This window comes from Zootoca vivipara, chromosome 7, assembly GCF_965207765.1.
Source record: "Zootoca vivipara chromosome 7, rZooViv2.hap1.1, whole genome shotgun sequence".
NCBI lineage: Eukaryota > Metazoa > Chordata > Lepidosauria > Squamata > Lacertidae > Zootoca > Zootoca vivipara.
Window position 1 is genome coordinate 4,913,132 of NC_142590.1, and position 252,823 is coordinate 5,165,954.

Consider the following 252,823-nt stretch of genomic DNA (forward strand, 5'->3'; position numbering starts at 1 on the left):
GAAGGGACTCCAAGGGTCATCTACTCCAACCCCTGCAATGCAGGGATCTCAGCGAGATCCTACATGACAGATGGACATTCAAACTCTCCTGAAATACCTCCTACAAAGGAGTCCCTGCAGCTGCGTTGGTGGACAGTGTAGAACCATACAATATTATACCTTCTTCATCAAAAGAGGCTTCATCACTGCCATGAACTTTGTCTCCCCACTCTAATGTATTCAGGAACCAGTCTCGGGGTAAGGGGCAGGACACGATACCCTAGTTAGATCTCTTGGAGTGCCCAAGACTCTGCTTGCCTTGATTCTGATCCCAAGTCAAAAGCACCTGGTCTTACCCCTTCCTTTGTAGGCATTCCAAACCATTGCTCCCTGGCTCACCTTGCCAGCATTAGAACTCATCCCAAAGAAAAGCTCCCTCAGCTTCTTTGTATATTGCACATGCCTACTGGTGGCCTGATTGTCTCAGCATCCAACTGTTCTTCCAGTCGTGCTATTTTTGCAGTGGTGGAAGTATTGCATTTAGACTTCACAACACCCTCCACTTCCTGCAGTTTGGCCTGAAGTTCCTTGTCCTGATGCTCAAGCGGCTGGCAAACATTTTCATTCATCACTGTGCTCTGCATTCCATGCCTTTTTTTAATCCAGGCAAGATTTGCTTTCTTGAGACAACCATTCACCAACTCTGAATTGTTATTCTTCCAGTTCTTTCTCTACTAGAGCTATCTGAGCTTGCAAGCATTGCTTTTCCTCTAAGGCTAGACCCTGACATTTGGCATATTCAGCTGCTCCAGATTCCTCTGCATTTCAGCCATCTGTTTCAATGCTCTTCAGCCTCTTTTCATTCACTTTGCCCTGTGCCAGCATGTCTTCTCCAGAGGCGCATGTGTCAACCAGCTCCAGCATGCAATCCTTCATTTGGGCCTGCTGCTTCTGGAGCTGTTTGATGTCTTCATCTTAATTCTTACTAGCAAAGAATATGTAGACCTTCTGGCTGCCACAGCAATGGAGCGCAGCTTCATCATCACCTTCCAGCATAACTGCCAAGTTTACCCTTTTCTCACGAGGAAGCCTATTCAGCATAAGGGAACTTCCCTTAAAAAAAGGGAGAACTTGGCAGCTATGCCTTCCAGCTCTTACACCTGTCATCCACTGCTTTCTCTCTGTGTGTTCATTCTGCTCACCACAGGCCTCAAGATCCTGCTCAAACTGTGCATTCATAGTTTGTGATTCATTTCCAGGTGCAGCTTGGCCTCATCTTCTAGCTCTTTCAGCTGAGCCTTCATCTCCTCCACCTAATTTTCCAAAGGCCTTTTGGATTTCTCCAGCTCCTTCATCCTTCTCCATCCTCTGCATTTTCTGGCAGTGTGCCCTGCTCTACCGTATCTTCCCTAGATAGACCTACCATTCTTAGGAGCTCTATGCAATTCTTTTTTCACCATATGCTAAATATTATTGCTTCCCGTGGGCCCTGCAAAGAAATCGGAAAGAATGTTCAACAGTTGGCATCATGTGACTGCAAGAAGATCAAACCTATCCATTCTGAAGGAAATCAGCCTAGAAGATCAAACCTATCCATTCCGAAGGAAATCAGCGCTGAGTGCTCACTGAAAGGACAGAGCTGAGGCTCCAATACTTTGGCCACCTCATGAGATGAGAAGACTCCCTGGAAAAGACCCTGATGTTGGGAAAGATGGAGGGCACAAGGAGAAGGGAAGGAGAGAGGACAAGATGGTTGGACAGTGTTCTCGACGCCACCAACATGAGTTTGACCAAACTGCGGGAGGCAGTGGATGACAGGAGTGCCTGGCGTGCTCTGGTCCATGGGGTCACAAAGAGTCGGACACGACTAAACGACTAAACCACAATCTCCCAGCAAACTTGGCACAAACAAATTAGGATGGATGTTCAGATTGCTTGGAAATGACTGTTTTCACCAGTTGAAGATGCTCCTGAGGTGAATCTCCTCTACTTTTGACTCCATGATGCCAAAATAATGTATTTGGGTTCTATAATTAGGACAATGAGGGGTGGATTGATAATCTCTCTGGTAGCTATACAAGCCAAACATAAATAACCTCAGTCCTAACCCAGAGTTAGCGGCAAGGGGAATCCCACTGCTGTCAGTACAATCACCTTCACAGACTGCTGTTTCTGGTATCTGCTGCTGGCTTTGGCTAAAGGCTGCACTGTCCCTTTTCCTGCTTGTTTTCTCCCCTCTTCTGAATTCTCTTTGGCCTTTCTTCCATGCTGCTACTCTTCCTCACTCTCTGTTTCAGCAGCAAGAGTTTCAGCTCCCTCTCCTCTCTCTCCATTTCATGCTCCCCTCCCTTTCCACAGCTGGCAGTGCAGGGTCCTCAGCAGCAAGCATTGCACAGCCACTAGCAGGCTATGGGTCGTGGACCTTTAGTGATGTTGAACTCCAGAGGACCTGATTCTAGAAACCATTTAAAGACAATTGCAGTTAAATAGTATATAAATTGCTTAAGTACTGGTTCAGGAGTATTTTGTCCCAGGGATTCCTGGCTGCCTGGAGCAAGGTCTCATGCCTTGGCAGATGATTCTGATGAACAGAATCTGACCAGCTTCCTCCACACCTGCATGTCAAATCCTGACTAGCATTTGAGGCCAGGGCCATCATAATTTCTCTTTCTCTGTATGGAAGTATCTAAGCATTGGTGTTGCACAGCTCCCATTCATTTTAATAAGGCTTGGACAGGAGAACATCACAGTGGACTGTGCCTCGCAGATCATATCTGCCTGACTCCCTCTCTGCCACCCTTAATAACACCCCAAAGACACTACCTGAAAGAACGACCTTCCCTTGCCTCGTGATCCAGCAACTTTCCAGAGACAGCTGGCAATTCCTGTCCTTGAGGGATCAATGCTGTTCTGTTAGTGTCTTTCCTTTCAGACTCATGTCACATGCATATAAAGTAATGAACCCTGAGTCAGACCTGCAACTGTGCTGCTGATTTTACCAGCTGATGACCTGGAGGGCATATAATAAAAGGCTGAGCTTGGTCCTAATTGTTACAAAGCACTATGAAACGTTGACGGATGAGTGCAGTTTACCCATCGCTCTGGGAGATAGGTTGACCAGAGTCCTTTTCCTCAAGGCTAGCTTGAACGAAGATATTTTTCACCCAATTGCTTCAACACTAAAAGCTCTGAAGTTGTGATAAAAAATTATTTAAGGCCATCCCCCAAAGCATTGCTTGATTAAGGTCATTTTAGTTCACATTCCAAAAGAGAATTGTTTCTGGGTTTGCAATTTTGTTGGACTCTCTCCAGCTATGAAGGATTTGGAAGCGGGGCAGAGGGAGAGATCATGGGCACTTGCAAGAATAGCAGTCGTTCTGCAGTTCCTAATAGAATAACAGACTTTGCTTAGATGATAGAGCACAAAAACATCCAGGGAGATAATATGTGGTACAATTTAGTTCAAACGGGTGTCTTAGGGCCTTCTCAAACACTTTATGCATGTAGTGTATTCTCTCAAAGGTCCATGTTGGTTAGCGATCAGTTTTCTCCAAAACCGCTTGCCCAATTGCCTTGAAATTTTGACACAGCGTTCCATTCCAATATGCGAGCGTTGTTAGAAACTTACATTATTTAGATGACACACCTGACACAGGTAAAAACATGATTTTTTTGGGGGGGAGGGACATAGGTCTCTCCAGTGGACGTCAAAGGAACAGACGCCATATCATTTGGTGCAGCAATAGCGCCATCTGCTGGATGTCAACGTGGCCTCAGCTACTGCCATTGGCTGCATACTATCAGTGACATCACAAAAGAACGTGCCAACCAACTGAATGTGGGCCTTTAACAGAAAACAACACCAATGTCCAGCATTACCCAGCCGGGGCAACTGGCTAGGCTGCAGGAGTTTGCGGGGGGAGATCTAGAGCCGTTGGGGTGATGGGTGCTGTCACGTGGAAGGAAGATGACGTCATACGTGGGGACTCTGAAGGTGAGGGGACTCTGAAGGGATGCCCCAAAGGTTCATTTAACAGACTGAGCCACAGCAATGCGTGGCAGGGAACAGCTAGTATACTATACATGTAGACCATATTTTGTTTTGCAAAAATTACTCAAAGCAAGTCCAGGTTTTGATTTGAGGACACTGGGATTTTTAATTGTTTTTTTTTTAGGTAATCTCTATACATTCCCCACTCTTTTTGGAATTTTTTGTTAGACTGTCCCCTAATTGTATCCGTCATTTTTGCCAGTTCAAGATCATCTGTCCTGCCACTCTTTTTTTTGTTATTACTATTTCACTTTTCCATTTTTATTTTTATTTTGCAATTATTATTCTTGCTGCTGTTCTCTTTTTCTCTTATTTTCATTTGGAATTTAGTCTAATATGCCCAATAGAAAGGCTTCTGGTTTCTTTATAAAAGTTTGTTTAAATATTTTTCCAACTCCTCATAAACAGTGTCCCAGAAGCTCTTGATTTTGTTCCAGGTCCACCACATATGAAATAGTGTCCCTTCTGCCTGGTTAGACCTTCAGCACATTTTAGCTCTCGTTTTGTACATTTTTGATATTTTGCTAGGTGTTATATACCACCTAGAAAACATCTTTAAGAAATTTTCCTTTAACGAGTAGCAAGCCATAAATCTCCATTCTTTATTCCATAGCCTTTCCCATGCCGATAATTGAATAGTTTTGCCCAAATCCATTGCCCAAATCCAAAGCTCCAACTTTTTGAGCTCTTAGCCTATTTAACTTTTGTGATGCTATTTTTAGTTTGTTATGCATACTTATGTATCTTGCTATCTGCATCTCATTATTTATAAAGGTTTCTGCCTATAATCTGTTTTGGCGAATGCTTAGTCTATCATTTCAGAAAAGGGAAGAACTATGTTAGAGGCTGACTAACTGATTTATAGTGTAAATCAAAGGAATTCACATTACCTTTCTTCTCCAAGTCCACAATTTGCCATTCCAAACTCTAATAATGAGTTTGGAATGGCAAATTGTGCACTATGAGAAGAAAGGTAATGTGAATTCCTTTGATTTACACTATAATAAAACCAGCAAAAGAGTTAGGAGAAACTATTCATCATGAATAGCAGAAGATAGTGACAATGTTGATTGAAGTGTTAAACAATCACTTTCCCAACGGAAATTATGTTAACAAATTGCTGCAGTAGGAACTTGAATTTGGGAGTCTATAGAAATCAGTCTATTTCTTGTCCATGTCGCTCTTGCATTTCATCCATGAGTCTGTTCTGCTTCCATATTAATCTGCAAATAATAAAAGTAATACCCATAAATATTTGCAGTTATAAGTACAAAACATGAATTTCTAAATACATTTCCTATCAAAATTTGATGCATTTTTGTGGCAATAACTGTACCAGAACATTCAGGAAAGGTGAAAGCCAGTGGATAACTTGAGTTCTGATTAGTCTAGGAGTTGCGGATCAGGTCAATTCAAATCAGTCAAGTACCCCAAATCTACAGATTGATAGAAAGGTGTTCCTTTCCCCAAAACTACAGAACTGGTAGTACATTTCCTTACCTGCTCAGGCATCTTCAGAACATCCTTTTCATTATCCTTAGGGTTCATCTATACTGCCGTTGAATATGAAGAATAAGCTTCCTGAACCTCCATTCATTCTCCATATGGTGTTCTCCTCCAAATCACTGCCTTCCCACGCTTTCTCTTCCCTCAGTCATGTCCTCTCCTGTCCTCAGTCATGTCCTCTCCTGTCCTCTCAGTCATGTATCCCTGGTATGAGATCCCAAAAAGTAACTTTTCCATGGGAAACCAGATCTCACAGGTTGATGTGCATTATCCTGCCCACAGGGTCTCCTGGTCTTGGCATTGAACAGATAGGACTAGACTCTTCCAATCATATCTGGACGAAGAAGGGTAATATTTCAAATGCAAAGGCAGGTAACATAAATACAAGAACAAGGAAAGGTGAGTGAAAAGGAGAAAGAGAATGGAAAAGAAAAAGAGCAGAGCTACAGTAGAACTTAGTCCCAGAATTAACTTCCGATGCCTGCAAGTGAAAAAGCAACATGAAGGTGATTTTTGAGGTGGGAAATTATGGCAGGAGGGGGAAGGTTTTAGCAACATCTCCCTTCCTACTCTTCCCCAAGTCTAACCCAAATTGTGTTGAGTTTTTAAAAACCGCTTGTAGGAAATAACCATTGAGACATCTATCTATCTATCATCTATCCATCCATCTATCCATCTATCCATCTATTCATCCATGTTTTTATTCTTTGAAGTTGTCTATGCCATTATTATTATTATTATTATTATTATTATTATTATTATTATGCCACCCACTCTGGGCAGCTTACAACAAATATAAAAATAAAAATAAAAAACATCAATCAGATCCAATTGGATCCAATATAAAAAAGTCACAATAACTTTAAAATAAGCAACTTATATAAAATAAAGCAGTATTCAATAATCCATTAGAATCCAATAGTAAACAGCAAAATTAAACACCAGCAAATAAACAATTTGCACTTATCAATTACAATAAAGAATTACTAATCTATAATCAATAAAAATAACAGCAAATCACAATGCATAAAAGACCACAAAACATACAAAACCATGTAAAAGAATCAAATTGAGAAACAAGGATACACAACTTATAAAATTATTATTTTTTAAAACATCCCTGAACTCCTCTCTTCCCAGCTGCTTCTGCTTTTTCTCAAAGTCATGGTCTGGGAAAGGTTTTCCATGGCGGCTGAGGAAAAGCCACTGCCTGACGAGGAACAGAAAGTCTCTCTCCCCTCACAGTTCTTCTCATGGATCCGATCTCTCACTCCCCACATCCCACAAGCCATGCACTGTTTGAGACCCCCCCACACACACACACATCCTTTCCTGCTCTTCTTCGGAGTCATAAGAACACCAAAGATCAAACCAAAGATCGTCTGGTTCAAAATAGCACCCTGTCAGGTGCCCCTTAGAAGGCTGTTAAGTACGACAAAGTGATGGCTGCCTTTGCTTTTTGCCCTCAATATCGTGTTACCAAGGATACACTGCTTATGAATGTGGAGGTTCTCTTTAGCTAATAGACCTTCCTTTCACAAATTGGTCTCGGCCAACATTTGTAGTGAGTCTGTCAGCTAATTATGTGCTGTGTAAAGAAGTGCCTTCCTTTTCTCTCTCCTGAACTTAGGGGTGACAATAAACTTCCCCATTATTAAGACAGCCAGAAGCCTTTCTTTCCCTCTGCTTTCCCTGCACATTTCGCATTCACAGGTAAAAAGCTGGATTAACCTATCTGACACAACCCAGAATGTTAACAGCCGGCTTTTCCCTTTCATAACTCAGGATACAGCTCCGATCATTCACTGCCTGTAGGAAATACATACAGTTTGTGTCAAAGCATGCCCTAACCAGCTGAATCGGAAAAGAGCAGTTATTACGGCAAACTCTATATACATTATTTATCAAATGAAGTCTCTGCAGCAGGAATACAATTTATTTTCCCTCTACGATCCCCCACTATCTCACCCTCCCTCCCTCCCTCTGTTTTATGCTGCTGTTTCAACAGAAGATGAAAGAAACTATTTACAGCATCTTTGGGGGAGGGGAACCACTCCTGCGGTATTCACAAGCAAGGTGACACCGCTGCCCAAAGGGAGCACGCGGTCCTAGAGGACCTTTTACCTGAGCTCCAAACCCCAGGAGGTAAGACTGCAAGAGGAGCAGTGGCAAAGTTGCCGGTGAAAGTAAAGCCGAAGTCCTCCAGGGGAAGGGGGAAGAGGGCAGCGGCCTCTGTTTCAAAACAGAGCAGGAGAAGCATTATTTGCAATGCATGTCAAATGAGCACACTTTGTTTTCATTATTGGTTCCCAGGACGTTTCCGAGCACAGTTCAAAGTGTTGGTGTTGACCTTTAAAGCCCTAAATGGCCTCGGTCCAGTATACCTGAAGGAGCGTCTCCACCCCCATTGTTCTGCCCGGACACTGAGGTCCAGTACCGAGGGCCTTCTGACAGTTCCCTCATTGCGAGAAGCCAAGTTGCAGGGAACCGGGCAGAGGGCCTTCTCGGTGGTGGCGCCTGTCCTGTGGAACGCCCTCCCATCAGATGTCAAAGAGAAAAACAGCTACCAGATTTTTAGAAGACATCTGAAGGCAGCCCTGTTTAGGGAGGCTTTTAATGTTTAATTGTTTTATTTCATTTTTCTGTTGTAAGCCGCCCAGAGTGGCTGGGGAAACCCAGCCAGATGGGCAGGGTATAAATTTATTATTATTATTATTATTATTATTATTATTATTATTATTATTATGTGAGCTCCTCAAAGAGGCCTAGAGAGCAAGCCATGTAAGCAAGCAGCTTCCAGAGAGGCAGATAGAGCTGACAACCATAGGTATGTTTCCTTGCTATTTACTGCATCCACGTACTATCATTTATAGAATTTCAGACTTCATCAGGTTTCAGACAAAACTTATCACCATTTTCATGAACATTTCAGGCAGCCTAGGGAATATATCTCTCCTTTGATTTGCCATTCGGAAAACGTTTGCTCATTTGTTTAAATTATCTCACTTTCCCTCAACGCTTCCATCACAGAACCAGTTCACGTTGGTCAACGTAATGTCGTCACATCCACTCACGTGAGGGATCCAGAAACAAGGAAAACGTATCCAAGATGGGGAGGGGGGAAGGTGTCACAGAATCCTAGTATTGTAGACTTGGAAGGAATCCCCAAGGGTCATATAGTCCAACCCCCTGCAATACAGGAATCTCAATTAAATCTATGCTTTCAAACCTCCAAGGAAGGAGGGTCCACAACCTCCACAGAGAGACCATTCCACTACTGAATAGCTCTTAGTGTCAGACAATTCTGCCTGATTTTTTGTTAGAATCTCCTTTATTGTAACTTAAAGTCATTAGTTTGACTCCAACCCTCCAGAGCAAGAGAAAACAAGCTTGTTCTCTCTTCCATGTGACAGTTTCCTCTTTTCCAGGCTAAACATACCCAGCTCCATCAAGCACTTCTCATAAGGCTTGGTTTCCAGACCCTTGATCATCTTGGTCACCCCCTTCTATGCACACGTTCCAGCTTGTCAACATTCTTCCTAAATTGCGGTGCCCAGTCGCTCAGGACAAGCGCTGGCTCATCCTCCTCTCTGAGCTTGGCGTCAGTGCCCCTGGTGGGGGAAATACGGACACAGTGAACACCCAGGGATCAAATCAGAAGCTGGGGTGGCTTTTGTAATTCTGGGACTGTCCCTGGAAAATCAGGACACTTGGAGGAGATGTCCTTCATTTACCTGGTGAGTGCGAGCAAGGAGGAAAAGGTGTGGGTAACTTAATGAAGGGGAGGATTTCCAAACATGTATCGAGTAACCACACCCACCCTGTTGGAAGGCAGGATCTAGAATCAATCTAGATTGAAAGCAACATGTTGAGGACAAGCACAAACAATTCCAGATTGTGAAAAATGACGTTCTTATGCTGCAAACGGGTCAGTGTGCCAATTTGTCTGCGTTCTGCAGAGTGGTGAGTTCTGCATTTGAGCTCGTGTGTGGTCGCTTTAAAAAGATAGTTGTAACCATTTTGTCTTGTGTTGATGCCAGTGCTATAATTATGGTGATGTAATTGGGGAGGAAAGAAATGCAGGAAATGCTCTTTTAAAAAAAACTCTTCTTTTTTGGTTTTGTTTTAATTTTGAATGAACGTACGAAGCTGCTAGATATTTGGAACATTCATGCATCTAGCCTAGTATTGTCTCAGGCTTAGCTGTTTGAACCTCTCGAGCCATGCTGCCTGAAATCCTTCAACTGACATTGCCAGGGTCTGAACCTGGGACCTCCTTCATGCAAACCCTGTGCTTTGCCACTCAGCTCTGGCCCGTCTAGTCCAGCCTCCCCCAACCTGGTTTCCCTCCATTCTGGTTGGCATTGATGGAAGTTATGCTTCAAAGCATCTGGTGGGCAACAGCTGTCCAGGACCTAGGCAGGGGTCTTTCCTCAACCTGCTGCCTGAGATCCTATGTGGATAATGGTGTGGGGAATCACATCTCTCTACACAGATAGCAAGTGCTCTGTCATTCAGTCCTATTCACTACCCATACCTTGCTGAATCCCCCCATCTCCCCTCCCCTCTCAGAGACACTGAACTGGGTCCCCAAGGGGCATGTCTGTCAAGGGACGCCTGACAGTTAAGTCCAGTCGCGAACGACTCTGGGGTTGTGGCGCTCATCTCGCTTTACTGGCCAAGGGAGCTGATGTTTGTCCGCAGACAGTTTTTCTGGGTCATGTGGCCAGCAGGACTAAGCCGCTTCTGGGAAACCAGAGCAGCGCACGGAAACGCCGTTTGTGTGTTCAGACCCAGAAACCTCCCCCCTGAATAAATTCGCACGTGACTCAAATTTTGGTTTGGTTTTTGGCAGAATTTAGGCCACAACTTTATTGATTACAGCAAGTGAGTGGCATAGCTGCCAAGTTATCCCTTTTTTAAAGGGATTTTCCCTTATGCTGAATAGGCTTCCTCGCGAGAAAAGGGAAAACTTAGCAGCTATGGTGAGTGGTTGCATAGGCTCTGGTTTGACTAGCTCCCTGCAACATTGCTCTCTCGGTTGCAGAGGACACACTGTTGCTGTTCCAAATGCACGCACCGAAAGAGGAAGCTCTGGGTCACGTGCATGTGAATATATAGGTCCCTTGAACAGTTTGGACTGCGCCCATTGGCCACATCGAACCCCAACAATCGGGTGTTGGGGCTGACCAATCTTACCCACCCACAACACGGGGTGTCAGTTTCCAGGTCTCACTGCAACACATGCCCTCTTTGAGCGAGGACCCAGTTTACCTTACCGCATATTAATCTACTTGCCCTTTTGGGGGTGCTTTCGAACTGGTAGGTTGGCAGGAGCTGGGACCGAACAATGGGAGCTCACCCCATTACGGGGATTTGAACCACCGACCTTTTGATCGGCAAGCCCAAGTGGCTCACTGGTTTAGACCACAGCATCACCCATGCACTGTATACAAAAGCACAACATGTGGCTAATGTGAAAAAGACCCTTATTTTGTAAATCACTTTCTGCAAACCATTCACTCTTTCTGCTTCAAGCCTCTGTGGTGGTTTGAAAGCATCCATGCCTTGTCCGTCCCCAGTGAGATTTCTAATTTGGCCCTTCCCATTTGCATTGGCTCCAAAGTGACACATAATTTAAGACTCGTCTTCACTCCATTTGGATTTTCCCCTCTGGCCACCTTACACTCGTCACAGTAATGAGCCTTGGTGTTGCCAATATTTCCTGTACGTTTTATACATTGTTGTAAATAAAAAAAACCAAAAATACAAAGCGGAGATGTGGCGTTAGATTTGAGCTGACGCAGCATGTGTTCTGCATATGGATAATAGATGATAGTGTTTTGATGGAGCCTGGAAAGAGGCACTGCGGGCTGTGTAATTTGCCTCTGACAGGAAGCACACTGTCTGGGTTAAGTGGAAAGGCCCTGCGGAGGTCTAAGAGGCCTAAAAATGTCTAATGAAACATGACAACCATGTATTAGATACGTGGGCATAAGGCCACGCTGCTTTTACCTGTGTCGAATAATAAGAGAGTAAGAAAATACAAGTGTTTCTTTTTAAGCTTAGCCCTAGGCAGTGACACCCCACCCCCACAAAAATAATAATATTCATGCCCATATGTCGACTGTTTGGTGGTCACTGTTGTTTGGCGCTGGGCTTGGTCCTCTTGAACCAGTCTGTTGGCCCTTAGGAAAAATAAAAAAATAAAAGCAGCTTTTAAACTGATTTAAACTGACCCCAGCTGTAGTGCATCCAGTTGGAGCTAAAATATTCCTAAGGGGAGAAGATGGAAGTGTTTATGACTGTCCAAACGGAAAAGGGGGAGGGGATGCGGGGGGGCATGAGAGCAATTCAAAGAGGCCAAAGTACCATGTGGTAAAACACACATGCCCACGACACTCTGTATAGGGGCTTATATGCTATCACTAGAATCCTCCAAGCCAAGATGGGCAAGCTGGAAAGACTGGTCTCCGAGGAGGGAATAGAGATAGTGAGCAGGGACAAGGAAAGACACTCTGTACTCCAATGGGATGAGTAAGACCCAACAAGAGATCCAAATGAGGCAGACTCCTCCAAAGAATTGCTCTAGGTGACAATAACAGGCCCCAAGAGACACATTATCCCTTCCTTGACCAAAATGACCAGGGTGATCTTGAGATGGAGAAGGAATCTAAGGAGGCATCAAAAAGAACTGACCAGAGAGGAGGCAATTCTGAACATAAGTGGCACCCAAGGACCTTGTGCAAGATCTAAGGGATTGGGAAGAGCTGCCACAGGGCCATCAAGTCCAACACTTATGGAAGTGGAGAATGGCCGAGATAGCGCAGCCCTGTCACATTTGACTTCAGAAGAGTAAACGTCCCCAAAACAAGGGGATTGGTAAAAGAGAAGCTGGAAGGGGAAGTATTAAAAACCACAATAATAGAAGCTCAGCACAATACCGTAATAGAAGCAGGCACTTTCTGTTTCCACTTTTAAGCACCTGCCGAAAACTTTTCTCTTCCTTCCACCAGGCTTATGCAGGCAATCAAGAATAAACCTTTCCATAATAGTTAGCTTTTTTTTTCATATGTTTACACATAATTGTTGTAAACCTCTCTGGTATTTTTTTTACCATTAGTGGTGTATTTTCATAGTGGTTGAACAAACAATGCCTCTTTGGAAGGAACTCGTGGAACTGTATGTCTCTGAGGGGAATAGGGATCTCCCAACAATACTCAGCACCCTTAACAAACTTCAGGATTCTTCAGAGAGATCCATGCCTAATGAAAGTGCTATGAAACAGCTTTCAACGTATCGTGCTGGTAGAGAGCCTTTGTTCTGAAGGATGGAGTGGCAAGCATGGCAAACAAGGGCTCTGTGGTGGGTGGGGGATCTCCCTTGGATCATCCCTCAGCCGCCCCGCCCCCCCAAATAGGCGCTAGATATGCACTGACCCTCCTACATGCTGACTGTTGTTTTAAACAGTTTAATGGCTCCAATGCTATACATGCCAAATGCACAAATCTCTTTGCTTCATGAACAAACAGCATCCACATGGGTGAACCTTAAAAAACAGAAAACGGAGGAAATTGAATAAGAGTTACTTAACATTTCTATAGACCTGTTGAGAGTTCAAATGAGGATGAGCAGGTGTTCCCCATTCTCTTTCATTATCATTTCGTGGGTTGCTTTTGCCTTCTGGTTTAACTCCCAGCCTTCTGTTTGAAGTGTTTGGAAAAGCCCTCCAGAGTTCACAGCCATTTGTACAGTAGCTACCTGGTAATTGCATGTGTTTGTGTCTTAATAGGCCATGCATTACACCCTGCCATTAATTGCCATGTGCGCACTGTCTCCGGGTGAAAATAAAGTGTAAAATGGTATTTGTTTTTGTATTTACATTTGATCTTGCTATGCAATTAAGTCATCAAAAACAGCCTCCTAATTAAGGAGGATTTACAGGCTGTTTATGCCCTGTGACTTTATGTAATAAACATTAATTGTTCTTTTATGACTTCACAATATTATCAAGCAAAACAGACCTGGTTTGATCTAAAAATGCAGGAGATCAGATATGCCAGATCCATTGTACTTTAGTTTACAGAGGTGCTTCCCATGTAAAACTGCTACTGAGGCTGTATACTTTGGCTCCATACACTCCAACATTTATCTGATGAAAATAGGGATGTCCAACAACAACAACAACAACAACAACAACAACAACAACAACAACAACTCTGCCCATCTAACTGGGTTGCCCCAGCCACTTTGGGCTGCTTCCAACATACATAAAAACATAATAAAACATTGAGAATTAAAATGCAGGGCTGCCTTCAGATGTCTTCTCGAGGTTGTATAGTTACTTATCTCCTTGGTTCGGGGGTTGCATACTTCCATACCCTCCAACATTTCTCCAATGAAAATAGAATCATAGAATCTTAGAATTGGAAGGGACCCCAAGGGTCATCTAGTCCAACCCCCTGCAATGCAGGAATTTCAGCTAAAGCATCCATGACAGATGGCCATCCAACCTCTGCTTAAAAACCTCCAAGGGAGGAAAGTCCGCCACCTCTCGTTTGTTCCACTGCCAAACAGCTCTTACTGTCAGAAAGCTTTTCTGAATGTTTAGTTGGAATCTCCTTTCTTGCAACTTGAAGCCATTAGTTCAAATCCTACCTTCCAGAGCAGGAGAAAACTAGCTTGTTTCCTCTTCCACGTGACAGCCCTTGAGATATTTGAAGATGGCTATCACATCTCCTCTCAGTTTCCTCTTTTCCAGGTTAAACATACCCTGCTCCTTCAAGCGCTTCTCATAAAGCTTAGTTTCCAGACTCTTGATCATCTTTGTTGCCCTCCTCTGCACACCTTCCAGCTTGTCAACATCCTTCTTAAATTGTGGTGCCCAGAACTGGACACTGGTGTGGTCTGACCAAGGCAGAATAGAGTGGCACTGTTACTTCCCTTGATCTGGACACTAGACTTCTGTTAATGCAGCCTAGAATAGCATTAGCTTTTTTTTCCTGCTGCTGCATCACACTATTGATTCATGTTAAGCTTGTGATCCACCAAGACCCCTAGATCCTTGTCACATGTACTACTAGTAAGCCAGGTGTCCCCCATCCTGTATTTGTGCATCTTCCTGCCTAAATGCAGAACCTTACATTTGTCCCTATTGAAATTCATTTTGTTAGCTTGCGCTCAGTTCTCCAATCTGTTAAGGTCATTTTTAATTCTGATTCTGTCTTCTGTGGGATATTAGGGAACACTGAGAAGTGACTTACATGCCCATTCTGGCTTGTCTTTGTCTCTACATCACTGCACTGGCTCTTGGTCCGAAGCCTGACTCATAGAATCATAGAGTTGGGAGGGACCCTGCAATGCAGGAATATGCAGCTATCCCTTACGGCAGGGGTTCCCAACAAAATTTTCTCAAGGACCCCTCATCGAGCCGCTATTGTGACAAGGACCCCCATTAATTCCTAATCCTAAAATTAAAAAGTGAGAGCCAAATTAAGAGTCTTTTTCTATTTTATATTTATACGTTTTTTACAGTTACAACAGAGTACTCCATCAGTATACAGTTAGTTTTAATTTTCAGTTCTTAATTAGATGAACCACTTTTTAACCAACAGTCCATTTTTAACTACGCGAACTGTAGCTTCTGCGATAAACAACGCTTTGTTTACAAACACTACTGTTTTGCAAAGAGGCAGCGCGCGCCAGGGAGGAGGGAGGGGAATGGAGAAGACAGGGTACCTGCGCAGTAGCGCACAAATGAAGCCGACGCGCGCAAAGCATCTTGGGGAGGTGAGCGTTAGTAGAATGCGTGCGCTGCCTCTTTGCAAAACAGTAGTGTTTGTAAAGCGCCACCTAACGGCATACAGCAGAACTACTGCCTCTATCTAATTCTAGTTTTGCGCTAGACTCTGCTCATGCAGGAAGCGGCCAAAACAAAAAATCTGTTATCATACGAAATATATTTAATATATTTTTTATTCTAATAGCATCTTGCAGACCCCTCTGGCATAGCTCGTGGACCCCTGGGGGTCCGCGGACCACCTGTTGGGACCACTGCCTTACGGGGACTGAGCCTCAAACCTTAGCATTACCAGCACCACATTCTAACCAGCTGAGAGATAACTAAGGGCCAGCAAAGTGTTGCAGTGAAAGCGCTGTCTTCTGCGGCCCCAAGGCTGGTACAAGGTTGTTTCTTCCCCCCCCCCTCTCTTTTGGTTTAATGCTTATTTATTATAACTCTATAACCTGTGCTTCCATGGGGAATCAGTGTTCCGATTCACACCTTGTGTCAGCAATGCTGGATCATCCCTGCCATAGCATCGCTTTGTGATTCTGATTGTAGCAGGTCAGCCAAGACAAAGGTCTTTCCGGTGTCACTTTCAAGCCTTGAACCTCCTTTAAAACTAGGGGAGGGCCCACGAGGAAAAGGTGGGGGAAAGTCAAGGTGTGGGTGCAAAAAAGAAAAGGAGATACTGTGGAGATGCAGGGTGACAGTGAAGAGCACAGGGGTTTTATTTTGCCAGTGGTCTTTTTTGCTTTCTGCTGTTGTGTTGTTTTTGGTTGCTCTTGCTTTCATTTATTGCTCTTTTTAATTATGGTCTTATCTGGCATTTTTAATATTTCCTCTGCATATTATTAATATTGTGAGCTGCCTTCGGTACCTGATGCACAAAACTGCTTGATAGATTGGGTAAACAAGATAAATACATTGGTGTTCATAATTCTCCCTCCTCCTTTCTCCTCTCTGTTCCCCCCCCCCCTTCCCTCCTATTTTTCTGCTCCTTTTATTTTTCTCTTCTGTGGTGCATCTAGCAATAGACACCAGCAGTGCTTTTTTTTCTAGGGGGGGCACAGGGGTACACATATTCCTAAACATTTGTGAATCTTTGTACTTTTGTCCATTTACTTTATTTATTTTTCCCGATTTGCACTATAAAATGGTGATTTTCTTGAGTCAAAATGAGAGTACCCTAAGCACTTTTTTAGAAAGAAAGAAAGAAAGAAAGAAAGAAAGAAAGAAAGAAAGAAAGAAAGAAAGAAAGACAAAAGCACTGGGCACCAGGGTCCATAGCTGGATGCATAAAAGATGGGGGGATCTAGAATCTTCAATGGAGAAGGACTTCTTTCAACAGAAGTTTGAAAGGGTAAGGGTAAAGTTAAGAAAATAAATTGGGAAGGAAAAACGTTTATATGAAACTTTCAATTAAATTGGTGGCTGAGAGGGAGCCAAGGATGAAGTTTCCCCTCCTCACTTTCTTAAGCCTATCTAAAGTTCAGTGGCAGTGATCAGAAGGCATGCAGAGGAATAACAAAGGTTTGCTTGTCTCTATTATTACATAAAGGGTAAAGGGACCCCTGACCATTAGGTCTAGTCGTGACCGACTGGGGTTGCGGCGCTCATCTCACGTTATTGGCCGAGGGAGCCGGCGTACAGACGTCATTTACCTTCCCGCTGTAGCGGTACCTATTTATCTACTTGCACTTTGACGTGCTACCGTGTTTCTCCAAAAATAAGCCATACCCCCAAAATAAGCCATAGTGATAGGCAGTTTAACCTTATAGGTTAAACTGTACCATACTTAATAAATATAAAAATAAGACATCCCCTGAAAATAAGCCACCATGTTGTTTTTTTGAGGAAAAATAAATATAAGACGGTGTCTCATTTTGGGAGAAACACGGTAGGTTGGCAGGAGCGGGGTAGGTTGGCAGGAGCTCACCCCGTCGCAGGGATTCGAACCACCAACCTTCTGTTCAGCAAGCCCTAGGCTCTGTGGTTTAACCCACAAGAGCACACAAGCAAATGACTGGTTCTACTCAGGACCACAGCAGCGAAGAAAAGTGTTTAAGCCCCCATGGTCTGTTCTCATATTCTAAATTGTTAGCTGTTGTGATTAGCATTTAATTAAGGGGGGGGGGGAATCCCTGCAAGTTTGATGCAAAGCTGCATTTAATGCCACGTGTAGTTTGGACCCAATTACACTAGGAGGGAAATGAGAGTTTCCCTTTCCTCTCCAGCTAGCTTCTCTGTTGGGAAGGCAACCAAGGAGGAAGGAACAGGCAAATAATTCAGATGTGTATTGTAACAATGCTAAACCTGTGCTTTCCCTTGGTCTGGCTGAGCTTCTAAATGTACATCGCTCCCCCACCCCAGTCATACTGTCACGGTCCGGTCAGCGGGCGGTTGAAGCCCTGGCTGAGGACATCAGGACCAGAGGCAAGATGGTGGTGTAGAAGCAGGAACAGGTGCAGGGTTGAGGGTCCAGCAGCAGGCAGTCGCAGGGTCAAGGAGCAAGGCAGAGGCGAAGGTCTGGGAGTCGAGGAGCAAGGCGTCGGCAAGACAAAGGTCCAAGGGTCGAGGATCAAGGCGTCGGCAAAGGTGAGGGTCCAAGGAGCAAGACGTCGGCAAGGCAAGGGAGCAAGGAGCAAGAGGCCAGATGCAACCAGGCAGGGATAGCATTGCTGTGGCAAAGAGCTGAAGGGAAATGCTGAGCTTTTATCCCTCCCAGCTCCTGCCACCAGGTGCAGTGAGATATCAAGTGGTCTCACCTGAGTGGCCATTCCTTGCTTCTCCAGCACAAGCTGAGGCAGGCCCCAGTCCTGCAAAGCACTACAGGCCCCAGAGCCTGACTCCTGCCCATACTCCTGACACATACATCCCGTTTGACCAAGCAACAGAAGGCCAAATAATATATTCATATACGCTAGATCACCTATTTCCATTTGGTGTAAGAGACCATAACAGCCTGCCAATTAATTTATATTACACCATCTGCAAATATGCATAAAGGATAGCAGCGAAGTCATTTATTTTAGGGGCTGCTAAAATGCTGATATGAATGTGGATAATGCCGATCAAATGTTAATACCCTTGACTTGAAGGCTATTTATACATGGAAATGTGGCAACAATCCACGAAGGAGCAAGCCAACAAATCCATTTTGAATATTGGGTGGAAGTCAAATATCCAGCAGCTGAGCTCCCTTACCTGTTATTGCACAAAATGAAATTATATCATCCAGAACCTTAGTTATTAAGCCACCAACTTCTTTCCTGTGGGAATGCATGGGGCCTTATTGAAGCGTGCTGTGAAAATTCAATAAAACCAAGGAGAATATATGATGAAAGTAACATAATGCACAGCTACCGTCACAACAGCAAGCATGAATTATTAAGCCAATGGGATTTACAATCAGTCAAGGAAAGGAGAGCTTTCAGGCTCCATCTATAGAGACTCTAATCAGCAGTCTTTTACCCTTGAATTTGCAGCTAGTCAACTGAGATCAAAATTGCCAAGAGCAGATCTCAGATGCTATGCTACACATTCAAAATTCAAAATGCCGAACTTTCCAGTAATGGTCAAGGCCCATTGTAAATAAGCCGGACAAAGCTTGAGCTCTGCTTAGAAATGGGATAACTCCCCCTGCCCAACCACAGTTGAAATGGGGACACTGGGTTAATTACCCGGACAGCTACTGAATACAGTACCTGGAAATTCATATCCATCTCTCACATGGATTGAAGGCAGCCTGATCTGCCTTAGGAAGAATGTGATTGATGGAGCAGGAGAGACATGCAAGATTGGCAGGGCTGGCCGCGCAAGACATCGTGCTGCCTAAAGCAAAGGACAAATTGGCACCCCACCCCTCATTCCATAAATAGAAACTGACTGGACTAGGAGTTGAATCATTCTTCAGTCATTGCCATAGCTGCCAAGTACCCCGTTTTCCCCGGGAAACCCCCGTTTTTACTTACCTTTTCCCGGTGGTCCCCCATATCACTTCGTCTCCCGTTTTTCTCCGTTATTTTCTCCTGCCGGCGGCCATTTTTTTCTGATTTGCCCTTCTATGGGCACCAAAAATGGCTGCCGCCGGCTTCAAAAGTCGCATCTACGCATGTCCGGAGGTGCATAGATGCAACTTCCGGTGTCGGCGGCGGCCATTTTTGGTGCCCATAGATGGGCAGAGCGACACCGGAAGTTGCGTCGACACACTTCCTGGCAGGCGTAGAAGCGACTTTCGAAGCCGGCGGCAGTCATTTTTGTGCCCATAGAAGGGCAAAACGACACCGGAAGTTATGTCAACGCATAACATATGTTAACGGTGTCACACGGCTGCCAGTCCCGGATTCTGCAGTCCGGGACTTGGAAGGTAAGGTCATTGCAACAATATAGCATCCTCCAGTGCACCTGAGCCAGCAGGCTAGCTCAGAGGGTGGGGGGCAGGCTGTGTGGCAGGCAGCTCTGATCTCCAGCAAAGAGAAATAGCCAGAGCACTCAGGGGTAGGGCTGCATCTGTTGCCTGAGGCAATTGCCCCACTCTGTCTAATAGAAGGGCCAGCCCGGAGTCATGGCATGCAATATATACGTACTCACATCTCCCCATAAACCACCAAGAACAAATGCTGCTGGACTACTTATCCCATTATCCCTGAGCACTGGCATAATGGAAGAGGCTGGTGGGAGTTGTCGTCCAATAACTTCCAGAGGACCACAAGTTCTTCCGCCCTTGCCTAGAATCTTCAAGGAAGGCCTTGGTTTTTTCCAGTCCCATTTCTGATCTGCCAGGTTTAATAGGTTGTCCAAAATTGAACTGAAATAGGGATGCCAGCCAACCTTTTTCAAAGTCAACCAGTGAATCAATGAAAGCGGGGGGGGGGGGAGTGTTCTTCCTTGCTGGGCATCAGCTTTTCATTTCAAAAACTCTAGGACCTGGGCAGGACCAGAGGGCGAGGCCATGCAAAGGGAAACAAGCACTACAACTACCACTAGCACAATTCCATGCTGATCTGCCCTTTCTCCCACTGCCTCCCTCAGCCCCACAGAGCCTTGTGGGGGGCTTAGCGAGAGAGGAAACCCAACAGCTGCACAAACACTGCAGCCCCACATGCAGTCTCAGCAAACACACCCCTGAGTGTGTCTGCACTGACAGTTTAAGCATGTGCAGCAGGGGGCAGATATGGTGATGCTAAAAAAAACACCCCTTCCTGCTTGAACCTGGCTGCAAAATTTCAAGTCTTTACACAAAACAATTCTAGCAGCTGACTCCAAAGTTTAAAAGCAAACAGTTAAACCATTTTGCTTCATTTTATTTTTCCTGGTCTGCTGGCAACCCTGTTCCCAAACCACCGAGAGCCAATTCACACTTTATTTCTTAAGCCTTGGCTTCCTTCTAGCAGAGCAAATAGCATACAAGCTGTCACTACATTAGGGCTCCGTCATATGAAAACATTCATATCGTGAAATTGGGAATGTAAACATTTCTTCACGGTGGCATTAGTGCATCAGAAAGCAATGTGCGAAATAAGCTCTGGGCAACCAAAACTGGCTTCCTCACATGTGAGGCAGGTGATTCGGCAGGAGATTCTATGACTTTCAGGCAAAACTGAGTCCAGCACTTCCCATTTTATATTAGGGGCCCATCCCAGAAGAACCTGTGGCCCTGAGGGAAAGAAGGAGAGCCCCCATGTCATTCACAAATTAGCTTGGTCATAATTGTGTCTATATCTGCAATTGCCTTTGGCTCCTTCTGAGCACAACAGCAAAATTTCTGACAGATAACAGAGTGTCTTTGTTACTTGTGTAATGTACAGCACCCTCACAGTCTAAACCTTAGGCGATTAAATTACTTTTATTAATGCATGCCATTTAATCCTTTAAAGAATATGCCTCCCTTGAAAAATAAGTGCTCAACAAAGCAATGGGCTGTCAGCGTGAAATGTCACGTAAATCTATATGGGTGAATATTGCTGCTGTCTTCACAAACCATTGCACACCTATTATGGGCTTTCAAAAAGAAAGGCCATTTTTCAAGCCACAGAAATATGAGCCTACTTTATACTCCATGTCCGATAAAGGTGATTGTTCACTCACATGTTCACACATAAGTACGTAGATACTACACCTTTCAGTCTCACTTGCTATGGGGTAAAATTAAAAGTCTCTGTGTGGACTGCTGGTTCCCCCATTCATTTAGCTTGTGGAAAGCATAAATTCTCATCTGATGAGCAAAAGTGAGAAGAATGCATCTCATGAGTCGTCCCCAAGAGATTGGTTTGCCAGCTTCCCTGAAGTTCATATCCTGAGATGAAAAGGCAATAAAATACAATGTAAAGTCAATATGAATATTTAATGTGGACATGCCACGAACCACCTGAATGAAACTGGTGGCCCACAGACCTCAGTCTGGGAACTCCTGCCTTGAACAATATAAAATGAAGGCTTAAGCCCTGCCAACTTTGGGTCAGCTCCTAAGATCTGTCAGGTCTACCTGTGGTTTTCAGGGCTCAACAGGTTCTTCTTCACTAAACAATCCTGACCAGCTTTCTTTTTTTCCTTTCTGTGTTTTATTGTTCTGATGTCACTCAGTTTTTGTCCCGAGAGGCAACATAAATCTTTTTTGTTTTTTGTTTGCATCTGAGATACTATTTAGTCCAGCATGAGCTTTCATAGGCAACCTGTTCCATCAGATGCATTAAGATGCACACGAAGAGGTGGAAAACTCACAGATCGTGCTGTGCTAAAGAACAAACTGAATTATGGTAATAGACTGAGTACTGCAGAGCACACAGGAATGTAAAAATGCAACCGAATAACAGAATCCACAAATACATCATGCATACCCCCCAAAAAACTGTATTTTTCTTTTAGTTGCCATTTTGTTTTCTTTGTAGAGCCATTCAGCATGCCTGCACTTTGCAGAGTAAAATATGCAGAAGGCAGGTGTCTGCCCCATGGAACCTACAGTCTAAGCTGAGGCAGGACAAGGATAGGAAGAGATAAGAGATCACCATTTTGAGTCACCAGATCACCTAAGTATCAGGCCCTGAGTCACAGAGGGTAGAATCCGGAAGCCAGGGGTTTTAACTGATCAGTCAGGGGACAGAGCCTAATGACATCTGGTGGTGGTAGAAGTCAGAACATGGCAGGGCAGGGCAAGTGTTTGGCTGCGCTTGTTGCCACAGGTGGTCTTCCACTGAGGAATCAGTGTACATTTCTACTATACTTAACTGTTGGTTTCCATAGCTGCCAAGTTTTCCCTTTTCTCACGAGGAAGCCTATTCAGCATAAGGGAAAATCCCTGTAAAAAAGGGATAACTTGGCAGCTATGGGTTTCCCATAAGCCAAAATACTACTGGGGAAAGCCTTTGGTCAAAATTGAAATGTACAGAAAACTGCATAGGGAACTGCATTATACACACCACAGACTCCACCGCAACGTGCAAGCATTCCAGGGCAAATAGTTAGGGATTTTTCCACAGACAAGTCAATGTGAAGAATGTCCACTGAAGCTTAAAAACCAGTGGCCTAGTCCAAAGTATTTGGCTTAGCCCTGCAAAAGAGATGGCTTTTAATGACTAGAAGACTGCTGGGCAGCTCCATCGCCTAGCACATGCAGCATACTCTCAGCGGTTCCTGGGCTCGATGCAATATTCACTTCTCTAGTAGGAGCAGAGACTAACAGCAGCTTTTGTGGTTAAAGTTGTTAAGGAGAAAAAGCTGGCTGTAACTTAGCAGCCTTTGCTGTACGTAACAGTTTTCAAATTCACTTTCTAGAATGTATGTTCCCCTTACCTCAAATTAGTCTTACCTTCTTCACTACAATCAAGATACAAGTCGAGGATAGGCTTGTGCCGCACACACCTCTCAGTGGCTAAATGCTCCCCGCATGCTCTCTTCTGAAGCGTGGAGTGGGATCTGTTTATATTGATGCAAAGGTTTTCCAGATGAGTTCTTGGAAGTGTGGTTACCTGATTTTCAATAGCTTTTTTGTTTCAGGAAATGAATGCATCTAGTACCAAACTCCTTATTCAGGGGAAATCACTTTTGTGTATTAGGCATTTGAATGAGAGAGGCGGGGGAATGTGTGGGTGGATGTGCAGAACCGGCAATACCATAATCTTAAGGCAATTTGTGAAGATAAAAAGGGTGAAAGGAAGTCTGACTTTTTATGAGTTTCAAAAACAAAAGAAAGGACAGGATGATTCACAGGGGAGCAAGACACACTACTATTCAGAGCCACTTAAAACTGGGAGGCAAAAGGACTAGCATTATTATGTCTTCTTAGGCACCATGCATTCATGGTTATTAATTAGAGGGGTTCTATCTAATAAGAGGATGGCAAAAAGCTCTGTTCAATTTACAGTTCATTACTTAAGCCTGTTCTCTCCTCTCTTTACCCTCCTCTTCCAAATCAGTTCTCCATACTCAAATGCTCACAAAATAAGAGTCAGCTCTGTGCTACCAGCAAATTTCCACTATGATTGCTAGCTGCTTTAATAGGTCTATTTATCTCTGGCACATATGATCCATCACACATTGGCCTGTTCTCATGAGACACAGGAAGGTAAGTAAAAGAAAGAAAGGAGAGTTCCCAGTGGTTTCACCCAGGGATTTACAGACCTTCACAGAAGGAAAATCACCTCTCTTATCTCATGGTCTTTAGGCAGACTTTTCAAAGAGAGTTTTGCTAAAATCCAGGAGCCAAAATTCTCAGGATACAATTCAACTCCAATTTCAATGCAAACAATTCTACGGTTTCCTAAAGAAATGAAATAAACAGCTATGCTTGCCTAACTCACAAGCGATTTCTCTGATGGATGCAAAGAATACAGATCTCACTGAGAACAATTCTTGCCTAGTGTCAAGTATACCCAGGGAGCAGTATTAAAAAAATATGCCACTGCTTGCGTCTTGCCAGAGGCAAGTGAAAATCGAACTTCAAACTCCTTCATTTTGCTCTACATCCACAGGCCATGTTTTTTGTAGGACAGGGCGAGTGCTTTCCCTAGGGCAAAGTGAGCTTCTGAATTTTCAGCTGGGGAGCTTAAAGGAAGGCAGAATTGCCCAAATATTTTGAAGACGCTCTACTGCTATAGCATCAGAATTGGGGTGAGGGGTGACAGGAGAATATTTCTGTCCTCATGCCAGCCATTCCAACACAAAGATGTCTTTCTGAGTGTGCCAGAAACAAAAAACATGCTCACCAGCTGGCTGGTCTCGAGTAGGCTGAGCCAACATTTATTTATTATCTAACCATTTGGGTGAAGTAAATACTGCCCTTTGGTTTAAAATTCCTCAGGCGGATGATAGCATTGAAATAATAGCAAACTATAACAAAACACATTATTAAAATCTACAAATGCAATATAGTACAACAAAATGATAAAAGTCTGACCAACCCAATTAATATAAAACATTGCCTTAAAATCAGCTTCAATAATCTATTCAGTGGCCTGGCCAAATGGTACCAGAGGAGCTTCAGGTGCTTCACCAGCCGTCTCCCTAAGGAGAGCACTGTACATATGGGGCCACGAGGGCACAGATAACTGACTAGGCAATGTCTGTCCATGCGGGGTCACACCGACACACCAGCTTTAGCTGGCGGAAGGTGCCAGGTGCTGCAGAAGGCACTTAGACCTGCAATGACAGCACAGCACAACCAAAAGGTGAAACTGATCCCTTAGGGGAGAGTGCAACCATGTCCAGAACAGGATGAACACTGCCTCCATGGTCAGATGAACTAGATTGAATTTATTTCATCCCATCCCATCCCATCCCATCCATTAGTGATCCTGGACACTGATTCCATCCCTCTCCCCCCTCTCCTGAATCTGATTAAAGTGAAAAGGAGAAATAGAGCAGGGTCCCACCAACATACTGGTGGCACCTCATTCCAAACTCTGATGTAGATGTTAGCAAGAATGAGAGACAAGATAGGGCAGAAACCCTCTGTAGCATAAATGCCCTGGGGCCAAAGGACTCCCTCCCAGCACCACCTTCTGACATCAGCCATGAAAGCACAACCAGTGCTGAAACACAGAGCCCCAAATCACCAATTCAGAAAGATTCCCATGACTAGTTGAGATTCAGAAGAATATTTCGAACTGGCCAAATTGACGGAGAGTGATGGAAGTCTATTATTACTATTATTTTGTAAAATAGTGTTTATTGTATTGAAATATTATACTTTTCTTTATTCTTTTACTGTCTACTTTTCTTTGCATTTTCTTCTTCTTTCTTTTTCTTTATATTATTCTTTATGTATGGTTTGGTATTGATGTATTTACTTTGCAATAAAAAAATTTAAAATTTTAAAAAAATTAAAAAGTGAGAGATTCAGAAGAATAACTAGGGATGCATGCCCACATAGTACAAGGCAGTCTTTCTACTGAAACCAGGCCTTAGAACACATTGAAATGGACCCACATAATGCTCTCCATGTTCACTTTTCAGCTTCAATGCAGTTATTTAAGGGGCAACTCCTTCAACTCATAATCCTCCTGTTTGTTCAGAGTCCCATTTTGTTCTTTGTTGCTACTTTGGCAGTCTTTTATCATTTATATTATTATTCCTTCCATGATCCTCATGGATCCTATACTGGATGTGCTGAAAGTGTGTAGCTAAGGGCCAACAAAACTAGCAGCGCTTTCTATGCAGGGTCACATGGACAATCCAGAGACCACAAATGGTCAGGGATCACAAAATGAACACATTCGCAACCCTTATATTATTCCGCACAAATAATGCCGATAGAGGATCTCCTTTTATGCTGGTGATTATTTTCTAGTCTCCGTTTTGGCTCAGCCCAAGTTTCAAACTACAGACAGTGCAGGAAAACACCACGTGTGTTTGATTCACACTGCCTCCCAGCTCAGAATCGATAGGAGGGAAATGGGCATTGATCTCTCTATTTCTAAAAGACTTTGTGCCCAACTAAGGTCAGTCAATCATCTAGACTGGGATATACAAAACCCAGTTCCTATATTTCCATTAGTATTTTCATCCACTTGTACACAGGCATCACACCACACACTTGGATATGCAATTTTCACAGAGCAGGTCAGAGCCAATGTTGTGTATCACAAAGTATTGCTATTGTCTTAAATTTCAGCCATCCCCAAAATGCAGCCCTCCAGATGTTTTGGCCTACAACTCCCATGATCCCTAGCTAACAGGACCAGTGTCGGGGAAGATGGGAATTGTAGGCCAAAACATCTGGAGGGACAAAGTTTGGGGGTGCCTGGTCTTAATTACTGGTATGCATCAGATTCCCCACTGGAAAGTCCTGATATCTAACATCCCAGATTGAAGGAACCCTTTCCATGTTCCACACTAACGTCCTCCTATAGAAGCCTTCAGTGTTGCAGATGACTCTGGGTGTATTCTAGGGGGTACATTTCAGTTCAGATGGAGCACATAGCCATCGAGTGCCCTAATAGTCCCCCAGTGCTACCTACAATTGCACATTTCAAGGAAAGACTTATGGTGAGAAGCTGCAGATCAAGGAAGTCTACTTTCCGTTATTAATCGTCGGTGAACTTCTGGGGACCCCCCTAATGTTTCAAAAAGCACACTTTGAAAGTCACAGCTCTAAGCAATGTAATTCAATGCTGAGATTGTAATCCAGTGCACACTAACCTGGGAATAAGGCCCATATGTTTACACATAGGGATAATTGTCTGCAAAAAGTAACAAGCAAATCAGCCTCCCACAAGAGATGTCCACATCCACATCCCTTTGGATACTAAACAGCAGTAAAGATCTGAACATTCCTCCCTTACAGACAGAATTATTATAGCAACACCTGCATTCACCAAATTGCTGCTGTTGTTGGTCTAAACCTGTTTGTTGACCTTCCTTGTCCTCTTGTTAATTTAAAAAACGAGGTTTCCTAGGTTTCAGTACAGGGAGCTTAATATAGCCACGGGGGCCAAAGATCAGCGGGACTGAACACCACATGAGCACATGGCAGCATTACCACACAAGCCAGCCTGGGTCAATTTGACCTCATCAGTCATGGACAGGGAAGCCAAAAGGAACACATAAAAGCATCCCAGAGCACCTCTGCATCTCGGGGGGGGGGATATCTCTCTGTGTGTGTGTGTGTGTGTCTGTGTGTTCACTTTCATCCACAAAAATCAGAATTGCATCACAGCTTACCTGTAAACAAACTGTATTGGTTTCTGCATTTGTTTGCTGAATGAATCATTCCTTGCTCCCCACCCCCCACCCCCAATGATAACAGGAGCAATGAGCTACTGGGTTGTATCCAACTAAGGGCTCATCCAGACCTGAATTGCTGTTTGTTCTGTTGTTGTTGTTGTTTAGTCGTTTAGTCGTGTCCGACTCTTCGTGACCCCATGGACCATAGCACGCCAGGCACTCCTGTCTTGCACTGCCTCCCGCAGTTTGGTCAAACTCATGTTCGTAGCTTCGAGAACACTGTCCAACCATCTCGTCCTCTGTCGTCCCCTTCTCCTAGTGCCCTCAATCTTTCCCAACATCAGGGTCTTTTCCAAGGATTCTTCTCATGAGGTGGCCAAAGTATTGGAGCCTCAGCTTCACGATCTGTCCTTCCAGGGAGCACTCAGGGCTGATTTCCTGAAGAATGGAAATGTTTGTTTGTTCTGATTCAGCATTAAAGAGTGGGTTTGGATGGGGAAAGCACCGGGCTGGGGGGGGGGGAGAGAGAGCGCCCTCAGACACTGCACGTTAAAGTGCAGAGTTGTGCCGAGAAGCACGGGGTAAAAGGTTAAGTCTGCTTGAGCCCTAAGTCGTACTCAAAGTAGACCAATGAATTCAATGGACTTAAATCAGCCATGCCCAGAAAGTGGGGAGGTTGTGGTTCTCCAGATGCTCTTGGCAAAACAGACCCTGGCAGACAACCATCTGGATTGATTACAGGTGTAGGTGGAAATTTTGGCTCAGACATTGGGTGTACATCCATTTTGGCTTCCAAATGGAGGACTGAAACTGCTGCAGGATCACGCCAACGATTATGGCCTTTCCCAAACATTGATCAACTGGAGTAGCTGTCGTAAGGCCACTGCTGGGAGCTCTATGGCCCACCTGCTCCTCACCTGGCTTCTGGACAAAGCCTTCCACCGAGACCCCTTTAATGGGGCACCCGGAATCCGCTGCTGGTTCAGGACAGGTTGATGCACCACTTCACCCTAGAACTGATGACTAGGATTCCACCCAATGCTTTAACTGTCCAAAGTTGTGACATTTTGCTATAGGGAAGGCCAAAATTCCAGACAGGCCAATTTGCCAACAGGCACATTTCTTTCTGGCCTTGCAAACAGTGATGATTAACAACCATAGCAAGGTCGGGAGACACAAGGAATCAAACATGGTTGAATATAAAAGATCTGGAAGAAAATAAGGTTAAGCCAACAACCTGGAAGTGAAATACGCTTGTTAAAACTTTTTGACCTGAAGTGAAATCAATGATTAAAGGTAAGGGAGGGTGGGATGCTTTGCTCCTCAGCCAACTGTACTGCGGAGGCCACACACAGCCGGTCTATTATGTGTTGCTGCTGAGCCAGGCATGACAGTGGCTAATGCCCAGCTAGACAGCAAGGAATTCCCCACAATTTTGGGTTCTGGTTGGCCAATTTGAACCTGGCTTACTGGATGGGAAGTCATGTCCCATGGCCGCAACGGCCAGGGGGAATTCCCCATCAGCCAGTGACCATGTGTTTGGCTGCCGGGGAAGGATGGAGAGTGGGGGTCTGCAACCCATGCCCCCTGGGAAAGTGGTGGGCATCTAATTCTAGCTCCCATCAGCCCCCTCCCAGCATGGTCAATGGTCAGGGCATTTGGAGGGCTATGGGTCTGATCACAATGTAGCTGTAGTCGACTGATTTCCATGGGCCTACTCTAACATAAGGGGTGTGGGTGGCGCTGTGGTCTAAACCACTGAGCCTCTTGGGCTTGCCAATCAGAAGGTTCAAATCCCCGCGATGGGGTGAGCTCCAGTTGCTCAGTCCCAGCTCCTGCCAACCTAGCAGTTCAAAAGCATGCAAAAAAGTGCAAGTAGATAAATAGGGACTGCTCTGGTGGGAAGGTAAACAGCATTTCCATGTGCTGCTCTGGTTTTGGTGTTCTGTTGCACCAAAAGCGGCTTAGTCATGCTGGCCACATGACCCGGAAAAACTGTCTGCGGACAAACGCCGGCTCCCTCGGCGTGTAAAGCAAGATGAGTGCCGCAATCCCAGAGTCGTCTGCGACTGGACTTAACTGTCAGGGGTCCTTTACTTTTACTCTAACTTAATATGAGAACACCCATCTTTATTAAAAGCAAAAACAATGATCCCAACTAATTCGCTGCTCATACCAAAAGTATATTTTTAATGGCAAAGAGATGCACACAGACAAATGGTGAAGGGAGAGGAGTCAGAGAATGTGGTCTGTGTCTTTCCTTTGGGGATCAGCTGCCTGTGGGCCGAGGCAGTGTGTGCCATGAAGTGACTGATGGCGCCACTTACAAGCAAGCGTTTTGAACAAATGACTTACATGGTAATGAGCAAACTGCTCCTGGCTACGGACATTCTTTACTTGATGCACTCACATATTCCCCCATTCCCTAGAGCAAAAGTATTTGATCTGGATACAAATAGTCTGGCTGGTTGTGGGAAAGGCCCCTATTTTGATCATAGCCATTTTTTGTTGTGTTTCCACCCCATTCTTCTGATTGGTTGATTCTGTTGCGTCAATTAAGCACTAGCAGTGCACAGGTAACTCTGTTGGCAGCTTCTTCCTTTTTTGTACCTGCATTAAAAGACTCTTGTAAAAAAGTTGTTTCCTTTCTTCTCCCAGGTTTTATTTCTGATTTCTTCCAGAAACACCAGGATATTTATTTCGCCCCATCCTCCAGAGCTTCGGGGAATTGTGGCAGGAGCTGCGGGCAGCTGAGCAGAACGGCCACCAATTGTCAGTTAGGGTTCTCCCATGGGGATTTATGAAAACATCCCTGAAAACATCCCTATGAAAACATCCCTGAAAAGATCACTAATCTTATCAAGACACTTTCAACTTCTAAAGTTGCCAAGGTGGCCTTGTTCCTAAAGCTGCTTCACTTAATCAGCACCCTTTAAATTGATCCCCTAATTTTGTTCTAGGTGAAAGCCACAGGGACGACAGGAAATGCACACACTGAAACTTTGGGTTGGAGAAGAAATCCGTTTCTTTTATCACCCATTCACTATTTATTTCTGGGACTGCAAAGAGAACTTTCAATATCTGGAGGACACACACAAGATGAACAGTCTTAAAAAGATGCCATTCCATTTCTTTCCGGGGGGGGGGGGGGTGCTAAATAAGGCGAAGCCAGATAAAATCCCAATGTTCCATTTCCTGTAAATGTGTCATTTTGTTATGTTCCTCAACATCTTTGCAGAAGCTAAAAGAGATCCCATGAGATTTAAACACCTGCCTACTGCCCACAACAGATACAACTGGATCCAAGTGGCTGATACCTGAGATTTAGAAATCCATTCCATTGGGAAAGCTGAAGAAGAAAACTAATTAAATGAACAAGTGGGGAAAGGACTTAGACGTGGCGCTGGAGAAGGAGGAGGAATTAGTGGACATCTGGCACAAAAACCCTTCTGCGTGTCATATGCCTGAGTCACTGTTTAATACTGCTTAATTATAGTCAGAAAGTCGTGGACATTTTTAGTTGTAAAGATCTGGTTAGTTTGTTACTTACTGAAAACTTTCCATGGCACTAAGAAAAACACTTGGATGCCTGCTCAGGCTCCGCGGTTTGAGAAATGCTGGAATGTGAAATCCATTTTAACATTTAAGCAGCATATAAATTGAATTGAATTTATTATTATTATTATTATTATTATTATTATTATTATTATTATGAACCTATAGCCAGAGGAATTTTCTTTTTCTTTTTAAGGGTAGATTTTTTAAGTAGGGTTCCCTTTTTAAAAGTTATTTGGATAATCATATGACTGAGCGGTCACAACTAGACAAATTCAAGACAAAAGATATACAGTCATGCTACTCTCTCTATTGAGTTGTTAGAGCCCAAACGGTAACCACCTTCAACATTTTGATGGATGTTGCATCTGAGCAAAACCCTCCAGATTCAGTACAAATTTTGTAGGAGGCAAAATTCAGTGACAGTTCTAAAAGGAAGAAAATCGCAGCATGCCCCAACAATATTGAACTACCCCGACATGAAAGATTTATTGCATTTTATTATAAACTTTTCTAAGAGCTCTGCAGTGGAGCAGTTAGAAATTTAATAGATAAAGAGCAAACAAGCAGACTCAATAGTGGTCTTGTGCAGTTCCCCTTCAGTTCAGTAAAGCCTGCACAAAATTGCATTCTTTTGGACTGTGTGCCCAATTATTCCTGTGGAATTATTGCTTCAAATTCCAGTAGGCATTTACCCAGTTAAATGTAATATACTGTGTTCCTTGAAGGCTCTTCTGCATGATGAGAGATAGATGGTATTACAGTTTTTTGGGTTCTAGGCTATAGCATGAATCAACAACTCTTGTTGACACCAGAAGAGAATAGCGGGCAGTTTGAGCCACCTTGCTTCTTCATAACCTATGTTTACTGTCAGGGCACTATCAGCTCACAGCAAATTTGAAGCTCTTCTAGCACAGTGTCTTGATGCAAGGATAATGTGTTCATATATCTCTCCCACAAGCCCAAGATCCCCTTGTTATCCAAGGAGCCGTTTGGTTCTGATTAACAAATTGTTAACCAGCAATTGAAGTGACTTGAGAGTTTATTAATGCAAGGTATTCCATCAATTAAGCCTAAGGCCTAAGCAGGGGTAGCGAGAGGGTTGGGGGAAAAGATAAATGCCCTTTTCCACAGTATTGATTTTGAGCTGGAAACACTGTGAGTTTCCTTTGAGGCATTTTGCCACCACTTCTGTATCAAACAAGCCTGCTCTTGTTTTTCAGTCATACAGAAAAAGATTGTGGCTTTGCTGTACATCTGGCGTAAAAGACCTGAGCTTCGGTTTCTTTGATGACACCATAGCAAGAGTTTGTCCTCAAGACAAATTCCTTTTCAAATAAGTCAGTCAGGTCCTCAGGAAGAACTAGCAAAATTCATGAACCATTTAGGAGTCAGAACTCCAGGGCTTTTTTCAGCCTGAAGTCAGCCCCTCTAAGGTGGGCGCCATTGCCATTATAGGAGAATAAGGGAGGCACTGATGGCGAGTTCTGGCACCTCTTTTTCTTAAAAATTAGCCCTGCAGAACTCCCACAACAAACACAGGAACTTTAGCACAAGCTGAGCACCAACTATGCTTCAATTCAGTGTTTTTAAATATTTAGAAATATTTTTAAATTCCTTCAGTAGCACCTTAAAGACCAACTAAGTTTTTATTTTGGTATGAGCTTTTGTGTGCATGCACACTTCTTCAGATACACTTGAAACAGAAGTAACCAGACCCTTATGTATATACAGAGGGTGGTGGCGGTGGGTGGGAATGGGTGATGGGCTGATAGGAGTGGTAAACCTGTTGATGGCTGTTAACGACTGCTGATGACTGCAATTGGTCCTGCAGTGAAAAAGCAAGGGCTGAGGCACTAAAGAAAGCTTGATCATGCATAATGAGATAAGAATCCTATGTCTTTGTTCATCCCAGGTGGTTCCATGGTTTTAAGCTTGGTAATGAGTTCCAATTCAGCAACTTCTCGTCTGTTTCTGAAAATTTTCTGTAATAAAACAGCTGCTTTGAGATCTTGTATAGAATGTCCTGGGAGATTGAAGTGTTCTCCTACTGGTTTCTCTGTCTTGTGGTTCCTGATGTCAGATTTATGTCCATTTATCCTTTGGCGTAGAAATATTTAATCACCTTTCAGATTACAGGACCCCTTAAACCTTTTGCCAACCTATATACAGATATATTGACAACAGGGTGCTCTCCATTCCGGCTGGGGCTGATGGGAATTGTAGTCCAACAACATGGGGTGGGGGTTTCTTTAGCCATCTGAGCACCTTCTGGACCCTAGCCTGCCTCCAGCCCAATTTCAGCCTGTCTCTATTTGCCCACCTCCAATAAAGCTGTCTGCTCTAAGATTTCGGATTGCTAGGGGTTCCAGGACCAAGATGAATAGGGAGACGAGACAGTAGGCATCCTTGCTTTGTGCCTCTTTGGTTTGCTATGGTATTGGAGTCCATATTGTTAATTCTGCATTTTGCTGAAGCTTGGGAGTAAAATTGTTTGAGGGTTTGCAGGAAGTTGGGGCCAAATTTTATGTTAGTTAATACTGCTAATAGATATTTCTATTCTAAGCAATCAAGGGCTAGGGACATGATTATCAGTGGGAGTTTGGTCGTTTTGCTGTGTTCTATCAGATTCAGTAGTTTCCTAATGGGATCTGTTATGTTGTAACCAAGGAACAAAGCCTGCCTGGTCCAGGGTGATTAGTTTGTGTAGGAAGATTTTTAGGCGGTTAGCCAGGATTGATGTGAATATCTTGTGGTCTTGGTTTATCAATGAGATTGGGTGGTATGATTCTATTTTGAGGCTATCTTGGAGTGGTTTGGGGATAGAGGCTATTTTGTAAGAGGTCCAGGTTTTGGAGATGGGGGCCCCATTAATGATGTTGTTAAATAGGCAGGTCATGTAAGGCATCAGGGGTTCTTTGAATTTTTCGTAGAATTCTGTATATAAAATGTCAAATACGTTCTTAATCCTTAGTGCATCAATAATTTGCGATCAATCATTTACTTCTTCTCGCCAATCTTCAATTTCAATCCAGTACTAATATAGGCAGTGTACCTTTACTATATTTTCCTACGTAAATCTTGTACTTTTCCCACTTTGTAGCAAAAGACAACGACAGCAAAACGATTTGGAGAAATAATGACTTTATTAACAAGGGTGACACACAAATTGTAAGGGTCATCAAAAACTAGAAAGATAAGTAAAATTGGTGAGATGGGAGGGGGAGGGGAACGTGGACGGGTGGGGAGGGGGAGGGGGGAATGAAAGGAGGGGGAGGGGGTAATAGTTTATTTATTGATTTGTAGATCGATGTAATAGCAATGTATTGGAGATATTTTGGACTGAGACTGTATTTTGTGTGTATGTCGAAGTGTTTGTTTTTGAATGTGTGAGAATTATTAAAAAAAATAAAAAAATTTTTTTTGTAGAATTCTGCTTATAGCCATCCGGGCTTTGTGTGGTTTCAGGTTTTTGAGTACTGTTTCTAATTTGTCTGAGGTGATAGGGCTGTCCATGAATTCTTGTTCCTCTGCAGTTAAGGTTGGCATGGCCAGCCCTGTTAGGAATCTTCTGATTTCTTGTTCAGGTGGGTTGCGGGAGGTGTAAAGATTGGCGTAAAATTCAACCAATTTTGAGGTTATATATTTGGTGGATGATGTTATATAACTATTTTTTTAGTGACAGGGTGTCTTCTCTCTCTTTGGCGATCACTCGTAGCTGAGTAAGATTGTTTTCCATAAACACGGTTTTAACAATGAGTCCGTAAGTGACTGTGGAGGCCAATTCTGAATCCGCACGTCCTTCCACAGTGGGGACATTGGTTTCTGGGCGGGAGTTGATCACGGTGTAGATTTGCCAAGCGTGCCTTCCTCTTAGCACGTTTCTCCCTTGCGTCCTGAGATCGAGTTTCTTCAAAGCTCATGACACCTTTGGTAAAGGCTGTTCTCCAACTGGAATGCTCGCAGGCCAGTGTTTCCCAGTTGTCGGTGTTTATACTACATTATTAAAAGATTTGCCTTGGGACAGTCTTTAAACCTCTATTGTTGGCCACCAGCATTACGCTTTCCATTTTTAAGTTCGGAATAGAGTAGTTGCTTTGGAAGACGATCATCAGGCGTCTGCACAACATGACCAGTCCAACGAAGTTGATGTTGAAGAATCATTGCTTCAACACTGATGATCCTTGCTTCTTCCAGTACACTGATATTAGTTTGCCTGTCTTCCCAAGTGATGTGTAAACATTTTCGGAGACACTGGAATCTTTCGAGCAGTTGGAGAGGGTGTTTATAAGTGGTCCATGTTTCACAAGCATATAGTAAGGTTGGTAGTACAAGCTTGGGAGTAAAATTGTAGTACAATAGCTTTGTAAACAAGCATTTTGGTTTCCCTGCGAATGTCCCGGTCCTCAAACACTCTGCACTTCAATTGGGAGAAAGCCGCACTCACAGAGCTCAGGCGATGCTGGATTTCGGCATCAATGTTGGCCCTTGTGGATCATGGCAATGAAAATAATGAATAGAGTTGGGGTAATAACACAACCCTGTTTAACACCTGATCCCACTGTGAATGGTTCACTTTGAAAGCCATTGTTATCTGCAACTGTTGCTGTCATATTATCATGGAGGAGCCGAATGATGTTTACAAATTTATCTGAGCAGCCAATTTCCAGAAGGACAGTCCACAGGGCATTACGATTTACAGTGTCGAAAGCCTTAGTCAGGTCAATAAACGCCATATACAGGGGTTGGTTTTGCTCCCTGCATTTTTCTTGAAGCTGTTGAGCAGTGAAAATCATGTCCACTGTCCCCCTAGAGGGCCGGAAACCATTTTGGGATTCAGGAAGGGTCACCTCGGATATTGTTATGAGACGGTTTGCTAAGATTCTTGCAAGAATTTTGCCAGACGCAGCTAATAGAGAGATGCCTCGATAGTTTCCACAATCAGTTCTGTCACCTTTTTTAAAGAGATTGATAATTTTTTGGCATCCCTAAAGTCTGCTGGGATTTCTTCTCTTTCCCAGATTTTTTCGATGAGCTTGAGAAGTTGTTGTGTAAGTTCAATTCCGCCCACTTTGAAGATTTCGGCAGGTATCCCATCAGGTCCACTGGCTTTGTTGTTTTTCATTTGGTTAATAGCTATACACAACTCTCCCAGATTTGGAGATAGTGCAAGCTCATCTCATCTCTAACTTGTTTTTGCAGAATTTGTGAGAGGACCTCAGCAGCTACAGGGGAGTTGCAGTTAAGGAGATGTTGGTAATGTTCTTTCCAGCGCAGTGCAATAGCTTATTTATCTTTTAGAAGTGTGATACCGTCTGCTGAGCGTAGGGGGCATATGCCATGATTTATTGGCCCATAGATGGTCTTTGTGGCTTTAAAGAAACTCTGTGCATCATGAGTGTCAGCTAAGTGCTGGATCTCTTGAGCTTTTTTTATCCACCAGCTGTTTTTTAGTTCTCTGGTTCTTCTTTGAACCTCAGCCTTAGCGTTGGCATAGGTTTTTTCTTAGTGGTACAGTTTCTATATTTTTGCCAGATCTGAAAGGCCTTCCTTTTCTTGTCAATCATGTGTTCAATCTGACTGTCATTCTCATCAAACCATTCCTGGTGTTTCTTGGTTTGGTATCCAATAGTTTGTTCACAGACTGCAATATTGGATGTTTTTAGCTTGGTCCAGTGTTCCTCAGTGTTATCAGGGAATTCTGAAAGCAGATGGTCCTTAAGAGTCGTTTGGAAGCAATCCCACTTAATGGGATCTTGAAGGGCTTGAGTGTTCATTTTGAGCCTTGGTTTCCTTCCTTGAAGCCTGCGTTGAGGTATAATTTTGATAGCCATCGTGGAGCGTATTAGTCGGTGATCTGTCCAGCAGTCGTCAGCGCTCGTCATAGCTCTGGTAAGGAGCATATCATGGCGATGTTTAGCATAGACAATAACATAGTCTAAGAGGTGCCAGTGGTTTGATCGAGGATGCCGCCATGAAGTTTTAAATTTATTTTTCTGTCAAAAGAGTGTGTTGGTGATAACAAGGTTGTGCGCTGCACATATCGTCAAAAGTAAGATTCTGTTCTGGTTGCTGTTGCCAACTCCTTCTTTCCCAATAGTCCCAGGCCACAGATCAAAATCTTGCCCAACACTTGCATTAAAATCACCCAGGAGGATAATTTTACCTTCCTTAGGCTTCTCTGATAGGACGGTATCCAGCTGAGAGTAAAATTTTTCTTTAATGTCTTCATCGGCATCCAGTGTTGGTGCATAAGCTCTTATAACAGTAGCCTGCTGGGTTTTGGAGAGCTTTATTCGAAGGGTTGAGAGTCGCTCATTAATGCCGGTAGGGACTTCTGACAGGAGCTTCACAAGGTTGTTTTTGATAGCGAAGCCTACCCCATGTATTTGATGTTCTTGTTCAGATAGACCTTTCCAGAAGAATGTGTAGCCTCCTTTTTCTTCCTTCAGTTGTCCCTCGCCTGCTCTTTGAGTCTCTTGAAGCGCTGCAATAATGATGTTAAAACGTCACAGCTCTCTTGCAATGATGGCAGTTCTGCGTTCAGGATGCTCGCTGTCTGTGTTATCTGACAAAGTCCGTATATGCCATGTTCCAAAGTTCGATTGTCTTTTATGACCGCTAGGTGGTGACCCCACTGGGCGCGGTAATCCTGTCAGGTGAAAAGGGAGGCAGACTATGTTTAGAGCACCTTTTCTAGCCTTTCCCCCTTTTCGGGGTGAGCAGAGTGGATCCTGAAAAGGGCTGCTCAGTCATGGATACTGCTGCTGAGCTGCTCAACTGCCTTGTTCCTTGAGTCAGAACGACTGAATCTGTATCCACCACCCATGTGCTGGTTAATGACTAGGGGCTTCCAGATTTCGCGATCCTGCCCCCGTTACCATCTGCCGATCGCCATGGGACTTTTGGGGTTTAGGTTGGGTTTTTGGAAGATGCCTGTGCGTGAATTTGTTTTATGTGTGTAGATCAATGCACGCTGACCAACAAACAGTCTTCGTAGTAGGGCTCTGTTCCGATGGTATGAAGTAGTCACAACAAACCGGTAGATTCCTGTCTGCTGCAGCCTTCATCTGCCTTCACAGCTGTTGTAATATACCGCTTGTTATCATCCACCTGTTCTGCCGTTGAGGACTTCTTTGTCTAGCTCCTTCCCTTTGACCTTACTGCCTTGGGTGACCCTGCTGGGAGTACGAGATTCCCGACGGCTTCACTCACAAGGGTCATAGGAACATGCAAGCCCATTCACCACGACAAGGTGATGATCCGGCGAGTGGGTGACAGGGTGTATTCTTGTTTTGAGTGAAATTTTCCTGCAGCTGTTTGCTAATAGTCTGGAGTTCTTCTCTCCATATTCATAAAAGCGTTGTTATAGGATGTTAATCATTAAGTATAGGATGTTAATCATTGTTTTATTGATTTCTAGATAGTCAATTTCCCATCTCTTTTGTTCTATGAGTTTAAGGAGGGTGGGTATTTTTTTTGTTCCTGTTTGTTTGTAGTGTGATTAGAGGGTTATAATGTCTTGTTCTAAATTACCAATTTTTGAGGATGTTTGGTTTTTTAAGGGATGCACTCTCCTTTATGTAGGCTCCTCTGATGACCGCTCAGGGCCATCTTAAGCCCATCCAGTGCCCTGGTGCTAGGTCCCTCCAGTGCCCCCCTCCAGAGCCTCTCCAAGGGCCCGGGAGTGCCAAGCGGACCGCGGCAGCAGCAGGAGGCCACCTCCACGCTGCGTCTCCTTCTCGTTTCCCCAGCGCTGGGTTCTGCTCAGTCAAGCTTCACCACCAGCGTGCGCACCGCGGGACCAGCAAGAGCTGCTTGGGCGCTGTGTGCACGCTGGTGGCAAAGCTCGACTGAGCGGAACCCAGCGCTGGGGAAATGAGGAGGCGCAGCACGGAGTCCTCGGAGAAGGAGCGCAGTCCTGGCCAGATCGCCGGAACCCTGCACTCACTTGGCGTCCTTCCAGCACCCGGCGCCGTGGTTCTCCGCGCCACTAGCCTCTATGGCTACGACGGGCCTGTGACCGCTTTCATTGTGTCCCAGAAGAGGGTAGTTGTTATGTCGCTCACATCATTGTCCTTAAAGAGGTTTTGGAGAGTTTTCAAGAGACTCTCTCTAGCTAGTTGGTTTGTGGTTAGGATGGGGCTGAAGGGCCATGATGGAGTAGTTTGTGCTTCCTCACCTATTTTGAGGGTAGCTAATTTATTTTTCAGACATGTGTTTTCCTCTCAGAGTTGCTCCATTTGTTTGAGTTGCATCTGGTTTTCCTTTTCTAGAGTGGAGTGCCAGTGAAAAGTCTCCACTTTGGAGGTCAGGTTGCTGATTATTGTCTTCAGGGGATTCACTGATTATTGTCTTCAGGGGATTCACTGTGTTCTTCAATAGTTCTGCTAGTCTCAGTTCTATTTCCTTTTCGTTGTTGGGTAGTTGTCATCATGGGGGGATGTTGAGGCCTCTTTGTCATCCACCATCTCCTTGGTTGGTGCCATCTCAATTGTCTTGGTCACCTTGGCCTGGGATGTGCACTGTGTTCTGTTGAAGTGGTGTGTGTGTGTGTGTGTGTATGTGTGTGTGTTGTGTTTTGGTGGTCATTTCAAGTATTTGAAGTGTTTCATATACCACATGTTCCTGTACGGTAGGTCAGTTTTACTAGCATCCCCATTCTGTAAATGTGGAGCTTAGGGCCCATCCACACTTATCTTTCACCCTGTGCTTTCCAGGCACAGGTCCACACTTCCCCTGCCTCTTTACCCAGGAAAACCCGCTCTGTACCACTGAACTGGAGCAACCAGAAATTTGGGTTTTCCATGGATTGCCGTTTGCTCTGCTTCAGCAGTCAAGGGTGGGTCTTCCTGGCAAAAGCAGTGAGGCAAAAAATAGTGCTCAGACACAGACTTAGAAAGTTCAGACCTGTGTCTAGAAATGAGGAGCAAATGTAATGGTGGATGAGCCCTAAATCCTGCAAAATAGTGGGTTATCTAATGGAGTAACCCTAGAGTCCAGGCAGAAGCAACAGGGCAAAGAAAAATGGTGGATTGATTGGGGCCAACTCGCAGTAAGGGGTAGGTATAAATTCATTTTCTGTTGTGTCACTGCTGAGTGGACTGACTTTGGCTCTTCTCCAGGCTAATCTGGCTTAGAATCTACCGTGTTTCTCCAAAAATAAGACACCATCTTATATTTATTTTTCCTCAAAAAAACACACGCTATGGCTTATTTTCAGGGGATGACTTCTTGTTTAATTAAGTATGGTACAGTTTAACCTACAAGGTTAAACTGCCTATCACTATGGCTTATTTTCGGGGTATGGCTTATATTCCTTGAATGCTTACCGTAAAAATCCTGCTATGGCTTATTTTATGACTACGTCTTATTTTCGGAGAAACAGGGTAGCAACAAGGGTTGGGGGTTAAAATTTCAGCCTAAGGCCCTGTCTAGTTACACAAACATACACACAATTCAAAGACGTCATTTGCATGACCGAGGTACAATTTCCTAACTCACATCCTTTCCTGGCCACTGTGCAGCATTAGCCTAAAGCAGCTGGTGCAAGACAAATCCCTTCCCGCTTACTTTGAAATGTCCCTTGTGGGCAGAGGAAACCAAGGACCCTGGTGCTGTGAGAAAATAGAAAGTTCCAGACTGAAGCAATTCTCATTTGACAGCAAAGACTCTGCAAGAGTGTGGAGCAGAGCTGAGTTGCGTGATTCCACCGGCTGCATGGCGGCCCCAGTTCACCTCATTAGCACTGTATCAAAATGGAGCAGCATTATCTGGTGCTTATATATTACCACAGGACATCATTACCTCGGCTGCCGAAGGTGGCCATGATAATTATATTGATAAGGGGGATTGGATTGGCAATGTGGCATAGATCCCCAAAGTATCTGTTTATCAAGTTACTTTATCTTCTCTGTCTAATTTATGTGACTGTTAACTAACGGTATATTGTCCGTGGCTGCTCTATCCCTGCATCTCTTGTTTCTGCAGCACATCTCTCCTTCTGTGCTATTGAATTCTCTCTCGCTTGCATTGTTTCTCTCTCCCTCTCCCTCTCCCTCTTATCTCTGCCTTTTATCCATCCATCTTTCCATATGCACAGTCCTCTCTCACTCTCTCATTTCCTCCGCTGGTCGATCTGTGTTTGCTTTTCAAAAAAGAAAAAGAAAAAAAGTGACTCTTCTGTTCTTATTGAACCAGAGACGAATTCAACTCCTGAGAGAGAGGAGCAAGGGGAATTTCCTATTCACACCAAAGTCTATAATCCTCACAATGCACAAGCCTAGCTTTGAAATGTCTCCGCTGAGCTGGCTAAGAGAGCCACAGTTGCCATCTTGCACCTTACACACCAACATGAAGAGGCAGGCAGGGAAGGGCCAGAAAGCAGGTTGTAACCCCTCTCTGCACCACATGGGGCTCCCCAGAAGCAATTGCTGCAAATGAGTCTCTCGGGCACTCCCACCTCGGCTGTGGCCTGGGGCCAGGTAAGCAATCCAAGGTCAGTAGGGTTTATTTGGAGCCTTCAACTACCACGAGAACAGAGAATCTGGTCAGAAGATTCAGGAGAGACTCCTGGGCAAACTGATCATGCTATCACCTTCGTGCTGCAGGCGCAGGAGTCCCATAATTGTATGCTCCCCTGTGGTCGGGGAAACCTTGCACATAGAAAAGTGGCTACAATCCTCCTGCTTGGTTCTCTGTTTGTAGGGGAACCATTTATAGCGGGGAGACATTCAACACTGCAGACTGGAGTGAAATAATTTCAGGAACACTTTTAGGTTTTAGGCTGGGGTGGCTAACTCCCAGGTCAGGGTCCTGATCCAGCCCCCACTCCAGCAAATTTTAAATCCCACCAAGTCATCACCAATTATGGCAGCAGCAGCAGCAAAAAGGTGAGAAAACAAGGTCTGAGGGTACACCTCACCCCCTCTCCAGTCTTCAAATCCACCAGTTGGTGAACAGAGAAAGGACAGTTCACATACCCTCCAACATTTCTCAGATGAAAATAGGGACACCCCATTATTCCATAATGATAATTTTACTATTTATACCTCACGCATCTTACTGGGTTGCCCCAGTCTCTCTGGGAAGCTTCCAACATACATAAAAACATAATAAAACATTAAACTTAAAAAAACCAACCTCCCTATACAGGATTGCCTTCAGACAGCTTGGGTGCCGGATAACTCCATACCTTCCGGTGAAAATAGGGACATCTAATCATACCCTCCAACCTTTCGCCAATGAAAATAGGGGTGTCCTGTTTGAAAGCACGTCAAAATGCAAGTAGATAAATAGGAACTGCTACAGCGGGAAGGTAAACGGCGTTTCCGTGCGCTGCTGTGGTTTGCCAGAAGCGGCTTTGTCATGCTGGCCACATGACCTGGAAGCTGTACGCCGGCTCCCTCGGCCAATAATGTGAGATGAGCGTGCAACCCCAGAGTCGGTCACGACTGGACCTAATGGTCAGGGGTCCCTTTACCTTTAAGGAAAGGCAGGACATTCTAGGATCAAATTAGAAACCGGGATAGCTTCTCTAAATCAGGGATGTCCTTGGAAAATAGGAACACTTGGGGGGTCTGCAGTACATGCCCTTCACCTACAGAGAAAATGTTGGGAGGAAGGGCCTGTGGGTGCATCTGCCCACAGGGCCGGCCCTAAGGTAAGGCTGGGTGGCGCAATGCGCCAGGGCGCCGTGCCGCCAGGGCGCACTGCGCAGCTGCGCCCGCGGCAGCCGCGCTGCTCCCGCTAGACAGCCTGGCTGCCCTCCCGCTTGCCCTGCTCCTTGCCTCCCGCCCGCCCACCGCGGGTTTGAGTCCCGGTCTCAGCATGGCGGGTCGGGGGCATGAGGAGGACAAGAGGCCGGGCGCTGTGCGGCACCACCACCACCCCCAGAAGAGGCCTTTGCGCAGGAGGAGGCGGCACCGGTGCCCCGGAGGACAACCAGGCAGCCCGGCCCACCCACTGCGGTGCCCCTGAGCCCGGCCCACCCTCAGCGCCCGGCCCGCCCATGCTATGTCCCTCCTCTGCGTCCACGGTGAGTTGGGGGGGCGGGGGCCGAGGGACCTTTGCGCCAGGGCGCTCGATGTGGTTAAGACAGGCCTGTCTGCCCATGTGCGCATCTCCCTCCATGTGCATACAAGAGTGTGGGCCATAGCCCAGTGGCAGAGTTTCTGCTTTGCATGCAGAAAGTCCCAAGTTCCATCCCCAGCAACTCCAGGCAGGACTGGGAAAGAATGGTGCCTGAAACCCTAGAGGGTGACTGCCAGTGAGCCTAGATGAAACTGAGCTAGATGGACTAATGGGCTAACTCAGCATAAGGCACCTTCCTGGTGGCCACACCTACTGCTGGCCTGCAGCCCTTGGAGGGATGGCCAGGGGTAAAGTGGACCAGGGCCTAAGAGGGTTAGGCACTCCTTGGTTAGGTCCTTGGTTTCCAAATCACGCAGGTGGTCTTGTGCTAGGTTGCAGCCGTAGCACTGCCATTTTTCTTTCTTTCCTCGAGAGAAACAGAAGGGGGGAAACAATTGCATGCATTAATTATGTAAATTAAAAATGGGGTCCATGTTGCAGGTGGTTTGACCCCCTTGTCTCTCCCATTTAAAAAAAAGCAAAAAAACTTTTATCGGTTCAGACAACCATATACACAGCCCACAGACTACTGTAGCAACTGAAGCAATCGAGCCACATTGTGATTTGGTAGATTTATCCACAAAACAGCTCCCACTCTCATGATACTAAGGAAGCTCTCGGTTTGTAAATATCTGCACTCTGGATGAGAGCCCGTCACTTGCAACCCACGCTGCTCCACTCCCTGAACTGGAGACACTGCCAGACTTTCATCGCGCTGAAATCTGTTTCTCATGCCTCCCCATGGAGCAATGGCATCCACAGATGTCACTTCAAGCAGCAGGTATTACTCACCAATTAAGGAGAGAGGCAAAGTACAGCCATAATTTCTAAAGAGATTTAAGATAACTACCCTGCAAGTGCTGAAGACGCCACTGAACAATCGCTCAGCATGTTTTTAGGCAGGTCGTGCATTTTTGCAAAAGGTAAGAAACTGGTAAACAGCTGTTTTAATGCAGGAGGCTGTGGGAGAGGAAGATACTTCATTTCCCATGGGTGCAAGGAACAGAAAATAGTTATGAATTATACAAGGCAATTTCACATGTTACTGATGTAAAGTGTGTCCTGATATCTGCAGCATCCCTGTCCTGACTCAATATCAGGTAAGGTCAAGGTCAAGGAACCCCTGACCGTTAGGTCCAGTCACGGACAACTCTGGGGTTGCGGTGCTCATCTCGCTTTACTGGCTGAGGGAGCCGGCCTATAGCTTCCGGGCCATGTGGCCAGCATGACTAAGCCGCTTCTGGCAAACCAGAGCAGTGCATGGAAACGCCGTTTACCTTCCTGCCAGAGTGGTACCTATTTATCTACTTGCACTTTGACGTGCTTTCAAACTGCTAGGTGGGCAGGAGCTGGGACCGAGCAACAGGAGCTCACCCCATCACAGGGATTCGAACCGCCGACCTTCCTATCTGCAAGCCCAAGAGGTGCAGTGCTTTAGACCACAGCACCACCCGCTGGTGGTAGCTACAAGATATTGAGGAAGGCAAGGGGAGTCTCTTCCTCCTCTCCTCTCCCCTGGTTAAGTCAGAATGGTCCCTGGGGAAACCATTTCCCAAGGCCAGTGTAGTGCCAGTGTCCATGTGAAAGAAGAAATTTCCCAAGGGCTCTTTGTGGCTTTATGGCCTGATGTTCTGCTATGCATGGGGTGCCAAAGTAGAAGGAGGCATCCACGCTATATCCTTGCCACTGCTGTGCAGTGACTAAATTGGGTTTGAAGGAGTAGGGAGAGGAATTGGGGCAGTCTGTGGGTGGGTGGGTGAAATGTTTCTCTCTCCCTCTCCCTCTTATCTCCCACTCCTTTCCGATCTGCAAGCCCTAGGCTCTGTGGTTTAACCCACAGCGCCACCCACGTCCTTAATCCACCCGCGTCCCTCAAATCCAGTCCCAAAGCAGACAGGTGGTATTGTTGGAATCTTTAAGGATGACAGCAATGTCCCTGCTTCCAATCCTCAAGATGATGCTGGTGCCCTTCCACGAACTCAGGCAGGCACCACTGGGCAAGATCCACTCCCCCCCAGCTCACCCATCCAAATCTTGGCATGATACACACCAAATCATGGACAAGTGAGGGTTTACTATGCTGCTGCCTGACCTGGAATTCCAAAGCAGTACTGCAAGGCTAGAGGGCTGGCTGACAGAAAAACCTAAACCCTGTTGGATGGGAGGGAGACCAGAAAGGGGGAAGACTCTTAACTGTCTAATCCCCACTCATCTTATTACCTTGCCAGCCCTCCTCCCATTGCCAAATCTCCCTCTGCCTGTGATCACACCAATAGGAAACCCCAGGTATACAACAAGGGTATTGTTGACTGTGTGTATCCTTTGTGCACCAGTTTTTTAAACAATTGTGACCAAATGTCCACAGAAGAGTCATACTCTTTTCTTTGCAAACATGGGTCTGGGGAACTTGGCTGTGGGAACCTGAGCTGGTGAGAGAGAACTGGATCAGCAAGAGAGGGTCAAAGGGCCTCATTCCGCCAGCCTCTTCTCTTCTGGAAATTGCACCCTCCTGGAAACTGGGTCAAGGCCAACAGCAGAGGAGGTACAGCTTGGACTCATTCCAGGAGAATCTGGGGCTTCTGACTGCTGGTGTCAGAATGGACAAAGATGGGGCAGGGAGAGCCAAAACTTAGCTGTAGCTCTCCCCATCCTAGATAATTTTCTAGCTTCAAGCTTTAAAACGCCCAGCCAATCTGGCTAAGTAGTAAGAACATTGGCCTTTTTTGTGTGCAGTTGCAGCTGCTTACCCTTTGTTGCTGATGAGTAATTTCTCAATTACACCCCTGTAGATAAAGGACACCAGTGAAAGACAATGTGAAAGTCAATGGGCCTAGAGGCACCTCATTTGCACCAGGCAGAGCTCAGTGTCCACAAATTGTTGCTAGATCACCATGGTAGCATAAGAAGAAGAATACTCGTGTGTAACACCAACTTTATTTGCAGGAAAGCCAGACTTTCCCCTTCATGCTAGGTTCTCTTCCTTCACTTTTGTCCTGTCCCTCTGACTTAGAACATGAACCTCTTCAGCAAGGCCATGGCATAGGAGTCAACTTCCTAGGAGGCAAGGTCCCTTCGCCCCACCCCATAAAATATTTGAGGGAGTGAGGCCCCCACATTGTTTATGGGCATTGCCATTCAAATGGTGTGGGTGTGCCCCGTCATGTGATCAATTATGCACGGGGGGGCTTACATGCGCCCCCCCCCCCAATATTTTACTCACCCCGGCACCCCTGGGCCATAGTGTACTTGTGCAGCAGCTAGCAAAAGTGTAAGACCAAATAAGTCTTAAATAAAAGCCCATGGGAATTGTGCATTTCCTAGCAGTGGGTTTGAGAGTGTGCATAAGCTTTAATTAGCTTATGTTTAAGTAAACAAATTTACCAGTCCAGTCGCGCTTCCGGACGTAAATCTTCCTTTTTCTGCAGAGCGTGTGCGCAGCGGCAAAGGGTAAGGATGAGTCAGCTAGAGTCGTAAATTCAGGTAATCTGGAGCACGTTGCAAACTCAAAAGACTTTATTTACAAAAAACATAGCCTGGAGATAAGGCAGACATCCTTCATCTCTGAGCTAGAAAAACTTAAACAAAACTGTGCCTTAGTGCACAAGCTTGAGGCATGATTTCTACTACAAACAGCAACCAAGAGAAAATCCGCTACTAAGAGAGCGAGCACATGTAAGGAACTGACTATTTATACAGGCTGTCTAAAATTCCCGGATGGTCCATGATGCTCAGTGTTCAGAGCGTCTAGTATAACTTAACCCTTTAATACCAACAGAGAGCTACCAATGGGTTTTCAGTAAGATCACCTGGGGTGGGTCTCTGTTTTAGGGTTGCCAGACTCAATAGAGGTCAGGACTTCTGTGCTTTTAATTGCCTTGCTCTCTTTTGAATCTGGAAACCTTAAAGAGAAACCAGCAGACCCTTTGTTTAACAACTCCCCTGATCCCTAGCTAGCAGGACCAGTGGTCAGGGATGATGGGAATTGTAGTCTCAAAACATCTGGAGGGCCAAGGTTGAGGAAGCCTGCCTTATTAGTTCACCGTGCCAGACTGGGTATTATGCCAGACCTCCCAATATAAGTAGGTTATGCTCCTCTGAATCCAGTCGGGGGCTTCAAGAATGTTTCTACTCGTCTTTGCAATTCTGCTTCTTTTGTATGTATTAATGTGTAACCAAAATTTGGGTATTAATGTTTCTTGGGTTTACATTCTTGGCTAAAAGTTCATGTAGTTGAAAAGCTTGTCATATTTTAAACAAACTTGTATATCTTTTTTACTAGTTTGGGTTGCTGCTCCATGCTAGAAACAGTCCCTTGTATTTGTTTTCTCCTTTAACTTTTCTTATAGCCCAGGTTTTCCCCTCCATGAAACACCCTGCCCTTGCTCTGAAGCAATTGGTGAATCCCAAAATAAGAATTTTGACAATCACTATCTATTCCATCTATCTAACTATCCATCCATTCATATATGCATTCCCCACTTCACCTTATGGTCCCAGGGTGGGTTATAACAGATCAAACTACATAAAACTATCAAATAACACCTACACCATTGTATAATGCCTTGTTTAAAGTACTCACTCCCTGAATTCAGGTCAGCACTGACACTGGGTGTACTCTCGTCTTTTGTCCGGCCTTCGAGGAACAGCTGTAGTGACCTACCATATATTTTGGGATGTTGTCCAACAAATATAGGTACAGTGAACTTTCCACAACTTGTATACAATGCTACTGTGCTGATCAGATTTGGCTATGTAGTAGCCAAATCATGACATGGGGAAGTAAAGTCAGTTCAGAGTTAGGGATTCTTATATTGCTTTGAATGTGCAAATAATTCCCCCACAATTGATAGGAGAGTCAATGGGGGGGGGGGGGTCAATGCCATTTTGACCGAGCATTATGTGCCTTCCTGCAGTGAAGTATGGCTAACCATCCTTAGCTTCAAGAAGAGGAAAAACTCATACAAAAGGAGAGAAAATTCAAACATAGTAATTACCGCAAGCTATCAGAACAAAGGGACCCAGGTGGCGCTGCGGGTTAAACCACTGAGCCTAGGGCTTGCTGATCAAAAGGTCGGCGATTCGAATCCCTGTGACGGGGTGAGCTCCCGTTGCTCGGTCCCAGCTCCTGCCAACCTAGCAGTTTGAAAGCACGTCAAAATGCAAGTAGATAAATAGGAACTGCTACAGCGGGAAGGTAAACGGCGTTTCCGTGTGCTGCTCTGGTTCGCCAGAAGTGGCTTTGTCATGCTGGCCACATGACCTGGAAGCTATATGCCGGCTCCCTCGGCCAATAATGCGAGATGAACGCACAACCCCAGAGTCGGTCACGACTGGACCTAATGGTCAGGGGTCCCTTTACCTTTACCTTTTATCAGAACAAAAGCAAATAGCTGGTTCCCACTAAAGCACTATAGCATGAAATTGCTGCAGAAAAGCAGCAAATGCAACACTTGTTTCTAAGTTACTTTTCTTTGAAAGAACTGCATGCAGACAGTACAGGTCTCTCCATAAACTACTCTTCCAATGAAAATTAAATGTAAGACAAATTTCCCGGGCGCAGGTAAGCAATAGGCAGTCAAGTTGACCCCTGTGCTGTAGTAAGAATAATAAGGCTCCCTTAGCCTAGAGTCACAACTCTGCCTGTCTGCCAGGCACAGATTTTTCTGCTGTGATTTTTCAGGCAGACGTATTGGAGTGAAATGCTGATCGATGTGCACCTTCCCAGCCCCCCTTCAAAACAGGCCCCTTCACCCTGCAGGTCTAATCTAGCACTGGTGTAACTACACTGAGGAAAAGAGTTTATGCTGCAGGAGGAATTTGGCCCATGAATTCTGGATTTACCACCCAGAGACTGCAAATCAATACCAAAATGGAAAGTTGCCCAGTTGCAAATAAAGACACTTTACCACATTATTGTGTGTGCCGGTGGGGGGGTGGAATGACTTTTAACAAGCAATATCTGTGCATCCTGAACGCAAACGTAAATAAACCTAAGATTGTGCAGTGTAGTTTAATGATATTTAATGCACTGGCTGGCTGCTGCAGGAGCCCCTCAATCAAACTAGTGCTGTGTTTCTGGGGAATATTACATGGTTTGAGATAATGGCACATTCCTGCCGGGAACAAACAATCACAAGTCACATTTTCATCGCTTCATTATTTTCTTTCATCAGTGATGATGATTAATATATGCAGAATAGAACCTTACCTACTCGGGTTGTGGGGAGGAAGAAGTAGAGTTTTTTCGTCACAGATATAAGGACAGTTGATGATTCCATTAAACTATTGCCCCCCCCCCCAAAGACTACAAAGTGTCAAGTCCTTTCATAAGGTGCTTGCAGGCCTAAGGAAACTGTCAGAAACCAATAGGGTCAAATCACAGGTTCCTTGGAACAAATAACATTAAGTGGTAATATAGGAAACAGCTCTCAGGACAGAGAGATGGTTTTAATTCCAGATACTTTCTCTTTGTAAACTCCTTTCAGGGTTTGTTTGTTTGTTGTTTTTAAGTCGAGCAGTAGCATATAAATGTTATAAAATAGCATATAAATGTTATAAAATAAATAATACTTTCCCATGACACCATAAGAATTTTTATGATGACTATTAATTATCATTACACTGAATATTTGTTACTGGCCTGTCCATTGTCTCTGTCTCGAGAGACAATGGATTGCAGCTCCGGTACGAATATGAATATTCAGTGTAAGTAACAATCATTGATGTTAATTTTAAAAAAAGTAACATGAGGTTCTGGGAAAGTATTATTTATTTTGATTGAGTGCTAAAGAGCGGTTTTCCCTGGGGGAAAGTGGTGGGACAAGATGGCGAAACCCTTTGTGAGAAACCTTAGATTTCTGCAGCAAGGAAGTCACATTTGGGACTCGTTTCAGCATCTGGCATCCTTGGGCAGTTGGTAGGACCATCCCCTGACCCATGCCTTGCCCCCTCTCAAAAAAGTTTCGGCCTGGCAGAACACAGAGCAGCTGGGTCTAACATGTCCTAGAATGCCCTCATCATCACATTGCAAGGGGTCATTCCTGGAAATTAAAATGGCAGTCCGCAGCCACCCAGTCAACTTCCGAGGGTCCAACAACAGATTCAACCCACCAGAAGGCACCCTGCCTAGAGCTCTCTCAAACCTGGAGCACCTACACACAACCCACCCTTGCTCTCCTGTAAACATTCACCTGAGGTGGCAGATGTTTCTACAGTTGACTTTGAGGCATCGAAGCACAAAGCTTTGCCTCCTTAAGAGCATGCGTGCTCACACGTCTTGGGCAATCATTTGGACAGCCTTGACTTTTAAGTGGCTCCTGGGTCCTGCACAGCACTCTCTGTGGCTCCTGGTTTTTCAGTCTCAGGTCTCTAAGCATCTCTGTGGCCTCAGAGAAAGAGGCTCCTTCAACTTCCTGTACATTAGAGCATTTTGTGGCAGGACCAAAGTAGGGATCCTTACTGGAATCAAACATTGAATTTTACTGCATGTACCGCCCTGAAAAAAAATGTTTGGAAGATTATGTATAGATGGTATTTAACACCAGTAAAATTATCTAAGATGTATAGGATGAGTAACAAAATGTGCTGGAAATGTAAAGAAAAGGAGGGAGAGTTTTATCATATGTGGTGGAAGTGCGAAAAAGCTAAAAGATTTTGGGAGATGATATATAACGAACTGAAAAAGATTTTTAAATATACTTTTCCCAAACAACTGAGGCTTTTCTATTAGGACTTATTTGACAAGAGATTTCAAAGGAGGACTATATAATATTTTTGTATGCGACAACCGTGGCTAGGAATTTGTTAGCCCAAAAATGGAAAACTCAGGATTTACCAACGATCGAAGAGTGGCAGACAAAAATGATAGACTATGCGGAATTAGCAAGACTGACTAGCAGGATCCGAAACCAGAGGGAGGCAAAGTTCCAAAAAGATTGGAGTAAATTTGTGGACTATATGGAAAAGAATTGTAGAGGTTTAAAGACACTTGCAGGACTGAAATAAATCCTACGAAATGACTTTAAATAGGATTAAGGAACTGCGAGATAAGATTTGGAAAGAAAACCAAATGAGGGGAGGGAGGGAAGTCAAGCTCGGCAGAGCACTGGAATGAGAGATATGGGAATAATTGCTATAAAGAGAAATTTTGTGTGTGTTGTTTTTGTTTTTGAATGTTTTGTTTGGTGTAATGTGTTTAATTTGTTTATTTGGAAAACTTAATAAATTGCTCTTTAAAAAAAAGTAGGGATCCTTATTTTTGTTCCAGTACTTTATCACGTTCTACTCTGTGGAGCTATTTCAGTGAGCAAGGAAGGGGGAATGTGTGCCTGTTGCACCTGCCACCTCAAACAGCTGCAAGTTTACTCCAGCAGTAAGTTCAGATGCAAGGTACATAATCGTGGTCTGTACAGATGCACCAAAGCAAACTGGAGTGAATTATTGCTGATTGAACCAGTTTTAGACACTTCAGAGCAGCAGACCGATACCACTGAAGGTACTGCTGGAGAACATCAAACTACTGATGTTTGAGAGGGTAAGTGTGAATGCCATTATCTTTACAGGGTTGAATTGTTCTTTTAAGCAGACTGTTTCATTATCAAGGTTACTTATTAGTTTAGCTCTTTTCAGAAGCCATGCCTTCGAAAGCTAAGTGCTGCCGATGGAGCAGAACTAGGGGGGGGGGTGAAACCTCCAAGCAATTCTGGCAAGACAATCACCTTAATCTAGTGCTGCTCAGAAACCTCTCCTCTAATTTATTGAAAGCTTTCTTCACCTGTTCCATTTTTTTCTGCCTCATTTTCCTATAATATCAGGGGTGTAGAGTTGAACTCGCTTTATCACTGAAATGCAACTGTGGGTGTTCATTTTCCCATTAAACTTTTCTCCTCTGCTCTGTAACCTCCCCAGTTGGCTGCGCTTGCTGATCAGAAAAAGCCCCATAGGAAGAGTTCTCCCATGACATCTTCCTCTAAGCCAGGCATCCCCAAACTTCGGCCCTCCAGATGTTTTGGACTACAATTCCCATCTTCCCCGACCACTGGTCCTGTTAGCTAGGGATCATGGGAGTTGTAGACCAAAACATCTGGAGGGCCGCAGTTTGGGGGTGCCTGCTCTAGGCTTTAATTGAAGCATTGGAGCCCAGGGAGGGTGGCCACAGCCCAGGCCCCTGATTTTGTTAAGGGAAGTCTTTGCTGTTAAAAAAATGTCTATTTGTACAGTGATGTGTTTTTAAAAGTTTTAAAAAAAACTTCACTTAAGACACCCATACACAAGTGAGTAATTCATAGAATTACAGAATTGTAGAGTTGGAAAAGACCCTGATGGTCATCTAGTCCAACCCCCTGCAATTCAGGAAACTCAGTTAAAGCACCCATCCTCCCTTTGCCCTCAGAGATGTCATCATATGGGCAAAGCTGATTTAACTGCATGGTGCTGTGACATCAGTGTGTGGCCTATGTGTTCCCTGAGAACATATCATGCAATCCTATATCTTCTGCTCAGAAGAATATCTCATTTAATTCATGGGGCTTACTCCTAGGAAAGTGCGGATAACATTGTTTTCTTAATACAGGTAGGTAGCCGTGTTGGTCTGAGTCGAAACAAAATAAAAAAATTCCTTCAGTAGCACCTTTAAGACCAACTAAGTTTTTATTTTGGTATGAGCTTTCGTGTGCATGCACACTTCATCAGATACACTGAAACAGAAGAAGAAAACATTGTTTTCTTAAGACTGTAAAGCACTTTGCAAGTGCTTAGAGGTACTGTATACTAGTTGTCAGCAATAATAGTTGTAACTGTTGCCCTTAACTTTTCCTAATTATGGATTATAACTGAATTGAAAATTGGTGGGTTTTGTTCATTTTTGCTTAGTTCTTCCCAATCAACCTTCTCTTTCTTTCTTTCTTTCTTTCTTTCTTTCTTTCTTTCTTTCTCTCTCTCTCTCTCTCTCTCTCTCTCTCTCTCTCTCTCTCTCTCTCACACACACACACACACACACACACACACTTAATCCTACGCTTACATGCATAGATGTTTCTACTGTCTGTGCAAAGGATTTCAGCCTCAAATCTATCATATCCTCTTAGGATCTACTCCCAACACTGGTCTCATGAATTCCCCTCATGTGCTTTGTTTCAGGTTCCGCTAGAACCCTGCCTTCCATCGCTGGGACAGAAGCTTCCTGTCCTCCCTAAGAAAATGGGGGCTGATGGTGAACATGCAGTTCTAAGGAACATTCTAGTCAGTCTCCACTTAATGCTGCTGGGGTCCATCTTCAGACCTTTCGAGTGCCGCCTGGAAGTGATGACGGAGAGGGTAAAAAGACAGGTGACTGACACCGAAGGGGGCTTCACCAACTACACGGCACCTATCAAAGACCAGCCCATGGTCTTCAGCCATATATACAACATAAATGTGCCTCTGGACAGCCTCTGCGCAACATCCCTAGAGGCTTCGTCTGACCCAGAGGTGAGTTCAGAAGATGACCGGATGGCGGAATACACCGAACAGACCTCAGACAGTGAGAGCCAGGTCACCTTCACCCACAGGATAAACCTCCCCAAACAGACCTGCAAGTGTGCCGCCTCCTCCCGGGACATACAAGAGCTGCTGAGCAGGATTGAGATGCTGGAGAGGGAGGTGTCCGTGCTTCGTGACCAATGCAACTCCAATTGCTGCCAAGAAAATGCAGCCACAGGTAGTAACTGGTGCCGTGGGGTCTTGGTGAAAGCTAAGAAATTACAAATAAAAAAAGAATGAATTGATGAGTCATTTGCTTAGTGGTTCTCAAGCTTGTTGTTTGACTACAACTCCCATCATTCCATCAGGGGTGATGGGAGTTGTAGCCCAACAACAGCTGGAATCCCAAGCACTGCTGGGGTAGGCAGAATTCTGCATTGTGCTTTCAGATTTCCAGGAATGCCCTCAAGCTTTGCAGACCTGGAATTTGCTCTAGTTTTAATCCTAACTCACAGACATTAGATTCACTTTCATTTAAAAAAAAAACCCAGGTGTCTATCTTTCTCTCCTTCTCTCCCTTTTTCTATACCTTTCCTCTTTCCCCACCACCCAAAACAAAAAAACCCAAAAAGTTTGTACCCCAAGCCACCCAGTTAAAAAAGGTATGTCTAGTGACATTTCATGGACAAAATAAATTACAGTCATACCCCGGGTTGCGAACGCTACGGGTTGTGCGTTTTGGGGTTGCGCTCTGCGCTGAACCCGGAAGTACCGCAATGGGTAACTTCCGGGTTTCGGCACTCGCACATGCGCAGAAACGCAAAATGACATCATGCTCAGAAGCGCCGAATCGCATAACGCGTGTGTGCAGACGCGGTGCTGCGGGTTGCGAATGTGCCTCCCGCAGGGATCATGTACGCAACCCGAGGTATGACTGTAATTAATCATATGGAAAGGTCTAAATTGGGGGACCCTCCTTATCCATTTGGGCAAGATGTGTGTCCAATTGGCAGGTTGCTGTGCTCCCCCTTTCAAGTATATGCCACACCTTGCTGGCTTTGAGAGGTCAGTCCCCAGATCAGCTTTCAGCCCCTGCGTATTTAGCTGATTTAGGGGGAAGATACCTGAATGCACTTAGGCATTGGTACCTTGATTCTTAAGTGGGGGGTTCCCAGAGTGTGGTCCATGTACTAACTGTGGTCCACAAGCTTCATTCATATGGCCTACAGCATGGCTATGGATTTGTGGTTGAAGTCGGGAGATAGCACATCTATTGCATTAACTATTCATATTGATTTTTTGAATTGGGTTTTATTTCTTTTTCTATTTCTTGCATTGGATTTTATTGTATTGTGATTTGAATTCTATGGAATTCAGATTGTAATATGATGCAATGTATAAGAAATAAAAAAGCAATTAAAATACAATTAAAATGATAGAGCACCTGGCAATTACATTACATTACATTACAATTGCCATAATCAGCCCAAAATAATAATGATCATTAAGCGGTCCATCAAGACCCTCAGCAGTTTTCAAGTGGTCTGGGGTAGAGCAGTTTGGGGACCACTGTGCTAGGCCACACTTCGTACCCACCAAACACACTAGTGAAATGGCCAACTAGAAGCTAAAACTTGTTGATAGTGGTGAGACAGAAGCAGAGGGACAATTCTGTCTTTGGGGCTGTCCAGGGGGTGCTCCAGACTGCAACCTGCTGAAGAATGAACATGCATGCATGAGACTGTCTACTCTTATCTGGGAGGCTTGAAAGCATCCTCCTCCATGCACAATGCTTCAGACATGATGGAGAAGTTGAGGGACCAGGTAACCTGAATGCTTTGTGCTTTCCCCCTACATATATCCACCACAATTGAAACAGAGCTTTTACATCTCTCCTAGATGAGAAATGTCCAAGGTGAGCCCATGTTGGGAGCTCATTTCTCTGCTAAGGGAGATGCTAAAGTTCTGTTCTGGATGAGATGGAGAAGTGCAGAAGCAGAAACCAGTGGACTGAGTGTGAGAATCTCTGCACATTCATCTGCCAAACAGAAGTTTGCATATTTATCCCTGTTTCCCCTTTTTTTAAGGCGCAGTCATAAAGTAAGTCATGGCAGGATTTTTAACCTTTTGCAAAATATAAGACATACCCCAAAAATAAGACATACCTCCATGCCATGTGGAGCGAGACCGCCGAGCGCCCCAGCCAGCCAGTGGGACCCAGCACGCCAGCTGTGGCAGCAGGAGGAGGAGGAGGCCTGCCATCCGGAACCGGCTGCTGGAGCGCAGAGCGCCCAGCAGTTCGGAGCACCCAGCAGCACCGGGCAGAGCGCCCGAGCCAGCGGCCTCGCCTCCGCCCGGCCGAGGAGGCCTGCCATCCCACCGTCTAGTAACGGTTGCTGGAGTGCGTGGAGCGCCCAGCAGCTCACAGTGCCCAGCAGCACCGGGCGGAGCGCCGGAGCCAGCGGCCTCGCCTCTGCTCGGCCGAGGAGGCCTGCTGTCCCGCCGTCTAGTAACGGTTGCTGGAGCGCGCGAAGCGCCCAGCAGCTCAAAGCGCCCAGCAGTGCCCCGAGCCAGCGGCCTGGCCCGGCCGAGGAGACCATAAGGTACCATAAAAACCGTAATAAAAAAATAAGACATCCCACCGAAAATAAGCCACCCTGTGGTTTTTGGAGGAAAAAAAAGTAATAAGACGGTGTCTTAAAAAAGGGAAAACACGGTATTATATCATTTATCAAGTTTGTAACCAAACGTCTGTTCAAAGAACCCAGGGTGGCATGCATGATGCGTTGTCCTATGTTGCCTGCATAACTTCCCTGTGAGGTGGGTTATACAGCGAAATAATGATTTGCCCAGCTAGCTTCATGGTTGAATGAATATTTGGAGTTGAGTGAAAATTCCCCCCCTCCCCAAGTAACAAGAACTCTCAGAAGCATTGAATATAAGGAGGACCATGGTAAATTTTGATGGGGTGTCAAAATTCTTCAAAAGATTCATTGGGGGCCACAGTATCAGTGGTAGCACCTTCGCAGGAACCTTTCAAAGCATTTCATTTAATCCCCACCACATCTATTGCCCAGCTAAAAACACAAACACGCTTTTCTGACAGCCCAGATTGCACGCACCAATTTGAGCTGAGAGTTCTCAAGCAATAATTTTGAGCTCAGCCTTAGTCTGAACCCAAGGTTAGCTTGGCACAGTGCTTCTTGAGTGTTTCTTCTTGAGCACAGTGCTTCTTGAGTGAGGCCCGGGAGATAAAGTTTCAGGAAAAGGTTCAAACTTTTGAGAAACACTACCCTAGAGACCCTTCGACATCTTGAAGAAGTCTCTCCCTTGTTGTCAGACAGCCAATCAAAACCAGAGTGTAGAGCAGGGGTCAGCAAACTTTTTCAGCAGGGGGCCTGTCCACTGTCCCTCAGACCTTGTGGGGGGCTCGATGGACTATATTTTGGGGCGGGGGGGGAATGAACAAATTCCTATGCCCCACAAATAACCAAGAGATGCATTTTAAATAAAAGGACACATTCTACTCATGTCAAAATACGCTGATTCCCATACTGTTCGCGGGCTGGATTAGAAGGTGATTGGGCCACATCCAGCCCCGGGGTCTTAGTTTGCCTATCCATGGTGTAGAGACTTAATGTTAATAAACAGATTGAAGTTGAATCCTGACAAGACAGAAGTACTGTTTGTGGGAACAGGAGGCGGGCAGGTGTGGAGGACTCCCTGGTCCTGAATGGGGTAACTGTGCTCCTGAAGGACCAGGTGTGCAGCCTGTGAGTCATTTTGGACTCACAGCTGTCCATGGAGGTGCAGGTCAATTCTGTGTCCAGGGCAGCTGTCTATCAGCTCCATCTGGTACACAGGCTGAGCCCCTACCTGCCTGCAGACTGTCTCGCCAAAGTGGTGCATGCTCTAGTTATCTCCCGCTTGGACTACTGCAATGCGCTCTACGTGGGGCTACCTTTGAAGGTGACCCAGAAACTACAACTAATCCAGAATGCGGCAGCTAGACTGGTGATTGGGAGCAACCGCCGAGACCACATAACACCGGTCTTGAAAGACCTACATTGGCTCCCAGTACGTTTCCGAGCACAGTTCAAGGTGTTGGGTGCTGACCTTTAAAGCCCTAAATGGCCTTGGTTCAGTATACCTGAAGGAGCATCTCCACCCCCATTGTTCTGCCCGGACACTGAGGTCCAGTACCGAGGGCCTTCTGGCGGTTCCCTCGTTGCGAGAAGCCAAGTTGCAGGGAACCAGGCAGAGGGCCTTCTTGGTGGTGGTCAGGGTGGATTTGATTTAAATCAATCTGATTTAAATCACGATTTAAATCACTAGTCAGTAAGGCTTGATTTAAATCATAGTTTTCTACATAAAGACTAATTATTCCTGGTATAACTTTAATATGCAAGTAGATGAAGATTTTTAGAATAACAACTTTTCATATTAGTTTTTTATCCCCAGTTTAATGGGTTATTCATATTTGGACAACTTAAAAATAATCATTACCTTAATAATAACAATTTAAATAGATTTATTCAACTGAAACAATAACATTACAGCATATGTTATTTGCTTAAACAAACATCCATGTTTGTTAACTAATTTGGCTAAACAAAATAATATATTTTAAGAAACTTAGACTGTCAGCCCAGCCTACACATGAAAAACTTAAATACTGTCCACTCCAAACAATCAGAAAAATATTGTTTCTATTCTATTCACTGAACTTCTTGAAACTTAGCACTGAAGGGGTTGTTTCTGTATTCATAGGTTTGTAGAACAATAGGATTAAGGTCTTTTTCTCAACTCTGTTCATGTTATAACATTTTTGCTGTGAAGAAGAGGCATGTGATCTCTGTTGAGTCAAATTCAGTTTTGAGAACTGCAAAAGTAAACCAATCATCTGTGATAATATCTTGTAGGGTTAGGGTTAGGGTTAGGAAATGCCCAATAATCTTACAAAAACCTCTGGAAGAGCATGACATTGTGAATGGATTAATGGAATTTATTTACCCAAAAAATTAAACATATACAACCTTATTCTACATAATTAAAAAACTAATCTTTATTTCATGATGGAATAACCTTTGGATGGTAATATATTTTCCTCAAAAAGCATTTTATTTAAAAAAATCCAATTTAAATCAAAAAAATCGATTTAAATCAAAAAAATCCGATTTAAATCAAAAAAATCCGATTTAAATCAAAAAAATCCGATTTTTTTGATTTTTTTAAAAAAATCATTGATTTTTATCCACCCTGGTGGTGGTGCCCGCCCTTTGGACTGCCCTCCCATCAGATGTCAAAGAGAAAAACAGCTACCAGATTTTTAGAAGACATCTGAAGGCAGCCCTGTTTAGGGAGGCTTTTAATGTTTAATAGATTATTTTATTTCATTTTTCTGTTGGAAGCCGCCCAGTGTGGCTGGGGAAACCCAGCCAGATGGGCGGGGTATAAATAAATTATGATGATAAAAACATTTTTTAAAACCCAGAGTGTAGAAGCAGTAAAGCTCAGCAAGATATATTGTTTTCTCTTGAGCAGCCTAAAATAAAACTGTGAAACAACAGTTTGCAAAAACCATCTTGTAGCTGAAAGCAGTATTGTTTCTACTGAACCTTCTTTCTATTGAGTGGGGGTGACTTCACCTGATGGGCTATCCTGTGCCGCCCTACATTTGTCTCACTGCAGCACTGCTTCCCTTTGTCTCACTAGCTGTAAATTACATCATTCCATTCATTTTAATTCATAAGAAACAAAATGTGACGTGGGAAGTAGGGGAGTGGTAATCAATCATGTATCACTTGCAGACTGAAAGCAAGAACAGCAGCAAATACAGATTGTAGTCACTTGATTGATCCCCATTCCAGACATGGGGCAAATAAGCCAAAAGTGGCCATTTGAACACCTGTTTCTGTTTTCATTGGTATTCTTCAATATCTCTGGTGGCTTCAAGCTTGTTTTGGGCAAGGATTGGCAGCGCAATTTAGTTCCCCACTACCTGTGGGTGTGGCTTGTGGTAGTGAAGCCAAATTGTGGGCCTTGTGGACACCCCTTCAACATATCAAAGAATACAATGCTTTCTATCTTCTGAAGCTGCAATCCTGCATCCAATTGCATATGCATAAGTCCCTTAGCATACACATGCCTGTTAGCAACTTTTTTAAAAAAAAACATAAATAAATCAGAAGTGTGTGCATGCACACACAGTTAAAACACCTGGGAGAGTATCTTCAGCAGTCAGGAGCTATCAACAAAAACATTTATAATGAAAGCACTGGTTTTCATCTGAATAACAAAGCACAGAGCTTTGTGGAGCTCACTTGTATTCCTTCAGGTTTAGTCTTCCGAAAGACCACGGTTCAGTTGGTCACCTCTAGAAGTCTGTTCTTCAAAACTAAAGAAACAGCAGGCTATTGTAATAAGGTGGTTTTCAAAGGGGTTTGTTGGTATAATGAATATCAGTCCCAAAAGAGAGAGGCAGAGCACAGAAAATGCTTTACACCGGAGGGACTATTTTAAGAGAGAGAGGCGTTTTTGAAAGAGTTTCTGCCTGCCTCCTTGACCTATCATCACATTGTGTACACATCCAGCAGGGAGAGCCATGGAAAAAATACTAAAATGAATCCTTGCTTCCAAATATATGGGAGTTCCTAGAGCTGGCAGGCTCCTTTGACAACATCACCACTGCGGATCAATCCCCAAATTGCAGGGGAGAAGGGAACCCATTTCCCTGCAAATACTACAGCATTTGCTGCTGCATGTAGGGTTGCCAGACTCAATAGTGGACAGGACTTCTGTGCCTTTAATTGCCCTGCTCTCTTTTGAGTCTGGAAACCTTAAAGAGAAACCAGCAGACCCTTTGCTCGGAAATTAAACCAAGGGTCTGCTGGTTTCTCTTTAAGGCTTCCAGACTCAAAAGAGAGCAGGGCAATTAAAGGCACAGAAGTCCTGTCCTCTATTGAGTCTGGCAACCCTAGCTGCATGTTTTGTAAAAGGGCAATGCAGGAGACTAAAACATAGGACAAAAACCACTCGGCAAATAGGAGCACTCATCCCAGAATGGCTACCAGCCCCGGTTTCATTTCTCTGCCGGTGTTCCCCAGAATTCTTTTTCTCTATGCAGCACCTCACAAAAGACTTTGATTCCTGCTGACACCACAGATAGAGCCAAAATTTGACACCTGAGGGGCCACCTCCCTCTGCAAACACACAAACTACTACACACACAACAATGGCTCCACACGCCACCTCACTTGATCCTGTTCACAGCAACCAGGCCCCACATTCGGCAAGTTAATGAATTCTGCTGTCTTGACCGAGCGCAGCATTGCCTTTAAGAAGGACCATCACAAGAGCTGCCAGGCCTCCGCACCTGACCGGCTTTCAGGTAAAATCTTAGCCTAAAGGGACCCTGCAGGTTGTCTTTTGCTCAGCTTAATAAAAGCTCTTGCTGTTACTTCATTCACATGTGCACTGTGCCATGCTCCTGTGGATGCAGCTTCTATTTCCTGGCTGCAGCAGGGAGTGCTCTAGGGCTAGGCCCCAACACGACTTGCCTCCCAGGCTCCTCCACCTGGGTCTCAAAGTCTGAGGCTCCAGAGACCGAACAACGTGAAATTCATCAGCTTAGTGTTGGTTTTGTTTGAATGGAAGTTAGACACTTGGAAGTTAGACTGATGGGAGCGAGTCACCAGAGGCAAAGCGACGCCTCCTGACCTGCCCTTTGCCTAATATTGAGGCTGAACTTGAGAGACGCACAAACACAAGGCAGGGTCTGCTAGTAACTTCACCCTCCTGGAGTCTCCTGTTTGATTTCTGGGCAGCGGGCAAAGGAGCCAGAAAACTCCATTTCGCCACAGAGATCTGGAGGATAATAAAGTCTGAGATAATTAAGGGAAAAGATGCCCAAGAGTTGCACGTTCCAGATCAAATCGGAGCCCTTTGCTAGACAGCTCAACCGACGTGTCAGCTAATTAAAATTTCAGCTGCAAACCCTGAGCGGCTAGATCAGATCATGACTTAATCGGATTCACACCAGAAAGGAGCAGGTTCACAGTTTGGGGGTGCTTTGGATCCAACTCTGTGCAAGGCCATTTGATGCCCTCCATGCAGCCCTCACGCCTCCCTTGGGGAAGGAGGTGCAAGGTTCTAGCAGGGTCCTAGTCAGACCCTCATGCCTTCTTCTCAAAGCCAGGCAAGTGATTACTGGGCTTTGAGAAGGCGCCCTTCTCAGCTGTGAGCACCGCTGTCGCTGCCCTAAATCTGCCTCTGGTGCCTTTTACCAACTGCAGCTGGTTCAACAGCTACAGCCATTCCTGGACTGGGAAAGCACATTAATTCATGTGCTGCTCGCTTCCAGACTGGATTACTCAATGTGCGGCTTCCCTCACACTTGTGGGATGTGAAACATTGAGCAGTCAAAAACAACATCCCTAGAGTGGACATAAAAAGGGTGTGCCTGGACCAGCCAGTCGGAACTTCCTGTCTCCTGGGCTGGGACAGACTTCCTCTGCATGTGATGAGAGGTGAGCATGGCCTCACCTGTGCAGGTAACAAAATACCTCATTGGAGGCCATCTCTCTCTCTTTGACTCCATTCCTCGAAGAAGCAACATTGCTTAGTTTGAGATGCTAGGAGCTATCTCCTTATGGGATAGTTTCCAGGTATATTACTTTTGTAACTTAAGTCTGCCTTCTGGGATCCATCTGTAAACAGAACGAGTGAGTGAGTAAACCCTTTTTATACTTTTCTAGAAGACTGTGTCGTGTCTAATCTTTTTATGAGGGAATAAAGGGGAATTTACCAGGAGACTTATTTTAGAGGCTTATACAAGCCTGGCAAACGCTATCCGCTGCACAAGTTTAAAAAGGGGAATGTCACTCTGCTAAATTGTAGAATTTGTTAACACAAATTGGAAAGGATATCCTCTCCTGCCTCCCTGAACATTCCCACAACACTTGATCTGCAGTTTGTGCAGAGCGCTGCAGCCCAATTGCCAACAGGAGTGAGGCCTTGTCAACATTTAACACATGTGCTCAGAGGTTTGCACTGATTTGCTACCAGGCCAGGTTCAAGGTGTTCCTATTAGCATAGGATGATTGGACAGTGTTCTCGAAGCTACGAACATGAGTTTGACCAAACTGCGGGAGGCAGTGCAAGACAGGAGTGCCTGGCGTGCTATGGTCCATGGGGTCACGAAGAGTCGGACACGAATAAACGACTAAACAACAAAATTAGCATAGGAAGCCCTTAACAACTTGGGACCAGTTGACTTATGAGATCGCCTTACCCCACACAGGCCCACTTAACTGCTCCAATTGGTGGAATTGGCATGACTACACAGTGGCGTAGCATGTGCTACCACTGCCCGGAGCATATACATATTGGGGCACGCCCAGGGGTGGGCATGGAGGGAGCCTGCTGTGGCTACACCTGCTGAGCCCTAGCTGCCAAAGCAGCTGATTCAAATCAGTCCAATTGGAGGGGTGCCCTCACACACGCACCCCGGCAGCCCTGCGCAGCTTTGCAAGGCTGGCGTCAGACTGTCGGATCCCAGCCTTGTGAAACGGCACTGGGGGGGGGGGCTCACTCACACAGTGGAACCCAGCCAAGGAGAGGGGAAGCAATGCTGCTGCAGTCTCTCCTCTGCTTCCACCCCCAGGTCACGCTCTCTTCCTCCCTCCTTGGTGGGTGAAGCTGGGGCAACCGCGGTGCCCTCCCCCTTCCCGCCTATTGAAATCCAGCAGCTGCCTTCACTGTACCCTTTTCAGCACCTGCTGAAAACATCATTGTGTGGCGATGTCCCTCACTCCCCAGGAAATAAGACACAAGACACAGTGAAATGATTTTAAGTGGGCGAAAAGGCTACACCTTTATTGGTTTCGGATGTTGAGCAGTATTGGCTTAGGCATTGGAACCTAACCGACTATATCCGACTGTAACCCGTGTGTTACAGTCTGGGAGAAATTAACCACCAGAAAGGAGCCCAATGATGTACATCTACTGAGACACCTCCAGTGGCCACCGTTGGGGGGTGCTATAAGGCCCTGACCTCCGTAGGCTCAGGACAAAGCTACCGCCCCCGGAACCCCTTTAACGGGATTAAATCTCCAATTTCTGGGCAGAGGATGACGTAATCTGCCCCCCTTCTTCTTTTATGCAAATTTCCAATGCCTAACCGCCAAACCAAGTTGTAACAAAATGCTATGAGGTAGGTGAAAAAACCAGTTTGGCTAGTCCAAGTGGAAAAAGTCCTACCAGGCCCCCCGGCCAACCAAGGCGACCAACTGAAGTCCATAGCAGCGTCGGCCTAACCTGCCTAGCCTAAAGGGCGGGTGGGTGGGTGAACCGAATGGGCTGAGAGCCAGGGCAGAAGAGGCTGAGTTCCCGCCTCCGGCTCGTTTAAAAGAAGGGAAGCCCCGCCTCCCGCCTGACCCTATTGGTCTGCCCGGGTATGACGGAGGCGGGAACTCCCATCTCGCGAGGGGGCTGCACGCTCAGCCCCCATCGCGAGAGTTCGCTCAGGCCACACCCACAACACCACCTCCGTGAGATGCGGAAGTGACTTTGTTTAGACAAGTCTACCCAGATAATCTAAGGTTTTTTAAATCTGTTTTAGTATTTTAACATTTGTATGTTTTAAAGTAGGGTTGTAATTGTTTTCTCCTTTTGCAAACCACTTTGAGGGTTTGGTTTTTTGTTTGTTTTTTTTACAATCAAGTGGTGTACAGATGTTATGAAATAAATAATAAGTAGATAAGAAACTTCTTGCAAGATCCGAGCTGTGTTTGAAGCCAATGAAGAAGAACATCATTGCGCCTGAAATGTTAAGGGTAGTCAAAGGAGATCAGATACCATGAGGAGATCTCCTCTGCTTTATTTTTAGTTCAAAATGACTGCACCAGAGGGGAGTAGATCCATTTGGAGAAGTTATGCTTGGGAGAGGGAGCACTTAAGGCTCTCCCTGCCTGTCTGAATGCCTCTCTGCCCTCCCTGCCCGTCTGAATGACACAGTTCACCCACTACTGCCCTCCCAGGAGAAAATGCACAAGTACCACTGTTCTTCTCCCATAGAGCAAATAGCTTTTTAATTTTTATCGGGCTTTTTAATCCTCTGCTGTTTGCTTTTATGCTGCTTTGTATTTGTTTTATGTCTACTGGCTGCTTTTATGCCACTCTTTTTTTTTACTTGTGTTGCTTTAATATTTTGTTTTAATTTGCGTTTATTGTAATGTTAGATGCTTCATAAGCTCCCCTGAAAGCTCCCTGCGGGGTAGAGTATAAATCTCTAAAAACAAGGAGGCGCAGAGAAAGGAGGAGAAGGAAGCGGAAAGAGGGCAGGCCTCTCCTCTGGCAACACCACTTTCCCAGTCGTACCCAAAGGGGCTTCCAGAACAGTTGTCAACTTTTATTTTTTTAAAGTGTGCATAGATCTCCCTGTGTCCTAAACGGATGCTGTAAAGACTTTGAATTATGATTACTATGCACCTTTATGAAAATAAGTGTAAATATTAATATCATCAGGCATGTTTGGGCTTCAGTTTCATCATGGGTCAAGCAGCAGTGGCTACTTCAGGAGAAAGGAGGCCCAATGTCCCACAGGATTTTCAAACACTGATAGGTACAAAAACCCTCAAAGCAAACAGCTTGAAAGAGCTTTTAAAAGCCTTGTCAAAAGGGGCTCTCTATCATCATCTTTGCCTCTAATAGCCAGCTTAGCTCATTGAGTGCCTCCTGTTTTTGAGGGGAGATGAGACTAGACACAAAAAGGCAGAGGTTTTTCTACATTATCAGGGGGCTCCCTAGGTAGACAGTTGTATCCAAGCATGATATTCAACTAAGTTTTACTCCGAGTAGACCCACTGTAATATGCATGACTAAGTTAGCTACTTTAGTTTAAATGGCTCTACTCTGTGTAAAACATAGTCAAATGCCAACCCCTTTAAAATACTATTTATTTATTTATTTATTCATTCATTCATTCATTCATTTTTAATCTCAGATACAGTAGTCTAGTAAGGATCTGCGTGCTTCCAGGACTTACAGACTGTTGGGGGTGGTTGAGCCTATAACGATAGGGAAATCTTAAAAAACTAAACTGCCCACATGGTACAGCGGCATATTCCTGCATTGCAGAGAGTTTGGACCAGGTGGTCTTCACTGGCAGAGGAAGGGGGTGCGGTAGGTGCAGTCCGCTCCTGGTGTCATCCCTGCCGCAGAGCCCCCTGGGAAGCTCGCCACTTGCTGCGGGCAGCTAGCCCCGCCCCTGCGGGCGGCTAGCCCCGCCCCCGGATACACAGCATGTGAGCTAGCTCCACCTCTGCCTCAGGGTCCCTTGCAACTCTACAATTCTATGATTCCATTGCCTGGAGAATGAATTTTGAGGTGCATATGGAACACCAAGGGAGGAGCTGCCTTTGCTGTAGCTTTGCTTGGGAGAGTCATGATGAGAAACCCACTTCAGCCTCATCACAGTTTTGTTAAAATCCTGGATTACTCTATGTTCACTTCTGCCTGTGGTAGTGGAGAGAGAGAGAGAGAGAGAGAGAGAGAGAGAGAGAGAGAGAGAGAGAGAGAGAGAGACTTAATCTGCAATCCTATACACATCTTCCCAGGAGTAAGTCTCATTTATCTCAATTGGATTTACGTCTCAGAAGACATGTATAGGATTGCACCCATAATCTGAACTCTCTAGCTCTACATAGCATGGTAGAGGCCTCTTCTGAAATCCCCTCCTCCTGAGGTTCCTGAGCAGCACCTCAAGGCTCCTCTTACAGGACAGGTATACGCTGCAACATTTTGTTGATCTCCCACTAATTCCCTTAATTCTGAATTTGAACATCCCTGGTACTATCTGTGTGAAATGGGGTGCATAAAAATAAGGTAATGGTTTATACACATGCCAGGCACTCATGGTCCCTGGTCTGGAACAAGTATCATAGTTTTAATACAATTCAGAACAGCATTCCGGAACAGCTAATATGTGTTTCCTAATCAATCAATCAAGCTTCATTATGGTCATATACCAGCTATTAAAAATAAAAATGCTTTACAGGGCTATGGGAGTTGTCATTGGGGGTGGATATAAGAGTCTATGAGTTTGAAGGGGCTATGTTTCCAGAGGGAGGGTCCAGCTGGCCTTTCCCCTGGTGCTGCTCAAAGTTCTCGGTTTCGTACCCGAGCGAAGGAACTACTTCCCACAGTCCAATACCGAGTTTGCTATTCCAATGGCCGTCTTGTTCTGGGGGGGAAGACTGGTCCTGCAGATCTGCGTGCAGAATCTGGCTACCGTCCGAGTTAACTTTTGCTCCTTTCCTAATAGTAGGGCCTTTAGTTTGGCCTTACCTGGGAGGTCGGTTTCCTAATCATACGACCCAAGCTCTCTGGTGGCTGGGATGCCAACATGGTAGGAAAGGGGGCCCTGCTCGGTGGTGTTAGGTGGCCTCTTCCTGCTTCCCTGCCAGTAGCTGTAGGTAAGATGGAAGGAAGAGATGGGCCAGCAGTGCAGTGTTGGGGAGTTTACACAAGTGAGGATTGTGAGGAGCTGGAGAGGAGTGGTAACCAGACCCTATCACAATTCCATAATCAAGAGCATGGTCATATTTCCAAATCTGGAACTGGCTGTTGGGGGAAATTAGCCTATTTTCAAGTCCACCCCAAATGAAAATAACCCACTTTGCTCAGTGCACCTCACTAGGCGGACTCACTAAGGCCAGCTTGAGTTTTGAGGGGGTCGTGGGCAAAGCGACCTCTGGTGGGCACCTCCTCTGTCACTAGGCCCCGGTGTGCTCACCAAGCGGCAGCAAACATGGACAGTGCCAGGTAACTGGGATTAGCTGCCATTTTAATTTCCCACGTCAAGCCACAGCAACAGTATACCAGACTCACTGTGGAGAATTTTAAAAAAGAGCTTGATGCAGCCAGACAGCATTGCTCAAATCACCAGGCCAGAAAAAATAAGTTAAAAGAAATAAACAGTCGTGGTGGGACCTTGACAGCTGCCCAAAGTAATCCTAGCACACCCCATCTTCAGAAAGGGGGTCATACTACTGCTCTATGGGACAGTTGTAAAGATGATTAGAAGCATAGCGTCATATAATTGTACAGTTGGAAGAGACCTTGAGGGTCATTTCGTCTAACCATCTGCAATGCAGGAATAGGAACTAAAGCATCCATGACAGATAGCCATCCAACCTCTGCTTTAAAACTTCCAAGGAAGGAGAGTGCACAACTTCCCTAGGGAGTCTGTTCCACTGTCCAAAAGCTCTTACTGATGTTTAGTCAGAATCTCCTTTCTTCTAACTGGAATCCATTGGTTTGGCACCTGTCCTCTGAAGCAGGAGAAAACAAGCTTGCTCCGTATTCCATGCGGGAGCCCTTAAGATATTTGAAGATAGCTATCATATCTCTTCTTAGTCTCATCTTTTTCAGGTTAAACAATACCCGACTGCCTCAACCGTTCCTCATCAGACTTGGTTTCCAGACCCTCTGTCATCTTGGTTGCCCTCCTCTGCACACTAGTCAACATCCTTCTTAAATTGTGGTGCCCAGAATTGGACACAAGTACTCCAGGTGTGGTCTGACCAAGGCAGAACAGAGTGGTACTGTTGCTTCCCTTGATCTGGACACTATAGTTCTATTGATGCAGCCTAGAATAGCATTAGCGTTTGTTGCTGCTGCATCACACTGTTGACTCGGGATAAGCTTGTGGTCTAAGACCCCTAGATCAGGCATGTCAAACCTGCTGCCCTCCAGATGTTTTGGCCTACAACTCCCATGATCCCTAGCTAGCAGGACCAGTGGTTGGGGAAGATGGGAATTGTAGTCCAAAACATCTGGAGGGCCGCAGGTTTGACATGCCTGCCCTAGATCCTCTTCACATGCACTACTGCCAATCCAGGTGTTCTCCCATCTCATATTTGTGCAGGAGACTACGCCTGCCTAAGATAAAGCACACAAAGTGTGCTAAGTACCATTATTAATGGCAATGCTTTTCTCCACCCTTCCAGGGCAGCTAGATTACATCCCCCACTGCAGTGGCCATGGCAACTTCAGCCTGGAATCCTGTGGTTGTGTCTGCAATGAAGGCTGGGCTGGGAAGAACTGCTCCGAGCCCCTCTGCCCCATGGGCTGCTCCAGCCGGGGCGTGTGCATCGATGGGCAGTGCATCTGTGACAGTGACTATAGCGGAGAGGATTGCTCAGAGGCCCGCTGCCCCACTGACTGCAGCTCCCGAGGGCTCTGTGTGGATGGAGAATGCATCTGCGAAGAGGGCTTTGCCGGGGAAGACTGCGGCGAGCTCAGGTGCCCTGAGGACTGCTCCGGAAAGGGGAAATGTGCCAACGGGACTTGCATCTGCCAGGAGGGCTACGTGGGGGAAGACTGTGGGCAGCTGAGATGCCTCAATGCCTGCAGCGGGCGCGGGTTCTGCCAGGAGGGCCTGTGCTCTTGCGAGGAAGGCTACCAGGGGCGAGACTGCTCAGCAGGTAGGATGGCTGTGTGATGCCCTCTGTACGAGGCACAGCCCATGTTTCCTAGTAATTGTTCCTGCTCAATCAGCGCACATATTTCTCCTTTTTATAGGTTTTGCAGACTCCTTCTTTTGTTTTGTTTTTTTAAAAAAATGTTGCTGCTATGCAGCTGTAGGCATGCTAGTGTGCTGGCTTCCCTTCCATCACCCATCCGATGCATTATCATATATTTACATAGTAATGTTGTTGAAGCTATTGTAACTATTTCACAGGTACAACCAGATCCATTGTGAAAAGCTGACATTCTATTAAATCGCCTTGACTTTGTTTAAAAAGGAAGATGTCACCGTAGCAGGTTTTCCCACATGCTATGATGAGAAATTAGAGCAGGGAAGGCTGTTGAGCACCATTGGTATGGCAGAAAGAGAAGAGGCTTCGGCAATACCTTGCGGCAGAGGGGCTTCGGCAGCGATCTTTGGGGTAAGAAGTCAGGTGTTGCCATGAGAACTCAAGACTGAAATCCTGAGACAACAGCAGTGAGGGCTCATCTATTGGGCTTTATAGGGCACTGCCCTACCATGCTCAGTCTGCCCTGAACCAGCCCCCTCATGCCCACCTCTTTGCAGTAAGGGAGGCATTGCCAGGCACCTCCTCTTCCTCCTCCGTCTCAGTGTTGCCTTTCTAGAATGCAGCAGGCAGGAGAATGGGGACAAAACCAGAAATGGTTGGCTCCACCTACGCAGGTGGCGCTGTGGGTTAAACCACAGAGCCTAGGGCTTGCTGATCAGAAGGTCGGCAGTTCGAATCCCTGCGACGGGTGAGCTCCCGTTGCTCGGTCCCAGCTCCTGCCAACCTAGCAGTTCGAAAGCACGTCAAAGTGCAAGTAGATAAATAGGAGCCGCTATAGCGGGAAGGTAAATGGCGTTTCCGTGTGCTGCTCTGGTTTGCCAGAAGTGGCTTTGTCATGCTGGCCACATGACACGGAAGCTGTACGCCGGCTCCCTCGGCCAATAATGCGAGATGAGCGCGCAACCCCAGAGTCAGTCACGACTGGACCTAATGGTCAGGGGTCCCTTTACCTTTACCTTTGGTTTATTGACTCTGGCTCCACCTACTGTTGGCCAGTCAACCTTTCACCCAATGTACACCAGCCTCCACTAGACAACACTGGTGTATGGGGCTGTTCCATTTTTATATATATATAAAAAAAATTCTTCAGGAGCCCTGACCTCAGAAACAGATACTGTACTGGAAGGAAAGTCATCAAAAGCTCCGTGACTAGCATAAGCTGGAGTGCCATTTTCCTATTTTGCCAAAGGCAACTCCAGAAAGGATCAAGAACTAAGATTCCAAACTAGCTGCTTTTCTATTTAACTGTTGGCATCTGAAAGACTCATTTACACACCTTAGAATGCTATCTTGAGAATTCTACAGAAGACAGATTACTGAGTTGCACCCCTGGCTTTTGCTATGGTGAATGTGCCTGATCTACTGTGGCCAGGACTATATCCTGTGCCTGCTTGGGAATTCTTGCCATTCTTTAGTCAAGTAACAATGTGCCCTTGTCTTTACTTTTTTTAAAAAAAGTATGTATCTAGAGGAGCATTGGGGCTGTTATCTAAAGCATTTTTCCACTTGTGTCCACTCAAGAAGGCTATTTGAGCAATAAGATAAAAGCACCGCTTGACATTTCTCACTTAAAACAACAAGCTTGAATCTGATGAGGGGTGCTCAGCAGCACAGTGCTTTCTCCTAACCCAAAGTGGTTTGATGTCTCTGCTGAATAAATTCTCCACCCCTGAGGGAATGCAGAAAATGAAGGCGGTGGCCAGAATCAAACACCCTTTCAATCTCCAACAGCTTATTTTCCAGGACACTCTTCTAACTACTATTGCCCACCCTTTTTGCAAACTCTTTGGGCTGATCAGTTCCATCACATGGAGTAGAACCAAGGCTGCTTCTCTTCCCTCCCCTTATCTGCATGGGGATGGCATGTCCAAAGTCAGAGAGAGACATAGGCTGGCACCAGACCTGCCTTGCCTCCTGCCCATAGTCAGCATGATCAGGGAGAACAAGCGAGCACCAGGTAGCGAACTAGATTGGCCCAAAGGTATGGTCCACACTGGTCCTGCATTAAAACTTAATTCCAGGTGGAGCTTTTCAAAGCAATGAAACAAGAAGGTAAGAGCCCCACAGGTTCACAGCAGAGGCTCATCTTGTCCAGCATCCTGTTCTCATGGTGGTCAAACAATTGGCATTGTGTGTGGTCACACTCTCAAGAAGTAAGTCCCGCTTGTTCAATGGAGCATCGTGCCAGGTTAGCGTGCATGAGATTGCACACTGTCTGTCCTTTCTGAGTCCACGCTGAAGTCCACAATTCTTGTGGATCATTTGTGGTGAATGAGTAACACTGAGCCAATCTCTCCTCTGCAAAGGGTAAGAAGAATATCAGAAGTAATGCCATCAGCAAACACAGTGGCATGGCCAAGGGTTTAGCAGCTAATGTGAAAGGAGTAATTTGCTCTTGCTAATTAAAAAAGCCGTGGTGTTCCAATGTTGACACTGACATTTTGATATTTGCTCTCCTGCACACGTGAGGTAGAATCAAGAAAGGCACTTTCTCCTGCCTTATTATTTACAGCAGGCTGCACATGCAGAATCTTTAAATCCCAAATGCCCTCTGCTTATTAGAGCTAATCCTTGTTGTGCCAAAGGATTTCTGGTGGAAGAGAGAGCTCACGTATTTTTGCATTGCCCCCTTAAATCCATTATTTTCATTCAAAGTCTCAGAAAGGCCACATCATCGTTTGACCTTTTTCCTGCGCTTTTCGCTAGTCCTGTACATAAGCCTTCCCTGCTCCGTTCTGCCCCCTTTTAGCAACGCCATCTTCACCTTCTCTTTGAGATGTCCTGTTTAAGATTGCAAACCTTTCTGGGCAGCCGTGGAGGTTGCATATACACCAAACGTTCAACACACACGCCTCCCCCTGCCCCCCAAAGTGTAGTCTGTAAAAGAAAGTGTAGCTCTGTGCATACATGGCCTGTGTCATTTCTGGATTTTGGACACCTTCTGCCACACCAGAAAAAGAGAGTAGGTGAATAGGACAGAGACTCATCACTCTCCATCCGTCTTATCTAGTTCCAAAACACTGGCATTTAATGCACAGGCCTCCACAGAGTGCTCTCTGACTCTCCCTCAGTTTAGACTCTGGCATGCTTAAGGACTGGCCTCATGTCATGGTGGTGCTGTGCTCTGTTTGTAATGTGGGGAAGGCACCATCTCTGTGTAAGGAAGTTACAGGTAGGTAGCTGTGTTGGTTTGACGCAGTCAAAACAAAATAAAAAAATCCTTCCAGTAGCACCTTAGAGACCAACTAAGTTTGTCATAGGTATTTCGTGTGCATGCACACTTCTTCAGATACACTGAAACAGAAGTCACCAGACCCTATCAGTGTATCTGAAGAAGTGTGCATGCACACAAAAGCTCATACCTATGACAAACTTAGTTGGTCTCTAAGGTGCTACTGAAGGAAATCAGCCCTGAGTGCTCACTGGAAGGACAGATCCTGAAGCTGAGGCTCCAATACTTTGGCCACCTCATGAGAAGAGAAGACTCCCTGGAAAAGACCCTGATGTTGGGAAATACTGAGGGCACAAGGAGAAGGGGACGACAGAGGATGAGATGGTTGGACAGTGTTCTCGAAGCTACAAACATGAGTTTGACCAAACTGCGGGAGGCAGGGGAAGACAGGAGTGCCTGGGGTGCTATGGTCCATGGGGTCACGAAGAGTCGGACACGACTAAACGACTAAACAACAACAAGGTGCTACTGGAAGTATTTTTTTATTTTGTTTTGTGTAAGGAAGAACATTGCAGTCTTCTAAACCTTCACACAGGTTTCATCCACGCTTCCACTTGTCCTGCCGCTTCCCCCTGGGGAAACCCACTCTGTACCGTTGAATCAGAGCAAACATCAGTGGGGGGTTTCTGTGGGTTGATGTTTGCACTGATTCAGCAGGGAAGAGTGGGTTTTCCAGGGGAAAGTAGCAGGGCAAATGGAGACCCTCTGCATTCTAGGCACAGGAGAAGAGGACAGTCCCTAGTTCGAGCTATAATTAAAGAGCTATAATTACCTGTTGGGTTGATGCTAAAAATCACAATCTGGTTAAAACGGGACAGTTGGAAGCTTTATTTATGTTGATCAGCTATTTAGGATAATGTTTTGGATTTATATCTATTTTTGCAACCCTAACCATGTCTACTCCTAAGCAAATCCTATTCAGTCCAATGGGCTCCGTAGAGTTAGGATTGCAGCATTAGTCTCCTCACTATCAAACAGCTGCTTTACATAAATGCACCTTAATTGTTGAAACTATGAACATGCAACCCTCACTCCTGCTTCAGGGTGAGGGATTGTGCACAGGGCACCTGCTGGTGCGCCCAGTCCATAATTCAGTTCAGTTACTTGGGAGAGGGTTGCTGAACTGAAAAGAACCACCTCTTTTCAGTTGCTGTGATTGGGAACTGAAGAGCAGCAAGAGGAGAGCCTGTGCAATACTTACCCTCCTTGCTGCTTGACCCACCAAATTCCTTCCCAGATCTTTTCCCTATGAGGAGAAAGGCAGGTTGGGGGGTGATTTTCAGAGGAGAGACAGCAGGAAGACGAAGAGTAAAGCAACTCCCGCCACCTCAGTTCTTTGCTTCAAACTGGCAGTCTCCCATACCTGTTCTTCAGGGGGTGGGGTACATTTGCTGGAGAGGGATGCATGCAATGGTCCATGCAACCCAAACTTATACAACTTTACTTGGAAATCACTTGCATTGAATTCCATAGGCACTTTGTAAGTGTGCTTCCGATAACTGCCTTAGTTCACAGGCTGAGTGGGGAGCACATCTCAAGGTCATGTAGCTCCTTGCAGAGAGCTGTGGGTCACCTTACCTCTTACGGTCAATATATTGGCTCTTCCTCCAGTTGCTCCACCTGAGAACCTGCGAGTGGCTGTGGTTGGCGACAGGTCCATCGAGCTGGAGTGGGATGGGCCAATGGCCGTGACTGAATATGTGATCTCCTACCAGCCAGCAATGCCTGGGGGTCTGCAGCTCCAGCAGCGGGTTCCTGGCGACTGGAGCAGTGTCACCATCAAGGAGCTGGAGCCAGGCTTGACATACAACATCACCATCTATGCCGTCATCAGTGATGTGCTCAGTGCCCCAGCCGGGGTCAAGGTGGCCACCCGTAAGTATTGCATGGTTTTTCGGCACCAAACATGCCATTTAAAATGGAGGAGGAACTGCCTAAATGCTGCCGCCTCTTCATGCAGGGAGATGTTCTCCTGAGAGCATTCTTGGGTGAGGGAGGGGAACCTGTGGCTCTCCAGATGTTCTTGGACCCACAACTCCTTTCTGCCCCAGCTATTGTGGTCAGGGGTCATAGGAACTGTAGTCCAGCAATATGTGGAGAGTCACTCTATGCAGTTTTGCTCGGTGGGCTTCAAAGATAAATAATAGGTTCTTGTGGTTCAGATAGTATGGTTTTTGGAAGACTCCCCTCAGGATCAACCTATCTAGGAATGTAAAAAGAAAAAGAGAAGAGAAGAAAAACAACTCACAATCGGCAAAAATTTCCTCGTAGAGTTTTACTTTCTCCTTGCATTTTGCATGGGGTGTTTCCCCTTCGTTCTCTTCACCACACAGATCTGGGTTCAGAAGTCAAGTCATAGAATCACAGAATCCTAGAGTTGGAAGAGACCACAAGGGCCATCCAGTCCAACCCCCTGCCAAGCAGGAAACACCATCAAAGCATTCCTGACAGATGGCTGTCAAGCCTCCGCTTAAAGACCTCCAAAGAAGGAGACTCCACTACACTCCTTGGCAGCAAATTCCACTGCCGAACAGCTCTTACTGTCAGGAAGTTCTTCCTAATGTTTAGGTGGAAGTCTGTGTGCGGTAGACAAGTTTTGTGAAATCGCTCAAGTATACACAGCCTAACAGAGATTCTAGGCAGGCAGTGAGCTGCATTGTTCCAACAAAGAAGAGTTTATTGCTAGACAGTTGACATCCTCAGAAAGAGGAGCTGAGGACTGCAAGCTTTAGGTTCAAGCTTGCGTATTTTTACCTTTGCCTTGCTCCATACACCACTAGTCAAAGTTTGTACCTCTCAAGCTTTTGTGTGCTCATCCTAATGCTGCATTCATCCTTAAATGTCATCTCTAAGAGCAGACACTCATTTTAGTAGAATTGGCAAAATAATTTTAATCTTCATTACATTACAGTTTGTTTAGGCTGTTAGGTGTACTGAAAAAAGAATTTTAAAAGTTGATTAGATCAGAGCCTGACGGGAGCTGGAAGCAACCCTCTTAGGCACTCTTGATATTCTTCCATTTCATATTCCTCAGGCCTACATGGAATGCTAGGAAATGAGACCACCTGCCTGCAATTCAGATGCTCTACCACTGAACCACACTTCCATCGTAGCTGATTTTCCCACTCATCGTGGGAAAATTGATCATGGAAAGTAGAGATTTGGGTTACATGTTGACAATTAAAACTGGGTTACGGTGCAGCTAACACAACCTCTCCCCCCCCCTTTCTTCATTGCTATGTTCCAGAACTCTCCACTCCACAAGGGCTGCAGTTCAAAACAATCACAGAGACCACCGTCGAGATGCAGTGGGAGCCCTCCTCCTTCTTGTTTGATGGCTGGGAGATCAGCTTTATCCCCAAGGTATTACTCAGAGTGGTCCTTCTTCCAAGAGCACATTCTCACATCCACATCAGCTGATACCTGGGGAATTCAGTCCTGCTTTCTGCAGAGTTTGGGCACCCCAGGAGGTTCCTAGCAGGAACTCACCAGGGTACCTGAACCTGTGTGTTCATCTGCTGGAATTTCACTCCAAGTGACAGAGTGCAATACTGGGTTGCTGCAGAAAACAGCATTCCTGTTCCTCCACCCACAAGGCAGGACCCTACACATGAGTAACACATGAACAGGACCCTTAAGGATGTGTTTAATGAAAAGGATCCTTAGAAATGCATTTTCTATCAAACTGTGCCTGTATAGTACATTGTGGCAAGCCTTGTTTTGTTTGTAATAAGGTGTCAAAGACCCAATGCATATGCCCTTCACACTGACTGCTATTTGCAAAAACATTGAAGAGTCAGAGACGCATTGACATGATAGGTAATCTGGCCCTGAAAATTAAGATTTCCTATTTAACAAAGCGAGTATCTTAAGAAAAAACTAATCAAAGGTTGGGATATGCTGGGGGTTTATTGGACTTTAGAACACATGTGTAAACAAAGCAATCTTCCCATATGAAGGGAATCATATTAAAATTTGATTTGCTAATACGGTACCACGATTTCTTCCAAACTTTAGCCAGCTTGTTTAATCTCCCCAGGACAATGAAGGGGGCGTGATTGCACAGCTCCCTAGCAGCGTGACAACATTTAATCAGACGGGCCTGAAACCAGGTGAGGAGTACACTGTCAACGTGGTCGCCCTCAAGGAACAAGCCCGGAGTCCGCCAGCCTCAGCCAGTGTCTCAACCCGTGAGTAGCCCACCCTGCAGTTCTGTGCCAGTTTGAGGGTTAACAACCATTTTTCTTCCAGGTAGGATTGAAGATTGTACTGAGGCTTATATGCAATTGCACCTAAATGGAACCCACATATTGGGAGGCAGCCTCCCTCTGAATTCCTGGTACCCACAACAGGAGAGCTTCTGCCTTCATGTTGTTCTGCTGGTGGGATTCCCAGAAGCTTCTCTGCCTGACTATGGCTGAAAAGAGGAAGGTGGGCTAGAACTAAACTTTTGGTCCAATCTCAAAGGGCTCATTTTGTGGGCAACAGATGAATTGGTAGTTCGTATTCTAGCTCCTGTTTGTTTCTAGCTTTGAAGCGGCAGCAAAGAGGATCTCATTCAGCTGGCTCCTGGTAATTGCGTCAAATGGCTCCATTCACCAAAAAAACATCTTTAAGGGGGGGCCATAAACAGCTCTTGCAAAGTTCTCAGATAGAGGGGTGTGCCAAGATGGTGGATAATTATAAAGCAATTAATGGACCTTGGAGTGAGGAGTAGGAAATGTGTGCCAAGTATCACATTTGTACCAGCAGCCCTTTCACTCAAACAAAAGAGAGTCTGCTGAACAACAATCAGCAATTCTGATGCAGATCGTAGTCACCCTGTCATTATGTCAGCAGGAATATACAGACATTCCTTCTCTTTTTTCCCTTTTTTCCTTTTCAGATGTTGTATGTTTGAGAATTGCTTGCAGGATGTGGTTTACAAGTGGCACCTACAGGCCATCTGAAGCAACTGCCCCTTTTAAAGTGCCCTTTTGATGTTTGTTCATCTACGGGTGCATTTTGCAAATGTTCCGAACAACACTTTGTTTCGTAATTAAAACTTGGAGGCACACTTCATGTTTAAACAGGGAAATGCCTCCTTTTAGATTTTGTGAAAATTGCCCACCGTCAGACCTCAGCCACCCGCTGACTTTCTGCATGAGTCACTTTTCTTGCCCTGCTTCCTGCCTGGAAGAAGTCAAGAATTCATTCAGAGAAGGGAAGCGCTTTGCCAAGAGTTATTGAATTATCAATGGATGCCCAAAAAGCAGCAAAATTACCTCCCCCTACTGGAGACTGATTTGAAGGAGACACAGTCAGAGCAGCAAATCTTGCAGAGAAGCAATAGGCAGCCTCCCCTGAACACTGATAGTTTGGACTCTGTGTTTTTTTAAAATTAATTTCTGTCAACACACATTTGGAAAGTATAATCTCTGGTATATATATCTAACAAACAGTTGGTGCTGCTTGCCTCAACTTCACTCAGAGTCAATAAATAAGCCTTTAATATATATATATATATATATATATCATATATATATATATATATATATATATATATATATATATATATATACATACATATATAATCTTCACTTGAATTCTATGTGAATTACCCTGTTCTTCCTCTCCTCAAATGTCGCTTTTATTCCCCCCAAAAAAATTAATCGCAATCTGGGGAACCGGGGAACCGGGTTCACGTCTCTGCTCCTCCACATGCAGCTGCTGGGTGACCTTGGGCTAGTCACACTTCTCTGAAATTTCTCAGCCACACTCACCTCACAGAGTGTTTGTTGTGGAGGAGGAAGGGAAAGGAGATTGTTAGCCACTTTGAGAGTCCTTTGGGTAGTGATAAAGCGGGATTTTAAATCCAAACTCTTCTTCTTCTTCTTCTTCTTCTTCTTCTTCTTCTTCTTCTTCTTCTTCAAACAACACAAAAATACTTCTTATTAATCATAACTTTCCTTAACATCGTTAGGTGACTTCCCTCAGTCCCCTAGGGAAGCAAATATAGACTTTCCATGTAAATGTAGAATGCAGGTTAAGTATAGAATGTTTTAGTGTAAAAAATGGCTTATTTGTAAATTGTATGAAATTGTCAAAGATGAATAGAAATCAAATGTCCCACTGACTTACATAGGTGAATAAACAGTTTCAGATCAAACATCACAAAGAGAACTTTCAATAATCTAACTTCAGACACAATGTTTCTCAGTGGAGGCTGTTCAAACACTTGGCTGAGATTTACCAAGCATTGAACAATCATCAAGAGAAGTGAAATATTGCATGTGACTGGATGAACTAAACCAAATGTTGGCACATCTGTCCCCTTCTACTTCCTCTTCCTCCTTTTTATTAGGAATATCAATTTACTGTGCGATCCTCCTATACTTGTTGATTCCGTAGTCAGTCCCATTGAGTTGAACATATGTGATAAAACAAATAAATAACTTGCCACTACCATACCATGCTTTACGAGGCCAATGTGCCTCTTGCAGAACACGGTTTAAGCTTTCACCAGCACAAAGGGAGAAAACTGAAACCTGTGGAATAGAAACTGGAATAATAGTCCTCAAATCCACAGGCAAGAAATAAGTCTGAGATTAGATGCACAGCGAGAACAGCAGGGTAATGATGGTTTGGTACACAAGTGATTAACAAGCACTTGCCTCCTGTTTTAGCTCCAACTTAGTTTTGTCTTACACGAGTGCAAACCAGCAAATGCTTGGTGCAGCTTCAGTTTCCAGCCCAAGTACTGTAGTCCTGCTGATGCGGACAATTAACCCCATCTCCCCTCATGCCCAATTTGAGCTGATATACTTTCCATTCATTGTTGGATGTGGGTGAGGAGGTGGAATTAATTGCACACATTCTTGCAAATGGTACAGATGGAAATGGTGGCTGGGTCAGAAACTCTTGTGCATATAAAGTAGATTTTTTTAAATGTGCATATATAGAGAGAGAAAGTTTTAATTCTATCAATGCTTAATTGTTTTTAAATTATTATTTATCTACCAGTATGTCTTTAGCTGTTATTGTTTTTATCTGTAAGCTGCCCTGAGTACCTTCCAGGGGGGGAAGTGGGGTATTAATAAATTTATATTAATAATAATGAATGTGCATACCAGTTCAGGATTAAATGACGCTTAGGGGATCCTCATGTGATGGACATGCCATCATAAGCAACATCTGCAACTCTGATGCATATCTCCACACATATATGTTTTGTTCTTGTCCTTCCTAAAAGCAATGCTACCTGCTTGGAGTTTCCATGCATATCCAAGAGGATGGACGGAGAAGCAGAAATCACACACATCCTTAGTATAGATTCTTAGCACAAAAATCCATTAAAGTCTTCCTTCTCTGTCTATTCCTCTTGTATAATGTGTCTCTTTCTTCCAATTTTTTTAAATGCACCAACTGTGTCTAGTAATTGATGGACCAACCCAGATATTGGTGAGAGATGTCTCAGACACAGTGGCATTTGTTGAATGGACTCCACCCCGGGCTAAAGTTGACTACATTCTGCTGAAGTATGGCCTCGAAAATGGAGAAGGGGGGAAGACCACCTTCCGACTACAACCCCCCCTCAGCCAGTACTCCATGCAGGCCCTACGCCCTGGCTCACGGTACGAAGTCTCCATCGCTGCCGTCCGTGGGACCAATGAGAGCGACGCCGCAGTCACCCTCTTTGTCACAGGTATGCCCAAGACAAACAAGTGTTAGCAGATCGCTACTCACCTGCAGCTAAAGATGCATTTGTATGTTGTCACCTTTTCCCTTCTCCACAACATGAAGATGCCCAACCTATAGAAGAGTCTGTAGTTCGGTGGCAGAGGATCTGCTTCCCATTCAGAAGCTTGTGGTTTCAGCCTCCAGGGCTCTGATATTAGCCGGGGGAGACGCACCTGTCTGAGATCCTAGAGAGCTTCTGCCAATGGGGCTAAATGGACCTGTGGTATAAAGGAGATTCATACGTCCTGGCAATGGCAGGCATGAGGTGCTGCATTACTGTAGGCATGCTTTCATTCTGCCTCGCCCTTTTTTCAAAGAATCACTCACTAGTCATTAGTTACAGGTAGGTAGCCGTGTTGGTCTGACGCAGTCAAAATAAAAATAAAAAATCCTTCCAGTAGCACCTTAGAGACCAACTAAGTTTGTCACAGGTAACGCCAAAGGATAAATGGACATAAATCTGACATCAGGAATCACAAGACAGAGAAACCAGTAGGAGAACACTTCAGTCTCCCAGGACATTCTATACAAGATCTCAAAGCAGCTGTTTTATTACAGAAAAAATTCAGAAACAGGCTGGAAAGAGAAGTTGCTGAATTGCAACTTATTACCAAGCTTAAAACCATGGAGAGACCTGGTATGAACAGAGACATAGGATTCTTATCTCATTATACATGATCAAGCTTTCTTTAGTACCTCAGCCCTTGCTTTTTTCCTGCTACCAATTGCAGTCATTAACAGTCGTTAACAGTCATCAACAGGTTTACCACTCCTATCAGCCCATCACCCATTCCCAATCACCCCACCCACCCACCCTCTGACTATACATAAGGGTCTGGTGACTTCTGTTTCAAGTGTATCTGAAGAAGTGTGCATGCACACGAAAGCTCCTACCAAAATAAAAACTTAGTTGGTCTTTAAGGTGCTACTGAAGGATTTTTTTTATTTTGCTTCAAAGCCTATAGAGAGTAAACTGCTTTAAATTACAGTTCCGTAAAAGAGGAGGTGGAAAGTAGATTTTGGAGCTGTTTTATGGCTTAGATATTGCCCGTCATAAAGATGCTGTTATCCGTATGAAGAGGCCTTGCTGGCTGCACTTAAGAGTAAGGGGGATGTGCACTTAATTGAATCGCTGAGTCTTTTTGTGTCATAATCAAAAAGGCAAGTGAGGCAGCAAAACTGTGGTGTTATAAACTGTGGCCTTCAGTACCACCAATTTGGCACCACACTTGTGGGAATGTCAGTGAAGGAGACCTCAAAGATGCACAAAAGGCAGTGTAGTAACTAAATCAGAGAAAAGCATTAACTTGGAAGGCATTGGACACAAACTCTGTGATAGTCCCATAACTTTGAATGGGAAATAACTGCACCTTACAGTACAATCATATGCTTGTCTATTTGGAAGTTCAGTCACGTAAGTGAATATAAGAATATAGCTTTAATTTGGATTAGTAATGGAGATGAGAATTCAGTTCACATTTAAAGACAAACCTACCTAATTTGCACTTTGTGAAATTTACCATTGCTCCAAATTTGCACCTCTTTGAATTTTGCAGTGCCAAGTAATGTGTACAAAAATGCAGCTGTGCAGTTAAAGTGTGCATGAAATACATACATTAGTGAACACAACATACAAAAATCCATTATATCAGGGGGGAAGTGCTTTGCAAAAATGTGTATACAGTGGTACCTCAGGTTAAGCACTTAATTGGTTCCAGAAGTCTGTTCTTAACCTGAAGCGTTCTTAACCTGAAGCACACTTTCCCATTGAAAGTAATGGAAAAGTGGATTGATCCGTTCCAGACGATGAAAAACACCCCCTAAAACAGCAATTTAACATGAATTTTACTGTCTAACAAGACCATTGATCCATAAAATGAAGGCAATAATCAATGTACTGTATTATAAAATAAATAAGACATTATTGTAGATGAAAAAATTAACATTTTTTTTCTTACCTGCACTGATGATAGTCATTGTTTGGATGGGGTGCTTTTATCCATTTCTGCAGTCACACAATTAACCAGTAGCTGAACTGGGCTTCACACGATCCCCAAAACAATGACAGAAGGCAGAGTCCCTCAGAAGTTCCCCAAACGAAGGAGCAAAGCAGAGACAAAGGCACAGGGCAGACTCACATGAACAAATCCCAAAACCCCTTGCAGAATCCCAAAATCTTCCACTCACCCCCTCCCACAGGGTCGGTGGGCTTACCTGGCTAGGTGCCACCCATCTTGCTACAGCTGGGGGTGGGGCAAGGGTTGGTAAAGGGCTTTTCGGCCCAGGCTCATCTTTGTTTTCTTAACACCTCCACTGCTCTTGGTCTTTGTTAGTTAAGTGTTCCTTACCTAACTTTGGGGCTGGGATGCGACCTGCTGGGCATCCTGAGGATGTCGGGGCCTGGCTCCAGGCATTGTGAAGGCTCGGAAAGCTCTCATGGCTGGAGCCCAGTCGTGGAGACTCCGCAAGCCCCACGGATGTCCGGGCTTGGCCCCGGGCAGCGGCAAGGCCTCCGGGAGCTCGGAACACTCACTTCCGGGTTAGAAACCTTCGTAACCCGAAAAAAACGTAACCCAAGGCATTCATAACCAGAGGTACCGCTGTATTAGGAGAAAGTCATATTAATATGCTGGTGAGTTTTTGAAGGCCTTTTTAAAGGAAGAGAAATCACAAACTGGTTTTGACATGAGGAAAACTGAATTTAAGACTGGTAAAATTAGAAGCTAGGAGAACCCAAGATCTCCCATTTCGCTTGCACATCAAAATGTGCAATACCTCCTAGGATCTCTGGCATAGCATTCTTCCATACACGAGCTTTGGTGCTGACTGAAAAAAGAAGGGACCAAATGGGTGACCAGATGCCAAGGAAGAACAGACTACCTGCACCTTTCATTTTTGTATACATGAAGGGCTTTCAGCAGCTGTAATTGTGTGGCAATGTCCCTCCTTCCCAGAAATAAAAACACCAGACACAAGAATTAAGTTATAAATTGGGTGGTTAAGGCCACAACTTTATTGATTAAGGATGATGAGCAGTATTGGCTTAGGCGTTGGAACCAATCAAACTATATCCGACTCCAACCCGTGTGTTGAAGTCCGTGAGAAGTTAATCACCAGTAAGGAGTCCAATGATGTACATCTACCGGAACTCCTCCTGTGACCACCGTAGGGGCATGCCTTACGGCCCTGGCATCTCCAGGCTCTGGACCAAGCCCCGCCCCCGGAAATCCTTTAACAGATTACTTCTCCAATTTGGGCAGTTGATGATGTAATCTGCCCCTTCAATCTTGTTGTTATGCAAATTTCCAACGCCTAACCGCCAAACCAAAGTTGTGACGAATTGCTATGAGGCAGGCAAAAAACCCATCCCGGCTAGTTCAAGTGGGAAAAGTCCTACCCGGCCCCTGACTAACCAGGCAACCAACTGACGTCCATAGCAGCGTCCCCTATCGAACAGGGATGAAAGAGGCTGGGTTCCCACCTGCAGGGGGCTTTAAATTGCCAAGCCCCGCCCCGCCCGACCTTATTGGTCGGTCCCGGGGATGATGCAGGTGGGAACCCTCCACGGCGCAGGGGCTGAGCTCACAGCCCCTACGCGATGGTTCAGTCGGGCCGCCCACAACCCCGCCTCCGTAGAATGCGGAAGCGGCTCTTTCATGATAAGTTACACCTGCTGAAATCCATACCTGTACACAACTATGAAATGTGCTTCAGCCCTCTCCTCATTGGCACCTGGCCACCCTAAATCAAACGCAGGAACGAAAGGATGCACAGAAGATAAAAGTTGTATCCAGATTAGAATAGGCAATTGACATTTCCCTCTCCACCCCCAACCCCCCCCCCAAAAAAAACAACGAATGCATGCCCTGCATCTTCCTCACATCAGCTCCAGATGGTTGGGGGGGGGGGACACAGAACAGTCTTGCAGGGGAAGGATGTGGGTGCACAACAGACATTGTTCCTCTCACACAAAACACTACGTAGTGCTATTTTGCGCGCGCGCACCCCCAATCATCTGCCAAGATTCCAATTAGTGGCCTCCAGTTAGTTCTGCAGTGAAAATGCAAACAAACTGAAAAATCAGTGCACCGCTTGGAATTCAAAATATGAACTCTCTGAAAGGCTGCAGCTTGATTACAGAGTGCATATTTCCATGGGAAATCTTTTGTCACCTCAAACCTACAATTCATGTCATGATTGGGAACATAGCTTAGTGTTAAGGGTCTATGCTTAGCATCTCTGTTTTAAAAGATTCTTGGGTAACTAAGCTAGAAAAGATGTCTGAGGAACCCAGAAGGCCGTTGCCAGTCACAGTGGACTGAACTGAGCTGGAGGAAGCAAAGGGCTGACAACACAGGGCAGCTTCATTCATATTCCTCCGGTGCCTTTAGGGGAGTGGCTGTGGCCCTGGTAAGATTAGCCCTGCAAGGTCCAGCAAAAGGCCCACCGAGTCCAGCATCCTGTTCTCACAGTGGCCAACTAGATGCCCATGGAAAGCCTATAAGAAGGACTTGAGTAGGTAGAGCTTTGCACGTGGACTGCTCAAGTTCCATTCCTACATTTAAAAGAATTTCAAACAGCAGAGTCATGAAATATTTCTTTGCGAACAACTTCCAGGTACAGTAGACAGGCCTGGCCTGGATTGAACTGCCTCAATATGAGGCAACTTCATATGAAAGTTTATTTTAAAATATTGCTGAGAGTGCTGAGAGTTTTGAATCTGTTTCTTCAGATGTATTTCAACTTTAAATCTGATCACTTGGCTTTCCCTCATTTGATTTCCTTTCAAAGCCATTAACCATCCAAATAGCTTATTAGTGAATAAGGCAGATTTGCGATCATCTCAGACCTACACATTATACTTATATTATAAGCTAGATGTCTCACTGAACAATGTTCTCCAAATTATAATTAGATAAAGACCATGAAGTGCTTTGCATACTTTAATGTATTACATGAATGATAAGGGTTATCATTAGTATTAGTTAATGAGCAAGTTCCTTGGCTCTGTGCAAGAGTTATTGGCTCGAATTCTCAGAGTGGATTTATGCAGGAGGACGAGATAGCAGGAAATCAAAATAATTTAGAATCATAGAGTTGGAAGAGACCACAAGCGCCATCCAGTCCAACCCCCTGCCAAGCAGGAAACCCATCAAAGCATTCCTGACAGATGGCTATCAAGCCTCTGCTTAAAGACCTCCAAAGAAGGAGACTCCACCACACACCTTGGCCGCAAATTCCACTGTCAAACAGCTCTTACTGTCAGGAAGTTCTTCCTAATGTTTAGGTGGAATCTTCTTTCTTGTAGTTTGAACCCATTGCTCCGTGTCCGCTTCTCTGGAGCAGCAGAAAACAACCTTTCTCCCTCCTCTATATGACATCCTTTTATATATTTGAACATGGCTATCACCCCTTAACCTTCTCCAGGCTAAACATACCCAGCTCCCTAATCCATTCCTCATAAGGCTTGTATTTAACTTGTATTGTGTTGGGGGGGGGGGAGTTCTTCAGCCAGGTTACACAGCAAGGTTACACTTTTGAAAATGCCTTTCTTATGTGAAGGCTTGCAGTTTAGGAGACTACAAAGACTGTAGCTGTAGGAGCAAGAGTGAAGCAAGTCACTGACTATTTCCTTTTCAAACGCAGAAATTGATGCCCCCAAGAACTTGCGTGTCCTCTCCCGGACATATGACAGCCTGGAACTTGAGTGGGACAACAGTGAGGCAGAGGTGGGGAATTTCAAGGTCATCTATAGCACTCTGGCCGGAGAGCAGTACCATGAGCTTTTAGTGCCACGAAGTGCAAGTGCCACAACCAGGGCCACCCTCACAGGTAAGCTTCCTCATCGTGGGTGCTTTTCATTTTTCCTTGCAGAATTTACAAGCGGGGAAATGTTACAATTGATTTTGACTATGTCTGCATGATTGTGCACTATTTTTCTAAAATGTAAACATTTTGTGAGTGTTGTAATGAACATGCAAAGTGAGGTTAATTTTACTTTAGGTTTTTGTACAGTCAATAGGTCAAACTGTTCTTTTAATGGATCCTGAGGCTGTCCTTAAATGGCCTTTGATGGCTTTTGATGGTGAGTGGCTACTAATGATGGGACACACACACACCACCTGCTGTGGGCAGAGACTGAAAGGAAACAGTTTGGCATTTTGGCATTTGACCGCCAAAGGAAGCAGAAATCTGAATTTTTGCAGCTGCCTGGCACAAAGTCAGCTGGAGAAAGGGGGCCTCCAAGGACATTCTGTTTTAAAGACTAGCACAGTGTCTCTCTGCTTGTCCACTCTCCCTTGCTTTCCTTGTATGTTTTAAAATAAATATCACAAAGCACCCCAAAGTATCCAGTACTCACAGACAAACTTGCTCTGAAAAGCCCTGCCTCTGAAACTTTTGGAAAATATATATATATGATAAGAATAATATTTGAGAAAACTGGGTATTGAAACTTGCTTAACCTAAATCATATATCCCAGTTTCCAGCGGCCCTTTAAAGTACGCTTCACGCAGAGTATACGCAGTCAGAAGTCGACCTGGCTAAGAAAACACCACCAAGAGTGTAGGGAATTATCTCCCTTATATGAAACCCCTTACTAGCTGCACGCTTGTAAAAGCATGCAGATGAAAATACAAACGGTTGGGTTTCTTTAACTGAAAAACAAACTGACTCTAAAGAGACTTTAAACTAAAGATAAATGCTTTCTCTCTTAGCAACGTTATCTACCCACATTCCAACCTTCAACCCATTCCAAACCTCCCACAAACTCCCACATAACTCCCATTAAACTACCCAAGAATTAACAGCAAACTAGCTTCATAACTAAGCAACTCTCATACTAAGATTCAACTAAGGAATCTCTTAAACTGAGAGTCTCTCTTGCTAAGATTCAACTGGGAATCTCTTAAACTGAGAACTGAGAATCAACTAAGTATTCTCCAACAAAGGTGCTGATCTCACTGAGAGATACAGTTCTCCTAAGAGATACATTCAACTGAGAGATCTACTAAGAGATGAATCTAACTGAAAGATCTAGCTAAGAGATACAGAAGGCTTTCTGGCAGAGCCTTATATACAAGAAGCAGAGCCCACGCCTGTGAGCAATTAACAGAAACACCGGCACCTGTTTCTCTTAAACAGAAGTATTTACATTAGAGTGGCTCTAAAGTAACTTGACTACTCAAAAAATCCAACAGAAACATCATATCTCTCTAGGAAGCAAAGAGCATGAAACAGATTGAGTTTCAAGTGATGTGGTTGCAGTAAGGTGCTCTGTCCATGGCATGTGATCTCTTCCAAACTTCCAAGTTGTTGTGATGAACTCACCTTTAGTGCTGTTCCACACATTACAGTCTTTCTGGACAGAGATTATCTCCATTAAAAAGTGTCATGGGTGAGGTGTACCGGGTTAGTTGTTTAAATTTCATTTGTCTCTGTACTTGGCCAAACTCCCTCCAAGTCCTTGCTCAGCATTGCTCTCAAGGGCCTCTGAGTTACTCCACCTTTTCCATGACTTTTCTACCATAATTCTCACCAGTGCTTTTAAAACAATCACACTAAGTAGAAAAGTTTTAAACTTTGTGCAGTGTGCCACAAGCAGAAAACAGGTGCATACTGCAGAAGGTGTTTACCCCAAGAAACAATTGCGCCACATCTCATCCCGCAGAAGAAGAGTCTGGGAGGAAAGAGTCCCAGGCAATCTGACTGGAGGGGGCATTTCCTCCTGCCCCGAATTTAGGGCTTGTCCACTCTTCCACTTGTCCCATGCTTGGTTTGCCACGACATGCTGTCTAGGTACAGGTCCAAGTGGTTTTCCCCTTGCCCCAGGGAAAATTCTCTCTTTAGCGATAGATCAGAGCAAATGTCAATCCAGGGAAAAACCAAATTGCTGTTTGTTCCAACTGAGTGCTAAAGAGTGTTCCCCCCCCCCAGGGAAAAGCAGTGGTACAAGGGCTAAGCCCTTAGTTGGCAAAGGCATCCACTAAATAATCCTGTTAATTCTCAGATGGGGCTGAAAGATTTCACCTGCAATCCTGTCACACTTCCTTGGGAATATAAGAACCATTGAACTCAAGCCTCTTGGGTCTTTAGCAGTGTTGTGTGGGAAGGGAGCTGTAGAATAAACCTAACTCTTCCCAGCAGTTTTGTAGGTGGAGATCAGTAGTGTGTTGGACAAACTGTCTTTCAAGGAAATTCGTATGCCATTATTGATCTTCTAAATAAGGAGCTCCTGGTAAACCTCTGGAGACTTGAACACCACTGCTTTACTGAGGCGCCTCTGCAAGAGATGGGGAGAGGAAAGATTCAGTGGTACTTCCTGTGGGCACCACTTCCTTCTGCCCAAGCACAGCTCTGTGCCGATGTCTCCAGCATTAGAGAAGATGAAAAGCAAGGAGGAAATGTGGGGGGAAATTCCAGGCTCTTCTTAAACTCTTCTGAAAGCTGCTCTTAGCAGAGATTTCATGGCTGGGCTGGGCTGCTACAGAGGAGCATGAAACAGGTTTTCCTTAATTCCATTGGCAAGGACGTTCCGCCCTAGAGGGGGGATTTATCTTTGGTGTTTGTTTTGTCTACCTCTTGAAATGCAGCAGCCTGTCTCTGCTGCCTGTCTTCATGCACAGATACAGCCTTTTGGCCAGGTCCCCAACCTTCCTGAGATGCCCCATATGATAAGATCGAGGGAATACTTATGAAGAGCTGCCTTCAGTACATCTTCTGAGGAGCTTGGCATCCATTTAAACTAACATTCATGGCAGAGGTTTCTCACTACAGTGGAATCCTCTTACAGCCAGCTTTTCTGTGAACTCACAATACAAGTTTTTATTCATTCATTCATTCATTCATTCATTCATTCATTTAGCATTCAGTTTGCAGCCAAATGGTTTTAGAGAGGAAATAAGCAGGGTATGAACAGCTCTCCCCTGTTGTTTGTTCTTAGCATCCACCATTCATATGGAGAGAGAAAATGGTGTGTTTTTCCTCCATTTGCATTGTGTTTCCTTTGCATTGGAATAGAATCATAGAATCATAGAGTTGGAAGAGACCACAAGGGCCATCCAGTCCAACCCCCTGCCAAGCAAGAAACACCATCAAAGCATTCCTGACATATGCCTGTCAAGCCTCCGCTTAAAGACCTCCAAAAAAGGAGACTCCATCACACTCCTTGGTAGCAAATTCCACTGCCGAACAGCTCTTACTGTCAGGAAATTCTTCCTAATGTTTAGGTGGAATCTTCTTTCTTGAAGTTTGAATCCATTGCTCCGTGTCCGCTTCTCTGGAGCAGCAGAAAACAACCTTTCTCCCTCCTCTATATGACATCCTTTTATATATTTGAACATGGCTATCATATCACCCCTTAACCTTCTCTTCTCCAGGCTAAACATACCCAGCTCCCTAAGCCGTTCCTAATGGGGTGGGATAATATCATTACAGCATAATTAATTGCATAAAATTTCACCACAGCGGACAGCAAGAGAGAAAAAAATGAGGTTTTTGTCAGAAGCCAAACTGCAATACAAAGGAAACAGTGCTACATGCAATGAAATGCAACAAGATCATTTTCTTCCTATATCCCTAGGCTGAGTACTGTCAACAGTTTTTTACAGATTACTCCAAGATGCAAAAAGAAAAGAAAAAAAGATAAAGCAAGCTGCTGGTGAAGCACTAATCTGTTGGTGATCTACTGGTGGGCTGCCCAATGCCTGCTGATGTAGGTGGACCTTGATCTGATCTATCAGGGCACTTATTGGGGCCAAAATACACATTACAGGAAACTTGGAGCTGCACAACTATTTTCTGTTTAAAAAAATACTTACTCCAGAGGGTGCCTTTTCCTCACACAGTATAGTCCCAATGGAAACTATTTCTACTAGGGCTGGGTGATACGTTGACATTGTCTGAAACCAGTATGGTGTTCACATTATGGTACCAGTTTCAGACTTTTTGAGCTGCCAATACATTGCACCTCCCCAGCTGCTGCGATGTATCAGCAGCCCAAATTGCCTTCGCCCAAGCAGGCAGGCTGCTTTTTTCCTCTTGGGGTGGTTGTTTGCTCCAGGAGGAAAGATGCAGCCCACCTGTTTGGGCTTTAAGATGTTTTTTATTCTGCATACTATTTACAGTGCCAAGTGCCTGGAATCATGTCTGCTTAGTCTGAGTCAGAACCTCGCAATGGCTTCTTTCTGTTTCACGCTCAACATAATAGCTTGGGAATGGCAAAGCGCCTCCCCCTTGTCCTACGGGGTGCCATACGCCTCAATTCAGGTGTTGGGGGGAAGGGCCATCCCTCTGACTGCTCTCCGGTCCCTTCCTCCCCAGCTTCCTCCCCCTCCACTCGGTGGAGAGGCTGTTTGATGCTGATAGAGGCTTGTCTCTCCCCCTCTGCTTCCTGACTCCTGTAATCTGCTCCGCTGCTGGACTTACTGCTCTGCTAGGAACTCAACCTGATTTGGGGGGGGGGGCTGTTCCCTATAAGCCTTCCCCCTTACAGATACATTCCAGGCATTGTGATATATCAGCATATCATGGTGTTTAGCTACTGATATATCACAGTGTTGAAAACCAGATATCGCCCGGCTCTAATCACTACCAACAACTTGAAGCAGCCATTTTCCTAAATTTGTCAAATAGGAGCTTCAGTGGGAGCAATTTTCAATGGGACCACAGTGAGGAATTAGCTCTCTTCCCCACATACTGTGGTCCTGATGCTGATCAGGACACAAAGCAGCTGCTGTCTGCCATGTAAAAAGGAAAAATCACGAAACTCCAAACGATGCATTTTATGTTTTGTGTAGTTTAACCCTTAAATGCTGGAGATAAGAATGCCTGCTGAGCATTACATAGCACAGGTAACTTAAGAGATCCTGAAGACGCCCTCTTTTTTATTCATAATTTTCAAATACATTGGTGGGCCCCATGGATTCTAGTAGAAACAAAGACCAGTGCACAAAACTGAAGTCAGCCCAGCCCTGCACTGTTACGCTGGGCACTCTTAATTATGGCTTTATACAGAACAAACCACTGAGTCGCCCCCCACAGTGCTGTGATCTTCAAATGGGTGCAAATGAGCATAGCTGCCAAGTTTTCCCTTTTCTCGCGAGGAAGCCTATTCAGCATAAGGGAAAATCCCTTTAAAAAAGGGATAACTTGGCAGCTATGCAAATGAGTGGAGCTCAAGGAGACCAGGCTGGGTAACAGGCTGGCCCCAGTGACAAGGAACTATTTGTTTCCTGGTTTACATTTTGTCTGCACTTGTGGAGAGGAATTGCGTGCCATCTTACATCTTTTGTACCTCTGAGAAATTGCCAATATCCATTCAGTGAAGAGAGAAATAAACCCAAAGGGTGCCGACAAAGAGCCACTGGCATCCGCTTTGATCCAATAATGATAATGGATGATAGATTGCCTGGAAATTAACTAAATTGCTGTCTCCCCTGATGAGCCAGAAACCACAGGCCAGCCCTCCTGCCGGCAGCTGGATACTTATATTTCCATGGCACGCAGGGAGAAGCTGGGCTCTTTCATAAATTATTGAGTGTTTCATTTATGCCTCATAAATAAGAAACTCAAATGAAAATGTTAGATGTCAAATCAGTTTGGTAACAAATAAAGCTATCTTGGATTTTCTCTCGTCTGAAATTTAGCTTTACAGAAAGCAACTGAAGTATGTCTCATTAACGGTCAAGAGGTGACTGTTCTTTGCTCTAAAATTAATTCTGCTTTCTCAGCCTAAAATGGGGGGGAAATGGTCTATGCAACAATAAACCAACAACTCCCTCTTTTTAATTACCTGGATGGAGTGTGTGCTCAGAGGCACCTAGCTCCTTAATTTTCAGTATATGGTTGCCTCCTATGCCAGTATGTTGCACCTTACCTAGCTTGGTAGATCTCAGTGTTCTAGAAGAGGATCCCAGAGGCCAGTCCACCCACCTCTCCTTGAAGCCACCTCCTTGTAGTAAGCGTAAAAAGTGCTGTCAATCTTATCTCATGGCAAGGTGGAAGAGAGATTCTTCCAACTGTCACGGTCCAGTCGGCGGGCGGTTGAAGCCCTGGCTGAGGACGTCAGGACCAGAGGCAAGATGGTGCTGTAGAAGCAGGAACAGGCGCAGGGTTGAGGGTCCAGCAGCAAGCAGTCGCAGGGTCAAGGAGCAAGGCAGAGGCAAAGGTCTGGGAGTCAAGGAGCAAGGCGTCGGCAAGGCAAAGGTCCAAGGGTCGAGGAGCAAGGCGCCAGCAAGGCGAAGGTCCAAGGGTCGAGGATCAAGGCGTCGGCAAGGCAGAGGTCCAAGGGTCGAGGATCAAGGCGTCGGCAAGGCGAGGGTCCAAGGAGCAAGGCATCAGCAAGGCAAGGGTCCAAGGAGCAAGAGGCCAGATGCAACCAGGCAGGGATAGCATTGCTGTGGCAAAGAGCTGAAGGGAAATGCTGAGCTTTTCCTGCCACCAGGTGCAGTGAGGTATCAAGTGGCCTCACCTGAGTGACCACTCCTTGCCTCTCCAGCACAAGCTGAGGCAGGCCCCAGTCCTGCAAAGCACTACAGGCCCCAGAGCCTGACTCCTGCCCATACTCCTGACACCAACCATGCCCCACAAACTCTTTCATAGCATCTGTGCCAGAAAAGAAGAGTCGTGTTGAACCCAGTGGCCAAGGTGCTTACCACTTACAGTGGTACCTTGGGTTACAAACACCTTGGGTTACAAACACTTGGGTTACAGATTCCGCTAACCCGGACGTAGTACCTCAGGTTAAGAACTTTGCCCCAGGATGAGAACAGAAATCGTGCGGTGGCAGCACAGCAGCAGCGGGAGGGCCCATTAGCTAAAGTGGTGCTTCAGGTTAAGAACAGTTTCAGGTTAAGAACGGACCTCCGGAACGAATTAAGTTCGTAACCAGAGGTACCACTGTACTTCCACATCACATAATGCATGAAGTGGCTATTTTATTTTGCCGTGGAGATGAAAGGTTGCACGTCTACATGTTTGTACTCAGCCTAATTTTGTCTTTGACAACAAACTAGAGTTAAGCAAGTACAAGACAAAGTCAATGTTTTCAAAGATGGAGGCCTAGGTCAACTGAACAATCCTCAAGAACAAATTGAAAACTAACCTTTCCTGTTGAAAATGTTTCTAGGTTTCTAAACTAAATCGAAAGTATTATGGCATTTGTTTCTGAGGTGACATTTAATTTCTTCTCTTCTCCCCCAAGTCTCGGGTCTTATCAGACAATAACACAAACTAACGCCCCATACTTTGTCCTTTCATTATCAGTGGTTTAGCAGCAAATGTTAGCACAATTATTTATTTATGTTTTTAGTGACTTACCCAGTTTCCATGACAAAATTACAGCAGTGAAGCCAGGCTAGGGAATGGGGGGTGCGATTCAATTATAGGCACTTTGTGACATAGCTGTCAAGTTTTCCCTTTTCTCACGAGGAAGCCTATTCAACATAAGGGAATTTCCCTTTAAAAAAAGGGAGAACTTGACAGCTATGCTTTGTGAAAAAAAGACATGAACTGAACGCAGCCGTCCTTCAAAAGCCACATTTCCTTGAATTTTGCAATGCAGTTTTCCAGCCGAGTAATGAGGACAAAAACACATATACTGGGGTCAGGTATGTACAGAGATGCATATATTGATGAAAGTAACATACAAAAATGTGTTGCATTAGGGGGAATTGCTTTGCAAAAATGTACACATTAAGCAAAATTGCATGGAAACATTTGCACTAAAATGCTGATGAATCCTTCAGGAGAACTTTTTTAAAAAATGAAAACTGATATGGAAATGTGGAGAACTGAATTCAAGATTAAGAAAATGAGAAAGAAAATTGTTGGATTCACCCATCCATAAGCCAGACAAGAAGGAACCACTACGTGGGTGGAAATGGTTTCAATTCATTGCTTAATCTGTGCATCATTGTGTGTCCACATGCAGATTTGGTGCCAGGAACAGAATATGGAGTTGGAATTTCAGCTGTAATGGATGGCAAGCAAAGTGTTCCAGCTACCATGAATGCAAGGACTGGTGAGTGACACACAGTTTTAAATTAAAAAATCATTATGGAGTAAAACTAGTGGGTTCTGCCCATCTCTTGAATCTTCACCCATACAGTCATAACTCGGTTTAAGTACGCCTCGGTTTGAGTACTTTCAGTTTAAGTACTCCGCGGACCCATCTGGAACAGATTATTCCACTTTCCATTACTTTCAATGGGAAAGTTCGCTTCAGGTTTACGCTTCAGGTTAAGTACGGACTTCTGGAACCAATTGTGTACTTAAACCGAGTTACCACTGTACTTGGGGGCTCCAGAACATGGTTAAGTGACCCTCAGTTAATTCATTCTGCAGTACTTTGCCAGTTGGAATTAATGCAGCAATTTCACCAAGCAAATTATCAGGGTGTGGAGGAGGTCTAAAAGAAGGAGCTGATTGTACCGAGACATGTCACTCTGCCACACTCTGTGCCACACTTCAAATTTGGGAAGTCCTGCATAGGATTCAGGATAAATGGCTTTGCAAGCCTCCATTGGTTACTTCTGCTCCAGGTTGGCAAATGATTTCTAGCAGGAGTCCTATTCTGAATGATTTGAATGTTTGCAACACTGGCTGTGCCTGCAGAGTCACATGCAAAGTGCTCTTTTACCCTTTCTCTCCCTGTCGGGTGCTCTATCAATGTTCTCTTCTTTTGCCCCCCCCCCCCATTTGTTTGTTCCTGTGAGAGAATAGAGGCAAACAGGAATTAGCAGCAGAAGCCAAAATCTCCATTCTTCTTCACACTGATGAGGGGGCTCCTAGTAAGAAGGCTTTTCCTTGTGTCTTGGAGTGAGCAGCCGAGGGACATAAACAAGGGGTGGGGGAGAATATGGTTTAAAAGATTGTCCCATTACCACTGAGAGAGAGAGAGTGTGTGTGTCAATTTTTATAGACACATAAGCAAGCTGGCATTTTGCACAAGGGGAAGTATTTACAGCCAGCATTTCAATGCAAATGCAAACAGCTTTTGCCTTTATGTGATATTTGTACAGCGATTACAACTGCAAATATCAAAGGCAGCCTTAGAATTTCTGAGGTATTGATTTGTAGATCACACTGCTCTATCAACACTACCAAAATCCATTTCTTCATCATAATAACTTTCAGTGACCACTCTGATTGTGTGTTGGCACCACTAAGGATTCTGGATCTGTATTTTTAGGCTCCTGTCACAGGCGCGGTAGCGGCTACTCTAGAGTAACGACTCCTCAAAGCGTTGTCTTTTCATTCTTTTATTTAGTGCTGATTATTTACAGTGCAGAACAGTACTATGTACATGTTGTCAGTTAGGGGTCAGAACCTCCGAATGGAGATTCGCGCGTTTTCTTCCAGCAAAGTAGTCTCGGGATACTGAATCTCCGCCCCCTTCGTTTCCTCCGCAATTCCAGGGTGGGAGGGATTGGCCTTCTTCCCTTGCTGCCCACTTCCCTTCCCACACTGAGCATGGGCTCCGCTACCTTGCCTGAGCCTCGGTCACCACTTCCTGAGTCTCCGCTGGAGACCTCTCCCTCTCCACTAGCACTCGCGCTGGGAGACGAGCTGCTGCTTAAGATGGGAGGGACTTGCCTGTAACTTCTGTCCCTCACATCCCCTGTACTTTTGTGGGCCCAGCTCAGTTCTATACTGCAGTTCCACACCATAGTCAAGGGAGAAGAGATTGCTGAAGGAGACAATAGAGTCTAGTTCACACACACACACACACCCAGAGGAGCCTCATGCTTGCATAGAGATACGTGATAACCCCATGAGGCAGGAGCCACTGGCTTCAAGGCCAATGAAGTTTTCATCTGCATACATCATTAAGAGTTTTTTTCTGCACTGGTCCAGTAAAACGCTTCTGTTGCACAGACCAGAAACAGTTCTCTTTGCAGAGCATTAATCAAGCACAGCGGCTGGATTCTTGTTGCGGTAAAAGCCTTGTAGCTTTGCCAGTAACGACCCACGGAAGCCCAACTTTCGAAGACAGTTTTATTGCAGACAGATAACAGAAACACCTCCAGAGCTTTCAGACATGGCTGCTCCACACCCCACAGGCAAACAAAACAAACGCTCTATATATACTGAGCATCTTAACAACTTAACGACTTAACAACGTAAATCACGTGATCTTGCTAATTTGCCAGCGTCTTAGGTTTAAAGCCCTAACAGTCATTGCACATAGAGAGATTCAAACTAGCCAAGCCATGCCATGTCATCTCTATCAAATTCAACTGAAACTCAGTAGCAGCTGGCAAGGCAAAAAAAACCTGCCCTCTGGCCTGTCCCAGGGAGAATTTTTGGGACACTGTTAAGAGACAATGGGTTGTCAGTTATTTAATTCATTGTTATTCACTGCTGGGGGACAGAAGTGCTATTGGTGTGAAAATATTCTGGACCAACTTTTTGCGGAGGAAGCCCTGTTGCATTTGTGGAATCCCTTGCCCTGACCACCCGCAGACTGTCTCATCAGAGTGGTGCATGCTCTGCTTATCTCCCACTTAGACTACTGAAATGTGCTCTACATGGGGATACCTTTGAGGGTGACTCAGAAACTACAACTAATCCAGTATGCGGCAGCTAGACTGGTGACTGGGAGTGGCCACCAGGACCATATAACACCGGTCCTAAAAGATCTTCACTGACTCCCAGTACAATTCCAAGCACAATTCAAAGTGTTGGTCCTGAACTTTAAAGCTCTAAATGGCCTCGACGCATTAAACCTGAAGGAGCGTCTCCACCCCCATCGTTCATCCTGGACACTGAGGTCCAGCACCGAGGGCCTTCTCCTGGTTTCCTCACTGCAAGAAGCAAAGTTACAGGGAACCAGGCAGAGGGCCTTCTCAGTAGTGGCACTCGCCCTGTGGAACCTTCCCTTAGATATCAAAGAGATAAAGAGCTACATAATTTTTATAAGACACCTGAATCAGCCCTGTATTGGGGTGTTTTTAATGTTTGATGGTTGGTTATGTTTTTATATATGCTGTAAGCCACTCAGAGTGGCCAAGGAAACCCAGCCAGGTGGGCAGGGTATAAATATCATCATCATCATCATCATCATCATTAAATCTGGGCCTCTGATTAAATTTCTTTTTAAGAGAATTTCAAGAAGGCTCAGTGCTGCATTTTGTGTTTTTATTGTGTGTGTAAAAATCTAAACTCAGACATGCATTCCCAGCTGTTAATAGGCTACCTTTTTAAATCTCCTTCTCCTGCTGCCAGAGCTCGACAGCCCTCACGACCTCATAGTGACAGCTTCCACAGAGTCATCCATCTCTGTGTCCTGGACCAAAGCCAAGGGCCCCATTGATCACTACCGGGTCATCTTCATTCCCGCTTCAGGAATGGCATCTGAGGTTACCGTTGCCAAAGACAAGTCTGAGCTTACACTATCAGACTTGGAACCTGGGACTGAATACACAATCTCTGTCATTGCTGAAAGAGGCCGTCAGCAGAGCCTGGAGAGCACAGTGGACGCCTTCACAGGTAGGTACTGAGGGTCACCTGAGGTTTTCTGAGGGTCTGTTACTACTATTTGCTGGTTGACTACCTAAGGACCATGTTACTGTAGATACGCCATTGAAGAGTCATTTCTTTCACTAATTGCAGCCCCACTTAGCTGCTTTGAAGGTTGGGGGTGTGGTGCTATGAGAGAGAGTGTTTAACCCAGCGTTTCTCAACCGGTGTTCCGCGGCACACTACTGTGCCGCGAGACGCTGGCTAGTGTGCCACGACGAGAAGGGCGATTTGCATTGCTCGCCTCGCGTCGTGACCCGGCCGGCTTCCTTTCCGGCGGGTCAGTGTTGTGTATTGGCGGCCGCCAGGCACATGACAATGCAAATCGCCCTTCTCGTCGCCGCACGTTGCAGCAAAATTTAGAGTCAGCATCCAGCCGGAGGCCAGAGAGGGCACCGCCGCCTGGGGAGGAGGAGGCAGGCGGGGAAGGCTGCGCAGGGCTTCCCTTCGCCGGGCCAGAGCGGCGGCGGCTGCCTGGGGCGGCCGGGAGGGAGGCGGTGGCAGCTGCGTGCCCGTGTCTGCCCGCCTGGGGTCTGTGTGTGCCGTCTAATGTGTCCCCGCTCGCTCCGCAGGCTCTGCGCCTGGTGGGTCCGCCTGGCTACCGCGCAGCAGTTCTTCAGTGGCATGCTTTACGTCTCCCCTCCAAACTAAACTAAATATAGGGCGGCACAGAGTTGGTGTGCCGCGGGATTTTTTTTCATAGAACAAGTGTGCCGTGGCCCAAAAAAGGTTGAGAAACACTGGTTTAACCCATGGTGTTGGTGGGGAGAGAGGTTCAGCATCTCTTCTTCTGCTAATAGCAGGAGGGGGTTTGAGTGGGGGGGGAAGCAAGGAAGGAAAGTGTTAAACTTCTCCCAGAATGCCGGTTCAAAATAACACTGTGGCACCGCTAATTGCTTGAGCCTAATGTGAAGGGTATGTTATTTCCAAAATGCTAAGTGCAGAGATAGCCCAGGTAACGGAATTGCATGTTTGCAAGAACCTTCACGTGCCCTCTTTCTGTTGCCCCATTTTTCCTGTTCCCCCTTCCTCAGATTTACACCCTACATTGATCTCGCCTTTTGGGGCAGTGGTCAAATGCAGAGCATTTAAACTACACCCAGTGATTAATTCTTAAAGGGGGGGAGCCTAAAACTCAAGACAGCTCAGAAAATACATTTCTAAACTGGATAATCTTTACCCTCATTACAGAAGACTGGGGCTGTGTACACACATTCTTTTAATGAATCGTTTTTTTGCTCATGAAAAGTGCTTCTTGAGAGACTGCTTTCATTCTAAAAGTAAAAGTTCATCACAAGTGGATTCTGCATTAATCTGCAGTGTGTCCGTTTAAAAACAGGTGTACAGTAGGTGGTCCCAGCTATTGGGCGGGGGAGGTATCCACACCCGCCCAATGGCATTGTGGGTGGGCAGATTCCAAGACTGCAACCATTGCTTTCCTCTCCATTCACCTGGGGTATGTGCAGGGAGGGAAAGGCATGGATAACCTAATCAAGGGGAGAGTTTTCAAATGTGCATCATGTAGCCACACCCATTCTTGTAAATGGCAGGATATAGAATCAACCTAGTTTGGAAGCAGCCTTACCCTTTGGTCCTTTTGTACATGCTCAGATGTACTCGCCTTTTTCATCATTTTGCATGTTTCCTGGCTACAGTAAATAAGACCCAACCTGCCATTTTCTTCTGCATTCTTGTTTTCAGGGTTCCGGCCAATCACACAGCTTCACTTTTCTCATGTGACTTCCTCCAGTGTGAACATCACTTGGAGTGACCCCTCTCCTCCAGCAGATAGGCTGATACTGAACTACAGCCCCAAGGACAAAGAGGAAACCAAACAAGTGATGCTAGACCCGACCAAGAGACATGCTGCCTTGATTGGCCTGCAGCCGTCCACAGAGTACGTTGTGTCCTTGGTGGCTGTGCATGGCCTTGTTAGCTCTGAGCCCATCATGGGCTCCATCAAAACAGGTAACAGTTGTAGTGCTATCTCCATTGCAGTTTAATATCTATGTCTTGTCCACTTCCAAGGAAGATCCTTTGTGCTTGAATGGGTTGCAAAATTAAAAACAGAAAACAGAGTGGAGCCAAACATCAAAGTCTTAGAGCTGAGTCTTAGAATTCACATTTAACTCAAGCCAAAATGACACACATCCCAACTATCGCTATGAACCAGTGACTGTTCCAGTTTTCTTCAGCCTCTTCATTGTAAATCACTCTACCTACTGTATTTTTCCCCCATCTTGACTTAGGCCAAGGTTTTGTGGATGTGTCTTTAAAAAAATGTTCAAATGAGTTGCTAGGGTTGCCATTCATAAGCTTTCAGCTTTCCTCCTCAACAACCTCTGAGCATGAGTGTGAATACAGCCCATCTTAATGCACACACATGAATCATATGGTAGCATGCCCACCATTTTGAATACCCCTGTCTGGAAAATGCAGCATGCATGGTCCGTCCCTATCCTGCTCTCCTCTGTTGACCAAACCAGAAATGGGATGGGTAGGTCCTGGGTTTGGTGAGTTGCAAGGGGGCATGGGGTGAATAAAGGAAGCAGAGACCCAGGGAAGCAGAGAACAGGGAAACAAAAGGGATTGAGAAGATGGTTTGCCCCAGAAAAGGCAAACAGTGGGAGGTTTGCCTTAGAAAAAGGTTGGTTGCCCCAACGGCTAGCTAGAAGCAGTGGGATGTACTACGTTAATTAAATAACCCATGGTTCCTGTAAGCCCAAAGCACCAAACACACAGGAGGCCACCAGAATGACCTCTCCACAGGTCACTGTTTGGGGCCAGGGTCTTCCTTCTGTTCAGGAGATATTCCCAGAATAGTAACATATGCAGAAAAACAATGGTGTGGACTCGTCTGAGGGAAGTGCTTCTTATTCCAGTGATTTCACAAGAGTCCCAGGAGAGCAGGAAGGAATTAATTTTAATTCAGAAAAATAGTGTGCCTCGGCTATTAGAAGTATAGGAAACACTGAGCTAGAGAACAGGTGAGACCTGGGTCTACTGCCAGCTCTGGCCCGGCTGTGGCCATGTCTGCTAACCCAGAAGAACTTAACTCAGAAGTGGCCATGCATCATCTGAAGTTGCCTGCTTATCGACATAGCAGAGGAAGCAGCAGAGAAGCAGGCAGGAGCGGCGGCATGAATCAGCGCCTTGTCTAGCATCAGGATTACAGACCTCCAGTTCCTGCCCAGGCACATCAAACACTCCTCCTGCTTTTGTCACAAGTAGTGTCTTGCTTCAGTTTGGCCGCACAGGGGACGGAAAGGGTTCTTAGCTTCACCTCTCCCAGGGCCGTCTTAAGTGTACCGGGCGCCATGGCGCGATGATCCCTGGCAGGGCCAGGCGCAGCGGGCAGCTGGAGGGCACGGTGCGACAGGCAGGGACGCTGCCAGCTGTGCTCCGCCTCCGCCTGCACGGCTGAAGCGAGACGGCAACAGCGGCAGCAAAGCTGCCTCCGTCGAGGGAAACCTGGACCTGGGCTACCTTCCGCCCACACTCCTTCAAGTCACAGCGAGCACAGACAGCGCTGCCCCACAATGCTCCGTGGCACATGTGTCTGTGCTGTCTGTGCTTGCTGTGACTTGCATAGCTGCCAAGTACCCCGTTTTCCCCGGGAAACCCCCATTTTTACTTACCTTTTCCTGGTGGTCCCCCGTATCACTTCATCTCCCGTTTTTCTCTGTTATTTTCTCCTGCCGGCGGCCATTTATTTTCTTTCCGATTTGCCCTTCTATGGGCACCAAAAATGGCCGCCAGCGGCTTCAAAAGTCGCATCTATGCATGTCCGGAAGTGCATAGACGCGACTTCCGTTGTCGACGGCGGCCATTTTTGGTGCCCATAGAAGGGCAAAGCGACACCGGAAGTTACGTCGACGCAACTTCTGGTGTCACACGGCTGCCAGTCCCAGATTCTGCAGTTCGGGACTTGGAAGGTACGGTGACTTGAAGGAGTGTGGGCGGAAGGTAGCCCAGGTCCAGGTTTCCCTCGATGGAGGCAGCTCTGCTGCCGCTGCTGCCACCTCATTTCAGCCACCGCTGCCGGGAAAGGAGCGGGCGAGGCGGAGGCGGAGGCAGAGGCGCGGGCATCTCCGTGTGCCTCCTTGATGCGCCCCCTGCTGGGCGGGCGCCCTGGTGCACCGCGCCAGTCAGCCCAATAGGAAAGACGGCCCTGACCTCTCCCCCTTCCAATGCAAGCAGATGGTGCCTATGCCCACATAATTGTCAAACGCTACAGTAGATCCCAAATCTCCTTTCCCCCTCCCCATGCCTGCTGATTTGCCCTGGGTTGCTGTAACAGTAATCTTCCCATCCATCCTCCTGTAGTCTCAGAGCTGGGTTTTGAGACCGCAACTGGTTCCAAATGCAATACAAAGGAATTATACATGTATGCTCAGTTAACCTCAAAATCCCCCCAACAGCCAAGAAACCAGATTTGCTGACTGCATGTTCATTCTGAAATCCCCTTCGAAAAGCCGCACACATTATTCCAGCTGAAGTGTGTGTGGAGGACAGAGGCAATACACCTGCATAAGGGGTACACACTACTGTATCCTCCTCACGCACAGCAACACCTGAGAGGTGTTGGCTCGTGAACGATGCAGGAAGACTGATGTCTGTAGCAATCTTGTACTTGGTAGAGTTGAAGGCAGAAGCAGGCAGCTGTGGCTGTAATGCCAAAGAATCTTACTCTCCCACAACCGGAATATTAAGTGATGGGGTACTGAAGAAGACTTCATGAATTTGTTATGGTCTCTTTCACTGTTTCTCTGGGTCTTGATTATTTGTCCATTTATTTACATAATTGATATCCTGCACCAGCAATAAAATTGAAGAAGGAAAAAGTACATTATAATTATTATTATTATTATTATTAACAACACAGACAGCAAATTAAAACAAACTAAAGCAGCAGCAACCTGGTTTTTTGTAAACCGCTTAAGAGGTTTTATTACAATCAAAAGGTCTATAATTTTTATTAAATAAATTAAATAAAGACAGTATAATCAAACTACTCTGCAAGAAAGTGCTTCTGTTTGCAGTTCAGAAAATCCTGAGAAAACACAAATGTTTTCTGGCACCTAAATGATACTGATGATGTCTCCATGGGGAGGGCATTCGAAAGAGGATGCAAGTGGTGAACCACTGTCCCTTAGATCCATCGCTGGATATTTCTCCTAATCAGCATTCCTGAGTGGCATCAAGATCAGCTCCTTAAATGAAGAATGAAATATGTAATCGTGTTAACTGCCTTGCCAATTACTATGACAAATGAGCCATTGCTATAAGGCCTCTGCCGATACACATACAATTATGCTTTGGTGCACATGTTAAGGTCTTCTCCTTAGCAGTGACAGCTAAGGGATTGCCTTTAAAAAATAATAAAGTGAGACTTTTAGAGAATAAGCTATCACTGTTGGAAAGTGACACTGAGCAGTGGTGTTCTGTCTGCCTCCCCCCCCTCTCTTTTGAGACTTTGGTACATCAAAAGGTGTCTCCTCTACCACCATAACCTTACCATCAAATATGGTCTCTCTTTTTTGGCTATATATTTCTGTCCTCAATCAAACACCTACAAAGATGACCTCTGGCCAGAACTATATATCATATAAAACATGGCTTTACTGAGAAAAATGGCAGTCCCCTGTCAAGCTGTCACTCCCTCTTCACAACATCTAGTGCAACTTACCCCAGGCCCTGACATCATAAAAGTTTTTTTAAAAAATGTCACACCCTGTTTCAGAAGGTTCCGCAGGACAGGATACAGTAGAATAAATTCATTTTGCAAACAGCGATAAAAGAATTTTTTTCTGTCAAGTGTAGTGTTGTGTTGAATAACCAGCAATTGTTAAAACAAAATAAAAAAAATTCCTTCCAGTAGCACCATAGAGATCAACTAAGTTTGTTATTGGTATGAGCTTTTGTGTGCATGCACACTTCTTCAGATACCATGCACACGAAAGCTCATACCAATGACAAACTTAGTTGGTCTCTAAGGTGCTCCTGGAAGGAATTTTTTATTTTGTTTCAACTACGGCAGACCAACACGGCAACCTACCTGTAACTAGCAATTGTTAAGCGTGTGAATTATACAATAAGTAACTGTGCAATAGCACACCACAGTTATCAAAAGAAGCCACCACAGTTATCAAAAGAAGTGATGCATTTCCGGTTGGGAATTGTGCAATGTGCAATGTGTTTGCCAGCTTTTATCTCTTTACTTTGCTTCGTTAAGGGATTGATCCACCAAGGAACCTGACCATTGACAACGTGACTACAGATTCTGTGACGGTCCACTGGGCTCCTCCTATTGCATCTTTTGACCATTATAGGATAGCCTACAAATCTGCCCAAGGTAACACTCCCAGAGGTCTGTGGAAACAGCTCACCTGGGTGTTTTGGGGTGCCTGCTTTCTTACAGGGTCTTGTGTGAACTGACCAAACCTGTCCCTTTAGGGGGTTCATTTGCCTGCTCCCATCTTGTTTCATCTGCTCCCAGTTAGGAGGTCCCTAAGGAGGCGTGTGTGAGGAGGGTGTATCCTTTGGCTGACCCCCTCCCACAACATCACTACCTACAGAACTCTCCCATAAACCCACTGCTCTCTGGAAAGCTTAGCATGTGGGTGTTTCCTTTGAAGCTAACTGTACAATCCTGTGCCTGTTTACTCAGAAGTAAGACCCTGTATGTTAGATAGGTCTGACTTCCAGGTAAGTGTACATACAGTTGCAGCCTGAATACCTTCTTCAACTGGGTTCCACAAGATTAAAGAGTCCAGACTTTCAGAATTCATCACCTCAAAGACAGAGATAGGTCATTAAAATAAAAGAAGGCTAAAGGTTTTGGCGAGGAACCTTCATTTGCATTTGACAAGCGCCTCAAACAAGTTACTTCCAAACCAAAGGACTTTTGGTAATTACTTTGAAATACACATTTTCTAGAAATAATACACTGTGCATTTGATTCTATTAGCCTGCGCTTTTGGGATCCAAAAGGTGCTTTGTGCATTGCATGGTATAAACATGTATCTTAGGATATGTGTACAGTATGTGTTACTTCTACATGTTTGCTGACACCTACAGTATCTCTCCCTCAGCAAGGGGAGTGTTGTGGAAGCTCTTGTATTTTTCAAGGCTGTGCATTTGCAAAAGAGAATGAATTGAGTGGGGTTTGGGGCTCCTTCCGCATTTTAAATATTCTCATCCTCAAAAACTAGAGTAGACAAATAGTTTTCTAGAGCAAGGGATTTACTATTGCTGTGCCACATACTCAAGTCACAAGTCTGTTGAGGTGTTGAAGGAATAGAATGCAAAGCAGAAATAAAGGTGAGCTGCTTTCCCCACCCCCTACCCCCCCTTCATTAAGTTGCCCAAATATTTTAGAACAGGAAATTACAGGTTATAATATTTCAAAGACCCGCTAAGGGTCTGTGTATATTAAACTCAGAAGCAGCACTTATAGCTATGCAATTAGTTGCAAGTTTGTTAATGCGAGTAAGGTTATGCTCTGCAAAGAGAAAAATAACTCCATCTTACAGAAATTATGGGAAATTGCCCCAATGAACAAATTAACTTATTGGAGACAAACTTTAAACAACCAACAAGAATATATTATTATACAGAGATGGGCCTTAAATTACAGAGTCCCTTTCAACTCTGTAATTTTATGGTTCTGTGATACTAATATAATACCATGCGATTATTTTTCACCCATATGACGCTGTTCTCAAGAGATGCATATATTTTTCTAATGTGTATATATCTCACACATTAAATATTATTTACTATCTTTACTATAATATCCTTAAATTAATCACATAGAAATTTAGTACACTATTTGCACCTTTTTTAATGGCAAAGATGAGTGTCTGCATTATTTGAACCGACATATGCAGAAACCTAAAGTGATCTCTGAGCTATTAAAAAAGCTAAACTTTTTAGAACAATACAATATACCTAGAATTATTTATTTTGCTGTGAAGTGATCCTTTCCCATCCCCCCCATGCCTTTAGCTGATAGAAGAAGAGGCCACAGTTGAGCTAATCTCTTTGGTTATTCTCTCCTGCTTCCAGTTAAATACTGTTTAGTTTCTTGTTGCTTGCAGTCTTGAGCCACACTTGGTTGCAGATGAATTAGCAATGCTGGTTTAGCGCATGTCTTTCAACCTTGGGGTAGTGGCATCAGGATTCAGGGAGGGGACGCTGAATGTGGGAATGGGAGGTGTGCAGTCTGAAAATTCAGCCTTAGCGCCTTCCCCATGTAGAATGAGGGAGGGGGCCCTGTTGGGTTCTCTGCCAGTGAGTCCGGTTTGCAGCTTTATTTCTCCAGAGCTGGCCCTGGCTAGGGCAGCTCTTCCGACCACACTTGGCACTGGACCAACTTTTGATCAAAACATACATCTTTCCTCCTGAGTCCAAGGGCTCCATGGAGTCCCATTTGGCTACCTCTCCGATAGCCATGTGGACAAATACAAGAGAGAAGCAGCCAGAGGATGTGCTCTTCTGGCGACTTCCATGGCGATCAAGGCTGAAAGGTGTCTGTGCGGCTGACACCTGGCTGTTGTTAGCCTATTTTTAGTGCACCTGGATTTGCTAGTCATAATGGAGCCATTTTCTCCATCCAAACAGGACGAGTGGACAGCCTTGTTATTGCCAAAGGTGTTACTGAATACACGCTCAGCCACCTGCAGTCTGCCACGGAGTATGAGATCAGCTTGAAGAGTGTCCGAAGCAGAGAAGAAAGTGAGCCTCTCTCACACATCCTGTATACAGGTATGGAATGCATTTTGGGGGTTATACAGAACTGTCCAGAGTTTACTTGTGAATGCAAGTGGCATTAACATAGCTGCCAAGTACCCCGTTTTCCCCGGGAAACCCCCGTTTTTACTTACCTTTTCCCGGTGGTCCCCCGTATCACTTCGTCTCCCGTTTTTCTCCATTATTTTCTCCTGCCAGCGGCCATTTTCTTTCTTTCCAATTTGCCCTTCTATGGGCACCAAAAATGGCCACTGCCGGCTTCAAAAGTCGCATCTACGCATGTCCATAAGTGCATAGACGCAACATCCGGTGTCGGCGGCGGCCATTTTTGGTGCCCATAGATGGGCGGAGCGACACCGGAAGTTGCGTCGTCGCACTTTCTGACATGCGTACAAGTGAATTTCGAAGCCGGCAGCGGCCATTTTTGGTGCCCATAGAAGGGCAAAGCGACACCGGAAGTTACGTCGACGCAACTTCCGGTGTCACACGGCTGCCGGTCCCAGATTCAGCAGTCCGGGACTTGGAAGGTAAGCATTAGGATAAAGAAGCATCAAATGGTTGGTAGCAAGAGCTTCCTTCAGGAATTTGGCACCTTCGTTACATATCTTTAGGCAGCAAGCGAAAACGTTGCTCTGTAACCAGGACTTCGGCTGATTAAACAACCTGTTTTCTATTTTTATGTTGTAAACCATCCTGTGATCTTTGGATATAGGGCATTGGGTAAATTTAAGTAATAAAAATGTTAGGCGGGGGCAAGGTAATTTGGTGGCTGCCAATGAACAGCTGGGAGGGCACAGCATTCACTTCCCATACTTTCACAAGTACTGCAGCATCACAGAAATGTTAAGCTCAAAACTGAATCTGCTGAGAGAATTGTAGTAGCAGGTAGCATGGGCATGGCCAGGGGGCAGGGGGCAGGTAATAATAATAATAATAATAATAATAATAATAATAATAATTAATAATAATAATAATAATAATTTATTATTTATACCCCGCCCATCTGGCTGGGCCTCCCCAGCCACTCTGGGCGGCTTCCAACCGAATATTAAAAACAGTACAGTATCAAACATTAAAAACTTCCCTAAACAGGGCCGCCTCTAGATCAATTAAGGTAAAGGTAAAGGGACCCCTGACCATTAGGTCCAGTCGTGACCGACTCTGGGGTTGTGCGCTCATCTCACATTATTGGCCGAGGGAGCCGGTGTATAGCTTCCGGGTCATGTGGCCAGCATGACAAAGCCGCTTCTGGCAAACCAGAGCAGCACACGGAAACGCTGTTTACCTTCCCGCTGTAGCGGTTCCTATTTATCTACTTGTACTTGACATGCTTTCGAACTGCTAGGTTGGCAGGAGCTGGGACTGAGCAACGGGAGCTCACCCCGTCACAGGGATTCGAACCGCCGACCTTCTGATCAGCAAGTCCTAGGCTCAGTGGTTTAACCCACAGCGCCACCTGGGTCCCTTAAAGCAATATAAATACGTAACTAACTGACCATTCACATCGGTTCTGCCCTCCCTAAGTCCTGCCCACCCCCCAACAACAAAAATCCTGGCTACTCCCATGGCAGGTAGTATACTAAACAGAGTCCAATTTTTCTTAATGCCCTTACCTTGCAAATGCCTTCTGCAATTTTGGGTTGGTGGTGTATCATAATGTTCCATTCATCTCATACCATTCATCTCATGTCATTGATTTTGTGAGGAGGAGGCAGTTGAAAACATCCCCCATTATATGCTTTGCTGTGTTATCTCTCAAATTGTACCTCTGCAGAAGCACTTCCATTCCAAGATGCCGAAAGATCACAACTACTGTTAGATCAATAGAAAAGGGACTTCCTACGGAGTAATGAAAATAAAGAAGAGCCAACCTATACGCAATGGGGCAGACATTTTTCTATGTTTGCTTGCAGGCCTCATTCACATACAAAGGGCAGAGGGAGTCGGTTATTAACATTTGAATGGACGTGCCTCTTGCTTCTCCATAGCTCCAAGCACCTTTCTCTCCATCCCAGTTCACTCCCAGAACCAGAGCTGGGCCACAAGAGGGTGAAGTAAAGTAGTGAAGTAAAGGAGGGATGGAGAGGTCAGATGGGGAAGATTCACCTCTAACTCATTAACTACTTTTGGTGTCAAATTCAGAACCCACTCCCCACTCTGTGTGTGAATGGAACTGATCTACAAAAAATAACCTGGCTGTCCCATCACATCGCATTTGGGCCTCAACTTCAGGCTGTAGAGCCATGGCACCGTTTTCCTTTCGGCGCTTGCTTTGCTTCACATGCAAATGACTTGTGGTTTGGATACAGCACTTGCTGCTGAATCATGAGCATAGGTCTGCCTCATAGTTCCTACTAGTTGCCTTACATTTTTGCTCCATGGTTTTTGGACCATGGGCGTACCCAGAATCAAAGCTAGGGGGGCACACCAGCCACGCCCCCAGCCACACCCCCAGCCACCTGATTGGTTAGCTGGCAATGACATGGCCAGGATCCCCCCAGGAGGCATGGTCAACGTCCCTGCCCCCCAGAGAAAAGGGGGCCGTTTGCAAGGCAGCACACGGAGCCACCCACGCTTGCACTCCTGCCTCGCCCGCTACTTTAATGGCAGCGGTGACTAAAACGAGGCAGCAGCAGCGAAGCTGCTTCCGTTGAAGGAAGCCTAGACCTGGACCTGGGCTAACTTCAGCCCACACTCTTTCAAGTCACAGCGAGCACAGCACAGAAAGTGCTGCCCCACAATGCTCCACGGCATGCAAATGAGGTGCCGCGGAGCATTGTGGGGCAGCACTTTCTGTGCTGTGCTCACTGTGACTTGAAAGAGTGTGGGCTGAAGTTAGCCCAGGTCCAGGTCTTTTTCAACGGAGGCAGCTTCACTGCCGCTGCTGCCGTTTCGCTTCAGCCAAGCAGGCTGAAGCAGAGCACAGCAGGCAGCGTACCTGCCTGTCCTCTCCAGCTGCCCAGCTTTTAGGAGGGGCAGCTGCCCCCCCCTGCCCCATGCTGGGTACGCCCATGTTTTGGACTTTAAGCTGCTTCCAGGTCCTTGTCATGGCTGATGCCTGAAGCAAAGAAACAACTTCTGTGTTGACTCCCTTACCTTGCCTTTTTGTTTTGCAGCCATGGAGAATCCAGAGAGCTTGACTGCCACAAACATCACCCCAACAGAGACCCTTCTGAAGTGGGACCCGCCCATGGCTGAAGTTGAGAATTATGTCATTGTCCTCACACATGACACAGGTATGTCTGTGTCTGGTATGCAGTACTGTGTGGGGCATGGAGGGAGCACCCTGTGACAGGTTGGGAGAATTCAAAAGAGGCAGATAGAGGAGGTTGGTGTGAAGAAGCAGGGGACGGATATGTGTGTTTCGAACGGAGGGTCCTAGCAGCCAATTTACTCTCTAGGGCACTGTGCTGGTGCTAGAGGATACGACTGTAGTTCAGCCGATAACACAGGGGCCCATGGGATTTCATCTGGGCCTTGAAAGTCTGAGACTCTGGCCTGGCTCCTCAGTCTTGTGTATTGTCTGAGTGAAGGCAGCAGTGGAGCAAGTCGATTGGGTGCCTGGGGTGGCGCCTGCGGAGGCGGGGCCACCTACTCACAGGGGCACCGTGGGGCCTCTGGAATCTGCCTGCCTCCTCCCACTCAGCCACCCTACAGCTGGCGGGGGGGGGCAATGGGAGGACCATTTGGGCAGTGTGGAGCCTGCAGGCGCCCAACCCACCGCGTCACTCCCAGAAGACACACGTAGCTTGGGCGCGCTTCAGGCCCCGCAGTGAGTGCCGCCCAGCATTTTGTCACACACCCCAGTGGTGACACATGGGGTGGACTGCCCCCCACCGCACACACACCCTTGCTATGCTCCTGAGTGAAGGTCAGCTGCATTTAGAGTGTCCCGACCTGGTCCATCCACCTGGCCCATGCTTTGCTTCCAGAACACCAGCCTTGACCGTCCAAAGAGGGAACTCTTTGGAATGAAGAACTTTGCAAGTCACCGCCACCCCTTCTCACAGTCCCTGTCACAAAATGCAGTGGTCCAGGAAGACCAGAGTTGGGATCACAAGACTTTTGGGACCATCAGGAACTTTTGGGTTTTTCAGAAAACGTTGTTGGTGTCAATCACAAAGTGGGATATGTAGCACAAGACAAAATGGCTGCCAATTCCAAAACAGATGTTTAATTTTGGAATCCGATGCATGTTCAGTCTAGGAGAGGGTGAGCCAGTGCAAATGGGAACTAATCAGGAAAAGCAATCTCTTGTGGATCGTGCATTTTTGAGGGGATATTTACTGAAAACTTTCACAAGTCCTATAGAAGGTATTGACAGGCACACTTAGATGCCAAGTTGGCACCTTATAGACCAAAGTGTCCGGAGTTTTTGCTGTCCTTCTGCAACATTCTCTACTTCCAGTGTAACATTCCTCCTGTAGTAGGATGGATCCACACAATCAATTTCCCCCCACCATGAAGTGATGTTTCCTTTCACCTTGGCATAGCTCCCAGTCCTGACAACATAATTGTTCTCCACATTGATCTCAGTCTTATGAGTGGTCCATCCACAAGTTCCAACAAGTATCCATTAGTCCTGATTTAAGACTTGACATATTTGCATAGGCTATGACCTGCCTGAAGGCTATCTGACCATAAAGCCTATTTTATTCAAGTTGGATCTCACACTAGAAGGCTGTCATTTCGAAAGCCTCATGTTCTGTACAATCTACCCCTGATTTCAGTTGCCGGAGAAACCATTTTAGTGGACGGGACCAACCAGGAGTACCAACTCATCAGTTTGCTGCCCAGTACGAGCTACGGAGTCACCATGTATGCCACCAATGGGCCTGTCACCAGCAGAACCATCTTCACCAACTTTACAACTCGTAAGTATAGCCTATTAATTCTCACTGCCAGGAAATAACATTCACAACAACTGACAACTTGTTTTCCTGTGGGATATAGGAAACAAACTTTCCGATGAAGGGTTTTTATATCCCTGAGTATTCAAACTGTAGCTTGCATATCACAAAACCCTGCAACAAAATCATTGCCCTACTCTGATTCATTTGCCAACAGTTTTGGATCCTCCCTCAAATTTGACTGCAAGTGAAGTGACTCGGCGAAGTGCACTGCTTTCGTGGCTGCCTCCTATGGCTGAGATTGAGAACTACATCATGACTTACCGGTCACCTGATGGGAGCCGCAAGGTGAGTCCTTTCTTCCAATAAGTCTCTCCTGCCAGGGTGGAGCCAGATGATCTCCAAATGTGCAGGGGGGGGGTTGTTGTTTTTGCCTGAGGGTTGTGATTTCATTCCCCTCCTCCACCACCACCACCCCAAAAAAACAGCCCTCAATCCCTTTTTGTTCTGTTTTTTTGCAGTTTTCATAGTCACTTCCCCTCCCCTTTTCGTCACTGCTATCGAGACCATTTTTTTTCTGTTTCAGGTCCTTTGTTTGATGTTACGGTAGCTCTGCTGTGTTACCATTTCAGCACAGTATTTGCATAGCATGAAATAAATACTAATAGGATAAAAAGGTAAAGGGACCCCTGACAATTAGGTCCAGTCGTGACCGACTCTGGGGTTGCGGCGCTCATCTCGCTCTATTGGGCGAGGGAGCCGGCATAGGGCTTCCAGGTCATGTGGCCAGCATGACAAAGCCGCTTCTGGCAAACCAGAGCAGCACATGGAAATGCCGTTTACCTTCCCGCTGTAGCGGTTCCTATTTATCTACTTGCACTTTGACGTGCTTTCGAACTGCTAGGTTGGCAGGAGCTGGGACCGAGCAACGGGAGCTCACCCCGTCACAGGGATTCAAACCGCCGACCTTCTGATCAGCAAGCCCTAGGCTCTGTGGTTTAACCCACAGCGCCACCTGCGTTCCTGCCACTAATGGGATAACATTAAACTAATGGAAAGAAATAGCATACAAGTAAAACTGGCCAGCAGTCTTCCCTAGCACGAGCCCACATTTTCTCACACAGTTTCTCAAAGCATCTCCCACCCCTGTTTGAGCCATTGCATAATAATCAGGCAATGGGTGTTTTGCCAAGAAGCAGCACCTGATCACTGCCTGCTTTTAACAAGTGGGTTCTTGGAGGGGAGTGGGATACCCTTGTCCTCGCCTGCCACTTCTAATGCCATGATTTGTGGCCTTCACTCACACAAGGAGGACACAAAACAAGCAATTGGGAAAGTCATGAAACTTTATGGGATACCATTTCCACAGCTAAACTGCAGGGTGTGGAGGGGAATAGAGTCATTCTCTTATCCAAAACTGCATCAGCTATGGCACATTTAATGTCCCCGTTGTGAGCGCTGCATTTGAAAAGACTTTGTGTGCACTATCTGGGTGACATATTGCATTTTGCCATAAATCAACGAAATATAGCAAATTCACGAGACAAGCTGGAAGATGGACTGTGTGCTACAAATGGGGAGCAAGAGAAGTTTTACTAGGCAAAACTCATCATGGGGAAAATCCATTGGGGCCCCACAACCCCATATCACTCCTGCAGGCCTCTCCTGTCTCCGAAAACATCTTGTGGGAATGATTTGTGTGATTTGTTCAGACATAACTGAAGTTATGGAATTAACACACACACACACCCATTAGCAAGGGGCAGAAGCCAACGTTACAAAGGAAACATGAGGCTCCCGCTCCTGTGTTTCTCTTGCAACATAAATTTGGGGGCAAGGGCACTTGCACAGGAGAATGGCAGGCCGGAAGGGGGTGTTTAACCCTTGGTTTTCCTGCTAGACATTCACAAGGGAAGTGCCTGAGCAGTATTCCAATTCTCACAATTTGACTTCCAGCCTCTTTCAAATTTGAAGGACTGCTTTCACACAACCTGACACCCCTCAGGTTGTAAGTTCAAGACCAGAATCCTGATCCTCGAAATGCCTCCAGGTTCCACTTCTGTGTTATGTACCTGAGCAGGGCTGGCCCACCCATGAGGCAAGGTGAGGTGACCACCTAAGGCGGCAGGGGCAGCAGATCCTGGTGTAGATCTTTCTCTCCACCCCCTCCCCTTGTTCCTGATATAGTTCTTTCCTCACCCCTTTTTCTCTGGCAGGGAGGCAGGCACCATTTGGGGTTCTGCCTCAGGTACCAAAATGTCTTGGGCCAGCCATGTACGCATAGCTGCCAAGTCTCCCGTTTTCCCCGGGAAACCCCCGTTTTTCCGGCTGTCCCCAGCCGAAAAAACGGATTCCCCCCCCCCCCGGTTTATTCTGGCGTGGCGGCCATTTTGGAACTGGGCGGAGCATGCTCAGAAGCAACTTTTGATGCTGCTCTGCCCAGTTCCAAAATGGCTGCAGCGCAACTTCTGGTGTGGCGGCCATTTTGGAACTGGGCACAGCAGCATCAAAAGTCACTTCTGAGCATGCTCCGCCCAGTTCCAAAATAGCCACCACGCTACTTCCGGTATGCTACTTTCGGTCCGGTCCCTTATTTTTCAGAGAGGAACTTGGCAGGTATGTGTACGTTAGCCCCACAAATCTCTCTTGCTCACCTCTGATTTTCCATCTCTTTTCGTGACTGAGCACAGGAATTGATTGTGGATGCAGAAGACACCTGGATCCGCCTAGAAGGGCTTTCGGAAAACACAGAATACACCGTGCGCCTGCAAGCAGCCCAGGATGCTGTGAGGAGTGGATTCACCTCTACCATCTTCACTACAGGTGAGAGGGTTACCCAGGGCTTTCTTTCTAGAAGAAAATGTGGTGGAACTCACCACAGGAGTGGTGAAATCATGTACAGTGGTACCTCTACTTACGAATAACTCCACTTACGAATGTTTCTACTTACAAATGGAGCTCCGTCCGCCATCTTGGATGCGGTTTAGATAGGATTTTTTCTACTTACGAATTTTTAGATAGGGTTGCTTCGACTTACGAATTTTTTCTCCCAATGCATTCCTATGAGATTCGACTTACATTTTTTTTGACTTACAAATGTGCGTTCGGAACGCATTAAATTCGTAAGTAGAGGTACCACTGTATAATGGGGAAAACCCTGGAGAATCCTAGTGGTTTATGAGGAGAACCCACCCTAGAGCCCAAAGACAATCCCATCGGGCTCCAAGGAGGGTCTCCTTGCCAGCCAGAGGCTTGTTGAGGTTGCTCAGCTGAGTCACAATCACTTTTAACTGAGGTTCCATCAGAAGATTGGGTTTTTTAAAAGAAAACATGTACCGGTAATCTTTTTTCCCTTGAGATTTAAAGAGACAATTCCTTGGCCCATGCCAAAGTTGATGTTGCTTAACAGATAAACTTAGTACTTCCAGACTAACCCCCTCCATACATACACAGGCTGGTTTCTATGGCTGACTTAAATTTCATAGCTGAAATGTGTTACCCTCCCTCTTCCCCACACACAAAAGGCAAAAGCAAAAATGAGTATGGAGTGGGGTACAAAGTTAAGAGTTCAAACCAGAGGTACATAGTAAGTTGTCTTATCCTGAGTCAAGCTATGGCTCTATCTAGCTCCTTATTATGGAAGTGAGAGCTGGACCATAAAGAAGGCTGATCGCCAAAGAATTGATGCTTTTGAATTATGGTGCTGGAGGAGACTCTTGAGAGTCCCATGGACTGCAAGAAGATCAAACCTATCCATTCTTAAGGAAATCAGCCCTGAGTGCTCACTGGAAGGACAGATCCTGAAGCTGAGGCCACCTCATGAGAAGAGAAGACTCCCTGGAAAAGACCCTGATGTTGGGAAAGATGGAGGGCACAAGGAGAAGGGGACGACAGAGGACGAGATGGTTGGACAGTGTTCTCGAAGCTAAGAACATGAGTTTGACCAAACTGCGGGAGGCAGTGGAAGACAGGAGTGCCTGGCGTGCTCTGAACCATGGGGTCACAAAGAGTCGGACACGACTAAACGACTAAACCACAACAACAACAGCTCCTTATTGTCTACATTGACAGGCAGCAGCTCTCTGGTTCCAGGCAGGAGTCTCTCCCAGCCCCACCTGGAGATGTTGGGGGTGGAACCAGGGACCTTCTGCATGCAAGGTGGATGCTCTGCCGCTGACTAAAGCCCTTCTCTTTAACCGCCCCAAAGGTTTTTCCCACAGAGCGATGTTTGGCTCCAAGTTTAAATCTGATGGGGTGCATGACAAGATTGCAGGAGGGAGGCTTCCTTTTTTATCATTTCATTTATTTTTATATAGGACATCTGTTAGCCACGTCCCTGCCATGGCTCACAGTTTGCAAACAAAGCATAAAAGTGCAAGAATACAAATGCATTTTTTAAAAGCATACAAAAACAAACAAGTCATGGGAGGCAGAAATACCCAGCATAAAGGGACAAACGTAAAGGGCAAGGCCTAGGCAAATGAAAAGTGTTCACTGGGCACTGAAAAGAGGATAGAGACATTGCCAGGTGGATGTCTGTGAACCTCTCTGAGTGAAATGTTACCAATGCAGGTGTGGCTAGTCTAGCTCTGGCTATGAGGGATCACAGCAGAGGCCACTCACGCATCTACAGATAGGGCTAGATCTAACAGCACTTCAAACTGTACAGTAGACATGATCCTTCAAAGAAAGTTCAACCCTACCCAGAACAGACTGAATACCACCACCCCAGTCCAAACAAATCAAAATTTTATTGCATTAGCTGGTTGGCCATAGCACATAACACATAAAACATTAATAATAATAATAATAATAATAATAATAATAATAATAATAATAATAATAGCGGTAACCTACCGCTATTATACAGAACATGTATCAAACACTTACAAAGCATTGGATATAAAAACATGCGATATAAAACAGAATTTGGTAAAAACTAGGATGCATCATGTGTGTTTTGTCCACTGGGGAATGTTTAGTGAAATCCGCGTCTAGAGAAAGTTAGCCAGTCGAGAGAGCTCTGAGTTTCAGGGCCTGCAAGATATAAACGGCCACTCCGCGGGTAACCCTGGGGTTAGCGTCCACCAATAGAAATTTCATGTGGTCGTCTTCCGAGGCGATAAGCGAAGGAATCAGTATGAGGAGCCTTGGTCTTATTCAGAACAGACTGAATACCACCACCCCAGTCCAAACAGATCACTCACCCAAAGCTCCCCTGCCTTAATATGGACCAAGCTTCCGCTAACTGGCCTCCATCCAGTCCATGACCAGTTGCAGACAGCAGTTTAGCACCTCCACAGCTTCGCCTGAATGTGATGGAAAGGGTAGAAGTGGGAGTCTTCCATGTACTGATGGCACATTACTCCCAGTTTCCAGATAACCTCTACAAGAAGCTTCTGAGTGACGCTAAATAGCAAAAGGGGCAAAATAAAACCTTGTGGCAAACCATAGAACAGCTGCCAGGGGACAGAGTGGGAATCTCCCAACACCGCTTCTGGAGCCCCTGATCAATATAGAAGCAGAAACACCATTTTTCTGGGCCCCCAGTTCCCACCACAGATAGTTAATACTGGGAGGAACCGTGGTCAGTGGTATCAAGAGCTGCTCCGAGGTCCAGAAGGATCACACTCCTCCTGTGTTTCCTCCACTGTAAGTCTCTGTTTCTACCCAAAACTGGATTGAAATTGAACTAGACTAGGCAAATTCAATAGTATATGGAATTGCGCAGCCACCACCACTTGAGTACATTGCCCCAAAGGATCCTCTGAGTCCGCCATGAGTTTCTTCTGGAATTACTATTCACTCGTCTCTTTAAATGCCCCTGGGACCAGCAGGAAGCCATTGATTGATCAACTACAGGACTGAACCAGTCGGTCTATTGCAGCTACTGTTACAAGGCAAGGCAGACATTAAGGTGTTAGGTCAAAGTCCTCCAAGCATCCTATACACATCTCCAGGCCTAAATAACTGAAGTTCATCCAACAATACATAACAGTGTTTTCCTGGGTCAGTGAAAACGAACAGCTGTCTACAGCTTTGACTGCCTAACATCTGTTTCTTTATAATATAGCAAGTATTTTTTAAAAAAAATCAGATTCCACAGCCTGAATTTAGATTAGCTTATGCTACAAATAGTTGTAATCCGGGTAGTGGTGCATTTGGAAGAAGCGGGTTTCTACAGAAATAATAATATCGCACTGGAGAGTACTCTTGTGTAGACTCATGGATTGTGAAACAGCACAAGAGGGCACCCAGAGTGGAACGGCTTGTTTAGAAAGGGGATGCACAAAAGTGGTTGGATGTTGAATCCAATTACATCCGTACCTAAATTGTTCAAAAGAAGCAGGAAGGAGCTGTCCACACCCATATAGTTCTGAAATCACTCACTTGGTGTTTATATCTCTAGTAGTCTAAAAGGGCTGCCTTTGAACTTTCCGCGGATATATTCTTCCTTGATGTGCATGAAAAGGTTTTTGAAAAGGCTGTCAGTTAACAGCACCAGCTATCAATAGCCAAAAACCCTGCTTGCCTCATACAGGTATAGATCGGTGGCTGTTGCATTATTCTCCCTTCCACTTCAGTTAGTGTAAAGGATTAGGGTGACTTAGGTTGCTAGGGATGAAAGCCAATGCAGAGCTTTTAGATTGATTTTGCTGACAGATGAAAAGCATATCAGACCTCCTGGCGTAATTCAGCGTTGTGTCGCTGGTTTTTACATGGTTGGTATATTTTGATATCTGCTGAGGTGACCAACTTCTGTACTCTCCAAAGAGTTTATTTTTATTTAAAAGTCAGCGTAACATAGCAGTAAGAGCTTCAGGGTTGTGGTGCACACGACAGAAAGCTGGTGTAATATAGTGGCTAAGTGACTGGGCTACGGGTCAGGAAAACTAGCTTGATTTGAATTTTATCTCTGTCACGATGACTTTACCAGGTAGCCGTGGACAATCCCTTGCGCCACTGCCATTTGCCTCCCAAGCTAAATCTGCAGAACATAGTGAATCCAGAGAGAAATAATAATTGGGGGGGGGGGAATTCCCACATAAATACAGCGCAGGAGAAAGGTCTGGTGAAGGAACACCTCCCTGAAGATCACAACCCCAGTTTAGTTTCCAACCCCACCTTCAGCAGCTGATCGTTCTAAAGCAAAAGATGCAGGGAACCTCAAGTGCAGGATTCAAATATGCCCTTAGCACAAACATGCCCAAACTAAGGCCCAGGGGCCAGATGCAGCCCAATCTCCTTCTAAATCCGGCCCCCGGACGGTCCGGGAATCAGCATGTTTTTGCATGAGTAGAATGTGTCCTTTTATTTAAAATGCACCTCTGGGTTATTTGTGGGGCCTGCCTGGTGCTTTTACATGAGTAGAATGTGTCCTTTTATTTAAAATGCACCTCTGGGTTATTTGTGGGGCCTGCCTGGTGCTTTTACATGAGTAGAATGTGTCCTTTTATTTCAAATGCACCTCTGGGTTATTTGTGGGGCATAGGAATTCGTTCATATTTTTTTAAAAAAATATAGTCTGGCCCCCCACAAGGTCTGAGGGACAGTGGACCAGCCCCCTGCTGAAAAAGTTTGCTGACCCCTGCCTTAGCATAATGTGCAGTTTGACCCTAGAAAGCTACGAAGCGCAGCACCAGCTGCCTCCAGTTCTCATAAGGCTTTCCATGAGAACAATAAGGTGTGATTAACAAAAGAGAAAATCCCCAGCTGTACACTGAAAGTCTTGAACGTGCTCAGGTTGACTAGAGACATAACAAGGTGCTTTCATTCCCCCAGCCATGATAGCTGTCCGTTGTGGCTCATATGTACATGAGATTCTAGGAGAATTGCCAGATAAGCAGCACAAAGGAAACTTTATTATTAATGTCGCCCAGGTCTTCCACTAAAGAGTAGCAGGGCAAGGGGAAGTGTGGACCAGGGTTCGAATCCCCACTCACACATAAAGCTCACTGGGTGACCTTGGACCAGTCACCATCTCTTAGCCTAACCTACCTCACAGGGTTGTTGTCAGGATGAAATGGGGAGGGAGAGAACCACACATACCACCTTGAGCTCCTTGGAAGACAAAGGTGGTATATAAATGTAATAAATAATATTTTCAAAACTGCTCGGACTACATTCCACACTTTTAAAGTACATTCCACGCTTATAAAACAACTTCATTGGTGCCAGGAAAAAGCAAATAACGATGGTGTAGTTACAGAAATTAATCAAATTTGGTTTCCCCACCCCATTTCTCTTTCGGTAATTTTGTATATATTTCCTCAACTTCTACTAGCCATGGGATGGACAAAGAGCTTGCAGAGCACTGAATCCCTGCCCTGTGGCCAATGGAAAGCCTACTTTCATTGATTTCTGTCTGTAGGAGACCCAGATTTTCCTGTAGGTTTACCATGGTCTTGTCAAGGACCTGGAGTCGCCTTGAAAGAAGATGACCCTCTGCTTAGGGAGGCCTATTTCCTCATGGGGCTCCAGGAAAACCTGTGTTTTACCGCTGAATTGGATCAAACAGCAATCCGCAGAAAACCTGATTGTCGTTTGCTCTGATTCAGCAGTAAAACATGGTTTTTCCAGGGGAAAGTACTGGGACCAAAACAAACCTGCTTGGACACAGAGCTTTAAAGTCTGGATCTATGCCTAGAAATTTGTCACAAAAGGAAGTCTGGTTGAACCCATGCTTTAAGTACAGAAGGTCCAAAGTTAAAAAGTTCTCAGGAAGACTCATCCCTGATAACTGTTGCCAGCTGGAGTCCTAGACTAGATTAAACCAATAGCCTTATTTAGCTCAACTTCCTCCAGTCTTCCATCTTTTCTTTGGGCAGTATCAGTCACTCGAAGTGTCCCTTAGGGTCCCCGTTATAAGCAAACTGATTTAAATTTTAAAATGGGCACAGTTTATTCTCCATACAACAGCAAGAGCACTCACAGGATCTGACCTCCCTGTCATGGTCTTGGCTTATCATGAACAAAAGTGTTTGTCAATGTGATATGCAAGCAGAGGTGTGATATGACTGCTGACGTGTTCACTGCACTCATTTTACAGGAGGTCGTGTGTTTATGAATCCTCAAGATTGTGCCCAACATTTGATGAATGGCGACCTGATGAACGGTGTTTACACCATCTCTCTTAATGGGGATCTTGGCCAGAGAGTGCAAGTGTACTGTGATATGACCACGGATGGAGGCGGATGGATTGTAAGTGAGCAAACAAACTTGTTATGCAAGTCCTCTTCTTCTTCTTCTTCTTCAATCAAAAAGTCATATTTATGAGGGTTTAATGGCTTCACAGAGTTATGTGATTCATGAGTCCAATATTTGAGTTGTGTATGTGTGGAATGCCTTATTAACATTTTGTTAATCTGAGTGGCTGAAGTTATAATTCTTCCTGGTTGCGTACTTTCCTTACTCTCTAGAAATTAAGTCTCTCCATGGGCAGGGAAAAGCATATGCATCAAGCTCACGATCGCGCACATGAGCACTAAGGCAAGATGCAACACAATGTATGCCACTTCACACACTGCAACTACTGAGTTATATTTTGAACTTTTGACAACATGTCGTAGGATAATGTTTTTCCTTCTCTTCTTATCTCTTCGCTTTTAAACTGGCATAGCACAGTCTAAGGCAGCTGACACAATAGAGCTTTCCCTTTCTTTTTTCAAAGAGCCTTAAACCAAGAAAATAAGTTGGAATTTTATTGCAGCAAAATCCACAGTTAGAAGGGCAGGGCTCTAAGGGACAACAGGTGCCAAGCCTTACCAAGACAGTGGTAATAGACATGAAAATGTCACTCTGTGCCTGGGAAGTGTGATTACCTTCGCTCCCTGAACCAGCACATAGCCAAAGCAGGCAATGTCCCTTCAGTGTTCATTTCTGCACTTGAAATCTGCCTACATATGGTGAACATTGTCATCCCCATTCTTGCAAGAGCCAGACTGCCAGGATGCTAAGGATCTTTTCAGTAGGGTGCTTCAGCCAATCCTGACCTCCTTGTGACTAGTAAGTACATATGATCCAATATATATATGGTGCATATATTTGCAAAAACAAATTTATCCTCACTCATTGTTCACACTTTACATTTTTAGGTACTCCCTATAGTATTTTAGATAAATGTAATATGTGAAGCAGTTCTAACAGTGTAAATATGGCCACTACATCCCATATCTTAAGAGAGCACAGGCAATGGGCAGCCTGGAGGCACAGGCCCACAATGATGAATGACAACTCTGCAGAAGGAACCTCAACTTTGCTGGGTTCTAAGGTCTACCCTGCAGCTTGCTTGACAAGATGGCATCCATTTTAGCTGTTGTGGAGGATACAGTGCACACACTGTTGTTTAAATTCACGTGAAGAGGCCTCTCTCTATCTCTCTTTCTCTCACTCACAATTTTTCTTTTTTGAGAAAAAGGAGGGAAGGAGTTAGAATGGAGAAATGGGCCTTAAATGTTTTCTCTCTCTGCTGCTTCTCTGCTCCCAATCCACACTACTTTTCTCCCCATAGAGTTCCACATCTATCTTTGTGAGGATAATACACAATAATCTGTGGAGGTGGCAGCCTGGAGAAATGGTTTGGAGTCCAGCAACAGCCAGGGAAAGGGTTAATTAGCACCCGGTACCACTTTTAAATTGCCCCTCCCAAAGCAACTTTTTCTCTTTGAAAAACCAAGAGGCCAGGGGTGGGGAACAGTGTTGCATGCCTTTAATTGTGTAGTTAGGCAAAGAAAGAAAGAAAGAAAGAAAGAAAGAAAGAAAGAAAGAAAGAAAGAAAGAAAGAAAGAAAGAAGGAAAGAAAGAAAGAGGCACTAGTCAATAACTAGAACCATCTCGCCAGGGTACTCTATTTTCCATGCCTTAGGGACTAAGTTAATAATAGTTACACTCTGAGAGATTCCTGGTGATTTATTTGACACATGCAACTCCTTTGGAGAGTGAGGCTGGAGTTGATTCATGATGCTATCAAGGAAATTAATCGAGGATGTCTTTCAAAATTTGCATTTCACTGCTCAACATATAGCAGCTACGGGAAGCGCACAATAGACCCAGGATGGCCCCCGAAAGGCTTGCAGGCAGGATTTCCCCACGGAAGCAACTTTTCCTGGTTCTTTGTGGTCCCAACCAAATGTTAATCAAGGTGTGGTACAAAGTCGGTTTTGCTTACATTTTCACTTGTAAGGATTTTACACTTGCATTTCATATAAATATTACCGTCTTGCTTTCCAATGTGCCTCCTGGTAATGCAGAGGACCAGAGCGTCTTTCAGAAAGCGCATTATATCTTTGTATCCCCTGTTGACAGCCTTCCATAGCTGTGAAGTGCTTGCTGCTAAGAGGCGCCACATTGATTACAGAGGGCATGAGGGCAATTGGATTGTCCCTGCTCACAGGCTGGTAACCAGAGTGTATAATGGCCCTTAAGTAATAATAATAATAATAATTTATTATTTATACCCCGCCCATCTGGCTGGGTTTCCCTAGCCACTCTGGGCGGCTTCCAGCAGAAAAATAAAACACAGTAATCTTTTAAACATTAAAAGCCTCCCTGAACAGGGCTGCCTTCAGATGTCTTCTAAAAGTCTGGTAGCTGTTTTCCTCTTTGACATCTGCTGGGAGGGCGTTCCACAGGGCAGGCGCCACCACCGAGAAGGCCCTCTGCCTAGTTCCCTGCAACTTGGCTTCTTGCAACGAGGGAACCCCCAGAAGGCCCCCGGTGCTGGACCTCAGTGTCCGGGCAGAATGATGGAGGTGGAGACGCTCCTTCAGGTATACTGGACCGAGGCCATTTAGGGCTTTAAAGGTTAGCACCCACACTTTGAATTGTGCTCGGAAAGCTTGGAGAAGGCCTCCTCTGCATTAGGGAAATGTCATTCCTTGTGGAACCAGTTGATCAATCCCTGTCTTAAGGTACGAGTAACATGGACCTGGGAAATCCGGCCCCATGTACCAGAGCACAGAGGAAGGCTGCTAATGAAGGGGATGGTGTGCCATCATAAAGATTTCAATCCAAGAGTAATGGCCAATGTTGCCTGTGGCCTTATCACCAGGGAACAAACATTGCTCAAGCAAAAGGGAAGGCGGTTAGTTTTTCTTGTGGGACTGACATCATCAGCTGCTTGGTGGGTGGCTAAGTAGATACCTGGTGGGTGACCAGGTACCATACGTGAATATTTCAAAGCAAGAGAATGCAGCCCACTGTGATAGCATAGCTGCAGCTGCAAAGTGTGCAAAGAAGCCAGGATAACATAGGGCTGACTTTTGCCTATAAACTGCCTGGCATCCAACATTATCACTATTAGTATTGATTACATTGTTGCCCCATCTTTCCTCTCAAAGGAGCCTAGGGTGGCAAACAACCAAACAGTAAAATAATGCAATTGTTTTTTAAACATGAAGAATATTTAAAAAGAGTCACATTTTGTCATGGACTGGTTGGACGTGGAGAAATGGTGGGGGGAACCAGCTGAGAAACCACCAAGGGAAGAAGGCTCAGAGCCCAGGGATTGGTAGTGGGACAACGATGAGTGGTCAGAGGGAGAAGACTAGGAAGAGGAGGTGTCAGAAGAGGTAACTGGGTTTAGTGAGCTGGGAGAGTCTGTGAGAGAGAGAAGTCCAGAATCGGAGGCAGAATCTGAAGTAGGCGAGTGAGAGGAGGGAGGTCAAGAAGCAGAGATGAGTCAGGTCAGGCAGGTGAAGAGTCAGAGGTGTCTACCACTCCAGCTGCGACAAGCTCCCCTTATCCCAGAACCAGGAGAGGGATGAAACAGGTGGAGCAAAGATGGGCTGCATCCAGGCGCAGACTCCAATTGCTTGGAAAAAGCACTAGAGAGGAAGAGACATAGACGGCTGGGGAGGCAGGGATCTTAATTTTAGCAAATGGTTTCATGGAGTAAGACCTATCGTGGATGAGCTGCTGTGCTCATTAGGCATGACACTCAGCTAAGTCTATGAAGATCGTGTTTTTGCTAATAAAGAGTAAATCACTGTGTGATTTCCTGACCAGCTCGCTCTATGACACATGTCCTCACAACTAACAATTTCATGGTTGCCAGAAGCAGTGTATTTCAGCCCTCAAATTCTCAGGTTAACATGAATGTATTTAAATTCCTCCTGAATGTTAATAATAAACAGGGAGGTAGATGCACCTTGACATGTGGCAGTAGGAGGCGCAAGCTGGCACCAGAACTCTTGCAGCTATGGTACCTTTCTAAGCTTAACTATGGTGGATGTGTAAGCCAAGAAAAATCAATTGAGGGAGTTTGTGGAGGAAGTTAGCTGAACAGGGAATAGTGTTTACTTTATTGAAAAAGAAACTGGCTTCTGATTTGTCTGTGAAGGGAAATGGGGGCCATTTCCCCAGCATACACACAAAGGCCATCCACAGGTATACACATCTCATATATCATAAGGATTGGTCTGCCTCACCATTCTCCTTCCTTCCTTTGCAGGTGTTTCAGAGACGGCAGAACGGGCTGACAGATTTTTTCCGGAAGTGGGCAGATTATCGTATTGGCTTTGGAAACCTAGAGGATGAGTTCTGGCTGGGTAACAAACCTTTACCCTTTTCTTGTCCCTGTCCCTGTCAGCCACGAAACCAGACACCTGTCCATCATATCGTCTTGCAACAGGCACATTTGGTTTCTCTTTCCCAGTCGTTCTTTTCTTCTTTGCCTTCTGTGCATCATCAGACGGTTATCTGTCTCTTTCACTCTTCCTGCATTCTCAATCAATCTGCTTTTTGACTCATCAGGTTTCTCCATTCTTTGTCCTGTCCGTGTTCCTCATTAATGATGGGCTCTGTGGCATGAAAGGCTCGTAACTGGGACCTGGTCGCTGCTTCATTTGTTAGGTAGTGCAGCAAGCTTAATTGCCCTCTAGCCCTCATGGAACTGTGGTCAAACATCCTTTCGCTCACAAAACAAGCTAGATGGAGTCATTTCGTTCCATTTCAATGCGCTTTGTCTGCATCACAGATAAACTCTGCCATTCAGCATGATTGGCAGTTTCTGCTAAGGGAAAAGCCCAAGCATAAACTGAGGAATTCTTTTGGGTTACATCAAGCAAATGTACATCTAACGCAAAATATGTTAGCCCTATCTCTGGTGTGTAGGAAGGATGTATCAACACTACATAATTAATCTGATTTGATAATAATTCCACCACCCCAGGGAACTCTGGGAAGTGCTGTTCTATGAGAGGAGCTCAAGGTCTCTAACACGCAATTCTCAACGCGTTCACCAAGCTACAATTACCAGGATCCTTCCAGAGGGCAAGGGGAGCCTGGCTTGCAAACTGCTATATAACTCCGGCAGAGCAGAGACACAACTGGAGTATTTTTAGTGGCAAAAGTAGGGATTTTAGCACTCCTGAAAATATAACTTGTTTTATTGAGTTTTTATTTTCTCATGAGCCATCTGTGAGGAAGAAAGATTAAAGAAAAACAATTCAACCTACAGGCAGAAATATGTGTAGCCGATGGACCCAAGGCTACGTCTGATGAGTTTATTCCATTCTTGAAACAGTGGGGGGGGGGCAATCAGGGGACCATGGAGGAGCTGACTGTAGAGGCCAGAGTACTGGCAACAGCTTATGTCACATAGGCCAAATTGGGGCCACCAGGGATCAAAAAGTGGCTCATGAGGCTGTTTTGCCACAACCCTGCCCACCTGCCCCACACCTGAAGTCAGGTATGGGCCAGAAAAAGACACGGCTTCAAAGAAACACTCAGGATTGTGTTTGCCCTTTGCCGCTCTCACCCGGCATGTTAGTTTCTCATATGGCAAATGTTTATTGAATACATAAGTTGATCAGACTGTGGCAGGAATCCACCCAGCACTCATGGGGAAATCTGGCATGATCTCTTAGAGGAATCAAATGAAACTTTAACACATGGCATGATAAAAGTCTGTACCTTTATCAGGACAAGTTACTTGTTGTTTACTGTTGTAACCATTGTTTCCTCAAAATTTATCTTCTGTACCATGGAAATAAATAAAAACAGTAGAAAGAAAGAAAGAAAGAAAGAAAGAAAGAAAGAAAGAAAGAAAGAAAGAAAGAAAGAAAGAAAGAAAGAAAGAAGAGTCAGGAGTCTTAGAATGTGCTCTCAACAATTCTTCTGCAAGCAGGGTTTCTCATAGAGTCGAATCCAGCCGCAAGCCCCATTTGTGGCAGGGCACTGTCTTGGCATACACAGCTCAGATTCAAGTTGCTCCTGCAAAGGAACATTGTGCCTTGCTGCCCAGATTGAACTCGATGGATGGCAACGGCAAAAAATCTTTCTTAAATGCACATTGCACCTGCAAAGGAAGAAAGGAAAAATTAGGAGCGCATTCCTGATTTTGTCCTTTGAAGTTGTCAGCTGATGCCATGGTACTGGCCCTTGTGGTCTCTTCCAACTCTATGATTCTGTGATTCTACTGTCAGGAGATTGACACATGGGTGGCCCCACACAGGTAGCACACAGAACATGGGGGGGGGGGTTTCCTGTTTTCCCCTTCCCCAATGTATGCCCATGGAACAGCAATTCCCCGCCCTTGGGTTGTGGACTATTGGGATAAAATAGTTATTTCCCAGTTCTCATGGAACTTTATAAAGAGTTAACAGACAATGGTGTTTTTTATTGCTGACCTACACTTGACTCCATGCATTCTTATAACAGGCAGTTAGGTTGGGGAGGAAGCGAAGAGCAACAAATGGACATTCCAGCATGAGGCTTGGCTTCTGGATCCCATTATCCAGAACCCACATCCGATATGTACCTCCTGGACAACAAAGTCTAGACTCAGGACAGAGGGGTTTGAACAACAACATGGAGCAAATTTCCACTCAGCTTTTACTCTCAATTCCACATCACAACATGTGCATTGAGAGCCAGTTCTTACACCGTGCTGTTCACATGATTTCTAGGCATGCAATCCTACAAACTCTTTTTTATTGTCTTTCTAGGACTAGACAATATGCACAAGATCACATCACAGGGGCGCTATGAACTGCGGATAGATATGAGAGACGGCCAGGAAACAGCCTTTGCATATTATGACAAGTTCTCCGTTGGAGATGCCAGGAGCCTGTACAAGCTTCGGATAGGGGACTACAATGGCACTGCTGGTACAAATTCAGGGCACATTCCCCACTTACTACTCCAAGACTTTTTCCTCAGGCTTAACAGCTCTCGCCTGATCTCACCCACACAAGAGAGCAGCCAATTCTCTCCATGCAAACCAATCACATTTATATTTATCTCCACCCCCATCCATGTATTTCATTCTCCTCCTTCTCCAGTTTAATCCATAAGGTGGTAATATACAAATAGGACCCATGCAGCAGCTTTTTTGAAAGTATGCAATGTCACCTTTCTAATAGTTAGTAGGTAAGCCCAAGTGTCTCCTGGGGATATAACAAACATAACTTGGTGGCGATCCTTCTTTGCATGCAAAAGGTCCCAGGTTCAACCCCTGACATCTCCAAGTAAGATCATCTCATATCGCAGTGGGTTAGATGAGGTAGATGGACCCATCCATCTGAAACCCTAGACTGCAGATTCATATGCTCCCATATAACACTTGGCCAAAAGATGTAAACATCTGTCTCCCTCTGTGCTTGTATCTATCAGTGATGATGAGCTTCTAAAATGGAACCCACTCTAATGCTGAGCCAAAAAAAGAGTTGGGGGTGATTTTTGCAAACATTTTTGTCGTTCTCACCCCACCCACCCACCCCGCCAGTGAATTTTCAAAGGAGCTCAAAGGGTGACAAAGTGTTCACCTGTTATGGCAACTGGGATACATTCCCTTTCCACGTTCCTCAAACCATACTGATGGGAATGTGTAGGGGATGGACTGATGATTAAATCTGTACATTAAAATTTATACCTCCTATCCCATGTGTGTGCAAGAAATATGAAAAGTAGGTGGGGTGTGAAGCCGTTTTAGCAGAGTACAACACTTGCATGTTTTGCATCTTACTAAAGTTTAGGAATAAGGCAATTACACATTTTTATCCCTTTTTGTGGTCTCTGGACCTCCCCTTCGTCACCCTAATTGCAGAAAGGGAACCACACATTTTTAGGAAGATAAGCAAAAAAAGGTTTACTTACATTTCAATGCAGGCAGAAAATACAATACAGGTAAGAAAACCTCTCAGGTACAAAACCCAAAAGCTGGCTTCAAAATAGGCTGTGTGTGTGTGTTAGCCCCCAGACACATGTCTGATCAGTTTAGAAGCATGACAGAATAGAGAGAATCCTCAGAAGCAGAAGGAAGTAAAAAGGACAGTCTCCTGTGTTATAGAATCCCCGCCCAGAGGAAAAGTGACCACACAGATGTTCCTCGCTAGGGAGTTTAAGAACTCTGTGTACTAGGCCCAATTATTTGCTTTGTGTGTTCATAAGTATATGCGCATAAACAAACAGTTTGGGTGGGGAGTATACCCTCCGCCATGCTGCACTCATTTCTTCATTCTGAAGGGGGGGGGGAGACTGTCACACATCCCTGATGCCAAGGCAGTGAGGATACATGCCTTATGCCCTCCTGATTAGAATAAGGATAGTGAGAGGGTTTCCTTTGCCATCTGTGATGCTATGAGGTAGACATGCCTAATGGGTCATGTAATTACACCAGTTTTCCTTGAGGGTGGGATGATGAGAAAACAGGGGTGTCGATGCTCTGAACCAGCCTAGAAAATGCTGCCACTGACAAACATGGCTCTGGAAATAGCATAAAAGAAGCATGCACTGGGGTGTCAAACAATATGCCGGGCTGCCTGAAACACAAAAAGACTCCCATGCTGTGCACCACATATGTGCAGCAACCCCCAGAAGTTGCTTCTGCTTGCTTCTAAATTTGGGCCAGCTCTCACAACTCGGGGCTCATGCGCACTTTGCTTGTCCTGCCCCTAGAAAGCCAGGGGTCCAGGCACTTTTCCATTTGTCCCATGCTTCCTAGACATGGGTCAGAATAGTTTTCCATTTGCCTCACTGCTTTCCCCGGGAACACCTGCCCGGGAACACTGAATCAGATCAAACGTCAATCCACTGAAAAACCCGACTGGCGTTTGCTCTGATTAGGAGGTAAAGCGTGGGTTTTCCCAGGAGAGAGCAGCGGGACAAGCAGAAGTGAGGACAAGCCCTCAGTGCTTGTTCTCACAGAGCCAAAACCAGGGCAGCCACCGAGCGACAAACACACATGCATGAACTCAGCTTGAGGTGTCCCTTTGCAGGCGGAAGGAAAATGACCTGTCTTCTGTTGCAGGGGATTCACTCACATATCACCAAGGGCGCCCATTTTCCACCAGAGACAGAGACAACGATGTTGCCGTCACAAACTGTGCCATGTCATACAAAGGGGCCTGGTGGTATAAGAACTGTCACAGGACCAACCTCAACGGCAAGTATGGCGAGTCCCGGCACAGCCAGGTAAGTGGAGGGTCAGTTCAGAGCTGCAAACAGGAGCTCAGCTTCTCTGCTTGTTAATGATGCGTTTTGCAAGCCTCTTAGCTCATCAGCAGAGAGCTGTGTGGTTAAGAGCAGGCATCCCCAAACTTGGGCCCTCCAGATGTTTTGGACTGCAATTCCCATCATCCTTGCCCACTGGTCCTGTTAGCTAAGGATCATGGGAGTTGTAGGCCAAAACATCTGGAGGGCCACAGTTTGGGGATGCCTGGTTAAGAGCATGAGCTCTCATCACCTGGTGACAAGCCCCCTGCTTATACCAGCATAGCAGTGGAAGCACTACACAAAGTATTTTTCTTTCATAGAGTGGTTTTATGTCTGTGTGGAGTTTTTATACAGGGAAATGGGTTTTTTTATTTTAAAAAAATACAATTTCCTACCTGCAGTTTAAAGTGGTATAGCGGAGGCTTCTGTCATTTCAAGTCCTGGTCCGTACAATGCTAAATAATGCAGTGCTACAACTTCTGGGGTGGCAGAGGGCACTAGGCTACCAGGGAGAAAGTTTACCTTGCCTCTCCCTCTCCCAGCTATGTTAGTATTCTACTTAAACCAGGCATCCCCAAACTGCAGCCCTCCAGATGTTTTGGCCTACAACTCCCATGATCCCTAGCTAACAGGACCAGTGGTCGTGGAAGATGGGAATTGTAGGCCAAAACATCTGGAGGGCCGAAGTTTGGGGATGCCTGACTTAAACTAAGCTTTTCACATGGGGAGCATTCATTAATATGGTCCTCCTGCTGAAACCCAAAGCAGTTCTCTTTACCATCTTAGGTCTCTATCACTTCATTCTTCTGAATGTGCAAATCAGGCCTAATGTACTTTGAATAAAAGTGCTCTGAGGTTTAAATCTTATAAAGCCAATCCTTCTTCTTCTTCTTTTAAGCCTTCAAAGTATTTCAGTAGGAAGTAGTTGTGAGTGCCCTGTTCTACTCCTCCTAGCATCCTCCCTTTTTGTTATGCTACCTGAATTATCCCAAGTATCCCCATCCCCTTGGCAATGACTTTCCCCCTGCTTTGCCCACAGGGTATTAACTGGTACCACTGGAAAGGACACGAGTTCTCCATACCTTTTGTGGAAATGAAGATGCGGCCCTACAACCATCGCAACACCCTGGGGAGGAAGCGGCGGTCCCTGCAGCTGTGAAGGGGCCAGGATCCCTCTGGACAAGCAGTCCTTTTCTGTCATTTGTTTGTATTTTATAATCTGAAAAGGAGAGGACAAAAGGTAGCAGCCTGCTCCATGCTGAGTGGCTGAGGGAAGCCATGATGCCCCTGAGGGATGGCTCACTTTGGTAAGAGAACAACCTTGATGCTTTGCTGTCATTCCCAGTGACTTTATTGAGTCCCTACCCACCCAGCACACCTCCATAAAAGAAGAGTTCTTTTGTTCTCTCTTGAACCTATTAGAAAATGGCTTTATTTAAGGTTTTCCTTCTTAACCCAGTTTCTACTGTACGTGTGGTGCTTCTTTTCACATGCCAGCCTGTTCTGCCAGCGGGTACCAAGGTCGGTTCCCAGAGTTCTGGTTGCCCATTGTTGCTGCTGCTACATGAACTCAGTGACATTTTCACAGTGATGCCTGCTGAGCCAGCAAATCTCCATCAGTCGGGGAAGAAGATTCCAAAATCTGGAAACTTACTGAACCCACCTGCAGAGGCCAAGTGGCTCCATTCCTTTAAAGGCCACACCCTTCACACAAGGCAGGCGAAGACACTTCATCCTTCCATCCCAACACAAACCCTAGGTCATGTTCCCAAAAACAAATGCAAGCAAATCTACTTGCTCATGTGTCAAATTGATTTTGGAACTAAACGTCTCTCACCTGTATTGCTCCCATGCTGTACCAATTTTATAGGCACTCCAACTAAATTTATCTCAGACTTTAAAGTCAACTTCTGAAATCGGAGTTTAACAGAGTCAATGTCCCTTTAAAAAGTGTATGCCCCTTCCCCCTCACCAGTCCATTGGTGAAAATACTTCAGAGTGCAGCCACCTCCCTATGAAGCCACTCATTCTGTGGCAGGGGGCTTCCAGTTGCATCGACACAGACTAGACAACCTACAAAGACTACGGAGGGGCAGAGCAGAGGGATGCTTTGAGTTAACACCACGATGCATCAAACCTGAGCCTCTTTTTTGGGTGTGGGGAGAAGAACATCCCTGGGCATGAAACGTGTGAATATTACAAAAGCGAGACACTTAACTCCTCACTAGCCCCCATAAAACTCCTTAATTGTTGTCTACCTTTGAGCAGAATGTTTGGAGGCTGAAACAACACGTCATGTTGAGATTTGTGTTGGGATCTACCAACATTCCCCCACCACCACCAACCATAGCTGCCAAGTTACCCCGTTTTCCCCGGGAAACCCCCATTTTTACTTACCTTTTCCCGGTGGTCCCCCATATCACTTCGTCTCCCGTTTTTCTCCGTTATTTTCTCCTGCCGGCGGCCATTTTTTTTCTTTCCGATTTGCCCTTCTATGGGCACCAAAAATGGCTGCCACCGGCTTCAAAAGTTGCATCTACGCATGTCCGGAGGTGCATAGACGCGACTTCCGGTGGTGGCGGCGGCCATTTTTGGTGCCCTTAGATGGGCGGAGCGACACCGGAAGTTGCGTCGATGCAACTTCCGGTGTCACACGGCTGCCGGTCCCGGATTCTGCAGTCCGGGACTTGGAAGGTAAGCCACCAACCCCCCCACCACATGAAATGCAGCAATGGTGGCCGTCCACCAGGTTCTTTGGAGCAGTGCATGGGATATGTATGTGATGACGATGGTGATGACTAAACCTTCCCCTCCATGCTGTTCTCCTAGTCAGAATCTCCACTAGTCTGCCCCTCCAAACTGCAGCCTCAGCAACTGTTTCTTTTTTTCCCCTTTTCCTTTTTCTTTTTTGTTATAACAACAAAAAAAGGGTTGTAAAAAAGAATCACAGAACTGTCCTTTCCACGATGATAATCTGGGCTATCCTGCTTCAGGCAGTGCGGGGGGCACACAATTAAATGTTCTCCAGAATTTTTTTTTAAAAGAATTTTTTTAAAAAAAGATTTTTTTTTTAAAAGAAGCTTACACATAGAAAACTAGCATATCAGGGGAAAGGCCATGCTAGGACCAGAGGCCTATCTGGGGTCCCTCGCAGCCTTGCTAAGAAGCTGGCCACACAGAACAGTGGCCCAGGGAGCCACTCCAAGCCAGAGTGGAGAGGTGCAATTTTTGCACGCACACACACACACCCTGGACCTTGGCAGGATCCAACCTAACTGATCCCTAGCTGATCCCCTGGCTAGAATCTCTGCTTTGACATCCATTTTTCTATGGAGAGGGAACGTTTGGTATGGGAGAACATTCAATCATGTGAGTATCACCTGCCGTCTGAGGTGGGACAACCGAGGTCCAGGCTCTGTCACCTTCATTAAGGATCTAGGCCTCAGTTGGATGAGTGCAGGAAGTTCACCTAATCCATTTGAAGCACTCAAGGTTATTCTGCCTGCATCAGTTTAGAACTCTATTGTCCCAGAAAATTGTATTAATTTCCTAAGTAGATTTAAAAAAATAATAATAATCTGGCTGACTAGTCTCTTTGAAGCTTGAAACTCCCATGTCTATGAGGGCTTCTCTGAACCAGCTCTTTCACCCTGCCATAACACTGAGTTGTGTCTACTTCACCATTCCAGAAATCACCCCATAATCCCAGAAACCCTACACAACACTGGGCAAAACACTGCATAATGGCATCCTCTCGACCAGGCATGGCCAAACTTGGCCCTCCAGATGTTTTGGGACTACAACTCCCATCATCCCTAGCTAACAGGATCAGTGGTCAGGGATGATGGGAACTGTAGTCCAACAACAGCTGGAGGGTGAAGTTTGGCCATGCCTGCTCTAGACACACACAAACTTGTTCCTGCCTGGCAACAGTTTGTCCTAAAGAGTCACATTTTCAGAGGTGGGCCACCACCAGGTTAGGTAGTGAAGTTTTTGATAAAAATTGAGCAAAATTATATATGCGACATTTAGAATTCAAAGAACAGAATTTATCTTTTAAAAGAAAAGGCTAGTTTCACAGGAAACACCCCTCTAAAATCAACTATGAGGAGACTGGAGCGACTGAATATTCTCTGATTCAGCAATGAGTTTCTCTAACTGTTTAGCAATAGCATAACAATAATTAATATGAACACTGGCCATCTTTAAAAGCAAACGCTTGGCATGCAGGAGCAAAAAGGAACGTTTAAATTCAAGTGTAGAAACAGTGCAAAACTGACACCTTGTGGTGAGAATAAGAAAATACAGCGAATGGCCTCTTTATAGGCCAGGCTTCCTCAGCCTTGGCACTCCAGATGTTTTGAGACTACAATTCGCATCATCCCTGGCCACTGGTTCTGCTAGCTAGGGATCATGGGAGTTGTAGGCCAAAAACATCTGGAGGGCTGAGTTTGAGGAAGCCTGATATAGGCAGTACCTCACTCTGGGTAGATACCTGAGCGTTCCACATCCCTGTTTTACTCATTGCACAGGAATGCTTTTAAGATAATCTGCAGTTTTGCACATGGCAGCTGATACTTAAGATATAACAGAGCAGAAACAACAGTCCCACTTGCAGAGGATTACAGTTCTATTCTTCCCTTAAAGAAACTCCACTCTGGCAGCGTCCATCTTCTGAGGCCCATCAGGGAACAATATATAAACCTGTTTATTAAACCTGTTCTGTCATCAACAGATGAGGGGCCTGAATCTGTAGACTAGATTCAACAGACTGAACACGCAAAAGCAGAAAAGAACTCAATTAGAACATTGTAGAGCATTTTTAGGTAGCTTTCCTTTTTCTCATGTAGCACCTGATGAGCCAAAAAATAACTTGAATATCCATGTCCTATAATGTGGCTCATTCTATTGTTTCCTGTGGCAATTTGGCCATTAGCTCAGTTTTTTACTCCTATCTAATAGGCATTCTTCCCAGAGCAACAAGACTTACCTACAAGAGTGGCAGGTTTCCTCAGAAACCTGTCTCCATTTCTGTTGTGGCATTTTTTTCCAGTTAAGTCATTGACTCAGACACTACAGGTATTAGCAAGGTATCCACCCACCACACCAACCCCATAAGCCCAACAGGCCACAGACAACTTGTAAGCATCTACTGATGTTCTACTTGCCATGGTAGCTTCATTCCAATCAACTGTCTATTCATTGTGAAGATCGGACGGCTGTTCATGCATAACCAACAGAGAATTATGTGGCTAAGGGCTAGATCCATGAGCACTTTTGGGTGCTTATGGGCTGGTGTTTTCCCACAAATGAGTCACCAACTGGAAGCGGTGGAAGCTTAGCCCTTTAGGCTAATACAGGGGTCCCCAGACTTACCCGCCTTCGGGCCGGAGGGCGGGGGAGTGCGCGCGCAGTGGGCCGGAGGGTGGGGGAGTGCCCGCCAGTGCTCATGCGCACATCCATTTACTGGCGCGGTGGCGCGCTTCCAGGCCGGAAAAATTGCCGAAAATTGTTTGTGCGCATGCGTATGGGCCTCCCCCGACCCGGAAGTGCACCTCCCCCGCCCCGGAAGTGCACCGGAAATGACCTCTTCTGGGTCGGGAGAGGCCCATACGCATGTGCAGAAACGATTTTCGACAATTTTTTTCAGATCTGGAAGCGCGCCGCCGCGCAGCGCACCGCAAGAGCCGGCAGCGGGCGGCGGGGGTCGTCGCGGGCCAGATTGGGAGGCCAATTGGGCCGCATCCGGCCCGGGGGCCGTAGTCTGGGGACCCCTGGGCTAACATGAGTCTTCTGCATGTTTACCTGAAAGTAATCCCATACACTCTTGCCACAATAAATGTTTTACTCTTTAGGAGACCACTCTTGTAAGTTGCTTGTGCTACAACAGACTACAGTCTGTTACAAACTCTGGATACAAACTTAATTCATTCCAGAGGTCCGTTCTTAACCTGAGGTACAACTTTAGCTAATGGGTCCTCCTGCTGCCGCTGCACCGCCAGCATGCAATTTCTGTTCTCATCCTGAGGTAAAGTTCTTAACCTGAGGTACTACTTCCGGGTTAGTGGAGTCTGTAACCCGAAGAGTTTGTAACCCGAGATACCACCGTAATGCGACTATTCTGGAATTTCCCGCACAAAATAAGGGCAATAAAATGGCACACAAACACAAAATATCTGCAAAATGGCCGAAACACCCACCCCGACAAAAACAGACCCTCAGGAAAAACGATGTACACTTCAAAACTTTTGTGGACATTATGAAGCCTTCAAGGGCACATCTATTAGAGCATATAATGTGGGCTAGTATTCCCTTTTCAAGCTGAATTTTTATCCATCCCCCCCCTTCTTTGTGTATGCGTAAATTGGTATATTCCAGGCATGGAAAAGGTGGGCACTGAACAAATTTGTACTGTGGAGGAGCATAAAGCAACAGTGTGGCCATTACAGAAGTTCTTTTTTGTGGGGAACTCTCTGTGGACAGGAGGGCTTCTGTGTCTTTTTCTCTGGCAGCAGCACAGCACACAACTTGTGAGCCCACATTTGGGGCCATTTCCAAAGTGATTTTCCGCTTGCATCACAGTGGGAGCTGCTGCTGCTGTCGAAAGGGCGAACAGCTCCATGGCATGGACTGAAAGCGGATCCCAGAATTGTATAGTCCATAACTACAGAACCAGGGAGTGGTCATTATTCTGCATTAATACATTCAAAGTAAGAGGAGATTTAGGTTCTCCGCTCTCCATGTTGACACAGTGTTTAAAGAGTTCCTTTTTCTACCCTACACCTCTCAACTTCTTGAAAGGCAGAGTGGGACAAACATTGTCAGAACAGGAGATTATACCCTTTCCAAGGGGAAAGGAAGCCTCTGTGACAAACCACTGTGATGCTGGAGTTTAGTGGGAACGCTGAGAACAGCACACTCCCTTCCGATTTATGATGTCCTTGCAAGAGTGGGGTGAAGGCATTTCCCCTCCTTGGGGATATAACTAGGTGCTCTGTTTATTATTCTCACTAACCCTTCAATCCACGGTGCTGACAGCACTCCAACAATACTGCCTAATGGTTGGTCAGTAGCTACAGTAGTTGAGATATTGCTGTCTCAACAAGGGAAGATAGCTAGGATGGGAGGAGAAAAAATGAAACCAGATCCTGCAGAGAAGATCAAACTGCATAAAAATCCCTAGACTTTGGCAAGTGTCATGTTTGCTTTTTTCAGAGGATGACGACTCAACAAAGATTTTGAAAACTCTGACCCCTCCTTTGTATATGCATTATTCTGGAACTATGTTTATTATTTAATAGAAGAAATAAATGAGGTGGCAGCTCCCTCAGAGAGACTCTGACAAACTAAACCTTCCCAGTAGAACAATGAGGGAGAGATAGGAAAAGCAACTGCCCTCCCGAGGATCCCGTAATGGAACCATAGCTCAGAGAATGGGGATATACGCTTGTTAACCATTGTTAACTAGTATTTTTAGTCCTGATTGCTCTTAGGCTCTGTATAGTTCCTTTTTTAATGCATTTTCTATACGTTAATAAAAGATTCCAAAGGAGAAATGGGTGTGTGACTGGTCAATGCAAGAGATACCAAGCAATTATTGAGAGTCACTTTCTGGCAAGGATTCAGAGGGTTAACTTGGGCCTGATCCTTCCTATCCCTCAGTGTATTCTTACCCATTGCATGCACCTACCATCTCCCCAGGTTTTGCATGGTTTTTGAACTCCGAGACAACGCGAGCGACACACCAACCCGCCCTTGTTGCCGTATCCTCTGAACACATCACTCTTCCTGCCTTTCCCATCACTGTGGCCACATCAGCCCAGCCCTGCACACAACCTAATTTGTGCTGGCAGCGTAGCCCTACATCCAGACGGAATGAGGTGGCTGGCTGGTTTGGGGTTGTGGGTGGGGAAGTGCCATTGACTCCAAAAAGCTACCAAGCATTCAGAACCAAAAGCAAACAAAAACTTCCTCCTTAGCTTGAAGAGAAGTTGTTAACTAGATCCACCCTTGCTTTCCAGGATTCTGCTGTTCCATATTTCAGGGACCTTAGCAGCAGCTACAGTTGCTTTATCCACATCAGAGATTATTGCACACTGGAAGCTGCTTTACAAAAGTCAGACCATTCATCCATCTAATTCAGTATTGCCCACACTGACTTGCAGTGACTCTTCGGGATTTCAGGTGGGGGCCTCCCCAGCCCTATGTGGAGATGTCAGGGATAGAACCTGGGACCTTCTGCGTGCAAAGCAGGTGCTCAGCTACTGACCTCCAGCTCCAGCCAAGAAGATGAGCATGCAAAGCTGCATTCTGCTGAGTCAGACTGCTGGTCCATCTTCTATTCCAGGACTGACTGATCTGCAGCAGCTTATCAAGTCCTAAGGCAGGCATCTTTCCTTGCCTTGCAATCTAGTATTCTTACAAAATGCCAAGAACTGATCCAGGGATTGTCTCTGTGCAAACTTGGTTGTGTGAGACCATCCATTTCTAGTTGATAGACACCGAAAGTCCCACCTAAAACGCAATTAATTAATACCCCGCTTCCCACAGAGTGGAAGGTTTGAGGAGAGCTCAGGTACTACAAAGTGGAAATTAAAACAAAAACGCCACCTCATTTAAAGCACAACTACAGACGAGTGAAATTCACCTGCTACCAAGGGAATGCCAAGCAAACAATGCTGTTAAAGCCCTTTCCAATATACATGCATTTATTATTATTACAATGAATGCCTGGCTCTATTGTTTTTGTCACTCCAGTGCGCACACACACACGTTCTGTCTGGGATAAAGGCCTCCGGACCGGATGCTTTGACATCTTCACTGCAGTTCAGAAATCAATATACTTGCGTTGTTTCCTGCCACATGTAATCTTTCTTGTAAATTGCAAATGCACACCTTCACACTTACAAGGATGAAGTGACAGCAGAATACGACCCCACTGCCCAAACTGCCTTACAGAAAGAGCAAGGCCCTTCAGGTGCTGCTGCACTCAAACTCGCATCAGTTCCAGCTACCATGGCCAATGGTTGGTGATGGGAGCTGTGGCCCAGTATGAGTGCCTGGCCAGAGGAGGAATTGTGGAGGCTGCCTCCCCATCCTGACCCTTCCAGGGAGGAGGAAGAGGAAGACAGTTTTGATTTACAACAGGGGCTTGAGGAAGGTCACAGCTCAGAGGCAGATGAGGGGGAAAGTTGGGAAATAATGGGAGAGGAGGAGGAGAAAGCAGCTGATGGACACGGTGTCTTTAGAAAGCATTCCAAACCCCCCTCTCCCAGAACCCGGCAAGCCTGAAAGTAGGAGAGCAAAGAGCTCAAAGACAGAGGGGACGTAGCAGCACCCGTGGAGGAGAGGAATGAGGAAGTGGGAGAGATGGGGGTGGAGATTCACTTGGGACGCCATTATCCAAGAGGCTGGGTTCTATAGCCTTGCTCTGTAAATACTAAATAAAAATAGGACGGTAAGAAACATTATCTTGTCTTTGTACATTCCTGGGCAACCAGCCAGGAGTGGCTGGCAGCAGCCTGATACCCAGCAGCATCTGAAGAGATGCAAGTTTGCCACCCCTGCCTTCCAGGCTGAGGCTCCATCAATCTTTTTGCTTTCCAGTCTCTAGTGCGGCCCCTTCTTTCTTTTTGTCCACCACTTCACAGCAATTTCCTTTAACAAATGTTTAGCGTAGCAAGATACAACAATTATTCAGATATGACACCTACACTTCAGTGGCTACAGCGAGCAAGCAGGTTTTGTAAGTACTTTGCTTATCCTGATCCAAAAGGAGATAGGAAGTCTAATCAAAAACTAGAACATCAATTACAAAGCTCCCAAATTAATTTCATCTGGGAGCACGAAAACTAGGAGTGCAAAATGTAATGGACAAGATTCTCAACAGCCTTCTGACCAGGAAAGAAAGATGATAGATTATCAACATTTTAATATTTCTGCCACCTAGGATGGCCAAAAGCATCAGCCACAAATGCTGTTCTAAGAGGATATGTAATATGTTAATTCATAAAGGCAAGACAGCATTGCAGGGGATAATCGTGTCATACAAAGCAACCGTGTGTTATGATATCCATATGCAATAGTATATCCTTTGAATATACAGTGGTACCTCGGTTTATGAACACAATTGGTTCCGGAAGTCTGTTCATAAACTGAAGCGTTCATAAACTGAAGCGAACTTTCCCATTGAAAGTAATGGAAAGTGAATTAATCCATTCCAGACGGTCCGCGGAGTAAGCGTTCATAAACTGAAGCGGACTTTCCCATTGAAAGTAATGGGAAGTGGATTAATCCGTTCCAGATGGGTCCACGGAGTACTTAAACTGAAGCGTTCATAAACTGAAACATGGGTGTAATTGGTTCCGGAAGTCTGTTCATAAACTGAAGCGTTCATAAACTGAAGCGAACTTTCCCATTGAAAGTAATGGAAAGTGAATTAATCCGTTCCAGATGGGTCCACGGCGTTCATAAACCGAAAATTCATAAACCGAGGTGTTCATAAACCGAGGTTCCACTGTATGGTATTTTAAAGAGACTTGCAATCAGCTGTCTCCAATCAGCCTGAGAATACATAATTGAATATTAAAGAATCACCCTGTTTAACCCAACACATGCCTTTGCAGCTGTTTCATCAGACATTTTTCTTGTCACACGAAAAACAAAGGTTACAGCCATGTGGACACATGAGAAAAAAACACAAAATCTATTTTAAGGCAATACCTTTATTAAACCAACCAAAATGTTACCAACTACACCCATGACTTCAACATTATCCCAACCTTTCCCTCCTTCTCCCCTCCCCCTGGTTTTATTGACCATCTGGCCGGATAAAGAGGTTGGGAAGATTCGGAATCATGCACATTTTTTGCAACATTTTGGATTTGGGCATTCACCCAGTCCAAAATTAGGGCTTTGCTGGAATCCCAGTACCTGTGCATATCAGTGGTGGAAAACCAGTAAGCACAAGAGCGCTACCACACACAAAAAACCAATCCAAATTTCACTACCAAATGTAAGTTATCCAATTCCCATAATTCATCTCTGCACTGAAAATATTTCCCCTTCCTTGGGTAAAAATTGCACTTGCCAGTGCGGTTTTCGAGGCTGTTAATCTCATGTATGCCATTTTGGTGATGATCTCATTGAATTGTACCCCTAAGGTATTTTTATTCTTTTCATACGCTCAGTATGAAGTATGTTTGCAAGACATCTGGAGACTGCTTCTGCTATCTTCCTTTAGATGTCTTCCTCCTTAAAAGAAGAAAACGTCACTACGAGATGTTTCCCTTGACAAAAATCACTAACACTTTTTAACAGCCATTGCAACCTAAACTATGTAACCAAGTCAAGTGTCATTTCGTCAGCATGTGGAGCTGTCATTCAAGATGGAAGGCAGGAAGAAATTGGGGACTCTGAAGTTCCTCAACAATATTATATCTAGAAGTGCTACAGTAACCCGGCAAGTTTTATTTCCAAGACAAATACTATGTGGCTGATTATGCAGTTGTCCCAAGCTTATCTTTTGTCTGGTTGTATCTACTTAAATTTCCATAAGGACATAAACATTTCATAATCTTGGTGTGCAAGCTATCCAGGCTGGAATAAGAGTGTGTGTATCACTGAAAGCAATGGAAAACTTTCACACTAGAATGTCCAAATTCTACGATTCTGTGAATCTTCACAAATCCCCATCAGGAAGCAAAAAGAGGTGCGTCAAGTTCACCGTTGGGCTGCCATTCATGGTTGAAGGGTCACAAATTGGGAAGGCCTGGACTAGTAGGTTGAACTGGAGAGATGAAAACAATCTATGCTGCAATCCTGGCTTCTGAGCTACGAAGTTCACATGGTGGCTTTGGATAAATCACCATCTCACAGGACCAAATTAGATGCTAAAGGCACCATAGTGGTTTAGCCCTTTCCCCCCACCCTGCTAGGGTCCCCATTAGCAGGGGGAAAATTTGATAATATGGTGCCCTGAGCTTGGACAAATTTGGTGCCCTCGCCCTGCTAATTATTTCCTATTTTAACAATAATTCCTTTTGGTACAGTTGCTTTTTGAGGATCTTCTCAGTAGGTGCCCAATAAATATAGGATAGTATTATTTTGCGTCCCTTCAACTTGGTGTGCTGCGCAGGAGAACCACCTGCACCTAAATGTGAGGCTGGTATTAGGTTCATCCTCCCCAACTGTGATTGCTCTGGAGGCAAAACACAATTTGCAGCCTCTGAGCAGTAATTTTTATGAGGACTGGCAGGGGAAACAAAAGGTTTAAACATCCTCCAACCCATAGTCCCAAAACTGCCCAGGCTTCTCTTTGGCTGCCATTTATATAACACAAAAACCTGCATGTCAGTTTACACAAAGTCTAGCTTGGTCCTTAGTGATCATGAACACGTCGGCATCTCTTGGGGCCCAACTACAAGTTACACAAAGTTCTGTGTAATTTCTACCACCCCCAAACATTTCCCTCTTAAGCCCCCACCTTTTGGCAGAGAAAACATACAATGAACCTGAAATATACTCGGAGTCGAGAGTGAATTTCATGCTCTTTATTCAGCTCGTAGTCATCAAGGAGAAGAAGAGAAGAAAAATGCCCTTTTCCCAAAACCATCTGCTTATATACATTATTTACACAATGGGCTTTGCGTGATTGGCTACTTCAGGGCTACACCTGTGGGCCAATCAGTTTGTGGATTGACTTCTGCCCTCCGCCTGATTGGCTGCTCCTGCAGGCCAATCAGGTTGTGGATTCACTTCCACCTGGAGTTGGATTGGGTGGCTCCTGCGGACCAATCAGACTGCTGATTCTGGATCCTATTGTTCTATGATTCAGCTCAGTACATAACAGAACCCATATAATTTCCCTGCAGGGGGGAAACCCAATGAAAGGTGCTTTTTAAAAAAGGGGGGGAATGACATTCCCTTTCTTCCATTCTTATTGAAGTTTCATCAGTTGCTTTTTGCTTTAAAAAATAACAGTTGTCTAAAATAATAAGAAGCTATGTAGCTTCAGTGTTGTTGTGAATACAATATAGATTTTTTTAAAAACAAAACAGTGTTTGCCTTCTGTCCTTGTGTTCACTGCCACCAGTTCCAAGTGACAGATCAGAAGCTACTTCCAACCATTATAAGGCGTTGTATCCTGTATTTTGTAATGTTTTCCCTCTGGGTTGCCAGAAACAACATTTGCTTTGATGTGTTGGTTTTCCTCTGAAACATCCATCCTTGTGAACCTCACATCTTGCTGGGGATAGAAGCCCTTCCTTATTAAAATGAGGCAAATGGGAATAGCTGTCTGGAGCAAGACTGCTCTGAGCACTGGCTGACAATGGGACATAGCTGCCAAGTTTTCCCTTTTCTCGCGAGGAAGCCTATTCAGCATAAGGGAAAATCCCTTTTAAAAAGGGATAACTTGGCAGCTATGCAATGGGAAGGTGCTTTTTCCTTTCCCATCGTGCACAACCACCCGACAGATTTCTCCCGAGCACCCCTTGTGTTTCTACCAAAGCTCTTTGGTCCGAGGCCTCTTTGTCAGCCTCCACATCCTCAGCAACGAAAGCAGCGCTCTAAGGATTTCCTCAGGAAGGAATTCTTTGTCAGAGCCAAGAAGCTACAAAGACAAGAAGGTCTCACAACAGGAGACAACAAAAGCAACACTAATTCTTCAAGCATCACAGTGTGCACTCAATCACACATAACAGCCAGACTCAACCCAACAAGGGCTACACAAGGTGCCCCAAATTCCAGAATGGGCAGCCACCACACAAGAATTATTTTACTCATGCCGTCCCTCCATCCTGGAATGAGCAAGATTCTTTGTGTTGTCAGTCCTCCTCCCACCAAGGCCTCAGAGGCCTCATTGATGAAAAGCTCCAAGCAGCTGGAGAAGAAAGGGAAAGGGACCCCAGGAGGGACCTCACTGACAAAACCCAGAAGTGTGTTTGCAACCAATAGTGCTGGAGCGACACAGCTTTACCACTACTGTATCCTTATTATTTCTGCTGTGGTGGTTTGTAGTGGTGTAGAACAGTAGCACTTTGCAGGAGACATTGTTTTTAGAAAAGCACCGCGAGAAATACAAGTCCTTGTCCCCAAAGGGCTTACAATTTAAAATCTGACCATATAAGGAGGAAAGGAAAAAGAGAAGAATATGAACAGAAGCACTTGAGTAAAATAATTCTTGTCTGGGGGCTCCAACTATTGTTAGTTGATGAATCAGGTAACATTATCACAGGAGGACAATTGCCTTCACTCTGCGGTATTACAACCGAATTATAGTACACCCAGTAAAAGTCAGTAAATTCCCATTCATTCAGAACCTTTCACAAACACTTTCTGTAATAAAAACAAATCCTTTAGAGAAAATGATCATGGAGCTAAACAGAACATGTAGCTTGGTTTACAGAAAATGAATTAGTGAAAAAAACATATTAAACCAGAAAAAAGAAAGGTGTCAACTCTTATCTAATTAAAGCTTTAGGCATGCCAACAGGGTGGAACTGGGCACAATACTCAGATTTTTGGATGGCAGACAGAAGCAGGGCTGTGTTTGAGCAACTGCCTCCTTGCTGTCTGTTTCCCTCAGAACCGTAGTCTCCAGGTAGGGAGCTGAAAGGATATCAGGACATATTTGCTATGTCTAGAACAGTTATGTCTCTAGAAGGTGAGGCCAGAAAGGGAAGCTCCAGTGAGGCCACAGGCCAAAGATGAGGTTACTCTTGGAAAGAACTACAAACAGCTGCCAGCTGCAGCTGGCACCGAATGGAAGGCAAGGCAGGGAGCCCAGATACAGAGAAAAGAAAGTGCCTTCATGAAAACAGCAGCAGCAACAACAACAACTGCAAAATAAACCTTAAAGGGCCAAGTGTACTTAGGCTCTTGGCCACATCTCTCTGGCCAGCCAAGTCTTCCCAAGACCTATAAAATGGGGAAATACCCAAACAGCACCGATCAGCTAACAGCACATTCTGTTTCATAGTTTTGCATTCGTAAATTTCCATTCCGCTGTAAGGAGCCTGGGAGCATGTGTGATTCCTGTAGACACGCTTGCGGCAAAAAGACACGGGAGGTGTCGAAAAAAGTTTATTACACATTTCTGATGGAGGACAGCGGGGAGCTCCCTGTCCTTCCTCACTCTTGCCTACGATTCCAGGTTCATGTGCTCTGTTAGGTGAACAGTATGCTATGACAAATGGCACCTACAAAAAAAACGGCAAAATGGAGAGTTCCAGACACCCAGCCATCATCTGTTCCCCCCAAAGATTCCCCATACCATGCCCTTCTGCCAGTTTTCATTTACTTTTCCTAGCTCTTCATTCAGCTATTTATTTATTTATTTGCAGCTTTTTGCTCCCTTAGGGTCCCCACCCTCAAAAAACTCCCCCCCCCCAGCAAACCTTGGGGCTCTTCTTTCTCACTAAGGCCTGTTTTTGCTATGTGCCTGAGCTCACCAGATGACAATGGCGATATTATGGGAACTAAATTAAGTATCATTTGAAATCTATTTCTCACAGTGTTAAAAAATCAGTATCTTAAAATTTATATGCAATTCTTATATCAAATGATATCAACTGAAAGGTTTATTGTCAGTTCCATGTGCGTTTGTCAGAATGAAGCTTAATGACCATTTTGTAACATGATGGGCACCTGATATTTTATACAAGAATGGCTTGTTTGTTTTTTGCATTCAATTGTCTTTTACAATATCAGTAAAAAAGATCAAATTAATCATTTAAGAAAACGTAGATATTCAGAAAGCAAAAACGTTATCTTTGTTGCTATCACAAAATATATGGAAGAAAATGAGCTATTTATTAAAATAATCATGTTCATTCTATTAATTCACAATTCAATCTTTGGACTTCATCCACCTAAGTACTGTAAGAAGATAAGGAGCTGCTGGATTAGAAATAGGTAACTCACAACGGCTGCAGCTTCAGGACTGGATAGTTATAACCAAAGCATTTCAGCAACATGTACTGTGTGAAGAGCATCCTTTGTTTGCTCAAAATGTATAGCCCCCATCAGATCCAAAATTAACTGGGCAGTTCAAAACATTAACTAGAAAAACAACCCTCACCAAATGACAGGCTTCACTGCTATAGGTTTCCACTTGGCTTACACTGACTTGAAACAAAGGCGAAGCCTTCTCAGCCTGGTGAGGAGAGGAAGTTTCTGTGGGAGGGGAAATAAGGCCCAGAAGCACTGCTTCCTATCCCCTGGTGGGGGTTCACCCTAGACCACCCATGGAAGCAGGAAACAGAGCCCTCAGTTTGCCGCACGGCAAGGCAATCAGATCAGCACCACATGAAGAGGTTGGGGGGCGGACAGGGGTGGAGAGAAGCAGCCCTTGGAAATTGCATGGCCTGGACTCACCCCACACCCCACAGACTGAGAGCCTTTGCTGGTCAAAATCCTGACCTATCAGTGGGCTCTGCATTCTCCTTTCATCAATTGTCTAGTAGGAAAAAATCATCAACTTTGGGATTTTTTGGCATTTCAGATAACTAAAACGAAATTTAGGCTTCACTTCTCAGTTTTTGGTGGGATTTAAGCACAACACTAGGGGACCCAGGTGGCGCTGTGGGTTAAACCACAGAGTCTAGGGCTTGCTGATCAGAAGGTCAGTGGTTCGAATCCCTGTGACGGGGTGAGCTCCCGTTGCTCAGTCCCAGCTCCTGTCAATCTAGCAGTTCGAAAGCACGTCAAAAAATGCAAGTAGATAAATAGGAACCGCTACAGCGGGAAGGTAAACGGCATTTCCGTGTGCTGCTCTGGTTCGCCAGAAGTGGCTTTGTCATGCTGACCACATGACCTGGAAGCTGTACGCCGGCTCCCTCGGCCAATAATGCGAGATGAGCGCGCAACCCCAGGGTCGGTCACGACTGGACCCAATGGTCAGGGGTCCCTTTACCTTTACCTAAGCACAACACTAATGAACCAAGATAAGCAGCTATCATCAGCATAGGAAAATACCAAGAAAAAGACCCAGTTTTGAAACAATATACTGTAGTACATATTTTATTCAGAAAAATGCACATTTTACTGAAATATGCATGCATAACTGCTCACCACCTTCAGAATTCATCTGTCATTGATTATCACTTTCTCTGTTGTTTTCCTGTCTTTTTTATTGTAAGCTCCCTGGGGGCAGAGGGCTATCTTTGCCTGTGAAACTACCTGCCCCCATGTAGAGTGATGCTGCTGTATACAACGAACACCTCAGTAGGGTTTACCATTTGCTAGATTCAGATGAAATGGTGGTCTGTGATTTGCCCCAAGCCCAGATCAGTAAGCTCCTCCCTTGGCATAGATAGAGGGAGCCTGAAGCCCAAGACCTGTGCATTCTCATTACACCACAGCTTGAAATCATGCCTCAAAGCAGCTTCTGTGTGTTAGCGGCAAAAATACATTCCCGCTAATCTTGCTTGAGTCTGCAGCTCAACCCACATCCTACCCACTGTGAAAGATCACCTGTCTTAAGAGGAATGGAAGTCCTTGTCTTCAGGATACTCCCGAGAAAGCGTGGCTTCCTTCCCTTTTTGGAGGCTGGGGTGGGAATAAAAACCATGATCTACAGAAGGTCAGTAGTAGCTTTTGTAACTCTGAGGCAGAGCTGAGAGAAGTACCAGGAAGTTTGACTAAAAAAGCAACAACAACCTCAAGACCCAGTGAAAAAAAGGATGGGCAAAGTGAGCTCTTCCGACTGAAGTGTCCGCTGTTTCCCACCAGATGTGCTGAGCTGGACAAGCAGAAGAAGGTAAGTGGGGAACTTTGAAAGAAGGAGCTCTGCTCTTTTAAATGGTCACCTCCACCCCCTCTTACGTCTTCAGTTTCCGGCTGCAATAAATAGCCGCTGTTGACATACCAAAAAGAGAGAGCTAAAAAATAGTCTATTTTTAGGAAACCTACTTGTAGTTCACTTTATTTTTAGTATTTAACTGGACTGTTTCTAGGGGGTGGCAATGGAGGGGGAGGCAATCTTGGAAAATGCTCTGAAAGGAATGTTGTTTGAGGAGAAAGATTTTCCATTACTCAGTTTAATCCCAGTCAATATGTGCAGAGAACCAGAGTGGGAAAATAATGTTGGTATGGACACAGTCCCCCCCCCCAGGGAGTAGATTTCTTCTGTAGAAACCGGGGGGGGGGGTAACTTGTAGTTCTCTAAATGTTATTGGGACTCCAACTCCCATCAGCCCAGCCAACATGGTCCATTTTGAGAGATGGGAAAACCCTGCCTTAAACAGCCTAGCCTTTCCAGACAATACTCGTGTTTTTAAAAGAGTTTTCAGAGAGTTACGAGGTGTGCAAGACACAACTGAAGGACAATTGTAAGAGAAACGTGTTTGCATAAGCCAAGAAGTTGGCGTAAGTGCTATAAGCCAAGAAGTTGGCGTAAGTGCTGCGTGAATCTACTCTTCTTCCCACAAACACTAGCTGAATTCAAGAAAGCAACAATTCAAAGTGCTAATTTGGCACTGGAGGAGAGGTTTAACCTCATTGCCTTCATTTTTCCCTGGGGTCAACCCAATTTCCAAAGCCACAAGATTGGTCCTGCAAGGGAAAAGTTCACCAAAGGCAGGATCACAGGTCCATGGTGTAGTAGACGTTTGCTAGCTGAAGGTCGCGGTCCCTCGTATCTGAAATGAAAAGGATCAACCTGCAGGTTGAAAGACTCCTGTCTGAAATTCTGGTGAGCTGCTGCCAATTAGTGTAGACCAGTAGTTCCCAACTGGTAATCTGTGGCAGCACCATTCATATAACCAAAACTACCATAGAGATAATAGCGCTGTCTAAACCACAGAGCCTAGGGCTTGCCGATCAGAAGGTTGGCGGTTCGAATCCCCGCGATGGGGTGAGCTCCCGTTGTTTGGTCCCAGCTCCTGCCCACCTACCGGTAGCAGTTTGAAAGCATGTCAAAAAGCAAGTAGATAAGTAGGTACTGCTCCGGTGGAAAGGTAAGCGGCATTTCCGTGCGCTGTTCTGGTTTCGCCAGAAGCGGCTTAGTCATGCTGGCCACATGACCCAGAAGCTGTCTGCGGACAAACACCGGCTCCTTTGGCCCATAGAGCGAGATGAGTGCGCAATCCCAGGGTCGTCTGTGACTGGACCTAACGGTCAGGGGTCCCTTTACCTTTACCTTTACCATAGAGATATCAACATTTTCAAAAGTCCACCATATTTAGCTAATTGGAAACCACTTGTGTAGACCATTCTGGGCTAGATGAACAATAGTCTGACCTGGTATGAGGTAACTCTGTATATTCCTTAGTCCGGTGTCCGTCCCCAATGGGCACCATGATACCCTGAGACCAAGGCTCCTTGCCCATCCCTATTTTATTTTATGTCTGCTTGGCTGCAGAGGAATGGTGGGAGGCACCGGCTGGAGAACCACCAAGGGAATAAAGCTCAGAACCTGGGGATTGGTGGTGGGACGACAATGAGTGATTAGAAGCAGAAGATGGAGAAGACTGGGAATAGGAGGTGCCAGAAGCTGAAGAGGTAACAGGGCTTAGGACTCGGCTATACAGCTGCAAATACAGTGGTACCTCAAGTTACAAACACCTCAGGTTACAAATGCTTCAGGTTACAAACTCCACTAACCTGGAAGAGTTACCTCGAGTTAAGTACGTTAACCCCAGGATGAGAACGGAAATCGTGTGCCGGCAGCGCAGCGGCAGCAAGAGGCCCCATTAGCAAAAGCACACCTCTAGTTAAGACAGTTTCAGGTTAAGAACGGACCTCCAGAACGTTCGTAACTAAAGGTATCTGAGGAAGTGTGCATGCACACGAAAGCTCATACCTATGACAAACTTAGTTGGTCTCTAAGGTGCTACTGGAAGGATTTTTTTATTTTGTTTTGACTACGTCAGACCAACACGGCTACTTACCTGTAACTAGAGGTACCACTGTAAAACGCTTTGAATGTGTTGTAAAGCGCAATATACAATTGTGACACTAGATGGCGACTGTGAGCTAAAGCAAATTCAATGCATTTTTCAAAACGATTTTTAAAAAAACATTTTGACACCGTTTTTAACGTGTGTGTAGATTCCACCTTAGTGATCTGAGAGAGTCTGTAGCAGAGAAAAGATTGGAAGCAGAACCAGGGGAGTGGGAGGAGGGAGGCCAAGAGGCAAAAATGAGTTAGGCTGCTGAAGAAGCATGGGTGTCTCCCCCTCCTGCTATCACAGGACCAGGACCAGGAGAGGCATTAAGTGGGAGAAGCAAAGGCAGACACAAAGGCAGACACACTGGCACAGTCTCAGATTGCTTGGGTAAAGCCCTGAGAGACAGAGACTTAAAAGTGGCAGTGGGAAGGAAGGAACCTTCAGTCTCCATAACTGACTCATCAGGGCAAGACCTACTCCTGACATATTATTACTTTTTGGTTTTTTGTTTTTAAGAGTAGACGTTTTGCCTGGATATGCGGATGGGGGCGATTCTGAGAGGCAGTGTCTTTAGTAAGTCAACACAGTGATAAATAAGAACTCTCTCTTAGCAAAAGCACAATGCACTCGATAGTAACAAGGGAGAAAACCACCAGCAAGGTGCAGAGTTACAACCACTTCCTCTTCTCCTACAGAGAACAAGAATGAGGTTTTCAGTATTCTTCATATACTGTCCTTACTGCTTTCTCACTTGTCCTTCCTTTCCTCAGCTTCCTGTTCCCTCAGTCTTTCCTCTCCCCCAATGTTGCATTGTGGTTTAGTGATGCACCACTTTGGGGCTTCAAAGTAGTGAGCACCATTTTGATAAAAGAAAGAAAGATACAGCAAAGGTAAATACCATCAAGTCCATCACTAAACACCCACCATTCAGGCCAGACAGGCATTTATGAGCCACATCCATACACTTAGCATGGAAGCAGCGGATCAGCATTCCACCCCTCACTTGGAAGCCTGGCTAACTTGCATCCCTCCCACCCTGGGGCTCCTAAGAGCAGGCATCCCCAAACTTCGGCCCTCCAGATGTTTTGGACTACAATTCCCATCATCCCTGACCACTGGTCCTGTTAGCTAGGGATCATGGGAGTTGTAGGCCATAACATCTGGAGGGCCACAGTTTGGGGATGCCTGCCTAAGAGTGTCCATCTTTCCATCCGCTTCTGTTTGTCAGCCAACTCTTCTTACAAACATCCTGCTCTGTGCTTTTTGTCTTTCATCTCCCTTATTTCCCAGGAAGTCGTCTTCCTACTCATCTTTCTGGCCCAAAGTTTCTGGGCCTCCCTACCTTCATACTGTTTTCTCCTACCACAGACACATTCACTTTGGGGAGTCTTGCACGTGGAGAGTGTGGCTTCAAGCAGATTGGCTACAGGTGTTTTTGTCTTCAAAGAAATGATGCAAAAACCAATCATTTCCACATATCCCACCCAGAAACGTCTATAATCCTGTGGCCTGCCTCAAGCATTTATGCGTATCGCGGGACCAAGGTGTTAAAAACCCTGTTCCCAGATTGCCCACCTTTTAAAAAGTTTAATAGTTTAAAAGCAGTCCTACAGGGATGGGGGGGGTGGGGAGTCTGGTTGGGACCACAGCAATGGTGGAAGGAGGGAGAACATCTTCTGACTTGATCCACCCAAAGCTGAAAGGTGGCAAATAACTCCCGGAAAGGGTTAAAATGGGGGGGGGGAGCATTAAACAAACCTTCTACCAGTACCACAATCACAATCAAATTGCCTCTCCCTCTGTTACTGCTTTTAATATTTTACAAAAGCAACTCACGTCTAGTTTGGCTTTGAGTGTCTATGAACTCTCAGCACCAGAAAAGTATACATTGAATAAGTAAGTTATTTATATGCCCAGAAGTTTTAGTTTTTCATCTACTTATAAACCAACCCTGTCCTTAAATAATAAATTGCCATGCTCACAGCCATAGCTGCTAAATGGAGATCCTCCCCTCCCCCCCCCCCCGGAATGACTTAAGTATGAGAAGGCAGATAGAAATCTGGAAAATCCCCCTTGGAGCCAGGTAGAGTCACGGGTGCCCAGAGCTGGGTGACTCAGGTGGGTGGAGTCCGGAGCACAACCATTGATCTTCAGACAGCAGTGGCTTAAAAAAAACAATCCAGAAATATTCCAGTTCTAAATACAAGCTCTCTTTGTTTACATGGAAGCTATCATGCCACAAGTTCAAAAGCCTGCTTTTCGCAAGAACAGCATCCACAGGCCCCTCCTGGCTATTGAGCTGAAGATGACCAGACACAATGCAAACAGTTCCTGTGACTTTAAACAAGGAAGAAATGTCAGCTTTGCTCCCTACCCTAACACCTGTAAAAATTCAGAATCTTGTACAGCTGTTAAAAGAAAACAAACCCCGTTCTCTTTTACATCTCCTTCCCCCAGCTGAACCCAAACTTAAATTAAGCCACAGCTCCACAGTCACCCACCCATACCCACAAGAAAACTGTAGACCTAATACAGGAATGGCACAGCAGCAAGCTTTCTCTAGCACAGGCCTGCACAACTTATGGCTCACCAAGCCAAATACAGCCCACCAGACAAACAACTCCAGCTTTTGCTCTCTGCCCGGGACTATTTAAAAGGGCCACTTATTGGCCACATGACAGGCGGTCTTCCTCTTGCTTGGCTCTTGAGTTGTGCAGACCTGATCGAGTGCAATGCACAGGTGAGTACATTCAGCCAAGTCTGTGATCCGGGCCTGGGAAAATGTTTTTTTCGCTCAAGGATCACATTCCCTTCTGACCAGCCTTTAGGAGGCTTCATGTCACTGGCAGGCAAGGCCTAAAGCAAAAGTGGGCAGAGCGAGAGAGAGAAATGTAAATTTTAGCCTTCGTACAGTACACGAAACTTCTTCACACTCAGTCATCTGTCTCCATGCAGGCAAGAAAGAGGCATTATCAGAGTTCAAGCCTTACATTCCAGCAAGGCGAAAACATTCAAGGAGGGTGCAAAGCAGGGGCAACTGAAAGGTGTGGCTTGAAAGGATGTGTTGCCTGGGGAAGAGTCCTGAGCACCCACTAGAGAGAAGCATGTAGGGCTGCATTTGCCCCCCCACCCCAGGCCTATGGTTCCCCATCGTTGCTAAAACCCGACACAAATTTACATGGCAGTAGTAAGCACTGTTAAAAGAGCATGCATACAATCAGTTGGTTTGGCTATACTCCTCTGCAGACTTACTCAGGAGCAACTCCTGTTGAAACTCATCCAGGCTGTCAGTGTCTATGAGTGGTGGTGGTGGTGTTGAACTAGTTGCTGGGAATCACTGGAAGCAAGAGGGCTGTTGTGTTCATGTCCTTGTTTGCAGGATTGGCCACTGTGAGAACAGGATGCTCGACTAGGTGGGCCTTCAGCCTGACCTGGCAGAGCTCTTCAGATTTGGACTGTGATATACCCTGGTGAAAAGACCATGAACCTGTAGTGGAGGAGGAGGACTTTGGACTTGATATCCCGCCTTTCATTCCCCTTAAGGAGCCTCAAAGCATCTAACATTCTCCTTTCCCTTCCTCCCCCACAACAAACACTCTGTGAGGTGAGTGAGGCTGAGAGACTTCAGAGAAGTGTGAGTAGCCTAAGGTCACCCAGCAGCTGCATGTGGAGGAGCAGGGAAGCAAACCCGATTCACCAGATTACGAGTCCACCGCTCTTAACCACTACACTATGTTACTACACCACTACACCATGGGGTTAGTGCCAAACCCCATAAAAATCACACTTTGACTCGCTGATTGTCTTTAAAAAAAGAAAGAAATTTCGTAACAGGAAATGGAGAGAAAGGAGGGAGAGAGGAAGCAGGTACTTTTCTTTTTTTTAAGTCCTTACTGAGGTCACAGTTTCAATGCCCTTTCTGTCCTTCCACTTCATACCTGCTGTGTAAGTGGAGGAAACCCAGAGTGGGAATGACCTGCTTCTGTTTTTCCCATGATCCTCTTTGGTACTATTTTTGGGGGGCAGCGAGGGGAAGGGTGGTTTGGAGAAAACTAGGATGAGTCAGGAGTGGGACTTGTGGATAAGGTTAGGTGCCCCTCGGCCAGCCACCCGCCATAATCTGAGCACTGGGCAGCAGGCGTGTAGGGTGAAAGTTCCTGTTTCCTGTACCAAAAAACAACATACTTTTTGACCAGGGGACGCACATCAATCCAAAATTAAAATGGAAGTATCTTGGGCTCCCGACGACCGCCTGCCGGGCATCTCCCCGTCCCCGGCCTACGCTGGGCGCGAGCGCGGAGCCGGCCTGTTTGGGCAGCGAGTCGGGTGCCGTCCGGCGCCAAAGGGAGGGGAAAGCGCGAGAGAAAGCGGCGCCCCAGGAGTCTCGCTCCCGCCCAGGTGCAGCCGAGGAGGAGCGGGGCGGGGAAAGCAAGAGAGGCTGACAGCCGGCGGGAAGGAAGAGGGAGGCGCGGCCGCCCTCCGGCCGGGTGGCTTGTTTTGCTTTCGTCTCAGCTCGGAAACTTCTGAGCCGCCCGGGTGGATGGAGGAGCAGCCGGTAAGTTTGAGCGGGCGCGCTGCTTTTATTCCCTGCCGTCCAGAATCCAGCTAGACCCGGACCCGGGTCAGCCCAAGCGGCCCAACAACCTTGGCCCCTTCTCCCCACCCCGCCGTCCATCCTCGCATCCGTTTCCCCGCCGTTTTGGCGCTCCCGGCCCTTCCTTGGAAACGCGTCGCGTTGCGCAAAGTGCTGCTTTGCGCGCACAAGTAAATGCGTGTTGCGGCGAGACCGGTCCGGGACGGGGATCCAAACACTCGGGACCAGCCGAAGCCGGTTTAAAGCCTGTCGTCGGTTCTGGGTCCGGGTCTCGCCTGCTTCCTCCCCAAGTAGATCCCGATTCCCGGAAGCTCCGGGCGCGCTCAGCGGTTTGGCGGTTCCCCAGCCCCGACCTGGGGAGCTCCGGAGCGGCTGCCGCATTTGACGGGCAACGGATCCAGGGGCAGACAAAAGAGCCCTTCTCCGGAACTGACTGCCGCAAGAGGTGGTGGAGATGGCTTTAAGACGGGATCGGAAAAACTCGTGGTTTCATTCCACCCGCAACTGTTAGCCACGCGGAAGCCTCATGTGAGAGGCGGCGCGCTCCTGACCACTGGCTCTGGGGGAGCCGGGAGGGAGGTTGTGTTGTTCTTCATCTCCGCCCCTGGGCTTCTGCCTTAGTTTTGATCTAGACCTGGGCAAGACCACACTTCAAGAAATATTGAGAAGAGCTCGAGACTCGTCCAGGGAGGGAAGGTAGGAAGGACTCTCCGGATTATATTCCTTGCGGGGGAGAAAATTGGGTTCACACGGAAAAACGACGTGCCCAAGTCCGCTTAGCCAGGCAGTGCCAGCCCCACAAACAACTGGTAAGAGTCCCCCAGTGCTCTTGCTGGAGCCCTGAGACAATGTGGGATCTGTTCGGCTTGGAGACTGTAGTATCACTGCTAGAGGGAGAACAGAGCTTTTTTTTAAAAAGAAAAGTGTTTTGCTGGGCATCTTTTTGGGGAAGTGGGACTTGTAGTGCTATAGGGCAAACAGAATTACATATTGTATGTCCTGTGAGGCTGTTTTAACACAGAGGTGTAAACTGAAAGTAACCCAGATTTCTTTTTTTTAAAAAAAAAAAACCAGCCATATTTTACCTATAAACATATATAATGAAAGAAAAGAGATTATGTGCCGTGATAAGAAGATGGCCACTGGCTTTAATGCCAGGGATTTCAAATAGTGGGCATGACGGCCCAGAATTTTTCACAAGAGAAAATGCTGTCGTGGAAGGGCAGATGATGCTCTTGCTGTGGTGTGTTCATAAAACAAAAAGGACCAGACTAGCAGCTGAGCAATTGTGAATGGGATGGGGAAAAGAAAAGAAAAGAAAAAGAAAAAAATGTGAATGGGGTGGAGATCCCTGGGATGGTGGCCATTCTGGTTTGCTGATGGCTGAGTGTGTGACCCGGCATATGTGGAGTTAATGGCCAGTTTGCCAAAGTCCATATAGAACAAGGGTAGGCAACATGGTGCCCTCCTCAAGCTGTGGACGGCGTCCCTATCAACTTCAGCCAGCGTAACCAAGGGTCAGGGATGATGGAAGTTGTAGTCCAATAACATACGGAGTACCCTAGGTTGGTTACCTCAGACCTAGACTAAAAACGACACATATTTCACTTGCATTGGCTTCCTGGAATTCCACACCGCTGTTCCACCACTGGTGCACAGATAGGTTATTCATCCCTGACATGCCCAAAACTTGCACATCTCAGTATTCGCTCACACTTTGGCACAGGAACAGTGCTAGAAATGAAGAAACGCATGACTTAACCATAGGGATGGGCGACTGGAAGTCACAGGGGCCAAGTCTAGATCCCAGAGGTTGTCTCTCTTATTACTCACCTGCAATCTATAGGCACATTAGGCCTATTTCTCCCAAGCTGAGACACAAGCCAGAGGCTCTTTAACCCCTCCCTTTCCAGTGTGAACAGCAAGGGAGGCCAGTTTGGCAGAGCTTCCCTTACTGGGCACTCGTCCTCCATCCACGGTGCAGTGAAAAACAGTGAGCAACTGGCAGCCAAGCTGCATGCGAGTGACACAAGGAATCTGTGGTTTCATCTTCAGATATCTACTGTATTCTGAAATCAGAAGCAGGTCTGATTTTGGTTGGGGCAGCCACCTTTTCTCTTGCATAATTTTCCTGATGGAAATAGTATCATCCTGCAGCCATCCATATGTGAACTTCTGAAGTTGCTAGTAGCTTCAGTAGAGGGGGAAAGACAGACAAAATGCTGGTGCCCTATACCCACTGGTGGAGCTAATAACAGCTTCATGAAGGGGCGGGTGTTTGATTGGGACAGGTAGAGAATGTGCTTTACCCTCCAAGCAATTCAGGAACTTGCAGGTGCAACACTGGGAGTTGCAGTCATGGATAACATACGTCCTGTGTGCTTCAAGAAAGGGTCTCTGGTGCTTTTCACACTAGCAGGGGAGGGGGCTAAAAGGCCCTTTGCCTTTGTTTTGCCTTTGTCAGACAATCTTGTTGGCTCTTCAGCTCTTGCTTGTGACTAGCCTGGGGCCCCTGGAACACTTGTGGTGGGTTCCAGGTGATACATACGCCTCTCTAAGCAGGAGCCCTCCTAAGGCAGAGGATGGGGGCATCAGAAGGCCCTGCTGTGGAGGCTGAGCCAGAGGGAATGGGGAAGGAGCCATGCTGGAGGCCAAAAACGGGATTCTCTGAGCGGCCAAGTACTTGTCAGAGCTTCACCATGTTGTTTATGAACACTGTCACATTTCTCCCTGGAGTTTAGAACAGGGGTCAGAGCAAAGAGCTCTGCTGAAGATTGTTGTTGTCTGTGCTCAGGAATTAGAAGGATGCTTGCCAAAAAGTTGCTTTTATTTCCAAATCTTTTAAAAGGGGTGGGGTGTACAGATCCTGGGGGTTAGTTTAGTGATTTTCTCTGGCCTCTGCACTTGCCTTTAACGCGCCCGTCCCTCAGACAGTTGACTTGGGAGCAATGGTGCATTTAGAAAACCTCTCTTTTGCATGTTCCTGTGGTCACATTGGGGGAAGGTGCACCTGCTATGTGTAGGAGGCCCAAGTGGGCAAGGCAAGCCACAGGGCCTGGCAGGATGGGTGGGTGAGGAGGGGCTGTCTCAAGAGACTTGCAGCATCCATTGAGGTGGAGTACCAAAACCCATCAGGCATGTCCAGTAAGTTAAATGCAAATCTTGGCCCCGTGAGTAGGACAAAAAGGGTCCAGCTCTCAGGGTCCTGTGCAACAGCCAACTTTAATACCTAGTACCATTAAGTGACTGCTTCTTAAATTGCACTGCACTGGAATTCTGCATTTCAAAGGGAGCCACATTGCCTACAAAATCCATCTTTAGTTGCATCCCTTACCGTGCAATGTTATACATGTTTAGTGAGTCCCATTGAGTTAAATGGAGCTTCCCAGGTAAGTGATTATAGGATTTCAGCTTAAGTCTTTATTCATTCAGTGAATTGTTGTAGGGTGTTAATGATAGGCAGAAAAGAAGGTGCCTTGAATAATGGCTGTCAAATTACCACAGTTTGTGTGTATTCGTTGAGGGACAAAAGCGAAAGCAAATTCAGTGAGCACACCACACTCTGCCTCTCAGTTTTGTTTTGTAAAATGTGTGTGTCTGTGATTCAGATTTTCATGCAATTTTTGACCAAGGAAAGAAAAACTAGACGAATGGATGAAAGTGAAACTCAAGGGACTCAAAGGCTGGAATTAGTAGCCATGGAGGAATCAGACACTGCAGGAAATGCTTATGAGCAGCTCAGATGGTTATGGGAAGGATTCTGACCAAGCCACTGTTGATGCTCAAAAAGAGCTTTTGCCTGTATCTTGGTTCACATGGAGATAAGTCAGTCACCCCGAGTCAGAAGAGTGGTTTTTTTCCCTCCTTAGTAGCTCTGTGGCACATTTTTCTTACCTTACCTAGAGAATCCTTTCCATGTTGACCTGACTACCGTGTTTCTCATATTATAAGACATGTCTTATATTTATTTTTTCCTCAAAAAAACACACTATGGCTTATTTTCAAGGGATGTCTTATTTTTTCCCTCCTCCTCCTCCTGCCGCGGCCGGCATTGCTGCTGCGCCTATCACTATGTCTTATTTTCGGGGTATGGCTTAAATTCCTTGAATGCTTAAAAATCCTGCTATGGCTTATTTTATGGGTATGTCTTAAAATATGAGAAACAGGGTATCAAGGAACCACTTACACATGTGCCATGAAATCCCTGCATGTTACTGGAGATTCCGTGGGCTGTTCCACGGTTTTACCATCAGTTTGACCCTGTGAAGTAAATTCACGACTCACCTGTAGCTGCCTATTGCAGTGGGGGAAGATTATTAGGGATGGACAAGATGCCGTTCAGGGATGCTCGCCTCCCATCTTGTCAGTGAGGAGCTCTTAATAATTGTCCGAACAAGCCTAGGGTTCCCAGGAAAGCCCACTTTCTGTCTTGATCATCCAAATGATTAGGTGAGAATCTTGGCATTTGGTTTCCTAAAAATACATTTCCTGTTCTTAATGTCTGAGAAACTAAAGAAACATGAGCATATATACAAGGATTGGAATAAAATGGGTGGGAATAAAACCTTCTGTGATTTATATGATGAAACTGTGTGCCTTCGTCCTTGGTAATTCTGTATGCAGCCAGTTTAGATGTTGCAGTAGACTCAAGTTTGCTGCAGTAGCGTCTGTGGTTAAAGTTATTAATTTTTTCTCAGTCGAAAAAATTTTTAAAAATTAAAATTTGTCCCTTAGAGACCAACTAAGTTTGTTCTGGGTATAAGCTTTCGTGTGCATGCACACTTCTTCAGATACTTCTTCAGCAAGCTTATACTCAGAACAAATGTAGTTGGTCTCTAAGATGCCACGGGACAATTTTCTAATTTTTTCGACTGCTTCAGACCAACCTACCTAAATTTTTCTCAGATACACTTTATATTTTCTGCACTTTGACCTTGGTCATATTTACTTAGAACTGAGCCCATTGATTTTACACTGGGCTTGCTCCCTAATAACTATGTTTAGGATTAAGAGAATGCAATGGGAATGTAGTGTGTGTGTGTGCGTGTGTGTGCGTGTGTGCGTGCGTGTGTGCGCCCTCCTGCTGTGATGCGAGGGCAGAGCCAGACACATTTTCCTCCCAGCAGCAGAGGTTTGTCATTGCAGCCAAACTACTGTGCTATGAAGACCCTTATCCACAAGCATAGCATTTTTCCCTCTTGCCAGCTGAATGGCAAGCAGAAATCCAGTTTGTGTTCACTGTCTTTCTGATTAGTAGATGCAATGATGGGGAGAAAGGATACATGTTGGAATTGTCTTGTTTCTTTCGCAAAGAAAAAAGTGGTGGCCATATGCTGAATTCTAGAAAGCAAAGGATTTGCTTTTCTCTCTAGAGGTTTAGCATGCCAGGGATCTGAACTCCCAAGAAAAGGAGCCCCACTACTAGCCATCTCAGATCCCAGTCTGACACACACACACACACACACACCCGGGAGGGGGAGGAACCTTGGTAAGCCGATGCCAGTAAGTCAGTAAAGGGGAAGACACCAGTACAGTACTTGCAGAGAGAGGAAGTCCCACCTGTGGGGTGGCACCAAAGAGAAGGCACTTACTCACAGCACCACACAAGAGGTTTCATCAGTTGGTGGAACAATGAGAAGGGCCTCCCCTGCAGATCCAAATCCTGGACCAGCAGAAATGGGGAGAGGCCCTCCTTCAAGTATTAGGTTTCCAAGTTGTTCAGGACTTCAGAGTTCAATGTCAACACTTGAATTGGGTCCAGTAGCAAAAAAAGCCAGTGCAGATTCTAAATAATTGTTATATGACTCCATTGTGCTACACCACACCAGCTGCAGATTCCATACTACCTTCAAGGGTGGTGGTTTTTCTACCCCTCCTGCAGTATTGAGGTTGAATGGGATCTATGATGTTTGACTGTAGTGCGAGGGAAATGGGAAGCAACAATCGGGACACTCTTGCTGGCCTGCTTCCTCCATTAAACCTCTGGCCAAGGTCAGGTCAAGCTTTTCACCTACCATTTTGATATGATTGCATACATTAACATCATTATAATGTTTTGATTCCCCTTTTGTACCTCCCTCCAGATTGCGCTGAAGGCTAGTGCTCCTATCTCCCCATCCCAGTCATACTACTAATCCTGCCCCTTTTGACATTAGGGCTCTTCAACCAGCCAGATGCTTCTCTACCATCACCCAGTCCTGCACACATCAAAATACAGACTGGCCAGCCACCTTGTTGTTTATTAACCTCACAGGACCCAAAACCTAAATGGAATGAGTCTGTGATTCATCATATTTGCAGGCAGGACATGAACCCTTTTAATAAAACACATACACACAATATAATCTTGCTGCCCAAACATCACTTCTTGATCTCAGACATTCTGCTGGCAACATTGCTTCATGTAACAAACATCTCCAGGGAGGGTTCACAATTTTACAATTCTTAATCATTTTAGCATTCTTTAGCTTTTTTTTTGTATTGGAAAGTGCCAAAGCATTTAAACCTTTATAGGCAAAAAATATGCTGTACTGGGGCCTGCCTCTTCCTCAGGGGGCAGATCCTGAGCCCCACAGTTGTTCCCTCTGTGCAACACCCCACACACACACACACACAGTGTAAAGGGAAAATTTAGTCTCCAGTTCAGTTGGCTTCTGGATTTGGAGTGTGGGAAATGCCAGCTTTTCCTTTGCCTCAGGCAGCAAAATGTCTTGGGTGAGTCGTCTTCTTCACATTGTTCTCTCCACTTGCTATAGTGTACCGTCTTAAGCGCCCCTGGCACCGTGGTGCAACGGATGCCTTCGGCACCCCCCCCCCGTTTCCCAGCGCGGCTGCCACAGGCGCTGCTGCGCGGCCGGCGGGCAGGCACAGCACGGTTGCCGTGGGTGCAGCTGCGCGGCAGACCGGCCAGCGGGCGGGCGCAGCTCGCGGCGCCCCCCTGGCGGGCCGGCGCCGTGGTGCCCTGCGCCACCCAGCTTGGCCGTAGGGCCGGCCCTGTGTGTGTGTGTGTCTGTGTGTGTGTGTTTTCTATCTGTAGCATTGACCTGTACCATAGTAGAAGTTGGGCGCACTAACCCAGGAGTAAGTCCAGCTGAATTTACTGGTGCTTACTTCTGAGTAGACATGCATAGGATTGTATTGTCAGGAGAAGAAGCTTTTCCTAGCATGAATGTAAATGGCGGAGGAAGCTTTATCTGTCAGACTTAAATTTGCCAACTGCTGGTAAAGGAACAGTGGAGGAAAAAAAGCACCTCTGGAGGAGTTTTGTAAAAGAAAGTGGCTTGAGAGAGATTTTGCTTTCCACAGGGAACACACACATGTCCTTCTCCACTGACCAAACAGGTTTTGCGGGATTTTGAAAGTAAAAAAATAAAACCTACAAAACATGTTTACCAGAATCAAAAGTGTAAGAGGGGTGAGTACCATGAGCTGCGATCATGGCCGTCTTAAGCATATCCTGCACCCACCCACCCCCCAGCAACTCCCAAACAAGGGAGGGGGCGGTAGAAAATGTCCTCTGCCTCCCCACCCCACCCCGATCCCAGCATGGTGGCGATCAAGCAGGAAAATGTGCTGGTGGACATGTTCTCTGGCGTCGGGGCGCCCGGGAAGGCTGCACGCCGCCTTTTGCCAGGAAGCAGGAGGAGGACAACAACCGGGAGCAGGGCCGTCTTTAGCAGATGCAGCGGCTTGGGAGGGAAGCAGCTTCCATCCTAAGCCTCTGCAGGGACCGCTCTCCTCCTGCGGAGGCTTGGGAAGGAAGCTGCACGCCCACCAGCCATATAGTTGGCGGGGCGCAGCTGGCGGGCGTGCAGGGAAAGGGGAGGCTGCCGGCAAAGCCGCACAGGTACCCCACTCGCTAGGGGGCTGGCGCAATGAACCACTAAGACTAATAGGAAAGACGGCTCTGGCTGCAATTCCTCTTTCAAACCATTTTCAACTCACTGGAAACATGCCTTCGTGTTTTTAAGATATTCCCTCATTATTATGGATAATTGTCAGTACAATTTTGAAAAGGGGGTATTTTTGCACGGACTATGTTTTTTTTAAAAAAAAAAAAACGTTTTCACTCTTCCAATTAATCCTTTAAACATGTTGACACAGTGATGGCATGAAGACTTGCGGGTGGTTGCTGGAACTTTATCTTGCATGCAAAGAATGGGAAAGCACCAATGACAGGAAAATAAATAATAATAATTAAAAGGGGAGAGAGAGAACATTATCAATGTGCACAAAAATAAATATTTTATTGGCCCAATGTATTTTGAATTTATTTTTTCCTGCACACTTTCTGTCCGCCATCTCCTCCCTGTTTCTCCATGTGTGGTGTAATGTGACCTAGCAACTCTTGCACCATTAATCTCTAGTCATGCCTACCAACCCACAGAATGCTTGGGAGTAAAAAGTGTGAAGCCTGTAGCTTTGATGTATATCTGTGCTATGCCACGCAGGCTGGAGTTGAGTGTTAAAAGAGGAAACTCTCTGAGCACTGCACACCCTTCCCCTTTTCCTGTAACACACCCTGCTAAAAAGCATTCAAAGGGTTGCACACTATATGGATTGATTCTCTCCCCCTCACCACCCTAAAAAAAACAAATGAAAGAGCCTTTCAGGGTTAGAAGGCAAAGGAAATTGGAAACAGGCTGACAAAAGCTCCCATTTGCTAGCATACATGTCTGGACCAGACTAGAGCCATGATGCACCACACAATCCTAAAAATCAAGGATAGCCAATAATGTATCCTGTAGATATGTTGAACTCCAACTCTCATCAACCCCTGGCAGCATGGCAGGAATGATGAGAATTGTAGTCCAAAGCAACTGGAGGGCACAGCATTTGCTACCCTTCTATAAATTGAGATTCCTGCACTGCAGGGGGTTGGACTAGATGGCCCTTGGGGTCCCTTTCTGCTCTATTCTATGATTCTATTAAATGACTCATTTGATGGTAGGGCTTTTGGTTGATGGGTTTGGCTTCCTCCTTTACAAATGCTAGTATAGTTCAATAGAAGAAAATGTGATTTAAAAAATCAATATACAGTATTACTATAATTAACAACAACAATGCAAATCTTAAAGGAATAAGCATTTTCTTCTGGAAGAGGAAGTAGCGGTATCATTTTCTTTTCTTTGCCTGAGTACATGCAAAATCAATAATGAACATCTTGAAATTCTCTTTTCAAGATGCCAGAAGGCATATTTTCTTTTTTTATGTTGTTCAGGAGGCTGTTCTTGCTCCTCTGCTTGGGACAATACAGTCTTGTTTTCATCCAGGAGCAGGGGAGGGGGGCTTTCAACTGTTTCAGACATTCTGCTCCACCAACAGGACTCTGCTTGTGTTCACCCTTTTTGGACGTCTAGTGGGATTGTCTCCTTTTGTCCTTCCCTTCTCTTTTACAAAATAATAATTTCCTGCACACTTGGGGAGTCTTCCACCTTGTCTGATGATGATCTGACTCCACTGCCTTACTAGTTGGCACAAGAAACACCATGTTTGCTATTAGAACATGTTGGCAGGATTGGTAACTGTATATGTTAGTTGGAATTCCTCACTTTCTTGTTGAGTCTGCTCTCTCTCTCTGTGCAAACAGTTTGATGCCAAGGAGGCTATTAAAAGCTCTGTGTGCCCCTTTAGATCTGGAATTTCATCTTGCAAGTTTCCAGTTTCTAACCTCTCTCTTGAAAAATTCCCGGCGAGAATTATGCACCACTCCTACCTTTTCTGTTTCTTTTTGCTCATCAAACATGCTGTGCCTGTACAGTTCTGCAGATCAAGAAAAAAAGAGGCACATGGTAGGGATTTCATACTATGTGTTTTATTCTGATTTATTGATTGCTGTACTAATTAGGCCAAATCGGAGCAGCATTCTGCAAATCAGACTATTTCTAGTATAATGGAACAGATGAAATAATTAAAGGAGTGAACAAGAGTAGAGCTCAGACACCAGACTAAGCCAGGATCTGCATCCAACCATCACCTTTTTTAAAACTATGAATTGTACCCTCACCAGCTCTTTGCAATCTAATATTTATAGTTGATTGATATTAAAAATAGGCCCTGGTGCCACGTCATTCCAAAAGTGCCACGCACTGCCATGCTTTGATAGTTAAACATTAACTGAAGGGAAATCAGAAGGAAAAACTAACATAATTGTTCTTCATATTCTCTTGAAAGGTTTTCGAAAAATTCACCTTCCAAGCAACAGTCGCAGTAGCTTAGCTGGTTAGACCATGGGGCTGATAACACCAACATTGCAGGTCCAGTCCCCATATGGGACAATTGCACATTCCTGCATTGCAGCGGGTTGGACTAGATCAGGCATCCCCAAACTTCGGCCCTCCAGATATTTTGGACTACAATTCCCATCTTTCCCAACCACTGGTCCTGTTAGCGAGGGATCATGGGAGTTGTAGGCCAAAACATCTGGAGGGCCGCAGTTTGGGGATGCCTGGACTAGATGATCCTTAGGTTCCCTTCCAACTCTAAAGTCTTATTATTCTCTGTCCCCTGTTGACAAGAGAAAGGGAAGCCTCGTAAACCTGAAGTAAGGGCTGGGATGCATGTGTTTGAGGGTTGACACCTTCTGATGGTGCTGAAGAGTCTATTTAGGTCAGAGGAGAAGGAGGCTGTTGTGCTTCAGGGAAAGAATACATTAAGGAGAGAATGGGGTTCCGTTCTTGGCTATGCCTGAAACTTCCTGAGCATCCTCAGGCAACTCGCATGGCTCTCTGCCATGTGGGGGCTTGGCAGGGTGTGATGAGGCTCCCTTTGTCCATTTAGATATTCATGCAGCTCTCCGTGACCTCAAGTAACACCAGATTGCTTCCAATTGCAGAACAGGGAGATAACATCCTATAAGGCCAACCAATAAATAAATTGGGCTCTCAGCTGACGCTGATGTGGTTTCAGTTAGTTTGGTGATACAGCATAATCCACCAACTAAAGCTGTTGTATGAAGGATTGAAATAAGAAAACGTTTGCTCCAAGCAACAGAAATTTAGTTATGCCTAAATTCTGTTGCTGTCAATGGGGCATTAGCAGAGCCGGCCCAACAATGAGGCAAGGGGAGGTGACAGCTTCAAGTAGCAGGATCCCAATGTAGATATTTGTTCTTCTCTCTCCCCCCCCCCCCGGCCCCTTGTGCTGAATGTAGATCTTCAGAGTGGGATAGGAGAACTGAAAACAATGCCAACATATTTCATATCTGGCAACAAACGTGCCCCTTGGGTTTCAGATGGTACATGGAAAGATGAGTCTAAAAATCCCAGGACACAAATTTTCACAGTCCTCTGGCGGCTCATTTACTGGAAGCAATGTATTTAGCATTAACTCGGCAAGTGTGTACTCAATTCTGACCAAACTAAGCCTCCTAGAGCAAAATATACACCAGGAGGGTTAGTTTGGTCATAATGCGAGTATACACTTGCAGAGTTTATGCTAAATACATTACTTTTGATAAATGAGCCACCACAGCTGCTAGAGGGGTGTGAAAATTTTTGTCCCAGGCTTTTTTGACTCATCTACCCATGTACTGGTTGCCAGTTTGGGGGGGGGGGGGAATGAGCTCTCCTATCTGACACCATTTTGTCATTTGCCTCGGGTGCCAAAATATCTTGGTCTGGCCCATGACTAACCTAAGTCCCATTGGTGTCAACAGGACCTAAGGGAACCAATGGCCAGAACCACTGAGCCTTGAGTTTAGTCCTGGAGAAAATAGCAGAAAAATGATACTGGAGAAAAGTAGTATAAGAACTAAATTACTATAATCATTAAAATGAAAGTCAGTACAATTCAATATAAAGATATAATTAAGTTGCTTAACAGTCTAGACCAGCCACACAATATAATATAATTTCTTAACAGAGCTTCATAGAAGATTAGTTATACAAGCATGGTTTGTCGATGTGCATATTTCCTGTTTTCCATCAACAAAGAAGCCGCACAGATCACATCACTTCAGAAATGACCAGCATTTATTAACCCAACAGACATGGGTATTCTTTTCCCCCCTCAACAAAGTTCTTAAAACACTGTTGTAGTGGAGATGTGGAAGAATTGTAGCCGAGGAGCTGTAGGTGGCCTTGTGCAATTAACCCTTCTTCCAAACCTGAGTTCTTGGAGATGGCCCAGCTGTGGATTGTTTTTGCCCAGCTGTGGATCATGGGGGACATACATACACCCAGGCCAGGTGATGGTAGCTGAGAAATTAAGCCTCACCTCTAGAGCAGGTGAAAACCAGAGGGCTTGAGCCCAAGACCCTCTTGGGGTGTCAATGCTGTGAGCTCCTCCATTGTAGGCTCTATGTGTAAATAAACCTAAACACCACAGTCTCTACTGTTTCTCATTCTGAGAAAACCAAACCCTGGGTAAGTGTCTGGAACCCCTGGAAGCTCTTCCTGCCTGGAGGTTAGGGTGGCATGCAACAATATTTGGGCTGAAATGATAGTAACCAATTTCCTAAATTTGCATCTATACGGATAGATTAGCATATGCACATTTTATGCAACTGTGTGTGGTCTTTTTGCGGTGTTGTGTCTCCTCTCTCTTGCTACTCCAAGCCTGGGATGTGCCTTCTGCATTGTGGCACAGCTTTAAGATAATAAAAGCAAGCAAGCAAGCTGAAGGCAACGAAAGCATAGAGGAATAAAACAGACAGGCAAGTTAATCATCTCTGCAAGGAGAAGGTTTTTATTTAGCTCACACAAAGAAAAGTTGGAAGCTGAATCCTATAGACCAGGCATGTCCAACAGGTAGATCACTGGCTCCCCTCAAAGACAACTTTGACTCCCCTAAAAAAGCTCAACAACTTTGACCTGAACCCCTAAAAATGGGCTTTCCTCCCTAAAAAAGCTCAACAACCTGAACCCAAAAAAATGGAGTAGATCACTGCCTGTTTTTAACTCTGTGAGTAGATTGCAGTCTCTTGGGAGTTGGCTACCCCTGCTAGAGAGGTAATTCTGTAGCAACTTATCCTGTAGGGGTTTATTTCTGCCGTAACAGTTAAGGTTTGATTGACTGCAGTTCAATCTTAAAGGAGAAACCCAAACTAAAGCTAATTTTAAAAGGGGCAAAGCACCTTTAAATTGAGAAGAGCCCCAAGCAAACTTAGCAACAGGAAAAGTTACTTTAGCCTGCAATCCTATGCATACTTACCTGGCAGTAAGCTTCATTGAACTCGGTGTGGCTCAGTTCTAAGTAGACATCTAGAAGAGTGTACCTTCAGTACGTCTTGTGTGAATTAACTTTACTGGCTAAGGCTTCAGTTTCTTTTAAGTTCTATTTTAAGTTCAGTAGAAAACCAGACAGTAGGCTGAGCAATGTGCTAATTTCACCAAGCTAAGCTGCCAAAAAAGTCCCACGTGGTCACATTTGACTTCTAAAGAAAACATCTAAAAATTAGGGGAAAGTTTAAAAAGGAAGTGGAGAGTCAAGAGGGTCATATCTCTCCCAAACAGTGATTGCTTAAAACAAAAATAGTGGAAACTCAGCTTCTTTACCCATTTGTATATTGGCTGTGCTTGACTGCTTTACACCAAAACAAAGCATTGGGCTGGACATGATGCTCATGTACCTTGTATGGTGTGGTGCATCATAGTGGTGTGGTTGGTTCATTTTGAGAAGCTCGACACTTTCTTTAGATATATTGCTCAGGTGCTGTTTCTGAATTGTTGGGCACAAGAAACATTTGCATTGCGATTTTGTCTCTGTTCATCCTTTCACCACCTTATCTATCCTAGACTAGTCTTCCATGAGGGTATTGTTGTATAGGCCATGGGTAGGCAAACTAAGGACCGGGGGCCGGATCCAGCCCAATTACCTTCTCAATCCGGCCTGGCGGACAGTCCGGGAATCAGCATGTTTTTACATGAGTAGACTGTGCCCTTTTATTTAAAATGCATCTCTGGGTTATTTGTGGGGCATAGGAATTCGTTCATTTCCCCTCCCCCTCCCCCAATATAGATAGATAGATAGATAGATAGATAGATAGATAGATAGATAGATAGATAGATAGATATTTCGACACACACCCCCAACAAGGTCTGTGGAGCAGCCCCCTGCTGAAAAAGTTTGCTGACCCCTGGTATAGGCAGTCTTGCCATAGTGCAAATGTGCATGTATTTACATACATACGGCTGGAACAGATAGGAAAAGAGGCAGGGGTATGGGCTCTGGGCTACCAAATGCAAAGCCACCACAGTGGGCACACCAAAAGTCCGAACAATACAATTGTTTGTGTGTTTCATATGTCTCCAGGTTGGATCTAGAGTAGGGGTCCCCAAACTAAGGCCCGAGGGCTGGATGCGGCCCAGTTGCCTTCTAAATCCGGCCCGCGAACAGTCCAGGAATCAGCATGTTTTTACATTAGTAGAATGTGTTCTTTTATTTAAAATGCATGTCTGGGTTATTTGTGGGGCATAGGAATTCATTCATATTTTTTCCCAAAATATAGTCCGGCCCCCCACAAGGTCTGAGGGACAGTGGACCAGCCCCCTGCTGAAAAAGTTTGCTGACCCCTGATCTAGAGAAAACTGGTCAACCTTATACCCCCAGAGCAACATAGAAACTTTGCCACTGGGAAGCTTTAGGCAGGAGAGCTTTCATGAGGTGAAATCCCTGTTGAAAATAAGCAAAGCTAGTTCATTGGGTGTTAGATACTTGTTCAGTAGGAGGATGCTAAGCACCTAGCTGCCTAATTCCTCCCTCCCTCTTTACCACAGCAGCCCCAGCATTTGCAGCTGCAGAAAGAACTCTGCTAAGTCCTTTCAGAGAACCCTACATGTTGGCAATGTGATTTGTTGTAGGAAGTGGGGGGGGGGAGACAGAAAGCCATGACACACACACACCTCACACCAAAAGCACCCACATGCCTAGTATTTGTACTGGAGATGAGAATCAGACCTATCTCTTCACAGCCTATTCCATAGAAATTCATTGATATGCTGTGGCTATAGCAAAAACCAGATGTACGTTTAGAAACAGGAACCATATGAAAAGTTGCAAAACTGCACAATAATAATAATAATAATAATAATAATAATAATAATAATAATAATAAATAATTTATTATTTATACCCCGCCCATCTGGCTGGGTTTCCCCAGCCACTCTGGGCAGCTTCCAACAGAAAAATAAAACACAGTAATCTATTAAACATTAAAAGCCTCCCTGAACAGGGCTGCCTTCAGATGTCTTCTAAAAGTCTGGTAGTCGTTTTCCTCTTTGACATCTGTTGAGAGGGCATTCCACAGGGCAGGCGCCACCACCGAGAAGGCCCTCTGCCTAGTTCCCTGCAACTTGGCTTCTCGCAACGAGGGAACCGCCAGAAGGCCCTCGGTGCTGGACCACAGGCTTTGATTATAAGAGCTGGGGTGACAGTTGTCCTGGAAGCCCAAGAGAACGTGACTAAGCCTGAGGCCAAGGGTCACAGGAAGTGCAAATAAAAATACCAAAGGTATTTGCCCCCTTGACATCCTCTGATGTCATCTGTTGTTGCTGCTGCTGCTGCTGTTTTCCCTAGGGCTGTTCCTCAAAGCATTGTCAAGCTCTGTGTGGTTCATGATAACCTTCAACAGCAAGTCAGAATCAGTCTGGGAAGGTGGGGGTGCAGATGTATATAATTTGAGCACTGAACTTTTTGACGAAGCGCCCATTGCAGATTTTGCTTAAATGTGCAATCTTCTCTCCTAGATCAAACTTGGTTCTGTATGTTTACTGCAGAAGACACCTGTGCACTGTGCTGATTGGCTTGGAAGCCTCTGCTGGCATCCCCCCTCCACCCCTCCCTGAAGCAATTTCTCAAGGTATTTGGATTTTATACTGCCTTTTAAAGGAAAAGGGGGGAGAGAGAGGCACAAATACACATTTAGCTGGAAAAAAAAGTCCATTCAGCCTTTTGGAAACAAAACAAGTCACACTTGAGAAGCTAGTTTCAAAATGGGGGGGGGGGGTTGACTCCAATTATACCTACATGTGGTAAATCGTTACCCCCATTTTGTGGCATCATTCACAGGATATTATTTTTATATTTTATTTTCTTCCGCAATGTTTTATTTTGGAATGTTTCATTTAACATTTTAATGTAAGCTCTAAACTGCTTTGTTATTCCCCTCCCTAAAAATATAAAGCAGTATAGAACTGGAATGAACAATAAAATAATAATAATGAAAAGCAGGTGGCATTTCGCCTTTTGTGAGGTGAGGTGAATCTCTGGGCGGAATCTATCAGAACATTAAAATACAATAATCTGTTAAACATTAAAAGCTTCCCTAAACCATAGCTGCCAAGTCTCCTGTATTCCCTGGGAAAACCCCGTTTTTCCAGCCATTTCCCGCTGGCAGCCCGGATTTTTAAAAACCCCGTAAATCCCCCGGATTCTTACCGGCCCAGGGAGTCTCCTTCTGCGCATGTCTGGAGTCTCTGGACATGCGCAGAAGCGATTTCTGGCGCTGTGGCCATTTTGGAAATGGGCAGAGCATGTGTAGAAGCGATTTCCGGTGCTGCTCTGCCCAGTTTCAAAATGGCCGCAGCGCGACTTCCGGCACTGTGGCCATTTTGGAAATGGGCAGAGCATGCATAGAAGCAACTTCCGATGCCACTCAGCCCAGTTCCAAGATGGCCGCAGCACGACTTCCGGTGCAGCGCTGCTGCCGATCCCAGATTTTTCAATCTGGGAGTTGGCACCTATGCCCTAAACAGGGCTGCCTTCAGATGTCTTCTAAAAATCTGGTAGCTGTTTTTTTTTCCTCTTTGACATCTGATGGGAGGACGTTCCACAGGGCGGGTGCCACTACCGAGAAGGCCCTCTGCCTGGTTCCGTGTAACTTGGCTTCTCGCAATGAGGGAACGGCCAGAAGGCCCTCGGCATTGGACCTCAGTGTCCGGGCAGAACGATGGGGGTGGAGACGCTTCTTCGGGTATACTGGACCTGCACGAAATGCCTGCTTTAAACCTCCCCCCCCCCATGTCATTCAGCTACATCTCCCACCCTCCCTAGTTTATGGCTCAAGGGTTATGGAAATCCAACATCTGAAGGCTCCACTGGGTGATCTTGAGTCAGTCACTGTCTCCCAGCCAACCCACCTCAGAGGCTTGTTGTGAGAATAAAATGAAAGTGGGAGAGCCATATATGCCACCTTGACTCTCTTAAAGCTGTGGAGTGTCATAATAGCCTTACCAGCAGAGATCTTTGGCTAATACCTGAAGGGGATACCCGATGGCAGCCTTGCTTTACCTTTCATCTTCCACCTGTGTAGGGGCTGGTGAGAGGAATTGGCACACAAGACCCATGTGCTCTGGGCAGCAGACGGGGACCCAGCAGGCGAGAGGAGTGGCCTAACAGCCCACCCACCCGTCCTCCAGCCATGGAGCAGATCAGTCAGTTTTTCCACTCCATCTGGACTTTCATCCTCTCCAAACACCAGGAGGGGGTCTACAACACCGTCTGCCTGGCTGTGCTTCTGGGGCTGCCCACCCTCGTGCTCCTGCTCAGCATCTTTGTCTGTTGCCACTGCTGTTTCTGCGGCGGTCGGAGGAAGGACAGCGGGAGCTACAGCACGAGTGAGAAGAGGAGAAAGAAGTTGAGGAGGAGAAAGAAGGAAGAGGACCTGTGGATTTCTGCACAGCCCAAAGCGCTCGTGCTGGAAAAGAGGCCATCGCTGCTGGCCTAGAGAAAGGGAGGGATGGACAGGAGCTTGTGCATGTTCACACACACACACACACCCCTTCTGTTAAAGGTTTCACATTGCACTTTGGGCCACATAGCCTAAGACTGAGGACAAATCATGCTGGCTCCCTCCCCTTTAAGCACTGATTTTCATCTTTTTCCTCCCTTTTCCTTTTTATAAAGGTGTTTGGATTGAAGAAGCTATCTTGGCCCATCACCGGGGTGATCTGGGGAGTCTTCAGCTGGGCACACATTTACATGCACACTGCTGATCACAAACAGGTGGCATGAGCCAACAGCCATGCCAACAGACATACTAGTCCAATGTGTATAGAACGACTTGCTTGAACAGACTTGCCAGCCCTTTTTGCAGTTAAGGAACAGGTATCTGTGACTCTTAAACAAGCCTTGGACTAGCACTAGCAAACTATGTCCTGACAAACTTATGTACTTATAAACCAGCACTGTCACCATATGCCTACCCACAGGGACAGAGGACTTCTTCGAAAGGTGTTATATGGGCACTGGCTTAGATGGCTTTAAGAGGGGATTAGTGGGGCGGGACAAGGCCATCAGTGGCTTTCCCCCTCAGTTTCTCAAATTGGGTCTCCACTCTTGTTGCGCTACAACTCCCATCATCACCGGCCAGCAGGGTCAGTGGTCAGAGAGAATAGTCCAACAACAGTGGGGAACCAGGTTTGAGAAACGCCGGCCTAAGAGATATTCTAGGTTTCAAGGTAGTGCAAGTCATTGTACCACATGCCGGGAGACAAATAATGAGAGAAGGCAGCAACCTTAACCCCTTGCCTGTGGGCTTCCTGGAAGCACCTTGCTTCTCCACTGTTGGAAACGGATGTTGAATTGGGTGGACCTTCGCCCTGACAAGAGTCCCCTAACTCTGATGCCAGATTTCACAAATCCGCCACAATATCTGCCCCAAAGGCTATAATTAGGGCTTTGTGTACTATTGTTGCCACAGAATTCCATATAACCAAGAATTTCAACGCTTCAATGGGTTTTAGGTTTCTTGCCCACAGTCTCACGAGTCTGGTTAAATCCTGCCTTGAGCAGGATTTCTAGGCAGTGAGGTTCAGCACCTCCGTCCCTTCCTCAGCTTTAGAAGTGGTGTCTCCATTTCCGTCTTCATCCCAAAGCTTCCTTTCCTTTCTGATTCTGGACAGAGTTTCTTCCCAGGTTCCACACAGCAGATCAGAGCCTCCCTCAAGCCCATATCTAACTCCCTGGAGTTACTGGCTGTCGCCTAAGAGCAAACCCCCCTGGATACGGTAGGACCTGCTTCTGTGTAAACGTAAATGGGATAGAGCTATGAAACTCGTTTCTATGAGGGCTTCATACCCATCAGCACATCCAGGAATTTGGGAGAAATTTCAACTTGGGCCAACATTCCAGGTCATCTGTAGATGGAATGCTAATGAATTCTCTGACAAGGCAATTGCTGGTGTATTTTTAGATACCCCCAGGCTTAGGCAGTGGTGTGACTAACTGCCTTTCTTTCATCAATACTTGTCCTGTGCCTTGTTTTTGTATATGCATTCCAAGGTTGTCCTTATATTGCACAGTTTATGCACACATGCAAAACAAAAAACAAAAAAAGCACCCAACCCAACAAGCCTTTTATTTAAAAAATAAATTTATTTAAATGAAACTAACCTGATTATTTATTGTGTCTCAGCCTCTACTTCTCATTTACTGGGTGGGAGAGAAAAGAAAATTATTATTTTACTGGCCGCAGGGAAGCGGTTTGCACAGAGATGAAAAGGGAGCTGAAATGCTTCTCTTTTCTTTGCTGAAATCTGAGGACAATCACAAAAGCTCTCGTCCACAGATTCAGGCCTGCACAAATTATAACCTACCAAGCATAACACCCAGTTGTTGTGTTGTGTGCTGGGTGCTTCACACACACACACACACACAGAGAGAGAGAGAGAGAGAGAGAATTTGTAGCTTTTATTTGGTAAGGCAAGTGGTACAGGCCTGCCTAGTTCTTGTTAGTCAGCTGTTGTACCTACAAGTGGGACTGCCTGGCTAAGCAAGCAATGAAGCAGAAGCCTAAACAATTACTCAGGAGTAATTCCAACTGAATTCAATGAGACATTCTCTTGTGCATTTTATAGCCTTATTCATTACTAGTAACACCCCCACCCCCAATCTAGTTGCCCAAGTACTCTGGGTGGCTGTCAACATAATATAAAAGAACACACAGTACACCAGACATTAAAAGCTTCCCGACACAGGGTTGCCTTCAGCTGCCTATGGAAGGTTGCATAATTGTTTATCTGTTTGATGTCTGAAGGGAGGGTGTTCCACGGGGAGGGCGCCACTACCGAGAAGGCCCTTTGCTTGGTTCCCTGTAACTTCCCTTCTCGCAGTGAGGGAATTGCCAGAAGGCCCTTGCTGCTGAACCTTAGTTAAGTGGGGGGTCAACTTAAATTGAGTGATGGAGTTAAGGACATAGCTGTTTAACTTTTTGAGACTGCTGTGGTGCCATTTCTGTCACAGTAAATGAAAAAATACTACAGATGGCCTAGCTTCTTATTAAGAGTGGTTTTCCATACTTGCTTCCATTGTGTTACCTCACAAAAAAAAGCACAGATACAGAGATTTTGGATATGTAGCTACATAAATGTAAGCAGTGAGTCAATTAATTTAGTCAATAAGATAATTCTTTCCATTCTGGCAGCAATCATTCCAATGGTTTATTACCAATATATTGGTGGGTGGAAGACTGCAACCACTAAATCTTCCGAATCATCCCTGTCATGCAACCAATTCCTGTGCTTTGGAAAAGCTTAGCAACTGGTCAATTGCACTTATATACCGCTTTTGTACTAAGGCACCCAAGGCGGTTCACCGTTTTAAAGGACTAAAGCAGATGGTACAACTTGTAAAGTTGTCAGGCAAGGGAGGGGACAGTGTGACTGAAGCAAGCCTTGATGTCTGTGCCTGCCTTCCTCCTCCTCCTCCTCCTCCTCCTCCTCGCCCTTACGGCACAAATGCTCAGGTGTGGCCGTGCCTAGCACACTGGCATAGTCACAAATCATCACATCAGTGCAACATCACAACCACAATGTGCGATTCTTGATTTGCTGCAGCAACCCCTGCGCCCGGGTCAAATTGGTCTACTTGCTGTTACAGATCATCTTCTCTTAGCTTATCTTACAGGTATTACTCTAAAGCAGGCATCCCCCAACTGCGGCCCTCCAGATGTTTTGGCCTACAACTCCCATGATCCCTAGCTAAGAGGACCAGTGGTCAGGGATGATGGGAATTGTAGCCCAAAACATCTGGAGGGCCGAAGTTTGGGGGTGCCTGCTCTAAAGTGTAAAATGTTTTGTCAAAACAGAGCATGTGGGCGGACACCGGCCAACTGAGTTGGGTGCCTTTCAGATTCGAGAAACCATGTAAGTTCACCAGGTACACCGGCTTCAACTAGATGTGTGCTCCTTTTTATGTTCTGTGTAGATTGGATTTCATAAAGAACTCTAAGAATATGATTTTTAAAAATCTTTATTTATAAGTAATAAGGATCTTCCCAGGATTACAGTCTGTGGCTAAATTATAAACTTTGCTAAACAACGTGAAATATTTCTGAAATATTTCAAGATCCACAGTATCAAAATTGGCAATCGTATAGAAATGCATTTTTTCTAACAAGCATAAGTAATTAGACATAGTGGTCAAAAATAAAATTTGAGCAGAATGCAGAAGCAAACAAGACAGGTACTAACTTGATTACAGCAGAATTTAAAGCTTTCTTTAAACTAAGCTATTTATGTTTCTGTCTGTAAAGAGTTATTTAAAAACAAAAAACCAACAAGTTAGATACTTGGGACCCTGTATAGTTTTAGTGAAATTTGTGTCTCCTGGACTTCTCAGTATTTGTTATTTAAAGTGTTTTTATAACAGTTTTTGTAGTTATTCATTCTCCCAAAATCTGATAACCATTTTTAAACTGGAAGTTGAGAAACACTTGTCCAAGACTCTCCTCTGTACTCCAGGCTCAGTTGGGATTTAAAACCAGGCCACTAGATAGAAATCTAATTATTGACCCACATTTGCTTTCAGTGCGACTTGGAACCAATATAACCACTAAAGATTACAAACCTTGGGAAAGCTGGAGGGGGTGAATGTGAGGGGAATGGCAGGAGGGTGTTCGTGAGCAGCACACACCCTAGTAAAGCATATACAGTATACAACATTAGATACCAGTAGGTAGCCCTGTTGGTCTGACGTAGTCGAAACAAAATAAAATAATAAAAATCCTTCCAGCAGCACCTTAGAGACCAAGCTTGTCATTGAAGAAGTGTGCATGCACATGAAAGCTCATACCAATGACAAACTTAGTTGGTCTCTAAGGTGCTGCTGGAAGGAATTTTTTTATTTTGATACAACAGTATAAGCCCCTTTTTAGTCATACTTGAAATCAACATTAGGTGGTGCTATAACTAAAGTTTTACACATGGCTTGGCAAACTTCTGTCAGGGCTGAGTCACTTCAGGCTGCAGACAGGCTTAAAATGACTGCATGCTTCTCCACAGCACAATATCTGCACATAGAAAACTACATGTCCATGGCTGTCAACCTCCGGATTTGAAGATAAGGAAATCCTATTGTGCTGTCAACTCCCGGATATGAAAGTAAGGGCACTGAATAAGGGAATTTCCCTCCAAAAAATGGGAAAGTTGACAGCACTGTACATGTCTGAGAGGAGTGTTCCCCCTTCGCAAGGCGTTTGGGGCAGGAGGACATGGAGGAACACTTGTACAGGAGTATGAAATGGTACTGTTTCGTGACTTACTAGAGAAACAATTTCTCAAGTGAAAAGAGGGTGGGAGAAAAGGGGATGGAATAGAGCCAAAGAACAAGAACGGACAGGGGCGAAACAGAAACCCGCTGAAGCCTGCCTCATCTGCGTTGTGCAGCAGTTCTGGTTTCCAGTGAGATCTCACATGCTCTGTGAGATCTTGCAATATTTCAGTCAGATCATGTGAGATTTGGTTAGATCTCGCCAGAAACCAGTGCTGCTGCTGGTGGCGCCACTTCTCTGGCGGCAGGGTGGGGGCCCCACCTCATGGTCTTTTGCCGCTTGAGGCACTTGCCTCCTCTTGCCTCATGGACGGGGTCGGCCCTGAAAAAGGGCAAATAGAAAGCTAGAAAGGTCGTGTTTTGTGTAAGAAAGGCATCTTTGAGATACAACCGCATCATTCTCAGCAGCGCTTGAGAGTTTGATACGGTTGGATTTTGGTGACCTGACAATTGTCTTGTAGGAAACACCATGGATAGGAAAATATGTTGAATTAGCACCTTGGGTTTTGCAAAGCTACATCTCAGAAATCATAGCACAGCAGACCCCCAATCAGGCCCTTGTTGAGCAGAATAAGCAAAGCCACCCGAGAGAGAGAGAGGAGAAAGAAAGAAAAGAGATGGTGTGGTGACTTCTTTGTTTTCTCCGGCAAGGAAGCTGGATGGCAAGAAGCCCCTTCCTTGTCAAGAACATGGAAAAATTGGAGGGCTGAAATGGGCCCTCCTGATCCATGGTAGCTGTCAGAACCAGAGGCCACTACAAGCAGAGGGAGCGTCAATAGACATGGCCCTCCACAAGAAGAAGAATTCTAAACCAGCCCTTAGTCTCCGACCTTATTCTTTTCCAGGCATCCCCAAACTTCGGCCCTCCAGATGTTTTGGACTACAGTTCCCATCTTCCCCAACCACTGGTCCTGTTAGCTAGGGATCATGGGAGTTGTAGGCCAAAACATCTGGAGGGTCGCAGTTTGGGGATGCCTGTTCTTTTCAAATTGCACTCGGAGTGCAGCGCAGGTTCTGTGCTGATCCCAACCAATTAAACCAGATAATTCTTCTGAGGAAGCCTGTAACCATTTGTATGTGATTATAAATGTACTAAAATAAGCAACCCAAGGTTAAATGGTTACATGATACAGTAATGCATTGCCATGCTTCACTTGACAAGCACCACATTTCATCCATTTTAAACCCTGGGCTCCTTCACTGCTAGAGATCTTCTTTTTCTCCCCAAGATTGGCTCAAAGCTTCGAGAGCGTGGGCGGAGCTTCATCTCAGTGTAAGGGATGGAGAACAGGTGGCCTTTCCATGGCTCCCAGTTAATTCCCTGGAAAGAGAAAAATAGGTAATCAAGCATCACATAGGAAAAAGGGGCACTGCCCTGAGCTATACCAAGTCAGACCACTGGCCTGACCCTGTCGACTGCCTGGCTGTGGTTCTCTGGGGCTTCAAACAAGAATCTTTTCCAGCTCTTAACTGGAAACACCTGGGATCTTTTGCATTCCAAAGAAACTTCTTGAATCTGTGGGCAAAAAATAAAACTCCTGCCCATGTTTATAGTAGAAATAATACCATTTCAACCACATTATTTTTCACTTACTGTTATGGCCTATAACAACCTCACGGATTAGATCCAGTCCTCAAACCTTTCAATAGGTGTTGATAAACTGCCATGTACCCCATCTACGTATGAAACTCTCTCCCGGTACAGATCAGAGTGCCCCCAAATTATATTAGGCATCAGCTTATTTTTGCAGGTCTTCAGAGCACAGGTGGAGAACCTCTGTTTGTCTAACTGTCTAAAACGTTTCCGGCTTCAACACTGGGGTCATATCCTATTGTTATCATGTATTACTGTGAATTGTGGTTTTAATTTCACTTTTATGTTGCATTTTATGAATGTTGTTAGCTATTCTTGTCTCTGTATGAGGAAGGGTGGAAAGAGGAGGAGGAAGAAAAGTGTGCAATACTTTTGAGCATAGTAATTCTGAGTGATCAAAGGATTTCACACACACTGTCTTGTAACCTAGCAAGGTAGGTCAATATTATTAGCCTCTTATTCTTTGTGCAGGAAGAGCTTGCCAAAGGCTACCAGCTGGCTGTGAGATTCAACCTGGGGAGGAAGAGCCTTTCCTGAGTCATAGTTGTCTCTGAACCACTAAGGTACTGCACTGCTCTGTGGCACCTCTTTCTCCATAAATCTGCTGCAATGTGCTTTTCAGCAGAAATGCAGCAAAAGAACACAAGGACTCACCTTCCCATCTTTCAGGCTCATTGTTCCAGACCTCATCAGCCATTTCCTGACATATTCTGGGGCAGGGGGAGTCTGATTAAGTTGTGAGATTTTCAGTTTTCAGATTTTCCTAACAACTGCATGAGAAAACCTACTACTGTACTGCAATCCTATATACACCCGTACCTGGGAATAGGTGTCAGTGGGGCTCACATTTCAGTAGACATGCGTAAAAATGTTTTCATGGATGAATCCAATGAAAAAAAACAAATCAAACATTGCACCCCAAGGAATAACAACTCCTGATATAAATTCAGAGTTAAGAGAAGGCAGAATAGAAAGGGTTCCCATTCCATTTGTGAGACAGGTAAGGCGGTTCCAAACTTTTAATGACAACTGCAGGGAAGTGCCTCATGTTGCCAGAACTTTAGTAGGCACTTGAAAAAAAATCACACACCTGATTTATAAAAGGAGAACCATACAGCAGGTGTGAACCTGTGGCCTTCCAGGTGTTGCTGACTACAACTACCATCAGCGCCAGCCAGCATGGCCAGTGGCCAAGGATGATGGGAGTTGTGGTTCTGCAGCTTTTGAAGGGCTAAAGGTTTTCCACATATGCTGGGCAGAGTGCCTAGGACTCACCTCGCTGTGCTTGTCTTCACCATATTTCCCATTCAGATTGGCCAAGTGGCAGTTCTTGTACCACCAGCCACCATGATGTGTGATTGCGCAGTTGCTGAGAGCGATGTCGCTGTCCCTGTCCCAGGTGGTAAATTTCCAGCCATTGTGGTAAGTCATGGCATCCCCTGAATTGGGGGGAGAAAGGCAGCATTAGGACTACGGGGGTCCTGGCTTCATTAACACCCGAGTGCACCTTGGTACCTGAAATCAGAGCTGCGAAAGCCTGCCTAGAGGAATCAGAAACACAAGGGAACTTTTCTCAAGGGCCAACATGAAGATACACAACTACTGCTAAAAGGAGAGGACACAAATGCCAACTATGCAAGATTCGTATCAGCATCGGCTTCTCCTACGAAAATGTGCAGCTTAGAGGGATATTGGAAATGTAGTCATCTCATAGTGGACTTTATTCACTGCTAGTAATCCTGCAAGTAAATTATTAAAAGTATTATAGGGAATTTTCTCCTGCAGGATTCTGTAATGGCACCTTTTGTTCTTCTGAGCTGGGCATACTTCTGAGTAGGCAGACCTCAGACTGCACAGTTAAAGGAGTAACTAATAATGAAGCAAATAAATAGCTAGCAATCAATCTCTTCATAGCACCTACCACTGAAGCATCAAAAGGTATCCCTTCTGGCAGAGGAGTGGCTTTTGGGAAGCTGAAAAATCACTACACTGATGAAGTCAACAAACGACTGGAGTATTGAGAAGGGGGGCAAATATGCTTTTCTGTCAATATGCTATAGCACCTACTAAAGGGAATAATGATTTTGGTTGGAAGGGTAATGCAAAAATAATACTGGCTCCTTAAGTGCCAGGGTCATACTCAATGTATGCATAAAATTTATGTTGCCTGTGCTAGTATTGTCTCTTTACACATACTCCCACTTACATATATAGTACAATATATTGCTTCATCTATAAAACCACAACTGCATATCTCTCTCTTTGTACATGGGTCATAAAGTGATTTCATGGGGAAGAATTGCAAAGAAACTGTTAAACCAGCCTTCCCCAACCTGGTGCCCTCCAGCTTTTTTGGACTACAGCCCCATGTGCTGGCTGTGGCCAATGAGTGCTGTGGCCCAGAAGAGCAGGAGAGCACCAGGTCAGTACATAAACTATTTAGATTCTGGCCATTTTAACACCTGACAAGTTAGTTAGCTCCACCCAGTGAAGGGTGTCTGTCTCACTGCTTCTGTATCCAGTGTCAACACATGATACTGCAAGCCAAATAACGTTTCCCTTACCAGCGGTGCCTCTGTACTTCCCCACGGAGAGCCTGTATCGATCTCTGCTGGAGCCCACCTGGAAGAGGTCGTAGACAGCATAGGCAGACTCATTGTGGGTTCGTAAATCCACCCTCAGTTCATAGGGGACGGGGGCGCTACTGGTGAGCTGGTGCAGCTTTTCAAGGCCTGAAAGAAACAATTCAGAGTAAGTTTGCAGACAACCACGGTTCCAATTGTCTGTGGCCAGTAAGAAATATTTCCAGGCAACAAGGCCAGGAAGTTTTCCTGACAAAGCTAGGTCTATAAATTTCAGTATGTCTAAAGTAAACTTAGCTGTACGCCACCCATTGTTTTTGCAACATAAATGCATACCGAGAGCTCTTCGCAGGCAGATACAGAATGCAGATACAGTACCAAGCCAAAATTCCCCTGCAGGGTCTCCAAAGCCTTCAACGTAATTCCTCCAGCGCCTTCACCTTTCCTGCTGCCTGGGGGGCTGCTTCCTGCACCCGCTCCGCCAGCCTGAGCCAAGCGCAAGCTGGCAGGCTAGGGCAGTCTGATAGCCAGCTTGACATGAGTGATGAGGCAAGGTAGCTTGGAGGCAGTGGGGACACAGGTAGAGGTGGCAATGGCAGCTCAGCCACAGCTCTTGCGGGGGACTCATCAGAAGTGTGTGCTCTCCTTTGGTAAGAGACAGGGCTGGCCGGGGGGGGGAGAGAAAACTTTGAAGACCGCCCCCAGTTCCCTGCTTGGAGTCCTCCCTCCTCTCCAATCTCTGCTCTCCCTCCTTTTGCCCTTCCTTGCCATTGAGGGAGGGTGCCACCTCTACTCTACCCGCTCAGCTCCTGGCAACTGATTTGTATGCAAAGGGAGAGAAGGGAGCAGCTCAAAGAGCCCTCCAGCACGACAGGCTTCTGCCGCTTGGCACTGCCTTGGTGAACTGAGCGAGCAATGGCAGTGTACCCACCCACCCACAAGCTCCCGGGGGAGAAGGACTTTTGGGGGTGTCGGCAGCAGCATCTGGAAATTGCAAGCAAAGAAAGAGAGAAAGAGAGAGAGAAAGAGAGGGGGGAAGCATTGAGAAAGAGACTCCCCCGTCCTTTTTGTACATAGTTCCTTTCCTTCCCACTCCCTCCCTTGTGCATCTTCTCCAGTGCAGCTAGTTGGCAATACTGGCAGTTGAGCCCCTACAAATCTTGCACCCGGGGCCACAGCCCCTCTCGACCTGCCCACCCTAAGCCACTGAGCTCACTTAGCCATAGCACAGGCCAGTGCAAAAGCAGCGACACTTTTTACAAAACATGTGGCAGCCTTCTTCCCTGGTCACATACAGAATGCAGATACAGTACCAAGCCAAAATTCCCCAGCAGGGTCTCCAAAGCCTTCAACGTAATTCCTCCAGCGCTTAAAGAAGTCCAGCTGCCCTGTGTTCCGTCTCTGAAACACCTGCAAAAGCAAACAAAAACCAAGAGATAGGTCTGGTCCCCTGAACACAGGACACCAATGATAGGATGATAGATGGAAACTGAAGATAAGAAGGCTCAAACAATAGGCACAATAAGAAATACCTAACCTGATGAGACCAACGTAATTTGACCATGAATTATAGAATTCTCCCCATCTGAATATCTCTATTTTGTAACACCAATGCTTTAGTGATCCACTGTTCTTTCTTTCTTTCTTTACCTAAATATTGGCAAGACAAAGGAGATGGTTTTGGACTTTCGGAGGAAGAGAGGGGAGCTAGCCCCGTTGTATATTGGGGGGGCTGTGTGGAGAGAGTCACTTCCTTTAAATACTTGGGAGTCCATCCCTAGTGAAGACCTAACTTGGAAGGTCAATACAGCCCAGGTGGTTAGGAAGGCCCAAGAGAGACTTCATTTCCTTAGGGTCTTGCGAAAGACCAAGGTTGGACAGCAACTGATGATTTCCGTCTATTGGTCCACAATATAAAATGTTCTCTCATACTGCATTATGGTGTGGTGTGCTGGTTTGACAGCCATGGACAGAGACCCTACGGAGGGTGGTGAAGACAGCACACGATATCGTGGGCTGTCCCCTGAGTCCGCTAGATGTTATCGCGGGAGACTGTTGCCTCAGAAGAGTGAGGAACATTCTCAGGGATGACTCACACCCTGGCCAGCACCTTTTAAATCTCCTGCCCTCGGGCAGGAGATATAGAAGCATGATAAGCTGCACAAACAGATTAAAGAACAGTTTCTACCCATGGGCCGTGAGGTTGCTGAATGGAAGACAGCAACATTGCAGCTGACGTTTGGGGCTGGTGGTCGTAGGAAAGCACACAGAGTGTAATAAGGACTGAGAGATTGTGGGGGGGAGGGGGGCTTGTTTAATCTCACTGTAAACAAGTGGTACAGTGACAATAAAGTATTTCTATCTCTCTCTCTCTCTCTCTCTCTCTCTCTCTCTCTCTCTTTCTTTCTTTCTTTCTTTCTTTATTTCCATGGCACCTATGCAGCTTTTGGTTCTCCTCTCTCTCCCCACTTCAACAGGTTATCAATGAGCTCAAGCACATGTGGTTATTGATTAAATCACAGGAGGAAAAGGAACTCCTTATCCCACCAATATTCCTTTTTGTGCAGAGTTTTAACCATTGTGTACATGAAATAAAGGCAGGGAGGGGAGAGAGGACAAAGTAAACAGCATGGAGAAACCAGTTCCCAAATTAGAAATTCTCCTGGTTAAATGATAATGCAGGAAAAGGAAACCAAGGGGCAGAACCAGCCCACAAGCCAGAACAGGAAGGCCATGCAGGACACCCACTCACCCCTAACAAGGAAACTCCAAGGTAGGCTTTTTGAAGCATATGAAGACCCTACCTAACTTTCCAGGGCACACCTAACTGTGGGGTTTGTGCTTTGACCTGTGTGCTGCTACTCACCTCATCCCCCACAATACTGTCTGAATTTTGGTGCATGTCCTGCAGAGGCAAGTATGCTTTTGGTGTGGTTGGTTGCAATATGACCACCAAGTGATAGTATGCTGCATCATTCCCCTTGGTGAAAAGTGCCAAATCTATCGCCTGAGTGCTTTGTGAAAGGATTGAAAATAGAGCTGTTTAAGAGCGGAACTCACGATCCATCCACCTCCATCAGTGGCCATGTCACAGTACACCTGCAGGGGTCTGTTGACATCACCGTTCAGGTAGATGGTGTACATGCCGCTGGCAGAGAGTCCGTTTTCCTGGGTCTGGCTGCAGTCCGCAGGGAAGGGATAGTGCAAACTGACTGCAGGAGCAAAGGAGGGGGAAAGCCAAGTGAATACGTTCAAAAAGAAAGATGAAAAACAAGGAATATTTGTACAGCACTGCAATATAAAGGAGGCCAAGGCAACCGTTTCTCTAGATTTTCCAGCTTTCCATTCTTATGTTCAGTTTGCTCCCTTTCTGCATCAGTTTGCAAAAATGTTGGGGAGGGGGGAATTGTATGCAAGTTCACATGCATTTTCTGTGCCTTCCTCCTAATGCACATTTTGCACACAGCTTAATCAAATGCATTTTATACATCATTTTCACTAATGTGTGCATTTTTGTGCACTCTCCCTGTTTTTTTTATATACGGTTTTTTGTTTTGACGACTGCTTTGCAAAATTTGGAGAACCACAAATTTCAATTGATAGCTGCACTTCAGTTTGTGATGGAAAGAGCAAGATTAGGCCAAATAAATCTATCCCCTATCCTGCACAGACCACGAAGGGCGGAAGGCAGGGAGAGACCCAAAGGGAGGCATGATTGAACATGATCAAATACAGTTCCATAAACCAAAGGCTTACTGTTAGCATTTGTGTGGAACACCCAGCAGAAACTGAATTGGATATAGAATCCCTGCTGGAGGAGCACACAATCACACAGACATAATGAGTTTAGGAAAATAAGAAATCTAATATTTGTCACCAGAAATGCATGCTCGGCGGAAAATATCTCTAGTTCCATCTAAGGTACCTACAATGGAGACTTTTGCACCTGTAGAGGGAGAGCTCAAAGTATGTCTGCTGTCATCAGGGAAGCATGAAGGAGAAGGAAGCTGAGTAGGAAGGGAAACTACCAACCCTAAAGATTATCAGTCTGAAGGAAGGTCAACAAAAGGAGGACAGCCAAGAAAATCTTTAATAATAATAAAAAACTTAAATAAAAGTCTGGAGTTTCCTCTCTCTGTCTGCTCTCTCCCATGCAGTTACATCAGCCTGCAGTGCAAATTGAGCAGCATTGTGTCACTTCCAGCACTTACCTGGGAGCAAGTCCCATGGAATGCAATAGGATTTACTTCTGAGAAGACATGCATAGGATTGCACAGCATTTATATCTAGCTGTGTTTCCTTATAGCCATCTCTCCAAACCTTTGTCTTTCCTTCTCTCTTACTGTTTTTCCCACTGTCAGTCTTTCAGATTACTGTATATGCTTCTCAGGGAGCAAATGAAGGATGGAGAATCCAATTGTTCCTTTCAAATAAACAGTAGGCCTGTGACCCTGATGGGTTTGTCCATATATCTTTCTGTGTTGATTCAGTGTAGCAGATAACCCAGCATGACTTGTGAGCTCCCACTTCAAATCTCACTTGAGTCATGAACTCACAAAGACCAAATCAATGGATAGATATTATAGTAAATCTACATGGAAAACACTCCTGTTTAAGTTCGAAGAAGGGGTTTTCCCGCATAAGGTAATGGCTGAACAATCCAGCTTTAAAGCTGTCTACTTGTTGTTATTAGACAATTGTTTTGTGCTTGCCCACTTAATTCTTAAGTATGCCAACATTTTGAAAAATGGATTTGTTTGTAGCCTTTGTCAACTTTAACGTTGCCTTTGGCTCCATCAGCACACATTGTTCAACAAATTATCAAACGCCCAAACCTCTTGCCATTTTGTGTAAGGATGTCATATTCAAATACCAGTCTGAATGTAAGATTTCATCACACTGAACTCTTCTTCCACTGTATTCCCAAATCTAGTAGCATCAAACAAGGTTTTATACCAGAGCCTCACCTTTTAAACTTATTTAATAATGATGTAAACATCTGGATGAAAACAGGGTCCCTACTTTCTGGTTATGGTCAGGGATAGAAAGCTATTTATGCTTCTCTGAGCTGATGGTAAGATTCTCCCATCTCATTCCCTGTTGAGGCTTCACAGATACCCGTAGTTCGCACCCTTGAATGCGTTTTGCCACAAAATGTCTCAGGTATAAGCTAAAACCAAAGTTGTTCTTGCTCACCACAGATGAGCTCTTCCTAACTGGTCTTGATGATCAACCTCATAACTGAGTTTATTTTCCGGTTAAGGGGGTCAGCAGTCTCATCTACATTACGGAAAATTAAAAACTGGACAACAAGTATGTGGTACTTTGAAATTCTGGCATATTTACTATGTAAGATCTGAAAGTGCTGCCAGTTCCTGACCTGTTAAAACTTATTCCACTATTACTATTCAAATCTGAGATGCAAAATCATCAAATTTAGAATGTCTTCAGAATAGACTGTTAAGATATTGATCTCAGGATTCTTTTAAATACACCCATAATACTTCTCAGATCACCAGAAACAGGGGTTCAACCTCTCAAAGCAAAAATACATGTTAGATGGTGATGGCAACATTCCCTCAGCTCAATTCGGTATTGGGTTTGGCAAACAAAACTATATTAAGTTTAATCTGAGCTCAATTTGCGTTCCATTCTGCTCCTGATGACATCATCAAATACTTGGTTATAAAAATGAATGTGTATGATTTGTGATTATGGTTTTCTGTCACATATTTTCCTACTAAGATTCCGTGTGGTGCAAATTACTTCTTCCCCTGGAGACCCTGAGAAGGCGGCTAAAATCCTGAAATTTCAGGTCCAAAGACCACACTGACCTAATCCTTCAACTCCTGGCCTCTTCCCAAGCCTTCATAATATAAAAAAAATCCTCAGAAGATCAACACAGATTCATCTGGCAACGCCACGTGACCTGTTTTGAAGGCAAGCACCATCCTGGACAACAGGTCGAGGAAATTTTACTGCAGTCCCCAAAGCCTACCTGTAGAAAAGGTGGTGGCTGTTTTTCGACTCCAGCGGTCTCCCTTAAAGGCCATGATATGTATGGTGTATTTGGTTCCTCGAGTAAGGCCTTCTAGCACAAACCTTTCCTCATTAGGACCTAACCGCACTTCCTGACACACAAAAGAAAAGAGAGGCAACAATTACATTTCACTGGCAATTTGGCTCCAGCCCTTCTTGACCTTCCCCACCCAATCCCTGTAAGAGGCAGGGAGAGGGGTGATTGGCTATCAAAGGATGGTTGTGATCCACGGGGAAATGAAAAATGCAGTTTCTCTAGAGGAGGGTAGGGGAACATGTGGCCCTCCAGGTGTTGCTGGATTGCAGCTTCCATCATCCCTGACCATCAGGCATGCTGGCTGGGGCTGGTTGGAATTGGGGTCTCACAGGATCCAAAGAGCCACAGACTGCCCTTCCTAGAGGAGCAAGTCAGATGCACACAGTACTTGGTGAATAATAGTTGACGTTCATAGTTCATGGCATTCATAGAATAAGATCCAGTACTTGAAGGGAATAGGCTGTATTTATATGGGCAAGTCAAATTAAAAGCTTCACTCTCGATCTCTGAAGTCAACTGTTCTTTTTCTGCCTTTTAAAAGGCTGTTAAAAAATACTGTTTTATCTCTAGGCTGCATTTCAAGATTGCTTTTATAACTGCTGTTTCTATAATTTGCTTTTATGTGGTTTTAATGCCTCACTATAATTGTATATCATAAACCATCTTGCGTGTGGGCTGGACATTTTCAAAACTAAAATGAGTCAAAAGGGGCCCCCTGACTATATATGGGCTACATGCCAAATCTTCATGATGATTTTACAGTTATGCCACCTCTTACCAACTTTTCATATAACTTAAAAACATTAAATGCAAAGCATATGTAGCGAACAGGTTTGGAAAGTGCCTGTTTTATGCAGGTAGGAATGGCTGCGGCTTTCTCTCTGTATCAGATCTGGGTCCGTGGGTGAAAAGCTTGTGCATTGTTGAACTGTTGGCTTAGCTATACTTACATTTGCTCACATAGCAATTTACAAACTTACCTTGATAGTACCATCTGGTTCCCGATAGGTGATAAGATAGCCACTGATCTGAGCAACAGGTGGTGTCCAAGTGACCAATCCACTGGACTGTGTTACATCTGACACACGGACATTCCTGGGAGGGTCAACTTCTAGGCAAAAGACAAAGTGGGTGAAGGAGTTTAACCTGTCATATGGTTTATTCATTACAATAACTTGTATAGAAAGAAAGAGATTTGACCTCCCCATATTCCTAAGAGGAATTGAACAAACTATTGCAAGAACCATTTTGCCCTCCACATTTCCCAGAGTGGTTAGAAAGGTCAGCCTTAATTTTACCTTGTTAGGAGTATTAAAATATTTTGCAAAACAGTGCTACTATCTAAAGCAGCATCAGTCCCCCCCCACACACACACACCCTCCCCCATCCTGCTTTGCAAAAGACAATAGCAGTTTCTCCACCTCTGCTTCATGCCAGCTCTGTCTCTGGGATAGCATACAGTACATCTTATTTCCACCAAGATGCAAATTGCAACACCGTTTTTGTTATGTATTGGTGTATATAGTTTTCCCTCAGGTCCTTGGCAGTTGTTTTAGGAGGGAACTTTAGGAGGGAACTTTGAATTAGGTTTGATACATGGTTTGAGTCAGCCGTCTACAAAAGCAGGCCGGCTCAGCAGTCAGTTCAGTTCTGTTCCAGCTTCCAAATAAAGAGCTGCTTTGAAGAATCAATGTGTCGTCTACTCACTATTTAACAGTTTTATTCAGCCTCCATCCCAAAGAGCTTGGGAGTGCTGCATACTTCAGTGCCTCAAAGTAGTGAACCAGACCCCAAAGGCCATTAGAAACATTCAGGGCCATCAAGCTATCACAAAGTGTTGACATTGTTTAGCGGGGGGGGGGGAATGTCAGGATGGAACTAGACTTGTGAATGTGGTTTCAGAAATTATTTAGAGCCACATTAGATTTTACATGGCAGTCTCACAGCTCCCCCCCCCTTTAATGAAAATCAGGTACAAGAGAGACCATGGGAATAGCCAGGGGGAACAGGGAGGTGTCTGCCCCCCAATCAAGTAAATCAATAAAAATACTTAATTGAGGTTATTCTCCCCCCCCCAACATGAAGCCTGCACCCTCTAACAAAAATCCTGGCTACGCCCATGCAAGAGGCTGTAGTCTTAAGTGGAGAGGGGGAAGAGGCCAGAAAAGTAATCAGAAGGAAAATAGTAAAGCAGTTCTTGTGCATTGTAGCTCCTCTACTTAAGCTCAGCAAGATGGCTTTTGGTTAACAGGGAAATTGACTTCCCCTTGGCCTTCTTTGTGGTGGCCACCAGTTCTAGAATGCCCTCCTTAGGGATACCTGCCTGACATTGGGGAGAGTTTTCTGACTGAAAAGCTGTGCCCACTCCAAGTCAAGTTCAAAGGTAAGAAAGAATAAGTAACTACTTTGGCCCCTGAATCAGTATAACATGGGAACAGATGTGTTTCAACCTGGCTTAAGAAGGGAAAAAATCTCACAAGATCATTTAAAAAACAGGTTGTTGTTGTTGTTTAGTCGTTTAGTCGTGTCCGACTCTTCGTGACCCCATGGACCATAGAACGCCAGGCACTCCTGTCTTGCACTGCCTCCCGCAGTTTGGTCAAACTCATGTTCGTAGCTTCGAGAACACTGTCCAACCATCTTGTCCTCTGACGTCCCCTTCTCCTAGTGCCCTCAATCTTTCCCAACATCAGGGTCTTTTCCAACGATTCTTCTCTTCTCATGAGGTGGCCAAAGTATTGGAGCCTCAGCTTCACGATCTGTCCTTCCAGGGAGCACTCAGGGCTGATTTCCTTAAGAATGGATAGGTTTGATCTTCTTGCAGTCCATGGGACTCTCAAGAGTCTCCTCCAGCACCATAATTCAAAAGCATCAATTCTTCGGCGATCAGCCTTCTTTATGGTCCAGCTCTCACTTCCATACATCACTACTGGGAAAACCATAGCTTTAACTATACGGACCTTTGTCGGCAAGGTGATGTCTCTGCTTTTTAAGATGCTGTCTAGGTTTGTCATTGCTTTTCTCCCAAGAAGCAGGCGTCTTTTAATTTCGTGACTGCTGTCACCATCTGCAGTGATCAAGGAGCCCAAGAAGGTAAAATCTCTCACTGCCTCCATTTCTTCCCCTTCTATTTGCCAGGAGGTGATGGGACCAGTGGCCATGATCTTGGTTTTTTTGATGTTGAGCTTCAGACCATATTTTGCGCTCTCCTCTTTCACCCTCATTAAAAGGTTCTTTAATTCCTCCTCGCTTTCTGCCATCAAGGTTGTGTCATCTGCATATCTGAGGTTGTTGATATTTCTTCCGGCAATCTTAATTCCGGCTTGGGATTCATCTAGTCCAGCCTTTCGCATGATGAATTCTGCATATAAGTTAAATAAGCAGGGAGACAATATACAACCTTGTCGTACTCCTTTCCCAATTTTGAACCACTCAGTTGTTCCATATCCAGTTCTAACTGTAGCTTCTTGTCCCACATAGAGATTTCTCAGGAGACAGATGAGGTGATCAGGCACTCCCATTTCTTTAAGAACTTGCCATAGTTTGCTGTGGTCGACACAGTCAAAGGCTTTTGCATAGTCAATGAAGCAGAAGTAGACGTTTTTCTGGAACTCTCTAGCTTTCTCCATAATCCAGCGCATGTTTGCTATTTGGTCTCTGGTTCCTCTGCCCTTTCGAAATCCAGCTTGCACTTCTGGGAGTTCTCGGTCCACATACTGCCTAAGCCTGCCTTGTAGAATTTTAAGCATAACCTTGCTAGCGTGTGAAATGAGCGCAATTGTGCGGTAGTTGGAGCATTCAAAAAACAGGTAATATACCATATTTTTCCATGTATAAGACTATATTTTTTCCTAAATTTTTGAAGTTTAAAATAAGGGGTCGTCTTATACACAGTTAGTGCATAGTGCATTTTCTTAATTTTGAGTCCCAAAAATTAGGGGTCATCTTATACCTGGGGGCGTCTTATACATGGAAAAATACGGTAATTAGTACTTCAGATCTCTGTGAGAAAGAATGGGTGGATTTTATTTTTGTCAGACTCGTTATCTAAGAACTTGCTTACATAAATCAGTTTCAGAAAAGATTCACGGCAGTCTAAGAGGCCAGGCATCTTGTGCTGAAGCTCCAGTATTATGAAGTTAGCTCTGTGCACAAAGCCTGTGGTTCTGTGTTCTCTGGCTGCCCTTCCACATGTCTGGAACTCTCATCACGACTGGCAAACTGGCAGACAAACAGCAACACACATGCCAGACCAATCCATGCTTCTGGCTGGTAGCTGAGCAAGCTCAGCCCATAGGCTACTATAAAATAAAATTTAAAAATGCCAGGACACATAAATCAATGCTTTGCCAACCTCCTGTTTAGTTGACTCTTGAACTGCAGCCATAAGAGCAGACTGTGCTATTTCAAGGCAAACATACAACATAGAGTTGTCACAACTATCAGATCTCCATAGCCATACAGCTACAAAAAATTACAGAGGGTCAACACACATGTCAGAGTATCTGTAAACATCACCAACCAAATTCAATCCCACTAAAAGAAAACTTATTTTCATGAGCATAATACAGCTCCTCTTAGTTTTTAAGAGTAGTTTGGTGGAGACTTTGATTCCCACATGGCTTCACACATATCTTTCATCCCACAGTTGCATTTGGTCAAACAAGTTTTGCAGTTTTTTTTGAAACAGTAAGAATCCACAAAACCTGTTTACCAGAGGTGATGTGGGATAAATGAACACACCAGCCAGGAGCAGTGTGAGAACACATTCAGTTCATTCTCCCATAAACACTTACCTGGAGGTAAATCACACTGAACTCAATGGGGCTCATGAGTATAAATGATTAAGTTTGTTTGTAAGCTGACTGTGGATGGGTCTAGCCAACAAGGTGCCCTGCAGATGGGTTTGACTCCAATTCCCATCAGTCCTAACCAGCATGGTCAATGGGCAGGGATCACCTGGCCAGGTCATACATTAGCCAAATCTGGTGTAAAGGATGTTCCCCCTCCCAACCTATTTTCACATGAATCACCCTAGCAAATCCTGCCACTGCATTGTGCAACCACTTGTACCTCAAAAGGAGAGGAATGAATTTTACTGCAACATCCATTGATGTTCATTTGAACAAACATTTTGCAAAGCCGTTTTGAAACACTACCCTCAGCATTTTGCATTCCAGCTTAAGAAGCAGTTTAGTCCAGCTGGCCACATGACCCGGAAATCTGTCTGTGGACAAACGCCAGCTCCCTCGGACTGAAAAGCGAGATCAGCACAGCACCCCATAGTTGCCTTTGACTGGACTTAACCGTCCAGGGGTCCTTTACCCTTTTACCTTTACCTTACTGTCCCTTAGAGAAGTCAAGTTCCCAGTCCTGCGTGCACACACACCCCAGCAAAGTTAAAGGGACCCCTGACCATTAGGTCCAGTCGCGGAACGACTCTGGGGTTGTGGCGCTCATCTCGCTTTACTGGCCAAGGGATCCGGTGTACAGCTTCCGGATCATGTGGCCAGCATGACTAAGCCAGAGCAGGGCATGGAAATGCCATTTACCTTCCCACTAGAGCAGTACCTATTTATCTACTTGCACTTGGATGTGCTTTCGAACTGCTCGGTTGGCAGGAGCTGGGACCAAGCAACAGGAGCTCACCCCATCGCGGGAATTCAAACCGCCGACCTTCTGATCAGCAAACCCTAGGCTCTGTGGTTTAACCCACAGCGCCACCAGCAAAGTTAGTGTTGTCTAATAAGAGAGCCCAGCTAGGTATGCATGAATTTGGCATTTAAAAAAATAAATAATGCTGTAATATGAAGACTCTGAGCAGGCCTATATTGGCTGCAGGAGAGGGAAACTGGCAGAGAAAGAGCCTGAAAAAGGTCCAGTGCCAGCTTCTTCTCATGTGGACAACAGAGGGAGCTGCAGGGCCCCGAATTCACCTTCCTAGGACAAGGTATGTCAGTAGGCTTGCCATTAGTATTACGCAGTGCGGCTTCCGCAAATTTTGTAGTATCTCACTATGTCCATAATACTGCTATTTGTATAATGAAGGAAGCTCCATTAGTATTCCATTAGTATTCCATTATAGTGTTGGGAGAAGTCCACAGAGCAGATACACCTATTTCCCTGTGGGGTGATGTAGCACAGAGCCAGAAGCATCACTGAGAGCAGAAATTCTTCAGTGCTGCATAACTGCTAAACCTTAGCAACGCTTAGCATACATGTCAACGCATACATGGGGTTAGAAATGTGGTTTAATCTCATTTGTATCATTGCTGCTTTTTTAAAAAACCCTTTATGATTCTGTTTTATGGCTTTAAAAATGAGTTGGGCCCTGAAACCAACACAGAAACGAGTGCAGATATCCGAACACAGCTGTACAATGCCCAGAGTGGCAAGTCCACTTAACAAACTGACCACTACATTCTAGACCAGCTGTAATTTCAATACCTCTTTTAGAAACAGCCCTGCATATATTTTTTTTAATTAAGAGGATAATACTCCTGGGCCTTGCCTTATAGGGCTGAGGAACAGATTACTGAAATAAGTATGATTGTCACAATCACCCAAAGAAGCTCTGGAGCCAATAGAGATTGGACAGCCTTGTTAATGCTTAACTCTAATTAATGCATGGAGGGGTTAAGGCCATAGAGAAAGCTGCCCTGCCAGGCTTAGCTAGATCACATCCCCTCACCTTGGGAATAAGGGTTATCAAACTCTTTGTTCTCTCACCCACCACCATGTAAACCTGACCAGTAAGGACGTCTAAGATGGATGGCTTTGGCAAGCCATATTTGTGTTTCGATCCAGATAATTTAGAAACTCTTACCATTTTTTAAACTAAGTTCTACTGCCCATCATTTCTTGCTGCTGTATAGAAAAGCACATGAATCTGACCTTTGAAGAGTTTGTAAGTAAACTATTTTTAACTTGCCAAATGTGTTGTCTCTTTGCTAAGGGAAGTGGGGCACTTTGGAAGAGGCTTAGAAGGGGAGATCTTAAAGGTCTAACACCAACATTTCCATACTTTACTTTGCTGCATGTTTTGCTATTTTAAATCTCTGCCAAGCCTCTCTCAGCAAAGAGTACTTCCCCCAAACCTGGATCTAGGCATCCAGGGAATTCTCCTTTTAGTTCTTTAACCACATCATTAAAAACCAACAATCCCATCACCTCTCTCCACTGCTCCCCACTTAAGTTACCTGTCAGTGCCTTTGTGATTGTCCTCTTGCTCTGCTGGCTCCCCTTCACAGCCCAGATGTAAATGACATACTCCATGCCTGGCTTCAGTCCAGTCAAGGTGGTGCTGGTCTTATCCTTCCCAACTGTGATCTCTCTAGTGTCTCCATCAGCAGAGGTGTAGCTAAGTATGTATCGGTCTATAAGAGCCAATGCCTTGCTCCAAGAGATAGTGGCTGTGTTCTCTGTTGCTTGGTCTGTTTTCAGGTTCGTAGGGCCGTCTATCTCTGTGCACCAAAAAGGAGGTATTATTATTGTTTTCTTTCTATATCAGTTATAACCTGAGACTTTGTTTTGCAACTGTAATTCATTTGTTATATTGATCTGTGGGACTTGACTTTGTCATGGCTAGACTGGCAAGTAGGTTTTTTAATCAGAAGTAAAATGTCATGCATACTTGCATCTTGATGTGTAAGAATTTGACTTAACTAATGTGGGGGAGGGGGGCAGAATCTGGGGAGGTGGAATTAGCCATTGATAATCCAACTAAATTACTTAACAGAATGCTTTTCCGTCAAGGAAAACACAGGAACACTCTCCTCCTAGCTCAGATCAGTTAGCACAGCTGAACTGGAAGCATTCACAGGGATCAGGTAGTATCATATATGATTCCTCACTGGTCTGGCAGTAGTTCCTTCTGAGCTTGGCAATGAATCTTCATTCGGCACACTTCTAGACATAGTCTTCACAATGTGAAAAACTCTCAACTCCTTCCATCAACGACTTACAATGCAAGTGCTCATCCTCCCCCATGAACTGATCCTAAAATTTTATAACATTTAACAAGGGCTACATACTGTATGTTGGGAGAAAAGCAATGACAAACCTAGACAGCATCTTAAAAAGCAGAGACATCACCTTGCCGACAAAGGTCTGTATAGTTAAAGCTATGGTTTTCCCAGTAGTGATGTATGGAAGTGAGAGCTGGACCATAAAGAAGGCTGATCGCCGAAGAATTGATGCTTTTGAATTATGGTGCTGGAGGAGACTCTTGAGAGTCCCATGGACTGCAAGAAGATCAAACCTATCCATTCTGAAGGAAATCAGCCCTGAGTGCTCACTGGAAGGACAGATCGTGAAGCTGAGGCTCCAATACTTTGGCCACCTCATGAGAAGAGAAGAATCCTTGGAAAAGACCCTGATGTTGGGAAAGATTGAGGGCACTAGGAGAAGGGGACGACAGAGGACGAGATGGTTGGACGGTGTTTTCGAAGCTACAAACATGAGTTTGACCAAACTGCGGGAGGCAGTGGAAGACAGGAGTGCCTGGCGTGCTATGGTCCATGGGGTCACGAAGAGTCGGACACGACTAAACGACTAAACAACAACAACAACATACTGTATGAAAATAAGAAACCAAATACAGGCAGAAAGGAACAGCACACAGCTCTGAGTCTGGTTTACCTGTTTCAGCTGTTGTGCTTGCCTTCCTGCTCTGTTGGGTTCCCTTCACAGCCCAGATATAGATGGTATACTCCATGCCTGGATGTAAACCCGTCAGGGTAGTGGTTTTCTTGTCCTTCCCCACAGAGATCTCTTTGGTGTCACCATCAGCTGAGGTGTAGCTCACCACATATCTATCTACTGGAGCCTGGGCCCCATTCCAAGAAATGGTAGCTGTGTCTTCTGTTACTTGGTTGGTTACCAGATCCGTTGGGCCATCAATATCTGTGAAAAGAATAAGGACTTTTAGTCACGGCAGTGATCCTGACAAGATTTCTATAAATCTCTAGGAGCCATGTCTTCAACTCAAAGCATTTTGATGCACAAGGGCATAAAGCCCCGGCAGCACTCCCTGCTCTCCCCAGTTAACACGGAACTCAGTCTGGCCATATGAAATTAATGGTAGTCGTGTCAAAGCACCTCCTGGAGCTTGATCAGGGGACCTTTCCAGTGATCTGTCTGTCTCCAACTCAGTCAATCATTTAATAGTCATCTAAATTTACCACCAAAGGCTGCTCCTTCACCTTATTTCATAGCAGAAGCATCTTCAAATATATAAATGTTCAAATATATAAAAGGATGTCATATAGAGGAGGAAGAAAGCTTGTTTTCTGCTGCTCCAGAGAAGCGGACACGGAGCAACAAGGACCATCCAGTCCAACCCCCTGCCAAGCAGGAAACACCATCAAAGCATTCCTGACAGATGGCTGTCAAGCCTCCGCTTAAAGACCTCCAAAGGAGGAGACTCCACCACACTCCTTGGCAGCAAATTTCACTGTCGAACAGCTCTTACTGTCAGGAAGTTCTTCCTAATTTATAGATGAAATCTTTCTTGTAGCTTGAATCCATTGCTCCGTGTCCGCTTCTCTGGAGCAGCAGAAAACAACCTTTCTCCGTCTTCTATATGACATCCTTTTATATATTTGAACATGGCTATCATATCACCCCTTAATCTTCTCTTCTCCAGGCTAAACATACCCAGCTCCCTAAGCCTTTGACCATTTTGGATGCCCTCCTCTGGACACAGTCCAGCTTGTCAGTATTCTTCTTGAACTGTGGTGCCCAGAGCTGGACACAGTATTCCAGGTGAGGTCTGACCAGAGCAGAATACAGTGGTACTATTACTTCCCTTGATCTAGATGCTATACTCCTATTGATGCAGCCCAGAATTGCATTGGCTTTTTTAGCTGCTGCATCACACTGTTGACTCATGTCAAGTTTGTGGTCTACCAAGACTCCTAGATCCTTTTCACATGTACTGCTCTCAACCCAGGTGTCACCCATCCTGTATTTGTGCCTTTCATTTTTTTTACCCAAGTGTAGTACTTTACATTTCTCCCTGTTAAAATTCATCTTGTTTGCTTTGGCCCAGTTGTCTAATCTGTTCAGGTCATTCTGAAGTGTGATCCTGTCCTCTGGGGTATTAGCCACCCCTCCCAATTTGGTGTCATCTGCAAACTTGATCAGGATGCCCTCAAAGGGGTTGGACTGGATGGCCCTTGTGGTCTCTTCCAACTCTATGATTCTATGATTCTGGCTGAATTTACACTGCTGTTTATTGTGCCCTCACTGCATTTCCTAAGCTGAGTTTCTAATCCGTGCGCACATTACTTTATCAAAGTGTGTGTGTGTGTGTGTGTGTGTGTGTGTGTGTGTGTGTGTATCTTTTACTTTGTTCTAAAATACTACTGTTTGAGTTGTTATTTCTCAAACCAACGTCATACCAACTAGAGTCTGTAAGCCCTTCCTGATTCATCTCTAGCCAAGGTGTGAACACCTTTGCATAGGGTAAAGACATATCAGTCCCCTCAACGCACCCTGGTTTAAACACTAACAGAAATGAATCTGACACTAATGAAGCCGTGCTGATGTGAACAGCTAGGTGGGAAAAGAGCAGTGAAACACATTGGTGGGGGGGGGCAACTTCAGTGCTGCCTAAGCCATCACTCATCTGCACTCACCTTTTCTCCACTCTTTCCAGGCATGGTTTGAGATTTAAAGCTATGAGCTTTTCCGACGAAAACCTACTCTAAATTCAATCATTTAAAACTCCAAATTGATCTTTGCTCCAATTAAACGCCAAAGAGTGGGTTAACGCAGGGCCTTGTTATCCAAACAGCATGGGAGTCGCTGTTCTGTAGGGGCTCCCATGTGGCTGGGAGAAAATGATCTAATCACATGGGCAGGGAATGATGGGATGAAATCTTTCCCAAGAAATGGGCATCCAAAATCCTCCCAGCAGACTGCCAATTCTCTTGTTAGGATCTGTGCAATCTGTGGCCCACGTGGTTGCATTGTGCACACGGGTAATTCTAGTTGCACCTGTGCAGTTCTTGCAAAGCAACTTCTAGAACTTTAATTGTGTGTGGCAGATTTTTCCTGACACCTGGTTCAAGACAAGCTTTGCGAGTGTAGAACTAAGGGACAAGAATGAGAACCGACTCATGGGTACCGTCAGTCATTGCTATATAGGGTGCTTAGCTTTGGTGTAGCAGAACAGTTTGTAACAGAAAATGTGCACTCTTTCTGGAGCTTGAAGAGCAGCCCACATGGATCCAAACAGCTCTTGCTTTTACAACCAAACCACTGGACAGTTTGTATTTTTGGCAATATAGACCAAACAGTTGGCTGAATATATTTTGTCTTTCAGATTCCCTTCCCAGTTTCTGGGAGCTACTTTGCTGTAGCAACAAAGGAAGAAATGGTGCTTCTCGTGTCCAGCCCAAAGCACAACATGTTCAAATCAAAACTGTTAAAATGGACAAATAATCTGCCAAATCAGGACATTCCACAGCAGTGATTTACTGCCTGAGAGGAAGCAGAATTTCAGTGCTCTAGCCTGACTTCCTCCCACTGGCAAGAAAATTCTGAAGACAGCAGGAGTAAACAAAAACACTGATCCAAAGTCAAACCCAAGGCTGCCAGCTATAGGCATCTGGTGCAGGCAACATCTGGTGCTGCCGGGTCTGCCCTCCTTTGAGCAAAAACAGTGGTCTGGTAATTCCATTGATGAATCCTTACATTTCCAGTAACAGAGGGAGGGCTGTTAATTCATGGCCTCTTCACAAATTACACAGGTGCAAGGCCCATGTTTGGTCCCAAAAGCGCAGGTGCTTCACATATACCTTTGGGTATAGGGCGGTATATAAATTCAATAAACAAAATAAACAAAAAGTATAAGGTACTACACTGTACAATACTGCCAGACATCACATGATGATGATGATGTTGAAGAGCAATAATGGAAAACGACAGAAACTGAAGTGTACAGATATCAACTCCACAATTCCTTAGTTTCCTATGTGGAATTATTTATTATTATTATTATTATTATTATTATTATTATTATTATTATTATTATTTGTACAGAGGAACCATCAGCCTGACATGGTGCAGCCCAGAGATTTTTACTTTCACAATGAGAACTAGGCCTATCTGCAGTGTGATATTCTAAACAGCCTACCCGCCAATATTTATCCAATGAAAATAGGGACGTCCCATTCCATAATGATAATTTTCTTATTTATGCCCCACAGATCTCACTGGGTTGCCCCAGCCACTCAGGATGGCTTCCAATAACATAATAAAACATTACACATTGGGGGGGGGAGGCGACTCCCTATACAGGATTGCCTTCAGATGGCTCAAGGGTCAGATAACTCCATACCTTCCAACATTTCTCCAATGAAAATAGGAAAAGTGGGACATTCCAGAATCAAAACAGAAACCAGGATGGCTTCTCTAAATCAGGGACATCCCTGGAAAATAGGGACACTTGGAAGGTGTGAAACAGCCATATGTGCAAGGAATATCTCAACATTTTGAGATCTTGATATATAGGGCTTGTCCACACTTCCACTTGGGCTGTGCCTTGAAAGCAGAGGTCTGAGTTGTTTTCTACTTGTCCCATGCTTTGCAGGCACAGGCCTGAGCAGTCCATCGTCGTCGTCCCGCCCTACTCATTTCCCAGGGTAAACCTGATCTTTATTGCTAAATCGGAGCAAACATCAATCTGGAGAATTGCTGATTGCTCCAATTGAGAGCTTAAGAGTGGTTTTCCCTGGGGGAAAGCAGTGGGACAAGGGGAAGAGGGGATGAGCCCATACTGAGATGTTGCAAACCCTTCTGCAACCCAAGCTCTGGGCAAATGACTAAACTCTGTCTACAATTAACACAGAGAAGAGAACTGGGATTTCAGCGGCAGGCACCACCCCCAGCCACCATACATTGGTCTATTGTCTTGAACACAGAACCTCTGTGTGTACAAGCTGCATGGTGCACACAGACACTGTCCTTGGCAATGGAAGAAACTATGCACAGAAGCTTTGGGCAGAATAGCCAAACAAGATGGAGGGGCTTGAAGCGGTGCCAGGGGGTGAGATCCCACTCTCCCTGCCCATTCATGTCCTGATTGCACGCAGATTTTAGTTAACTGTGAAGAGAGACATCTGGAGACAGTAACTGGGACACTTGGGAAGGCTCAAAGCATCACACTGTATGAGCGATTGCTACGACAACTGGGACAACCAGTAGCAGCTGTGCCTGTGGAATGATGTCGCCAAAGCCCTAGATTTATACCTGTCCAGCCGTTCACAGAGGACGGCTTCCCTTCCATCTCATCCTTCATAGATATGACGGTGATCACATACTGGGTTCCTGGCTTCAGGCCTATAAAGAGAACAAGAGAGAAAGACTTAAATTCTTCTGAGACACAGCTGCATCTTTGATTTCTTTCTGTATTCCGTACTAGATGTGTTTCAAAGCCCTTCCTTTGTTGCATGTAGGATTTCTCTAGCCTGATCTGAGGGGAAGGGTAGAATTGCATCTCTCCTGTTCACAGTTCTAAGCAAAACAGTGAAACCCATCCCAGAGGAAGGAGGCCTTGGGTCTCCATCCCCTCTTTCAATGTGGGAAGATCAGCCCTAAGATCTTCCCACATAGGGCTGAGGGCTTCCCCTCTGAAATTCCCTAATGGTTGTTCTTTGCAACACTTGTGTCACTAGCTGGCGGGGGTGGGGGAACGCATTTGTCTCAAAAGGCATTTACCATATTTAGCTTGTTGGCTCTGTGTTGTCCTGTTTTCAGTTGGTTTTATCCATCTACGTACTTAATATTCAGACAGATCCATTGAAATCAGTGGACCTAAATAAGCCATGCCCATTTATTTCAGTGGGTCTACTCTTATGATGGCTAATAGTGCCTTCAAAGTATAGTGCAGATGGGGCCAAAATAAACAACCAAATGTCAGTTCTCTTTCCAGTTAACAGTGAGAAAAATCAACAGATCTTCTCCATTGGCCTCATTCCTGATCGTAAGAAACTTACCACATTACCACTTACCTGTGATGACATATCTGCTCTTGGCATCACTGCTTCTAGGGACCAGCACCTCCTTCTCCTCCCCTGGCCGGAGCAAAGAGCTGATCCTCAGCTTGTAATAATCCACCTCTGTTGAAGGATTCTCCCACTCCACTTCCAGGGAATTATCTGTCTCTTCTGTCACCCATATAGCACCAATGGCAGAGACCTCTAGAAAAGAGAGAATAATCGAAAGCAAAGCTGAAAGCACATTATTACAATCAATCCCCTTGCTTTCTAAGGAATAATTATAACAGAACTTTGGGCGTAATGCGCTTGCTTAGATGAAAGGCAGATAGGGAAAGGGAGGAATTTGGGCCAACAGTTTCCCCATTAACTCCTAAGAACACAAGAGCTCTGCTGGAGCCAGCTGGATGCCTCTTGGAAGTCTGCAAGAACTCTTCCACACTTGGGCTTCCCCACAACTGGCATTCAGAGAGGTGAAACTGTGGCCACTGTCTGCTACCTTTATCCACCATGAATTTCCCTAAACTCTATTTAAAGCCATCTGTGGTATTCGCTGCTATGTCTTGCGGAAGCAGATTCCATAATTTAACCATTATGCACTGTGGGAATGCACTTTCTTTGGATTGTCGTGAATCTTCCAACATTCATCTACATTGGATGCTCCTGGGTTCTTGTATTATGAAAGAGGAAGAAAAACTTCTCACTATCAACTTTCACCATGTTGTGCATGCTTTTATACACTTCTATCATAGTATCAGGTCAGACATTATACCAGAACTATGGTTTGAGTTTAAACATGCATAACAAGCAAGCCATAGTTTGTTACTATGGTCTGCTTTAAGTTTTTGTTGGGAGTGGCACTCTAGGTGCAATGGTTTGCCAATTTAGACATCGTACCAAATAGGGACGCAGGTGGCACTGTGGGTTAAACCACAGAGCCTAGGGCTTGCCGATCAGAAGGTCGGCGGTTCGAATCCCTGCGACGGGGTGAACTCCCGTTGCTCGGTCCCAGCTCCTTTCAACCTAGCAGTTCGAAAGCACATCAAAGTGCAAGTAGATAAATAGGTACTGCTCCAAGCGGGAAGGTAAACGGCGTTTCTGTGTGCTGCTCTGCTTCGCCAGAAGTGGCTTTGTCATGCTGGCCACATGACCTGGAAGCTGCATGCCGGCTCCCTCGGCCAATAATGCGAGATGAGCGCGCAACCCCAGAGGTGGTCACGACTGTACCTAATGGTCAGGGGTCCCTTTACCTTTACCTTTACCAAATAGTAATGAGCACAAATCATGGTTGGTAAACTGACTTCAAACCATAGTTTTCAGCTGCAGTTTGTCAGCTAACTGCCAATCATAGTGTGTAAATTTCAACACCACATCAAAATCATAGCAATCTTTAAGCAAAGTTGGAGTCATGCCTGAACTGAATCGCTTTTTCAAAGTTTTCCCTTTGCAATCTGCTGGTGTGAACCAAGCACCACATAATTTAGGGCTGGTTTTAGTGTTCTTACCTGTGCTGGCTTGCAGGAGTTCTGGGTCACTGGCAACCCCCTTCTTTACATTGCGGAGAGTGATAATATACTTTGTACCAGGTAGAAGACCCAGAATCTCATAGGTGATTTGATCTTTGTGCACTCGCACTTGCTTCACAGAGGCTTCATACCCAACAGGAAAGTAGCTAATGAGATAACTGTCCACATCCGTCACCTTATCCCAGCCAATGGCCAGGGAATCTTCTGTGGTCTTGAGGACTCGTGCATTCTGGGGGGCAAGCACTGGAGGGGGAGAAGAGGGCATCATCATTCAAAGGGATGAAATAGTGTGTTGAATAAGAGTATATTCCCCAATGCTGTAGACCAGGCACCCCCAAACTGCGGCCCTCCAGATGTTTTGGCCTACAACTCCCATGATCCCTAGCTAAAAGGACCAGTGGTCGGGAGAGATGGGAATTGTAGTCCAAAACATCTGGAGGGCCGAAGTTTGGGGATGCCTGCTGTAGACTGTCACTGTATTACATTCATTAATAGGAACAGTGCACCAAGTTAGCTTTGTGAGTCAGAAGGTGAAATGAGGGTTTGCAGTCTAGTAAATTCTAGCAACTCTTAAGCTGAACTATCAGTTTTTCAACACCCTCATGCAAAAATAGATAAAATGTGGGAGATCAATAATTGGCTCTCCCAGTGTTTTCATTTTCTGTTAGCAAATTAAGGAGGTTATATAGATTTTTCAAAAAGCGCACACACACAAAAAGAAGAAAGTGCAAGCTATGCCAGCAGCCAGTAATCTGTGTGTGTGTGTGTGTGTGTGTGTGTGTGTGTGTGTGTGTGTGTGTGTGTGATCATCAGTGTGCATTACTACATCCCTGTGGTTTAGTTCATGATGCTATAGGCTGGAGCGTTGACAACACAACCTTAACTTTACATGCTTCTGTATTTCCAGCCCATTTGGTTAAATGTCTTGGCCACCAACTGCATAATTTTGTAAATGGCACTGTAATTTAAAGTCACAATAAAGCAGTAGTCAACGTCATTACTTTGAAGCTTTTGCAGTATGAATGCAGAGCTGTGACCACAACTTAAGTTCTGCTGTTATGACTACAGCTGAAGATAATGCCAGTATTTGAAATCTGAGCTAACAGCAAAAAAAATCAGTCTCAAAACATTTCTTGGTGGTTGATACTAAAGCAATTACCAACAAATCACACATACAATCAGGACGCAAGGGAGAAACGTGCTAAGAGGAAGACACGCTTGGCAAATCCACACCGTGATCAACTCCTGCCTGGAAGCCAATGTCCCCACTGTGGAAAGACGTGTGGATCCAGAATTGGCCTCCACAGTCATGGACCCATTGTTAAAATCGTGTTTATGGAAGACAATCTTACTCGGCTACGAGTGGAAGAAGAAGAAGAAGAAGAAGAAGAAGAAGAAGAAGAAGAAGAAGAAGAAGAAGAAGAAGAAGAAGAAGACTTTTAACAGTTTTGCAGTCTGGCTACAGCTCCTAGTTTGCACACACAAAATAGTGCCTAAAATGTAATATATTTTCCTTATTCCTGGTGATAAATTAATGGTTAAACTGTAGTATGGGGAATTTCAAATGTTATCTAAATTGGCTATAATTTAACACATTTGGCACAAAAAAAAACAATTGCTTTGGTAATGATCATGACATCAGGTAGAATGATAAATAATTTTAATTTGCATTTATGGGTGGGATTTTCCCTTGAAACAAATTGAGTTTCTTATTTCCCCTTTTCATTACTGCCAGTTAAATGTTAGCATTGCCTAAACATACAAATCCCTCAGTTGCTGTTTGCAGTTATAATGTTCATGCAAAGAGGAGACTCTGCCCATTCCTCAGTTCATGTTACAGGTAGGTTTTACAGGTTTGGACAAGGCATCGTTCCCATCCTTTAAAGGAACGTGCAGAAGCTTTGAATGTAGTGGAGCAAGAAGTGGAGGCAATGCAGAGAGAGTTGTTTTCATAGATGAACAGGATGGAGGAAGAAAGAAGAAAAAATAATTTGGGGCCAAACTTGCTGCATAACAGCGTTGGATTTGCGTCACCGAATCCTTTTAAAATGGTGGTGAGGAGGATTTAAAAGGCAGCCAGGGCAGGGTAGCTGAACTACACTGCTCCTGCCCCAAAACTGCTTATTATAGCCACTCTGAAACAGATAGGAGCTACATCTGAGTGAAAAATAACCAAAAACAGTTTGAAATGAAAACACATGAGTTCAACTCCTCCATCCCCCTGCTGCTGCCCAGCCATGCAGCACTTTTAATCACCTTCCTCTGCAATTGAGTCCCATGCAGGCCCATCTTACCCATAGAGGCTAATGGTGTGGGGCGCCAGGGTGCCAAGTTCTGGAGGGGGCCAGGTGAGAGTCCGGGGAACTCCCAACGAGCACGCTGAGTGAGCGAGGGCGCGTGCGCCGCTCCTGCCGAGTGTCAGTTCAGTTTCCCCAGAGAATCTCCTCTGTCCCCTCACCCACTGTCTCCTAGGACTAGGAGGGACTTAAAGCAACAGGAGCAGCTGAAGATGCCGTGCAGGAGAAGTCCCCGGTTGCTTGAGTGCACCATGTCAGAAGTGGGGGGTTACATGGGCTGGAGGAGGCATGGCGCACAGTTTATCCAACTGCTGGGACCAGAGCACAGGTCTGAAGAAGGAGGTGCTCAGCTAGTTATTTTAGCAGGAGCAGTGCATGTGATTCTTGCACCTTGGGAGCTGATTATAATTGAGTGCTTTGCCAATAAAGAAATAAACTTCCAATCATTTGTCTTCTTCCAACATAACAAATATAGCAGACCATCCAATGGGCTCTAAGCTGTGTCCATTATGATTAAACCAGAAATGATCCAAGTCATAATTCCAATTATTTGGTCTCCACCTACTTCTCAGAACACCAAGGAGCTACTTCAGTTATGTGCCTATGTCCTCTGACATACCCATGTCTAATGGTTGGAAACAAACAACTCATCTCTCAGACCCCACATTAACAAGAGCCTTGGTTCCTGGCTGTCTCTAAGACCAGTGGAGGTTCTTGCGCTAGAGCAATAGGGGCACAGATGTGTCAAAAAGAATAGCAAGCATATATATATATATATATATATATATATATATATATATATATCCCCAATTCTCAAAGCTACACACTCTTTCCTGCCCTCATACATTTTATACGATGCAGTCATACCTCAGTTTAAGTACGCTTCGGTTTGAGTACTTTCAGTTTAAGTACTCTGCAGACCCGTCTGGAACGGATTAATCCACTTTCCATTACTTTCAATAGGAAAGTTTGCTTCAGGTTAAGTACGCTTCAGGTTAAGTACAGACTTCTGGAACCAATTGTGTACTTAAACCGAGGTACCACTGTACTTCCATTTGAATTTAGAGGGGCTCCTGGAGGCATTTCTGTCAATCTCCTGTTCTCTGGCTAGTTCTCTGCATTACTCAGCCTGCCCCAAATATTGCTAAGGAAAATAGATCCTTGTTGCTTTATTAATTTACTGCTCTTAATGAGGGATCTTGATTTCTGTGTTTCTGGTTTATCTCTCTCTTTATTCCACACACACCAATCTTACAACAAATATTCCTCATATTAATATGGAATTAATGAACAGTAAAATGCATAAGTGGTAAGCAGTCAGCCTAGAACATAATAGGATCTCTACAAAGTGTTGTGCCTAACCAAGGCTGTTCATAATATGTACATTAAAGTTAATTTTTATTAACATAAAACAAATTAATCCAGCACCAAAACCCAATTCCACACTGTGCACAAAATGAATTTTTCATATGAATGTGCACAGTGTATGCTGTGAACATTTTCCATAGCTTATCCTGAATTGCCAAATCTGGATTTTGCATCATTTTGTAAGGAGTGGTGAGTGGGACCCACGCCAAAAACCAGCATCCCATACCCACTGAACATGCCCAATCATATGCCTGGTTTGGGGAGAGGGGTTCACCTTACCTGGGGAGGTGTTTGCGGGGGGTAATGTCATAGCTGCCAAGTTTTCCCTTTTCTCACGAGGAAGCCTATTCAGCATAAGGGAAAATCCCTTTAAAAAAGGGATAACTTGGCAGCTATGGGTAATGTTTTATCTATTTCGTCAAACTTTCAGGTTCCCACTGTTCCTAATGGATTGATGCGCTTCCAATCCTCACAGCACAATGGGGCTTTGCAGATATGGGGTGTCTCAATTCTTAAAGGCTCCCACTAAATTATATGATAAAATGTGATCTGCTACCACTCCCTTCTTATGTGCACCCATCCAAAAAAGCACGTGTGTTTTACCTTTAGAGCAGTCAAGCTCAATGAAGCCGTCCTCACAGTAACACTCGCCAGTGTCACAATATCCATTCCCGCTGCAGTCGTTGGGGCACCTCTTCTCACTGCAGTCATCACCAATGAACTCCTTGTAGCAGTGACATACGCCATTCACACAGACCCCATTTCCACTGCAATTCTCAGGACACAGGAGCCGGCTGCAATCCTCGCCAGCATAACGTGCATTGCAAATGCATCGGCCGCCAACGCAGCGTCCGTTACCATTGCAGTTTCCTGGGCAGGTAGGGCGGGAGCAGTCCTGGCCTTCCCAACCTTCGTCACAGTTGCAGGCACAAATCTCTTGGATGAAAACTCCGTGGCCGCTGCAGGATGAAACTTCTGCCCAACATGAGAGAGAGAACCACAAGAAGCAATAAGGGAGACAAAGAGCCAAAACTAGAAAGACAATGAACATGAAAAGCATCCTAGCAAGAGCGCAACCATGGAGTTACCAATTGCTATACATTCCGAACGCACATTTGTAAGTAGAAAAAAATTGTGAGTCGAATCCCATAGGAATGCATTGGGAGAAAAAATTCGTAAGTCGAAACAACCCTATCTAAAAATTCGGAAGTAGAAAAAATCCTATCTAAACCGCATCCAAGATGGTGGACGGAGCTCCGTTCGCAAGTAGAAACATTCGTAAGTAGAGTTATTCGTAAGTAGAGGTACCACTGTACAGTACTTGTGAGGATTTCCCCCTTTATATCAAGGCCTATATTGGGTATAGTACCCTGAAAGAGAAATCCTGCATATTTTGTACACTTTGAGGGAAGTTAGAAGTGCATGGCAGACGCCATACAATTAAAGCCCACTGTTCCAGTACAAAAACTGTGACCCAGTAAGCTGAATCCTTCCGACACACATATGAGAGGCCACCCAGACAGAGTTCAATAAGTCTTCTGACTTTACTGCTTACCTGAGGCTGCAAAAACATGGAGTGGGGGGAGATTGTCAACCACCCAAAAGGCCACAAAACATAGCTATTGGGCTGCATTTGACTTAGCAAGGCACAAGCTGTGGTCATCACACATGGTTCTTACCTTGGGCTCTGCCACAGCACCTCTGAGGACCACAGATCCCCCTCAGATGTCGCACTTCCAATTCTATCTTTTCCAGCCTTTCCAACAAAGCCTTGAGCTGGCCTAGGAGTTCGCAGTCACCTTTGGGAGCCTGCAGCCGAATGTTGTGCCTGAAAATAATATTTTGCTCCTCGCCCTCATGCATTTCACCAGTCGACAGCAGCGTGTGACTGTCATCTTGGAGGGGACGTGGGTCTGGATCCACTTTGATCTGAGTGGACTTGGGCACGTCAATCTTGTATGAGTGACTGAAGGAGATCTGACTTTTGCCAGAGCAGTTTCCCGGTTGAGTCGGAAGCTGTGCCAGAGCTCCCTGGAGAGAGCAGTGCAGCAGAACGCCAAGAAGGAAATTCCAAAATATCATCTTGTTTCTGCTATTACTACGAAATGAGTGAGGCTAATTTGGAAACAGCAAAAGTAGTGTTATTATGAAAGCAAGTACTCCAGGAAAGGTATCATCCAGACAGCCCTTTTCTGGGAATTCACAGTCTGACAGCTGATCTACACATGGAGTAAAATCATGCAACGTAGCTTTTCCTGGACAGTGTAGCCCTCCAGACAGTTGAACTCTCATTGGTACATCAGGTTGAAGGCTATCCTAAAACCCTTCCTTTGACAAACTAGATTAGTACATGTGTGGAGCAATTTTCGGATTAGAGTTTCCTGATTACCATCTGATGAGATGCATTCAGCTGTTTCAAATGAACAAAGTTCCAGAAGGACATTGTGGGCCAGTTACCAAGTGGCGATTAAATGCTACCTTCAAATTTAGAGCTTTGCACAGCTATCCATAATTTGATTCCGCTATAGTCTTATGCTAGTAAAGGCTTTTGAACTTATTTCTAGTTAACCAGAGAGCTACAAGGAATTAATTAATTTAAAAATCGAAGGTTCTCAGGAGCCCAAAAGTACCTCCCAACCAAAGAGGCTGACCAGTGTATTGGGTGTCTTATAGCGCACTCCTGTGAACTCTTTATTTCCTAATGCCTATGTTAAGAATTACACTAGTCTGAATTTGCCTCCTTTGGATCACGAAACACACCCAGAATGTAATCTTAAGCAAAAACATAAGATGTGAGCTACTTTTAGGTTGGTTAATTCTGCCAAATCTTGGCTTCAGAAAAAATTATTTACACGTCAGACTGCTTAAAATGCCATTTTATTGTTTAGATTACTGACTAGCAAAAAATACATTTCTTGAGCACATTACTCAAGGTCACGTATTGTGTTCGTCTACTGAACCTTGTCAAACCCCAGTTAAATTGTGTGACATTTTCATAAACTTATCCTGATATCTGTCCTAATTCACTTCTGAAATGGTGGTCTCAATGTTGTCTGAAATGTATTTAAACTTTTATTTTGTCCTTTTGCAATTATGTTGAGTGTTATTTTATTCCCTATAAAATATGAATAAAACAATTTAAAACACAAACACAAGTAATGTATTGTGTGAGCTGAGGAAGGTGGAATAAAATTTGCAAGTAAACTCTGGTAGAAACGAACAAAACCTGTGTGACAATATTGGTTCTACCTCTTATCAAAATCATTCAAACCAGACATTATCTTTTATTTGTGTACACACCATAACTTTAAAACAACCACCCCAAAAAGAAGAATGAGAACTGTAGTTTTTAAGGGTGCTGGCAACTGTAGCTGTGTGAGAGGCAAACTACAGTTCCCAGGGTTCTTGGGACAGGGATGTGCTTTAAATGTGTGCTTTGTGTAAAATTGCAGGCCATTCGAATTCTATATACAATATTGCAAGAATTCTAGCACAGTTTTGGTATGTGACCTGCATCTTTATCCTAAAAAGCCATCTTCATTTGGATGTGATCAAGCACATCCTTCAACCGGGCACCTTTTACATTTAGTTAAATTAACTAATTCATTTAATTTAATTGTTATTTAAAATGTGTGACAGGCTTTAAATTAGCTAATTATTTTAATTACTAATTAAATTTTGTTACATGCTTTACTCTTCCATGGTCTGAAATTAAACGTTACTGAGACACAGAAGCGAACTGTGGCTAAATAAAAGAGATGCAATCAGACATTTGAGCAGACAGGTACCAAATGAAAAGTCAGTTTATGCATTAGGTGTGTTTTACCTCTGAGAGGGTTGTCATTCACGCACTACAGTGGCCCTCCAAGGTCTCAGGTAGTTTTATGGGGCCTACCAATGAGAGCTGATCAAGACAGGACAATGACCTGGACAGATCAGTTGGTTAGGACATGGTGCCAAGGCTGCAGCTTCGACCCCCACATGGGAAGGTTGCATGTTCCTGCATTTCAGGGGGTTGGGCTAGATGATCTTCAGGGCCCCTTCCAACTCTACAGTTCTATGATTCTATTAACACTAGACCTACCATGCAAGTCTTCCCAATCACATATAAAATCCAGATTAGGGGATCCACATTTAAGAGTATCCTGGGTGCACAGATCCTTCTCCCCACCAGGCAACTGTTAGTATCAAAGCCCAGTAGAGGGGGAAGTGATGTCCATTTCCTGGGGTTGTGGCTTCACTACATGCAGGTGCACTGAATAACAACAGACCATCTGCAGGAAATTCTCACTTTGCAGTTAGAGTTGCTTATAAAAATGAATGTGACATTAACTTGTTCTAACACGTTGCTATCACTGTGGAAGCGTGAACAGAACGTAGTGACATCTAGGAATAGATTTTTTTGAAGCAGACAAATCCAAAACAAATAAGAACATCATGCTGGCAATATTCTAATGTCCACTTCTTTTCAAAGTTATAAGTCCTCTGACCTTTGAAACATTATTTGACTTGGAACCCCTATAGCTAAAGGAGTGCCTTTCGCCCATATGAACCTGTCGTCTGTGGCCCTTCTGCGTGCCGCCACCGAGCGAGGTTGAGAGGCTGGCCACTCTTTTCTGTAGGCGTTCCCCACCTGTGAAATTCGCCCCCCCCCCAGGGAGGCCCACCTGGAGCCAGCCTTCTCACCCTTACAGCAACGACTTCATTCAACATTAGGAAGAACTTCCTGACAGTAAGAGCTGTTCGGCAGTGGAATTTGCTACCAAGGAGTGTGGTGGAGTCTCCTTCCTTGGAGGTCTTTAAGCAGAGGCTTGACAGGCATCTGTCAAGAATGCTTTGATGGTGTTTCCTGCTCGGCAGGGGGTTGGACTGGATGGCCCTTGTGGTCTCTTCCAACTCTATGATTCTAGGATTCTATGATTCATTTTCCTGGGTGTCTGAGCAGCACCAATGACGGAATGTTTTTACTCTGTTTATGTTTTTAATATGTTTGTGTATCTTTATTACTGCATTTTATTCTTGTTGACAATCATTCTAGCACTTCTTATTAGGGAAGCAAGTCATTGATTCAATATGAAAATCATAGCCAAGCAGGAGTTCCAGTGTTGAACAGTAGGATGAAATATCTCCTTCCCTTTCCCCCCCCCCCAAAAAAATCTTAACATACTATTCTGCTGAAATGGCCATTCTCCAAATCCTGCGGTTAGTCTGGCCACCTGTCAAGCAAGGGACATCTCTGCTATTCCATTTTCCAAACTTTTCCCCCCTCTCACCAAAATGCCACAGAAATTAGCTATCTCTGCAAGTGCTCCAGTCCCTGGCATTCTCAGACAAATGATCAAGTGAAGATTGCGTCAAAGCTTTCGACTAAAGTAGCATTTAAGTTCCCCCAGACTGTCACCATAAATGTCAGGAAGGATCGTCCAAAATGTTGTTTTGGGCTGTGTTAAAAGACTGCCAGACCAAAAAGAGGCGTTTTTAAAAAACGCAACACATTTCTCCAGCTCTCCCCTGGATGCCATTTTCAGCCATAAAGGTGACTCTGCTTGTAATTAAAGTCTATCCAGGGGCCACAAATTGATTCCAGGTTGGCTGAGTTGGCCAGTCCCTCAGAGTAAAGCCCCAGGATGCAGCTCTTTTAAACAGCATAATAAGAAGTTTTGGTTATTCCTGGAGGCAGAGCATCCAATAATTTCCTATTTTTAAGAGGCACAGGAAGGAGGATGGCCCATTGCATAATGATCTCAATGAATCACTGGCTATAGCTTGACGATCAGAGGTGAAAGTAAAAGCAAAGGAAAATATTGCACTGAATTATAGCAGGAAAGAATTCCCTAACAAGATCTATTAAGGTTCTTCCAGACCCCGCAAAAAGTTAGCAGCTTGGCAGTGGTGTATAACTAGCTAACACAAATAGTATTACTGTTGATATTACTGGCCCAGGGCTTGACCACCCGCTCCTGATTCCAATGTTACAGAGGAAAAGAACTGTAATGTGCATTAATGCAATGCACTGTGTAAACTATCTTAGAAACCTACATTTGAAAGACAGTATACACAATCATCTGCGGTAAATATATAGTCGGAGGCCTTTTAGTTTAGGAAAAGGAAAAGGATGACTAAAGGGAGGGCATGAGGAACTAAGGGAGAACTTAAAGGTAAAGGTAAAGGGGCCCCTGACCATCAGGTCCAGTCGTGTCCGACTCTGGGGTTGCGGCGCTCATCTCGCTCTATAGGCCGAGGGAGCCGGCGTTTGTCCGCAGACAGCTTCCGGGTCATGTGGCCAGCATGACAAAGCTGCTTCTGGCATAGCAGAGCAGCGCACAGAAACGCCGTTTACCTTCCCGCCGGAGACGTCCCTATTTATCTACTTGCACTTTGATGTGCTTTCGAACTGCTAGGTGGGCAGGAGCTGGGACCGAGCAATGGGAGCTCACCCCATTGCAGGGATTCGAACCGCCGACCTTCTGATCAGCAAGCCCTAGTCTCTGTGGTTTAACCCACAGCGCCACCTGAGTCCCACAGTGGGACACAGTTGTTTCACAATAAATAAATGCCATCTTGATCCTTTAAGGGAGAACTTAGGCACATCCAAATATATTAATTGGCAGTGGGTCTTTGATAACACCAAAGAAATAAGTTCTTGAATCCACTAGCACAGGAAGTGGTGATGGCCTCTCATTTTGAAGAGAAATTATACATATTATTAATGAGAGGCTGTTCTGTTAGCTATGATAGCTACATGAAACATCCATGATCAGATGTTGCAGAAAGTTTTATGCAGGAGGTGGAAGGACAGTGGGAGGAGGCAATAGACATTATGCCCTACTTGTGGGCTTTCTAGAGGCATATATTTGATGGCCACTGTCAAAGTACGATGGTGGACTACAAATCCACTGGTTTGATCCACTGGTTTCTAATGTTCAGGCTGCAAATGCCAATTACTTCTAGGGCCAAAATGACATCACCCACCCACAAGAGGGAGATAGCAGGACTGAAGGAAGGTCAAGCTAGGGTTACAGTTGCAAGCAGTGTCTGGGTGGGAATCACACACACACAAAAATATCCGGACTTATGGCAATCTATGTCAGCAGTGTCGATTTTGGCAAATTTCTTTGAAAGTACCTCAAAAACGTCTTCTTTTTGCAAATTTGCCAACTTTGGGCAAGACTTTAAAAATGCTCAACAACTTTTCTGCCTGGATTTTGAAATATGACAACCCTAGTTAAGCATGGTCAGCAGCCCCCCAAGCTACTGTACTTGACTGCTGGGAGAGAGTGGGGGTGGGAAACCGGATGTGTGTAGAATAGAGTGTCCTGCAGGAGGGCATGACTGGCTGAATGAAGAACACTCCATACAACATTTTGTTACAGGTGCCAGAAAACATGTAGGAGTGTGAAGGAGCGTCTCCACCCCCATCGTTCTGCCGGGACACTGATGTCCAGCGCCGAGGGCCTTCTGGCGGTTCCCTTGCTACGAGAAGCCAAGTTTCAGGGAACCAAGCAGAGGGCCTTCTCGGTAGTGGCACCCACCCTGTGGAATGCCCTCCCACCAGAGGTCAAAGAGAACAACAATTACCAGACCTTTAGAAGGCATCTCAAGGCAGCCCTGTTTAGGGAAGCTTTTAATGTTTGATTTCTGTATTTTAATGTTTTGTTGGAAGCCGCCCAGAGTGGCTGGGGGAACCCGGCCAGATGGGCGGGGTATAAATAATAAATTATTATTATTATTATTATTATTATTATTATTATTATTATTATTATTATTATGTTTTCTCTTCCTGTTTTGGGATCTTGAAGGGAACAAGAAAACAAGCAGATTAGAAGACAGAGGGGGAAAGAAACCCCTGTTGACTAACCTGCCAGAAGTGTCTCCCTGATTATTTTTTATGGAATCACCACTGACCACTAGGAATCCTGCATCCCAAGGCAGGCTCTCTGCCTGACTGCTTGCTTCCATGCACTAAAGGGGCTTTTTGATATCTATTTCTCAACCAGCGGCCCCCTGCAACACAAGGCAGCCCATTTTCTTAAGATAAGAAGAGTTTTAAAAGCAGTTTGCAATAATGGCTATGTATGTTGTTTAAGAAAAACCATTTAATGCCTCTACCATCTGAATCCCCCCCCCAAAAAAACACCGCTCAGTGGCTGCACACAAGCCTTTCAAAAAAAGGGGGGTCCCCAAACATTTCTTTTATTGACTGCAAGGGATGACAAGCCTTTGTTTCTCTCTGCCTTGGTCCTCATCTGTTCTTTTCCAGCACTGTTTCCTGTGGAAAGTTTATCCAACCAAGTACCCATGTGGCTGAAGGTGTATGTGCTTAAATCTGACACTGATCTTTCAGAACACAAGCATCCTTCATAAACCTTGCTTTGAATGTGTTAAACTCCCTTTTCATCAACTCAGTAGTACTCTCATTGTGTGCAATTTTGCATTTTTGCCCATGTGAGCTCTTCAATATATTATTTATCAGAGGCTATTTCAAAATGTGCATCTTAAAGTAAACATCCATCATTTAGTGAATATTGTCAGCCACATGTGGGCACTGATGAGCACCAGATCAATTTCATGAATGTCCATTATATCTAATATTCTCATTTCTGGGGCTGACACTCTTCAATGACCATCAAGATGCTCTAGTTTATCTCCAAAGTTTTAAACATTTACAGCATTTAAGGTAGAACTGTGAATACCAAATTCAACAAAATTAAGAGTTCATTGTAGCATACTGTCGTGAGATTGGAGTTCTGGACAGGAAGGGGCTAAGGGGTCCAGAATGAATGCAAATGTTCTTTGTCAGTCCATGGCAAAGTAGCCAGACACATCTTTTGCTAGGGAAACTATAGGTGATGTGTTTCCTTGGGAACCAAATTTTAAGTTTTCTGTGTCCAGTTCTGGGCACTACAATTTAAGAAAGATATTAACAAACTAGAATGTGTACAGAGGAGGATGACAAAGATGCTCAAGAGTCTGGAAACCAAGCCTTGTGAGGAACAGTTGAGGGAGCTGGATATGCTTAGCCTGGTAAAGAGGAGAGGAGATATGGTAGCCATCTTCAAACATCTTAAGGGCTGTCACATGGAAGTTGGAGCAAGCTTGTTTCTCCTGCTGCAGAGGGTAGGCCCTGAACCAATGGCTTCAAGCTACAAGAAAGAAGATTCTGACTAAATCTCAGGTAGAACTTTCTGCTGGCAAGAGTTGTTTGACAGTGGAACAGACTCTCTTGGAAAGTGGTTGACTCTCCTTCCTTGGAGGTTTTTAAGCAGAGGTTGAGTGACCATCTGTCATGGATGCTTTACTTGAGATTCCTGCATTGCAGGGCATTGAACCAGATTGACCCTCAGGGTCCCTTCCAACTTTGCAATTCTATGATTCTAAGAATGCAGAAAAACAGCTCCCCATGGGCTAAGATGGATGTGATCTAGGTGTCTAAACACAAGATAAAGCATGTGCAGAGAATGAGAGAGATGGAGAAAGAAATTAGTTTGAGTTCTAAATCATTATAGAGTACTAGCTGTCTCTCTGGAGATGATACCTCAATCGCTTTATTTCAGCTTTAAGCACAGAACAAGAACAAGGGCATTCGCGATTTAGTTAATAACAATAAAATAAGTTAAAAGATACACAGAATTAGATAAAATTCTAATAAAAGAATTTCGAATTACATATAACAATCCATTACATCTCTTATATGACAGCACGGAAGTTAAAATTTTTGCCATTTGTAAAGTTACGAACGGATTTGTGTCTTGCAGTAAAAAAGCAAGATGTGAATCTGCCAAGTACCCAGGAAATTTTCGAATTAATGGGAGCAGTGAGTTCTTCCGGACAGCACAATATAAAGGACATGTAAACACTATGTGCTGTAAGGTTTCAATCGAACAATTATCGCAGGAACATAAAACCGAGATTTGGCCCTTAGAAAATCTATGAAAGAGGACGTTTGAGGGGGAAACATTGAAACACGCTTTAATAAAAGCAAAACGATGAATGGCAACAGGAAGAGATGATAAATAAGCTGGCATGAAATAAGCTGAGATGAAGGAGTAACGCCCAAATGTCGCGGAGAACATTTCCCCAAAGCGGCCCAAAGTGGCGCAGCATAACCAAGCGTGGCAACTACTCTCGATTTGTACACCTTCAACCCCGAGGGCACCATCCGTGAAATAGAATTGGGCATGAGACAGCGCTTCTGCCTTGTTAAGGAGATACTGAATCTGTGCTATCCACCCTCTGGAGATGATGTAGGAGCAGTGGCCTTTGGTTGATGGAGTATTTAGCTGCACTCCCTATGCTCAACAGGTGTATTTATGAACAAGCTCAAATGCTACAAAACACCGTAAGTGACATGGACCTCCTTCTAAAGGAAACCAACACTGGGTGAGTTCTGTCTCCCTGGAACTTGCCATCAATGTCAAGTGGAGGAAGCATGTAGGTAGACTGATAAATGTAGACACACAATTGCAAATCACTGCAATTTGAAGAATAATTCCTTTCATTTAGATGATAAATCTATAATTTACTAAAACCATTACAGAGGGAAAGAGGGTTTGACATGAGATATTAAAAACAGCTTATTTTAACAGATGCTGTCTCAGAATCTGCTAGCCTACTTTGGAAAACATTGCTATTAAATACGAGAGAGACGGTATTTAAAGGAGCAAACTTGCAGTGGGGGGGAGGGTTGAACCAGAAACAAGCTGTTGTTGTTGTTGTTTAGTCGTTTAGTCGTGTCCGACTCTTCGTGACCCCGTGGACCATAGCACGCCAGGCACTCCTAGTTCACTAGTGGAAACAAGCTAGTTCACTACAAATCCTAAACCCCACTCTTCAGTGAGTAGCAGTGCCATCCTAAGCATCTCCATTCAGAAATAAGTCCTATTAAATTCAGCTGGGCTTACGCCCCATGTAAGTGAGGCTAGGCTTGCAGACTGAGCCTCAATGAAATTAGTGGAACTTCTGAGGAGAGGGACATGGGTGGCGCTGTGGTCTAAACTACTGAGCCTTGGGCTTGCCTTTGGAGCTCTTAAACCCTGAGAATACCCATGCAAAAAATGCAAATACAAATAATTGTATAATTATTGTAGTTATGTGATAGGATAGGAGTCTCCAACAATTCCCAGCACCCTTAACAAACTATAGCTGCTGATATTCTTTGCCATGATTGTGAAAGTGGTCTAAACCACTGAGCCTAGGGCTTGCCGATCAAAAGGTTGGTGGTTCAAATCCCCACGATGGGGTGAGCTCCCGTTGCTTTGTCCCTGCTCCTGCCCACCTAGCAGTTCGAAAGCACGTCAAAGTGCAAGTAGATAAATAGGTACCGCTACAGCGGGAAGGTAAACGCCGTTTCCGTGCGCTGCTCTGGTGTTGGTGTTCCATTGTGTGCTGCTCTGGTTTTGCCAGAAGCGGCTTAGTCATGCTGGCCACATGACCCGGAAAAACTGTCTGCGGACAAACGCCGGCTCCCTCGGCCAGTATAGCGAGATGAGCGCCGCAACCCCAGAGTCGTTCGTGACTGGACTTAACGGTCAGGGGTCCCTTTACCTTTATGTTACTTCTGCATAGACGCATATGCTCTAACACATGCCCCTATACCATTGATCTCCACCTCCATCATTCTGCCCGGACACTGAGGTCCAGCACCGAGGGCCTTCTGGCGGTTCCCTCGTTGCAAGAAGCCAAGTTGCAGGGAACTAGGCAGAGGGTCTTCTCGGTGGTGGCACCTGCCCTTTGGAACGCCCTCCCAACAGATGTCAAAGAGGAAAACAACTACCAGACTTTTAGAAGACATCTGAAGGCAGCCCTGTTCAGGGAGGCTTTTAATGTTTAATAGATTACTGTGTTTTATTTTTCTATTGGAAGCCACCCAGAGTGGCTGGGGAAACCCAGCCAGATGGTATAGATAATAATACATTATTATTATTATTATTATTATTATTATTATTATTATTATTATTATTATCTTCAGTGGATTGTTGGAATCCACAAATAGACTGCACCCTGATCTAAGGTGGCTTGCACCAGGGGGATCTCTGCCACTTTTTTGTTGTTTTGTTTGTTTTATATAGCACATTGTTGCTGACCTGAGGACTTCATGGAGGCCTGCTGGTATAAATATGAAAATAAAAGTTGGTTTCTCCCATCATGCTGCAAGTTTGCTGGGTGGGTCCTCCTGCTTCTAAAAAAGTCAGAGATGATGATTGCCCTATACACTGGCACAGTTGTTATACGACTGACCCATTTGCTGCTAAGCATAATTGGGAGTTCTTACTCTAATCAAAATGAACCTAAAAGGCAAGGCTCCTTTGAAACACATCCTAATATTCTGGATTGCTGTTTTATACTTTTTTCAATTGTTAATGAACAACTGAATGCAAAGGAACTTGTTTCCTGCTTGGCAGGGGGTTGGACTGGATGGCCCTTGTGGTCACTTCCACATCTATGATTCTATTTCTAACCCCGGTATAATAGCATAAGTTCTGCACTGCCCATTTCACAGAACTGTGCCAGAATCTGCTCAGCAATTTTGAAAATCAATGGGGCAAAACTGGAACTTAAAGGAGGGGGAAAATATAGAATAAAATTGTGCAAAACAAAACATAAAAGCAACCCAAACCCTACTGAATTTGTGAAAAAGGCAATATGTGAACCAGGGACCTCCTGCCTTAAAGAAACTACTATTCTCTTAGTCAAAGCACCCAATCCACAGCATGGGGTGAGTACTATTGATCTACCTTACAAGGTTGTTGTAAATATTACTTAGTTCATGGATATGAAACACTTCAATGCTAAACATGTATTCTTACATTAGGTCAATGCTATATTGATATACTGATGTAAATACTTCAGATTGGAACTTCCAGTCACCAAATAAGTTATTTGTGTCTGATAAAATGGACTGTGGTCCATGAAAGCTTATGCTGTAATATTTATTTGTCTTTAAGGTTTCAAGGGGAGACTGGCTACCCTTCTAGAACTCATCACAAGTAAATTCTATCCTTCATTAGAATATATTACAGCAATTGTCATGTAATTAAGATGACAGGAGTGCCATGTGTTTTTATTTGGGAACATTCACATTATTAATGGCAAGATCATTTTGAGGCAAAGCATCCGCTTAGAAAAGAGTAGGCTGAGAAATGTACTTGTAACGTACTGAGCAGAGTCAAAGACTTTTTGAATTGAGACCATGTAATAAGTTGACTTTACCCTGCATGTTATCTGCTTCATCCCACCACCCGTAACACTGAAAAGGCAATAAGCTTTCCTAAGAAAGGGCTTCCTTACCTTGGAGAGGCACTTCTGGTCTCAGGCAAGCAGTCGACTCTGATGCAGTTGGCACCTAGTGAAAGGAAAAGCAAAGACAGGGCCATGGACTTCTTCTTACTTGCCTGGGAAATGCCTTTCCTCTCCTCTTGGGGTTTAAATTTCTCTGGGACCTGATGAAAGGACCAATGGATTTGTTTGGGTGGTTCCCTTCTGAGGTTTTTCTCTCTCCCTCCTCAGAAGGATGGATGTGGCTACAGGGATGGGGAAAAATGCATGTCTGTGTGTCTCTTGCTCTAGCTGGAGAAACCAAGTTCTGTCGTGGAAAGGTGGATTCAAATGGGGAGCTAAAAGCAAGAACTTGCTTTCACGTTTACACGTTACAAAGTGGAAATTGAGTTGTGTGCCTCTCAGAAGGCACATGACTTAGCTGAGATTGGAATCAGGTCTCCCATGGGTCAAATCCAGCCACTCTACCCATGGGTTCCATGCAATATTTGGTTACTTCCCACCCTGACGTACTCACCACACACAAGCAGAAAAGGAGGAGGCACATGTGCACAGAGACATGCACACTTGACTTTCCTATAGGGACTGGGTAAAAGTCAGATCCAATGCAATTAAAAAACATCTTCTTGAATTTGCCTTATTTTAACGTTAGGTGGCGCTGTGGTTAAACCACTGAGCCTAGGGCTTGTCGATCAGAAGGTCAGCGGTTCAAATCCCTGTGACGGGGTGAGCTCCCGTTGCTTGGTCCCAGCTCCTGCCAACCTAGCAGTTCGAAAGCACGTCAAAATGCAAGTAGATAAATAGGAACCGCTACAGCGGGAAGGTAAACGGCGTTTCCATGTGCTGCTCTGGTTTGCCAGAAGCGGCTTTGTCATGCTGGCCACATAACCTGGAAGCTATACTCCGGCTCCCTCGGCCAATAATGCGAGATGAGCGCGCAACCCCAGAGTCAGTCACGACTGGACCTAATGGTCAGGGGCCCCTTTACCTTTAACGTTAGGGGTGGACAAAACTGTCAGTTCTGGTTTATTTCAGTCTCTCATTTTCCCAGCCTTAAGTTCAGTTCACATATCCACATCAGTCTGAGTTGTTGTTTTTAAGTCTCCATGAAAATCGATCAGCATTGTAGTGTGAATTTCTCCTAATATAAACATTATTGTATGCCATTTTGCCTACTAGGCACATTTTTGCAAAACAATTTCCCGTAATATAATGCATGTTTGTAAATTACGTTCAGCTATATACACATTTTATGCACAGTTTGTGCTAGCATATGCATTTTGGTACACATTGCTTTGGTGCAAAATTCAGAGTTACACAAATTTCAAAGGATGGCTGTTTCAGTTTGTGTTTCAGAAAGTGCAAAATAGGTACCGTAGGTTCACCTTTAAATGTGAACAGAATCAAATTTCACACTATAAAGGACCCCTGACAGTTAAGTCCAGTTGCGAACGATTCTGGGGTTGCGGCACTCATCTCGCTATACTGGCCAAGGGAGCAAACATTTGTCTGCAGACAGTTTTTCCGGGTCATGTGGCCAGCATGACTAAGCCGCTTCTGGCGAAACCAGAGCAGCGCACGGAAACGCCGTTTACCTTATTTATCTACTTGCACTTTTTTTGGCGTGCTTTTGAACTGCTAGGTTTGGCAGTAGCTGGAACCGAACAACGGGAGCTCACCCCGTCGCGAGGATTCGAACTGCCGACCTTCCGATCAGCAAGCCCTAGGCTCAGTGGTTTAGACCACTTTCACAATCATGGCAAAGAATATCAGCAGCTATAGTTTGTTAAGGGTGCTGGGAATTGTTGGAGACTCCTATCGTATCACGTAACTACAATAATTATACAGTTATTTGTATTTGCATTTTTTGCACTGGTATTCTCAGGGCTTAGGAGCTCCAAAGGCATTTTCTAAACAAATATTTAATTTTTTTGAAAGTATTTGCTAGCTATATGGCCAAGTGGCCTCTTATAAGGTTGTGTTGGCATCCCCTAGGACAGGCATGGGCAACCTTGGCTCTCCAGATGTTTTGGAACTACAACTCCCATGATCCCTGACCACTGGCCCTGTTAGCCTGGGATCATGGGAGTTGTAGTTCCAAAACATCTGGAGAGCCAAGGTTGCCTATGCTTGCCCTAGGACCACCAGATTGGTATCTCCAGGAGAACATTCACCACGACCTGAAGCAGCTTGAGCAGGGAATCCTTGGTGCATTTGGGCGGTCAGCACATCAAGAGGAATCCTGTAGTGCCCAACTATGGCACAGAATTTGCTTCTGGCTACTGCTAAAATTACTATAGGAAAATATTGGAGGAGTTTACGCATCTCCTATGGTAGCGCAGCAGTGAGTCTGGGATAGTCACTGACGGAAGTAGCAGCAGAAACCCAGTAGAACTTTAGGCAAAGCAGCATTAATGTAAGTACTGGTGTCCATTCTTCTTCCCTTCCAGACCAAAAGTGGGGGGGTACATAGTATTTATACTTGAGAGGCAAGTATGGGGTTTGGAACCTTGTGATGGGCACCTAATCTAATGTATCTAGTTATACAGTGGTGCCTCGCTTAACGAATGCCCTGCTTAACGAAATTTCTGCTTAATGAAAGGATTTTTCGAGCGGAGGTTGCCTCGCTAGACGAATTCGTTTTATGAAAAATTCGTCTAGCGAATCGCGGTTTCCCATAGGAATGCATTGAAATTCAATTAATGCGTTCCTATGGGCAAAAAAATTTAAAAAAAAATTCAATGCATTTCTATGGGATTCGCTAGACGAATTTTTCGTTATAAGAAAAGACCCGTGGAACGAATTAAATTCGTCTAGCGAGGCACCACTGTATCCTGAAGTGAGATTTGGTGTCATGAACTGGCAGGACTTTGGGGAGGAGGACGAGGAGGAAGAGGGTCCCAGAGAGGGGTGCAGCTGGGACTAGGGTTGCCAGACTCGATAGAGGACAGGACTTCTGTGCCTTTAATTGCCCTGCTCTCTTTTGAGTCTGGAAACCTTAAAGAGAAACCAGCAGACCCTTTGTTTCATTTCCAAGCAAAGGGTCTGCTGGTTTCTCTTTAAGGTTTCCAGACTCAAAAGAGAGCAGGGCAATTAAAGGCACAGAAGTCCTGTCCTCTATCGAGTCTGGCAACCCTAGCTGGGACTGGGACACATGGAGGTAAGCTGGGGGTGGGGGTTGCTGCAAGTACTACTCACAGGGTGACAGAGGGTGACAAGGGGCCAGTGCACAGGAAGCCAAGCAGCAGAACCCCTCACCAGAGCCAGAGGGGCCCCCGTCCCCATGAACACAGTGGGTCCTGAGCATAGGGAACAGCAGGAGGGGCACTCCAGGAAGCAGAGGCAGGCCAGGGCCTTCAGGCCAGTTCCCTAGCTGGCCAGGTGGGGAAGGAGGCATGTGATTTCTCAGCTGGGGCAAGCGGAGAGCAGGTGAGGGTCACAGGCCTCATCAAGCCCAGGTGCTGCAATCAGCAGGCACAGTGTGTGTTAGAAGGGAGCACAGCTGAGGGGCTGGGGGCTGCTCAACTGCCCACATGGAGGGATCTTGTCTTGGTTATTCCTGGACCCCCACGGGTTTCTACTCGGGGCTTGACGCTGGACTGCATCCTGACTTCAGGCTTGGATTGACCCTGAACTTCCTTTCGGCCCTCGACTTTGGGTCTCGGGCTGTGGACTTTGCGGATGCTGGTCAACCCTCAGATTTGGGACGTGGTCTTGGCACGCTGTCTGGCTGCCAGGTAGGCCGGGGGATCTTACACCCATACAGTATAGGTAATCCTATACATGTTTACTCAAGTCCTGCTGGGTTCAAAGGGGCATAACTCACCATAAATGTGTTTAGATTGCAGCCCAAGATACTGTTGCAAACCACCCCAATCTCATTTCCCCAGGGTGTGGTTCCCTTGGAATGAGGGACAGCGGAGACTCTGGGGTCTTCATGATCTATGGTTTATTTACACATAGCCTATGATGGAAGGGCTCGCAGCCCTAACAGCCCAAGGAGGTCTTGCTTCTCCCATAGCCACAACCTTGGATTCCAGCAGAAACCAAGCATGTCTGTCCCTCACAGGTTTCAACCTGGCACCTGCTTCTAGCACACACCTCTCAAACCTGCCATTTGGTCCTTCTAACTACCAGCCAGTTGAGGGAGGGGACTCCACCCATTTCTTCTCTGGCACAGAGACACTTCCTTTGTTACCTTAACAACCCATACTTAGGCCATTACCAGGACACTGGCCTAACTAGTCCAGCGATGGAATTGGAAGGGACTCAGGCATACAGCCTAATCTCCAACCCCCCAAACTCACAACAATATAATGCTAGATGTAAGCTGGGCCCCCATATTAAATAAATTATCTTCCATATTTTCTTACAAGACAGTAATGAATTGTGGGGGCTTTTTCCCTAGAAGAATAACTAGCATGTTTGTTTGTTTTTGTTTGTTTGTTTGTTTGAATGGTACTGGTACTCCTATGTTGCTATAAGCATTGTAGTCATTTCTGTGTCTACCTTAAACAAATGTAAAATCTGCACCGTTAAAAATAACATCTGGTGCTCAAACGCTGAGTCAAGGATTGCTTCTAAATCACCTGTTTATTAAGCATTCATACTGATTTGTTAGCACAAAGTTTGTAAAGGACATTAGATGACATTGGCTCTTTATTGAGCATTTGTTTTGGGGAAGGTTAGATGACATCCTGCCAAGCAATTGCTATCCCACACTTTCTCCTATCACAAAGTCTTTATTGCAAAAAGTCTCGTTTTGTTGCGGGGGGGGGGAGCCAGTTTGTTGTGTGAGGTCACCAAATCCGCTTTAATTGTGTAACCTGAATCAGCCAATATGTGATAGCAGCAGCCGTCTGGAAGTGTCCAAGATGCAAATATATCATTGATGCAATTTTGTCCATGTTTGGGGGAACCGATGGTTTGTGGATTAACTAGTGGGGTGCTGCCTCTTTCAGAACTATCTCTTACAAATGGCATATTTTGTGTATGGGGAAATTGCATACTTTTAATAGAGAGCCTACGTAATGTAGTGCCCAAAGAGTTGGGCATGAACTGGCGAGAGCCGAGTTCAAATCTTCTGCAGCCATGAAGCTCAATGAATGAGGATTGAACAGTCACTCTCTTTCAGTCTAGTATATTTCAAGAGGATTGGTGCAAGGATAAAATAGGATGCCTCATGCACATTCGTAGTTGATGAACTGTATAAACATACGTTACACTCCACTAGTTGATGTCAATAACCCACACTTACCAAACTTGACCGTAACCAGCAGAATATGTGATACCAGGTTACAGGGCTATTGATTCCTTGAGTGAAAATAGCTCAGCTGGGATCCCACGCAGAACAATAAAAGAATGTACTGCAGTTATGCAAGATGCATGCATTCAGAAACATTTTCCAGCCATTGATCTCTTGGGCAAGGCTCATTATAATTTAATACTGGGTAAGTGGCACACACTTAATCATGATCAGGAAGTAGTTGAGAAGCTGTGGAATGTTATATCTGTAAACTGATTCATCGGCATACAGAATAAGTCAGAAGGAAAAGGGTGATAGAGAAACCAAATGTGTAGTAATTATAGAACTGCAGGATAGGCAGACATACTTCAGAGAAAAGTAACCACATATGTGCTTTATTCTGGATGTTCCTTAGCATCATATTTTCCTCTTGGAACTCCATCCCACATGATTTTTTTAATGAGAGCTCCCCTCCCAACCACCAGAACCTTGTGGTCTGCAGAAACCCTTACGCAAAGATTTTGCAATGGCTACTAACAGCTGAATCCACTGCAAAGGACATTTCTATACACTGACATCAACACTGGGATGAAATCCCTCTACATCGTAATCCGATAATAGATTTATTTTTAAAAAATTCTTGTCCCTTGGAAGATGCTTCAAGGACTATCCTCATATTTATATATGTAAAGGGTACATAATACATGATAGTTTACTGTGGAATTTAACATGTAACTAAGAAGAGAGTTATAAGGTTCACATACTTTCCGAGTTAGATCAGAGAGAACAAGGAATAAATATACTGAAGTCTAGGGATGAATTTAGGAGAGCAGGCCTCTGATCCCACTTTACCTTAGTAATTGGGGTCATTCTGGGAAATGGTTTTGAGAAAGCCACCCTTTCAAACCTCAGTTCCTTGTCTGTAAAATGGGAATTTAGTGTAGAAACGTGACATGCAGCAAATCATGGCTGTACATTCTCATGCCCTAGGCATTCCATCACCATTCTCTCATTTTTCTTTCTCAACTTACATTCTTTGAGAAATCCAACATTAAATTGCCTATAAGCTCCCTCAATATATTTGTGAGCACATTTGTTGTAATTATTTCTCTTCCGTCTCATAATAAGCATAGCCTTGAAGCCTCAAGATCTGCCCATCTCTAATTTAAGGATAACACTGAACTACTTCACAGAATTGTGCAGGCAATAGTAGCCGTCAAGCGCAGAGCTCCAAGGAACCCCAGTGGTGAGAGGGAAAGCAGAGGATGAATCTCCCTTGTGGGGTGATCAGACAGGCTGGACGTGAACCAGCAGAGGACAGACTCAGGGAGACCTGCAACGTAACAGGAATAAAGGCATGAGTATTAAAGGTAATGGAATAGTTGTAGGTGATGTGGAATGAGTAGAGGCATATAGATTTGGCAGCGTAAAGGTCATCATTGATTTTCAGGAAGGCAATATCAGTAGAGTGCAGGGAATAAAAACCAGATTGGAGTAGGGCAAAAGAGAAGTTGGAGAGGAAGTTGAGACAATGGAAGTAAGCAGCCAACATGATGCAGGAGTTTGCAGATAAAGAGTAGAAGGGAAATTGCACAGTTGTTGGAGAGGATGTTTGGGTCAAAGGGGTGTTTGTATTAAAAAAAACACATACAGTGGTGCCTCGCAAGACGAATTTAATTCGTTCCAAGGGCCAATTCGTTTTACGAAAAATTCATCTTGCGAGGCACAGTTTCCCATAGGAATGCATTGAAACTTAATTAATGCGTTCCTATGTGCTCCGGGGGACTGGTGTTGGCGTTGGAGTTTGCTCGCTTGGCTCGGGGGAAGGCGGGCAGACAGGCAGCAACAGCCCCGGAGCCTTGCCGAGCTGTTGCCGCCTGCCTGCCTTCCCCAAGCCAAGCGACCAAGCGGCGCTGCCACCGCCAGTCCCCCGAGCCGAAGCGCAGCGGGCGTTGGCTTGGGGAAGGCAGGCAGGCAGGAGGCAACAGCCCGGCAAGGCTCCCCATGCCGGATCTGTGCAAGGCGGTGGGGGGGGGGAGAAGCAGAGAATAAGGATCCTTATTCTCCGCTTCTCCCCCCCCCCGCCCAACAGAGCCAGCATCAGACGGGGATTCTGAGAGGCGCAGCGCTTCTCCGATGCCCCGTCCTATGCTCCCCAGTGTCCGTGGCATGGCAACGGGGGGGGGGGGAGAAGCGGAAGAACGGATTCGTTCCTCCGCTTCTCCGCCCCTGCCGCCTCGCACACAGCCGACATTGGACAGGGCTTTGGAGAAGCGCTGCGCCTCTCAGAATCCCCGTCCGATGCCGGCTCTGTGCGAGGCGGCAGGGGGAGGAACGGAGGAACAGATCCGCTCCTCCGCTTCTCCCCTCTTCTTCCTGCGCTACAGCTGGTTCCCTTTTGTGTTCCGCTGGTCTCTGCCAGTTGCCCCTCACCGCTCGCGGCAACCAGCAGAGACCAGCGGAACACAAAGGGGAACCAGCTGTAGCGCAGAAAGAAGGCAAAGGAAGATCAGCTGACAGCTTCCCGCGCTTGCGGCCGCTTCCTCTTTCTATGACCGCGCTTCGCAAGATGAAGTGGCGGTCATAGAAAACCTTGTCGTCTTGCAAGTCCTTCGCGCAACGCAAAACGCTTTTGTCTTGCGAGTTTTTCATTGTGCAAGGCATTCGTCTTGCGGGGTACCACTGTACAAGAGAAACAGTGGCATGTTTGAATTAAAGGGAAGGCACCAACGGATACCTGGGTTATCCACCCCTCACCATTCTATAGAGCAGACGAAATAAAGGATAGAAGGAGGTACGAGAGAAGGAAGAGGTAGAAGACAAAGCTAGAGAGGTCTGAGTGGATGGAATAAATTTTGCTACAGAAGAAGACGCAAGATGAAGCGGCGGTCATAGAAAACCCTGTCTTGCGAATGACTCGCACAACTCTTTCGTCTAGCGAGCTTTTCGTTGTGCAAGGCATTTGTAAAGCGAGGCACCACTGTACCATAATCCGGAGGATCTCGTTTGGGTGAGGAATTATGCCAGAGGCCCAACTTGGGTTCCGGGGGTCATTTCGCGGGCCAGCGGTCCTGTGTCATATTATGTCACATTGTCACAGGGTCAGGTCTGGCGTAGGCATGTGGATCAGCTGAGGCGCAGGATACCCAGCAGGAGTGATGACGAGGGACCAAACACCCCCGCATTAAATGAAGAGTTGCCGCCCGCGAGTCAGGTGGAGACACCTGCACTGATTAATGACCCACCAGTCGGAAGGTGAGCTCCCCGCTGGGAATACGGAGCTGGCAGTAGATAATGAGCTGGGGGGGGGTCATTAGAAGGGACAGCTGTAGCCGACACTCCCGAGGAGACTCCTCAGCCTCCAACCCCTAGAGTCACAACACTGGAAGTGAGACGTTCTAGTAGAAGTTGCAGGAAGCCACAGTCCCTGAAAGACTTCGTGTGTAATTATCACTAAGTGTGGGGGGGTGTTGTGTATTAAAGTAATAGCACAGCCAGGTATGTATTGTAATATAGAGTTTATTGTATTGTATTACAGAGTTTATTTGAATGTACAAGTTCCAGCAGGAACGTCTATCATTCACTGGTTCAGGGTGCAGAATTTGGATCCTCTGCCGGATTGGTTTCCGCGCCATTGGTTCCCGCCAAAAATTTCCGTGCTAGTCCTCTGTTATTATATAAGCCCCCGTTTTCCCCATTCCTCTGTTCTGGCTCTTACCTGTTCTTTGAAGTAAAGAGATGTTGTACTAGATCCTTGCCTCTTGCTTCTTATCTGCACCGGGCTGAAATCACTGAATACCCACTACACAACAGCTACAGTTTAATATGCAGAAGCACATATAAGCATATTCAGGATGAAACATAAAAAGGAGGAAGAATATGCCTCTGTTAGAAAGGATTCCTTCATAAACAAAACAAGTGGGACTTGGTGCTCAAAAATGTTTCAACATGGAATGCTTCTTTTCTGGATTTCAGACTCTTGGGGCTTATCCAGTTAACTTCCTTCCGCCTTTTCCAGGCACGGTCCATGCTTACCCTGCAATCTGCCGTTTGCTCTGATTGAGCTTTAAAAAGTGGATTTTGCAAAGAAAGCTCTGGGGCAAAAACCAGCAACAACATTGCTCAATCAATGCTTTGCCTGGAAAGTGTGGGGCAAGAGACTTCCGGTCTACTGCGCTGGAGTGAGGTCGCAAAAGCCTCAAGCTCCGAGGCTTCTGGCATTCGCGGAGGGGGGAATACCGCGGGGGCACGCGGCTCCCCATAGAACCCCGGGTTGAGCTTCCCGGGGGCAAAATTTGCCCGGCAGAGCTCCTGACGCGACTCCTCCGCTGCCCGGGAAGCTCGGCAGAGCCCCCGAGAGTCAGCAGAGTCGCAGTCGCAGGAGCCATTTTGGGCACCAGCTTTACCTCCAGAAGCGACGTCCCGAGCCTTCACCCAGAGTGCGGTGGATTCCTTCCGCAAAAAGCAACGATCAGAAAAAACAACAACAACTCAGTGTGAGTAAAAAAAGTTTGATTGGCAATATTCCTTTAAAATTTGGACACGGTGGGTGACTACAAAAATGGAAGTCGGTCTCCCACTTTGATTGTTTTGTGAAGCAGTAATTTGATCCTCAGCAGGGGAAGAGAGAGGAAGTAACCAATTTACCAAGAATCAGACTTTCAAAACCCTCCAGGAGACTGGAACTAGGTCCCTGGAGAGATCAGTGAATGGATTGATATTTTGCTGTTATTAAGAAAAAGACTTGACAATTGATACTCGGATTTATGGATTAGCCAGGACTGGACTTAAAATGGACTCCATTTGGGAATTTGACACCTGTCACATCCGGTTTTATTATCTGCTGCTTTCCCACGGGATTTGAGAGCAAGGACGATGGCAGTCTCAACATCAGTACAGGACTTAGAATATCAAAAGATTTATTTGGAACTTTTACACATCAAGGGACAGCTGGTCAAGAACAATGAACAATTCCGACAAATCAACAACAGACTTGAGGACACGAAGGGAGATATGGACAAGGACTCTGGAAGAGAACTGACCCGCTTAGACGACACTGAGGACGAAATAAAAACGATAGACATTAATGATAATTTAGAAGAACTTCAAAATTGCAAAGGAGAGAGGGAAGAAGATTGTCAAAATGCCCCACAAGTGGGAGATGTGGGACAAGTTTTGGACTTAAAAAAAGAACTCTCCAACGGAGAACCAGGGGGGGTCTCTGCACACCCAGTGAGAGAGGGTGTGCAGGGAAGGCTCTGGGTTGAGGGGAAGGAAGAAGGGGGGGGTGTTGGGAAACAGCAAGGAAAGTGTGGAAACAGCAGAGTGGTTTTAAAAAATATTGCTGGAAGTTCTTGGAAAGGGTGGGAGTGGGATAAAATGTTTTAATCATGTGGTTTTAGGCTGGCTTGATTGGAAAAGTCCGACACTGGTACGAAATGTGGAATTTGCTGAGGTATCTAGGGAATCTGGGTCCAGGGGAAGGGGGGGGGAAATGAAGTATTAAAATATAGTTTCATTGTTGGTAAAAAAATTAAGTTGGGGAGATATATTAGAATATAAGTATTTAAAAATTGAGTGTATAGAGATAATTAAATGGTGACAATTAATGAGGAAAGGTTAAGTAACTAAAATTATTTGGTATATAGGTGAAAACTGCTTTATGAGGAAATAAATTGGGAAATCAATGAGGGGGGAACCGGGGAAGTCTCATTGTTATGGAAATGATATAAGATGATTAGATCTATTTTTTTTCCTTTTTATATTTTTCTTTCTTTTTTTCTTTTTTTTGGGGGGTAGGGGGGTTCTTTTTTCCTTTTCTTTTTTTTGTGTGCTCCTTTTTGAATTTGTATTTTGTGTTATCTCTTTTTATGTGCAAAATGAATAAAGATTATTTTTTTAAAAAAAGGAAAGTGTGGGGCAAAAGGCAAGTGTAGTGCAAGAGGGATTCTGGAAAAACTTAACTTTGGGTCCCTGTTCTGTTCAGCTTGGGGAGAGAAATCAGGGGGCAACAAAAATGGTCAAAGGCCTGGAAACGATGCCTTATGAGGAACGGCTTAGGGAGCTGGGTATGTTTATCCTGGAGAAGAGAAGGTTAAGGGGTGATATGATAGCCATGTTCAAATATATGAAAGGATGCCATATAGAGGAGGGAGAAAGGTTGTTTTCTGCCGCTCCAGAGAAGCGGACACGGAGCAATGGATTCAAACTACAAGAACGAAGATTCCACCTAAACATTAGGAAGAACTTCCTGACAGTAAGAGCTGTTCGGCAGTGGAATTTGCTACCAAGGAGTGTGGTGGAGTCTCCTTCTTTGGAGGTCTTTAAGCAGAGGCTTGACAGGCATATGTCAAGAATGCTTTGATGGTGTTTCCTGCTTGGCAGGGGGTTGGACTGGATGGCCCTCGTGGTCTCTTCCAACTCTATGATTCTATGATTCTAAGTCAAGGTTTGGTAATTGGGAAGGTGCCTGGCTTTCATGTCTGGCGCTCCTTTAAGATAAGCTTTTCTCCTCTTAATTGCCTTGGATCTGGGAAGGGAGGGAGTGACCCACACTCCTCGGATGGTTGTTAATCAGCCATGGCCCAGCTGCAGTGATTAGTTGACAAGTGATTTATGGTTTTGGTCTTTAATCATTGGTCCCCTGGCAGGGTCAAGGGAATTCTGATTGGATAATTGCCAGAGTCCCATGAGGGAGAATTAGTATAACTAGTTGGCGTCTCAGATGCTGAGTAGAGTCCGGACCATATTCCTGATAATTCCTTCTCTCGTACCTCCTTCTATCCTTTAGGCATTGGACTCGCTAGCAAGCGTGACTCCACCCCGCTCGGCGGGGGGGGGGGGTCATATCAGGTTAACACCCCAAGGGAGGAGCCTATTGATGCAAATACAACTGAAAGCTCACCCTGGTGCCACCGGGGTCGTGCCATGGCCCTAGCCACCAGCAGGGCGTCGGACGGGATCCACGACCGCCGGATCCCTTAAGGGGATACCCCTATAAGAGGAGGATTGGATGATGGCCACAACCAGTCCTCGAACACACCATACAACTCCATATTCCAATGCCTACCGCCAAATACTGAAGAAGTTGTGACGAATTGCTATGTGGTAGGCGAAAAAAACAAGAGGCCAATTAGATTAAAAATTCCTACCAGGCCCCTTGGGCAACCAAAGGCGACCAACCGAAGTCCATAGCAAGGTCAAAGCGATCACCCTAAGGGAAGACCTAAAGGGAGGGTGGGCGGGGAGATCCGACGAGGAGCAGCGCGAAAAGGGGTGATCAGGAGGCTGCCGCGCTCTTTTGAAACAGGTAGCCCTGCCCACAGCTGGCCCTATTGGCCAGCCAGGGCCCTGAGCGCGGCAGGTATAGGTGGAGCAGGGGGCCAAACACGCCCCCCTGCTCTGTGCGTAGAGCGGGTCCCGCCCACAAATTCCCCCCTCTCTGAAGAGGAGGGATCTTGCCAAAAGATAATAGGCCCCTCTGGATTCTCTAAGTCTGCTGGAAGTGGGGGATTACAGAGGGCCTCTTATCGCCACAGCAAGTGTGGATAAATCCCCAATTCCATGCACACACACACCTCAGTTTTCTCACACACACCCCACAACACTCCATACCCAGCTCAGTTCTCGTTGGGCTACTTTTGGCAGAAGTTCCCTTGAACCCCCACCTCACCCCCCACCCCAGAAAAAAAAGATCTGTGTACTCTTGCAAACCTTGTGCATGTTCACAAACCCAAGTCTGATTATCTTTGCCTCTTGCCTGCTGTTTTGACTACCTAAGGACTGGGGCTCAGAGGCTTGAGATCATCACTATCAGCAATGATGGAACTGTGGCAGAGCTCTCCTTTAAGGCACTAGCATCCCCTGGTGTACATTTGTGTAGCATCTCTGCCGAACCCATACACAAATTCAGCCAATTTGTGGTACAGCAGAAAAAGGGAAGATCTACTGCAAAATCAGAACTGCTTGCAAAATCTTCCAACCTTCCCATACTACTTTGAGGGTGGGTAAGTAAGTGTGCTGTTTTGAATACTGCCTTCAGATATTGCATTGGCAAAGAGGAGCTCAATCTATTAGCGGCTCAGGCCAAGCTCTCACAAACAGCAGCCGAGGAGGCAAACATGTTTCTGGGCTGCTCCACTTTAGATTGTAGGTGGGATTCCCGAGGTTGAGTGCTGCTACAGACAAAATATATAGACAGATATGAATCCTGTACATAGAAAACATTTATCAGGGGAAACTGAGGCTGCATTCAGTCCTGGGGTTTATAAAGCTAGTGCTTCTGCCTCAATTTATAATGCTCTTTTTACACTCTAATATCTTGTTGCGTTATGGAACTGTGGCTTTTTGATCAATATACCAGAATTGTACCTAGGGGACCCAGGTGGCGCTGTGGTTAAACCACTGAGCCTAGGGCTTGCTGATCAGAAGGTTGGCGGTTCGAATCCCTGTGACGGGGTGAGCTCCTGTTGCTTGGTCCCAGCTCCTGCCAACCTAGCAGTTCGAAAGCACGTCAAAGTGCAAGTAGATAAATAGGAACCGCTACAGTGGGAAGGTAAACGGCGTTTCCATGTGCTGCTCTGGTTTGCCAGAAGCGGCTTTGTCATGCTGGCCACATGACCTGGAAGCTGTACGCCGGCTCCCTCGGCCAGTAAAGCGAGATGAGTGCTGCAACCCCACAGTCGCCTGCGACTGGACCAGGGGCGTACCCAGGATCAAAACTAGGGGGGGGCAAGGGGTGGGCCCAAGGCATGGGAGGGGAGGGGCAAGGGGCGGGGCCAAGGCACAGGAGGGGAGGTGCCACAAAGTGGGGACGTGGGTGGGGCTACAGAGCCCAGGTGAAACTGACTCCAGTCTAATAACACCAAAAGGGGGGAAATCCAGGGAAATAATAAGGAGGATCAGAGAAAGGTCAGGACAAGCAGCTATAAAAAGGGACATTCTCAATGAGCCTGCTGAGGACCAGCTGTGGTTACGCAAGAGCAAGGACAAGGCATATCCCATACTACGCACATGGGCACTCATATTATGAATGAACAGCATCCTTTGCCAGCCTGGCACCTTCCACGTGCTTTGGACCACAACTGCGCTGCCAGAGGCAGATGGGAGTTGTAGTCCAAAGCACACGGAGGGGAATCAGCTTAGCAAAGAAATAAATTAAAGTTTGCCTGCTTTTGCCTTATCCCATCTTTTGCCTTATCCCATTCTGGGCTGCATCAATAGGAGTATAGCATCTAGATCAAGGGAAGTAACAGTACCACTGTATTCTGCCCTGGTCAGACCTCACCTGGAGTACTGTGATTCTATGATTATATGAAAAGTATTGAGGGAATGGAGGAGGGGGGGCAAACTGCAAGTTTTAATATTGTTCCATGCCACCCCAATATCCACAACAGTGAGATTCCAGGGGCCCAGGCACTTACCCAGGGTTCATATTTCCACAGTGGAGATAGCGGTGTCTTTATGATGTATTGCTTATTTACACATATTTATAAGCTGAGCCTACAATACAGGCGCTACATAATTATACTTTGTCCATAATAATTTTCACACAACCATCTTAAGAAATCAATCTATGCCTAGGTAAGCCTGTATAGGATAGCAGCCTGAAGCACAGAAACTATCTACAGCCGCTCCTTTCACTTGAACCCCTCACAGAAATCCTGTAGAGCTGGCCTGAAAGGGACCCCTAGGGTCATCTAGTCCAACCCCCCCCCCCCCGGTAATGCAGGAATCCTGCCCACAGCAAGACCGACCCCTTTCATACGTCCGGATTCCTGTAAGCCTAGCAAGCTGAATACACCAAGGTCCGGACTCTTCTGCCCTGCGAAATGCAACCCAATTGTCTGAATGGTGGACAATGTCAGCAAAACAAATAGGCAAGTTTGAAGACATGGCAAACAGTGGCAAAGTTCATTATGAGAAGGAGATGGAAAGTTATATCCCTCCTAAAGGAGAGAAGAAGAAGTAAAAGGACTCCAATTCCCCCAAAAGTCCACCACCTGCTTTCTTCCTGTTTTGTTCTGAGCATCGCCCAAAGATAAAAAGCGACTGTTAGGGCAAAATTCTGGGTGCGAGAATGCTCAGCCACCCAGCTCATCAGGCAAGGGCCTGTGGTCGTTGCAGAGTATAAAAGGAAGGAGTCCAGCCACGATCCGGAGCAAACAGCAAGGTTTATTACTGCGCAGCAGGTTCAATGCCAGACTGAACACCATGAACAGGGCTGCAAGAACTTTTAAAAGTTCCCACCACCATCCCATAATGTACATCGAAAGCATCATACACACATCACTTGTGACAGGGTAAAACGTCAGAAAAGGGGAAGGGGCAAGGGGCATTAGCATACAGGTAAACAGGAGGTAAACAGGATTAACATAAGGTAACAATGCACGATGTCCCAGAACATTGTTAAGCAAGTACCAGTAAGTATCTGGGAGGGGATCCTTGAGTACCTGGCGGGGGGGGGGGGCAATGGGTCCAGGTGTGAGTATTGCCTCTGGCTTCGGAGGGTTGGGAATGGCAGGAGATGGTACCTGAATGGATTATGGATATGCAGAGGAGCACCACCCTGGCTACCTGACCTCTTGCTTAAAGGATTATGGCTGTTCCCTGCATCCCTGAGAGCCCTTGGCCAGAGTAGCAAAAGGGGGTTTCATTTAGAAATAAAGATACACTGTATTCATTCATAAAGAAATATGGTTACATAGAGTCTCAGGCAACAGAGAAAGGGTAGGAAAGGGAGCCTTTATTACACAGGGCTTGATCTTGAGGGGGTTCGTGTTGGTGCGATACTAGAGTGGTGTTGTAGGATCAAATGGGGTCCCCTTGAGGGCATTTGTGCCAATCTTGATTCCCAAATGAAGCCTCGTTTGGGTGCCCCCCCATAAAATTCCCTAACAGTGACCACCCAGGTTTTTCTATTGGTGAGACAGCAAAGAAACTAAAAACCGTAATACATAACAACATAAAAAATATCTGTTGTCAATGCCAACATACCATCGCTTCCAATGAAGCTACATGCAGACTCTTTATAGCAGGGGTGGCCAACTTCCAAGAGTTAAAAACTGGCAGTGATTGATCTACCCCCTTTTGGGGGTTCAGGTTGAGGTTGTTGAGCTTTTTTTTAGGAAGGAAAGCCATCCATGTTTTAGCGGGTTCAGGTCAAAGTTTAGCTTTATTTAGGAAGGAAAGCCCTGTTTTGGGGGCTTCAGGGCAAAGATGTAGAGCTTTTTTTAGGGGAGCCAAAGTTGCTGAGCTTCTTTGGGGGGAGCCAGTGATCTACCACAGACGTCCAGTGATCTATTAGTAGATCATGATCTACCTGTTGGACATGCCTGCTTTATAGCAATAAAGGGGTGCTGGCCCTTTAAGGCTGAAAGAGAAAACTGAGACATCCATGCCCACCCTTTCTAACACACATCTTTTAAGATCACATCACACAGTGGCTGCCCAAACAGCTTGGATGATAAAAGACACAAAGGAGGGAGGACAATTGGGAAAGATATAACACCATTGCATTCCCATGCCTTCCAAGCCTCCTTATGCAAAACCACCCAGTTAAAACGGAACTCCTTTCACACCTCATTATCGCTGGAGGTTTCATTAAACTGATAAAGATCCCCCCTCCCCAAGGACAAGAGTAAAAGCTGTGGTGCCGACCATTTGCTTCCTGAAACAAGGAAACAAATTGTATCTTAAATACTGGCACAGGAGCTTTGGAAGGCTCGCCCTGTCCAGCCTCCTCTCTTTGTGCGCGGGCGAGAGAGAGACTTCAATCCTTCAGCAGCCAGCTTCAAGTTCTCTCTCTCTCTCTCTCTCTCTCTCTCTCTCTCTCTCTCTCTCTCTCTCTCTCTCTCTCTCTCTCTCTCTCTCTCTCTCTCTCTCTCTCCCCCCCCCCTCCCTCCCACCGCGATCCCTGGGAGGAACATCAGAGTGAGTGTGGTGTTTTACGTACAGTGTTTTAATCCACACCCCAGCTCTTCCAATTCTGGTTCTCCATTCCCCCCTCCTTGTTTGCTCTAGTAAGAGCAGCAGCAGAATGAGCTGAACGAGCGAAGGCTGTGGGGAGGCAGCCCGGGCGAGCTCCAGCAGGAGTGTGTTGCGCTCTCTCCCCTCCTCTCCCTCGCTGCGTCCTTTTGCTTCTAGAGAGGGGCAGCTGCCAGCTGGCTTCTAGAGTAGGGCAGCTGCCCTAACTTGCCCCATGGTGGGTACGCCCTTGGACTGGACCTAACTGTCAGGGGTCCCTTTACCTTTACCTATGCAGCTTACAAACGTGTATTCTTAAGCTTTTGTGCACTACAAAAGGCACATTTCCTTTTATTATTCACCTGCTGTATTTTGTTTTCTATTCTGTGAGATTTTTTTTAAGTGTTCTTGTTTGGCTGACTTTGCAAGATAATAGTTCCAGAATGTGATAAGATAAGCTGCTAGTAGCACATTTGCAAAGCTAAGCGGGGGTATGGTATTGTTTCAAACTGGATGGGGAGCTGTGTGTGGAGATTCCTGCAATGGACTAGATGACCCCTGGGGTTCCCTTGAATTCTATTATTCTCTGTATTAATTTTTAAATTATATTTAATAACTTTCACCAATTTCAAATTTCTTATACAGTACATTTCTCTTGGGATTTGGCTTCCCGCCTTTCCTTCTATGCTGTTTTTGTACACATCCCTTTTACATACTGCATGATATCACATTATTTCACTTATTAAATTCTATTATTCTCATGTTGCTTTTGTTTTGTTTTCCCCCTCCTCTCCCCCAAACAGGCTTCCTGTTCTCCGCTTTATCTGACCCTCCCGCATTCTCTCCTTCCACTACGAGCGCACGTCTCCTGAAGCATCTCTATGTCCCACCATGCGCAGTTAGCTCCGCCTAACTACTGGCGACGCATGCGCAGTCCGCCGCGACGCCGTTGGAGGGTAGTATGGCGGGGTCGGGGGCAAAGGTGGCGGCGGCCGCGCGCTTCTCAACCACACCGCAGAGTATTATACTTGAGTAGCTCCGCCTAACTGCTGGCAACGCATGCGCAGCTTCCCGCCGCGCTGCCCTTAGCGAGCAGCATTGTGGGGCCGGGGCGCAAGATGGCGGCGGTGCTGCAGGTGGCGTCTCGTCAGGTGAGAGTCGCGGTCGCGCGTGTTTCCTCCTGGAGCGCCGCCCTTTTCCCCGCGCCGGGATGGCCTCGGCTGCGTGTTGTCACGTTTCAGCCCCGTCAGAAACGGAGCCGAGGCTGGCGGAGCCCCGCTTGCCCCGCCTCCGTGCAAACGGGTTGGTTTGTGCTTCGCCTTTCTCTTGAGGGGGGGGGGGGCTCGAGGCGGCTGACAGATGGGGAACGTAGAAAAGGCGATAATTAGAGAACGCACAAGAGTTTGGCACCATGAGTCCCGTCCTTTCGTCTGCCCTCCGGATCCCCTGATCGTCGCCCCACTTCTTGTCCTGCGCTCAGCTGCGCGTGGTCCGCCTTGGAGAGAAGCAGCCGGCCTTGGTTTTGGGCCGCTGCCAGGCCTGAGCGGGGGGGGGGGGGGCGTGTGAAGGACACGAACGTCTCATTTCGCTTGGATAGGTGTCAGCTGCTGTGTTTCAGGTTGGTGGAGGTTGGCCTTGGGGGGGGCAGAAAGCCGGGATTTTGTTTCGTGAGTTATTGGGGCCCAAACACAAACCCTAAAGTCTATTCCCCCCCTCAAATAAACTCAGGAATGTAAAAGTATTTTGCCTGGTTGCCTGTAGGAAGTATCGTAGTACCTCCTGCTAGCCAGGCATTTCCCCCCTGTGCATCACCCCATCAGGGTGGTACAAATAACAAACAGTTGTGTCACCAGGTGGGTAGGCTAGTAAATTATTTGTGGGCTCACACTTTCTTGGTCTTTCCCCCCCCCCCCCAAGACTAAATCTGCAAAAAAGTTTGTCAGCAAATGAGATAAAAGTATAATTAGATTTTTTTAAAGAACACATGCATTGTTGAATATCTGGATGCTTGCATCTGATTACTTTCACAAAATGTACACTTTGACCCTGATTTATTTTTGTTATAATAATAGATCTTCCGCATACCATGTGTTGGACAAGTAAGGGGTTATTACGTTGACTGGAAGATGGTACGTGATGTTAAGAGAAGGAAGATGGCTTTTGAATATGCAGATCAGAGGCTGCGGCTGAATTCCCTTAGGAAAAACAAAATTTTGCCCAAAGAACTCCAGGTACAATGAAAATTACTCTGTTTTAAGATATTCCGGATTGTAGCAATGAAGCAGGCATCCCCTCCCCATCTACATCACAGATTCAAAAATATATTTTATTTCAGTATGATATAACCAAAATCGCCACTCCACAGGTTATGAACAGAATCAATTTATCTCCTGATTCATTTCCCACAGTACATCCATTGCTTTTTACATACTTTTTAAAGTCAATTTCAATTCTTTCCAGGAGCTAAGAGTCCACTAAGCAAATAATAGTATGGAAGCAGGTAGCCAGTTGTGTGCAGTTACAGTATTACACTGAGGATCAGTTTGGAATGTAACCTACCGCTTGGGAATCCTGTAATTTTGTTATTGTGTCTTTATTGTGGTGGGTTCCCTGAAGTGGCACCTATTACCGGTATGCATTGAAAACGTTTCTCATTGTGTCCTGCAATTAAAAATTCCAGGCATTTTTTTACTGGTTATTCTGTTCCGGACTGGATTCTTTCTTAAATTTAAAGGGCATCTTGAAAGCTCTTTTGTTTTCCATACGCTTATAGAATTTAACTGTTGGTTGTTCTCCATAGTGATTCAGTCGTTTTACAAAATTCCTTTTTAAAAAAAATGTATTATTGTAGGTAGTGTTTTTGTGAGTATCTGTGTACATGTGGCATTTGAATGCTCCAGGAACAAACTAATTGTTAAAAGAAAACAATACTGTGTTATAGTAAACACTAGGGCTGACCTGCCCTCCGCCATTCCTCACCCATTAACTTTCTAGACCTTCCCCTTCCCACACCATGCAACTACTAAGATTGCTTTTCACCTTCCCATTTCTGAGGCTGCTTCTCTTCAGTTTTGCAACCCTGCTTTGTGCTCTTGTTTTTACCTTCACCCCCATGTCCATGCTTCTTCTCTCTCCTTTTGTGCAAGCAGCCTTGCACACAAACTTCCCACACAGTATCATCCTGTATCTACCTCCTCCACATTGCAACTATGCACCCTTTTCATTTTCTGCCCAAGTATAAAGCTACCATCCCTTTCATCTTCCACCCTATTCCTACGCCTTTTACTCCCTCTTTTCGCAAACCCCCTTGCACCCCCAATTTCATCTTCACTCCCTTTTCCCTTCCATATTTCCTCCTTATTTTTCTCAACTCTCCCTTGAAAAAGAAAAAAGAAAATATGAGGATCGCTTGAAGGAGTTGGTTATGTTTAGCCTGGAAAAGAGGAGACAGAGAGCCATTTTCTAATATCTTAAGGGCTGTCACATGGAAGTTGGAGCAAGATTATTTTCTCCTGCTCTGGAGGGTAGGACTCAAGGCATTGGCTTCAAGTTACAAGAAAGGAGATTCTGACTAAACATTCGGAAAAACTTTCTGACAGTAAGAGGAGTTCAGCAGTGGAACAGATTCGAGACATGTTATTTTTGCCTGCGAGTTTGCAGATTCCTAGTTGGGGGAATTAAAGCTTTGGCGCTGTGGGTTAAAACACAGAGCCTAGGGCTTGCTGATGAGAAGGTCGGCAGTTCGAATCCTCGTGACGTGATGAGCTCCTGTTGATCATAGATACCGCTCCGGCGGGAAGGTAAACAGCATTTCCGTATGCTGCTCTGGTTTGCCAGAAGCAGCTTAGTCATTCTGGCCACATGACCAGGAAGCTGTACGCCAGCTCCCTCGGCCAATAAAGCGAGATGAGCGCCGCAACCCCAGAGTCAGTCACGACTGGAACTAATGGTGAGGGGTCCCTTTACCCTTTATATCACAACCATAGTGGTTGCAAAACTGCTGTTGCTGTCACATTTCCTTCCTGTGATGCTAAACTTTTAAGAGATCAAGACAGCATCCTTGTGAATGATATATACTAAATGTGTCTCCCAATTTACGCAGGGGTTACGTTCTGGACCTCTGTATGAGTCAGTGAAACGTGTGTAAATGGGGAGCACCTTGGAGAGTCCTAGTGGCTTGCGAGGAGACCCTCCCCAGAGCCCAAAGAGGATGTCCTCTTCAGGCTCTGAGGAGGGTCTCCTCACAAGTCACTAGGACTCTCTAAGGTGCTCCCCATTTCCAGATTTCAGCGGGTTGAATGCAAATAAATGGGGTGTAAATGGGGTGCTGCCTGTAGTAGCTCCAGAACTACGGACTGGTATTACCGCTATTTTTATTTGTTCCAGGAAGTGGCTGATAAAGAGATTGCTGCCCTTCCCCGGGACAGCTGCCCAGTGAGGATCCGTAATCGATGTGTTCTGACATCCCGTCCACGAGCCGTAGTGTGGCGATGGAGGTTAAGCCGAATTGTCTTCCGCCATCTGGCTGACCATGCACAGCTCTCTGGAGTACAGAGAGCAATGTGGTGAGCCACCCCCAACAAGGCTTTTCTTCAAAACTGAGTTCTGTTTCAACTCCTAGGATGAATTAAAGACAAGTTATATAACTTGCAGTATGTAAGGAATGGGGGGGGGCTAGACCTATTGGTAGAAGACCCCTAACCAGAAGGGGGCAACCTTGTTTAAATTTGTCAAACCTTCCACACTTGCTCCTCTTGCATATTTAAAAATGACAAGAAAAAATAAAGCAGTCCCACACTTGGATTTTGTTTGTCCTTTGCATTTAAGGTTTGATATATAATATTACATTGTTGCAGGGTGTATATTGCTAGCAAATCTGAAAATATCACACAGACAGAGAATTCAGATACACTACATAGTTACTACATCTATTTTCTTCCTGACTAGGCTGCTAAATGGATCGGTGCAGCTCTCACTGACACTAGATGGATTGCATGGTCCAAAAACAATGGCTAGAAACATGAGGGTTTAAGTAAATATAGTTATCCTATGTTTTGCAATTCCTGTGGGTGGGACTAGTCCTGTTATTTTGACTATTGCAATAATTACGTTACAACTTGTCAGTCCATCACTCTCCTCATTGAATATCTCCACAATGACAGATTGGCACAAATCCTCATCAGCCCAGAGGAAGCAAGAGTGAAACATCACTAACCCTGTCCCCTGGAACCTCCCAGCAATGTACTTAACAGTCCTATTACATGCTAGTTAATTCACATGCTTCAATAGTGCTCTTGAAATAGGCACCATCAATCTCTGCAGAAAAGTATATGAAGCTTTCTCTTTCCCTTGTCTGTACATGGAGATTATGCATACCTGCCCTGAAATCTATTTCCTCAATAGTTAGAAGCGAAAGGTTCTTATACAGAAGTTGGGCAGGTGTAGGAAGTAAGTAGATGTTGATTTCAGACAATACACAGTTGCACTCAAACTAGCTTACTTATTTTTATCAATTTCACAAAAAGCACTTAAAAGCTTTATGGAAAAAGGGCAACACATTTGAAGGAAAAGCTTTTCTGCATGCTTTATTTCCCATCTCCAACCTGAAATGTAAAACTTCTTTTTTGCGTGGAAGATTATGTAAACAGCACACTTTCTCTGATCTCAGCAGACGCCCCATACAAAAGATGTACATTTAAGATGGGTATTTGTTCAAATATCTATTGGTAAATCATCTTTGACTTGCTTTTCTCGGCTCTCAACCCAGGCTTTGTTAATTGACCTCTTCATTTCATCATCGCCTTCAGCATACATCTTTTTCAAGAGATTCATCAACCCTTCACTCGGGTCCGAGGTGTCATAAGCAGCTTTCCTGGAGCATACAAATATACAGAAAATAATTACCTTGCCAGTTAGTTACACACAAAGTTTGGTATGCATTAAGATTTAAATACAAGTAAACAAGCTGTGGGTTAAACCACAGAGCCTAGGGCTTGCCGATCAGAAGGTCGGCAGTTTGAATCCCCACAACGGAGTGAGCTCCCGTTGCTTGGTCCCTGCTCCCGCCAACCTAGCAGTTTGAAAGCATGTCAAAGTGCAAGTAGATAAATAGGTACTGCACTGGCGGGAAGGTAAACAGCGTTTCCGTGTGCTGCTCTGGTTCGCCAGAAGCAGCTTTGTCATGCTGGCCACATGACTCGGAAGCTGTACGCTGGCTCCCTCGGCCAGTAAAGCGAGATGAGTGCTAAAACCCCACAGTCGTCTGCGACTGGACCTAACTGTCAGGGGTCCCTTTACCTTTACCTTTAAACAAACAGTAAAATAATGAGAGCTCCAATCCTAAACCTGTTTACCTGAAAGTTTTATTAAAAATCAGTGGAACATATACAGAGGGATTGTTATGATTAGACTAAGAGTAACTGGCTGCGAGAGAGGAAGCCTGGATACCTTTATTACTGTCTTGTTTCTCCCCACTTCTGCTTACAAACCTCCCAACTCCCAAATATAAATTTGTGCCCCCTCTCTTATAATCACAATACTCATGTTAAAAGTACATACATCAGACCTCAGCAAGTAAGAGGTGGGAACATGAAAAAGTACAGACATTAAACCTATCACTTGCGCTTACTATCTCTTCTGCATTACACCACACCTGCAGCCGCTCTGGTAAACTATCCATATATCCCCCAGGAAGCTTGTTTTGTAAATTGAGAACCTTGGGTTTTGCTACAGGACAAATTAGTTCCTGAACAGCTGACATTCAATGTAGTATTAATTCCAGAAAGTGACATGGCCCTTTTGTGCAGCAATACAAGCAAGCAACTTTTGCATATATTTAGTGGAATATTAAGTATTTGTGTTCTTGTAAGAACACAGGGAAGGTTTCATTAAAAATACTGTGGCCTGTTTCAGGTATGAGTAGTAAGAACCACCAGTAGGAAAAAACAGTTTCTGCAATAAATGTTTACAAGCAAAGATTAAAAGCTCATCGTGTTGCAGTTTAGAAAGACATGGAATTGTATTCTATTATGAAAATGAACAAGTTATAAATAAGATGATCTGCAGACAAAATTATTGAAGTGGCACAATTTGAGCCACTTATAATGGAACCTGGATTAGACTTTTGCCTCAAAGTCTTTTAATTGCCAAAACTGTAAAGACCATGACAATAACTCAGCATAAAACACCAGCTCAACTGACAAATATTTTGCATGGATCAACACCACTTTGGGTTAACAAGCCTAATCTGCAAGTCCTTTTTTTTCTAGCAAACACAATGCAACAGAAGAAGAAATAGAGGTGCACTTACTCCTTCTCTTTAGTCTCTTTTTCAACTTGTGTTAGGCACTCCCATTTTTCCTCTTGCTTTTTCCTACATAATATCAATATCATATCTGTTTTGATCTGCAAAAGTAAGAAAAGCACTATAAAAAGTGAAACAAGGTGGCAGAATTACCGAACAGGCTAAGCATCAATAACTTTATTTTTAAGAGTATTTAAAGAACGACAATTCAATTATGTGAGTTAAAATATAGAATATGAACAACAGGCAGAAACAACAAAAAAGGGGCAAAATGAGCAGGAGAGATGGCATTGTATGAGCAATTTTCGCTCACGTAAAGTATACAATAAACTAATCCTGTGCAACACTTTTGCCAGCCAAAACCACCCACTGAATTTGTTGTGAAACATTCAGAATGGGGCTCGTGTTAGCAGTATGTTGTCAGTAATTTGAGACAAGATAATCGTTTTCACCAATCTGAACATTTTTTGTGTTAAATCTCTACACAAATCTCAGAATAAATGCTCTCTTATATACAAGTGCTGTTTCTCTACTAGACAGGTCACATGATTGTAATTTGAAGGTTGCAAGATACAGTATGTACATTCTCTTGGGTGCAGCAAAAATGTCTTTCAGCTGCACCCAAGAGAAAGAATCTATCCTTCTCAAGTTCAATACTGCCTGCTAAAGCCTAAGAAACTACATATAACATGGATGAGACTAGGCCCCTTAGATGGCATCAAAGTGCTTCTGCTAGTGCAGAGACTTGTGGCTGTGCAACGTAACTCCACTCCCTCACCCAGAGGTCCCCACAGCTCTCCAGGGCTGATTTAGGGAGGGGAAAAACCATGGTGCTAATGGAAGCTCTTCTTTGGATACCGTTCATTCTCCCCTACAGACTGGTTTCTTTGTGAAAGACTCTCTCTCGTTATGTCAAGTGGTACAGCTCAGATTTGTGACCTCAGGGACAAGTGGGCCTCTGAGGTATGTGGCTGACTGACCTCTATCGCCCAGTAATATTGAAAACAGAACGTAAATATATGGGCAGGAAGCCTATCAAGAAAAGGCATCTATCCATCTTGAAACCACAAGCTACAGAACTGATCACTTACCCCCTGCCAAGTGCCTAATGACTAATCTGCAGCAAGTGTGGAAATCATAGGAATCTACAACAATCTTAGCATGTACTTGAAAAGAAGCACTTACCTTCCAGGAGCTGCTTTCCACAGAGATGGGTTTCAGAAGATTGTTGAATGTCATAGTGTAGTTCTTGTTATTCAGATTCTTCACCAGCAGATCAAATGATCTAGAAGGAAGAAAAGATTAATCAGAAAGGCACAGTCTTGATTATCAAATTCAGAGAAAACTGGCATGGAAAGGGGGAAAAATAAATTTCTCTGCACCTAAAACCTGGTATCACAAATCTAGAATTACTTATATGACATAATTGAAGCAAAAGAGCTCGAAAGGGAAAACAACAATAAATACTACAGAGATAACAGAAGCGGGTAAAAGTCAAGCCCAGAGACATTCGCATTAAACTGTAAGGAAATTAGTGCAACTTTAAGACACAGTAAATAACGATTTGGTGACACGATTGAGTTGCCTAGATGCCAATAGACACAAGTCCCGTAAGCCAAAGCAAAGCAAAATAAATTGGCCCATCAAATCGAACTGTCCAGCGATTAACCAGAGCTCAATCAACAGAAGCAATTATGGCAAGCAGACAAGAGAAACGAAGTGGAGATGGAAGTAAGAAAAGTGGGGGGGGGTGGAAATGGAACTCCCAGGAGGAGCGAGGAGTTGGGGGCAAAATCTAAAGAAAAAAGGCATCAAACTGAGAGGTATAATATGAGAACAAGCACCAAGGGACAAACAAAGCAAGAAATGATTCAAGACACAATCTGTACTTCCTGGCATTTAATGAAATACCCACCTTTCTGTGAAGTGCACCTTCACATTCTCAGCTGGGAGATGCTGAACTCCACTTAAAGTGATGTAGATTTTCAAAAATTTATCTGACTGATCCCAAGCTAAAGGGATTAAAAGAAAGCTGTATTTATTACATTCATGATTCCAAACTGCTCTCCCTAGGTGATGACTCCTGGAAATCTTAATGAGCAATTTCTTCACCTAAGATTTTAGCAGGCACTGCCCACACCACTGCAAACAATTCTGGCAACCATAAGGGCTAGAAACATGTTTGTTTTTAATGTAAACTGGGGTTGCCAGGAAACAATTATGCATCAAGTAACAGTTATTATGGTTTTCATGTGCTCCTGTAGAATCACAAAAAATCCCTTGTTCATGACATAAGAAGTATATCAATCTCTGCACAATAACCTACTTTTCCATATATCCAACCTATGATTAATTGATTAAAAATTATATACACTGGCTGTGATGCTAAGCAGTTTACTAAGCAGTTTACAAGGCTATTCTCTTGATTCTCTTGTATTAATTCAAAAGGTATGGGTGGGTCAGACCTACCATAATTGTTGATTTTCACTGTGTATCCTGTTGGAGCCGGTCTTTCTTCTTCAGATGTTTCTGCTTTAATTTTGACTGGTAGCTGGTTCTTGATTTCTCTTTCTATCTTATTCTTTTCTGCCAGCAACACATCATGAACTCTTTTTCTTGATGCTTTTTTCAAAAGCTCTTTCACCTCATCTAAATCTTTATGTAGCTGGATGAAACACATAGAGTACACAAATCTGTAAGCTGCCTTGAAAGCAAGTGCGGATAAAGAATTTAAACAATCCATACAGTACACATCAAAGCACGAAGTGCAGAACAGCAGTTAAAGCCACAAAAAGCACATTAAGGAAATAATCAGGCAAACTAAAGTATCACAAAATAGCGTACAAATTTTTGGCATTTCCACAGAAACTATCCAGCCTGGAGAAATTGCAAGCTTGCACATTATTTTGTGTTATTTTGTTTGGTCTAAAAAGACACTCCAAAAGGTGCTAACCTTTAAAGCCCTAAACAGCCTCGGTCCTGTATACCTGAAGGAGCGTCTCCACCCCCATCGTTTAGCCCGGACACTGAGATCCAGCGCCGAGGGCCTTTTCGGTAGTGGCGCACGCCGTGTGGAACGCCCTCCCATCGGAGGTCAAGGAGATAAACAACTACCTGACATTTAGAAAACACCTAAAGGCAGCCCTGTTTAGGGAAGTTTTTAATCTGTGATATTTTAATGTATTTTGCTATTTGTTGGAAGCCACCCAGGGTGGTGGGGGAAACCCAGCCAGATGGGCGGGGTATAAATAATAATAATAATAATATAGATATTGAGCATTTTGTATGGGTCGACACTAAACTTTTAAAAAATGAAACTAGATTCTATTGTCATTTAAAAGACATCATGATAAAAAGTTGTGAGGAAGACACTGGGAACAAGAGACAAGAGATGAGACACCACTACTGGAAAGCTCCCCTCTATAGTTAGCACCTGCCTAAATTCAGAAGATCGGGCAATCTGGAGAAGAGAAAACATTAATACTTTCACTCAAGAAAGTAACAAATGGTGGAATGGATGTCAGAACAGATCTTTTCCATGCTATCCTTTACAGCAGGCATCCCCAAACTGCGGCCCTCCAGATGTTTTGGCCTACAACTCCCATGATCCCTAGCTAAAAGGACCAGTGGTCAGGGATGATGGGGATTGTAGTCCAAAACATCTGGAGGGCCGAAGTTTGGGGATGCCTGCTTTACAGTCAAGCAGGAATGAATTTGTGCCTTCTGGTTCCATGTAACACTAGACCCCTCTTCACAATTTGCCCTCCCTGCCTAAATGCACGAAGAGGTGGGGGTGCGGCAGCACAAACCTTTTCACCCTGCTCCTGATGTCACATGCTCCCCACACCCTTCACACTCACTTCTGCATTGAGTGTGACATTTGCAGAGGGCATACCATTACAGGGCACTAGGTTCTGAACAAAAGGGAATCCTACACAATCACAGTACAGTGGTACCTCTGGTTAAGAACTTAATTCATTCCGGAGGTCCGTTCTTAACCTGAAAATGTTCTTAACCTGAAGCACCACTTTAGCTAATGGGGCCTCCTCCTGCCGCCGGAGCACGATTTCTGTTCTCATCCTGAAGCAAAGTTCTTAACCCGAGGTACTATTTCTGGGTTAGCAGAGTCTGTAACCTGAAGCGTTTGTAACCAGAGGTACCACTGTGTATGTTGTCCTGCTCTTGCCATTGTCCTGCTCACTGAAGAAAGGGGGGTAAGCGGGGCCAATGGAACATGCAATATTGAGAATGTGACCAGGAAGCACCATCCCAATATGGCAGGGGTTCCCAACAAAATTTTCTCGAGGACCCCTCATCGAGCCGCTATTGTGACAAGGACCCCCATTAATTCCTAATCCTAAAATTAAAAAGTGAGAGCCAAATTAAGAGTCTTTTTATGAGTCCAGGGAGGAGGGAGGGGAATGGAGAAGACAGGGTACCTGCGCAGTAGCGCACAAATGAAGCCGACGCGCGCAAAGCATCTTGGGGAGGTGAGCGTTAGTAGAATGCGCGTGTTGCCTCTTTGCAAAACAGTAGTGTTTGTAAAGCGCCACCTAACGGCATACAGCAGAACTACTGCCTCATCTAATTCTTGTTTTGCGCTAGACTCTGCTCATGCAGGAAGCGGCCAAAACAAAAAAATCTGTTATCATACGAAATATATTTAATATATTTTTTATTCTAATAGCATCTTGCGGACCCCTCTGGCATAGCTCGCGGACCCCTGGGGGTCCCCGGACCACCTGTTGGGAACCACTGCAATATGGTAATAGTAATAATAACAACAACAATGTACAACCTGTGTACAATGAAATTAACCAAGCCTCAATTAACCCCAAACACTCAATCTCATTGCACTCTGTGTGCTTGTCGCACAACACACAAACCCCAAAAGTCAGTTGCACTATATTATTTTCCGTTCAGCAGCCTAACAGCCCACGGATAGAAACAGTTTTTTAGCCTCTTGGTACGCCTGACTATACTGTCCGAGGGTAGAAGATTAAAGAGGTGCTGGCCAGGGCATGAATCGTCCCTGAGATTTTTTTTCTCGCTCTCCTAAGGCAACAATCCCTTGTGATGTCATCTAGCGGGCTCAGGGGACAGCCCATGATATAATGTGCTGTGTTCACCACCCTCTGTGCAGTGGTACCTCGTGTTAAGAACTTTACTTCAGGATGAGAACAGAAATCACGCAGCAGCAAAAGGAGGCCCCATTAGCTAAAGTGGTGCCTCAGGTTAAGAACAGTTTCCTCCCCCCCCCCCCATGCAAGGAGCTCAAGAAGGTGAACACAGTTCTCCTCCCACTTCATCCTCAAAACAACAACCCTGTGAGGTGGGTGTGGGTGGGAGCCAGTGAGTGGCCCAAAGCCCCAGTGTTTGAAATTCCCTAGGCGCCAGGCACCTTTTGCTACTGGCGTGGGTCCAGTTACAACTACAGTTGTATCTTGGTTCTCGAACGTAATCTGTTCGACTTCCTAAAACCAAGGTGCAGCTTCCGATTGGCTGCAGGAGCTTCCTGCACTCAAGTGGAAGCCGCGTTGGATGTTCAGCTCCCAAAAAACGTTTGAAAAGCCGAACACTTACTTCCAGTTTTTTGGCATTCAGGAGCCAAAATGTATGAGTACCAAAGCGTTCGAGAAGCAAGGTACGACTGTACATGGAGATTTCTGGGCACCAGGTTGGCAAATGACATCTCCATCGAGCCAGCTGACTTGTGTGTGGCAAAAGATGTACGTTGTTATTGCTATTAGCCTTTATTGGCTCAAGTTTAAACAATAAAATCATAAAATCATCCAAATGCATTGATAATCCAAATAAATCAGGAAGCTTTAGCTTTAAAGTTTTTGTCTTTTCCTTCTGCACTGCTGTGCTAATCATGGACATCTTAGTCCTCCATCATCACATCAAGGAAAGTAAGTGCAGGGCTGAGTACAGATATACTTGACTCTGCTGCAGCCTTTCCACAGGCCTCCCAAATGGAGCTGACAGAGCAGAGTTTTAAAACTCTGCCTTAGTCCATGGTTAATGCCATTTCCATTGTGTGCGTTTCTCCTTCTTGCGTACTGGGACAAGTGAATCATTGTAAGAGCAAACTACAATCAAGCAATGCAGTTGAGATAATAGAATCCTAGAATTGGAAGGGACCCCGAGGATCATCATGTCCAACCCCCTGGCAAATACACATTCCGTTGTGGTGATGGTAACGCAGGTTTAAGGGGCCTTTTGGAGCCTAGCTTATATATCTGAGTTTCTAGCACCCCCTGGTCTCTCCCAGGCTCCTAGCCCTGCCTTTTTCCCAATGCGCCGCAATCTGCCGCCAACTGTAACGGAATTCCCCTTCTATACTTGGGGAAGGTACTTGTGTCGTCGTTCGGACTATTTTGCCTTGCTTCGTCCTATTTTATTTCATCTCTTTTCTCTCCTTTCCCACCCACCTCTTTTATACCATTTTTAAAGGGGTCGTTTCTCCGTCCTCGCAGGGGGTTCCCGCGCTCTGCACATGAGCAGGAGCCCCCTTCTTCCTCCCTCTCCGCCCCGTGAGCGGCCTCCACCGATCCCCTCAGCAACCTTTCAGAAAGGCGAGGGGCCCCCAGAGCCGACCGACCGCCCGCCTTCGCCTCACCTCCTCCATGGCTGGAATAGGTGCCCGACGAAGCGGAGTCGCGCACGCGCACCACGCCGCCCAACGCTGCCCCTCCCCCGCCCCGGACGAGACGCAGAAGCGGCGACGGTTGGCGCGACCAATCAAAACCGCGCCGCTTCTGCGCTTCTCTCATCGCCACGCCCCACCGCCACCCCCGAACTTTCTGACCTTAATCGTCACTGCTCTGCGCCCAGCCCAGCCAATAGCCGCAACGCGCCCATACAGGAAGCGGAAGAGAGAGAACTCTGGGAGGGGACCGTTTTTTAAGCGGAGATGGAAACGGAAGAGGCGCGTCTCATTTTTCTGTATGCGTAGTTTCCGGGTTCAATCTCTGAGAAGTCGTTCTGTAGTTTTTTTTCTGCGAGGGCGAAAGCGAAGGCTGCGTGTTGAATTATAGACATATATAATTTATATATTTATTTATTTATGCAATATGTATGGAGAGAGAGAGAGATTGCACTTATATCGCACCTTTTTCTCCAAGGACCGCAAGGTGGCCTGCGTGGCTTTCCCACCTTCCTCCTCCATAGAATCGTAGAATTGGAATGGGCCCCTCAAGAATCATCTAGGCCCAACTCCCTGCGACGTAGGAATCCTCACAACTCCTCTGTTAGAAGATCAGCCGGAGGCAGGGACTGACCCAAGGCCACTCCCAGTGAAGTTCATGGGCAGAGTTCACTACCAGGTCCTAGTGGAAACGCTCTTAACCACTTAGGTCTTTCAAAAATGTTTTTCCCACCCCACCGCTCTATTTCAAATATTAAGTAAGAATCTAAGGAGAGCCTGCTGGATCAGGCTAATGAGAGCCAGGCTGGATCAGTAGCTGCAGATGAGAAATCTAATTGCATTTAGCCCAGCTTCCTGTTCTGACAGTGGCAGATCAGATGCCCCAATGGGAAGCCCGCAAGCAAGATCTGAGCACAAGAGCACTTTCTCCCCTCCTGTGACTTTCAGAAACACGTTCAGAAGCATGGCTACTAGCCATCAATAGCCTAATTCTCCTCCATAAATTCGTCCAATCCTCTTTTAAAGCCATCCAAGTTGGTGGCCATCACTGCCATCCACATGACACAAATTGACAGTGGTTGAAACTGAAGGAGTGCTGTTTGACTGGGCAATAAAGTCCACCATTATTATATATTTAGCAACATCCAATATACCAGCCTTCGCCATTCTGGTGCTCTCCAGAGGTTTTGTACTAAATCATTCATTGAAACTATTCCTGTTCTAGTTGGCAAAGATTTCTATGTAATGCAAGGCATAATTTTGTACATAATCAGATTCCCAGTTTTAACTATATATTTAGTAAAGGAAATGCAGGCTCTGGGGCTGCAAAAACTGAACTGTAATGGTGGGGAGAATTAACCCTTCCACAGTGGCTTAAAAAAAATTCAGAGCTTCCTTTCCATTTCAGCCTTCTTGAGTCTTATTTCTTCCCCATAAGTGAGAAAGTGTGCAGGGCAGGGGAAATTTTACTACAGAAATGCCAACCAAGAAAGGATTTCACTCCCACGTCCCACCTGCATTTCTTCCCAAATCTTCCCTCACATACAAATGTAAGGCTGCCATTGCTCAGCCCCCATCAGAGGATTTGAAGCATCTCATTGCAATTATTGATTTGCATGGCCTAGGGAGGAGAGCGTAAGAGAAGGCAGGCTGAACAGCAGCAGAAGTTTGAATAAAGGTAACTGAGAGCAGCAATTATAAGGAGAAAAGTTTGTGGGGAGCCCTAAAACCTTATGATCTAGCTGCAGCAAGGATTCAGAAAGGCAGAGTCTGTTATATATTCCCTGCTGTTACAGTCCTAATTGGTATGGGGGATGGATCCTATAGGCAAACTAAAGATTCCCAATGGCACAAGATTTGGTCCACTCCTCCTCCAAGTCCACTAGTTTTTAACACAGGTTCCGCTAGCTCATATTGTAAGAGCCAGCTCCTTATGGTGGCAGGGTTTTAAGATACAAGGAACATATTGGCATATGTGGTAGCACTGTAACTATGTACACAAGTTCTGGAAGCTGGTTGTAAATTGGTATTATTGTTGGCAAACGGGTCACCTTGGACACGAAGTTGTGTTATTTATCCATTTCTGATGGTGCCAATGCTGCCTTTCTCTATCTGTTGGTTACTGCTCATTTAGTGATCTCAAGGATGGAAGGACACATCCTGTTACTCTCTGGATTTGTGGATTTAAAGGTCATGCTTATTGCCATTTCTGAAAAACTGACTCATAAAA

The 252,823-nt window shown here is 45.2% G+C and overlaps 6 protein-coding genes across 11 annotated transcripts; 3 read left to right on the forward strand and 3 right to left on the reverse strand.

Annotated features, from left to right (window-relative positions):
• The first annotated feature begins 53,347 nt into the window (after window positions 1–53,347).
• On the forward strand, window positions 53,348–131,194 carry TNR (tenascin R). The gene is made up of 21 exons (XM_060276597.2): window positions 53,348–53,862; window positions 68,636–69,112; window positions 74,070–74,333; window positions 75,706–75,821; window positions 76,498–76,648; window positions 79,873–80,142; window positions 85,824–86,009; window positions 94,109–94,198; window positions 97,405–97,668; window positions 99,400–99,666; window positions 103,934–104,053; window positions 106,324–106,467; window positions 109,569–109,688; window positions 111,183–111,326; window positions 111,520–111,650; window positions 113,993–114,125; window positions 120,352–120,503; window positions 124,753–124,849; window positions 127,250–127,411; window positions 129,553–129,716; window positions 130,777–131,194. Exons 1-21 carry the CDS (start codon window positions 53,364–53,366, stop codon window positions 130,894–130,896), a joined length of 4,071 nt encoding a protein of 1,356 aa, XP_060132580.2. The 5' UTR covers window positions 53,348–53,363; the 3' UTR covers window positions 130,897–131,194.
• On the reverse strand, window positions 125,672–154,737 carry LOC132592420 (uncharacterized). The gene is made up of 4 exons (XM_088674847.1): window positions 153,815–154,737; window positions 152,882–153,116; window positions 130,820–130,956; window positions 125,672–126,600 (listed from the first exon to the last, which is right to left on the reverse strand). The coding sequence occupies exons 1-2, from the start codon at window positions 154,602–154,604 to the stop codon at window positions 152,950–152,952; spliced, it is 957 nt and encodes a 318-aa protein (XP_088530973.1). The 5' UTR covers window positions 154,605–154,737; the 3' UTR covers window positions 125,672–126,600; window positions 130,820–130,956; window positions 152,882–152,949.
• Window positions 154,047–173,550, forward strand: KIAA0040 (KIAA0040 ortholog). 3 transcript variants are annotated; one of them, XM_035122717.3, is made up of 3 exons: window positions 154,047–154,184; window positions 169,910–170,022; window positions 171,475–173,550. In XM_035122717.3, exon 3 carries the CDS (start codon window positions 171,583–171,585, stop codon window positions 171,886–171,888), a length of 306 nt encoding a protein of 101 aa, XP_034978608.1. In that variant the 5' UTR covers window positions 154,047–154,184; window positions 169,910–170,022; window positions 171,475–171,582; the 3' UTR covers window positions 171,889–173,550. The 3 variants fall into 3 exon arrangements, with proteins under 3 accessions (XP_034978608.1, XP_034978609.1, XP_060132579.1); XM_035122718.3 differs by lacking the exon at window positions 154,047–154,184 and adding an exon at window positions 154,778–154,919; XM_060276596.2 differs by lacking the exon at window positions 154,047–154,184 and adding an exon at window positions 154,895–155,032.
• A 1,846-nt stretch (window positions 173,551–175,396) lies between these two features.
• Window positions 175,397–208,268, reverse strand: TNN (tenascin N). Its single transcript, XM_060276593.2, has 14 exons — window positions 207,837–208,268; window positions 206,761–207,132; window positions 202,472–202,735; window positions 200,982–201,170; window positions 200,221–200,310; window positions 195,604–195,867; window positions 194,163–194,426; window positions 187,944–188,074; window positions 186,886–187,018; window positions 183,948–184,099; window positions 182,201–182,297; window positions 180,870–181,037; window positions 179,581–179,744; window positions 175,397–178,032 (listed from the first exon to the last, which is right to left on the reverse strand). The coding sequence occupies exons 1-14, from the start codon at window positions 208,237–208,239 to the stop codon at window positions 177,892–177,894; spliced, it is 2,832 nt and encodes a 943-aa protein (XP_060132576.2). The 5' UTR covers window positions 208,240–208,268; the 3' UTR covers window positions 175,397–177,891.
• A 29,481-nt stretch (window positions 208,269–237,749) lies between these two features.
• Window positions 237,750–241,444, forward strand: MRPS14 (mitochondrial ribosomal protein S14). Its single transcript, XM_035123613.3, has 3 exons — window positions 237,750–237,792; window positions 238,714–238,872; window positions 241,028–241,444. Exons 1-3 carry the CDS (start codon window positions 237,760–237,762, stop codon window positions 241,208–241,210), a joined length of 375 nt encoding a protein of 124 aa, XP_034979504.3. The 5' UTR covers window positions 237,750–237,759; the 3' UTR covers window positions 241,211–241,444.
• CACYBP (calcyclin binding protein) lies at window positions 241,445–250,738 on the reverse strand. Of its 4 annotated transcripts, none has more exons than XM_088674849.1 (6): window positions 250,379–250,738; window positions 246,414–246,609; window positions 245,860–245,956; window positions 245,130–245,229; window positions 243,951–244,045; window positions 241,445–242,513 (listed from the first exon to the last, which is right to left on the reverse strand). In XM_088674849.1, exons 1-6 carry the CDS (start codon window positions 250,718–250,720, stop codon window positions 242,354–242,356), a joined length of 990 nt encoding a protein of 329 aa, XP_088530975.1. In that variant the 5' UTR covers window positions 250,721–250,738; the 3' UTR covers window positions 241,445–242,353. The 4 variants fall into 4 exon arrangements, with proteins under 4 accessions (XP_088530975.1, XP_034979502.1, XP_088530976.1 ...); XM_035123611.3 differs by having other exon boundaries at window positions 250,567–250,628; XM_088674850.1 differs by having other exon boundaries at window positions 250,390–250,610.
• Between the last annotated feature and the right edge of the window lie 2,085 nt (window positions 250,739–252,823).

What these genes read in the sequence shown, in the direction of transcription:
- TNR (XM_060276597.2), top strand. Translation starts at nt 53,364, where the DNA reads ATGGGGGCTGATGGTGAACATGCAGTTCTAAGGAACATTCTAGTCAGT. An exon ending in AGATCAGCTTTATCCCCAAG is followed by an intron (nt 75,822 to 76,497) that starts GTATTACTCAGA and finishes TAATCTCCCCAG; the next exon opens with GACAATGAAGGGGGCGTGAT. An exon ending in CTTCACCAACTTTACAACTC is followed by an intron (nt 111,327 to 111,519) that starts GTAAGTATAGCC and finishes ATTTGCCAACAG; the next exon opens with TTTTGGATCCTCCCTCAAAT.
- LOC132592420 (XM_088674847.1), bottom strand. Translation starts at nt 154,604, where the DNA reads ATGCGGCAGCCGCTCCGGAGCTCCCCAGGTCGGGGCTGGGGAACCGCC. An exon ending in GTGCGTCCCCTGGTCAAAAA is followed by an intron (nt 153,117 to 153,814) that starts GTATGTTGTTTT and finishes CCTCCACTACAG; the next exon opens with GTTCATGGTCTTTTCACCAG.
- KIAA0040 (XM_035122717.3), top strand. Translation starts at nt 171,583, where the DNA reads ATGGAGCAGATCAGTCAGTTTTTCCACTCCATCTGGACTTTCATCCTC.
- TNN (XM_060276593.2), bottom strand. Translation starts at nt 208,239, where the DNA reads ATGATATTTTGGAATTTCCTTCTTGGCGTTCTGCTGCACTGCTCTCTC. An exon ending in ACTCCTGCAAGCCAGCACAG is followed by an intron (nt 201,171 to 202,471) that starts GTAAGAACACTA and finishes TCTCTTTTCTAG; the next exon opens with AGGTCTCTGCCATTGGTGCT. An exon ending in AGCCACCACCTTTTCTACAG is followed by an intron (nt 184,100 to 186,885) that starts GTAGGCTTTGGG and finishes TTGCTCCTGCAG; the next exon opens with TCAGTTTGCACTATCCCTTC.
- MRPS14 (XM_035123613.3), top strand. Translation starts at nt 237,760, where the DNA reads ATGGCGGCGGTGCTGCAGGTGGCGTCTCGTCAG. An exon ending in TGCAGGTGGCGTCTCGTCAG is followed by an intron (nt 237,793 to 238,713) that starts GTGAGAGTCGCG and finishes TTATAATAATAG; the next exon opens with ATCTTCCGCATACCATGTGT. An exon ending in TTTTGCCCAAAGAACTCCAG is followed by an intron (nt 238,873 to 241,027) that starts GTACAATGAAAA and finishes TATTTGTTCCAG; the next exon opens with GAAGTGGCTGATAAAGAGAT.
- CACYBP (XM_088674849.1), bottom strand. Translation starts at nt 250,720, where the DNA reads ATGAGAGAAGCGCAGAAGCGGCGCGGTTTTGATTGGTCGCGCCAACCG. An exon ending in TTAAAAATGGTATAAAAGAG is followed by an intron (nt 246,610 to 250,378) that starts GTGGGTGGGAAA and finishes TGTTTCATCCAG; the next exon opens with CTACATAAAGATTTAGATGA. An exon ending in AGTGAAAATCAACAATTATG is followed by an intron (nt 245,957 to 246,413) that starts GTAGGTCTGACC and finishes TAATCCCTTTAG; the next exon opens with CTTGGGATCAGTCAGATAAA.